The 288358-nt window shown below is 39.9% G+C and overlaps 2 protein-coding genes and 1 pseudogene across 3 annotated transcripts in view; 2 read left to right on the forward strand and 1 right to left on the reverse strand.

Annotated features, from left to right (window-relative positions):
• Positions 1-5212: 5212 nt before the first annotated feature.
• Positions 5213-127433, forward strand: LOC148360706 (regulating synaptic membrane exocytosis protein 1-like). The gene is made up of 34 exons (XM_088341603.1): positions 5213-5742; positions 35716-35929; positions 38370-38390; positions 51423-51718; positions 55235-56040; positions 60574-60614; positions 61154-61264; positions 63628-63727; positions 65289-65412; positions 65496-65555; positions 66939-66985; positions 67606-67721; positions 67801-67931; positions 70163-70334; positions 70412-70565; positions 70715-70771; positions 73589-73742; positions 76046-76162; positions 79369-79431; positions 80409-80486; positions 81342-81461; positions 83313-83396; positions 86767-86832; positions 89643-89747; positions 91025-91131; positions 95099-95202; positions 98158-98318; positions 99337-99489; positions 101499-101716; positions 105826-105970; positions 107965-108074; positions 111568-111669; positions 114318-114457; positions 118507-127433. The coding sequence occupies exons 1-34, from the start codon at positions 5576-5578 to the stop codon at positions 118723-118725; spliced, it is 4863 nt and encodes a 1620-aa protein (XP_088197729.1). The 5' UTR covers positions 5213-5575; the 3' UTR covers positions 118726-127433.
• Positions 127434-146356: 18923 nt separating this feature from the next.
• The window catches only part of LOC148360707 (potassium voltage-gated channel subfamily KQT member 5-like), a 181324-nt gene continuing 39322 nt past the window's right edge, over positions 146357-288358 (forward strand). For both annotated transcript variants that reach the window (XM_088341605.1, XM_088341606.1), the window contains exons 1-7: positions 146357-146755; positions 271673-271763; positions 272826-272952; positions 276397-276572; positions 281869-281994; positions 285458-285568; positions 288074-288169. In XM_088341605.1, the coding sequence (XP_088197731.1) occupies positions 146421-146755; positions 271673-271763; positions 272826-272952; positions 276397-276572; positions 281869-281994; positions 285458-285568; positions 288074-288169 (1062 nt within the window). In that variant the 5' untranslated portion in view covers positions 146357-146420. The remainder of the gene's footprint in view (positions 146756-271672; positions 271764-272825; positions 272953-276396; positions 276573-281868; positions 281995-285457; positions 285569-288073; positions 288170-288358) is intronic.
• On the reverse strand, positions 214116-214236 carry LOC148360708 (U2 spliceosomal RNA; annotated as a pseudogene).

The raw sequence follows: 288358 nt of genomic DNA on the forward strand, positions 1-288358 counted from the left end.
CGGTAGCTGGATTTGAAGCCACACAGGAGGTTCCCAAGACCTTAGAACTGTGCCTCACACGCGCTAACCACTGCCCCGCCGTGTTGCCCCTATTCTATTCTATTCTATTCTATTCTAGACACACATTAGTAGGTCCAAAGTAATCCAAAAGTAATTGAAAGTAATCCAGTTAAAGTAACCCTACCCAACCCTGTTAATAATAGGAATAGACTTTATATACTGCACGGATGAAGTCACAGTATATGAAGTTCAATATGTTAACCCATTTTGTAACAATGACAATAAAGGTATAATCTATTCTATTCTATTCTATTCATTTTGTTTCTGTCGCATTTTATGTTAGTTTTGCCGGGGATCAAAGAGATCAAAGCCAGGAGAGAAAGCTTACCACGTGTTGTGAGTCATCATTTTATTCATATTTAGTTTCTTTTCTTTTATTAGCATATTTGGTATTGGAGTCATCCAAAAGTAATTGAAAGTAGTCAAGTTAAAGTAACCCTGATTATGAAATGCCAAGTTTAATTCTGAAACTTTGATACCAGGTCAACATAAGGTATTGAGCAATAATAGTATATATGCTAAACTGAGGTGATACTCACAGATTGTCAGCTGCCCAGTCAGAGATTTATATTCATGGCGATACCAAATGAAAGGATATCAAGCAGAACCGTTTCTACAGTGACATCGTGTGGCGTCTAACTGGTACTACGAGGCAAGCTTCTCGTGCTGGGAAAAATAAAGAGGCGTTCACATTTTTGTCATGTTCTTTATTATTGTTCATTACCTTTAATCAAAGTATTTCATTGCATTAAACTATTATTTATACCCAAACAGCATTAATTGTAGTCCTGATTTCTACCAATAAGTGCATGCATCTACTATTATAATGTGTCCTATTCAGGGTTGGGTAGGGTTACTTTAACTGGATTACTTTCAATGACTTTTGGATTACTCCGATACCAAATATGCTAATAAAAGACAAAATAAACTAAATATGGCTAAAAAGATGACTCACAACACGTGGTAAGCTTGCTCTCCTGGCTTTGATCTCTTTGATCTCCGGCAAAACTAACATAAAATGCGACAGAAACAAAATGAAAATAAATCCAAACAGCTTGCCAAAATCATGTTTGCCCTTCCATGTATTCCGTTACTCCCAAAGTCTGGACAAAATTTAGTAATTTTATTCATATTTAGTTTATTTTGTCTTTTATTAGCATATTTGGTATTGGAGTAATCCAAAAGTAACTGAAAGTAATCAAGTTAAAGTAACCCTACCCAACCCTGGTCCTATTAGATATGTTCAATTTAAAGACTTAAAGTGCATTATTAGAGGTTGCCGTACGGTGGAGTGAGCTACAGAAAGAAGGATATTAAAATTAAGAGGGATAAAGCGAGAGAGGGAGAAAAAAAAGAGATGGAAAGAGAAAGTGAGATAGAAAGTGAAAAGGAGAGAGAGGAAGAGAGAACAAAAGAGGAAAGAGCTAGAAAAGAGAGATAAAGCAAGAAAAGAGATAAAGAAATAACGAGATAAAGAGAGAAAGATAGAAAGAGAAAGATAAGAAGAAAAGAAAGAGAGAGAAAAAACACAAGACATGTACTTAAAAGCTCAAGGAAAATATAAACTACTGAGACTCAATGTGACCAAACAGCAACAATTTTCTTTGCATTTTTTTTACCCAGCCTTTTTGGGGGTTTTGGGCACCCGTAGCAACAAGATAGTGGACAAATATGTCAGCTGGAATTTTTCGACCTACAAGTAGTTTGAAAATAAAAAAAAAATCTTTTTTTGTATTAGAGTTCATGTAATTTTCTATTACTGTAATGTTTTTTTTTCGTAAATTGAGTTTTTTGTTTTACCACTAAGAGGCGCTAACAAATTCACACCGTCCTTTTAAAGAGTTGCATCAACGCAAAATAAAAGCACTTGCTTCCCATCTATTAACATGAAAAAAATGATTCTTTTAAGGATTAATAAATATACTTAAACTTATTTTAAAAGATTAATCCGACAAATTTTTAATCTGAATCTCATTTTTAATCTCTATAGATAATCAAATAATTGTGCTTGACTGGGGAAGATTTTTTTTTATTTTTGCTGTATTTTTAACGTACCGGTAATCTTCTCTTAAAAGAAAACATTTTCAAATCGACATCGATTTTCTTATTCAATTATAAAACAAGTTAAAAATATAATAGTAAACAGCAAAATTTTAAATAATGACTTATTTTCCTTTATTTTAAATTATGTTACCAGAAAAAAAGATCAGTATTTTTATTTTATTTTAATATTTTAATATAATTTGTATGATTATTATTCAATTTTTTTAACGTTTTTTTTTACCACTTGGAGGCTCAATCAAGTCAAGTCAAGTCACATTTATTTATATAGCCCTTAATCACAAAAATTTCTCATAGGACTGCACAGGATTACAATTACAAAATTACACAATTACCTGATCTTAAACCAGCATGCGGGCAAGGAACAACTCAAAAACCTCAGTGTGAGGAAAAAAGAGAAACCTTGACAAAGGACCTCACATGTGGAAATCCCCCTTCCAGGATTGACCAGGGTGAATTACAATTCACAATCAAACACACTGTCCCTTTAAGGGAAACTATTTAGTTTATATTGCTGAAATCAATATTGTGTTTTTTTTTTTACTATTATCTTTCTTCTTCTTACCAATGGGAGGCGATAAATAAAACAGATATTTCACTGTTTTGTATAGTGTAACGGAAAACAAGTGCGACAAACCACAAAAAGGAACACAAACTAATCAAAATGACCAAACTGCACAATTTTTTTGCCCAGCTTTTCACTAGGTTTTTGGTGTTTAGAGGTACCTGTAGCAGCAGGATGGTTGCTTTAGGTGAGCCACCTGTTATGTAATATAAATACAAATATCTCAACCTAGGATTATTTGTGAACAGATGCACGTTTATATGATATTTTCGGATTTTTTGCTCATCATACAAATAAATATTGTTTTTTTTAATGGGTGCAGTATTTTTCACCGTTAGAAAGGGGCCAAAATCAACACACTGTGCCTTAAAGACTTAAAATCGACATTCAGAACGCGTTAAAGTGTCACTATTTCAAATCTGCTCTCTTGCTGCAAAGTTCTCCTTTTGTCACGACCGATGATGACAAAATAATGCACCACGGGAAGGTGACGTCAGCCCGGCACAGTCAGCTCCTTGGTGACGTCAATTTCAGCGGCACAGAAAAGAAAGCTTCTCATCTGTTTAGTTGCCCCCTGATCATTTTTATTTGAAATCTTCTTACAAGTGACATTTTATAACTTAACTTTGATAAGGACTTGATTTTTAACTGAGCTTCCTCCTGAATGTCCAACTAAAACCAATGAAAGTGGACGAGCTGAGAAGATGCTGTCCTTGGTCCTGAAATGTCTGAGACTGGGGCTGTGCATGCGTGGGCGCTAAGTAGTCACGTCAAAACGGGAATTGCGGCCCATTTTGAGAGACGGCTCTTTCGGCTCGGCTCACTGAAAAGAGCCGCCTCTTGAGCTGCCTAACGGTTCTTGAGAGTGTTTTGGTTTTTAATATAATCTTACTATGCAAAAAAAAGTGAACCATTATGCAACAAATCAATTCATTTTGAAAATGGGTTATGATAAAATATTAGAATAGTTTCACCATACTGTGAACTTTTACCCAATTTAAACTTTCAAATGCTTTATACTAAGCAAACAACACAGAGATGCGACACTCGCCAGTCACGAGTGCCTTCTAGAGAGAGAGAGTGAGAGAGAAAAAAGGGAGAAAAAGAGAAAGAGAGAGAGAGAAGGAATGAGAGAGAAAAAAGAGAGACAGAGAGAAAAGGTGTGAAATATATAAAGAGAAACAGAGAAAGATAGAGGGGAATAGAAAGGGAGCTAGAAAGAGAGCTAGCAAAAGAGTTAAAGAGAGAGAGAATGTGAGAAGGGATAAGAGATAACGAAATAAAGAGAGAAAGATAGAAAGCGAGTGATAAAGATATAAAGGGAACGAGAGAGAGAAAAAAGAGTGAGGATTATAGATGTATAGAAAGACAGAGAGAGGAAGATATAGGGAAAAGAGAAAGTGAGAGGAAAAGAGAGTCAAAGAAAAAGAGAAAAGGGAGATGTAAAGAGAGTGAGGAGATAAAGAAAGAAAGAGAGGAAGAGAGAGAAAGCAAGAGGCAGAGAAAAAGAGAGAGAAAGAGAAAGAGAGAGATGGAGCGAGAAAAGAAAGTGGAAGAGGAAAATACGAAGAGAGAGAGAGGAAGAGAAACAGAAAAAGAAAGAGAAAGATACAGAGAGAAATGGAGAATCTAAAAAGAGAGAAATAGAGGGAGAGCAAGATAGAGATAGCAAGCTTGAAGGGGAGAGAGGGAGAAAGATAGGAATAACCAAACACACAGAGATAGTGAGAAAAAGAGAAAGAGAGAAAAGCGATGAAGATTAAAAAAGGGAGCGCGAGAGAAGAAAGCGAGAAATATAGATATATAGAAAGAGAGAGAAAATGATATAGGGAAAGGAGAAAGTGAGAGGGGTAGAGAGACAGAGAGAGAAAGAGAGAAAGAAATAGAGAAAAGGAAGATATAAAGAGAAGGACAGAGAGAGCTACAGAAAGAAAGAGAGATAGACGTAGAAAGACCGAGGGAGGAGGAGCAAAGGCGAGAGAAAGAGAAAGAGAGATGGAGCGAGAGAAGAAAGTGGAAGAGGAAAATACAAAGAGAGGGAGAGACGAAGAGAAACAGAGAAAGAAAGAGAAATATACTGAGAGAAAGTGACAGAAAGAAGATCCTAAAAAGAGAGAAATAAAGGGAGAGAGAAAAAAGAAAGATAGAGATAGCAAGCTAGAAGGGGAGAGAAAGATAGAAAGACAAAAGGCATAGTGAGTAAAAGAGAAAGAGAGAAAACAAAAAGAAGAGAGAACATTTCAAATGGAGACAGCTCTTCATATAGTGTGCGCCGGCTTTCAGGGGCAGCTCACAGAGCCGTTTCCCCTACGAACGACCCACTCCGTCAAAAGACTGCACCGATGACCGTGGCAGTGAGGGTCCCCAGTCTCAAGTGAGTAAACGTGAATAGGGAAGAACCTATGAGAGAGAGAGAGAGAGAGAGAGAGAGAGAGAGAGAGAGAGAGAGAGAGAGAGAGAGAGAGAGAGAGAGAGAGAGAGAGAAAGAGAGAGAGAAAGAGGGAGAGAGAGGGAGGTGGAGGGGGCGGCTCCGCCTTTTCCACAATCATCCATCCGCGTCTCCAGATGAGAAAAGACGGCGGAGGCAAACCAATCTAAACCAATCTTGATGCTTCACCCTCGACCTTAACTGCAGGAATGGGCGCTCAGTGAACCCAAAACCAAGAATTGAAAAAAACAAAAAAAAGATCCAAGTGATCCTGCAACCATGAGCGGCTTGCGCCACTCGGGGCCGCCGTCGCCATATCCGCGTCGCGTTATTTGAGGCGTGGCTGTGAAAAAAAAAAAACGTTTTTCTAGAAAATAATCTTGTCCGCCGAAACGACACGACGAGGGAGAGGAGGAGGAGGAGGAGGTGGCGGCGGTGGTGGCGGAGTGCTGGTGGAGAAGATGTCCGCCTCGGTGGGGCCCCAGAACGGCTCTCGCCCACCCACCGTGCCGCCATCCATGCCGGACCTTCCAGATTTAAGCCATCTCACCGAGGAGGAGCGCCAAATCATCATGGCAGTCATGGCTCGACAAAAGGAGGAAGAGGACAAAGAACAAGCCATGTTGAAGTAAGAGCATCTCCTCTTCGTTGCTGATTTCATGTCATGTTAAGGATGAACGCTGATGCTGACTTTGCTAAGCTCATGTTTTGCGAGTAAGCTTCCTTTCGAACCGCCCCCCCACCCCCCACCGCCCTTTGCCCGTTTAATCCTGCAGCTTCTAGTACATTTAGTCTCATATAGACACATACTATCTATCTTTCCTTATATCCATCTACCGATACATATATCCATCTATCTATTCATATATCCATCTATCTATCTACCTATCTATACATATATCCATCCACCCATCCACCCATCCATCTATCTATCTATCTATCTATCTATCTATCTATCTATCTATCTATCTATCTATCTATCTATCTATCTATCTATCTATCTATCTATCTATCTATCTATCTATCTATCTATCTATCTATCTATCTATCTATCTATCTATCTATCTATCTATCTATCTATCTATCTATCTATCTATCTATCTATCTATCTATCTATCTATCTATCTATCTATCTATCTATCTATACATATATCCATCCACCCATCTATCTATCTATCTATCTATCTATCTATCTATCTATCTATCTATCTATCTATCTATCTATCTATCTATCTATCTATCTATCTATCTATCTATCTATCTATCTATCTATCTATCTATCTATCTATCTATCTATCTATCTATCTATCTATCTATCTATCTATCTATCTATCTATCTATCTATCTGTACATATATCCATCTATTCATATACCCATCCATCTATCTATCTATCTATCTATCTATCTATCTATCTATCTATCTATCTATCTATCTATCTATCTATCTATCTATCTATCTATCTATCTATCTATCTATCTATCTATCTATCTATCTATCTATCTATCTATCTATCTATCTATCTATCTATCTATCTATCTATCTATCTATCTATCTATCTATCTATCTATCTATCTATCTATCTATGCATCTCTACATCTATACAGCTATACATCTATACAGCCATGCATCTATACATCTATACAGCTTTCCAGTTATCTATCTATACAGTTATAAATCTATCTATCCATACAACTATACTTCTATCTATACATCTATACAGTTATACATCTATACAGCTATACATCTAAACATTTGTACAGCTATGCATCTATACATCTAATCATCTATACATCAATACATCTATAAAGCTATACATCTAAACATTTATACAGCTATACATTTATACATCAATACATCAATAAATCTATACAGTTATACATCTTTCTATATACATCCATCTATAAATCTATACAGCTATACAGCTTTACAGTTATACATCTATTAATCTATACAGTTATACATCTATCCATCCATACATCTATACAGTTATACATCTATACAGCTATACATCTAAACATTTGTACAGCTATACATCTAATCATCTATACATCTATACATCAACACATCCATACAGTTATACATCTACCTATCTATACAGGTATACATCTATCGATAGATATATCCATACCTATATACAGTAATACATCTATACAGCTATACATCTAAACATTTATACAGCTATACATCTATACATCAATACATCAATACATCAATAAATCTATACAGTTATACATCTGTCTATATACATCCATCTATACATCTATACATTTATACAGATTTACAGTTATACATCTATCCATCTATACAGTTATACATCTATCTATCCATACATCTATACATCTATCAATACATCTATACAGTTATACATCTATACAGCTATACATCTAAACATTTATACAGCTATACATCTATACATTTAATCATCTATACATCCATACATCAACACATCTATACAGTTATACGTCTACCTATCTATACAGTTATACATCTATCGATAGATATATCCATACCTCAATACAGTTATACATCTATACAGCTATACATCTAAACATTTATACAGCTATACATCTATACATCAATACATCAATACATCAATAAATCTATACAGTTATACATCTATCTATATACATCCATCTACAGGGAGTGCAGAATTATTAGGCAAGTTGTATTTTTGAGGATTAATTTTATTATTGAACAACAACCATGTTCTTAATGAACCCAAAAGTCTCATTAATATCAAAGCCGAATATTTTGGAAGTTGGAGTAGGGCTTTTTTAGTTTTAGCTATTTTAGGAGGATATCTGTGTGTGCAGGTGACTATTACTGTGCATAATTATTAGGCAACTTAACAAAAAACAAATGTATACCCATTTCAATTATTTCTTTTCATCAGGGAAACCAATATAACAGCTCAACATTCACAAATATACATTTCTGACATTCAAAAACAAAACAAAAACAAATCAGTGACCAATATAGCCACCTTTCTTTGCAAGGACAAAAGCCTGCCATCCATGGATTCTGTCAGTGCTTTGATCTGTTCACGATCAACATTGCGTGCAGCAGCAACCACAGCCTCCCAGACACTGTTCAGAGAGGTGTACTGTTTTCCCTCCTTGTAAATCTCACATTTGATGAGGGACCACAGGTTCTCTATGGGGTTCAGATCAGGTGAACAAGGAGGCCATGTCATTAGTTTTTCTTCTTTTAGACCCTTTCTTGCCAGCCACGCTGTGGAGTACTTGGATGCGTGTGATGGAGCGTTGTCCTGCATGAAAATCATGTTTTTCTTGAAGGATGCGGACTTCTTCCTGTACCACTGCTTGAAGAAGGTGTCTTCCAGAAACTGGCAGTAGGACTGGGAGTTGAGCTTGAGTCCATCCTCAACCCGAAAAGGCCCCACAAGCTCATCTTTGATGATACCAGCCCATACCAGTACCCCACCTCCACCTTGCTGGCGTCTGAGGCGGACTGGAGCTCTCTGCCCTTTACCGATCAAGCCACGGGCCCATCCATCTGGCCCATCAAGACTCACTCTCATTTCATCAGTCCATAAAACCTTAGAAAAATCCGTCTTGAGATTTTTCTTGGCCCAGTCTTGACGTTTCAGCTTGTGTCTTGTTCAGTGGTGGTCGTTTTTCAGCCTTTCTTACCATGGCCATGTCTCTGAGTATTGCACACCTTGTGCTTTTGGGCACTCCAGTGATGTTGCAGCTCTGAAATATGGCAAAACTGGTGGCAAGTGGCATCTTGGCAGCTGTACGCTTGACTTTTCTCAGTTCACGGGCAGTTATTTTGCGCCTTGGTTTTTCTACACGCTTCTTGCGACCCTGTTGGCTATTTTGAATGTAACGCTTGATTGTTCGATGATCACGCTTCAGAAGCTTGGCAATTTTAAGAGTGCTGCATCCCTCTGCAAGATATCTCACTATTTTTGACTTTTCAGAGCCTGTCAAGTCCCTCTTCTGACCCATTTTGCCAAAGGAAAGGAAGTTGCCTAATAAGTATGCACACCTGATATAGGGTGTTGATGTCATTAGACCACACCCCTTCTCATTACAGAGATGCACATCACCTGATATGTTTAATTGGTAGTAGGCTTTCGAGCCTATACAGCTTGGAGTAAGACAACATGCATAAAGAGGATGATGTGGTCAAAATACTCATTTGCCTAATAATTCTGCACTCCCTGTATACATCTATACATCTATACAGATTTACAGTTATACATCTATCCATCTATACAGTTATACATCTATCTATCCATACATCTATACATCTATCAATACATCTATACAGTTATACATCTATACAGCTATACATCTAAACATTTATACAGCTATACATCTATACATTTAATCATCTATACATCCATACATCAACACATCTACACAGTTATACGTCTACCTATCTATACAGTTATACATCTATCGATAGATATATCCATACCTCTATACAGCTATACATCTACAGGTATACATCTACACATCTATCTATACAACTACTACTAGCACATGATTTAGCACCATCCAATCGACTTCAGGGACCAATCGATTGAATGTCACACGTAAAGTGTGTTTACGAAAATTAAAACCGCTGAATTGCAGTTAGCTTTGTAGTTTTAGTTTGCTAATATTAGCCAAAGTCCCGTTAGCCGTGACCAATAATGAGAAACTGAAGGGATACATGAACTTTTGAAAAAAATAAAATGATGATAAAACCTTGTCGGACTTACTGATTTGAGGGCGTTCGAAATCTCCTACTTTCTTGTGTGGAAAATGAAAATAAAGCAGCCGCAATGATCACAGACCCCGCCTCTAAGTGAAAGCCAGCTTCGCATGGCTCGCCTCACTTTTAGAAGTGAAATTATCCCATCGTTTGTTTGGAAGCCTTTTTTCGCTTTTTTTACATAACCAAAAATGTATTTTTGTTCATTATGGGCTGAAAAAACTCAAATATAACATTCTAAAATCTAAGAATTTATAAAAAAAAAACACATTACTAGGCTGGAGTCATAATGAGCCATATAAGATTATTAAAAGGCTTGCAACATTTCCAGTTTGTATCTTTTAATTCAAATTTTCTGTTATTTACTTATTTTGAACGAGACACACTTTATTCTGCAATCAGTGAATCATTTATTCATTTTTTCATTGACTTTTTTTGTTTAATCACGCTGTTCTTAATATATGATAATTTCCCAAAATGTATTTTTAATCAACTGGGATTTCTTCAATTTTGTCTAACACTGTGAAACTGAGGTATATTTTCGATGTCACCTTTGGGAGTAATGGCAAAATTTCCTTACATAAGATCACATAAACTAAAATACTTTCCATAATTGCCAGAAAGTGTGGTTTCTTAATTTTCCTCACACTGAGGTATTTGAGTTTTTCATTGCCCTCATGTAGGTTTTAGATCAGGGGTTGGTGTAATAATAGTCTGTAGTTTGCAATAATCTGGGGTCTGTGCAGCCCTTTGAGACTCCTTGTGGTTAAGGGCATTACAAATAAACATGACTTGACAGTAGACGGACATCAAAACAGTAGTTTGTTACGACCAGCACACAGGGTAGACCCAATTGCGTAACGTTATTTCACAATTTTATTGAAATTTAGGAAGAGGAAGGGCAGACCCCGCGATCCAATGCTCGCTGGAATGGGAAGCAAGTCGCTCTCGCAATAGGATTGTGATCCGAATAAGGAAGTGGATCATCCGTAGCGAGCGATGGCGGTGTCAGGGACGGAAAAACATGTCGATAGCCGGGACAGGAGAGCAAAAACGTCGTCCGGGTCAGAAACGGGTCGTAAGCCGGGACTGGAGAGCAGATGTGGTCGGGATCAAAAACGGGCCGTAAGTCGGGACGGACGGGAGCAAAAACGGGACAGGCGGGAGTCAGGGTCAAATCAGAACCTGCAGCGGTTGGCGCCAAATGAGCGGGCATAGGTGATTCACATCGGTATTCATGACATGGTTACTAGTTACAGTTACTAGTTACTACTTGTCTGAACAACATGCTTCGCTGACCTATCCAAACAGTCTGCCCTTATTGACCCACTGTCATGTATGTTTTTCACTCTACTGTTTTTTTATGTGTGTAATGTATTATCCCATTATTTTCCCTTGGTATAGCAGTGAATTTCTAATGAATTAAATCAAATTCTACTGTCAGGACCAGAACGGAGACAGGACCCACTTGCGTTGCGTTTGTCACAAGTTTTATTGGAAGAAAGAGAAAGGGTTGCGCCCATGATCCGGTGATTGCTGGACGCAGGAAGCAGGTCGCTCTGAACGCAGAAGTGGTTAATCTGTGACAAGCGATTGTGGTGTTGGGAACGGAAAAACGGGTTAGTAGCCGGGACATGAGAGCAAAAACGTGGTCGGGATTGGAAGTGAGTCGTAAGCCAGGAAAGGAGAGTAGACGTGGTCAGGGACAAAATAGGTCCAAAGCCGGGACGGGAAAATAGACGTGGTCAGTATCAAAAAGGGGTCGAAGCCGGGGGACAGACAGGAGCAAAAACAGGTGGGATGTCGAAAAAGGCTTGCCTCGTGTTAACTGAGGTTCACAGACGGACTGACAAAAGGGGACAGATAGTAGTGGGTATAAATAGACACAGGGAGCCAATCAGAGTCTAAGACAGTTGGTGCCTAGAAGGCCATGGTGTTTGGTCAGGCATGTTAGCTGGACCCAAACGCTTTGGGCGAGGATCATTGATGAAATGCTTTAGTCTGTTATAGGAGGCCTTTGGAATTGCTGGTAACTTTGATGAAATGGATATTGCCATCAGCCTGACGAGCAGTGTTCCCTCTAAGCTGCGCACGTGCGTAATTGCGCACTGCTCACAAATTCTCAGCGCACAAGAAAATCTAGCCAGCGCACAAAAATGAGGGCTCAAAATTACTTATTAAGAAGCGACTTAAGTCAAAGTTACAGTGCATGAAGGTAAAAATACACGGGTTCCCCTGACGTTGTGCCCTAAATGCGGTATTTTGAAGTCGAGTCGAAGACGAAGTTGAGTAAAGTTAGTAGAGTTTGTCGAGAACCGGCTTCTTCGGCTCGGCTCACTAAAAGGAACCGACTCTTTCGGGTCCTAAACGGCTCTTCAGGTTGTTTTTGCTTCTTTAATCCCAACATGACCAAATATTATGTAAAATGATGCACAAAATGACTTAAAGGAAGGGGAGAATGGAACAAAAAAGAAAACTATACCAAAATGAAAAAGCAGTGAAAAGCTGAGAAAAAAGGAAACAAAAGGAAGAGAAAAAAAGAAGGAAAATTTTAGAAAAAAGCCAGAAAAAAGAAAAGAAAGAAATGTAGGAAAAAAGTAAATAGAGAACAAAAAGAAAAAAGTAACAGCTCGGAAAAAAATAAACACCATGAGATTTTTTTAAAGGAATTTTAAAAAAAGTAGAAAAAAACACGGAAAAAAGAAGACAAAGTTTGTGTTGCATTCAAATCATTTCCAATTATATCAAGTGAATCTTGATGCCAACATTGTACTTCCACTAAAAAGTGTGATTAAGTACAGTTCTGTATCTTGCAACCGACTAAATAAGCCCCCAAAAATGTTAATAGTATGCGACAAAATATATCAGGAAATAAAAAGAAATGGATATCTTGCGAAAGAATTGTAAGAACAAACGACGTTTGTAGGCCGTACAACCTTTGCAATAGTACATGAGTCAATTCATTTAAAAGAGAAAAAATAATTTTGCATTGCCGGAAACTCAAAAAATAACTTGATGTCAAGTTTTGGACATGTTTGATCATTAATTATCTTGCCACACTTGGGATTATGGTTGCTCACTGTTGTTTCAAGCGTTGCTCACCGACTCTGTGTGAACGCTCAGACCCGTGGAAAATTACAGGGAACATTGCTGACGAGTACTACCTGGTTATATGTATTAGCCATAGGTGCAACGATGGTTCACCATGCTGTGAACTACCTGTTTAAGTGATGTTGAAGTGATTTTAATTCGGTTTTCTCCAAACAGTAAATCTTGACTATACTGCTACCTTCAGTCTGCATGTGTACGAGAATACAGTAATGTGTGAATCAAGAGTGATAACGTTGAAGGAGTACAGCATGGCAGCACTCTGGGTTGCTTCAATTTTAATGACTGTTATCATTTCCGGGCTGCACCTTAAGGGCAGAAAGCTGCTTCGAGCCCCCTCGAGAGGAAGTTATGTATTTACGTTCCATGAAGCAAAGCTCAGGTTCAGTCAATAAACGGCTTTGTCGCTTGGGAAATCAACCATTAGATCAGCCGTAGAAAATGATTAAGATTTACCCCCCCAATAAGTCCTTGTTTTTCTCTATGTAGTGCTAAATCAGGCTTTTGAGTGCTGGGCCAGGATTCAAGTCAAGTCATTTTTATTTGTATAGCCCTTAATCACAAAGAGTCTCAAAGGGTTGAACAGGTTATCGCACAGGCTATTATTTCAGACTATTATTACACCATTCCCTGATCTGGAACAACGTGAGGGTAAGGAAAAACTCAAAAACCCCAACATGAGGAAAATGAAGAAACCTTGAGAAGGGAAGGGGGAAGGGAAGGAGGAAAAAATACATTTATTTTACTTTTGGTATCGACAGATACAGTCTCGGATCTGATACCACGGCAATGCATAATGGGAAAAGATATTGTAGGCCTATTCAATTTCTCTTATCGAAGCTGCTATTTCAAAAAGACTTAATTTAAGCATTTTTTCCATTTATACAAAAATTACCACAAGTTTTATTGAAAGAAAGAGGAAGGGCTGCGCCCACGATCCGGTGTTTGCTGGATGCGGGAAGCAAGTCGCTCTCGCACTCGGATTGTAATCCGAATACGGAAGTGGATCTTCCATAGTGAGCGATGGTGGTGTCAGGAACAGAAAAACAGGTCGGTAGCCGGGACAGGGAGAGCAAAAACGCGGTTGGGGTCGGAAACGAGTCGTAAGCCAGGACGGGAGAGTGGACGTTGTCGGGATCGAGAATGGGCCGTAAGCCGGGACGGGGGCGCAGACGTGGTCGGGATCAAAACAGGTCGTAGCAGGAGACAAACGGGAGCAGAAAAGGGGCAGGCGGGAGTCAGGGTCAAAAAAGGCTTGCCTTGTATCAACAGAGGTTCGCTGACGGACTGACAACCGAAGAGTGACAGGACTGGGTTTAAAAAGGGACAGCCTGCAGCAGCAGGTGCCAAATGAGCGGGCTCGATACTTCAAATCGGAAATCATGACACCTTTTTTTTTTAGAATTGCGGCGACGCTATGCATTTATGAATAAATAAACATGAAAGCATTGAAATATACATTTTATATATTTTTTTGTCTATGAATAGACCCTTTCATCAAATTAGTTTTAAAACGCTAGAAATTGATACAAAGTAATATATACATCCCCTTTTAAAACACTACAACTGCTAATATGCATTGAAAACCTCAAAATGCAGAAGGGGCTGTCCAGGGCTTCCTGTTTTGTTTGCTCCTGGTTAGCCCCGTCAGCTGTTGTTTGGCCAGCTAGCTTGCTAGTCTGCCATGCCCCTTGCTTTTCTCCCTTTCGGGTTCGCATTCGTCGCTGTAGCACTTTTTAGATGTTGTTTCTGGGTTAGCCCTTGTTAGCGCTCTGTGTGTTATTTTTGCCAGTTGGCCCCTTTTTTTGGCTGCTCGGCCTTTGTTGTACCATTACTGCATCCACCTGCGATTCAGGATTCAGTCCTATGCAGTGTTCCCTCTAAGCTGCGCACTGCTCGCACATTCTCAGCGCACAAAAAAATGAGGGCTCAAAATTACTTATTAAGAAGCGAATTAAGCCAAAGTTACGGTGCATAAAGGTAAAAATACACAGGGTTCCCCTGACGTTGTGTCCTAAATGCGGTATTTTGAAGTCGAGTCGAAGTAGAACGAAGTTGAGTAAAGTTAGTAGAGTTTGTCGAGAACTAGCTTCTTCGGCTAGGCTCACTAAAAGAAACCGGCTCTTTCGGGTCCTAAACGGCTCTTCAGGTTGTTTTTGCTTCTTTAATCCCAACATGACCAAATATTATGTAAAACTATTAACAAAATGACTTAAAAGAAGGGGGGAATAGAACAAAAAAGAAAAAAAATACCAAAATGAAAAAGTAGTGAAAAGCTGGGAAAAAAAGAAACAAAAGGAAGAGAAAAAAAGAAGGAAAGATTTAGAAAAAAGCCAGAAAAAAATAAAAGAAAGAAACGTAGGAAAAAATAAACACCATGAGTCTTTTTTTTAAAGGAATTTAAAAAATAGTAGAAAAAAATCACAGAAAAAAGAAGACAAAGTTTGTGTTGCATTCAAATAATTTCCAATGATATCAAGTGAATCTTGTTGCCAACATCGTACTTCCACTAAAAATGTGATCAAGTACAGTTCTGTGTCTTACAACTGACTAAGTAAGCCCCCAAAAATGTTAATATTATGCGACAAAATATATCAGGAAATAAAAAGAAATGGATATCTTGTGAAATAGGGTGGTCCTTAATGGGGGTCGAAATTTTTTTTTTTGAAATATTGGGCTCTGACCCCCCGCATATGTTCTTATATCGATAAAAACACACTGTGTGCAATTTTGAACAATTTGGATAATATTTAGAGGTAGCTCAACGACTTTGAAATTTCCCAAAATGGTAAAATTTTGGCAATTTTCGAGAAAAAACGGAAATCTTAACCCTATGTGTACGCCGTTTTAGAACATCCAATTTCAGTCCATTGCTTATAATTGTAACACAAGAAAAGTTACAAGTAACTTTGTACACTAGGTCTGATATAATGTGCGAAAAATCCTTATTTTTCATACCAAAATTTCAGAGGCCTTGAGCGACCTCTAAATATCCTTTGATTTTGATGAAACTTTGCCTAATTACGTTTTGTATATATTGGAACATATTCAAGGGGTAGAGCATGAAATTTTAAAAGTCGAAAAATAAGGACCACCCTATTGTGAAAGAATTGTAAGAGCAAATGACGTTTGTAGGCCATACAACCTTTGCAATAGTACATGAGTCAATTAATTCAAAAGAGAAAACTAATTTTGCATTGCCGGAAACTCAGCAAAATGTAACTTGATGTCAAGTTTTGGACATGTTTGATAACGATTTAGATGCCACACTTGGGATTGCTGTTGCTCACTGTTGTTTCAAGCGTTGCTCACCGACTTTGTGTGAACGCTCAGACCCGTGGAAAATTACAGGGAACATTGGTTTCAAAACTTGGCTTAAAACACTCTTAACCTTTTTGACTAATAAAACGTCAACCACTTTGGTGACTGGCTTGCTGGGGTGTGAGTTTTCCTCACGATTATACAGCTCAGGAAGGCATAGAAAATTCATTATCTTGAAAACAATTTGAATGTAGAATTTTTTTGATATATACTATACATTAAGTACATCTGTTTCTTAATTGTTTTTTCATTTGTGAAATTGGGATAAATCATTCAAAGTTCAGTTCTGAGGTCGTGGGAACCTCCTGCGTGGGTTCAAACCCAGCTCCTGGCCTCATTGTGCGGAGTTTGTATGTTCTCCCCGTGCTTGCGTGGGTTTCCTCCGGGCACTCCGGTTTCTTCCCACATTCCAAAAACATGCATTTCAGGTGAATTGGCCGGTCCGAATTGTCCCTAGGTGTGAATGAGCGAGTGAGTTGTCTGTCCCCGTGTGCCCTGCGACTGGCTGGCAACCAGTTCAGGGTGTCCCCTGCCCAATGCCCGATGATTACTGGGACGGGCTCCAGCAACCCCCCGCGACCCTACTGAGGATAAGCGGTGCAGATAATGGATGGATGGAAAAGAACAAAAGTGATGTGTCAGTGAATCATTCAACAACAAACAGAACCAGTTTATTCTTTCTGTTTTTAAAACGGCATATAGGAAAAACGCAACAAATGATTCAAAAACGATTGAAAAAAAATCTGATTATTGTAGTCCGTAATTTTGTAATATGTGCCCGACAGTTTTCCCCACATCCTGCTCAACAGGATAAGTTCCACCTCACTGAACACTGAGTAGGATAAGTAGGGTAAAATAAATGGATGGGTGCCAGTTATGTTAATTATCGTCATTAATTCCTACTAATAACATCAAGTACTAAATTTGATGAGGGAAATTAGTAACAATTCTGTATTTTTAATTGATACTTATTGAACACATTAATCCTCCGCCATGCTTTATACCAGGGGTGTCAAACTCATTTGAACTCGGGGGCCACACGATAGAACAAACATTCTGTCGGGGGCCGGACTAGTAGATTAAAGAGAAAGAAAAAGAGTTAAAGAAATGAGAGAAAGAGGGAGGGAAAAGGAGAGAGGGCGGGAATAAGAAAGAAAAAGAGAGAGGGGGAGAGAGAGCGTGAGAAACAAAATATAAAAAGTCGTAAGAGAGGGGGGAAAAGAAAGGGAGAGGAAGAAAGAAATCCAAAGAGAAATAGAAAGACAGAAGGAGAGAAAAGGGGCGGCAGTAGCTCAGGAGGTAGAGCGATCGTTTTAGGATCAAGGGATCCCAGTTCGAATCCCGGCTTGTCCGTGTTACATGCCGAAGTGTCCTTGGGTAAGACACTGAACCCCCAATACCCCCAATAAGCAGGTTAGCGCCTTACATGGCTGCAAGGCCGCTATTGGGAAATGTGGAGCACATTGTAAAGCGCTTTGGGATGTCATTGACTTGAAAAGCGCTATATACTCCAGCAGCTCCCGTGTTATTTTCGATTGTTCTCAGCTCAGGGATGCTGCTGGAAATGTGAATTTCCCTTCGGGGATGAACAAAGTATCTATCTATCTATCTATCTATCTATCTATCTATCTATCTATCTATCTAAATGCAGATCATTTCATTTAATTTCATTTCAAAAGAGAAAAGAAAGCGCAAAGCGAAGGAAGAGAGAAAGACAAAAGAGAGAAAAAGGAAAGAAATAAATTAGAGCAAAAGAAGTTAAAAAGACACAGAGAGAGAAAGAGACAAAGAGCAACAAAGGAAGAGAAAAAGAGTCACAGGGAGTGAAAGAGACAGAGACAGAATGGGAAAAAAAGGGGTGGGAAAGAAAGAGAGAGAGAGAGAGAGAGAGAGAGAGAGAGAGAGAGAGAGAGAGAGAGAGAGAGAGAGAGAGAGAGAGAGAGAATACAAGTACAGTGTCTTTGTTCGAGGCACCTGGCTTTGGCAACATCAAGTTGACATATTTCAACTTGCAGCTTGTTTTTTTTCTTGCGCTTCTCTGAGTGTTGTCTCGCGGGCTTGATTCAATCCCTTAGCGGGCCTGATCTGGCCCGTGGGCCGCCTGTTTGACGCATGTGCTCTATACAGTATACATTTTCAGTCCCACCCAGTGAGTTGCCATTGCCTGAGATCAGAACAGTGTTTTATTATAAAAAAAACCGTCTGTTAATACTTAAACTTGGGATATGGAAAATTATTTGAGTCTTATCAACTTATCAACAGTTGATTTCAGAGGCGGGGCATCTTACCAGACAGTAATATCACGTCAAGTCAAGTCATTTTTATTTGTATAGCCCTTAATCTCAAAGGGTTGCACAGATTATTGCACAGACTATTATTTCAGACTATTATTACACCATCCCCTGATCTGGAAACAACACGAGGGCAAGGAAAAACTCAAAAACCTCAACATGAGGAAAATGAAGAAACCTGTGGTATCCCCCTTTCAGGATTTTAAAGCCCCAATGTGTATTACTTGACCACTAGATGGCAGTGTACTGTCTGATACGAGTGAGGGTCAGTGATTAGCGGTACTGTGTGGTGGCAGATGCCAGACAAACATGACACCTACAGTACAAGTAAATGTAAATGTAAATCATCTGCATTTATATAAGGCTTTTAAAGTCAATGAAGCCCTCCCAAAGCGCTTTACAATGCGCTTCACACTTTCCCCTTTTTACTCACTAACTAACCGATAGCAGCGTCAGCCATGAAAGGCAACTACCTGCTATCGGGGGCATTGGGGGATTCAGTGTCTTGGACACTCCGACATATGGAGGAGCCGGGAATCCAACCTGCGACCTCTTGATCCTAAGACGAGCACTTTAACTCCTGACCCAATGCCGCCCCAAACAAGTATGCACAAGCATTTTACTGCTCCAGTTGTAACCGCGGTGTACTTGTCCCACCAAAGATCGACATTCACGCTGGACTGGATGATGAGGTTTTATTACAGTTTCTGCAGATGAAATGAGTCACATTAGCTTCTCTGCTGGCTTTGATCTCTTTGATGTCGTTGGCAGCTCGCTCTGTAGACTGCCCAAAGCAGATCAAAGAGCTTTCTTTTTCAAATTACATAAAATACATTTTAAAATATCACAATACATTTTTACATCAATTTTAACAAGATACTTTTAACAAGAGATCATATAGTGGTTTATAACGTTCACAATGAATTCAATATATTTTTCTTTAGTCTGATTTTAACCAACATCATCCTTTTAATATATATGAGAAAAAAGAAATGATAACAATAATGAGTATAAAAACGGATAAAATTTACCTGCAGATGAAATGAGTCACAACATTAACCTCTCTGCTGGATTTGATCTCTTTGATCTCTATAAGGGGAATTAACATTTTAGCACAACAGAAACAAAACGAAAATAAATCACATTACTGTGCATGTTGAGAGATTTGTCAGCTGTGGTTATAATGTTTAAAATTAACTTTTTTTGTGGAGCACTAAAAAACGTGTCTTACCGTTGGGAGCTCGCTCTGTAGACTGCCAACAAAACCCCGCCTTCCGGTCACATGTCAAAAGCCAAAACAAACTCTACCCCATACCAGCAGGTGGCACTGTTGGACTCATCATTGCAGGACACTTACCAAAAACTGTACAACATATTTCAGCAGGAATTTCAATAAAACAAAAGTTATTATTACACCCGTTACACAAGGACACTCCGACATATAACACGGAGGAGCCGGGAATTCAACCTGTGACCTCTTGATCCCAAGACGAGCACTTTACCTCCTGAGCCAATGCCGCCCCAAACAAGTATGCACACCAAACATTTTACTGCTCCAGTCTATAAGGTGCAGCTTAGGAAAAGCCGAAAATTAGCCAGAAATTTTAAACTGTGCCTTAAAACCCGGTATTCCTTATATATCACAGAATATAGTGGATAATATTAGAAATGCATACAGTATTTACACATACTGTGGCAGTGTCTCAGGAGGTAGAGCGCTCGTCTTGCGATCAAGAGATCGCAGTTCGAATCCCAGCTCCTCCGTGTTACATGTCGAAGTGTCCTTGGGTAAGACACTGAACCCCTAATACCCCCAATATGCAGGTTAGCGTCTTACATGGCTGCACGGCCGCCATTGGGAAATGTGAAGCACACTGTGAAGCGCTTTGGGAAGTCTTGACTTGAAAAGCGCTATAAAGATAATCATTGCTGGCCCATATCGAAATACATTGTATGCGACGGGATTCGAACTCAGATCATGGTGTTGAAGGCGCTGACACTTTACCACTAGAGCACCAGTGGTTCAGTTGACATGTGAAAAGGCATCAGAGCGGGGGTCGGAAACATGTTTGACCCAACAAGAAATAAAAGCAAATATATTTTGATTTGATCTTTTTTGAGAATAAATAAATATACCTCTTAAAATTGGTCTTCCTCTCACTATTACTTAAAGTTGGGGTGCGTAGCTTGAGGTGTTCTTAAAAAGTTAAAAGTTAAATGTTTTCTCTTTTAAGTAAGCGTTAGCAATGCCCAACTGAGTTCAAAGAGCCTTTCTGCTTTACTTTCTATTCCGCCTATATGCTTTTATCTTACTTTAATGAGGAGGAACAACTCCCCAAAAATATGAAAAAGGAAGCAATTATTCTTCCCCGTCAAAGAAATGCACATGAAATGAAATTAAGTTTATTTCTATAGCGCTTTTCAAGTCAAGACTTCCCAAAGCGCTTTACAGTGTGCTTCACATTTCCCAATAGCGGCCGTGCAGCCATGTAAGTCGCTAACCTGCTTATTTGGGGTATTAGGGGTTCAGTGTCTTACCCAAGGACACTTCGACATGCAACACGGAGCAGCCGGGATTCGAACTGTGATCTCTTGATCCTCTACCGCTCTACCTCCTGAGCCACTGTAATGTGTTACTCTGCTGGCATCTTCTGTCTCAAAGTCATGAACACAACCTTAGGTTTTCAACTGCCGCACTTCATCTTTAAGAATGTTCATAGTCAGTGTTGATAGGACCTTCATTTTTTTTCCTAACCATTTTTTTTAAAAACAAGGTGCAAGCAAAGTTCTTTTGTAAAAATGTCACAAAATACTGCAATTGAGGATAATAAATAAGGGTTGTGGATACCGATTCTGTCCTTCGTGTGTTTGTTTCATTTCGGGTGAGGAGAATTTTCGCAAATTAAGAGGCTCAAAATGAACTCAAGAAGTTTTTATTGGCAAAATATATCCTGAGACCACAGCGAGTCGTCAATCGGAGAATCTTAGCTATAGTCTCTTGACGACATTTTGAAGAAAGTTTTTTAAATATTTTTTGAGGCGTTACATAGGTACACAGAAAACCGCAACTTTAGTTTCCTGTTTGCACATTTTTGTGTTATCAGCTTGGTTTTTTTTTTCGCGCCTTGGTCTCCGAGACGGTAGAGCAGACGTGATCGGGATCAAAACGGGTAGACAAACGGGAGCAAAAACGGGACAGGCGGGGGTCAGGGTCGAAAAAGGCTTGCCTTGTATACACGGATATTCTCAGACGGACTGACAACAGGGGGTTGACAGGACTCGGTTCAAATACTGACAGGGAGCCAATTAGAACCCGTGGCGGTTGCCGCCAAATGAGCGGGCACAGGTGATTCACATCGGTAATCATGAAAGTAGATTTTATTTTCATGAAAAGCGTGATTATTGCTTTAGATACTTATCTGTGTCACAACCCACAAAAACAGAAAAAATACGCGATTTTCTTCCCAAGCAGTCCAAAGTGTTTCAGGATTTCTAGGAGGAAAATGTTAACGCTAAATTATGGATCAGGTTGTAAAAATAGCACACACACTTGGAAGGGACTCCTGAAATATTTACATTTTCTGTTCACTGGATGCTGATGTCGCTCTCAATGTTTTTTTCCCCTTTTTTTCATTATTGTCTATTTTTCCCCATCAAATTCATCAGTTGCAGCTTGTAATCGGAATCGGGCAAATCAAATTATGTATTAATAACTGTCATGACCTGCACGGTTGTCATGGCGCCCAGCTGGCCCCGCCCCTTGACACCGGCTGAGACGCATTGGATTGATTGCTTTTGGAGTACTTAAACGCTCCTTTTGGGACTGCCGGTTGCCAGACCACTGTTTAACCCTCGTTGAAACCCTGTTCATGCCCGTTTGATCTTAGTAATGCCTCGTTTGTCATTTTGATTGCCTTTGAACCTGTTTTGTTTTGTTTTTGGTCCGCTTGTGTGTTGGACAACTTTTATTACCTAATTAAAGTGACAGATCTGTCACGAGGTGGGTGACCGGACCAGAACGGAGGCAGGAGGCAGGAAGGGAGAACTCAATTGCGTACGATCAAAGCTTTTATTTACCAAAATAAAAGTTGTCCAAAAACTCCGGGACAAAACAGAACAAAAACATTCTTACACTCAGAATGGTCAGGTACAGGTTTCCTCCGACTTAAACTAAACAGGACAAGGCATAACAGAACAGAAAAGGTGTAATGAGCCAACGCCCGCAATACCCACAACCCAACCTTAAATAGCAGCCACGCAATTAGCTGATCTGCTTCAGCTGGTGCCCAGGGGGCGGGGCAGACCGGTCGCCACGGCGACCATGACAAGATCTTCTACGCATATGAGTTCCGACTTCCTGCTTCCCGGTCCGTTTCGTGACAAATAACACAAACTATCAGAAAAACTATTGCAATCAAACATTGTTGAAGGACTAATTCAGTACTGTATCAAAACAGTACCAAGGTTGGTGAATAAGTGAATAAGATTCTGCATAGCTATTCTGGTGTAAATGAATCTGAATTTATTTATAAACTTCCAATTTTGTTTTCAAAACGTGTCAATAACATTAGAAATGGGTGGCTACAAGTAGGGGGAACTAAGAAGCTAGATCCTGATTCCACCCAGACTGTCAGCAACTCTCTCTGGATGGTGTGGAGGCATAATGTAGAAGCATAGATTAGTCCTTTATTGGTCCAATTTTCTTCTCAAGAAAGGCAGACGGCGAGGTAAAAGTGTCCAGAGCACCAGAGGCAAAAAAACTTGGCAAATAGCCTAAAGGTTCGGAGATCCAGTAGGTCCAAACAGCAATTTCAAAAAGTCCAAAAGTTCACCAGGCAGTATTCAATTGCTCTCTCTATACATTATTTTCAGCATATTTAATAAGTAGAGTATTTATTATGATAATAATGTTCTCTTGTGCGCTCACGGTGAAACTGGCTGCTATGTGGCGTGTGTTGTCCGGCATACAAGTATCTTTAGACCTTGGTGGGTTTGCCCCCAGGCATCAGGACCAACATTCTTGAGTGTCCTGGTCTGTGCATTAAAAAGACAAGGTACGGGATCTTGAGCTAGATAGAATAGAATAGAATAGAATAGAATAGAATAGAATAGAATAGAATAGAATAGAATAGAATAGAATAAAAAGTACAGAGTAGAATAGAATAGAATATACCTTTATTGTCATCGTTACAAAATGGGTTAACATATTGTGACAACGAAATTGGGCATGACACTCCAGTTTCACACATTCACAGTGAGGTAAAAAAGCCAATAAGATAAAGGAACAGAGAAGATAATGTTATAAAACAAGGAGGATAAGGTTATTATAAGGAGGATAAGGTTATAGCAAGGAGGATACGCTCCAGCATCAAGCTCCCACTTGTCTGCCCTAACTTTGAGATGTGCAGATTCTTTATGTTTTGTGTCCTTTATAAGATGTATATCTATGTGATTCTATCCCCATTTGTTTAGTTTTTGTTTGTTTTTCACCTTCCTCACCAACATATTTATTCCCCTTGTAATTTTTTTGTTCATAAGCTCCATGAAATGACTCTCCGACGCAACTAGTTGGTAGGGAAGGCCCAGCAACAACATACCAAACTAGATATTTTGCTATCGTTTATATTCTTTCAATAACGAATATGCCATTAGGTGGTAAGAAAATAATGTACATATTTATGACTCTGATTTGGTTAAAACCACAATTTTGTGCACAGGGTTCATATGGGTGCTTGAAATACTTCAAAATTGTAATGTATTTTCAAGGATATGATGGTGACAGTTATATAATAACAATGTTTAACAATTGCAATAAGAACAGACATAGAGTTGATAATGATATTAATAACAACAACAATAAACATAATAGTCATGATAGCCGTTGCAATAATACCCTTATTTATTAGCTTGATCCATCTATCGACTGTATAAGGCTTCATTATTTGGATACCAATAATACATAATAATAATAACAATAATATTCACGTAAATGTTATGATAATAATGATCATAATAACAGTTATAATACCAGATTAATTTAGTTTTAGCCATCTATTAACTCTGTAATGCTAGTAATCAGTAAATATTTTTCTACAGTGTTTTATTTACCGGAAAAACAGATAAATAAGCCACAACTTAATGATCATGTTGTAACATAAGATTTTTACATCAAAAGACAGTACACAGAAAAACCTTTCTAACTATTTTAACGTAACATACATTAACTTTTCATTCCCAAAAGTTCCTGTAACAATCTTCAATACAAAATGAAAACAGCAAAAGGCTTTAGAAATCAATTATCAAAAGATATGTATTATTTTGTTGTATGGCAAAAAAATTATGTTTTAATTTTATATTTTGTTAGTTAGGTTATTTTTACCAGTGGCGGGCCATGTATTTTACACCTAGGCCTTCAGCTCCTGTAGGATTCAGAGATGTGTCTTTCGGAAACGAATCGGCTACTTCAGAATTGTCCAACCTTTTGCTATTGAATCAACTCAACAATAAATTGTTCTATAGTGTTTGTGCAATCACTTTGGTTGATTTGCCAACCCATAAAGATGGAAACACGCTCGACTTGGTTCTGACTCGAGGAGTTTCAACCTCAAACATGATGGTGCCATCATGTACTAGTTATCTCGGATCATTATTTAGTTACATTTGAGGTGCTAGCTAAATGTAGTACCAAAAAAACACCTATAATGGCAATAATAACAATTAATGACAGTTCTAATCATAATTATGATTATTATAATAGTAATATAATAATAACAATAACAATATTTATTTGCTTGCATCTTCTATTTGCTATATCATTCAGATGCCATTTTCTTCCTCTCTGTATTATTTTTTTTGTATCTGGATTTGAACAGGTGAATATTTAGACATTATTTGAGCTCATCCTGTAATTTCTTTCAAAGTTTGAACTGCATTAATAGAATATTGGTATGATCACAGTAGCCTGCCTCGTGTATAGTTCTTATTGCACGTTTTCGGAGTACAAAAAGGGGATGGAGTGAACTTTTGTAATAATTAACGTCAAGCATGACAAAATTAAGAAAAAAATACAGTGCATTATAGTACAAAAAGAATTTGGCTTTATCAATAATTGAAATACTCTTAGATGCCTTACTTTTACTGTTAATGTAAATCATTGAAAATGTTTCTTCTGATTTAACACTATTATCATATTTATTTTCAGTATAATACTTTACTGTCACGTAGCGGAGCGGGAAGCAGGAAGTAAGAACTCATTTGCGTGGACTTACTCACACAATTTATTGGAGAAAGCAAAGGAGGGTGCGCACACTCGATCAGGGGATCGATGAGAAATCCAAACAAAAGAAAAGTTGTCCGAAACGGATCAGACCAAAAACAAAACAGGATCAAACGCAGGCAGCTTTACAGACCAGGCATTTCTCAGAATTAAACAGTCTCACCAAAGTTTAACAGGTATAACAAACCATCCAGCAACGCACCCTTTAAATACTGTCAAGAAGCAATCAGTCAATAAGAGTCAGCTGGTGTCCATGGGCGGGGCCAGCTGGGCGCCATGGCAACCGCGCCAAACATGACACTTTACGATAAACGATAGGAACTGGATGCCAGCGTCTAATTGATCATCCAGTTTAAAATGATCATCGTCACTGTATTCAATACATCTCAATTCTGATAGCTCTTGCTCTAATATAGTTTGATGAAGTCCTATTTCACAATCAGTCATAAATGTATTTTGGTTGGATGTCATTCCATGAGTTTATTTTCCCTGTTTTGCAAACTATTTTTGACTCACTTATAGTTTTATTCATATCTATTCAATCCTTCTACGTCCCGAATTACCAATACTCTAGCTTGTTCAGGTGGTCCATTAAGTTTGATATAAATTTTACAGTTCTTAACCCACATCTTCTGTATTTCATTTTGTTTCTTTAAGAATCTAGCTTTTTTAGCCATGTCAGCATTTCTTTTTGGAAAGTGATCATTGAGATATACGTCAGTACCTTTGAGTTTCCTGTCGCTTCATCCGATCAATTTCATGTTTACTGTTGGCGAATCGTAGGATCACAGCTGGGATAGTGTTCCCTCTCCAGGGTTGGGGAGGGTTACTTTAACTGGATTACTTTCAATTACTTTTGGATTACTCCAATACCAAATATGCTAATAAAAGACAAAAGAAACTAAATATGAATAAAATGATGACTCACAACACGTGGTAAGCTTTCTCTCCTGGCTTTGATCTCCTTGATCTCCGGCAAAACTAACATAAAATGTGATGGAAACAAAATGAAAATAAATCCAAACAGCTTGCCAACATCATTTTTGCCGTTCCATGTATTCCGTTACTCCCCAAGCCTGCACAAAATTTGGTCATTTTATTCATATTTAGTTTCTTTTGTTTTTTATTAGCAGATTTGGTATTGGAGTAATCCAAAAGTCATTGAAAGTAATCCAGTTAAAGTAACCCTACCCAACCCTGCATATCTACATTGTTTGTAAGACAGTCCAGTGACTTTTTTGGCTAGCTTGCTAATTTAGATTCGCTTAGCTTCCTCCCGCTCCACGGCTCAAAACTCCGCCGCATAGCAAAAAAACACTTGAAAAAGTAGGATACATACTGAAGAATATTACTAGAATAGCTTTCTTCCAACATTGCTAAAATTCGTCCTTTGCTGTCTCAGTCAGATGCGGAGATTATAATTCACGCGTTTGTTACTTCCCGTCTCGATTACTGTAATGCACTACTCTCCGGTTTCCGAAGTCCAAAATGAAGAGCCTTCAGCTGGTACAAAATGCTGCAACGAGGCTTTTAACTAAGACAAGAAAGTTTGAAAACATTACCCCGATTTTAGCTAACCTGCATTGGCTCCCTGTTAACTTAATATGTGATTTTAAGGTTCTGTTGGTATTATAGAAAATCATACATGAACTTGCTCCCTCATATCATTTAGATTTAATTTCTTCCTAAGTTCCGGTCCGGAGCCTTCGCTCTGGAAACGCTGGTCTACTAGTGATCCCAAGAGCCAAGAAGAGATCCACAGGTTCGAGAGCGTTCTCCATCCGGGCCCCGGTGCTGTGGAATGCTCTTCCCCCTGAGATCCGATCTGCAACCTCAGTGCAAATGTTTAAATCTAAGCTTAAAACACACTTCTACTCTATAGCATATGAGTAACCTATACTTGTTGATAATATGTGTATCATTTGCCCTCATGTAGGTTAATAGTCTGTAATAATAGTTTGCAAAAGTCTTTGATCTGTGCAGCCCTTTGAGACTCTTTGTGATTAAGGGCTATACATATAAACATGACTTGACTTGAGTTTTGAGATTGAATCTGTAGTCAAGCGTATTTTTCCTTTAGTACTTCACTTTTACGATCATCAAGTTAACAAAGTCTAGTTGTGGTTCTAGTTGATGGTGAGTTGTTGTTTATGTAGCGACCCTCTTTCATGCACGACACAAGGTTTCATAGTCTCTGGGGTTATTGCCTGCATTCAGTAAACAAAACAATACAAAAGTCAGGGGCATCTGTTCACGACTGCAATTATCTTCAGCGCTTACAAATTCACTAAAGCTACGGCAAGCAGACAACATGCGAGCACATTAATAATGAAACTTCCATAATAACAATGAACATAACTTTCCCACGTACCTGCATTCAGTAAACAAAACAATACAAAAGTCAGGGGCCTCTGTTCACGACTGCAATTATCTAAAATATTAAAGATACAAAAAACGGGTCATCACTCAACAGGCCGCACCTTGTGGCGTGTTTGCATCAAAACACGTTGCATCATTGTTTCAAGCTGTATTGCTTTACTTCTTATTTAGTGCTTTTTTTAATATACATCATTTAGCACATCTTATATATCTTTATATACAAAAATAATTTGCAAAAGCAGCTTATATGTCTAGCAAAATATGCATTTTTTTATCCAACTGATATTGGGCACATCTTACCTTCAGCGCTTACAAATTCGGTGCCAAACGAAAAAGACAGTCGCAGACGCCCATGACTTAACAACTGAATGAGGTACCAGAATATTAACAGTAATACAACAAAAACACAGATTTTGTGAGAATTCAAAAAAAACATTCAAAACAATCAAATTTCAACTTTGTTACATACGCAAATGACACTCAACTATATTTTCCGATGGAGGAATCTGCCACACTAAACTGTGGAAATTTGGAGGCCTGCCTCAATAAGATTAAAGAGTGGATGTCACTCAACTTCTTGCGCTTTAACTCTTAAAAGACTGTAATGTTAGTTATTGGTGCATCTAAATTCTGTGACTTGTTCTCAAAAACTGCTCTAAACATTGACAAATGTAAGATAACCCAGAGTGACTCAGTTAAAAATGTAGGTGTCCTATTTGACCCCGATCTGTCCTTTCAAACACACGTGAAGAATATTACTAGAATAGCTTTCCATTGTTGGAATAATGTACATAAGTTATTCAATTTTACTATCATTTATTTGTGTTATATGTTTGCTTGAAATATTGTGCTTACGAAATAGGATGTTCTCACAAGCAAAAGTTTTCCACTGCACTCTAGAGAGAACCATTGGTGTGAATAAGATACAGATTTGACCTGAAAAGCCAAGGATCTTTTCTTGAGTATTGCTAAAGAGAGTTAATCAGTCACATTTCAAATAACAAGTGTTTGTACAAAAACTGGTTTCAACTGGAAATTTAACCTTCAAATGCATTCTTCTGTCTAGCAGTCGAAACCACCTTGTAACTAGGGCGTTCCTTTTCTGAATAAAAGGCAAGGTGAGGGAAGGCTGCTTTCGAGTGAGTTGGAGGAACTGTGACCAAAAGCAGTTTTCCGTTCGCTTCCCTTGCAAGTAAACTATACACAATTCCCTGTGTCCTTTTTGTATACAGGTGTTTGTTACAAGTGTTGGGTTGAACCTGACACCTATTATTGTTGATAATATGTGTATCATTTGCCCTCATGTAGGTTAATAGTCTGTAATAATAGTTTGCAAAAGTCTTTGATCTGTGCAGCCCTTTGAGACTCTTTCTGATTAAGGGCTATACAAATAAACATGACTTGACTTGAGTATTGAATCACTGTAGTCGAGTGTATCTTTCCTTTTGTTCTTCACTTTGACGATCATCAAGTTAACAAAGTCTAGTTGTGGTTCTAGTTGATGGTGAGTTGTTGTTCATACTCATTCTGAGTTATTTAAGAATCAAGTCACATATAATAGGGAGGCCTGAACAGAATGTTTGAGAAACTTTCCTGCCAGATAGACACACACATGCCATCTGGATGCTTTAAATTTGCTTGCATTCTGATGCGAAGATTTGAAATCTTGATAGAAAAAAAAGGGGCAGAATTGTGAAGGTTGCCAAAGCTGAAAGCAAACACAGTAATGTTTGCCTTTGGTGAATCCAATATCTGTTGCTTTTCACTCTGTTCTTTCCACATGCGATGCGAATATGCAAAAAGCAGTGTTTTTTAACCTTGTTAAAGCTACTGAACCCCATCAGTTTCATATGTTGTTAAAGTTAAAACTTATATGAACTCTATGTTGGCAAAATTACTCAAATAAAAACAAGCATCAAGGTAAATAAAATTCCCAAACGGGAGAGCACTGACGAGTAGCCCATCCACCCACCGGAAATGCGACTTCAAAATAAAAGAGTACAAGACTGATAAACGTACAAGAGATGCAATTAGACTGATTATTGAAACATTACTTCATGTGTGTGTGTGAAAGATTGTTTTTATATTTAGGAATATAAAAACAAGTTGTATTCACACAGTGAATTCTGAGAAATATTACAACCAAAACGACCAACCTATCATATGCGCATTCACCAAACCCTGTTTAAGGTTAAAATAAAATATGATTTCTTTTTTCAACATTTCACATGAACTCAGCTTAAATTACAGAACTGCAATTACCTTGGCAAGTGCTACTCTTATTCCTGTTCCCTTTTGTCAAGAACCTGAACAGGATCAGGACCCAAATGCGTGACATTTCTCACACAAGCTTTTATTTTACGGGAAATGGGGAGTGGTTCACGTTAGGCAGCGGTCTGGCGTGGAAGGACAGGAAGCCAGAGACCGACAAGATCGATACCAATTGCCCGGGCAGATATCAGATGGGGTCGATACCGGACAGGACGGGACAGGCAGGATTGATAATGAACCAGGATATCAAAATTAAACAGGACAAACTAGACGAGAACGAAAACCGGAGAGAATAATGAACAGGACAAAAATAAACGGGAACAAAACTGGAAACTGATATTAAACAGGACAAAATAAACGGGAACAATACCGGACAGGAAATACCAACAGGAAACAGGACCAGGTCAGAACCCACCTCTTTCGGGGCAGAGGTTTGTTGATGGACTGACCAAGGGAGATAGAGAGCACTGAGCTTAAATAGAAGGAAAGCCAATCTGTCAACGAGCCGCAGCTGGCGCCACATGGGCGGGGCCAATTGGGCGCCATGGCAACCGTGACACCTTTCTTTGATTTTATATCCAGAATCCTCAAAAAGGATTGCTTACAAATATATGTTGTAACAAATTGTCCTTGACAATGCTTTAATTTTAATGCTACGATTAAAACGTGTTGGAAATTTGGGTGAAGTGCTTGTAAATGCTTAAAATTGTTGCGGTTTCTCAAAGAGTCATCTTAAAAATGACACCCACACTGCTCTCTTGTGGCTTTGCTTTGCCATTGCATTTCTTCTTCGTGACTAACGGCATCTGGGATTAGTTTTTATGGCATTGTCTTGTGAAGCATAATCACACCCAAGAGGACAGGTGCATGCTACTAGGTGCACATAGGTGCACTATGAAATGTATATTAGTGCAAGGATTTCGTATTCATACAGGACATTTAAAAATCAAAGTACTGTTTCCATGTGGTGAATTGTGTCGGGAAGAACTTCCTGCAACTGAAAATGTGGGCTACATGTTACAGGCAGGCGGCACAGAGGCTGGGTGGTTAGCACGCAGCCCCACAGTGCAGAGGTTCAGGGTTCAAGTCCAGTAACCGCAGCCTTCCCGAGTGGAGTTTGCATGTTCTCCCCGCTGCTGCGTGGGCACTCCGGTTTCCTCTCACATTCCAAAAACATGCATTTCTCTTCTTACGAACTTGATTCGTTCCAGGACTGTGCACGAAGCCTGAACTGCTCGTGTTAAGAGTGGATTCTTCTGAAATATAGAATAGTTACAAAGTATTTAATAATATATGTTGCAATTACTGGTGGAGCCAAATGCAGGGAAGCAATCGCAGAAGCTGGGCTGCTCAAAAAAAGGATGGCGTTTAATACCTATACACAGGAACAAAGTAACAAACAAAAAATACATCAAAACTGTCTGAACTAGAGGGCCTCCCACACAGGGTTGGGTAGGGTTACTTTAACTGGTTTACGTTCAATTACTTTTGGATTACTCCAATACCAAATAGGCTAATAAAAGACAAAAGAAACTGAATATGAATCAAATTTATTTTCATTTTTTTTCTGTCGCATTTCATGTTAGTTTTGCCGGAGATTAAAGAGATCAAAGCCAGGAGAGAAAGCTTACCACTTGTTGTGAGTCATCATTTTATTCATATTGAGTTTCTTTTGTCTTTTATTAGGATATTTGGTATTGGAGTAATCCAAAAGTAATTGAAAGTAATCCAGTTAAAGTAACCCTACCCAACCCTGCTCCCACATTCCAAAAACATGCATGTCAGGTAATGGGCCGGTCCAAATTGTCCCTCAGTGTCTCTTTATGCCCTGCAACTGGCTGTCAACCAGTTCAGGGGTTCCCCTGCCCACTGCCTGAGGATAGCTGGGGTGGGCTCCAGCACCTCCGCGACCCTACTGAGGATAAGCGGTGCAGTTAATGGATGGATATTACCAGGGTTGGGTAGGGTTACTTTAACTTGATTACTTTCAATTACTTTTGGATTACTCCGATACTAAATATGCTAATAAAAGACAAAATAAACTAAATATGAATAAAATGATGACTCACATCACGTGGTAAGCTTTCTCTCCTGGCTTTGATCTCTTTGATCTCCCTTTCTCTCTCTCTCGCTCTCTCTCTCTTTCTCTCTTTATTCTTTTTTCCCCTCCCTTTCTGTCTTTCTTTCTCCCACCCTCTCTCTTTTTCTCTTTCTCTTCTTCTCTTTTCTCTCCTTCTCTCTTACTCTCTTTCTATTTCTCTTTGGAAAGAAAGACATTTCTCTCTTTTTATTTCCCCCCTCTCTCACTATTTCTCTTTTTATCTCTTTTGTTTCTTATGCTCTCTTTCTCTCTCTCTCTCTCTTTTTCTTTTTTCCATCCTTTCTCTCTGTCTCTCTCCCACCCTCTCTTTTTTCTCTCTTTCTTTTCTTCTCTTTCGCTTCTTCTCTCTTACTCTCTTTCTATTTATCTTTGTATTTCTTTCATTCTCTCTTTTTATTTCCCCCCTCTCTCACTATTTCTCTTTTCATCTCATTTGTTTCTTATGCTCTCTCTCTCTCTTTTTTTCTTTTTTCCATCCTTTCTCTCTGTCTCTATCCCACCCTCTCTTTTTTCTCTTTCTTTTCTTCTCTTTCTCTTCTTCTCTCTTACTCTCTTTCTATTTCTCTTTGTATTTCTTTCATTCTCTCTTTTTTCCCCCTCCCTCACTATTTCTTTTTTTATCTCTTTTGTTTCTCACGTTCTCTCCCTCTCTCTCTTTTTCTTTCTTTCTCCTGCCTTTTCTCCTTTTCCCTCCCTCTTTCTCTTATTTATTCATCTCTCTTTTTCTTTCTCTTTAATCTACTCGTCCGGCCCCCGACAGAATGTTTTTGTTCTATCATGAGTTTGACACCCCTGATCTACTCTATATGAGTCATGCTTATGAGTTCTAATATTAGATTTGGCATTAAGTCTCCAATTTTCAGAAGATTACCGCGGAGCCCGTATGTAAGGGTGCAAGTTTCCACGGAGAGGTTTTTATTTTATTAATTTTTTTTCTACTTTGGGTCAGAGCGGCTTCATCTGCTCTAAGCAGTACACAAGAATGAGAAAATGTGGCTCTAAGAACAAGAACAGCTGGTGCACTGAACCCCGCTGACACCAAGCAGTTGATGCTGCCGTGTTACCACGGCAACCGACCGCGAACCCTCTGTTTCCGACAGCTGTTCCCATGGTGCTTGGACTGAGCTGAGCCCTCGGTTGGCATTGACAAGATAGATGGCAGTACATGGTCGGAGGCGGTTCTCGGCAAACACCGGGCCGTAGACTGGTACTGGGCCATGGTTCGTTTGGTACCTGATTGCTCACAAAGAAAGATTCCCTATAGCTAGGTTCAGGGTTGGGTAGGGTTACTTTAACATGATTACTTTCAATAACTTTTGGATTACTCCAATACCAAACATGCTAATAAAAGACAAAAGAAACTAAATATGAATACAACTATGACTCACAACAGGTGGTAAGCTTTCTCTCCTGGCTTTGATCTCTTTGATCTCCTAACTAACATAAAATGCGACAGAAACAAAATGAAAATAAATCCAAACAGCTTGCCAACATCATTTTTGCCGTTCCATGTATTCCGTTACTCCCCAAGCCTGCACAAAATTGAGTCATTTTATTCCTATTTAGTTTCTTTTGTCTTTTATTAGCATATTTGGTATTGGAGTAATCCAAAAGTAATTGAAAGTAATCCAGTTAAAGTAACCCTACCCAACCCTGTCTAGGTTTTGCCTTACACCAAGGTTTTATTGCAGTATGTTGCTGTAATTGAGCAATGGCGAATATCAGCGAATATCACTGACCTCATTTGCTCAGCATTGGATACAATGGGAATCCAACACAGATCGCGGGGATAAGACTGAATCCTATGAAACTAGGCTTCTGAAATTGTAGGTGATATCATGACATTATTTTTTTCTACTTACGGTGCCACATTGTCATGGACCATTATGGGAAATAGTTCAGCCAAAAGAACATTGTACAGCATGGTACAGTGAGTAAAACTAGTGTGATGACATAGTATTCATCTTCTTCCTCTTTCTTCTTCTTCCACCTCTTCTTCCTCTTCCTTTTTCCGTTCTTTTCCTTTTTGTCCTTTTTATTCCTTCTTCTTTGTACTTCTTTTCCTCTTCTTCCTTCTCTCTTTTCTTCCTTTCTCTTCCTCCTTAGTTTTCCTCTCCTTCCACCTTTCTCCCTCTTGTTCCTGGTCCCTTCTGCTCCTCCTCCTTCTGCTCCTCCTTCTCCCTCATACTTCCTACTCTTTTCCCTCCTCTTCCACCTTCTTCCTTCTTCCCCTTCTTCTTCTTACTCCTCCTTCTTCCTCATACTCCCCCTTCTTCATCCTTCTCCTTCTTACTCCTCCTAGTTCATCTTTCTCCCCCTTTCTTTCGCCCCTTCCCTCTTCTTCCTCCTTCTTTGCCAAATAGGCCTTAGGTTGACCCTTGAAGACCATTCATCCATCCATTCATCCAGCCATCTATCCATGCATTATCTGCACCGCTTATCCTACTTAGGGCCCCGGGGGTGCTGGAGCCCATCCCAGCTGTCTTCGAGCACTGGGCAAGGGACAATTAACCTGACATGGGGAGAACATGCAAACTTCACACGGGGGGTTGCGGTAGCCCGGACCTCGGCACCCTGGGGCTGCGCGCTAACCACAAAGACCATTAAGTCATGTCACGAAGCGGGTCGGGAAGCAGGAAGTTGGAACTCATTTGAGTAGACGATCTATCACTTTAATTGACAAAAGTTGCCCAACACAAAAACGGACCAAAAACAAAAAAAAGCAGGCTCAAATACAGGCAAAACTACAGACTAGGCATTTAACGGGATCAAACAGAACTTGCAGGAATCTCTCGGAATGTTACACCGAAGTGCAACAAAGTCCAACAAGCAAAACAAGGTATCAACAAGTTTTCAACAAGGGTAAACAACGATCTGGCCAAGGGCAGTTCCTAGAGGCGCGTTAAAGTACCCATAGGAGTAATCAGGAAATGCAGGTCAGCTGGTTCAAGGGGCGGGGCCAGCTGGGCGCCATGACAACCGTGCAGGACTGCAATTCTGTGTTTTGTGTTTTTATTTGTAGATCTATAGGAGTTATTTTGGTATAGTTGTATATTCTCAGTCAGCAAATAATTTGTTTATTTGTGTATTTGTTGATGTTTATTTATTTGTGTTTTCCTTTCCAGAACACTGCACCAGCAGTTCGAGAGCTATAAAGAGGAGGTGCGTCGCATCGGGGCGGAGACTCAACGTCAGCAGACGCAGCAGAAAGACGACGCCCCGACTTGCGGTATCTGCCGCAAGACCAAGTTTGCCGACGGATGTGGCCACTCGTGTTCCTACTGCCAAACCAAATTCTGTGCTCGCTGTGGGGGCCGAGTCTCCCTCCGCTCCAACAATGTGAGAACACCAAAAATATTTTTATAGTTTTACTTATTTCCCACTCTCACTCGCATGTTCGTCAAGTCTGCTTTGTTACCTTAATGTGTTTATCATCTGCTTGTTTCCTGGTCACACTCTGGGGGACCAAAGAGTGATGGAAAAAGGTATTGGGACTAGGGCTGTAACCGACGACTACTTTAATAGTCGACTAGTCAGCGACTATTGATCGTAAATTCCGGACTATAGAGCGCACCTGATTATAAGCCGCACCCACCACATTTTAAGAGGAAAACCGATTTTGTACACACACAAACCGCACCTGTATATAAGCCGCATGTGCCCACGTGAAAAGATGTAACACAAACACAAAATTAACCCAAACCCGACTTTAAGTCCCGCAATTGAAACTAAATGTCCTTCATTAAAGTACACAGTCCAAAAACCACAGCCGGCAAAATGAACGGAAAATGATACCGGTACTTAAGGTTTGAGGCAGGCCTGCAGAGTCCGGGTCCCGTTGAAAGTAATCTAAGGAAATAAGTGTATATTTCCAAAGGTAAGGGTGGGAAAAATATATATCCACTAAATATATATCTCCTGACGGACAGACCTTTTCGTTTCATAAATCTAAGACACCACGACGGTTCTCCTTTAAAATCCGGAATTTTATTTTCGGTGGGGATTGTTTTTGCTTTCAGTCTGATCTGCACAGTCGAAACACCTCGGCCATCTGCTCTCTGTGTGTTCACCCGGACTTCTAGAAGGTCTTCCGGTTCGGGCCACCTAGATTACCTCGGAAAGCTTTTTTCGCCTTTTTACATTTCTCCAGTTCTTCCCGCTGCTGTTTCCAGCGTCTCACCATCGATTCGTTTACGTGCAGTAGCTCTGTTTCCTTCTTTATCGGACTGCTCGATTAATTTTAGCTTGAAAGCTGCGTCATGTGCCTTTCAATTTGCATTTTGCATGATGAGGGTATGTTTACGCTGATTTAATTTATGCACAAGCCAAGAAGTTGCAGTCTTCCTCTGTGCATATATTCCACCGGTCTAAATCTTACCTTTTGTACTCGAGCGCCGCTGGCGGCCGTTAGAAAAATGACATAAATTGGCCGCATCACTGAATAAGCCGCAGGGCTGAAGATTTGGGAAAAAAGTAGCGGCTTATAGTCCGGAATTTACGGTAGTCAAATGATTGGATAATTATTAATTCGTTTTTCAAAGAAAATGGGGGTGATTATGATGAAAGCGAGAAAAAAGAAATCATACAATAAATTTTACGTCTTTTATTGAAATAACTGTATTGAAGATTTGTACAAAAAGGAAAAAAAATGCCTTATCTAAAAGCAGTGCTCGATCAGTAGAGACATTAATCCATAAATAAACCTCTGTCCATTTTTTAGGGACAGGCAAATAAATAATAATTCAAAATGTATATAACATGTATTTTATCCCTGTAAACTCATAACCTGCTCATTAGTAGAACAGTAATAAAACAAATATGTCAGGACCGGTGCAAGCAAGAACCCAAATGTGTAATGTTTCACACAATGCTTTAATAAGGGATCGATACAGGAAACAGAATCAGGATACAGGTAGCTGGGACAGGAGAACGGAGCTTGGATTGGGGATCCATCAAGAAAACAGAATCAGGTTACGGGTGGCTGGGATAGAACGGAGTTTGGATCAGGGATTGATACAGGAAATAGAATCAGGTTACGGGTAGCTGGGACAGGAGAACGGAGCTTTGATCGGGGATTGATACAGGAAACAGAATCATCCTGTATGTGACTAATCATTTTACTACACCAAAAGTTAAACTGTGTTCTAGAACAAAAGTACCTAACCCTAGGAGTAATGTTACATCTATAGGGGCATCTTTGTTTAAATCGAAAAATGAGTGGGTGCACAGTGTTTGTGTGTGAGGCATGGTTGGGTAGGAATACTTTAACTGGATTACTTTCAATTACTTTTGGATTACTCCAATACCAAATATGCTAATAAAAGACAAAAGAAACTAAATATGAGTAAAATGACTAAATTTTGTGCAGGCTTGGGGAGTAACGGAATACATGGAAGGGCAAAAATGATGTTGGCAAGCTGTTTGGATTAATTTCCTATTTGTTTCTGTCGCATTTTATGTTCGTTTTGCCGCAGATCAAAGAGATCAAAGCCAGGAGAGAAGGCTTACCACGTGTTGTGAGTCATCATTGTATTCATATTTAGTTTATTTGTCTTTTATTAGCATATTTAGTATCGGAGTAATCCAAAAGTAATTGAAAGTAATCCAGTTAAAGTAACCCTACCCAACCCTGGTGTGAGGCAAGGTTTGCTTTAAGTGCACAGCTTCAATCTAGTTTTGCCACTGGATTTGTTATGAGTGGAGTATTTTGCAATGACGAGGCAGAAGTTCAACTTTTGACTAATTCTATATTTATTGTCCTTCTTTTCCTTCTGCAAAGTGTATCATAGTCAAAGACAGGGTAAGACTTACAACGTGATGGATTTGCTGCATGAATTACTCCCATTCCCTGTCCTATGGAGGACCAATACTGTCATATGAAGAAATAAATGTATAAATACATTAGCACTGAAGGAACAAATCGACAAAACCGATGATTAAAAGTGTTGCAATCTAATTAGATCATCGATTCATGGTACCACGTGTTTTATGAGCCACCAAGAACGTTAAATCAATGCAAATTAGAGTGCACACCATTTCATTGTGACGCTGGGCATTGTAGTACCGTTTTGGTCCAGCAGAGGACGCCAAGACAGTTTTTATGAAAAAGCTGTGTTACATTTTGGTATACAGTACTACATTTTGAACATTGCATGATTTACAAACAAAATTGTTTAAAAGTTTAAACAGTGTTTGACTGTTTCATTATAAAACAAAGTTAACAATTTTCAAGGGAACAGACAGAAATACAGAAAGAAACAAATAACAAATAAAGGAAAAAGAAAAATAATAATATTGACATGTTTTATTCTATCCAAGAGGCAGTTTCTTGAGCAAGTATCTTTTTTATACTGGCAGTGTTCATTAAATTCCCAAATTTAACCCCAAAAACATTTTTTTTGACAACATTTTGAAAAGTGGGTTTGTTTGCATTTTTGATGATTTATTTTGTTTGTGGATGAATTTTTTTTTACAGAAATTGAAATGTATTGTTTTTTTCTTGTTTGTTTTGTACGATAACTCCAAATTTAATATGATCCGTTGATAAGGTGGTAGGAAAAATAATATAATACATATTTCCAGGTGTGTAGCATACATTTCTATGCATTTTTAAAAAATATCAAGCAAATTGAAAAACATTTTTATTGTTTTATATCATAATTTTTTGTATTTTGTTTATTATAGTCTACCTGTCCAAAATTTCAATATTTGAATAAATGGGAGGGAAATTAAAAATTTGATTTATCGATCAATCAAAAAAATAATTGACCGATTCATCAATTGTGAAATTAATCGTAAGTTGCAGCCCTAAAATACATTAATACCTACACATATATGCTATATAAATAAATGAACGGGTAAATACATAAACATAAAAATATATGACATTTATTCCATTATGTGAGTTGTCATTTATTTTGTTATTTATTTCGTCGTGAATTTTCACCTGTATTTTGTCTCATCAAAATGTTATTTAAATTAGGGGGTCAGTCAAACTGCCTGAGCTTTTCACCTATAGCCGGGTCACTTACCACTGTTTAACCTAGGGGTGTCAAACTCATTTCTACTCGGGGGCCACATGATAGAACAAACCTTCTCTCGAGGGCCGGAATAGTAGATTGAGGGGAAAGAATAAAAGGAACGAGATAAAAGAGAGGGTCGTTTTTCTCTTGCGCTTCCCTCAGCAGTCAGGACCAGAACGGAGACAGGACCCACTTGCGTTACGTTTCTCAGTTTTATTGGGAAGAAAGGAAAGGATTGCACTCACGATCCGGGAAGCAGGTCGCTCTGAACGCGGAAGTGGGACTTCCGTGGCCAGTGATGGCGATGTCCGAAACGGAAAACAGGTCATTAGCCGGGACAGGAGAGCAAAAACGTGGTCGAAAGCCAGGAGAGGAGAGTAGACGTGGTCAGGATCAAAAAATGGGTAGAAGCCGGGGAACAGACGGGATCAGACACAGGTGTGAGTCAGGGTGAAAAAAAGCTTGCTTAGAGTAAACTGAGGTTTGCAGACGGACTGACAACAGGTGACAGAAAGACGAGGGTTTACATAGTGACAGGGAGCCAATCAAAGTCCGAGGCAGTTGGCGCCAAAGGAGCAAGCACAGGTGCATCACATCGGTAATCATGACATCAGCGTTATCTTGCGGGCCAAATTCAATCCCCTTAGCGGGCCTAATTCGGCCCGCGGGCCGCCTTTTTGACACCCCTGGTTTAACCAATCGGTGAAAGGCTCTGGCAATTGGACTCATTTAAATAGCATTTTGTTGTGACAAAAATCGTGACATATTACACAGCAAAAAAAAACATACACAACAAATAAATACCAAAATGAATGACAAATAAATAAACAAAAAACATTGAATTTATGTCATATACTTAGCTATAACATTATTTATCTACGTGCTGTTGTATTCAAATGGCATACATTATTTATTAATTATATTTTTTCATACGTCATGCAGTATTTACATACATTTGTTAGTATTTTCATTTATTCATATATTTATGTATTTCTACATATGGCAGGATCAGTTCTCAATACCGTCGACCCCCAAACCCCTTCACATCCGGCTCTGTATCCATTCGCAGGTGCGAGGATAAAAACTCAGTCCAATTGTTTTATCGATAATTCTGAGGATGAATGCAGACCCTGAAAGACATTCGAAAATACCAGCATGAGAAAAATAATATTGAATATCTGCAGGAAAATGACGGTGCCAGGTTGGTTGGGGTGTTTTAAAATTTTGAGTTGGCAGATTTGACACAGGAAATACCATAATTTGAAATCAAAATGTACTCTCCACTCTTGCTTGTGCATGCGCCCCCCTGCTTGTATCTTTTTACAGAGTTCCGCTTAAACTCAACAGTGTGTACTTCAAAGGATATCAAACGTCAGTTACTAGATATGTAGGGTCTTATGTATTATTGTTATTTTATAGAATTTTGTGACCTTTTGCCACATTTCAGACTTCAAACATAAAGATATAAAACTGTAATTTCTTGTGAAAAAAGGAGGCTAGGGCGCTCGTCTTGTGATCAAGGGATCCCAGTTCGAATCCCGGCTCGTCCGTGTTACATGTCGAAGTGTCCTTGGGTAAGACACTGAACCCCTAATACCCCCAATAAGCAGGTTAGCGCCTTACATGGCTGCAAGGCCGCTATTGGGAAATGTGGAGCACATTGTAAAGCGCTTTGGGAAGTCATTGACTTGAAAAGCGCTATATAAATGCAGATCATTTCATTTCATTTCATTGTGAGGCATCAACAGTAAGTGGGACACAATCATAAAGTGGAACAAACTTTATTGGATATTTTTAACTTTTTTACCAAATAAAAAACGAAAAAGTGGGTGTGCAAAAATATTCAGCCCCTTTATTTTCAGTGCAGCAAACTCTGTCCAGAGGTTCAGTGAGGATCTCTGAATGATTCAATGTTGATCTAAATGTCTAACGATGATAAATGGAATCCACCTGTGTGTAATCAAGTCTCTGTATAAATGCACCTGCACTGTGATAGTCTCAGAGGTCTGTTTAAAGCGCAGAGAGCATCATAAAGCACGAGGAACACACCAGGCAGGTCCGAGATACTGTTGTGGAGAAGTTTAAAGCTGGATTTAGATACAAAAAGATTCAAACATCCCAAGGAACATTGTGCAAGCAATGATATTGAAATGGAAGGAGTATCAGACCACTGCAAATCTACCAAGATCTGGCCATCCCCCTAAACTTTCAGCTCATTCAAGGAGAAAACTTATCAGAGATGCAGCCAAGAGGACCATGGTCACTCTCAATGAACTGCAGAGGTCTACATCTGAGGTGGGAAATTTTGTCCATAGGACAACAATTAGTCGTATACTGCACAAATCTGGCCTTTATGGAAGAGTGGCAAGGAGGAAGCCATTTCTTAAATATATCCATAAAAAGTGTCGTTTAAAGTTTGCCACAAGCCACCCGAGAGACACACCAAACATGTGAAAGAAGGTGCTCTGGTCAGATGAGACCAAAATCATACTTTTTGTCAACAATGCAAGACGTTATGATGGGAAGATGGATGGAGCCAAATACAGGAAAAATCTGGTGGAAAACCTGATGGAGTCCGCAAAAGATCTGAGACTGGGACGGAGATTTGTCTTCCAACAAGACAATGATCCAAAACATAGCAAAAGCTACAATGGAATGGTTCACCAAAAAACATATCAAGGTGTTAGAATGGCCAAGTCAAAGTCCAGACCTCAATCCAATTGAGAATTTATGGGAAGAACTGAAAACTGCTGTTCACAAACGCTTTCCATCCAACCTCTCTGAGCTCGAGCTGTCTCGCAAGGAGGAATGGGCAAAAATATCCGTTTCTCAATGTGCCAAACTGATAGACTTACCCCAAGCGACTTGCAGCTGCAATCGCAGCAAAAGGTGGCGCTACAAAATATTAACTCAATGGGGCTGAATCATCTTGCACACCCACTTTTTCGTCTTTTATTTGTTAAAAAAGTTTTAAGTATCCAATAAATTGTGTTCCACTTCATGATTGTGTCCCACTTACTGTTGATCCTTCACAAGAAATTACAGTCTTATATCTTAAAGTTTGAAGTCTGAAATGTGGCATTAGTACACAAAGTTCAAGGGGGGCAAATCGTTTCACAAGCCACTGTATATGTGTTCCCTCTAAGCTGCGCATGCAGAGTCTCTGAGACTCTCACGTTTTTCCACACACTGTCCCTTTATAGATGGCGCCACCTGGCGGTTTTCAAGGGTTCTGCGGGCTTAAATTAAAAACGCTTTGATAACCGCACTGATAAATCACCACTTCATGTGTGGTCTGTACTATCAAGACCCTAAATAGTACTTTCTAGTGTTCTCTTTTATTGATGTTTACTATGTTTGTGTACTGTAACTCAATGCTAAATCTATTCCACCCTGGTTATCCAGGAAGGGGGATTACCACTTGTGAGGTCCCTTCTCAAGGTTTCTTTTTTCCTCACGCTGAGGTTTTGAGTTTTTCCTTGCCCGCATGTTGGTTTAAGATCAGGTAATTGTGTCATTGTAATCCTGTGCAGTCTTTTGAGACATTTCTGTGTTTAAGGGCTATATGAATAAATGTGAATTGACTTGAATATAATTGAGAAGACTTTTTTTTATCTACACACTGTCCCTTTAAGGGCCACATAACTTTTCCCTTCTGTGGTAGTTTGTAACAGAAAAAGTGTGATGATTGCAGGAGTGCCTAAATGTAAAAAAATATTGTTCATCTCACCTGCAAAATAGATGGTAAATGTCAGTCTCACACGACACCATTTACTTGTTGACATCAAGAGTGATTTATTGAACAAGTCTCATTAAATCACGTGAGGTCCCGAGAGACTTGCCCCAAACACCCTTCTCTTACCTGTGAGACTATGTTATCTAGTGGTGACATACTGGTACTTCACTTTTTCTGCTTTACAAAACAACACCAAAATCCCAAAATATAACATTTTAACTCGTCAGCAACCCTTGTTGAGCCGTATAAAAGAGTTACTAACTAATAGTTAATAATGAAAATAGTTCATAACTAAGGAACATTTTATTGCAAAAGGCCAACTTTATTATCAAATACAAATACACATACAGTGGAACCTCGGTTCTCGACCATAATCCGTTCCAGAACCCTGTTCGAAAACCGATTTGTTCAATCACCGAAATCATTTTTCCCATTAAAAATAATGTAAATCGTTTTAATCCGTTCCAACACCCTGAATGTTTACCATGACTGTTTAACGTAAACATGAAGCTAACCCAGGCTAATCGTACGTTCGCGTTATCGTAATCTTCCGTACGAAAGATTAAGCTAACATGAACGTGTAAAAATAAAAAAATCAGGTCGTTTACAAGTCATTTAGCACTACAAGTGGCTAGCGCTTCATTGGAAAGGGGGCTCCATTTCAACCCCCTGAATTTTGAGCTCAGTTCCAACACCCTGAATGTTTACCTGAATGTTCAACGTAATCATAGAGCTAACCCAGGCTAATCGTACGTTCGCGTTATCGTAATCTTCCGTCCGAAAGATCATGCTAACACGAATGTGTAAAAAAAAAAGATAAAGAAAATAATTATGAATAGGATTTCTTACCTTTGTGGTGGTCAGCAGAAGGCGCATCTTGTATTCCCTAGCAAGTTTGGAAACTCACACACCTCCTTTATATTTAGCTATTATGTCTTTCTTAAAGGCAATAGTTGTACGAACAACTTTTCTTTTTTCACCTGTCCTGCTTGCACCGACCTTCTTCGGAGGCATAGTTAGGGGCTAAAACACTCCGTTCACCGATATTAAAAGCGAAAGCAAAAAGAGGCAAGTGCGCACGTGATAACAGTTGGTCACGAGGGGTGGGGGCGATCTACACGATCTACACCCGTACGCCGCTCAGCATCGCACCCTAGTATACCGGCGTTCGAACTCCGAAATTTTGACCGAACAGCGAAGCAAGAATTTCTCAAAATTTTTGGTCGAACACCGATTTGTTCGAACTGAGAGGCGTTTGAAAACCGAGGTTCCGCTGTATATGAAAAAAAAAAATCAAAATGCTTTCTGGTATTGTTCAGGGGGCCGGACCAAATGTGGAGGCGGGCCGCATCCGACCCGCGGGCCGTAGTTTGGGGACCACTGCTTTAAAGTTTCATATCATCCAAACAATTTTAATATCACAACCCATTGACATACAACATGCAGTTTTGTAACGTTGGTTCCATTTATTAAGGCACAAAAAAGAAATCAAAATCTATTTTTGGAGTGGTGTGTCTGATAATCCAGTGTACTATACAGTACCTAAAAATCCATTACATCCTCTCGTGGCAATCTTTCGAATCCATTCTCCTTTTGCATCAAGAATTAAGACAGGAAATGAGGGCTATATGTGAAATCCCAAAATATAACATTTTGACTAGTCAGCAACCCTTGTTGCGCCGTATAAAATAGTTACTAATAGTTAATAATAAAAATAGTTCATAACTAAGGAACATTTTATTGCAAAAGTCCAACTTTATAATCAAATACAAATACATATATATATTTAAAAAAAAAAAAATCAAAATGCTTTCTGGTATTGTTCAGGGGCCGGACCAAATGTGGAGGCGGGCCGCATCCGGCCCGCGGGCCGTAGTTTTGGGACCACTGCTTTAAAGTTTCATATCATCCAAACAATTTTAATATCACAACCTGATGACAGGGCAGTGGTTAGCCCGTGTGCGGCATAGTTCTGAGGTCTTGGGAACCTCCTGTGTGGGTTCAAATCCAGCTACTGGACTTCCTGTGCGGAGTTTGTATGTTCTCCCCGTGCTTGCGTGGGTTTCCTCCGGGCACTCCGGTTTCCTCCCACATTCCAAAAACATGCATTTCAGGTGGATTGGCCGGTCCAAATTGTCCCTAGGTGTGAATGAACGGGTGAGTTGTCTGTCCCTGTGTCCCCTGCGATTGGCTGGCAACCAGTTCAGGGTGTCCCCTGCCCACTGCCCGATGATTGCTGGGATGGGCTCCGGCACCCCAGCGACCCTACTGAAGATAAGCGGTGCAGCTAATGAGATGAGATGAGACAACCCAATGACATACAACATGCAGTTTTGTAACGTTGGTTCCATTTATTAAGGCACAAAAAAAAAAAATCAAAATCTGTTTTTGGAGCGGTGTGTCTGATAATCCATTACTTCCTCTCGTGGTAATCTTTCGAATCCATTCTCCTTGAGCATAATAAAGACAGGAAATGAGGGCTATACGTGAAAGTGAGAACTGGATGTTTTTTATTGTCCTCAGATGATGAATTAGAAAATAGTAAAGAGCTGAAAGGATTAGCGGCCAGTGATAATCTGCAGCCTCTCTTCTGACGTGGTGGAAGACATGAGAGCGGCTGCAGTTCTGATTTATTTGAGATTAATCTGAATATGCGCCACCTACCATCCAGGATTAATGTGCGGCAAGCTAAATGCTAACATGACTGCGGCTAGTCGTCCACCCCGCTGTCAATCTGGAGATATCATTAAACGGGTTGCAGATATATATATACTCTCCGAGATTTGTTTTGTAACTCTGAGCGATCGTCACGCCATTTTGTTTTTCTGGATTTGTTTTGTGAGAAGAAATCGCAGAGGGGGATAAATCCTGCTATTGTGCTGTCAAACTGGGGCGATATCCTGTAAAAATGCTACCATGTGAGTATTTAATGTGTCTGCTTGTGATTTAGAGGATGAGGAATTAAATGTAATGGTTATAACTGTCATATTTTTGATGGTATGCGGTGTAGTAACAGGGTTGGGTAGGGTTACTTTAACTGGATTACTTTCAATGACTTTTGGATTACTCCAATACCAAATATGTTAATAAAAGACAAAAGAAACTAAATATGAGTAAAATGACTACATTTTGTGCAGGCTTGGGGAGGAACGGAATACATGGAACGGCAAAAATGGTGTTGGCAAGCTGTAGATTTATTTTCATTTTGTTTCTGTCGCATTTTATGTTAGTTTTGCCGGAGATCAAAGAGATCAAAGCCAGGAGAGAAAGCTTACCACGTGTTGTGAGTCATCATTCGATTCATATTTAGTTCCTTTTGTCTTTTATTAGAATATTTGGTATTGGAGTAATTTAATTTAAGTTACCCTACCCAACCCTGTGTAGTAATCGGGCAAAATGACGTTTTAAACACATGTAGCATTTTTCTCTTGTGTTTAAAAGGAAATCCTCCACGGCTACATGCCCTTACAAACTGTCGTATTTTCCCTTACAAAATACAAAATAATCTTACACCTTATTTTTTAAAACGTGTTTATTTATGTAGTTTACCATGTAATATCTTACATGTGTTTCGTTTTATCATATCTCTCATCTCATCTCATTAGCTGCACCGCTTATCCTCAGTAGGGTCGCGGGGGTGCTGGAGCCCATCCCAGCAATCATCGGGCAGTGGGCAGGGGACACCCTGAACTGGTTGCCAGCCAATCGCAGGGCACACAGGGACAGACAAGTCGCTCGCTCATTCACACCTAGGGACAATTTGGACCGGCCAATCCACTTGAAATTTTTTGGGGAATGTGGGAGGAAACCGGAGTGCCCGGAGGAAACCCACGCAAGTACGGGGAGAACATACAAACTCCGCAGAGGAAGTCCGGTAGCTGGATTTGAACCCACACAGGAGGTTCCCAATACCTTAGAACTGTGCCGCACATGCGCTAACCGCTGCGCCGCCGTACTGCCCGTTATATCATATATATATATATATATATATATATATATATATATATATATATATATATTGTTAATGAACATTTTGTTGTGAGATCCTGAGTTACTCGACATGAATGAGGTTTAGTATAAAAGAAAAATCAAAAATGAAGTAGCTTGGACGTTCACTGTAGAAGGAAAAAATACATGCAAATATAATTAAGTAGAGTATTACATTATCTTATTCAAATTACGAATTCATTTTCTGCATTAAATTATTGTTTGTAATATACTAATTAAAGGGATCACCACAAACCTGTCTTTTTTTCATTTTCTCCTTTTATACTTCCTATTTTTCTTAACTTCTTTATAATATAATAATAATAATAATAATAATTTCCTTGTATTGTCATTCTGTGTAACAATGTACACAGAACGAAATGTCGATTGCACCTGACTCGTTGTAGCGAGCCGATGCAGCCGCAGCCAACAGAGGGCGCCGCCGACCACTTTTTAAGTCTTAGGAATGACTCGGCTGGGGCGCGAACCACCGACCTCCCAGTCTCAAAGCGGGCGCCTTACCATCTAGGCTACTGAGCTGGTCATGTAACGGGTGTAATAATAACTTTTGTTTTATTGAAATTCCTGCTGAAATATGTTGTATAGTTTTTGTGTCGAGTCCAACAGTGCCACCTGCTGGTATGGGGTAAGGTTTGGTTTGGCTTTTGACATGTGACCGGAAGGCGGGGTTTGTTGGCAGTCTAACGGCGAAAAAAAAAGTTAATTTTAAACAATAAATCCAAACAGCTTGACAACATCAATCACATAGGAGGTCGCTGGTTCGCGCCTCGACCGAGACATACCTAATTGGTATAATAGCGGCGCCCTCTGGCTGCGGCTGCATCGACTCGCTACAACGGGTCAGATGTATCGACATTTCGTTCTGTGTACATTGTTACAAAGAATGACAATACAAAGGAAATTATTATTATTATTATTATTATTACTGGGCATGTTGAGAGATTTGTCAGCTGTGGTTATAATGTTTAAATGTAACTTTTTGCGGAGCACCAAAAGATCGTGTCTTACCGTTGGCAGCTCGTTGTAGACTGCCAAAAACCCCCACCTTCCTGTCGCAACGTCTAAAGCCAAACCAAACCTTACCACATACCAGCAGGTGGTACTGTTGGACTCATCATTCCAGGACACATATACAGAAACTATACAACATATTTCAGCAGGAATTTCAATAAAACAAAAGTTATTATTACACCTGTTACATTTATACAACATAATAATTCATAATATAAAGCATCAAAGCAAGTGAGCCGTTTGAGAGTCGTCTCTCTTTAATGAGTTGAGCCGAAAAGCCGGTTCTCTAAAAAGAGACGGACTTCCTTTCACCACATCAAACCGCTCGCCTCGTTTGCAACGGAAAAAAAACGATACCGAGAGAGAGGCTACCGCGGCAAACTCTTTTGACTTAATTGATTTGCCGTTTCGTGATAGTCGGTGTATACCGGATGGTACCCATCATTGACAAATTTTCGTTTTTCCGTACAGATTTTCTTGTACGTCGTACACGTCTTGAAATGCATGATAAACGTACTTTGTATGGCAAAACCGTACAGGTTGACAGGTATGCGATTTCCCAGGCAGATTGCAATTCCACCAGATTTCTAAAAAAGGGACGCCAAATGTCCACTCTATTGGATAACGCTAAGTCTCATAACTTAAAAGGAACTAAATTTGTTTTTTATTAATTTGCGGGTCAATCATTTGACAATGAATTACTAAAACGGTCAAAAACACACACATAGACTGATAAAAACACAACTGAGTTTCTTCAATATGGAGTCCTAACGGATTTTCTGGAGTGTAGCAATCAGGGTTTGTACGGGTGCTTGAAATCCTTGAAGATGCTTGAATTTGGTAAAGTGCTTGTAAATGCTTCGAATTGTTGCCATGCTCCCCAACATGTCTTCTTAAATATAACACAGATACTGCTCTCTGGGGTCTTCGCTCTGCTGTTACATTTTTTCCCCCTCTCGTGATCAACGGCAGCTGGTTTTAGTTTGTATGACATTGTTCTTCCATGCGTTATCTCCTCTTACAGGTCGCTCCCAATAAGACAGTTGCATGCTATACCTAAACAGGACACTATGAAATGTGTAGTAAATTAATTATATATCCATCCTGGACATTTATCATGAGCCATGCAAAAAATTAAGGTAGCAATTCCCCTTGTTAAATTGTGATGGGAAGAACTTCCTGCAATTGAAAATGTAAGCTACATGTTACTAGCATTTTTACACAAAAACTGTATGGGGAGAGCATTGTCTCAAAAACAATATATTCGCCATTTCCTCATGATCTAAAAATCATATGTGTGGATAAATGCAGATGCAGGGTTAAAACAATATATGTAAATCCTAGCTATATTTGTGGCTCTGCAAAATAGATTTTTCCTATTAATGGTGCTTGAAGTAGGAGCCAGCTACCCAGTAATGGAGATCTGGCAAATCGAAATCACGTCAACCTTGTCAATAATTTGCAGTCTATTGGTTTGACGATAAATGATGAATTCTTTCAAAACACGCTCATATCGATTGATTAAAAACACAAATGAATTTATTCAAACTGGAGCCGGTGATCAAAATATTTCAACGAGACGGAGATTGGAATATTATTGATTTTCTTAAGTGTTGGAAAAGGTATTGTGTGTATTGAGGAAGATGAAAATAGCTAAGGAATAAGGTAAAATAAGCATATATTTTATACAGCGTGTTTGAGACGTTTGACCCAGAGTTGGGGGGTTGTACAAGTAGCAATAGCCTCAGTGTACATATGTCATTACAATTAAAATGGAGTACCTCTATAATGTGTTGTCCCACCAATATTGACGTGATCATAATGAAAATCTTTATGTAAATACTTGCATTCACTGTTGAAAAGACTGCTTTACATCGTTAGCTTCTAGAGCAGGGTCTCTCTCTGGGCTGGATCCAGACTTTCTGTCCTCAGGTGAGCCGGATCAGCTAAAGAATGTCAACTCTAAATCTTTTAGCTTTGTTTACCACTAGTCTGCTTTATAATTCAGCCTACATTAGTAACCTACCCTACATATTAAAATGACAAATGACAAGGGATCTTATCTAACACACAACACATTTACATACTAACCAACACTTTACATGAGACTACCGATTTTCACCTAAACAATCTAAACAACAAAATCTTGACTCGGATCGCATTAGATTTTCGTTTTGGCAAAAGATTGCCACATAGGGTTTTAAGCAATGACATTTTTTTTTTCATTCTGGGGATTGTGTTACGCAAACTCGAGTTTGTGATATAATCTACGACTTTTTAATATTAAAAGTAGGCATGTATGTCACGGAGTGGAGTGGAAGGGGGGTGACCAGACCAGAACGGAGGCAGGAGGCAGGAAGGGAGAACTCAATTGCGTGACGATCCAAAACTTTTATTTACCAAAAATAAAAGTTGTCCATAACTCAGGGACAAGACAGAACAAACAGGTTTTAACAAAACGTGCAAACACAGGCTTCTTCCAACTCAACAAAACAGGACAAGGCATAACAGAACGGACAATGTGTATATAATGAGCCAGCACCCGCAAAGCCCACAATCCAGCCTTAAATAGCAGACACGCGATTAGTTGAACTGCTTCAGCTGGTGCCCAGGGGGCGGGGCAGACCGGTCGCCAAGGCGACCATGACAATGTATGCTTTTATTCACATACAATATGGAAGAAAACATTTATGTCTGGCATCGAATGTGTTTACTGGTTTATTTTGACAGTTGAGTGAATGCAGTATTACACCTGAACCAACTCACCAACCATACAAACTCAACATGGCCCTCTAGTGGCCATAACTGTTGATAGAAATCACATACTCGGGGATTTATGGCAGGCCTGACTAAATCATTCAACAGGCCGGATCCCCGGGCCTTATGTTTTACATGCCTGCTCTAAAGTCTCAACTGCCTGCCCTCACAAATTCATAAACCAATCTTAATTAACAGTTTATCAACTACAAAAATAGAAATTGATACTTATTGAAATAAATATGTTCTTGTTTATCAAAGTAACCCCTCAAAATGTTTTTGCTTTTAACCTCTACAGGTAATGTGGGTATGCAACCTGTGCCGTAAGCAGCAAGAGATTCTCACCAAATCAGGAGAATGGTTTTCAGAGTCAGGGGTGCGGCCTGGGAACCAGGGCTCAGCCTTTAATGACCAGGCCAAAGTGACCCAAAGGGACAGGATGCTACTCCGCTCCAAGTCTCAAGTCACGTCCTCTACAGTTAACAGCAATACTGAGCTGCCACATAGAACGCAGGGGACCGCTGGTGGTCCTTCTGCAAAGGGTCCTGACGCTATGCCTGGTTCTCGCTCCCAAAGTGTACCGCCTCGAGAAAAGTAAGATGATTTCTCCTAACAGTATTATGTACTTTCCTCGCACTCTCATATTTCAACCGCAAAACACGATTGTTCCAGATAAGAACACTTGCCGTAAATTCCGGACTACAAAACGCACCTCATTGAAAGCTGCATGCTGAAATATCGAACAAAAACTCAGTCTTGTACGAGATGCACCGGATTTTAAAGCCAACGGCTTAAATTGCCCGTTTTCAGTCCTGTTCCAAATTGTTAGGCACATGTTTATGGATCATTTGACCATTCAAAGACAAGCACATATGTACTATTACCCCTAAAGAAACTGTGAATGAGAGCTGTGTCTCGTAAAATGTAAGCTCAATATTTCTAAACGATAGCGCAGGGCAACCATACTGTGGAGAGTCGTGCCTAATAGCAACCCAGATGTGGTCTTTGTGCTGTTGTCTTTGGTGGTGACTGCGGTGACAGACCAAATTGCATTCGCTTGTCATTGTCCCTCGAAGATTAAAGGAAAGTCCAACAACCTGACAATGATGCCATTCCAGAAAGAGAAGTGTAGCGTGTTTTTTACAGATCACTTCCGTCCGCTGTTCAATTTGGATGTATAAATTGAGGACTTGATTTGTGGATTAAAAAGTTGAAATATCGTGAGTATGTTATAACTATTGAATAAAGTACTGTTCTGCCAAACCACCCGTTTTGCTCCTGATATGCATTATATGAATAATGTTGGCAACAACTTTGACTAATTTATCTCAATGGGTTTCCAGACGACTCTGCAATGTTTTGTATTTAGAACACATGCATTGTGGGAAAAGCACCAAGCCGTTCTCTTCTGTGCCGCTACGAAAAAAAGGCGCGCCATATTTAAAGCTGCGGTGTTTCAAAATGTATACATCCCAATTAAACAGGAGGTGAAGTTATCTATCAAAACCGCTAAAACATCTTTTTCAGTATCGTCAACGTAAATAAAGAATGATAACAAGCTAATGCAATTTGATTCATTAGTGTGGTAACCACTAATGACAACAACACAAAAATACATGTATGTTTTGCAGTCTGGCACTATTCTCCACAGTACGGTTGCCTTAGTGCTGTCAACTAGAAACACAGGGCTGACATTAGTCCGACCTGTACATTATTTTAGCTGGAAATTAAAGAAAGCCCTCATTTGCAGTTTCTTGGCGCAATAGTAAATATGTGCTTCTCTTTGTAATCATCATCTTGAACGGTCGCTTGATCTGAAAACACGTGACGTAAACAACTTACAGCAGAACTGAAAACGGCGTCCTTTGTCCGGGGCCTGTCTCTGGTGGTGTTCTGGGGCCAAAAGTTTGGCCAAGATGTGAGCTGTGCTTAAAATGTACGAAATGGACGTGAATTAATTCAATTTTATGGCTGTTGAATTTAAATTTAAATCAGGTAAGTCTTGTACAAAGACCAAATTGAGTTTCTCTCCTAAATTTTAACATGCATCTTTTAATCTGGTGTGTTCTGTAGTCTGTAATTGAATGAATGAATGAAAACTTTATTTCGAACATAAAAATAAAAACAGGACAAAAACAATGAGTCAACAACGAAATAATGTCACACAACATGTTCGAAAAGGGGTAGTCAGAAGCAGATGCATATTTTTCCTACCCCTTTATCTTCCCTATTAAATACATTTTATTGATAGCTCCTCTTGTGTCCAATACAACAAAATCTCATGGATATACTTATTACATAGGTCAGATATCAATAATTATAATAGTTACAATAATCACATATTTTATACACTAATCTTCGCAATACCCATCCCTCAACGTCATAATGCGCATAATGTCACTGCGGCACCAGTGATAATATCAATAAAAATAAACACAATACTTATAACAGTTCTGATGTGATAATAGCACAATAACAACAAGTTAGCCATAGTTTGAAGTGCAGTATTTCAGTCTCCGTCATATCCCATTTTCTTCATCTCTGTATTTCGCCAGTAATGCTTTTTTGTATTTAAATTTGAACACATGGATATTTGGACATTGTTTGATTTCATTTTGCAAATTATTCCAAAGTCTGACTCCACACACAGACACACACATACTTCTCCTGGTGGTTCTCACCTTTGGGATTTTGAATACACCACAGCCCCTCAAGTTATAATTTCCCTCTTTCCGAGTGAATAATCTTTGTATGTTTTCTGGCACTATGTTTTTGTTGACCTTAAATAACAGTTGTGAAGTGAAAAATTGTATCAAATCATCCAATTTCAATAAATTGGACTGCATGAATAAAATATTGGTATGATCCCGATATCCTACCCTGTGTATGGTTCTTATTGCACGTTTTTGAAGGATAAAAAGGGGCTGTAGTGAACTTTTGTAAATATTGCCCCAGACTTCTGCACCATATGTTAAATATGGCAGAACGAGAGAACAATATAATAAATACAATGCATTATAATGTAAAAGAACTTTGGTTTTATTAATTATTGAAATGCTTTTAGATACCTTTGTTTGTATGTGTCTGATGTGTGTTTTCCAACTTAATTTATTGTCTATTATGACCCCTAAAAACTTAATTTCTGATACAATGTCTATTGTGACACCATCCATTTTTACTTCTAAATCTTGATTTGCCTTACGATTACCAAATAATATTACTTTGGTTTTATTTAAATTTAAAGATAATTTATTTATATCCATCCATATTTTTAGGTTAATTAGTTCACGATTAATACAGGTTACCAAATCCATATAGTTATCATTTGAATAGAAAATGTTAGTGTCGTCTGCAAATACTACTATTTTCAATAGTTTTGAAACATTAAAAATATCGTTAATATATAAATTAAATAGCTTTGGTCCCAGGATAGAACCCTGTGGTACTCCACAACAGATGTCCAAATATTCAGATGAAAACTCTCCCATTTTTACATATATTGTTGCTGATCTGTTTGCTCTAAAACCATATTGACTTTCATTAATCAATTTATGTTTATCTACAAATTGTTCTAGTCTATTATTGTAAAGTCTCTCTAATATTTTAGAGAACTGAGGAAGCAGAGATACCGGTCTATAGTTTGTAAAAATGTGCTTGTTCCCATTTTTGTATATTGGTATAACTTTTGCTATTTTCATTTGATTTGGAAATGTGCCTGTTAGAAATGATGGATTACAGATGTAGGTCAATGGTTTCACAATGCTGTTTATAATTTGATTAATTAGTACCATATCGATGTCAAAACAATCCATAGACGTTTTGTTTTTACAGTTGTTTACCACGTCTAAGATTTCTGATTCCGTAACCCCAGATAAAAACATGGTCTTGGAGTTCATTTTTATTAGTGACTCAAATTGTTTACCACTGCACTCTGGGATATTTGCAGCGAGCTCTGGTCCAACATTTACAAAATAATTAATTAATTAATTAGTTTATGGTAATTTAAAAAGATACTTTACTTAGAAAAAAAAACAAAGTTCCTTACAAAAAAATCCTTTTTCTTGCAGTGTATGCCTTATCACCATACTGTTTTATCAATTTCTCATCTAGAAAAAGGCCTGTTTCCTACCACGAACAAAACGGTAAGGGAGTCCAAGTACGAGGCACTGGCCGCAGGTCTCCCGGAAAGTTGACTTCCCAGTCATCATTGGATGAGAGGGTAAGCCCTGGGGACCGACGAGAAAGACATCCCAGAGACGTTCACAGACTAGAAAAGATCCATTCTCAGGACTACGACGACGGGGAGGACCACTTGGGTCATTTAGAAAGAAATCGTAGACGTCCAGAAGATGACGAGCAGAGGGAACGGCAGCGACGAGAAGAGGAGTTCCAGAACCGCTATCGTAGTGACCCGAACCTTGCTCGATACCCCGTGAAGCCACAGAAGGAGGAACAGGAGATGCGTATGCACGCCAAGGTGTCCAAGGTCCGCCATGAACGAAGACACAGCGATCTCGCAATCAATGAAGTCGGACTAGGACCGGGTGAAGGCTGTGAAACGCAGGTGTCCGGAAACCACCTGAGCAAGAGAGGAACCCGCAAAGCACAGTCACAAAACTACCCGCCGTACTCTGTGGAAAGGACCGTGGGGGAACCAGGTGGGGATAAGAAAAGCACCTTTGAGGCGGGTGTAACCAACACGGGTAGGGATAAAAGTGGGGACAACCTGTTGAGGAAGGAATCCCAGAGTTTGGAACAGTCGGAACCTTTGCAACCGCCCCCTTCTCGGTTGGTCAAGAGTAAACGCGGAATAAACAAGAGGCAGATGTCCATCAGCAGCTCAGAGGAGGAGGGCGGCTCCACACCCGAGTACACCAGCTGTGAGGACGTGGACATGGAAAGCGTCAGCGAGAAAGGTCAGTCTTACCGCACTCACGCTATCTGAAAATATCGGAATTCGTTGCCTTTTTTTTGCCTTTTTTGCCGTGTTCCCACAAGCTCGAAGTATTATTGACAGTACTAATGACGATCAATTTCCAGTCTTGTTTTAGAAACCAAAACTCTGTTTTGTTGAAGCGGCTTTTACCAAGCTCACACGCTCAACCATAATCTTGCAATCTCTCCTCTCTCTCCCTCTCTCTCACATTCTCTCTCTCAATCACTCTCTCACGCATGTAAAAATGTCTGATTTATTGAATTCTCATAGTCTATGAATTCTCATAGAGGTTATGCCAGTGTCCAATGCTGTGTGCCAACAAAGTATTAAAGCCAAACTAAAATATTTCAATTAGGTTCAAGTTTTATTTATTACGCTCACTTTATACACCCGAACAAGAACATGTTATTTCACCACGTTTTAGATTTCATTCTGGAGCAATGTTCCCTGTAATTTTCCACGGGTCTGAGCGTTCACGCAAAGTCGGTGAGCAACGCTTGAAACAACAGTGAGCAACCATAATCCCAAGTGTGGCAAGACAATTAATTATAAAACATGTCCAAAACTTGACATCAAGTTGCATTTTGCTGAGTTTCCGGCAATGCAAAATTATTTTTTTCTTTTGAATGAATTGACTCATGTACTATTGCAAAGGTTGTACGGCCGACAAACGTTGTTTGTTCTTCAATTCTTCACAAGATATCCATTTCTTTTTATTTCCTGATATATTTTGTCGCATAATATTAACATTTTGGGGGGCTTATTTAGTCGGTTGCAAGATACAGAACTGTACTTAATCACATTTTTAGTGGAAGTACAATGTTGGCAACAAGATTCACTTGATATCATTGGAAATTATTTGAATGCAACACAAACTTTTTTTATTTTTTCTGTGTTTTTTTCTACTTTTTTTTTTAATTCCTTTAAAAAAAAAACCTCATTGTGTTTATTTTTTCCGAGCTGAAACTTTTTCTTTTTGTTCTCTGTTTACTTTTTTCCTACATTTCTTTCTTTTCTTTTTTTCTAGCTTTTTTCTAAATTTTCCTTCTTTTTTTCTCTTCCTTTTGTTTCTTTTTTTCTCAGCTTTTCACTACTTTTTCATTTTGGTATTTTTTTCTTTTTTGTTATATTCCCCCCTTCCTTTAAATCATGCTGTGCATAATTTGGCCATGTTGGGATTAAAGAAGCAAAAACAACCTGAAAAGCCGTTTAGGACCCGAAAGAGCCGGTTCCTTTTAGTGAGCCGAGCCGAAGAAGCCGGTTCTTGACCAACTCTAATAATAATAATAATAATAATAATAATTTCCTTTGTATTGTCATTCTTTGTAACAATGTACACAGAACGAAATGTCGATACACCTGACCCGTTGTAGCGAGCCGATGTAGCCGCAGCCAACAGAGGGCGCCGCCATTTTACCAATGTTATAAGTCTTAGGTATGACTCGGCCGAGACGCGAACCAGCGAACTCCCAGTCTCAAAGCGGGCGCCCTACCATCTAGGCTACTGAGCTGGTACTAACTTTACTCAACTTCGTTCTACTCTGACTCGACTTCAAAATACCGCATTTAGGACACAACGTCAGGTGTATTTTTACCTTCATGCACTGTAACTTTGACTTAAGTCGCTTCTTAAATAGTAATTTTGAGCCCTCATTTTTGTGCGCCGGCTAGATTTTCTTGTGCGCAGAGAATGTGCGAGCAGTGCGCAATTGCGCGCGCGCAGCTTAGAGGGAACACTGTTCTGCAGTATAATAAGAGATACCCAGTAATTAGTTTTGATTGCACTGCACAGTACATCTAGTTGTCAAGTAATAAACTCTGTCTTTTTAAAATGAGAAAACTGATCAGTTATTTGCTATAAGATGTTTCTTTTTTACTAAAAACACGAGAACTTGGGGAAGTTTTTTTTTATTTGCAGTGTATTATTCTTGAAGGGACAGTGTACATTATTTGGTACTTCCTAGTGATAAAAACACCTTAATTCGTAAAAAACAATGGTAAATGGTCTGCATTTATATAGCGCTTTTCAAGTCAATGAAGACCTCCCAAAGCGCTTTACAATGTGCTTACCCATTCACACACACACTCACACACCGATAGCGGCCATGCAGCAACAACCAAAATTTCAAATATATGCATTTTCATAAAAACACTTTTCAAGAAATGTGCATGTATTTGACGTAACATCAGGCTCACCCTGAGGAAGCTGACATTACAGTCGGCCATCTTGCTTCTAAGGGTACCCAAAAAAACCAAAAACCTCAGGAAATATCAAACAAAAAAATAAATGGAAAGATGGTGTAGTAAGAAAACGTGGGAAGATTTTTTTTTTTATTTGCAGTGTATTATCCTTAAAGGGACAGTGTACATTATTTGGTACTTCCTTGTAAAAAAAAAACCCTTCATTCGTTAAAAACAACAACCATGATTTAAAATGTAAGCAAAAATACATGCATTTTCATAAAGAACACTTTTCAAGAAATGTGCATGTATTTGACGTAACATCAGGCTCACCTTGAGGAAGCTGACATTACAGTCGGCCATTTTGCTTCGAAGGGTACCCGAAAAACCAAAAACCTCGGGAAATGTCAGGCAAAAAAATTAATAGAAAGAAGGTGTAGTTTGGTCACTTTGAGTCTCCAGAGTTCTTCCTTGTGCAAGACAGTCAAATAATACACACGGTCCCTTTAAAGCTAGCAAAGTTATCTTCCGATTTATATAAGACAAATTGACTTGATTTCTTATTCTTATTCTTATAACTAGAACTAAACAAGATTATGGTATGAATAAAAATAATACTTCAAATCTGCATAATTTTATGATCTGTGTTTTAGTTTCTGGATCCCCTTATACAATTTTTGATGGTCATAAAAAGTTATGTGAAAACTGTATTACAATAAAAAAAATCCTGAATGTTTCTTTGTGTTGTAGTGTGAAAACGTAGATAGGTAAATAATCGCACGCTTCTGCTCCTTCTCGGACAGAGCTCCTTTATTTGGCGAGACCCTGTGATTTAGGCCAGCAGGTTTATGGAATTAGGTCAGTGTTTCTATTGCTTTGTAATGCTTGACAAACCGCCAGAAGCAGAAATTAAAGTCAAGGCACTATAATATGATGTCAAATCTTGCTACTGTTTGATTAAAAGGAATATTTAGCAGCTCACACCTATGCAAGCCATATTTAACTGTGCTCGGCAGCAAGTCAAGTAAAGTCGTGTTTATTTGTATAGCCCCTAATCACAAAGAGTCTCAAAGGGCTGCACAGACCACAGATTATTGCAAACCACAGACTAATTATTACACCATCCCCTGATCTAAAACCTACATGAGGGCAAGGAAAAACTCGAAAACCTCAACAGGAGGAAAATGAAGAAACCATGATAAGGGACCGCAAATGGAGGACCAGGCTGCAATGGATGTTGCAATAACAAATAATACACAGATACTGTCAACATAAAATATAGGTCATTGATATGCTATAGAATAGAAGTGTGTTTTAAGCCTAGATTTAAACAGTTCCACTGAGGTTGCAGATCGAATGTCAGGGGGAAAGAGCATTCCACAGCACTGGGGCCCGAATGGAGAACGCTCTCGAACCAGCGGATCTCTTCTTGGCTCTTGGGATCACTAGTAGACCAGCATTTTCAGAGCGAAGTCTCCGAACCGGAACATAGGGCGTAATTAAATCTGAAAGATTTGGGGGAGCAAGTCCATGCATGATTTTGTATACTACCAACAGAACCTTAAAATCACATCTTAAGCTAACAATGCAGGTTAGCATTTAGGAGATCAGTTCATTGGACGCAATAAAGCAAAGTCTGATCCAAGACAATACACTCACTAGTGACAGTGGTTAAAAATGTGTTATAACCTTGAGATATGTATTGGTACAATAAACGTCATGACTTGTACAATAATAATAAACACTCATTTGAGTGTATCATGTTCTTTAAATTCCAGTTCTTTATAGCTAGCCACTCCTTGCACATCTGTTTCTCTGCACTATTGTACTTACAGCGTTATTGTTAGTGTTATTGTTACTGTTTACCTGACTTGTTTACCTGACTGCCGATTTGGCACATCTGGTTAGCTGCTCCTCTTGCACTATTTGCGCTACTGTAAAATACTATACATAGCCATAATTATTTAGTATATTATTAGTACTCAATACTCCAACTCAATACAACATTTTATTTATATCTGTACATTCAAGGAAACTGTGCGGGTCAGATGTATCGACATTTCGTTCTGTATACACGTGTACTAGAATGACAATAAAGTAGATCTGAATCTGAATCTGAATGTACAGGTCGGACGATATTCTAGAATATACACTGTGCATCGGGGTATCAAACTCAATTTACTTTAGGGCCGCCAGAGCTCGGGTCTTGGGGAAGTTGGGGCTAAATCCTACCCTAAACGTGGCACTGTTTTCAAATATAAATATAGAATGATTTTATACATTCTTGATATGGACAAATGAGCAAATATTTTTATCTTTTTGCCCTGTGCAGGCGACTGGGACTGTCATCCACTCGATCCTACAGTGTGGCACGTAAGTCTCAACGTGATTCGAAGATTAACCGGGAATTCTACTAGATTAATATGTTGATTCAGTTTGGCATATTTCAAGGATAGGGTTAATGAGTGAATGCAATTTGTCGAGAGCAAAACACAACATTTTCCTCGTGTGGCCATAAGAAAACTATTCCATACTTGCTAGTTTGCTGATAAAAGCCATGTGACTTACTCAAGCTAACAACGCTTTTTCCGACTTCCAAACACTCATGAACCACAAGTACAGGTTTTTCTGCTCGACCGAAGTTTTCAATTCATCAAGAACGTCATATATTGCAATGTAGAGTAAGCGTGTGTTAGAGGGAAACATGTAATCTGTCACAAGCTGTAATGGATAGTGGTGACTGAGATTACAGAATGAAAATCCTACCTCTGAACGGTGATTTGAGTGGAAAGATTGCGGTGGTGAATACATGATGAAATAACATCATCACATGCTATCTTCTTTAATGTCGTACTTTTTCTACTGTGCCAGTGAAACAAATCTTGTGACATTACTGTATCTGCTACCTCCAGCATCCTGTAACGTGGCAGCCATCAAAAGAAGGGGATCATCTGATTGGACGCATCACCTTGAGCAAGAGATCGTCCATGCCGCGAGAATCTGGCTCACTACTGGGCTTAAAGGTATGCACAGTGACCGCTGATGAATTGATGGACAGGGTTCGTATAGGTAATTGAAATCCCTAACGATGCTTGAATTTCATGTTGTGTTATCAAGGACTGAATCGTGCTTGCATTTTGGGTGAATTGCTTGTAAATACTTAAAATTGTTTCCATGATTCTCAACAAGTCTGCTTAAAAATGATGCCGACACTGCACTCAGGTGGCTTTGCTTTACCGTTCTTTTTCTTCTTCCCTCATGATTAACAGCAGCTGGCATTAGTTTGTATGGCATTGTCTTGAAGCGTTATTGCCTCCTGTAAGTCCTGTTCAAGAGGACAAGTGCATGTTAAACATTATCAAAGCACTATGAATCTGGACTAGTGCAAGGGTTATATATCAATTATGGTCATTCATTATTGGCCTTGAAAAATATTGTGGTACTGTTTCCCAGTGGTAAATTGTAATAAATGAATAATAATAAAAATATGATCTACTTATTAGCTTCATTTTTACCCAAAACCTATATGGGAAGAGATCTGTCTCAGATATATTTACACACGTACTCTTCAGGTCCACAAATAAAATATAATATATATATTATAAGATCTGAAAATCTTATGTCTTGATGAATGGATGGATGGACTGCTTGATGGATTATTGATCTTTGCATTTCCACACAAATACAATTGATGACATAAAAAATGTGATTAAAAATAGTTCATGGTTTTTGCATAAACTTTAGATATATTTCACCGGGGTATTCCAATTATTTTCTGAGATAACGCATTTTGAAGACAGCATGTCTTGTCTTTTCATCCTAAACTGTGACATCATCGGAGGAACACCAGCACTTGAGCAAGCCAGACTCAATATTGTTTTACGCGTTAATTAGTCCAAGAGATTACGATTCTTTTCAGCAAATTCTTAGTAGTTTTTGTAGAGAATGCTGAGACTTTGTGTCACAGGTAGATAAAGTAATTGCACAGAAAAGGGTGACTAGACAAAAAAGTGTAACAGGCAGAAAAAAAACATGGAAAGCCACCAACATGGGGCTAACTAGGACCTATCAACAAAAGGCAGGCACAGTCATGGGGAAAAAAACGAAAGTTTTGCTGACCAAAAAAACCCCACAGTGAGCAGCCAGGCTAACCAGTAATCAACAACGAAAAGCGGCAACGGCTATGGCGATATACAAGAAGCCGGCCGGGTAAAAAACAAATGACACGGCGAAATCGGCGCTGACGCCAGGCTAGCTGATCAAAAACACATGGTGGGCAGCCATGATAACGAAACCAACAACAAAAAGCGGCATTAAATGCGATGCCGGCCGGTAGTAAACCAAGGGACACGACAAAACCTAGCCAGGCTAACCGGTCGCAAACCACACGATGGGCCAACGAGTGCCAATCAGGACAGGGTTATTAATAAGGCATCGAATTCATTATTTAAATAAGAGGCCTTGATAGGCATTAAAATGTCTTGAAACTAATTTTACAAAGTCTTAAAAATTCGAACACATAAGATTTATATTTGTTTGAACTAAAAGGTTGAAGTAACATCTTGATTGTATTTTTTTAATAATTCACCGATTTACTTTCGTGGCAACATAGCGTGACCCCAATATTGGAACTATCAAAACGGTGAAGTGGTTTCAGTCGGGTCTTTCAGAGCAGATACTTGTGTCAGGTCTATCCACTATATACACATAGCAACTTGGGACAGACACTTTTACTTTGGACCATGGGAAAATGCCAGGTAATGCGTACGAGGCACGATGTATTGTGCGCAAGAGATTTTTGTGTTTTTTTTGTTGTGTTTGCTTCAATTGTGTTTTTTTGTTTACTTGGTCTTTCATTTGATTTCAAAAGGCATTAAAAAGTCTTTAAAAGTCTTGAATTCAACTTGCCTTAAGTTAGAGGAACCCTGCGGGAGGAAGCATAACAGGAAACCCATCGGCAGCCCTGACGCTGATAAAACTATACCAACAGCGACAGATGCGACAAAAAAACACAAACGAATAGCCACTATTACCTAGCTCCAAGCAAAAATGAGCCGTATGCAATAGCTGTTCACTACAATCTTTGTCTGTTTCGGAGGTCGCCTTACATGTTGTGTTAATGGGATTCGCCATTTTGAAAGCTCTACAAGAAACAAGCCAGATGGATCAACTTTGTGACCAAATTTCTCAAGTCCCCCACCGTGTGGGATATTTTGCATATGTGCATACTCGTGGGGAGGAACATTACACAATCTGTACTTAATAGAAAAAAAATTTTGTTTGGGAATCTATTAAAGCCCCTTAGTTCGATTTTTCATTGATAGCTTTTAATGGGACAGTCCAGTACTGTAGTTATGCGTTTGGTCACAGTCCTGTGTTTTTGTAGGTTGTAGGTGGAAAGATGACAGAGACTGGAAGACTTGGGGCCTTTATCACTAAAGTTAAAAAGGGAAGTCTGGCAGATGTCATAGGACATCTAAGACCGGGTGAGTATATTTTATCCCCTTATTCATATTTTTACGATTTACACGTTAAAAAGTAAAATTAATTAAAAAAACATATCGGCAATGTATTTCATTAAATGGACACTGAAGTAATATTTGACCACTAGATGTTGCTGTTTTGTGTAGTGCTACCAAAACCTCCCGCGAAAAATAAGGAATTACTGTATGTTCGATTATCTCTGTTGATACTTTTACATTTTTACTTGCTGCTCCAAATAGCACTAGGGCCTTTAAGTATATCTTACCACTGATTGAGGTTAAGATTTTTTCTGTTATCTCGTTATAATAATTTTATGCTCATAATTAAATACAATTATGTTGAACTGTAACGAGTGATAATGAGAATGTATATTTATGTTTGCATTCCGTTGATTAATTTCGATAAAAGCCTCCAATTTCTACATTTTTAAAAAGACATGCAAAAGGTGCCCAGTTCGAGACCAGTTGGAAACATTTGCTGGCCTGGAGAGGGATGGGCGCCACCAGGCTGTACTTGCCTTAGACACTCCGCAGGAAATGATAGCTCTAAGACTCTGATGGTTAAGGGATACATAGCCCCCCACCCAACTACTCTATAATATTTGAACACTAAATCCTCCTGGATTGTTTTGTGCAACTGATAATTTTTCTCCTTATTGTCTTGCCCAGCCTGTCACTAGGGTTTGGCGTTATCGCCAACTCCCTCTATGCTACGTAAAATCAATGCATTTTTTTCGAAAGTGAATATATTTTTGACCATAATTCACATCAATATATATACATTTTTATGAAATTGTTGTTTTTAACACTTGGAAATTCTAAATATCACACTCTGTCCCTTTAAACCAAGGTAAAATAACACTTTAATTTATTTTTCAGGAATATTTTTGAAATCAAAGCAACATATATGCATATATCAGATTAAGAATATGTATTGTCCTTGTCAAAAACACCAGCGAAATTTTGTTCGGAGCATCCATTCATCCAACAATTCTGAGAAAATACAAAATACTCAGACTAAATATCCAGAATAAACATCCATAAATAACCCAAAACCCATAAATCACCTAATGTAAACATAACATTGCAAAACTGGTACCATAAAAATGAACAGCAGCATAAGTATATCAACGTTAAAGTGCAATTGTGCCAGATAGTCATTATTGTTCACTAGAGAAGAAGAATGTGTTTGTGTAATTATGATACAATGCAACAGTTCACTAATTGTTAGTCGGTGAATGTGATTGTTGTCATGAGTATGGGATGGAGAAAGAGGGAGGAACAGAGTTTAATTATAATGCAACAGTTAAATTAATTCATTACTGTGGTAGTGTGTTTTTCTTGAGGCGACACACTAGGTTGTATGCAACCTATTTTCATTCAATTATGAAAAAATAAACCTGTATCTAAATGCCAGGAATAAAAAAAGAAAACATAGAACGCATTTTGCCTTAAACGGTGTGAATATTGAAGCTAAGGCTCAAGAAACAGCTGTTTCATATAAACAAAAGCAAAACTAAAACATGTATTATTCATTTCCCTCTTTCTGCCATCTTTGTTACAGGTGATGAAGTATTGCAATGGAATGGAAAATCCTTGCCGGGGGCAACCAAGAAAGAAGTGTACAACATAATCCTTGAATCTAAAGCTGAACCTCAAGTGGAACTAGTTGTTTCAAGACCCATTGGGTAAGATTGACTATGAAAGTCACTACTGTTGTCGCTAAAAAAGAAAGAAATTCTTACAGATTTCACATTTTTTTTTCTAAAAGTTCGATTCATCGAACTGTGTCTAAAAACATCTTGAGAAAAGTCTATAAACCAGTAAATCAGTAAGTAGCGTTGAATTAGTAGACCTTGTCCCCCAGCAACTTACCCTAGAACCTTTTAAATAAAACAACTTTTCCTTACCAATCCCTCCTACTTTTTCCTATCATGTTCAACAGTAATGCATCCCCATCTCATCTCATCTCATTAGCTGCACCGCTTATCCTCAGTAGGGTCGCGGGGGTGCTGGAGCCCATCCCAGCAATCATCGGGCAGTGGGCAGGGGACACCTTGAACTGGTTGCCAGCCAATCGCAGGGCACACAGGGACAGACAACTCGCTCGCTCATTCACACCTAAGGACAATGTGGACCGGCCAATCCACCTGAAATGCATGTCTTTGGAATGTGGGAGGAAACCGGAGTGCCCGGAGGAAACCCACGCAAGCACGGGGAGAACATACAAACTCCGCACAGAGTAATGCATCCATTCATACATAAATAAATACATACACATACATACATCCACTCAAACATTTACATGCATATTATCAGTGTCTGAAACTCATTACAAAAAGTAACAGGACTCCAGGCAGACAACTCTGAAAAGTTGCCTGCCCAGCCATAAAGTTTCCTGCCCCATTTTTCACAACTTGAAACACAATAAGACGACTCATCACAAAAAAAACCATTGTTGCAAAGTATTAAGGAATGATAATCAGAATATGTAACAGAACAACACTTTAAAATTAAGTTTATTATGAATCCACTTATAACATTCATTGCATGTATATGACATCGCTGTTTTCCATCTGTCATCAGTATGTACCTGTATTTACTCATCTTCATTCATGCAATGTTAGCCTTGTATCGTCTGCTACAAGCCACGTGAACTCCTCTTTCCATGATGTTTTTAATGTACGTTTACGTTTTGTAGCGTCATCAATTTTGTTAGCTTCTTTTGAATCTTTCTTTTTTGAGGTTTTGGCTTGATTCCTAACCACTTTACCATTTTTCTTGTGTTCTCTGTGCGTCTACTTTGGAAAATGATATGCAAATGCACGACCCTTATAAGGCTCAGGAAAGTACGGAAGCTCGAAGTTATTCGATGCAGGCTTCTGATTGGCTGCAGTGTATGCAAATTGCCAAACGAACCGAAATTTCCAAACCGAACGAACATTTCGAGATCGGAATAAAGCAAACGTTTGTAACAAGCTACCATTCCATCCTGTCTAAAAAATAAAAAATAAGACGTTTTGTAGTTGTATGCCCGACGTAAAACATGCACGCCCCGGGCGTCCGGGCAGACGGTATTTCAGACACTGATATTATAAGTATGTAAACATATAAATTGTGCGCATTTTTTATACATAGCGGTTTTCCATCTGTAGCTGTTGCCTGAAAATAAAATCATGCTCTCTCTTTGAAAATGTTGGTTTGATTTTTACAGGGACATCCCCAGAATTCCAGAATCATCACACCCCCCTCTCGAATCCAGTATGTATCTATTTTTAGTCATTCTTTGTTTATTTAAAAATGTTAAATGTTAAAGCCTGTGTGTATTAGGGTGGTCCTTATTTTTCGACTTTTAAAATGTCATGCTCTGACCCCTTGAATATGTTCCAATATATACAAAACGTAATTAGGCAAAGTTTCATCAAAATCAAAGGATATTTAGAGGTCGCTCAAGGCCTCTGAAATTTTGGTATGAAAAATAAGGATTTTTCGCACATTATATCAGACCTAGTGTACAAAGTTACTTGTAACTTTTCTTGTGTTACAATTATAAGCAATGGACTGAAATTGGATGTTCTAAAACGCCGTACACATAGGGTTAAGATTTCCGTTTTTTCTCGAAAATTGCCAAAATTTTACCATTTTGGGAAATTTCAAAGTCGTTGAGCTACCTCTAAATATTATCCAAATTGTTCAAAATTGCACACAGTGTGTTTTTATCGATATAAGAACATATGCGGGGGGTCAGAGCGCAATATTTCAAAAAAAAAAATTTCGACCCCCATTAAGGACCACCCTAGTGTGTATGTTGAATCTACCTCAACATGTTTGCGACTCTGTTTTTCTTTACAACGTTGGGTTTTGTACTGTCTGTCTTTTAGCAGGTTCTAGTTCCTTTGAATCACAGAAAATGGAGCGTCCTTCTATATCAGTGATGTCCCCAACGAGCCCGGGAACCCTCAGAGAGCTTCCTCTGGTGCTGCCTGGACAGCTGTCGGTAAGGGACTAACCCAGTAACACGGATCAACTACTGGTATATCATCTGAATGGTTAAATGCCTCCGAATACAATTGCAGGTGAAGCTGTGGTATGACAAAGTTGGCCATCAGCTTATTGTCAACGTCCTTCAAGCCATAGACCTGCCTTCCCGACCAGATGGACGACCTCGAAATCCGTATGTGAAGATGTATTTCCTTCCTGATAGAAGGTAGGTTGGCACAATAGCTCTTTTGAAATGAATTCTGGCTGTGATTGATTTATTGATTGATTCTTTGGACAGACCGATGGATAACAGGAACAAAATATCTCAGTTTTTTCCATCCTTCATCAATATCCAGCTATCAGACAGCTTTCTCCTATCCTGCTTTAGTTACTTGGTCATTGGCCTTATTGGCTTGAGGCGCCTTTGCTCTTAGCACAACAATATGAAAATATGGGTAAAGCTCATACACTTTATTTGTATCGTACAGTCTTCAATGGATAGGTAAATTAATTTGTTTAAATGTACTCTTGAACCATTTTCTTTGCAAAGATACCAATAAAACAACAGAAAAAATATTCACTATTACCCAGAAAGGGGTCAGTAATGAGTTACATCTACTCTGTTACAGTAGGTTTTTGGAAATTTTGTACTTCTAGGAGTATTTTGAAAACACTATAATTTTTTACTTTTACTTGAGTAGATTAATGAAGAAGAAATTGTACTGTTACTCCACTACATTAGCCTACATTGAACCCGTTACTTGAATCCCCTTACATTATGGATTTATTTTGTTTCGTTTAGATTTGACTAGTGACCCGACCAACCGCTAGGGCACTTGTGAGCAGGGTTAGGAACGTTTTTTTTTACTGTATTGCCAGACAGTCACTCGTCATGTACATTTTTATTTCACATCTACTTATCTGGAAATTTTTGTATTTATTTATTTTTGATGGCGCCATTTTACTGAGTTTTTTGTTAATTTAGGGAACTTATTTTTAAGCATGCATTCCTTTATTTTTTGATTGAATCACTTTATTTATTTATCCATCAAGTTATTCATTCATTTAAATATATAGATAATTTGAAGATTGGTATAAAATACACAAATATATGAAACAAATAGCCTTTTATACATCACAAAAGCAAAAGAATGTAGCGTCATCGTCAAGGTTTGTATTTCAACAAACGTATGAAAACAACAAGTGATACTCAAAATTTGGGAACAAAATCTTGTTTCCCAAGTTATTCAGGATATTTGTTTCACTCAAGGCTAACACATCAACCTTCCTTTCAGTCATCATTCTTCCAATCTCCTCTTTCTTCCACTTAGTCGCTTTACTTCCACATCCTCTCACATTTTGTGACCCTATAACTAGGGTTTGCGAGACCTTTCGGACTCCCGCCCCCTTTTCTTTGCCTTGCCATCTCTTAGAGAGAAGAAATAGAGTGGAAGCTAGAACTCTTGTTGGTGATAGGAATGAGTGGAGAGGTGTTGTTAAAGGATAGTGGGTTGTTTGGACGTGTTCTAAGTGATGGGCAGGGCACCCGTATGATGCGGCAGGGGTAAACCAGTGAAAAGTGTCGAGCTGTTGAACAGAAAAGTGTGTTGTGTCACCCTGACCCGAGTGACATGGCCGCTTTCTTGTGTCCCGTTTCATCTGGAGGGACGAAAGCATGACCAACTTAGGTGCCGAGGTGCCTAACTTGTTTGGGCATTTGGGTTGGCCATGGTCCAAAAATGTGTGTGTGTTTTTTTGCTACTTTTTGCCCTTTTTTTTGTGTATGTGTTTGTCTTCAAGGGATATGACCAGGGTAGATAGACAGATATTTAGGATATAGTATCAGTATTGTAACATGCTATATATATGTATATATATATATATATATATATATATATATATGTATATATATATATATAATTATAATCCACAGAGGGGTTCACCCATATAATCTGTCTGAGTACACAGACTTTCAATAACACAGACTTGTTACTTAACACCAGCTCGGTGGCCTTGGGGATAGGGCGCCCGCCCCGAGACTGGGAGGTTGCTGGTTCAAGCCTCGGCCGAGTCATGCCTAAGACTGACAACATTGGTACTCATTGCCTCCCTGCTTTAAGGGGTTGGAATTGGGGGGTTTGGTCACCTAATGACTCCCAACACATCAGTTGGGTTGAGCGAGGGGGCTGGGAATCCCCTCCTCTGTATCAATTTCCCAGAAAGAGTCAGAAATGACTCTCGCCACCTCCCACTAGGGGGATATGGCTCCGGTATCTGTGTAGTTTTTTCCCCAAGTACTAATTTACTTTAACTCGAGTAATTATTTAGATGACAGCTTTTGACTTAGAAACCTACTTTAGAAACCTTTTACCTGAGTAAAACTATTGGGAACGCTACCCACCTCTGCTATTACCAAACTGTTCACGCCTCTTTAAAAAATAAACACTTCTTTTCCAGTGACAAGAGTAAACGTCGGACTAAAACCGTGAAAAAGAGCGCCGAGCCAAAATGGAATCAGACCTTCATCTATTCACATGTTCACCGGCGAGACTTTCGTGAGCGCATGTTAGAGATCACGGTCTGGGACCAACCTAGGGTCCAGGAGGAGGAAAGTGAATTTATGGGCGAGGTAGGTCCGAGGCCAAACTCTTAAAATGATTTCAACTGGTTTACCGCCGTCTTAACTTCTGAATGGTCTGGTCTCAGATCCTGATAGAGTTGGAGACTGCCTTGCTGGATGACATTCCTCACTGGTATAAACTTCAGACACACGACCTGTCCTCCATACCCTTGCCTCAGCCGTCTCCATACCTCCAACGCAGACATGTTCAAGGAGACAGCCTCAGCAAAAAACTACAAAGTATGTTTTTTTTAATTCGTATTCCAACAGCTTGAGAACTAAAAGTATGCTTGGGTGTGGGGTCTTGGCTTTTCTTCCATGAAAATGATATATTGTCCCTTGGACCCTCACAATCTACTTGTCTTTTGTATGTGTGTGCGTGAGTGCAGGGTCTCATCGCATCATTGATACAGAGTTTGATGAGAGTTTGATGATTATGACTAAAGGTGGGTAGGGGAGACGATTACTACTCTGTTGCCTTGTCGCAGCTTTTGGCCAACCAGCACTGGGGTGAGAGAAGAGATTATTGCCCATTAAACCTCTGATAATATAACAAAGCTTCACACAAGCCAGTGTTTCCTGAATAAACTGGTGGTTTGTTATTTCGGCTGCTGTTTGTTAGTGTATTGTACTGTATCCCTGGGGCGATTTTAAAAGTTCTCCTCCTCTGCTGGCTGTAGAAACACTTCTTGTGCATGTGGAACTGTAGATTTTAGCTCACTACATTGTCAATATTTATTTGCATGCCTCAAATCTAATAGAAACAAAAAGAAATACATACACAGTGAAGAAAATAAGTATTTGAACAGTGTGTTATTTCGCTATTCCTCCCACTTAGAAATCATGGAGGGGTCTGAAATTGTAATCGTAGGTGCACGTCTTTTGTGAGAGAGATAAACTAAAAAGAAAAATCCAGAAATAGAAATGCATGATTTTTGGATGATTTATCTGTGAAATACAGCTGCAAATAAGTATTTGAACACCTGAGAAAATGAATGCTGATATTTGTTTGCTATTCCAGAGGTCAAACGTTTCCTATAATTTTTCACCAGGTTTGCACACACTGTAGTAGGGATCTTGGCCCACTCCTTCTCAAAGATCCTTTCTAGATCAGGCAGGTTTCTGGGCTGTCGCTGGGAAACACTGAGTTTGAGCTCCCTCCAAAGATTTTCGATTGTGTTCACGTCTGGAGACTGGCTGGGCCACGCTAGAACCAGGATATGCTTCTTACGGAGCCACTCCTTGGTTTTCCTGGCTGTGTGCTTCGCCTTGCATTGTGATTTCTGTATTTTTCTTTTTAGTTTATCTCTCTCACAGTGGACATGCACTTTCAGACCTCTCCATGATTTCTAAGTGGGAGAAATAGCAAAATGGCAGGGTGTTCAAATACTTATTTTCTTCAATAAATATATATATGTATATATATATATATATATATATATATATATATATATATATATATATATATATATATATATAGTCAAATTAGTAACGCTTGTGAATGCTTTAAGACTTCTTCTGCTTCAGGTACAGCAGTATTGTTTTTTGACAATTTAATCAAAGTTTTACTTTTCTTTTTAAGGACCAACCTGTTGAGTAAAGAATTAGCTCTCTCAATCAAAAACGCAATTGTTACACGAACCTTTGAGTGACTTTTGTTATTCGTTCCATTTCTAAATGCTGTTGCCGGACAATAATACCTGCAGCTTAAATGGTATTGCCTACTGAATAGTTTTGTGTCTGCAACAATCAAATTGCTCACAATTCTGAAAGCCTATTGGAAATGTTGGTTATTGGATTAGAATTGATTTATGTTTTACTCGTTTACTTTTTTTTTTACTTAAAGAAGTCATAAGGACAGAGGACAAGCCACGTCTTGTTTTAAGAATTAACATTCTTTTACGTTTCTACACAACACACTTTTTTTTAACATAAATTGTTGCTTTTCACAACCCTTTATTTGTCTCTAAATAAACTCGAGATTTCATACCATTGATTATTATTGATAGAAAGTCAAGTCTTATTTATTTGTATAGAAGTAAGAAATTTAGTGACGTCAGAACTTTAATGGGAATATCAATTCAAGTGATCAGTAAGAAATGCAACTGTGTTGAATCATCAGCGTCAACATGTTTGGAATTATTCCTGTCCATAATACTTACTTTAAAAAATACTAATGCCATGACTAGAGCACTTTTGTACTGCTAGCTTGCACCGTTAGCTCCGCTGCTATCTCTTGCTGCTATCTCTTGCCGCTAGCCTGAGCTGCCAGCTTGCGCTAATAATACATCGCAACAGGCCCTGTACACTACCATGTCAATATTAAATTTTGAGGAGTTGAAATTCAGAATACAAGATTTTCAAAACTTTTTGGATAGCATTACACGAAAAAAAAACAAAAACAAATTAAGCAGTGTTCATTTTACCTTTGAAAAGTGATGAGTCCCGGGGACTCGCATGCTAAAAAATCTATGGGTCCCAACAGAGATCTATGGGTCCCCCAAATTTAGTGTTATCGGGGTTGAAATTGTAAATCGGTGACAAATATATAATAAAAGTCTATATATTCATTCAGTTTTAATCATCAAATTATGAATTCATTTTCTGCATCAAATTTTTGTTGGTAATATACCGATTAAAGGAATAACCACAAACCTGTCTTTTTTTCATTTTCTCCTTTTATACTTCCTTTTTTTCTTAACTTCTTCATACAACATAATAATTCGTAATATAATGCATCAAAGCAAGTGAGCCGTTTAAGAGCCGGCTCTCTTGAATGAGTCGAGCCGAAAAAGCCGGTTCTCCAAAAAGAGACGGACTTTTCACCACACAACTCGAGATCGGCGTGCAGACGAAAGCTCGAACCGCGAGACCTAGACAACATCTGCCAGATCTGCCTGACGAAAAGTTTGGAGTGCGGTAAATCTTTGTTTAAAAAAAATGGAATCGGGTAATAATGACAATTTTGTGTCAAAAAAGTTGCGTCCCGGGGACGCACGTTGATTTGAGACAATGCGTCCCCAGCAAAAATGATGCGTCTAGGACGCAGGGACGCGGGCAAACGAGAACACTGGTTCAGTAACAATTTGCAAAGAAAGCTATTGAGGCTTTGTTAAAGCAGAGGACTACCCATTTTATTGTGAAACATTTCTGAGTGGTACAAAAAGTATATGAATTGGTAATGCTCGGAGCAATTGTGTCCATACAAAAGGTCATACATTTGAGGTCTTGGAACGTGTGTGTGCTTTTGAATGGTTTGATAGGAGGAGAGCGTAGTTCAAGAGAAAGAGAGCGAGGCAGTACTTTGGCTGTTCCTGAACAACAGCGTGCCCTTCAACATCGCTCTCGCTCTGTATCTCCACACCGAGAAGACTCTCACAGGGCCAGGTCGCGGCCTGCACACGTACCCATGCAAAGGTCAGTGGTACGACACATTCACTGCCTGTAATGGTGATAAACGTTAGGGGGTGGCGGATCGATACGGTGCTACCTCTTCTTACGGGGTTGATTCGTTCCAGGACTGCGCTCGAAGCCTGAACTGCTCGTGTAAAGATAGATAGATATATAGATAGATATATACTTTATTCATCCCAATAGGGAAATTCACACTTCCAGCAGTATCCTTTTGTTGTTTATTAACAGATTAATAGGATGGCCTCGGGGTGCTGTGCTGTAGTTTAGCAACAGCGGAGTGGATGACGTCACACGCTAGTCCAAAAGTTCAACGTCCCTGCAGCAGATGGAAATCTTTGTGCCCAGGGTTACACCCCCTTGTGTTCACGTAGATAGCGAGTCCACCTCCTCTCCGCTTCCCGCAGGCTTTTGTGTCTCTGTCCCTAACAGCGCTGAAGCCGGGTAGCTCCGGATAGCTCCGGGTTCTCCACGTTAGCATCCGGGAGGCTAGACGTGAGCCACGTTTCTATAAAACACAGCAAACTGCACTCCCTGTACGCTTTGATGTTTTTCACCAGCACAGCCAGTTCGTCGGTCTTATTTGGTAGAGAGTTCACATTTACCATGATTACGGACGGTACCGAATACTTATAATGCCGCTTAGCCTTAGCTCCAGCTCTGCATCCACGATAGGGCCCCCTCATCACGCCGGCACGAGAATTCTTCAGAGCAAGGAGTTGATTCCTCGCATCAACGCATTTTTAAACCATTTTAAACCCATAACGATAGGATAGAAAGTAATCCAAGGTGTAGTTGTCAAACGGGACCATACAAAAGAACCATTAAAAGGTTTCAAACACATCTTCCTTATGACTAATATATGTTGCAATTACTGGTGGAGCCAAATGCAGGGAAGCAATCGCAGAAGCTGGGCTGCTCAAAAACAGTATGGCGTTTAATACCTATACACAGGAACAAAGTAACAAACAACTGGTTGAAAATACCTGAAAATTGTATGATCTAGAAACATAACCAATCACACTCAGTTGGCGAGTTCATTATGGGTACCGCAACGATTATTTGCACGTGCTGCAGAGGAAAGGTTGAGGCAGTTGCAAGGAGGAGTCACATAGATCGGACATCTTTTAGACATTTTTGGATCATTTCACATTGTGAACAACGTACAACAATTTTTATACGGAAAAAAAATATATCACATTTTGCACATTTCAGCTCTAATACGGATAGTCTTTTAACCTGGTACCAGATGAAAACATCATCGTAGTTTGCTAATATTGTCTCTGATTTTACACAATCTGTCTTGCTGTGAGTAAATGGGTGTCGCGTTGTGTTTTTAAAGTTTATTACCGCGTAATAAGAGTGATTTATAATCACTGATGAAGGGTGCAATTTGCAGAGATTCATCGGTAAGAGATCGAGAGACTATTGGTGATACGTAAGCACTTAAAATTTAAGTTACCGTAACTTTAGATGAACATACACACAAAAACATACAGCACAGTATTTTATTTTTTACCTTTAGTTTGCATGGTCAAATTGGACAAGCTGTTGCTGGCAGTATCCAATCACGAGCGGTGAGTGGGTTCCTGCGGTAGCTCCTAGTATTGCTTGTGAACTGCTCAAGGAGTTTTCTTTGTAGAGCAAGCAAGAGTTATTTTTTAAAAACAAACTCGTACACGGATATTATTGTCACGGTTGCCATGGCGCCAGCTGCGGCTCGTTGACGGATTGGCCTCCCTTTTATTTAAGCTAAGTGCTCTCACTCACCCTTTGTCAGTCCGTCAACGAACCTCTGCCCCGCAAGACGTGGGTTTTGACTCTGTCCGGTTCCCTGCCTGTGTTTCCTGTCCGGTATTGTTCTAGTATATTTTGTCCCGTGCAATATCGATCTTCAGTTTCGTTCCCCTCTAGTTTGTCCTGTTCAATTTCGATATCCAGTTTTGATATCAATCCTGTCCATCCCGTCCTGTTCGGAATCAACCCCATCTGTTCGATATCTGCTTGGCAATTGGTATCGATTTCGTCCGCCGCTGTAATTCCACGCCAGACTGCCACCTTACATCTTCCACCCAACGATCGCCGAATCACTGGCGTTTGGGTTAACCGGCATGACTGCCCCATTTCCCGTAAAATAAAAGCTTGTGTGAGAAACGTCACGCTTTTGGGTTCTCCCCCTGTTCCGGTTCTTGACAATTAAAGTGTTTGGAGGTGCTCATATAAAGATGTATCACTGTACATTGTATTCCTTTTACCTTAACTCTATGTGCTTGTTTTTTGATATAATAATTGAGTTTTTTTGATACCAGGAGCCTGGATGAGATCCATCAGAACCGCCACCACTCCCAGTCCCCTTCGCATTACCACGACTCGCATTTAGAGCACCAACGCTCCGGTGACTCGGACTATGAGTACTCTGAAGACAGGTAACGGGATTTTGTTGCCCTGATCATTTATATGATAAAATATTGATCAAAGATTTGACTTGGAATAGAGCAATGGTATTTGGTAGTTTTCTTTGACCCTCAAAAGGACATTGTGTGTCCTTAAACAAAGCTCCATTCTTCAGAAAACATATATTGATTTAAACAACAAGCAAAAATACATGAATTATCATATAAACGAGCATGTTTTCAAATACTTGTTTGTTTGAACAGGAGGTTTACCTAGAGCAGGGGTGTCAAACTCATTTTAACTCAGGGGCCACACGATAGAACAAACATTCTGTCGGGGGCCTGACTAGTTGATTAAAGAGAAAGAAAAACAGAGATAAAGAAATAAGAGAAAGAGGGAAAAGCAGAGAGAGGGAGGGACAAAGAAAAAGAGGGAGAGAGCGTGAGAAACAAAAGAGATAAAAAGTCATGAGAGAGGGGGAAAGAAAGGGAGTGGAAGAAAGAAATCCAAAGAGAAATAGAAAGACAGGAGAGAAAAGAGAAAAGAAAGCGCGAAGGGTAGGAAGAGAGAGAACAGAGAGAAAAGGAAAAAAGGAAGTTAGAGCAAAAGAAGTTAAAAAGACACAGAGAGAGAAAGAGACAAATTGTAACAAAGGAAGATAAAAAGAGAGACACAGAGAGAGAAAGAGACAAAGAGTAACAAAGGAAGAGAAAAAGAGACACAGAAAGAGAAAGAGTCACAAAAGAAGAGAAAAAGAGAGAGTGAAAGAGACAGAGATAGTGAGTGTGTCACGGAAGGGAAGGGGGCTGTCACGAGGCGTGGTGGTGTGGAAGGGGTGACCGGACCAGAACGGAGGCAGGAAGGGAGAACTCATATGCGTTGACGATCATAAGTTTTATTTAACAAAATAAAAGTCGCCCAATACTCCGGGACCAAAACAGAACAATACAGAGTTCCTCCGGCACGAACTCAACAGGACAAGGCATAACAGACGGAAAATGTTTAAACCTAAAACAGGACAAGGCATAACAGACCTGAGATTGTGTAATGAGCCAGCGCCCGCCAAACCCAAAATCCAGCCTTAAATAGCAGACCAGCAATCAGCTGATCTGCTTCAGCTTGAGTTCGGGGGCGTGGCATACTGGTCGTCATGGCGACCGTGACAGAGTGGGAGAAAAGGGGTGGAAAAAAGAGAGAGAGAAAGAGAGAGAGAGAGAGAGAGAGAGAGAGAGAGAGAAAGAAATACAAGTACAGTGTCTTTGTTCGAGGCACCTTTCTTTGGCAACATCAAGTTGACATATTTCAACCTGCAGCTTGTTTTTCTCTTGCGCTTCTCTGAGCGTTGTCTGGCGGGCCGGATTCAATCCCTTAGCGGGCCTGATTTGGCCTGCGGGCCACATGTTTAACACCTGTGACCTAGAGGGACCTGAAACAAGTGTCTGCCATCTCTGTACTACGATTACTCATAAACCAAACTCGTTTTGAAAAGCTGGACCAAAAAAAGAAAAGTGGCCTGATTTGGTGACTTGGACTCTCAGTAGTTTGTATTATTCCTTGTGCTTTTCAGCACTCATTATCCGACATCTTGCTACTTATGGTACCTCCAAGAACAAATCGTAAAAGGCTTGGTTAAAAAATGAGACGAAAATAGTGCTGTTTCATCACTTTTGAGACTGCGTAGTTTGTATTCTTCTTTTCACTTTGTAACATTTATTTCTGGTTGCAAAACACAGCAGTGACATCTAGTGGTCAAATATTACAGTGTCCCTTTAAGATAAGCATTTTTTTTTCTTTTTACAGTGTCAATTTAAAAATGAGACAGGAGTCACTGGAACAAAGCCAATATTTTTAAAACCCCCAAACTATGTAAAGAATCACCTTTGGCAAAAAAATGTTTTTACAGTACTTTAATTTATTTAAAAAAAATAACAATAATTTATTGATTGCTTGATTTTAGTATTAATCTAAATAGAATTCTTTTTCAAAATACAGTCAAATTATTTTTAATGAATACTATTAGCAATGTCACATGACCAATGTTCCCTGTAATTTTCCAGGGGTCTGAGCGTTCACACAAAGTCGGTGAGCAACGCTTGAAACAACAGTGAGCAACAGCAATCCCAAGTGTGGCAAGATAATTAATTATCAAACATGTCCAAAACTTGACATCAAGTTACATTTTGCTCAATGCGAAATTATTTTTCACTTTTGAATGAATTGACTCATGTACTATTGCAAAGGTTGTACGGCCTACAAACGTCTTTCACAAGATATCCATTTCTTTTTTTTCCCGATATATTTTGTCGCATAATACTAACATTTTTGGGGGCTTATTTAGTCGGTTGCACAATACAAAACTGTATTTAATTACATTTTTTTAGTGGAAGTTCAATGTTAGCAACAAGATTGACTTGATATAATTGGACATTATTTAAATGCAACACAAACTTTTTCCTCTTTTCCCCTGTTTTTTCTACTTTTTTAAAATTCCTTTTGAAAAAAATCTTATTGTGTTTATTTTTTCCCAGCTGCTACTTTTTTCTTACTTTTTTGTTCTCTATTTCCTTTTTCCTTTTATTTGTTTATTTTTCTTTTTTTCTGGCTTCTTTTCTGAATTTTTCCTGCTCATTTTTTCTCCTTTTCTCTCCTTTTGTTTCTTTTTTTCCCAGCTCTTCACTACTTTTTCATTTTGGTATTTTTTTATTTTTTGTTCTATTGCCATGCCCCCCCCTTCCTTTAAGTCATTTTGTGCATAATTTTAGATAATATTTGGTCGTGTAGGGATTAAAGAAGCAAAAACAACCTGAAGAGACGTTTGGGACCCGAAAGAGCCGGTGATTTTTAGTGAATCGAGCTGAAGAAGCCGGTTCTCGAAAAACTCTACTGACTTTACTCAACTTCGTTCTACTTCGACTTTGACTTCCAAATACCGCATTTAGAACACAACGTCAGGGGAACCCTTGTATTTTTACCTTCATGCACTGTAACTTTGACTTAATTCTCTTCTTAATTAGCAATTTCGAGCCCTGATTTTTGTGAGCTGGCTAGATTTTCTTGTGCGCGGAAAAGCTCTGGGCAGTGCGCAATTGCGCACACACGCAGCTTCGAGGGAACATTGCACATGACTGTATTCTTCTTATTTTCGCATCCTAAAATCACCGGGTTGACATCCTTTGCTTTTGTGCTTTTCTTGCCCGGTGATTTCTACTTTGTTCCCCCGTCGCCATGGCAATGACAGTGAGGCCCTGGAGATGCACAGGTCAATCCGAGGAGGGAGTGCCGAGTGCCTACACACAAACAGGTAAAGAATACAAGAATGAGATAAAAGCAGCAACAAGAATTGTGGTTTAGGTTTATTTTAACCGCTGTATTTTCCACACCGTAAGGCACATTGGATTATAAGGCCCACCCTGCCCAAAAAACAGTCTTTTGTGAGATTTTTTTCATACATAAGGCGCACATGACTATAAGGTGCATGGAATTGAAATTATAGTAAAGGTTAGGTTTTTACAGTTATTCTGAAAATACTGGTTTTCACGGACCACTATTGTATACAGTTGCATAACATCAGATACGACGGGAATCAAACCCGGATTGCTGCATTCAGCTCCCAACCCCTAGGGATACAGACGACACATGAAAAGGCATTAGGTCTTATCTCCCTATGACACTATTTTGGGTCACGGTCCCAAAGTGTTGATGTTATTATTGTCAAACGCGAAACAGCTGATCACGAAGCGCACACGATTTTGAACTGAATGACGATAAGAGCATTGTGGGAAGTAATTCAGTTGTTCTGAACTGAACAAAGAGAACCGAATTGTGGGAAATAGTTATATATTATATAAATAAACACATGAAAAATAGTGTGATACTGAGATAAGACCTGATGCCTTTTCATGAGTCATCTGCATCCACAGTGGTCTAGTGGATAGGACATGCTATCGCGAAACCTAGTCCAATTCCTAATGTACTCAGTGTTTTCCAATTTGCTGTTTTTTGGGTGGGCCTAAGAGTCTGGAAAATACAGTATACACTATTTTCTACCCGTCATCATCCTCAATAAGCATTTAGCATACTGTACATACCTGTGTGCGTTGTGTGTCTGTATTATCTAAAATATTTATCATTAAAGGGTGCACGAGACCACTATTTTATTTTACACACGATGTAAGTTACGATGTCCCAATATTTTTGCACTTGCTGTGACTCACATCAGTTCTCTATTTGTTCAACTTTTTTTGTCTTTATGTGCATGGCATCCGTTCTTACAACCAGGAGTGCATGTAGACATAGCAACACCCTCCCTCCCAAAATGCCCCTCTTAATAAATGGTATCCATAAAGATATGTACAGGTAAGCTCAAGAGAAAAATCATTTTTTCCTTGTTCTTCCAAGTACTTTTCCCACACTCATTGGTGCAATGGATGAGCCATTTTGGTGCTGCAGCTTTATTTTTCCCTAATACGTGAAATTCCCTTATTTCCCGGTGTCTGCTTGTGTTTGTGCCAACTTCATAAGCCAAATCCATTAGAATTTTCATCATATTTCTTATTTTCATAATGCCCCGATTTGCCTTACAGTTTAGTATAGATTTTGTGTCATATTAACAGAAGCTAGGTTACAAAATCCCAAATACTTTGGTGTTCACTCCAGGGATATCAGTCTGTCGATTATTAGTGGTGGGCAATATTAGGGATTTTGGTATCGACCCCATCCAGGTGAAGGTAGTGTAGTATCGATCGATACCTTAGCTAGGTGGCCCACACGGATACCATGATTTTCTGTCATTTCCTGCTGTGCTTTATTTGGCATCAGATGCGCACGATACAAACAAACTCGATGCGTTATATAAATACGTGGAATTGGATCAGGCATCTGATGCACCAACAGGGATGTGCTGATGCTCACTGGTCTTGAGCGGTTTCTAGTGGTAACCTCTAGGACTGCTCGTAGCTTGGATTTACTTTTCTATGTAGAGCAAGATTTTGGGTTTTAAAAAAATACTTGTACATTAAAATTTTCATGTTTAGAGGTACCCCTGTACTTGGCTCAAATACATCGCCACATAGTCACAGTGGCTTTGTGACTTCCCGCTCCAGTTTTCCCTTCACACGTTATATTCCGGGCCATCCTCGTTAGCTACATGTGTCATTTTGTCCTTTTTGCATTTCTTTCTACTTTTTTTGCCATTGCATGGACGGTGTGCAGCTCCACCCTCCCCGCATCCCTAAAAAGCAAGCTGCCTCAAAGGACAGAAGGAGGCAACAACGTGCATCGTAGTATCTTTGCACACCGTGTGCTCAGGTTCACTGATGAGGTCACACTTGGGTAAGAACGTGCCCCCACATAGTGCCTCTGCCTGATTCCCTCCTTTCCTTTTTCGGGTGACGACAAACTCATGCTTGCACCTGAAATTCCGAGTGAAAAGCTTTGAAATTGGGCTAAAATCTAAACCATTTGTCGTCCACCATGTGCGGGCCTTGGCTTGAGACTATTACGAGCAATCTTAGGCGATGGTGCCGAGCATCTGTTGAGTATAACTGCTGTCCTTTAGTAACACGACAGGACGACGATTAACGGGAGCTGGCCTATAAAATAGAATAGAATATACCTTTATTGTCATTGTTACAACATGGGTTGAATATATTGTGACAACGAAATTAGACGTGGCACTCCAGGTCCACATTTTACAGTGAGGATAAAGAAAACAAAGAAGATAAGGAACAAAGATGTTTGTACTGTCCTTGTTGCAGGCTTTGTTTTCCTCCGGAGGGGGGTGTATGAAGGGGGTGAGGGACAGACAGAGATGGCCGGGTCCAACTAGATGTTTGATATTACTGTACACACGGTCCAGTGTTTTTTCCCCTGGTTGCTCAGTCCACGTATTGAATGAACTTGGGAAGTACAGTCCTTAAGCATGCCTTATGCATCAGATAGTAAAATGGATCCCTCACATGATCACTAGCCAACATTTTTATAACTAGACCTGGTTCTCATGGCAACTCACCAACCTTTCAACTGGGGGTTTTTATAGTGTATGGAAGAATGTATGGCTTTTATGAATTGAGATAGAGCCTTTTACCGTAAATTCCCGACTACAGAGCTCGCCTGACTAAAAGCAGCATGCCTAAATTTAAGGAAGATACTCAACTTTGGCTTAAACTATGGCTCAAACAGCCATAGAAATCAACAAATTCATGACCATTTCCTACATTTAAAAAAAAAAATCAGCGGGGAAATGTTTAGTACAGAAAAGTAACACATAGTGCAGCGATTAAGACAGACTGTGTTTGCAGCTTTCAATTTTAATCAACTAGCCCAGCAGTCAATAATAACTAAATTGGCATTGACATACCTGATATGCAGGGGTAGGTCAAAAACAATAGAAAACGACAAACCTGATGTACTTTACTGGCTAAAATTTAGAAGCCGGTACAATTACAACAGCCTGTACACATGCTGAGCCATGCGACTCATCTTAAGCTCTCCCATCCCTTGCGTACATGACAAAGTGATAAAGAGGAGACCAAAAGTACTGCTACTGCTATATAAAAAAATCCTTATACATAAATGCCTTGAAATCTTTTTAACAAGTAATGTTGGATGATTGAATATTTTAGTGGGGAAGCCAGTGATTAACTACCAGGTATATTTTTCCTGTAGCGACAAAAACTGTGACATTATAAGCTAATATCAGTCCGATAGCTGTTAGCCCAATACTTATCATTTAGCCCTCCTTAGTTAGTACGTATTATGATTTTCATGGTTTAGTAGTAATACCTGGTCTCTTCTCTTTTCTCATGTGCGCTAAGGATGGGAGTGCTTAAGATCGTTCGCATGGCTCGGGATGTGCATAGGTTCTTGTGATTGTATGGTGCAGAGAGAAAGGAATGAGAAAAAAAATAAGCTGCATTTTAACCTCTGTGTTTAAAATGTAGAAAAAAGTAGCGGCTTGTTGTTGGGAATTTACGGTAGTATTATGGCGTCTTCTGTTTTCTGTCTCATTTCTTTGCATTACTATTCCACTCGGGATACATTAATCATTTAATTCTCTTTTATTTATATTTTCTCCTAATTTCCCATCATTTAACAACAACGTCCACATGTCTGCACTCCACCCTTCATGTCTCTATTGATTTCAACCTAACTTCTCTCTGCTACTATGCTGTGGTGGTGCAGTGATCTGCAGCCGTCGCTGGATAGAGCAAGGAGTGCCAGTACCACATGTTTGAGACCAGAAACCAACTTTTATTCTTCTGACAGGTATTGAAATTAATTTTTCTATGCGCTCACACATACTCGAAATCATTAGCATGTTTTTAAAACATTCATAGCAGTTGCACATTATTGTATGTATATTAAACGTCACCAGTTTAAATTGACTTGTGCTACAATTCTAATAGTTTGCTATTGGAATCATGTACTATTACTACTTCAGAATTAATTGTGAGATGTGATATATATTTTGAATCATATATTTAAGTCCAGATAAGTTACTAAACTGTAAATGGATGTCAGATGCCCACTGTTGCAAATTACCGTACATTCCGGACTATAGAGCGCACCTGATTATAAGCCGCACCCACCACATTTTAAGAGGAAAACCGATTTTGTACTTACACAAGCCGCACCTGTATATAAGCCGCATGCGCCCACAATAAAAAAATGTAACACAAACACAATATTAACCCAAACCCGACTTTAAGTCCCGCGATTGAAACTGAAAAGCCTTCATTTTGGTACACAGTCCAAAAATCACAGCCGGCAAAGTGAACGGATAATGATACCGGTACTTAGGGTTTGATGCAGACCGGCAGAGTCCGGGTCCTGTTGAAAGTAATCCAAGGAAAAAAGTGTATATTTCCAAAGGTAAGGGTGGGAAAAATATATATCCACTATTGTCCGCCGTGTCCACAAACACTCACCTTTACTGGTCCCCACTTCCCGTCAGCCCGCGTTTTTTACGCCCCTTCTTTTTAATTCGCCCGTCCAAAACATATCAGAATAAGTGTCCATAAAAAATACAAATAAATACATTACAAAAATATAAATTTGCAAATACTTATTATACATGGTTACACATATTTACAAAGAAAGACGGTACACCGAGAGAGTTTTCAAAGCTTTAATAATAATAATATAACTTTCATCCGGGCAGTTAATGGTAGCAACACGCTCGCAACACGGTAAACAGGTCTGTTAAAAAAAACATACCGTACTTGTAAAAATCACGGTAAACCGTCCTCATCTTCCTCCTTAGAACTGAAGCCATCAAAGTCGTCTTCCTCAGTGTCGGAAAGAAACAGTGTCATATAGACGCTCCCGCAGCCTCACTCGCGCTGTCACTGTCGCTGGTGTGCCCTCCTCTCCGTCACGCAGGAGACCGGCTTTTCGTAACCCGTTGGTGATGGTGGATTTTTTTAATGCTGCCCCACGCTGTGAGGATCCACTGGCAGACTTGCGAAAAAGTTGCCTTTCGCGTGCGGCCAGTTTTAGTGAAGTTGCAGTCTTCCTCTGCGCATATATTCCACCGGTCTAAATCTTACCTTTTGTACTCGAGCGCCGCTGGCGGCCGTTAGGAAAATTACGTAAATTGGCCGCATCACTGAATAAGCCGCAGGGTTGAAAGTTTGGGGAAAAAGTAGCGGCTTATAGTCCGGAATTTACGGTACCCAAAAAACAAGAACGGGCATTGAAACATGACTAAAGGCCTTTGGTAGTCTACCATGAGTTAAGAAGAAATATTCTCCATTTTTTTTTATCTCTGGGGGGGCAGTGGGGCAAACATCTTGAGAATAATGTCGTTTTACGATGACTTCACAAACCCTCAAACATAAGTTAATGCCCAAACATGTCTCTGCTTCAGAAAGGTGAACTACGAAGCTTGAATGTTGGTGATGTCATGTTCACTCCTTGCCATTCTCAAAAACGAATCATTTTTACATTTGACTGTATAGTCTGCAGTGTTTTCAACCATTGTGTCATGGGATATTATCTGGTGTACCGCAGGAAATTGTCAAGTTTCATCTAATTCTTTATGACAACAAATTTCCAAAGTTTCCTTAAATGTGTGTTTTTGTCAAGTACCTTTGCTGTCTTCCATTGATCAGCAGAAGAATTGTATTACTGCAAAAACACCCAGATGTTATTCCTTGTTTTTGTATTTTTCGTATTTCCTTGAATAGGACATTGATGACTTTTATTTTAAGTACTGTTTGAATTTAATTATCAAAAATGTAGCGTTTACCAAGTTGTTCGAATTAGTTATCTGACTCCATTAACCAAACACAACCTACATTCGCCCAACAATTTATGCGCACTCGTTTCTTGAGGGAAAAATGAACAGGAAAGCCGCCATTTTCACACGGGGGCAGATTTATTTTCCTTAACAATTTAACTAAGTGTACTCCATCTAAAACGGCCGAAGTGACGTTGGCGTCTGTGGGAAGCCTTTTTTAGTCCTTTGGCTTTCTCCCATTGGCCATCTTCTTCCCGCATAATGGTGTGCCGGCTCCTCCCATGGGCGTGCCAAGGAATTGTATGCCCGCCTTGATGTCTCGTTTCCCAAAACAAAGCCTGCGTCAACAATGTCTGGATGTGCTGATGTGCTATCAGCAGTACGTCCCGGTCCTGCCGTTCCTTTAAACAACATCTTCCACCAGCCTTCCCTGATTTTGTACATTGGACTAAAGCACAGTCAGTAAATAACTACAGCATTAAACTCAATAAATGTAACTTGTATTTAATCGTATAAAATCCTTTATAGTCAAATGCATAGAATCCTTCAGTACAATTACACCGGGATGGGTTTTCTTAATGTTCTTTGGTTGATTAATGGTAGTCAGCAATTACGGCTACTGTGGGTGCTTTGCAAGTGGCGTCTGGCTTTTGCAACATCCAGTGGACATATTTGAAATTGCAAATTGAAGTTTGACACAATTGGCTTTTTTTCCTCTTGTGCTACTCTGGGCGTGGTGGCTGGCCGTGGGCAATGAGTTTGACTCGTGACATAAGTAAATCACGTACTGTAAAACTTATTCTTTTATGTTAATGGAATTTTTGCGTTTATTTATGGATTTTTTCATTCTTTATTTATTTATTTTCCCGTGTGTTTTCTCATGCATTTTGTCCTGTATTATTTTATTGATTTTGTTGTTTATTTTTTCACAACAAATTGTTATTCAAATAAGGAGGCGGCCCATACGCCGAAACCTTTCACCTATTGGTCGATCAGTGATGAATGAACCAGCTACTACACGGATTAACCAATTAGTGAAAGGCTCAGCCAGTTTGACCCGCCCCCTCTTTTGAATAACATTTTGTTGTGACGGTATACACAAAAAAAATATTACATAAATAAATGACCAAATCCATGAACATCTGAATGAATCGCATTCATTTCGTATAGTTTGGTATTACGTGATTTATTCATGTGTTCATTTATTAGTATGTTATATATTTGTTGGTAATTATTTGTCTATACATTTATTTCTACCTATGGCAGGATGAGTCCTCCATACAGTATGTATGTTCCTTTCTGACTGAACACTATGATTTAGTGCATCATTGTCATTGCCATATTATGTTTCTTTCTCTTTTTCTTTTTGTGGGTTGTTATTGTTTGCTAAAACAGGGAGTGTAGCAATACATCAAATCCAGACTGTCTAAAAGGCAGCAAAAAAAATCTGGAGAATGACAGGTGAGAGTTATTCATCCACTCACAAACCATTTGTTTTTGTCTTTTCCGTTGATTTAAAAAACGCAATCAATTTCCCGAAAGATTATGCTTAGACGTTTAATTCGTAGACTTTGATAAAGCTTTTTAACCTTTTTAACCTACTAACAAACCACAGTAACAATATGGCGCTAATGGACACATAACATACAGTTTATGAATACTACAGTGGTACCTCTTATTTTTGTTCCAGGATCATGCTGGTGGCTCGAATTGCACTTTTTTCCGATATGAAATGAATAAAAACTAACTGACCCGTTCCCGACCTCCCTAAAGGATCAAAATAAAACCTAAGTAGCTATAAAAAGCATCTTCCTGATCACTAAAACTTATTTAAATAGCGATTAAACATAAGAAATATAGTAATAAGCAGGGTTGGGTAGGGTTACTTTAACTGGATTACTTTCAATTACTTTTGGATTACTCCAATACCAAATATGCTAATAAAAGACAAAAGAAACTAAATATGAATACAATTATGACTCACAACACGTGGTAAGCTTTCTCTCCTGGCTTTGATCTCTTCGATCTCCGGCAAAACTAACATAAAATGCGACAGAAACAAAATGAAAATAAATCCAAACAGCTTGCCAACATCATTCTTGCCGTTCTGTGTATTCCGTTACTCCCCAAGCCTGCACAAAATTGAGTCATTTTATTCATATTTCGTTTCTTTTGTCTTTTATTAACATATTTGGTATTGGAGTAATCCAAAGGTAATTGAAAGTAATCAAGTTTAAGTAACCCTACCCAACCCTGGTAATAAGATATAACTAAATAAAATGCGAGTTTATTATGAGCACTTACCATGGAGGAACTCGAATCGCTGTAACAAAGATGTGAGTGTGGTGCCCGTTTTTTGATACGGAAGCACTAATTGTACTCCTAAAATTAAAGTTATTGTAACTTTAAATCTCATCTCTCATCTCATTAGCTGCACCGCTTATCCTAAGTAGGGTCACGGGGGTGCTGGAGCCCATCCTAGCAATCATCGGGCAGTGGGCAGGGGACACCCTGAACTTCTTGCCAGCCAATCGCAGGGCACACAGGGACAGACAACTCGCTCGCTCATTCACACCTAGGGACAATTTGGACCGGCCATGTCTTTGGAATGTGGGAGGAAACCGGAGTGCCCGGAGGAAACCCACGCAAGCACGGGGAGAACATACAAACTCCGCACAGGAAGTCCGGTAGCTGGATTTGAACCCACACAGGAGGTTCCCAAGACCTTAGAACTGTGCCACACACGCGCTACCCACTGCCCCGCCGTGCTGCCCGTAACTTTAAATGAACATGAAAAAAATACATTTTTTTGAACAGCCTATTTAGCTAGACTCGCAACGTTATCACTTTCCACAGATATTTTGAAAATGAAAATTACCCAATAAGATTTTTCCCTGCCTTTATTTTAAAAATAAGCAAATGTCATTGAAGAGATGTGTTGCACAACCAGTTGCCACCTTTCTGGAGATTTTTTTCTAACAAAAGCAGCAACTTCCTCTCACTTAGCCAGCACCTTTCTAATCGCCTATGTAGACGCCAGCTTCTCTGGTTCGTCCTCCTTTTCGCTGTTTTTTCGCAACAGGAATATATCCTTCAAAATTATTGCTGCGTAAGGTCTTCTGCGGCTTTGTGAATGGCACTCGCTGCTTCCCGTTTGTACTCCCTAGCTTGGCCACTCACATAAACTCACACAGCGCATGAGGTTTTTTAAAAATTTTCTTGCTTCATTTGAATTGTCATTGTTCTCCCTTTTTTCTCAGACACCTTATTGTTTCTCTTTTCTAAACTCTTGCCTAACGTCACACAAAGTTACAAAAAGTTAAAATGTGATTAAATAGATTTAATTAAAATAAACATGCTGCAGAATAAAGGTACTATACGGGTATAACCAAGGGCGCGGAATCGAGCTAATGCTGGTCTCGAGCGGTTTCTAGTTGTTGCCTTTGAGACTTAACTATTAAACTAACTATTAACTATTAAAATGTACCGTTTACCAAATGTCCGAATTAGTTATCTGACTCCATTAACCAAACACAACCTAAATTCACCTAACAATGCACGCTCGTTTCTTGATGTGAAAAGATGGACAAGAGACCGGCATTTCCACATGGGGGCAGATTTAATTTCTTAAATTATTTAGGTAAGTGAACTCCATCAACCATATGGCTGAATTAGCCGAATTAGTGTCGCTCGAGTCTCCGTCGAGCCTCCTCTCTCGATCTTCTGCTTCTCTCCTCGGCCCACGTTTTTTCCGCAAGCTGGTGTGCGGCTCCTCCCATGGGCGTGCCAATGAAAGCCCCATGTGGGGTCCACCCCTTCGCCTCGATGTCTGGAAAAACTCAAAACAGGGGAGTGTTTCTACGTCATCAGGGCCTTGTTCTCCAAAGATCGCCTGCCGTCCCCTGTCAGAGTCCCGTTATCAAAATTCCCCAGCTAAAACATTCAGCATTCGGATCAGCGTGACCTGGCATTGAACTTCAGCCTACCCGATGAAAATCTTCATTGCACTCGATAAATGTAACTTGGATTTAATCGTATAAAATCCTTTATAGTAAAATGTATAAAATCCTTCAGACTGCTCGAGAAATGTCCTTCCCAAGGCGAGCAAGATCTTTGTTGTTAAACAAACTAGTGCGTCGGAATTCTCATGTGTAAAGGTGCTCGTATAAAGAGGTACCACTGTATTTGCATAGTACAGTGCATATACTATTATTATAACATCAATTCAGGTTTTTTTTTCTTTTTAATTGTCATTATATTTCAAACGGCAGTTGGATCCAGCCCACGTCTATCCTCAGAGGCAGTAGGGGGAAAGGGTGGCCATTGAGAACCTTTGGCCAGACAGCTTCTGCTGAGTCCTCTCTGCACTCAGACAGGTGCATACTGTTGTCAGAGCAGGTTTCTCCTATTGTGTGCTCCTATTCTTGCCCAAGTATGCACAAGTACCGCACTAAATCACCACAACTCACTATTGTTTGCATTCCTTAATACTTTTATGTAAAACTGGTTGGGTGCTCACCGTTGATTTGTTTCTTTTGTGTTTTATTTAGTATCAACGAACCATATAAGTCTATATTCTGTGGTGTGAATCAATGTGGGTATATTGTGTATACTGTACATGCACACTTTCAGTGTCTGTCTCTAGACCGGAGGTGTCAAACGTACGGCCCATGGACCGGATCAGGCTTTCCAACGGATTTAACCCGTCCCACAGGACAGTACTGAATGATGCACGAGTCTATTGGATGTTGCCAAAGCTAGGCACTATTCACAAAGTAAACCAACCACTTTAGCTGTTTTTGAAGACTTCCATTTATCAAAAACAGAACATTTGCAGAAACACCCATTCCAAAGTTTTTTTAAATGAAGTACAAGTCACACACGCGCTCTTAAAGGCAATTAGATTGTGCTCACATGTGGTGCGTGGATTTTTCCCTTTACTGCAACATTATGCTACTTAAATATGCTTCATGTGATAAGAAATTATTGGATTAAAAATGCCAAAATTAAAAGAATACCAACAGGGTGTATTTGCAGAAGTTTAGGATGATTTTGCTCTTTTTATAATAATCTATATGGAATATATGAATAGATTATTATATATGAAATATAATAATCTATATGAAATTCAAACGCAGTTTGAGGTGAAAATTGTCAAGAAGGAGAAAACCATTAAATTCAATCATTTGCACTGAATTTGGTGTTTGTATTTTGTGTTTCCCGGATTTAAATAAATTGTAGTGGAAATTAATTAAATTCAACTCAACTTAGAAAAAAACTTTTTAAAAAAACTACTGAGGAAAAATAAAGTCAATGGTCGTTTTAAAATCGAATCTTACATCCCAATTTTAATTCAATTGTGAGACTCTTTGCCTTACTGCTTAAGGAGACTTTTTATGCCAATAATATACTAGTCAGGCCCTCGTGAGAGTTTTTTTTTTACCATGTGGCCCCTGAACTAAGATGAGTTTGACACCCCTGCTCCAGACTCTCTGCCTTGCCAGAATACTCATTTATGTCCTCTACTCTCACACTTTTACTGAATTACTTTTGTGTGATGATCTTATTCTTTCCCTGAACATAATTTGTATAGCATTGAATGTTTTCCCCCAATTATTTAACCATTCTTTTTTTTCATGTTTCTGTCAACCAGAACACACCCTCACGGTAGCCCACCTTCCCGAACGGGGACCCCCTCATCAGGTCGAAGGGGCCGGCAGCTTCCACAGCTTCCGGCTAAGAGCAGCAGCATAGAACAAGGTGAAGTGTGAATGCAAGTAGAGTACATATCAGGAACACACATGGGGTGGTGTGCAAACCAGATGAGGACAATCAATGGTGGTCCTTTATCCGGGCAGGGTTTCGCACACGTAAAGTTAGGCTGAAATTGTGATCCAAAAGGCAATGCGGTGATCCACTGGACTCAAACAGCAAAAGTACGAGTCCAAGAGTTCATCAGGTGGTATCTGTAGGGCAGTCAAAAATGCTTGGGGCGTGACGAGAAAAACAATGAACTAGCAAAGAACCAAAGGGAACAGAGGACTCAAAAAGGGAAGACAAGTCGAAATAAGTGACAACAGCTGTTAAGAGAAAATTATAACCCGAAAGTGTGTGACCAAATAGGGTAAGGTCGAGCAAGAGAGAGGGGGAGAGAAAATGCAGAGAAGCGAAACTCGAGTGTAAAATCGTGACAGTACTAGGCTTTTTTTCAGTACAATAACTCAACTGTTGAGTGGTCATCAATACTAAAAAAGATTTCGATACATTCATCATATTACTTTCTCCTCTCTCTAAAATAAATACAATTTCTGTTCGTACTGCTTTTATTTATTCTCGATTTATTTATTTTCTATTTTCAAATTTTCTGATTTTTAATAGCCTACTTAAGTGTTGTTAATTCTGGTATAAGTCGGCCATCTTTGTATCACAAACAATGCACATGTGATCCATATGCCCGTACAGTGTTTTGTATCAAAATGTTCGGACGATATGTCTGGGGTAGATCAGAGCTATCCAGAATGATTGGTAGGGGTGAGGTTTTTCCTTGGCCTAAAACTATTTTGGAGAAATGTTTGAGATGGATAAAGGCATCACAGTCAGCTCATCGCGCAGATGGTTTATGGAAACTGTAACAAAGTTTTTTGTTCTACTGTAAGTGTTTTTTTTTAATTAAATTGACGTTAACGCTACTGTGGAGTTGTGAGTGCGAGAATATGGCCATCGACTTTTTATGTTGTGACATCGATCACTTCGTAGTCAAAAATTGGTGTAGGCATTGGATCCCAGTATTTAATGTTTAACAAGTATACATTAGAATGTCTAATTTGTTTTATATTAATAGATAACTTCATTGTATGTGTTTTGAAGTAATCAGATAAATACCCGCAGTAACCAATGCGGTCTACATTTACCGGCGTGGAGTTTGTAAGTTACTGAGGCCGCTTTACTTGCACTTTCTTTGAGTATTTGAACATTAGTATATGACAGAAACAAATACGATCGAAGGTGGCGTTTAGTAGTTAAAGTAAAAATAGTAAATCATGGGATGAATAGGATATGCATTTTGTGAGACAGCATATCAAACATATGAAACTTGTGATATAATATAATTATTAGTGGCTTTTATCACTTTGAGCTTGAAGTCAGTAGTATAGAACAGATGTTTTCTTTCTCTGTCTATTGCAAAAATACTTTTACGTATAAAATGATCAAAATTCAGCACACTTGTACCATAGATTCTGTGGCCACATGCTCACATTTAAACCATTGGTTTCCCGTTGGTTTGTTGTTCCTCCATATGTTCCTCTCCAGAGACTCAGAACAAATGGAAATTACACCACTCAATCCCAAAATTGTATATACTGGATCACTCATTGTATATCCTCCATAAACCATTATCTCTCACGAATCTGAATTTATTTTTATGTGTTGTTTGTACAGTGGAACCTCGTTTCTCGACCATAATCCGTTCCAGAACCCTGTTCGAAAACCGATTTGGTCGATCACCGAAAATCGTTTTTGCCATTAAAAGTAATGTAAAATCATTTGAATCCGTTCCAAATCCTTGAAGGCTTACCATGAACGTAAACATGAAGCTAACCCAGGCTAATCGTACGTTCGCGTTAGCGTAATCTTCCGTACGAAAGATTACGCGAACATGAATGTGTAAAAATGCAAAAATCAGGTCGTTTACACGTCATTTAACACCGGGGTCCCCACAACAAGTGGTGAGCGGTTAAAGGATAAAGAAAATATTTATGAATAGGATTTCTTACCTTTGTGGTGGTCTGCAAAAGCCATGCTCCATTCCCTCAAAAGAAGGGAAACTCGCACATCTTCTTCATATTTTGCTATTATTTCATTCTTAAATGCAATAGTTGTACGCACTACTCTTCTTTTTTCACCCGTAGCAACTTTGCTGCTTGCACCGACTTTCTTCCGAGGCATAAATAGGGGTTAAAACACTCAGTTCACCGATATTAAAAACGAAAGCAAAAAACAAGTGCGCGGTCACGTGACAACAGTTCTTCACAAGGGGTGGGGGCAATCTACACCCGTACGCCGCTCAGCATCGCTCCTATCGTACCGGCGTTCGAACTCCGATTTTTTGAACGAAAAGCGAAGCAAGAATTTCTCGAAATTTTTGGTCGAGAACCGATTTGTTGGAACTGAGAGGCGTTCGAAAACCGAGGTTCCACTGTATGTGGCTTCTGACTTCCTTATAGATCATCAAAATTTAGCATTTACAAGGTTAGCATCAATGGACACCTTGACGCCATGAATATTACTTTAGATATAATTATTGACACCCTTTTCTACAGCCGGAAGAAATGATACGACTATGGTATTGGGAATATTGACTAGAGAGTGGCTCACTGCTGTTGTTCCAGCCGCCATATTTGCTTTGCTTGTGATACATGACTATGAAATGAAATGATCTGCATTTATATAGCGCTTTTCAAGTCAAGACTTCCCAAAGCGCTTTACAGTGTGCTTCACATTTCCCAATAGCGGCCGTGCAGCCATGTAAGGCGCTAACCTGCTTATTGGGGGCATTGGGGGTTCAGTGTCTTACCCAAGGACACTTCGACAGGAGCTGGGATTCGAACTACAATCTCTTGATCCCAAGACGAGCGCTCTACCTCCTGAGCCACTGCCGCCCAACAACCGTAACTTGGATGGTTGTGGATTAGCGCTCCCTGTTTTATGCATGAATATCCCTTCACATTATTGTCAAGGGAGTACAGATTTATCGACAAGATTTTCAAGTTTACCTTCGACTTGTGGCGTTCGTCTTGGAGGATACTGACATATCAAGTTTCCTGTCAATGTATTCCAGTACAATCACCTGAACGTCCGTTGCCTCCCTATACACAGGGTTGGGTAGGGTTACTTTAACTTGATTACTTTCAATTACTTTTGGATTACTCCAATACCAAATATGTTAATAAAAGACAAAATAAACTAAATATGAATAAAATGATAACTCACAACTGTCAGGAGGACCAGAACAGAGCAGGAGACCCCAGAGCGTTCGTTACAAGTCTTTTATTTGGGGAAGCGTACAGGGTTAGCGGGAGACGCGATGACCGTCGAACGTCAGCAGCAACGCCGTGAAGACAACTTCGGAACACGTAGCCAATCGTAGCGTGGGACGGAAGCAGGTCGGATCGGAGGCAGGCAGGCAGAATCAGGTAAACAAAAAGGCACAGGTAATCGGGAGAGTCATACGGGGTACAGAAGTAATCCTCAGACGAAGATGTCTCCGCGTAGCGTGCTTAAAAAGGGAACATAAACCAATCAGGAAGCGCATTCCAGCGCGCCAGATGATTACCCCAGGTGGCTCCACTTGGGTAATCATGACAACAACACGTGGTAAGCTTTCTCTCCTGGCTTTGATCTCTTGGATCTCCGGCAAAACGAACATAAAATGCGACAGAAACAAAATGAAAATAAATCCAAACAGCTTGCCGACATCGTTTTTGCCGTTCCACGTATTCCGTTACTCCCCAAGCCTGCACAAAATTGAGTCATTTGATTCATATTTAGTTTCTTTTGTCTTTTATTAGCATATTTGGTATTGGAGTCATCCAAAAGTCATTGAAAGTAATCCAGTTAAAGTAACCCTACCCAACCCTGCTTATACACTATCGTCATTTCGTTAAAAAAAGCAAACTTTTCTATATTATTCATCTGAGTTAAATAATCATTTGTGGTGTCATCTCAGCCCTGGCAGTTGAAGAGCGAGCCCGACAGCTGCACGTGAAAGTACATTCCTACCGGCCTTCGGCTAACCATGACCCTGAGTCTGACCTCAAGAATAAACGGGAGGTAATATTTCTTTTTGATCATCTTTACAAAATCCATGTTGCGTTAAATCCTCTAAATCTGAATATTATCTTATTACACTCTATGCACATCTTATCGATCTGTTTTTTATTACTGATAAGCAGTGTTGAGCGCACTGCACACGCTCCCCTACTTAAGAACGAGGTTCCGGACGATTCTTCGTAAGTTGAATTTGTTCGTATTTTGCTTCAGTGCTATATTTTGTCTAAGGTTTATATACGAATGATTAAAGCTTGTATAAGTAACCTGTATTTGATTTTACTGAAAAAATAAACATTTAACACATTAATATGCTCTATACCAGGGGTGTCAAACTCATTTAAACTCGGGGCCACATGATAGAACAAACATTCTGTCGGGGGCTGGACTAGTAGATTAAAGAGAAAGAAAAAGAAAGAGAACGAAGTAAGAAAAAGAAAGGAAAAGGAGAGAGGGCGGGACAGAGAAAGAAAAAGAGAGAGAGGGAGAGAGAGGGAGAAACAAAAGAGATAAAAAGTCGTGAGAGAGGGGGAAAAGAAAGGGAGAGGAAGAAATGAATCCAAAGAGAAATAGAAAGACAGAAGGAGAGAAAAGAAAAAGCGCGAAGGGTAGGTAGAGAGAAAGCGAAAAGAGAGAAAAGGAAAGAAGGAAGTTAGAGCAAAAGAGGTTAAAAAGACACAGAGAGTGAGAAAGAAACAAAGAGCAACAAAGGAAGAGAAAAAGAGAGACACAGAGAGTGAAAGAGACAGAGAGTGGGAGGAAAGGGGTGAGAGAGAGAGAGAGAGAGAGAGAGAGAGAGAGAGAGAGAGAGAGAGAGAGAGAGAGAGAGAGAGAGAGAGAGAGAGAGATACTAGTACAGTGTCTTTATTCGAGGCACCTGGCTTTGGCAACATCAAGTTGACATTTAACAACCCGCAGCTTGTTTTTCTCTTGCGCTTCTCTGAGTGTTGTCTCGCAGGCCGGATTCAATCCCTTAGCGGGCCTGATCTGGCCCGCAGGCCGCCTGTTTGACACCTGTGCTCTATACCAATAAATAAAGCGAAGTTTAACTTACTTTTGGAAGATGAGCTTCAAGAGTTAGACGTTTTCCTCCTCCGTGGTAAAAAGTGGCCGAAAAAAAGCGATACAATCACTTTCCCAACCTCATCAAGCTTTCTTATTCCACTTTCATTTCAAATTAAACATGAGCAATCATTGAGACCACAACATTGGGTTTTTTCTGCTTTTTTTTTCCTTCTTTGTTATTTTTGACCCTTTTTCATTATTCTATTTTCTTTTTCTGCTCCTTTTTACTAGCTTTTAACTTATATTCTCTTGCCTTTTTTCTTTTTTTTCCTCTAGCTTCATTTTTTATGGTACTTCCTTTTGTACTTTTCCTCTGTTCTTCTTTTTTTCTGCTTTTTCTTCATTTTCCTGTTTTTATCTTTTGTTTGACTCTGTTTTCTTGCTTTTTTCTTTTTTCTTCTTTTTTTTCTTTTCTTTTCTTTCTATTGTTTCTTTTTTTAATTTTGGTCTATTTTATCCCCCTTTAAAGTCATTTTGTCCATACTGTGACATAATAATATATAATGCTAAGGATGGAAGCAACAAAAACAATCTAAAGAGCCGTTTGGGAGCTGAAAAAGCCGGCTCTTCTCAGTGAGCCGCTTCCCTAAAAAAAGACTTGCTCGACAACAATGACGTAGTCACGTATGTAAGAAAGGATACATAGTTATGAAATTTAACTGTGAAGGTGATAATTAAAGTAAACCACACTTGTTTATTTATATTTTATTGTGTAAGTGATGCAAAATATTTACAGTAATAATGTTTTTTTAAAAGAATGGTCTCCCGCATGCACTGTAATTATGGCCCTAATTTTAATGTGCAGGATAGAGGCTGAGAAGGTCTGGGCAGAGCACAATTGCGTTACAGCTAGAGGGAGCATTGGTGCTAACACTGCTGATAAGTAATAAATTCAAATATAGATAGATAGATAGATAGATAGATAGATAGATAGATAGATAGATAGATAGATAGATAGATAGATAGATAGATAGATAGATAGATAGATAGATAGATGGATACTTTATTCACACTTCCAGCAGCATCCTTGTGTTAAAAAATAAAATAATAAAGAATGCAGGCGGTGTTGTATCCAGAGTCACGTGATTGAAGTCCCCAGAGATTAACAGGATGGCCTCGGGGTGCTGTGTTTGTAGTTTAGCAACAGCGGAGTGAATGACGTCACACGCTAGGCCAAAAGTTCGACGTCCCTGCAGCAGATGGAAATATTTTTGTTTACATGCCCAGGGTTACACCACCTCGTGTTCACATAGGTAGCAAGTTCGGCTCCTCCGCTTCCCGCAGGCTTTTGTGTCTCTGTCTACCCTAACAGCGCTGAAGCCAGGTAGCTCCATGTTAGCATCCAGGATGCTAGACATGAGCCACATTTCCGTAAAACACGGCAAACTGTACGCTTTGATGTTTTTCACCAGCACAGCCAGTTCGTCGGTCTTATTTGGTAGAGAGTTCACATTTACCATGATTACGGACACTACCTAAGGTTTGTATCGCAGCTAGCCGCTTAGCTTTCCCCTTTAGCTTCGACTCTGCAGCCACAAGAGGGCCCCCTCATCACGCCGGCACGAGAATTCTTCAGGGCGAGGAGTTGATTCCTCGAATAAACGCCATTTTGTGCGTTAAAACCTATAACCATAGGATAGAAAGTAATCCAAAGTGTAGTTGTCAAACGGGATGAAAAATACCGAAGATAGAAGCAAACAATGAAAACAATAAATCACAAAAAGAGCGAAATAACACGGAGCTGCTGGAGAGGCGCCTTTGATGTTATAGTATGACCGTAAATATGACCGTTAACAATGCTTACATTTTGTATCATGCTTTTACGATGGGCAAGATGTCAACCAAGACTTGTTTGACGTGTCGAAATCTCAAATCTACGCTTCCTTTTAACAGATGTTTGCCGAACAGAGACGTAGCAGCGACAACATGTCTGCCAGGTCTTCAGACAGTGACATGAGCGATATGTCGGCTCTCTCCCGTGCCAGCAGTGCCTCTCGCCTCAGTAGCACCAGCTACATGTCTATCCAATCGGAACGTCCAGGGGGACGTCTTAGGTCAGTCCTTTGGTCTGATTATATAAAATGTTATGTCAAGCTACAGCGAAAACTTATGATTTCTAATTATGGTTTGAACTACCATAAATTCCGGACTATAGAGCGCACCTTATTGTAAGCCGCACCCACCACATTTTAAGAGGAAAACCGATTTTGTACATACACAAGCCGCACCTGTATATAAGCCGCATGCGCCCACATTTAAACATGTAACACAAACGCAAAATTAACCCAAACCCGACTTTAAGTCCCGCGATTGAAACTAAATGTACTTCATTAAAGTCCAAAAATCACAGCCGGCAAAATGAACGAAAAATAATACCGGTACTTAGGGTTTGATGGAGACTTGCAGAGTCTGAAAGTTATCCCAGGAAAAAAGTGTATATTTCCAAAGGTAAGGGTGGGAAAAATATATCAGACGAACACATTTACTCACGCAACTCCTTTTTCTTTAAGCAACTTTTTTACCCCCTCTTCTTTCCTTGTCTGTCCCTCACCTTTAGCGGTCCCGACTTAAACCCGGCACCCCGCGTTTGTTCCGCCCTTCATTTTTCGTTCACCCGCAAAACATATCAGAATAAGTGTCTAAAATAAATACAAATAAATACATTACAAAAATATACAGTTGCAAATACATATTGTACATGGGTTACACATATTTACAAAGAAAGACGGTACACCGAGAGAGTTTTCAAAGCTTTAATAATAATAGTATAGCTTTGACAGGGCAGTTAATGGTAGCAACACTCGAGTGCCGCTGGCGGCCGTTAGAAAATTTACATAAATTGGCCGCATCACTGAATAAGCCGCAGGGTTGGAAGTTAGGGGAAAAAGTAGCGGCTTATAGTCCGGTATTTACGGTATTATGTGTTTGTATTTTTCTTTATATCTTGCATGCTAATGGATTGTGTGTCTCTCTTTTGCATGGCTTTTACTGCATGCCTCTGTCCAAACGTGTGCACGTCTCGCCGTCGCGTACACACACTGATTGCTCGGGGTAAAAACAAACTTGATCCAGATCCAAATCGTTAGAGGAGGACAAAAAAGACAGGAGGATCTCATGGGGGGTTACTAGGGAAGAGGAGAGGAAGAGACCAGCAGGAAAAAGACCTATCTCAGAGGAGTTGAAGCGCAGACGACATACGGTAGCTGGAGAAACAGAGGAGTCCAGGTAAAAGTCAAATCATCTCGAAAGAATACATTCCCTTACACCCACGTAGCCACATGTCCTTTTTTTAAAATAGGTTAAAACAGAAAAGGGCTGTGTATGCAAGGCTATGTGTGCACTGTTGTGGGTGTGAACACACAGTATGTTTACATGCAGGGACTAGGCTAAACAAAATTGGCGTTATTTGAGTTTCTAAAGGGTTGTAAACATGCATACTAATCCGAATATGCTTTTAGGGCACTTAACTGTTTCTTGTACTTCTAGTCCATATGGCCTGTGGGCGGGATCTAGCGCATGGAATGTTTTAATCCGTCCCACCATAAATTTCTGTATACAGACACTGCCCAACCTACGAACGATATTCAGACGATATTTTGTAAGTGTAATTTGTTCGTAAGTTTCTTCAGTGTTATATTTTGTATGTTTAAGGTTTATATAAGTATGTTTAAGGCTTGTATAAGTAACCTGTTTTGTACTAAGAAAAAATCGTTTCGTAAAATAATATGCTTTATAAAGATTAAAAAAAAAAGTTGAGTTTAACTTACTTTTGGAAGATGCGCTTCAAGAGGTCCTCCTCCGTGGTAAAAAGTGGCCGAAAATAAGCGCTTTGACCGCTTTCTCAACCGCATTAAGCTTTCGTATTCCACTTTCGCTTTAAAAGAAACGGCTCACCTATTCTTTACACTTTACACTAACCATACTGAATGGATGCACGAGATATTAAACAATAAAAATGTCAAAGTTCTTAACGCGCTAGCAATACAGTACACGTTTTTATGATTACACACGAACCAGGAAGTAGAAGACGGATTTCTTCTTCGGCGTGGATGCTGGTTGACCTCTCACAGCGCCACACGGCGGAAAGAAGCACTACAGTACTCTCCTCTACTCGGAGAAAGGTGCAGAATACAAAATCTAATTTACAGCAATGTCCCGATATTTTTCGACATCTTGAAAAAAAATTTCGCATCTACCGTTTTGCGTAAGTCGAATGGTCGTAAGTAGGGGAGCGTCTGTATTTCAAAAAAATAATCAAGTCTCTAATATCAATCAAACGGTTATTTGAATTAATGTAAATCAAATGCTGTCATTGGCCACAAGAGGGCAGTGGGTTGAGTTTGTATAACCCGGTGAGTTGCCCAAAGTGTAAAACAACATTCACTCAACTGCTAAAATAAACCAGTTAACACATTCAATGACAAAATATGGGAATATTTCCTTGCGTTGTTTGTGAACAGTACTTTGAAAAAAAGCCTTGTAATTTAATTATGTATGTGTCACGGGGGACCGAACCAGAACGGAGGCAGGAGGCAGGAAGGGAGAACTCAATTGCGTTGACGATCAAAACTTTTATTTAGCAAAATTAAAAATCGTCCAAAACTCCGGGACAAAACAGAACCAAAAACAGGCTTTTACTCAAAACGTGAAAACACAGGTTTCCTCCGAATCAAACAAAACAGGACAGAGCAAAACAGAACGGAAAATGCAGACAGAAAATGCAATGAGCCAGCACCCGCAAAACCCAAACCCCCCCTTAAGAAGCAAACGCGCAAATTAGGCGATCTGCTTCAGCTGTTGCCCAGGAGGCGGGGCCAGCCGGTTGCCACGGCGACTATGCTGGACACGACAGTATGCTAAATTATAATACTTACACAAAATAAAAAATCTGGAGTTGACATTATTACTGATCCGAGCCCCCTCAAAACAAATTGCTCTCCTTTATTACTTGCATTATGTGTGAAATGTAAAAAAAAAACATTATGCCAAACTCTTTATAGGTCAGGGAACAAGCGTGAGTCCTCTTTTTCCTATCTTTTTCTTTATTGTTCTGCTTTTTCCTCTTTTTTTTTTTTTCTAGATTTTTCTTTTTGTTTGTTTCTATTTAAATGTTTGTCTGTTCGTCATGTAAATGTATTGACCTGTAACGCAATGTGGGATGAAGAGTAACTAGCGCAGAAAAGTACAATACAGGAGCACCCAGACGAGGCTTCCTCACCATCTTCCATCTTCAGTCGGCAGATGAGAGCATCAGCAGGACGAAGCATGCTCAAGAGCTCCAGTGTTAGCGGGGAAATCTACACCCAGGAGCGCACGGACGGCAGCCAATCGGACACGGCGCTCGGTACAGTGGGCGGAGGCAGCAAGAAGAGAAGATCCAGTCTCAGCGCCCGGGTGGTCGCCATCGTCGGAAACCGCCGCAGCCGTAGCACTTCTCAGATAGGCGGCCCTGGTGAGTTGTCGTGGCAACCTCAGTGTTCATTTAACCTGTGAAAAGTGATGGGTCCCGGGGACTCGCATGCTCAAAAATCTATGGGTCCCAACACAGATCTATGGGTCCCCAAAATTTAGTGTTATCGAGGTTCAAATTGTAAATCGGTGACAAATATATAATAAAAATCTATCTATTCATTCAGTTTTAATCATCAAATTATGAATTCATTTTCTGCATCAAATTATTGGTGGTAATATACCGATTTAAGGGATAACCACAAACCTGTCTTTTTTTCATTTTCTCCTTTTATACTTCCTTTTTTTTCAACTTCTTTATACAACATAATCATTCGTAATATAATGCATCAAAGCAAGTGAGCCATTCGAAGGGACTGTACACGAGGTAATCCCCCTTCCAGGATGACCAGGCCGCAATGGATGTTGCAATAACAAACAATAAAATATAAAAAAGATATAAATCAATTAAAGTATAATATCAAATAAAATAAAAAGGATGACCAAGTTGCAATTTTTATTTATCGCTCCCAAGACTTACAATGATGCTAAAGGAAGAAGTAAAAACTTGATAATCATGAAAAAGAAGTTTAAGATTATCAAGTAAAACGAAGGACGCCCCAAAATTGCTACCCACGCTAAGTTGAATAGCCGAAACAATCGACGATCAGGACTTTTATCCAAAATAAGGCGATCAAAGCGAGAAGTCCTCCAAGGGCATGACAATTCTTGCAAGTTCTATAATCAGTTTTAATTTTCTCCCCTCCTCTGCATTCACCTACTAACTCTACCAGCTCAGTAGCCTAGATGGTAGGGCGCCCGCTTTGAGACTGGGAGGTCGCTGGTTCGCGCCTCGGCCGAGTCATAGTCATACCTAAGACTTATAACATTGGTAAATGGCGGCGCCCTCTGTTGGCTGCGGCTGCATCGGCTCGCTACAACGGGTCAGGTGTATCGACATTTCGTTCTGTGTACATTGTTACAAAGAATGACAATACAAAGGAAATTAATTTACCAGCTCAAGTCACATCACCTCAAATGTAGATACAATCGATTTAATTAAGTTACATCATGTGTTGAAACGAGGTATCAGTGGAAAGATGAAATCGAAATATTGCATTAACGTTACGCAAAATGTATTGACTAGACTCCGTAAACAGTGAGATGTCCTGAGGAGCAAACTGTACTGAAGCACCCAAAATTGCAAAAGTCCTTTTCTTCTGGAAAAAGTTCACCCCCCTCATGTCCCAGTGCATATTATCCCACAAGAACAATACAAGAATGAAATGTTTTGCAGACTAAAAGGAATATCATAGACGGCTAAGAGCAGCCCAAAGCGATGCTTCTGGTTACTGGGAAAGTGCAGCGTAACGGTCTTTCTTTGGACAAGGACTTTAAAAGCTATTTGAGCATGTAAGGCCTGCAGGGGGCTGTCGAGCTTTCTATTTGTCACTGGGTTGCTGTGGACAGTAAGCGGATATGTTAGATGTTTTAGGGGGAGGGGGGTTCATTTCTCCATATGCTTGATGAGCGCACAGGGAGGTAAGGAAGCTCTCTAATTAATTTTATATATTTCACTTGCATTCGTCCTATTGATACTTTTGGAATATTTTTTATCGATTTCTTTTCACGTTTATTTTTATTTTTGAAATATAAAGACTTAGATTAGATGCTCATTTTTCTTGTTTTCCTGTTAAAAATGTTACTGTTTTACAATTATTCTTATTTTATTTTGCACCGTAGATTTCCTCTTCACAGTACATTTTGACTAATTATTGTTTTTGTTTCATTAAATATATATTTTGTATTTTAAAAAATATAGTAATGTAAGAAACATTATCAAAACTGTATATTTTATTTTGGTAAATGTAAAAAAAATCAGTTTGACGATATATACTGTGTATGTATATATATATTGACAAATTATTTTTGTTATTTTACAAAAAATATATTTTCTATCAAGAAAAACTATACTAACGTGAGAAACATTACTCGAACTATTTTATATTGGTAAATATATAAAAAATAATTCAGTTTGTCATGTATATATATATATATATATATATATATATATATATATATATATATATATATATATATATATATATATATATATATATATATATATATATATATATATATATATATATATATATATATATATATATATATATATATATATATATATATATATATATATATATATATATATTACGGTGTAGGCAGCACGGCGGCGCAGTGGTTAGCGCTTGTGCGGCACAGTTCATGTCATGGGAACCTGTCGTGGGTTCAAATCCAGCTAGAGACTTCCTGTGCGGAGTTTGTATGTTCTCCCCGTGCTTGCGTGGGTTTCCTCCGCGCACTCCGGTTTCCTCCCACGTTCCAAAAACATGCATTTCAGGTGAATTGGCCGGTCCAAATTGTCCATAGGTGTGAATGAGCGAATGAGTTGTCTGTCCCTGTGTGCCCAGCAATTGGCTGGCAACCAGTTCAGGGTGTCCACTGCCCACTGCCCGGAGATGGCTGGGATGGGCTCCAGCCCCCCCGCGACCCTAATGAGGATAAGCGGTACGGCTAATGAGATGAGATGAGATATATTACTGTACATTTAAAAAAATTATTTTTGTTATTTCACAAAAACATAATTTATATTGGTGAATATAAAAAAATCAGTTCAACAATATAAATATACAATGTGTACCGGTATGTATGTATGTATGTATGTATGTATGTATGTATATGTATATATATATATATATATGTGTGTGTGTGTGTGTGTGTGTATGTATATGTATGTATGTGTATTTATTTATTTATTTATTTTTTCTATGTAGATTTTTGGGTTAATTACAGTACATTTAACACATTATTTTTGTTGTTTCACCCAAAAATATATTTTCTATCGAGAAAAACTAACTAAAACTATATATCCTATAAAAACTAAAACTATATGTCCTATAAATGCGAATTTTAAAAAAGAAATCTGTTTGGCTATATTTTGCTATTAATTTTTGGGGCTTATTATATGGACTACCTTTCTTACTTCATGGAATATTTGTGAATTGTTCTTCTTTCACAAACATTTATCTTTATTGGTAAATAATATAGTAGCAATATTAAATTTGTATGTCCTAATATAGGTGAATAATAAAAAAAATACAGTTTGACAATTTATATATATATATATATATATATATATATATATATATATATATATATATATATATTGCTATGTGGATTTTTTTTACTTTTTATTTTTTTACAGTATATATTGACAATTCTTTACTCTCATTTTACAAAAAAAATATATTTCAATGAGAAAAAAATACAGTGGCGTATCTACAAATGTACAGTATATCTTAAAGAGTTGAATGATTAACAAAAATATATTTGCCCACAGAACAAAAACATACACTTATAAAGATAATTATATATATTTATATATATATATATATTTTTAGTTTATTATTTCTAGTACATTTTGACAAGTAGTGGTTCTTATTTCATGAAAAAAATATATTTCTATTGAAAAATATATAAATATTAATGTAAGAAACATTATTCAAACTACAAATTTAATATAGGTTAACGATGAAAAGATAATATTGTTTACCCACAGAACAAAAAATACATTTAAAAAGATTGATATATTTTCTTATTTTACCAATTGTTGTCAGTTTATTATTACTTTTTGGTTGTTTTTTAGGTTTTTTTTTCATGTGGATTTATATTTTTATTGCATTTTTTTTCTTTTCTTTTTTTTTTGCATTTAAGTAGAAACTGTTAATATTACAACGCTACTATTACAGCTACAACACTATAGATTTTTCTTCTCCCAATGTCGCAGTGTAGAGCTGCAAGAATTGAGGAAAAATAGAGTGAAAAATAAATTGCATTTTTTATTCCTTTTTGGAATAAAGTCAATTGACAAACCCTGCAAAATGATCCGCCAATAGAACAAGTATTATTTATTTGTTTAGTTTCATTACCATTTATTGTTTTCGTATATTTCTTTACTTGCTATACATAAATGTATCAGTTCAAAATGCTTCAGTTTTTGCATTGTGATCGTAACTTTTATTGATGCGTTCTTTTGTGAATTAAATTTTGCAGAGGCAAAAACTAAAAAGGAGAAAGGGGCCCCCATCCAGCGGAGCACGGAGACGGGCATGGCGGTGGAGTTGACCCGGAACATGAGCCGGCAGCCCAGCAGAGAGTCCAACAACGGCAGCATGAACAGTTATAACTCCGAGGGAAAGTTAGTCATGCTTTTATGTTCTTATCACTTTAGTGCAAAAAATAAAATAAAAAAAGAAATAAAAAGGAAAAGAATGCATATAAGCTGTTAGAGACGCAACGAACAATAATTTTAATAGTCGACTAGTCCAATACTTGTACAGACGCTGCCCGAACCACGAACGAGTCAAGTTCTGGACGATCTTTCGTAAGTTGAATTTGTTTGCAAGTTGCTTCAGTGCTATATTTTGTATGTTTAAGGTTAATATAAGTATGCTTAAGGCTTTTATAGGTAACCTGTATTGTTTTGTACTCAAAAATAAACATTTCATAGAATAATATGCTCTATAAAGACAAATAAAGTTGAGTTTAACTTTTGGAAGATGAGGTTCAAGTGTGAGCCGACTTCCTTCTTCGTGGTAGAAATATAAATAAAGTTGAGTTCAACTTACTTTTGGAAGATGCGCTTCAAGAGGTCCTCCCCCCTGGTAAAAAGTGTCCGGAAAAAAAGCGTTCCGACCATTTTCTCAACCGCATCAAGCTTTTTTATTCCACTTTCGTTTCAAAAGAAACTGCTCACTTCTTCTTTACACTCTACACCAACCATTTTGAATGGATGCACGGGATAAAAACAATAAAAACGTCAAAATTCTATGATACAGTACACATTATGATTAAACACGAACCAGGAAGTTGAGGCCGGATTTCTTCTTCGGTGTGGATGCTGGGTGACCTCTCACAGCGCCACGTGGCAGAAAGAAGCACTACAGTATGTTCCTCTTCTCGAAAGAGGTGCACACAATACAAAATTAAATTTACAGCAATGTCCGGATATTTTTTGACATCCCGAAAAATCTTTCATACGTACTGGACACGAATGTTCGTAAGTAGGGGTACGTCTGTACTTCTTTTTTAATTTAGCATGAAGTTCATTTAATTACATGGAAAATGATGAAAATAAACATGACAAAAACTGTTACAGTGAAAATACATCATTTGTTAAACGTACTATAGATTCGTATGAAAATTAAATAAAAATCTAAAACCAGTAAGACACAGTGCTCGGTCAGTAGAGCCATAAGTCCATAAATAAACCTCGGTCTATTTTTAGGAACAGGGAAAAATATAATACATAATAAACAAGTATGCATTTTTTTATCCTTGTAAATCGAGAACAGACTCATTAGCAGCAGTAGAAAAATAATTGCACTGTCTATCCCCCCCAAAAAATTGGATTCTCAATATTTTGAAATCAAACTGTTTTAATAACTGACGTTTGTTGTTTTTAACGTTTTAACAAATGACGTTTGTCGAAAACTATAAACAAACTTATCACAATCGGAATCAAAGCCAAGCAAATCATTTCCCCTTTTCAGGCACTTAATTTTTTTTTTATTAAAATTGAAAAACTCAAACTGCAGTACAGCTCATTGTGTTTTTTCAGTAGATTTGATGAATATATTGATAGATAGAATGAATTCCTCATACAAATTTATAGTATAGAAAATGTGGCCAGCTATTAAAATGTTGGGGATACTGGGGACAAGAGTGGCACAAAATCACCTCTTTTTTTAAACCATTATATAAAAATTGTCATTATAATTGTAACCTTTAGAGGCCTCATTCAAAAGACAGACTGTGGCCCATGGGCTGTAGTTTTACCACCATGGGCTGTAGTTTAACCACAGAGCCGCTTCTACACAATGCAGATGTTTAGCGTATTAGTTGGTATTTATTAGCTAAAAACACTCCCAGAAGCCTAAAGTATAACTGTGTAAATGTTCCCGTAAATTGGTTCAGCCGTTTCAGAGCCTACGAGCTACATACGGACACACTCATACGCACGACTTTTTCTTTTCCCTAATGAAGGGAATCAATAGGGTGTAATTCTGTGGTCTTTGAGACTTTTTGTGATTGAGGGCTATACAAATAAACATGACTTGACTCCTCTTGACCTGACTGAGTGCAACCAAATGAACGTCAAGTTTCCTGAGCTTGTGTTTTTGTTTTTCTCAGTATCTTCTCTGGAGTCAATCTGGGAGCTAGCAGCCAGTTCAGCGACTTTCTGGACGGTCTTGGTCCGGCCCAGTTAGTGGGCAGGCAAACACTCGCTACCCCTGCCATAGGTAAGAGAATGGCTCTGGTCTTTCCAATCATTTTGACTTTGATTGCATTAAAGGTGAAATGAAATGAAATGAAATGATCTGCATTTATATAGCGGTTTTTAAATCAAGACTTCCCAAAGCGCTTTACAGTGTGCTTTACATTTCCCAATAGCAGCCGTGCAGCCATGTAAGGCGCTAGCCTGCATATTGGGGGTATTAGGGGTTCAGTGTCTTACCCAAGGACACTTCGACATGTAACACGGAGGGATTCGAACTGTGATCTCTTGATCCCAAGACGAGCGCTCTACCCCCTGAGCCACTGCCGCCACTGAAATGTTGTTGTTTTTTTTTCCCCACTTTGTTTTAATTGTACAAAGCGTGAAACTACAACATCGTTTTACTGTTAAAATTAGATGTGAAAAATAACATTTACAAAGGTTTGTTTTCAGTCTGCTTATCTTAAAGCATGTCAAATTCAGTGTGGCTTGTGGGCCAGATCCAGACATTATAATCCTAGGTGGACCGGATCAGGAAACATGTAGTTTCAGTACTAGGCGCCACAGTGGCTGAGTGGTTAGCGTGTCCACGGCACAGTTCTGAGGTCATGAGATGCATGTTCTCCCTGTGCTTGTATGGTTTTCCTGCAGTCTCTCTCTCTCTCTATCTCTCTCTCTCTCTCTCTCTCTCTCTCTCTCTCTCTCTCTCTCTCTCTCTCTCTCTCTCTCTCTCTCTCTCTCTATATATATATATATATATATATATATATATATATATATATATATATATATATATATATATACTGGACTGTCTCAGAAAATTAGAATATTGTGATAAAGTTCTTTATTTTCTGTAATGCAATTAAAAAAACAAAAATGTCATACATTCTGGATTCATTACACATCAACTGAACTATTTCAAGCCTTTTATTATTTTAATATTGCTGAATTTGGCTTACAGCTTAAGAAAACTCAAAAATCCTATCTCAAAATATTAGAATATCATGAAAAAGTATACAAGTAGGCTATTCAACTAATCACCTGAATCATCTAATTAACTCGAAACACCTTGCGAGGGTTTCCTGAGCCTTAAAAACACTCTAAATCACTGCTGATCTGACTGCTGTCCAGAGGACCATCATTGATACCCTCCATCAGGAGGGTAAGACACAAAAAGAAATTTCTCAAAGAGCAGGCTGTTCACAGAGTGCAGTTTCAAAGCATATCCACAAAAAGTCTGTTGGAAGGGAAAAATGTGGCCGGAAACGCTGCACAACCAAGAGAGATGACCGCAGCCTTAACAAAATTGTGAAGAAGAGCCGCTTCCAGAATTTGAGGGAGCTTCAAAGACAGTGGGCTGAAGCTGGAGTCCAGGTATCAAAAGCCACAGTTCACAGACGTGTCCGGGAAATGGGCTACAATAGCCGTATTCCCATGGTCAAGCCACTTCTGAACTCAAGACAACGGAAGAAGCGTCTGACTTGGGCTATGGAGAAGAAGCACTGGACAGTTGCAGAGTGGTCCAAAGTCCTCTTTTCAGACGAAAGCAAGTTTTGCATTTCATTTGGAAGTCAAGGCGCCAGAGTCTGGAGAAAGGCTGGAGAGGAGCAAAATCCAAGTTGCTTGAAATCCAGTGTGAAGTTCCCACAGTCAGCAATGGTTTGGGGAGCCATGTCAGCTGCTGGTGTTGGTCCACTGTGTTTCATCAAGTCCAGAGTAAATGCAACTGTGTACCAAGAGATTTTAGAGCACTACATGCTTCCATCTGCTGAAAAGCTCTATGGAGATGAGGATTTCATTTTCCAGCATGATCTGGCACCTGCCCACAGTGCCAAAACCACCAGTAACTGGTGCACTGACCATGGCATCACTGTCCTTGATTGGCCTGCTAATTCCCCTGACCTGAACCCCATCGAGAATTTGTGGGGTATAGTTAAGAAGAAGATGAAAGACACCAGACCTACAAATGCAAATGAGCTGAAGGCCGCTATCGAAGCATCCTGGGCATCAATAACACCTCAGCAATGCCACAGGCTGATTGCCTCCATGCCACGCCGGATTGATGCAGTAATCCGTGCAAAAGGATTCCCAACCAAGTACTGAGTGCATCAATGGACATTTTCAAATGTTTGATTTAGTTTTGCTGTTATAAAATTATTTTTTTTACTTGGTCTGAGGAAGTATTCTAATATTTTGAGATAGGATTTTTGAGTTTTTTTCAGCTGTAAGCCAAAATCAGCAATATTCAAATAATAAAAGGCTTGAAATAGTTCAGTTGATGTGTAATGAATCCAGAATGTATGACATTTTTGTTTTTTTAATTGCATTACAGAAAATAAAGAACTTTATCACAATATTCTAATTTTCTGAGACAGTCCAGTATATATATAAAATATAAATTGTTCATTTTTTGTGCAAAACAATACAGGTTACTCATAGAAGCCTTAAACATACGTACATATACCTTCAACATACAAAATATAGCACTGAAGCAACTTACGAACAAATTTAACTTCAGCGTCTGTAATACAATGTACATTTAAATCAATTCAAAAGACTTTTTACAGAAATAGTTACCTCTTCTAAAATCTTTGCATGGATTATTTTAAAATTAATTAAAAGCTATATGGGGCAGCACGGCGGCGCAGTGGTTAGCGCTTGTGCGGCACAGTTCATGTCATGGGAACCTGTCGTGGGTTCAAATCCAGCTCCAGACTTCCTGTGCGGAGTTTGTATGTTCTCCCCGTGCTTGCGTTTGTTTCCTCCGGGCACTCCGGTTTCCTCCCACGTTCCAAAAACATGCATTTCAGGTGAATTGGCCGGTCCAAATTGTCCCTAGGTGTGAATGAGCGAACGAGTTGTCTGTCCCTGTGTGCCCTGCGATTGGCTGGCAACCAGTTCAGGGTGTCCCCTGCCCACTGCCCGGAGATGGCTGGGATGGGCTCCAGCCCACCACCCCCCCCCCCCCCCCCCCCCCCCCGCGACCCCAATGAGGATAAGCGGTACGGCTAATGAGATGAGATGAGATGAGAAAAGCTATATGTTCTTATGCTGGCAATTGTGCATATTTAAGTATTATCTTCACCGATTATCATCAGTAGGGTCGCGGGGTGCTGGAGCCCTTCCCAGCTATCTTTGGGCAGTGTGCAGGGGACACCCTGAACTGGTTGCCAGCCAGTCGCAGGGTACACATGGACAGACAATTCGCTCACTCATTCGTACCTAGGGACAATTCGGACCGGCCAATTAACCTGACATGCATGTTTTTGGAATGTGGGAGGAAACCGGAGTGCCCTGAGGAAATCCACGCAGGCACGGGGAGAACATGCAAACTCCACACAGGAGGTTTGATCTCATGACCTCAGAACTGTGCCGCACGCGCACTAATTACTGCTCCGCCGTGCTGCCCATATTTAAGTATTGTTTATGTAAAAACAATAGCTTTTATCAAGATCAAAATTATATCTTTTTTAACAGCATAATGACATATTTTCCTATTGCCTCCTTTTATTTTGCAGGTGACATTCAAATAGGCATGATGGAGAAAAAGGGCCAATTGGAAGTTGAAGTCATTCGAGCAAGAGGTCTTGTCCAAAAGCCGGGATCCAAATCCCTCCCAGGTAAAGAATGCCCCCTTTTTTAAATGCTGTATTTTGGGGACTATAAGGCGCACCACAAAACCCTAAATTGGCCAGATATTTGAACGTGCTCTTTGCGGACAAAATTGGAAATGTGTTACCATATTTGCGCAATTAGTGATCAGGCAATATCGCTTATCATCAAGGTGGCAGTCAAGTCATGTTTTATTTGTATAGCCATTGATCACAAAAAGTCTCAAAGGGCTGCACAGACTATTGCAAACTACAGACTATTATGACACCATCCCCTGATCTAAAACCTACATTAGGGCAAGGAAAAACTCAAAAACCTCAACATGAGGAAAATGAAGAAACCATGAGACGGTACTGCACACGCTAGGAAATGGATAGTTCTTCATTATTGTATAACAGCGATTGTAAAGGGAATCATGATCAGGGGGGAGAGTGTTGGATCCAATTCACTGGACGCCTAGGGATACAGACGACACCTAAAAATCGATTAGGTCTTATCTCATTATCACTTTTTCTCAGCTCAAACTAAACATTGTAAGTGACAAATGTTTTTAATATGTTATCTTTCAGGACGACGGAATTACTTGCCACAATGTCGTTCTCTTCATTCAGCTCAGAATGACCGATTTACTTCCCACAATGCCTTTCAGATTATTCAGTTCAGAATCGTGTGCGCATCATCACGACTTTGAAAGTTGGCTGTACCATTGAGTGTTTTATTGTCCTATCAACAACAACAATTTGCTACTGACTAATATTAGTGTGACGTTGATATAAGACCTAATGCCTTTTATGTGTTGTCTGCATCACAAGTGCTATAGTGGATCGAATCCGGCACACTCCATGCTGTGATCTTTGTTCGATTCCTGTTGCATTAACTGTTATGCAATTGTGATTAGTGATAATTTCCAACTGATTGATCAATATGCACCAGCGACTAGCTGGCAACCAGTTCACGGTGTCCCCTGCCCACTGCCCCGGGACAGCTGGGATGAGCTTCATCACCCACCGCTACCCTAATGAGAATAAGATAAGATAATATTTTTTGTTTTTGCAACCCTAACGTTACAGTAGTTTTAAGTCTATGCGCGTTATAACTTGGTGCCCTTTATAGTACGAAAAATAGATTATAAAATCTACCTCTTCACTTTATGACATGGATGGAAAATAATAAATATAAGAAACGTTTTTTTAAAGCCCCAGTGTGTAATATTTGACCACTAGATGGCCCTGTATTGTCTAATGCGAACCAAAACCAGTTCCAAAAGCACAGAGTTGCAGCAAGATGTCAGAAAAACATGGCAATGGCTTTCAGGAAGGGATTCCACTATGAAAAAGAAATACATATTTCTAGGCCTATAAAAATTTATGAAGATTAACATTGGGATAATAGTTCATGTCCCTTTAAAGGGACAGTGCGTAATATGTATTGCTTTTATCCAGTTAAATAAAAAAAATAAAAAACTTTAACTAGAATACTAGGCAATAATACATGAACTATCAAACCAATGTTAATTTTTATTTAAAAAAAAGTCATAAGTAGAGAAATGTATTTTTTCTAAGTCCCACTTAGATCGGCGCCTTGTTTGTCCGGCATCTTGCCACCTCCTTGTGCCGTGTATCACTGGCCCTTGCTTGTACCAGACAAAACGGTGCCATCTAGTGGTCAAATATTATACATTGGGGCTTTAAGAATGACCTAAAATTAAAATGATTTAAAGATGTATAGCCTATATTATTTTGCACCTCCATGTGGTAAAAAAGTTTTTTCGGAGAACAAAAACATTGTTATTTTAAATGTAAAGCAAAAATATATGAACCTCACCTGGAGGTATCCAACCATCTTGCTACTACTCCGAGAACCCGAAACAAAGAAAAAGCTGGCAAAAGGCTTTAAAAAAAATAAAAAATTAAAATGATTCAGGGCAGCACGGCGGCGCAGTGGTTAGCGCATGTGCGGCACAGTTCATGTCATGGGAACCTCCTGCGTGGGTTCAAATCCAGCTCCAGACTTCCTGTGCGGAGTTTGTATGTTCTCCCCGTGCTTGCGTGGGTTTCCTCCGGGCACTCCGGTTTCCTCCCACATTCCAAAAACATGCATTTCAGGTGAATTGGCCGGTCCAAATTGTCTCTAGGTGTGAATGAGCGAGTGAGTTGTCTGTCCCCGTGTGCCCTAGCAACCAGTTCAGGGTGTCCCCTGCCCACTGCCCGATGATTGCTGGTATGGGCTCCAGCACCCCCGCGACCCTACTGAGGATAAGCGGTGCAGCTGATGAGATGAGATGAAATGATTCAGTTTGGTCAGTTTAAGTCTCTGTAGTTTGTATTCTTCCTTGTGCTTTTCAGGACTCCTTTTTATTGCACGACACAATACAGCGATATTTCGTGACCGAAGAATACACACTGTACCTTTGAAATGAGCAAACTAATTTAAAACGGCTCATTTGTTTTCTTATTGTATTATACAGTATTTTACTTATGATTTTCTGGCAAACTATATTTTGTGAAATATAGAAAATTCCTCTTTTTTTCTTCCCTTTGTAAAAAGTCAAAATACCATTGAGACACCCTTTACTCTGCAGCTATGAAATCCTTGCATTTGCTCAATTTTAAAAACAAAATGGATTTATCATTATTCTTGCTTGTTTGTCCTCCAGCACCCTACGTCAAGGTCTACCTGCTGAACAACGGCGCCTACGTAGCCAAAAAGAAAACCAAGATTGCACGGAAAACACTTGACCCGCTGTACCAGCAAGCGTTATTGTTCGAAGAAAGTCCACAGGGTAAAGTCTTACAGGTACAGTGTTCATTTTACCTCTGAAAAGTAATGGGTCCCGGGGACTCGCATGCTCAAAAATCTATGGGTCCCAACAGAGATCTATGGGTCCCCAAAATTTAGTGTTATCGAGGTTGAAATTGTAAATTGGTGACGAATATATAATAAAAATCTATACATTGATTCAGTTTGAATCATCACAATTTATTGGTAATATATATTCTGTTGTTTATTTTCTTTTGTCGAATCGTTCGCTTCAACACACGTGTTTTCCTTGCCTCCGCGATCTTCCGAAGAATTTCTCCGCCGTTTTTTCGTGCCGGAATTATTGCCTTATGTATCTGCATTATGTTTCGACTTATTACCGACACTGAAGAAATTACCAATTTTGTGTTGATTTTCACCTAATACTAACTGTTTAATACTGGGGCAGACCGGCGGCGCAGTGGTTTGCGCATGTGCGGCACAGTTCATGTCAGGGGAACCTCCTGCGTGGGTTCAAATTTAGCTCCAGACTTCCTGTGCGGAGTTTGTATGTTCTCACCGTGCTTGCGTGGGTTTCCTCCGGGCACTCCGGTTTCCTCCCACATTCCAAAAACATGCATTTCAGGTGAATTGGCCGGTCCAAATTGTCCCTAAGTGTGAATGAGCGAGTGAGTTTTCTCTCCCCGTGTGCCCTGCGATTGGCTGGCAACCAGTTCAGGGTGTCCCCCTGCCCACTGCCCGATGATTGCTGGGATGGGCTCCAGCACCCCCGCGACCCTACTGAGGATAAGCGGTGCAGCTGATGAGATGAGATGAGACTAACTGTTTTTTCAGAGGCATACTAATACCTGTCAACCTCCACAGCTTCATGCCCTTACAAACTGTCGTATTTTCCCATACAAAATACAAAAAAATCTTACACCATATTTTTTTTTAAACGTGTTTATTTATGTAGTTTAATATGTTTTATTGTACATGTGTTTCCTTATATCATATATACTGTTAATGAACATTTTGTTGTGAGACACTGAGTTGCTCGACATGAATGAGGTTTATTATAAAAAAAAGTTCAAAAATGAAGTACCTTGGATGTTCACTACAGGAAAAAATACATGCAAATATAATGAAGTAGAATAATACATTTTCTTATTCAAATTATTAATTCATTTTCTGCATTAAATTATTGTTGGTAATATACTGATTAAAGGGATCACCTCAAACCTGTCTTTTTTCTTTTTCTCCTTTTATACTCCTTTTTTTCTTAACTTCTTTATACAACATCATAATTCGTTATGTAATGCATTAAAGCAAGTGAGCCGTTTGAGAACCGGCTCTCTTTGATGAGTTGAGCCGAAAAAGCCGGTTCTCTAAAAAGAGACGGACTTTCACTACACAACTCGAACTCGTTTGACTTGATTGATTTGCCGTTTTCGTGATAGTCGGTGTTTACCAGATCGTACCCATGATTGACAAATATGTGTTTTTCTTGTACGTCGTACACGTCTTAAAATGCATAATAAACGCACTTTGTACGGCAAAAACGTACAGGTTGACAGGTAAGCATACTTAACCTTCCCTCGCCGACAAGCACCAAAACAATGACGTAATCTCGAAGCAACGACATCTCGTTTGCCGAGATCGGCGTGCAGACGAAAACTCGAACCGCGAGACCAAAACAACAATGGCGGATCTGCCTCACGAAAAAGTTGGAGTGTGGTAAATCTTTGTCAAAAACTGATAATGACAATTTCGTGTATAAAAGTTGCATCCCGGGGACGCACGTTGATTTGACACGATGCGTCCCCGGCAAAAATGGTGCGTCTAGGACGCAGGGACGCGCGCAAACGAGAACACTGCAGGCAGGTGCCTGTGTTCCAAACATCTTGGAACTGTATTAACATCTTTATTTGTTTGTTTGTGGCTTTTTATTTGGGCATAACCCTCAAAAAACTAACATCAACCACTGTAGCATTATTGGGTGGTTAATAATTTAGTCAAAGAAATAATAGATTAGCCAATAAAACTGAAGAGCGGGCTTATTCTTTTTTAAACTCGTCTCGCCTTAAATAGAATAGAATTGTATAGAATAGAATATACCGTTATTGTCATTGTTACAAAATGGGTTAACATATTGTGACAACGAAATTGGGCATGGCACTCCAGCTTCACATATTCACAGTGAGGATAAAAGAAACCAAGAAGACAAAGGAACAGAGAAGATAAGGTTATAAAACAAGGAGGATAAGAGCACCACATTTGTTTTTTTAGATAATTATATCAGGGAAACAGAATGAAAAACCATTTCAGTCTCATAATCTGAAGGATTGGCTACAGGGTGATTTTACTCGAATGAATTCTCATCGTTTCTTTAATAGTTAACACACTTTAATTAAGAAACACCCTCTCAGATTTATGGAATTTTCTTTTACTAACAATCTACTTCAGAAACTTGACCGCCAAACACAGAGAACAAAATAGAGATCAAATAGAGTCCCGCGCTTCTAATTAACAGAAGAAAAAACACTGAGAGAGAAACTAGGGGGGAAGAAAGTCAGTAGCGGAAAAGAAAGTACGGATTAATAAACTCGATTTTAAGATGAACAATTTCTTACAACTAAAAGGAAGTTACTTCATAGCGTGCCAGAAATACATTTTATTTGCCCCTGCACCAAAAACGGTCTGCTGCGGTATTTTTCTTTGGTCTAATTCACGGGAACAAAAGGCGTCTTGTTAGAAAAGTCAAGTCTGAGCCCTGCAAAATGTTATTAAACGTATCTTTTTTGCAGTATTGTTACAATGCACTATTTTTCATTGTATTATTATTATTATAACTTTGGCCAGTTTTTCTATGGACTATGTTGTAATCAGGGTTGGGTAGGGTTACTTTAACTGGATTACTTTCAATTACTTTTGGATTACTCCAATACCAAATATGTTAATAAAAGACAAAAGAAACTAGATATGAATAAAATGATGACTCACAACACGTGGTGAGCTTTCTCTCCTGGCTTTGATCTCTTTGATCTCCGGCAAAACTAACTTAAAATGCAACAGAAACAAAATGAAAATAAATCCAAACAGCTTGCCAACATCATTTTTGCTGTTCCATGTATTCCGTTACTCCCCAAGCCTGCAGAAAAATTTAGTTCCGTAAATTCCGGACTATTAGCCGCAACTTTTTTCCCTAACTTTCAACCCTGCGGCTTATTCAGTGATGCGGCCAATTTATGTAATTTTTCTAACGGCCGCCAGCGGCGCTCGAGTGTTGCTACCATTAACTGCCCTGTCAAAGCTATATTATTATTATTAAAGCTTTGAAAACTCTCTCGGTGTACCGTCTTTCTTTGTAAATATGTGTAACCCATGTATAATATGTATTTGCAATTGTATAATTTTGTAATGTATTTATTTGTATTTATTTTAGACACTTATTCTGATATGCTTTGCGGGTGAACGAAAAATGAGGGGCGGAACAAACGCGGGGTGCCAGGTTTAAGTGGGGACCGCTAAAGGTGAGGGACAGACAAGGAAAGAAGAGGGGGTAAAAAGTTGGTTAAAGAAAAGGAGTTGCGTGAGTAAATATGTTCATCTGATATATTTTTCCCACCCTTACCTTTGGAAATATACACTTTTTTCCTTGGATTACTTTCACTGGGACCCGGACTCTGCAGGTCTCATTTTCCGTTCATTTCGCCGGCTGTGATTTTTGGACTGTGGACCTTAATGAAGGACATTTAGTTTCAATCGCGGGACTTGAAGTCGGGTTTGGGTTAATTTTGTGTTTGTGTTACATGTTTAAATGCGGACGCATGCGGCTTGTATACAGGTGCGGCTTGTGTATGTACAAAATCGGTTTTCCTCTTAAAATGTGGCGGGTGCGGCTTATAATCAGGTGCGCTCTATAGTCCGGAATTTACGGTAATTTCATTCATATTTATTTTGTCTTTTATTAACATATTTGGTATTAGAGTAATCCAAAAGTAATTGAAAGTAATCAAGTTAAAGTAACCCTACCCAACCATGTCAATAACAATGAAGACGATTGTAATTCTAATTTTAATTCGAATACTGATTGCTTCCTACAGGTAATTGTATGGGGAGACTATGGCCGCATGGACCATAAAAGCTTCATGGGGGTTGCACAAATCCTCCTGGAGGAACTGGACTTATCAAGCACAGTGATCGGTTGGTACAAGTTGTTCCCGCCTTCTTCTCTGGTGGATCCCACTCTGGCTTCCATCACGCGGAGAGCTTCTCAGTCCTCACTCGACAGCTCTTCCGGACCGCCCGGGGTCCGATCCTAGCGGACCGAAGCCTGGAACTGGTGAGGCGAACTGGACGGAAGTGCAGCAGAACGGTAGAGCAACAACAATCAGAGAACACGTTGTAAAAAGAAAGCTTTGTTGATATCCGACAATCACTCCTCTCGTGGTTCGTTTCGTCTGTTGCGGGAGACGCCGGTGTTCAGTGTTCTGATTTTGAAAGGGAAAAAAAAAACAGTTTACTTTAGGAACGCTGAAGATCGGTCTCCAGAGGACATGGGGTAGATTTGGAGTCGAACTGATGTTTAGAAAACGTACGAAGCGGGGAGGATTTCAGCCCATTTTAGAAAAGCAACGAATTGTATGTAAGCATCGGAATGTATGAACTCGACATAGAGGTAACCTCCCGCCCTACCTGCAGGTGGCGAGCATACCGGCCTCTCGAACCCCATCAGACTGCCAGCACCTCCGGCCACGAGCGTAAGGGGTAAAATTGAGGGGCTTCCACTTGGGTAAATTGTCTGGAAGCGCAGGGCCTTCTTCTGGTGCCTACACCCTGAAGCCGCTTCCCCAGTCCTTCACTTTGTCGAAAAAACTAAGTCCTCTTTTCAAAATGTTTACCGTGGCTCCTCCGAAGCCATAGCGTCTTTGTATGTTTACTTTCTCGTCTATTGATTTCCCCTCTTCTATGGCGCAAAAAGATCTATGTGTTCAATGCTCAAAATATATTGTCAGTTTAATGTGTGCATGAAAAGAAAACCAGGAGTGATACAAAAATAGGACATGGAACTATTGTCTGCAAGTCTTGTGCAGGAACGGAGGGGACTGATGTTTTAGATAAATCGTGGATGTTTGACCACGAGGTTAAATTCATTTGTCCTTAACTATTATCCCTCCTAGGAAGATGACCAATAAATAGGATGACGAGTATCAATGAAGAAATGAAGCTTCTTGAAGCCCTACAACTCAATGTCTTTAGTTCTCAGGATCAAGACTATTCAATTTTGTTCGGCCGAATTGTGGTGTATTCAACAGACCAGGATGAATTTCATACCATTACCGGTTGGAGAATAAGAACGTTATACTTTAGCTCCCTTTTTAATCACTATTTATATTCATCTCATTAAATAGCAAACTGTTTGAGAGTTACAAAAACAGATTAACCTCAAGATGCTGTGTTTAATTGGGTGATTCATTGATACATTTGGCCAAAATGCCAGTAGGACGACAGGGGTCTGGGTTGCGAGACGCAACAGGCACCCCATCTCATTTTGTGCGATTTATTGCCGTTTTTGCCGATTGTAATGCTTTCCAGGAAAGTTATTGATAATGAAATGTTGAAAACAGTGTCAACAGCATTTGAGGCGAAAAATGAATTGAATGTGTAATAATAGTCTGTAGTCAGTACCAGAATCTGATCTGTGCAGCCCTTTGAGACTTCTTGTGATTAAGGGCTATACAAAAAAACATGACCTGACTTGACTATAGGGGCCGGTCACACAGCCGTTTGCGGCTGAATCACAGCTAAAATTTAGCGTTTTTTTTTTTGCCCGTGGTTGCCCGTGATGGAAAATGCGCAAAATTGGCCAACCCGCTGTTCATCGGTGGTATGCCCGCAAAACAGACGCCGGCGACTGTTCCGCTTCCTCATCGCGTCATTTCTGCGTCATTTTCTCGTGTGGACCACGGGTATAAAAGCTCCCGAGCCGGTGTTGTGCCCAAATCCGACTCCTACGCAACCCCCCACCCCCCACCCCCTCGCGTGAACGCGCATTCTGCTGCGATCGCTTTTGTTGTAAGCGTGCATTGACGTTGGTGACTTTTTCATCCGCGTTAACATAGCATTTTGTAGAATACGATCGCACTTTATTGTTTAAATAAACGCGTTATATAGACTAGGATCTCCCAATTGTTATAATTAGCTCGCTTTATAGTTTTAATAAGCATTTTATATAGAATACGATCGCTTTCGTTGGAAGCGCAGCAGAATGCGCGTTCACGCGAGGGGGGGAGGATTTACCGTTCGATTACGTTCACAACAAAAACAAAGACGAAGTGGTTTTGGTTATATGTTCGCCATTACATTCCCTAAAAATGAGATAAAACGAGGTAAAAGTGGTTGTAGTAGCGAGGGGATGCAAATCTCGGCAGGGATGCATTTCTCGGATAACACCGGGCTGTAGAAATCATAACCGCTCAAGACACAGTCCCGTGAAGATCAAGATTTCAAGCTATGGCATCATTTTTATTTTATTATCTTGAAAATAAATGTCAAGAAATATAAATGGATTAAGACGAGGTCACTACGCTGACGGGGATCCATGTTCACCCCCTTGACGTCTCCAGCACAACTGACGTGTGCTCGGCAAATCGCGCTGTATATACGCGGAGAAAGGCGTTTGACTGTCACACGCGTAACACGCTAATTTCACGTAATAACACCGCGATACAGGCGCAGAACATGCTATTACCATGCTCCGCCCACGATTACCCGCTGAAATTTCCCGTCCTACCCATGTGTAACCACGCCCTGGCCGCGGCCAGAGCACGTCGTTCCGCGTCATTACCTCGTGTTGCCCACTTTTGCGGCACGCGGTTTAACACGTGCTCAAACTTTTGAGCAGCTCAAAAGTTTTGCGCGCGGCCAACCACGTGTGAATTTCCGACCGCGTGTTAAGCACTGCTGTATCTCGTCTGCATTGCGATCTCAAAGCGTCCAATAGCGTCCGCCTCACAGGCAGAAATTTCTGGCCGTGATTCAGCCACAAATGTCTGTGTGACCGGCCCCATATAGGTGAAAAAATAATTAATTGGTTAAAAAACAAGAGTATTTTGATTAAAATAATAAGCAAAAACACATGTACATTAAACATAACGGGAAATTTGTACCAGTAACTAGAAAGTCGCCGCCATCTTTCTATTACAGATACCCGTACCAGTTGGCGTATTCCATGTGAAAAACTAGTTCTGGCTATATGTAGAAAGAAAGAAATACCTCCAAATATATGCCATATAAATAAATGAAGACATACATTAAACACATAACTATATGAATAAGATACAAATGATTCATATATTTATGCATTTTGTCATTTATTTAGTCATTTATTTATTTTATTTTGTCACATCTTTCATTATGCTATATGTTATGAAACCCTAACTTCAACGGTATTAAAAAAGAATAGAAATATAAAAAAAAAAACACATCAACCACAAAAAACAGCATAACGAAAATACAAATACTGCATAACAAATTAGCTTCCATGGCGCAATATTTGGAAAATAAAGTCTGTCATGCAAATAAACTGCTAATTGTCTCTCATCGGCTCTGTTGCCATACATGTTTTTTCGTTCAGGAACAGTAACATGTTTACATTTTTGCTTGCTGCTCGTTGCTCTATGAACGGTGAGCTTTTTCCATGTGTTTATGTAAATTTGTGATTTTGCCACAGTAGAAAACACACAAATTACACCTGACATTATCCTTCTCCGTAGTCGAAAAAAAGTCCACACCGCGCTGTGCTTCTGTCTGCCTTTGTCATTTTTAGCTGCTGGTAAGGATGTAACTACAGATTTGACCCTCTCTTCTGCCTGGCAGGCAGGATGCAGCAGCAGGCCAGATAGGTGTGCTAAAATCTTCCCTGTCAGTAACACACTCATAGGCATAGACTTAAATCGGCAATGGGCGCATGTAAGAGAAGGGCTGCACCTTCTTCATAGCGAAGCTGTGCATTAACAAAATTGGTGGAGTGTAGTATCGATCCCAGATCAATTATATCGATCCATTCCAAGTACTTACTTTGTATTTACAATTTGGATCCACCCAACTCTAATACAAATTCTGTATCCTAAAGATAGAAACCCCATCCAAAGTGCTTCATGAAGCTTCAACTGAAAGTCATAATAGTCCACCATGAATCCAAAATTCGAGAGAAACAAATTCTTTACGAGCCAAAGGAATAAACAAAATTCCCTCACCCAAGCATGTTTGAATATTTCAAACTTTTGTTATTTTTTTTTTATCCAACACAAGCACAAGAGCTTGATTTTTTTACAAGTTTAACTTTTTAAAAAACGATTTGCAAGTAAAAAAAAGGAAAGGATACATCTTCATTTTTGTGTGGTTGTTAGAAAACACAAAAGAGAAATTGATCACACTTTTTATCGTGCAACCATGTGAAAGTAAGCAATCGGACTGCTGTGTCAGGGCAGCAACCTTCATCACTCCTTCTCGTTTTGGCCTACAGACTTTCCCTTGTAAGGAGGATTTGGGGATTCCGAGCCGTTCAGAACCGCATGTGGATTTTAATTTTTTTTCAGCTTCAGCTTTATGTGAAAAGAAGACACTGAACTTAATCCATTTTTGTTCTCACTTCCTGTAGGATCGCTTGTATGTTGCATGCAGTTGTACAGATGCTCGTAACTGAATGTTAAAAGGTCGAACGGAAGACACCGCCATAACCACAAACGCATAGCAGTCATCGCCATGCTCCCAGTCAGGTGCTGAACATCTCTCGGTCAGAATCCGGGGATTACTTTGTTCCTCATACAGTGCCGCGCAAAAGTATTAGCCCCCCCAAGAACTTGTAATCAATGTTCCCTGTAATTTTCCACGGGTCTGAGCGTTCACACGTCGGTGAGCAACGCTTGAAACAACAGTGAGCCACCATAATCCCAAGTGTGGCAAGATAATTAATGATCAAACATGTCCAAAACTTGACATCAAGTTACATTTTGCTGAGTTTCCGGCAATGCAAAATTATTTTTCTCTTTTGAAAATTGACTCATGTACTATTGCAAAGGTTGTACGGCCTACAAACGTCGTTTGTTTTTACACTTCTTTCACAAGATATCCATTTCTTTTTATTTCCTGATATATTTTGTCGCATAATATTAACATTTTGGGGGGCTTATTTAGTCGGTTGTAAGACACAGAACTGTACTTAATCACATTTTTTAGTGGAAGTACAATGTTGGCAACAAGATTCTCTTGATATAATTGGAAATTATTTGAATGCAACACAAACTTTTTCTTCTTTTTTCCGTGTTTTTTTTTCTCCTTTTTAAAAAAAATTCCTTTAAAAAAAATCGCATTGTGTTTATATTTTCCCAGCTGTTGTTTTTTTCTTTTTGTTCTGTATTTACTTTTTTCCTACATTTCTTTCTTTTCTTTTTTTCTGGCTTTTTTTCTAAATTTTTCCTTCTTTTTTTCTCTTCCTTTTGTTTCTTTTTTTCTCAGCTTTTCACTCCTTTTTCATTTTGGTATTTTTTTTCGTTTTTGTTCTATTGCCCCCTTCCTTTAAGTCATTTTGTGCATAATTTTACTTAATATTTGGTCATGTTGGGATTAAAGAAGCAAAAACAACCTGAAGAGCCGTTTAGAACCCTTTTTAGTGAGCCGAGCCGAAGAAGCCGGTTCTCGACATACTCTACTAACTTTACTCAACTTCGTTCTACTTCGACTCGACTTGAAAATACCGCATTTAGGACACAACGTCAGGGGAACCCGTGTTTTTTACCTTCATGCACTGTAACTTTGACTTAAGACGCTTCTCAATAAGTAATTTTGAGCCCTGATTTTTGTGCGCTGGCTAGATTTTCTTGTGCGCCGAGAATGTGCGAGCAGTGCGCAATTGCGCACGCACGCAGCTTAGAGGGAACACTGCTTGTAATCATATTGCCGCATTTCAGGCTTCAACCTTAAAGCTGAACAACTGAAACTATTTACCAAGAATCAATAACACGTCAGATACAATTGTGAAGTGGAAATCATTAATTTTAACATTTTATATTATATTGACAACAACAAAAATGAAATGTAGGACTAGCAAAAATACTGGCCCCCTGTTCTCTCAGCTCAGCCAACTGACTCCAGAAGTTCCCTGGTGACTTCTGAATGATCAAATGTCAACCTAAATGATGAAAAATAACAAACGGTGATACTATGTGTCAATAAGTTTAAATGCACTTGCTCTGTGATGGGCTCAGAGGTCTGGGAAAGAAGTCACTTGAGAACAGACGGACTTATGAAGACCAAAGAACACACCAGGCAGGTCCGTGAGAAAGTTGTGGAAAAGTTCAAACGGAATTGGGTTACAAAGGGGATCTCTTAACATTTACACATCTCCTGGAGCACTGTGTTAGCAATAATATTGAAATGGAGAGGGCATAAAACCACTGCAAACTTACCAAGACCTGGACCTCTCTAAACGTTTGGCTCAAACAAAGACAAAACTAATCAAAGAAGCAATCAAGAGGCCCATAATTACATTGGATGACCTGTAATCATACACAGCTGAGGTCGGACAATTTGTGCATAAGACAACTAATAGTCGTACTCTGCATAAATCTGCCTTTAATGGAAGAGTGACAAGAAGAAAGTCCTTTCTTAAAGAATACCATAAAAAGGCCTGTTTAGCGTTTGCAAGGAGAACAGTGGGAGAAACAAATAAGGTGCTCTGGTCAGATAAAACCAAAATTGACATTTTGGGATAAATGCAAAGCATTACGGCTGGCCTAAGAGTAACACTACACATCACCCTGAAAACACCATCTCCGCTGTCGAACATGTTGGTGGCAGCATCATGCTCTGGGGTTGATTTTCTACAGTAGGGATGGGGAAGTTCGTGGGGCAATTGTGGCAGAAAATATTTACAGGTTCACCTTCCAGCAGACAACATCCCTAAACATAAAGCAAAATCTACAATGAAATGGATCAAAAGTGACAAAGCCTTAAAAAAGGTGTTAGACTGTCCAAGCCAAAGTCCAAACTTTAATCCTATAGAGCATTTTTGGAAAGATCTAAAAAATGCTGTGCACACACCATTACAATTAAACCTCCAGGATCTTGAGCTGTTTTGGAAAAAAGGATGGGCAAATATTTTTAAGATGTGCAAAATTTCTAGAGACCTACCCATAAAGACTTGTGGCTATGATAACACCAGAAGGAACTAGGATAGAGTATTAACTCAAAGGGGGACTACTTTTCAAATTTCTATTTGTTAGCACAATATAAAATGTTGAGTAAATGTCTTTCATTTTACAATCGTGTCTCACATGCAATGTTCCCTGTAATTTTCCACGGGTCTGAGCGTTCACACAAAGTCGGTGAGCAACGCTTGAAACAACAGTGAGCAACCATAATCCCAAATGTGGCAACTAAATCATTATCAAACATGTCCAAAACTTGACATCAAGTTTCCGGCAATGCAAAATGATTTTTCTCTTTTGAATGAATTGACTCATGTACTATTGCAAAGGTTGTACGGCCTACAAACGTCGTTTGTTCTTACAATTCTTGCACAAGATATCCATTTCTTTTTATTTCCTGATATATTTTGTCGCATAATATTAACATTTTTGGGGGCTTATTTAATTGGTTGTAAGATACAGAACTGTACTTAATCACATTTTTTTTGTGGAAATACAGTGTTGTCAACAAGATTCACTTGATATACAGTAATTGGAAATTATTTGAATGCAACACAAACTTTTTATTCTTTTTTCTGTGTTTTTTTCTACTTTTTTCTTTTTGTTCTCTATTTACCTTTTTCTTACATTTCTTTTTTTTTTTTTCTGGCTTTTTTTCTAAATTTTTCCTTCTTTTTTTCTCTTCCTTTTGTTTCTTTTTTTTCTCAGCTTTTCACTACTTTTTCATTTATTTATTTTTTGTTCTATCCCCCCCCCTTCCTTTAAGTCATGTTGTGCATAATTTTACATAATATTTGGTCATGTTGGGATTAAAAAAGCAAAAACAACCCGAAGAGCCGTCTAAGACCCGAAAGACCCGGTTCCTTTTAGTGAGCCGAGCCGAAGAAGCCGGTTCTCGACAAACTGTACTAACTTTACTCAACTTTGTTCTACTTCGACTCGACTTCAAAATACCGCATTTAGGACACAACGTCAGGGGAACCCGTGTATTTTGACCTTCATGCACTGTAACTTTAACTTAAGTCTCTTCCTAATTAGTACTTTTGAGCCCTCATTTTTGTGCGCTGACTAGATTTTCTTGTGCGCCGAGAATGTGCGAGCACTACGCAATTGCGCACGCGCAGCTTAGAGGGAACACTCCTCACATGTTAATTCTAAGGTTTTTGCGGGGCCAATACTTGTGCAAGGTACTGTACCTTCGAAAGAATTGTACTGTAATCCTGCTCAGACCGTCACAACCTCTCCAGCTGTTAGTCTACATCATTGTATACCTGCGAGAAGCTGGTGTATCAATAAACATGTACAGTGCAAATACAAATCAGATTCTTTTACTGTATATGGAAATAAAACATGTCAGATACTATATCGCGCACTATGAAGTATAAAAGCAAATGCAGAGCCAGTGATACAATGTAAATATAGAACAGCCATTCACCCTGGGGCCAAGTCATTTAATGAGGATTTATGAATCCGCCGTTGGGGACCGTGTAGTAGCACAACTCAAGGTAATCGACTCGGGTTCGCAGAACCCTCGAAGAGTCTGTAAAAGAGGTTTGGAACTTAAAACAATGTATGAATCCCGGTCATGTTTTGTCTCATTTTGAAAAGGTTTTTGTTTTTGTTCTCCTTTGACAGTATTACCTGGAAAACATTGATTGTTTACAATGTATGTGTTCCACTGAAAGAACATATGGAAACAAATAGTCAGGCATTGGTTGCGACATTTCTTGTTTGTATATCAGATGTGGCTAAAATGATGTGTATGTTTTATATTTCCAAAAGTTAATTTTTATGATTTACAAATAAAAGAATGTGTGGAAGTAAATGTCTATTTATTTCGATATGATGCAATGTTAATGGAGCAGGCGACAGTGAAGAAAATAAGTATTTGAACACCCTGCTATTTAGCTATTGCTCTGACTAAAAATCATGCAGACTAAAGATCATGGAGGGTTCTGACATTTTCATCGTAGGTGCATGTCAACTGTGAGAGAGATAAACTAAAAAGAAAAATCCAGAAATCACAATGCATGATTTTTGTAACGGATTATTTGAGTGATACAGCTGTAAATAAGTATTTGAACACCCTGCTATTTAGCTATTGCTCCCACTAAAAATCATGGAGGGTTCTGACATTTTCATCGTAGGTGCATGTCAACTGTGAGAGAGCTAAACTAAAAAGAAAAATCCAGAAATCACAATGCATGATTTTTGTAACGGATTATTTGAGTGATACAGCTGTAAATAAGTATTTGAACACCTGAGAAAATGAATGTTTACATTTGGTACAGTAGCCTTTGTTTGCTATTATAGAGGTCAAATGTTTACTGTCGTCTTTCACCAGGTTTGCACACACTGCAGGAGATAAACTAAAAAGAAAAAAACAGAAATCTCAATGCTTGATTTTTTTGAGAATTTATTGGTTTGATTCTGATGCAAATAAGTGTTTTAACTCCTGTGTATCATCTAGAATTCTAACCCTGAAAGACATGCTAGTCCACCCATTAGAAGTCCACCTGCACTCCATGTATCCTGAATCAGATGTACCTGTTTGAGGTTGTTAGCTGCATAAAGACATATGTCGGACCCATGCAATTAGTAAGATTTTAACTTGTACATGGCAAAGACCAAAGAGCTGTCCAAAGACACCAGAGACAAAATTGTACACCTCCACAAGGCTGGGAAGTGCTATGGAGCAATTGCCAAGCAGCTTGGTGCAAAAAGGTCCACTGTTACATTTTCATTATAGGTGCATGTCCACTGTGAGAGAGATAAACTAAAAAGAAAAATCTAGAAATCACAATGCCTGTTTTTTGGGGAAATTTATTTGTGTGATTTTTATGCAAATAGGTATTTGAACACCTGTGTATCATCTAGAATTCTGACCCTGAAAGACATGTTAGTCCACCCATTAGAAGCCCACCTGCACTCCATGTATCCTGAATCAGATGTACCTGTTTGAGGTTGTTAGCTGCATAAAGACATATGTCGGACCCATGCAATCAGTACGATTTTAACTTGTAACATGGCAAAGACCAAAGAGCTTTCCAAAGGCACCAGAGACAAAATTGTACACCTCCACAAGGCTGGAAAGTGCTATGGAGCAATTGCCAAGCAGCTTGGTGCAAAAAGGTCCACTGTTGGAGCAATCATTAGAAATGCAAGAAGCTAAACATGTCGGTCAATCTCAATTGGACTGGAGCCCCATGCAAGATATCACCTCGTGGGGTCTCAATGATTCTAAGAAAGGTGAGAAATCAGCTCAAAACTACACGACAGGAGTTGGTCAATGACCTGAAAAGAGCTGGGACCACTGTGTCAAAGGTTACTGTAGGTAATACTCTAAGAGGTCATGATTTGATATCATGCATGGCACGAAAGGTTCCCCTGCTTGAACCAGCACATGTCAAGGCCCGTCTTAAGTTTGCATATGACTATTTGGATGATACAGAAGAGTCATGGGAGAAAGTTTTGGGGTAAGATGGGACAAAAATAGAATACCTCTAGGCGTGTTTGGAGGGAGAAGAATGAGTATGATCCAAAGAACACCATCCCTACTGTGAAGCATGGGGTGGTAGCATCATGGTTTGGGGGTGTTCATCTGCACATGGGACAGGATGCACTGCATTAAAGAGAGGATGACTGGGGCCGTATATTGTGAGATTTTGGGGAACAACCTCCTTCCCTCAGCCAGAGCATTAAAGATGGGTCGTGGCTGGGTCTTCCAACACAACAATGACCCGAAGCACACAGCCAGGAAAACCATGGAGTGGCTCCATAAGAAGGGTATCAAGGTTCTAGTGTGGCCCAGCCAGTGTCCAGACCTAAACCCAATGGAAAATCTTTGGAGAGAGCTCAAACTCTCGACAGCCCAGAAACCTGACTGATCTAGAGAAGATCTGTGTGGAGGAGTGGGCCAAGATCCCTCCTGCAGTGTGTGCAAACCTGGTGATAAACAGGAATCCTTTAAAGCAAAGAAAGGCTACTGTACCAAATAATAACATTCATTTACTTATTTACAGATGTATCACTCAAATAAACCGTTAAAAAAAAATGCATTATGATTTCTGGATTTTTCTTTTTAGTTTATCTCTCACAGTGGACATGCACCTACGATAAGATTTCAGACTCCTCCATGAGTTCTAAGTGGAAGAAATAGCAAAATAGTAGGGTGTTCAAATACTTCTTTTCTACACTGTAGGTGGTTGTTGGACCAAACCCTTAAATAAAAAAGTTATCGTAATTTTCCGATTTTGACTGTTCTGTGTAAGACATAAATAGCAAAGATACTGATTTTTGGGCTGATATCGGACCGATATCTGATACCAATATCAAATCAGGACACCACTATGATCTGTGTAGGTCTGAAAACATGTGCTTTCGTAAATTTCTAGTAATAACCAATATGGTGCTTTTCTAAATAGAGATAAATCTTTGGAAGACGATCATAACACATTTATATAAAGCGACATTGGTATCTGACCTCGAAATAATTGAAATTCTTACAAATGAGAGGCTTGGGGGCTAAAAAACAAAAAAATAAATTTCTAGAGGAATTTAAATGGCTCACTAAAAATACCAAAGCATTCAAAGTGATAAATTGGCAGCATTGAGCAAGGAAGAGCTCATTTTGCTGCATGACTGATTTCTGGCCTGTGTTGTCATGGTAACAGCCAGAGCTCACAGGAAGCCGCTTCCCTAAAACAGAATTATTTAGGCTCATGAGTGACAAGTGTGATGGTTTGCATGCATATATATATGTGTGTGTATATATACAGGGTTGGGTAGGGTTACTTTAACTTGATTACTTTCAATTACTTTTGGATTACTCCAATACCAAATATGCTAATAAAAGACAAAAAAAAACGAAATATGAATAAAATGACTAAATTTTCTGCAGGCTTGGGGAGTAACGGAATACATGGAACGGCAAAAATGATGTTGGCAAGCTGTTTGGATTTATTTTCATTTTGTTTCTGTCGCATTTTATGTCACTTCTGCCAGAGATCAAAGAGACCAAAGCCAGGAGAGAAAGCTTACCACGTGTTGTGAGTCATTATTTTATTCATATTTAGTTTATTTTGTCTTTTATTAGCATATTTGGCATTGGAGTAATCCAAAAGTAATTGAAAGTAATCAAGTTAAAGTAACTCTACCTAACCCTGTATATATATATATATAAATATATATATACTGGACTGTCTCAGAAAATTAGAATATTGTGATAAAGTTCTTTATTTTCTGTAATGCAATTAAAAAAACAAAAATGTCATACATTCTGGATTCATTACACATCAACTGAACTATTTCAAGCCTTTTATTATTTTAATATTGCTGAATTTGGCCTACAGCTTAAGAAAACTCCTATCTCAAAATATTAGAATATCATGAAAAAGTATACAAGTAGGCTATTCAACTAATCACCTGAATCATCTAATTAACTCGAAACACCTTGCGAGGGTTTCCTGAGCCTTAAAAACACTCTAAATCACTGCTGATCTGACTGCTGTCCAGAGGACCATCATTGATACCCTCCATCAGGAGGGTAAGACACAAAAAGAAATTTCTCAAAGAGCAGGCTGTTCACAGAGTGCAGTTTCAAAGCATATCCACAAAAAGTCTGTTGGAAGGGAAAAATGTGGCCGGAAACGCCGCACAACCAAGAGAGATGACCGCAGCCTTAACAAAATTGTGAAGAAGAGCCGCTTCCAGAATTTGGGGGAGCTTCAAAGACAGTGGGCTGAAGCTGGAGTCCAGGTATCAAAAGCCACAGTTCACAGACGTGTCCGGGAAATGGGCTACAATAGCCGTATTCCCATGGTCAAGCCACTTCTGAATTCAAGACAACGGAAGAAGCGTCTGACTTGGGCTATGGAGAAGAAGCACTGGACAGTTGCAGAGTGGTCCAAAGTCCTCTTTTCAGACGAAAGCAAGTTTTGCATTTCATTTGGAAGTCAAGGCGCCAGAGTCTGGAGAAAGGCTGGAGAAGAGCAAAATCCAAGTTGCTTGAAATCCAGTGTGAAGTTCCCACAGTCAGCAATGGTTTGGGGAGCCACGTCAGCTGCTGGTGTTGGTCCACTGTGTTTCATCAAGTCCAGAGTAAATGCAACTGTGTACCAAGAGATTTTAGAGCACTACATGCTTCCATCTGCTGAAAAGCTCTATGGAGATGAGTATTTCATTTTCCAGCATGATCTGGCACCTGCCCACAGTGCCAAAACCACCAGTAACTGGTGCACTGACCATGGCATCACTGTCCTTGATTGGCCTGCTAATTCCCCTGACCTGAACCCCATCGAGAATTTGTGGGGTATAGTTAAGAAGAAGATGAAAGACACCAGACCTACAAATGCAAATGAGCTGAAGGCCGCTATCGAAGCATCCTGGGCATCAATAACACCTCAGCAATGCCACAGGCTGATTGCCTCCATGCCACGCCGGATTGATGCAGTAATCCGTGCAAAAGGATTCCCAACCAAGTACTGAGTGCATCAATGGACATTTTCAAATGTTTGATTTAGTTTTGCTGTTATAAAATTATTTTTTTTACTTGGTCTGAGGAAGTATTCTAATATTTTGAGATAGGATTTTTGTGTTTTTTTCAGCTGTAAGCCAAAATCAGCAATATTCAAATAATAAAAGGCTTGAAATAGTTCAGTTGATGTGTAATGAATCCAGAATGTATGACATTTTTGTTTTTTTAATTGCATTACAGAAAATAAAGAACTTTATCACAATATTCTAATTTTCTGAGACAGTCCAGTATATATATATATATATATATATTTGTATATTAAACTATGTATTAGAAAAGTATATAAATGCAGACATGTGATTGTCAGTATATCATCTCTGCTGGCCTAAAATATATATCAGAAAAGGTCATATTAATTTTGTCCGTGACTACTAATTAAATATCCAAAGTGTCTGTCAGCTTTATTTTTTATCTATTTTTTTTGCTTCCAGGTGTGTGCTTTCATGTTCAAGCAATCAAATTTCAGCTATTACTTGTTGTCAGGGTCAAAAATCTACACAGAAGCCTTCACTATCAGCTCTGCAGGCCCTGAGGCATAAAATTAGTGACGATAAATATGTTGGTTTAGCCAATCAGATTCAGAGTTGAGAAGCCAGTGCCTTCTGGAAGGCCTAACCAAACGTCAGTGGTTCAAGTATGATTGGCTAGGGGTCGGTAGCAGAAGTATCACAACGAAACCATGAAGAATACAATCCCAGTGTCCACTCTTTAATGGAATGGACTTTGTCAGCCCTAAACCAGATAGAATCTTATGCTAGGAAAACAACAGGACAGGTTTGACTCTCAGTATTAGATTCAATAGCAATAGAATATAACTTCTTGATGGATCTGACATGCACGGATAATCTGTACTGTCACGTCCGGAACAAAGGGTAGATCCAATCGCGTAACGTTTCTCACAAGTTTATTGAGGAAAAGCAGCGCCCGCGCTCTGGTGCTCGCTAGGTGCGGGAAGCAAGTCGTGCTCGCACTCGGCTTGGAACTGGATCTTTCGTAGCCAGCGATGGCGGTGTCAGGGACAGAAAAACAGATCGGTAGCCGGGACAGGTGGAGCAAAAGCGTGGTCGGGGTCGAAACGGGTCGTGAGCCAGGACGGGAAAGTAGACGTAGTCAGGATCAAAAATGGGACGGGAGAGCAGACGTGTTCGGGATCAAAACAGGTCGTAGTCGGAGACCAACGGGAGCAAAAACGGGGCAGGCGGTGGTCGGGATCAAAAAAGGCTTGTCTTGTATAAACAGAGGTTTGCAGATGGACTGACAACGGGGGAGTGACAGAGCTGGGTTTAAATAAGGACAGGGAGCCAATCAGATGAGCGGGGACAGGTAATTCCAATCGGTAATCATGACACTGTACGACGGATTAATTGAAATCTTCTTAAGGAAAGAAAAGGGATTCATTTTGTGCACAAATAAAATAATTTTGGTGAGTAATTTGTGGCTATATACCCAAATAATAATTTCAATTTAATGAGGTTATAATTGATGCTTTTTTATTTGTGTCACAGCTGTAAACTGCAGTAAATGTTTTATAGTCATACAATAGATATTAGGGGGTTGGATTTATTCATACTTAATACTGCTGAAAGTGCAAAATGTGTGGCGTGCTACTGCAATATATACTCAGTAATTTCAGTTTATATTCAAATTTTGTTTTAATCGTTGGCACGGCATTTAAAAAAAAAAAGCTGAAAATTATGTTTTAAGACTTCAGTTGCTTCAGTTGACCAGTGAATAGGAAACTGCACTAAATGGCACATTCATTAAACAATGGAGAAAAAAAAACGTAAATGTCCTCAATCAGTCAATCTCACTAGAGGCTGCTCATCTCAAATAAAATTAAAAAGAAAAAAAAACACAGAATTCTCCTATATTAGGGTAGTCAATTTTTTTTTTAATATTTGGGGCTGTGAAAATAATATTTTTCATTAATACGGAAACAATTATTGGACTTTTTAAAGGTTGATTAAAAGACAATACCCAATAAATTAATTTGGTTATAAAAATAATACAAATGTGTTGATTTTACCCTCAACTTGTCATTAAATCCTGTTTTGGTTTACTTTACTGCATTATAAAATCCATTGGAAGAGGGGACACTCTTACAAAGAGGGGTAGAGGAAAAATAGAGAAGGAACGAGTGAGAGAGCAAAAGAAAGACAGGAAAAAAGAAAGAGAGAGAGAAAAGAATAAGGGGTAAAAGGGAAAAAGAGAAAAAAATGGAAAATTAAGAGAAAGAAACTGAAACAGAAATAAATAGAATAAAGAGAGAGAAAATAAGTCTTAAGTTTGCGATATTCGGTGGTCCGAGCAGCCCTTTGAGACTCTTTGTGATTAAGGGCGTCACAAATAAACATGACTATATTTCTGTTTCCACAGAAACATTTGCAGACTGTCTATCGAGAAATCGCCGCAAGATGGCGGTGTTTCTTTTCATGTCGACGGACGCCAGGTTTTCTAAAACCAAATTTTTTTTGTTTGTTTTTTTAAATCTGCATTTCCTTTTGAAATTTTTTGAATTAAATTCCCAGTTCCGGTTAAATATTGTTGTTTTTTTCAAACCTTAAATTATCATGTTGCCTAAATGGACGGCACACAGTGGTTCTCGTTGTTTGTGTTCACTGTGACTAAGCAGGTAATACAGGTTATTCATTTTGGTTAAGAATTTTGTTGTTTATTTTAAAATTTTAGCATATTTACTATATTTCTAACCTTATTCAGTTGTACTATATTTTCAAAAGATGCTTAACATGAGCAAAACTTATTTGACAGAGGTAAAAAAATGTTTTGAAATGTTTCTATGTTTTGTAAAAGAAAAGGATATCATATTCTTCAGGCTTGATGGACAACTCTTGCTGTTCAGGTTAGCATAAACCAAGCAACACTTAATACATTATATATATTTAGTAAATTTATTAAACCAAGCAACCAATTAACCAACCAAACAACCCAACTAGGGATAAGATTGGGCCGAAAAGATTCAGCCCGACCCGACCTGAGTCGCGGGTATATCAACCCGAACCTGCCCAAACCCGACAGATTCACTTCATTTGATAACTGAACCCAAAATAAACCCGAAACTTTAATTCACCACCAAAGTCAACACGAAGCTCTACTTCGGCTGTGTATACGTCAACCCCGACTTGTGCATTTCGGCCGAACTACGCAGCTTGGGGTTAACTTGTGCCAAAGTGCGCATTTTGGGGAAGTGCAGTGAACAAAAGTGAAAGTGAAACTGAATAACACCGAAAAGAAAATCCTATTCTGAAGATGACAAGCTGCAAATAGTAAAATGTTTGGCTGAAAAGCAGAACATTTGTAAAGCTTGTAAAATATTGGCACGAAGCGGAAATAATGTATGACATGAGGGAGGTGGAAGGAGGAAGCGGCGCATCTTTTACCCCAACGCAGAAGATGACAATTTCTTTGGATTTGGTTATTTTGAGTGCAACTGATGGTTTGTTAAGCATTTATTTATCTTAATAGTTATTTGAGTAAAAGTAAGTGCATAATGGGCAGACCCTCCACGAAGAACAACAACAAAAACAAAAAACGGCCAGCCCGACTTAATGATTGACATTTTAAGCATGGCCTGAAATTCTATTTGGGTTCGGGTCAGGTTCGGGCATGGGCCCAAGATCTACCTCTAAACCCAACCTGTTTTTCACTTTCACAGATATAATTTTCTGTTTTTTTATATCCAAAACATTTTGTAACGTTCTGATCTTTTTTCTTTGCCTCAAAAGTGTTTTTTATTTTTAAGGTTTTGCACTTTTGGCTGTCTTGACTGTGGTGTGGAATCGTGACTCAAAGCTCCAATCCAAATTGTATTTCACCTGAAAAAGGCTTCATACCGATATTCTATTTTCAACCCATCTTTTAATAATTTATGAATTCAAGATCACCAAATTTATTTTCCGTTCAAAGTTCTATCGACAATATCTGTGTATTATTTGTTATTGCAACATCCTTTGCAGCGTGGTCATCCTGGAAGGGGGGATTACCTCATGTGTGGTCCCTTCTCAGGGTTTTTGAGTTTTTCCTTGCCCTCATGTAGGTTTTAGATCAGGGGATGGTGTCATAATAGTCTGTGTTTTGCAATAATCTGTGGTCCGTGCAGCCCTTTGAGACTCCTTGTGATTAAGGGCGTCACAAATAAACATGACTATTTTCATTTAGTTCAATAGCCTCAATATAACTCCGTACCAACACCACTGGGACCCTTGTGAGGTTAAGCGTTTGAAAAATGAATGAATGAATGAAATAGATAAAACAAACGATACATGTTGTTTTAGCAGTGATTAATATTTATACCGGAGCCAAATCCCCCTAGTGCACAGGTGTCAAACAGGCGGCCCGCGGGCCAGATCACACCCGCTGAGGGATTGAATCCGGCCCGCGAGACAACACTCAGAGAAGCGCAAGAGAAAAACAAGCTGCAGGTTGAAATATGTCAACTTGATGTCGCCAAAGAAAGGTGCCTCGAACAAAGACACTGTACATATATTTCTCTCTCTCTCTCTCTCTCTCTCTCTCTCTCTCTCTCTCTCTCTTTCTTTTCCACCCCTTTCCTCCCGCTCTCTGTCTCTGTCTCTGTCTCTTTCAGTCGCTGTGTCTCTCTTTTTCTCTTCCTTTGTTGCTCTTTGTCGCTTTCTCTCTCTGTGTCTTTTAACATCATTTTTTCCTTTTCTCTTTTTTCTCTTTCTCTCTTCATACCCTTCGCGCTTTCTTTTCTCTTTTCTCTCCTTCTGTCTTTATATTTCTCTTTGGAATTCTTTCTTAATTCACCTTTCTTTCCCCCTCTCTCACAACTTTTTATCTTTTGTTTCTCACGCTCTCTCCCTCTCTCTCTTTTTCTTTTTTCATCCCGCCCTCTCCTTTTCCCTTCCTCTTTCTCTTATTTCTTTATCTCTTTTTCTTTCTCTTGAAATTAAATTAAATGATCTGTATTTATATAGCGCTTTTCAAGTCAATGACTTCCCAATAGCGGCCTTGCAGCCACGTAAGGTGCTAACCTGCTTATTGCGGGAATTGGGGGTTCAGTGTCTTACCCAAGGACACTTCGACATGTAACACGGAGGAGCCGGGATTCGAACTGGGATCCCTTGATCCCAAAACGAGTGCTCTACCTCCTGAGCTACTGCAGCCCCTCTTTAATCTACTAGTCCGGCCCCCAACAGAATGTTTGTTTTATCGTGTGGCCCCCGAGTTAAAATGAGTTTGACACCCCTGCCCTAGTGGGAGGTGGTTAGAGTCAAGAACATACCCATTTATGACTCTTTCTGGGGGATTGATACAGAGAAGGGGATTCCCAGCCCCCTCGCTCAACAGAACTCATGTGTTCCAACATCTTGTTGGGTGTCATTAGGTGACCAAACCCCCCCCCAATTCCAACCCCTAATGCAAAGCGCCAGGCAACGAGTACAAATTTTGCAAGGCTCGAACGGGCAAACTCCCATTCTCGGGGCGGTCACCCTACCCCCAAGGCCACTTAGCAGTGATACAGGATGAGAAAAAATAAATAGACACAAACATTATTTGCTACAGTTTTCGACTCCAGGTTAAACACATAATAAAGACTAGAAAAGGAAAAATATGATAAAATAACGTCAGGATAAATGGGTTAGTGCTTGGAGACTAGCCTGAGTTGTAATAATAGTGCAATGAAAAGAAGTGCAAAAACATTTAGCAGCAATAAATGTTTCCAAATAAACTAGAAAGATATACTGTGTATAGTAATGGCCCTAGGGAAGAAATTGTCTCTGAGCCTATTGGTCCGTGTAGTGCTTCTTTCCTCCGCGTGGCGCTGTGAGAGGTCACCCAGCATCCACCCCAAATAAGAAATCCGGCTTCTACTTCCTGGTTCGTGTGTACACACACTGCACTGTATCTCTAGCACGCTATAAACTTTGACATTTTTAATGTTTAATATCTCGTGCATCCGGCAGCACGGCGGCGCAGTGGTTAGCGCTTGTGCGGCACAGTTCATGTCATGGGAACCTGTCGTGGGTTCAAATCCAGCTCCAGACTTTCTGTGCGGAGTTTGTATGTTCTCCCCGTGCTTGCGTGGGTTTCCTCCGGGCACTCCGGTTTCCTCCCACATTCCAAAGACATGCATTTCAGGTGAATTGGCCGGTCCAAATTGTCCCTAGGTGTGAATGAGCGAATGAGTTGTCTGTCCCTGTGTGCCCTGCGATTGGCTGGCAACCAGTTCAGGGTGTCCCCTGCCCACTGCCCGATGATTGCTGGGATGGGCTCCAGCCCCCCCGCGACCCTACTGAGGATAAGCGGTACGGCTAATGAGATGAGATGAGATCTCGTGCATCCATTCGTTGTGGTTGGTGTAAAGTGTAAAGAAGAGGCGAGCCGTTTCTTTTGAAATCAAAGTGGAATAAGAAAGCTTGATGCGGTTGAGAAAATGTTTGGATCGTTTTTTTTTTCGTCCACTTTTTACCACGAAGGAGGAAGTCACCCAACTCTTCTAAGAGTAGGTTAAACTTAACTTTATTTATCTTTATCTTTATAGTCAAGTCATGTTTATTTGTATAGCCCTGAATTACAAGCAGTCTCAAAGGAATTCACAGAGCACAGAAATTCAACGCCCAATGTGTACCTTTGTTTTTCAGTGCTATGCTTTATCATTCAGCCTGCTTTGTAACGTTATAGTGCATAATATTTTATGAAACTTTTTTTTCAGTTGCAAAACAATACAGGTTACTTAGAAAAGCCTTAAAAATACAAAATATAGCACTGGAGCAACTTACAAACAAATTCAACTTACAAACGATCTTTTAGTGAAATCCTTTATTCTCCCACTAGGAGTTGATTAATAAAACACACTGTCACTTTAACAAGTCAAGTCACGTCATTTTTTTTTCTATAGCAAAGAGTCTCAAAGGGCTGCACAGGTTATTGCACGGACTATTTTTTCAGACTGTTATTACACCATCCCCTGATCTGGAAACAACATGAGGGCAAGGAAAAACTCAAAAAACTCAACATGAGGAAAATGAAGAAACCTTGAGAAGGGACCGCACATGTGGTATTCCCCTTTCAGGATTACAGTGGAACCTCGGTTTTCGAACGCCTCTCAGTTCGGACAAATCGGTGTTCGACCCAAAATTTCGAGAAATTCTTGCTTCGCTGTTCGGTCAAAAAATCGGAGTTCGAACGCCGGTACGCTAGGGTGCGATGCTGAGCGGCGTACAGGTGTTTTAGTCCCTAATTATGCCCCCGAAGAAGTTGTTCGTAAAACTATTGCCTTTAGGAAAAACATAATAGCTAAATATGCAAGAGGTGTACGAATTTCCGATCTTGCTAGTAAATACAGCATGGCTAAATCTACTATCAGTACGATAGTAAAGAATGAAAAGGCTGTGAAATCGAGTGATGCGGCTAAGGAAGTTAGCGCTATAAGCAAGCAACTGCCACAAGTTTTGGAAGTGGTTGAAAAACTTTTGAGGATTTTTCTCTCCCCACTGTCCACCACAAAGGTAAGAAATCCTATTCATAATCCTTTTTTTTAATTTTTACACGTTCATGTTAGCGTAATCTTTGGTACGGAAGATTACGCTAACGCGAACGTACGATTAGCCTGGGTTAGCTTCATGTTTACGTTCATGGTAAACATTCAGGGTGTTGGAACGGATTCAAACGATTTTACATTACTTTTAATGGGAAAAACGATTTCGGTGATTGTACAAATCGCTTTTCGAACAGGGTTCTGGAACGGATTATAGAATAGAATAGAATAGAATATGCCTTTATTGTCATTGTTACAACATGGGATATGCTGTGACAACGAAATTGGAAGACTCCAGTTCCACATTTACAGTGAGGATAAGGAAACAAAGAGATAAAGGAACAAAGAACTAACTGTCTTTGTTGTAAGTAGGCTTTGTTTTCCTTCGGAGGGTGATGGGGGGCGGGTGGGTTTGATGAGGGGGGTGCGGGACAAACAGAGTTGGTGGATACAACCGGAATGTTTGATGTTTGATCTTACATTACACATAGTCCAGTGTTTTTTCCCGAATTGCTCAGTCCACATATTGAATGGATTTGGGAGTACAGTCCATAAACATGCCCGATTAAAGTCCTGTCGACGATAAAGCTCCGTTGGGGTGTGCAAGCTGCTGTTTATGGTCGAGAACCGAGGTTCCACTGTACCAGGCAAAGGATGTTGGAACAAGCTACTTGTAAAACCCCGGCAAACACTATTGAATAACAAACTCAAAAATAAATACGTTTAAGTTTGAAGCCATATAATCAGGGTAGGGGCAACACGGTGGCGCAGTGGTTAGCGCATGTGCGGCACAGTTCATGTCTTGGGAACCTCCTGCGTGGGTTCAAATCCAGCTCCAGACTTCCTGTGCGGAGTTTGTATGTTCTCCCCGTGCTTGCACTCTGGTTTCCTCCCACTATCCAAAAACATGCATTTCAGGTGAATTGGCCGGTCCAAATTGTCCCTATGTGTGACTGAGCGAGTGAGTTGTCTGTCCCCGTGTACCCTGCGATTGGCTGGCAACCCGTTCAAGGTGTCCCCTGCCCACTGCCCGATGATTGCTGGGATGGGCTCCAGCACCCCCGCGACCCTACTGGGGATAAGCGGTGCAGCTAATGAGTTGAGATGAGATAATAGGGTACAAAAACAATGAAAAGTTAGGCTGCTTTATGAGACATATGAAAAAAAAATAGAATTGTTTTGAACCACTTTTCAACTGAGACGCAATTTCGACACGAATCCATGCTTTAACCATGATGATTTTTGCAGATGTTGAGTCTTACTTTTTCCGGGCAAGCAAGTGGAAAATTCATCAGGACCTCTGATCGGCTTAAAGGGAGGAAAAAAAAAGAAGAAGAAAAAAAAAGCTCTTGTACTGTGCAGCCGTTGAGGGGGAAACTTACAAGAGACACACGTTTGACCCCCTCGGAAAAATGCAGGACTTTATGTGTGCGTTTGAATTCCAACATGGCCCCAACCCCCCACTCAAACACCCCAATGCTAAGAGTACTGCAGGTACCCAGATGCAGCCCATTGGGGGCCACATTTGCGAGCTGCCGAAGTCTCTTGTTTACAATGAAATCCTTTCGTCCGGTGAGTATGCACAGGCGTTATTTTAGCACTTGGGTCAGAGCGGGGGTCAGTAAAAGACGGCTCTTGGGCCACATTTGGCTCTTTGGATCTTCCTGGTGGCTCCCTTGCAATGTTTGCATATAGAAAGGGTTTATCGAAAGGCTTTTAACTAAGACAAGAAGGTTTACCCCGATTTTAGCTACCGTAAATTCCGGACTATATGCCGCTACTTTTTTCCCTAACTTTCAACCCTGCGGCGTATTCAGTGATGCAGCCAATTTATGTAATTTTTCTCGAGTGTTGCTACCATTAACTGCCCTGTCAAAGCTATATTATTATTATTAAAGCTTTGAAAACTCCCACGGTGTACCGTCTTTTTTTGTAAATATGTGTAACCCATGTATAATATGTATTTGCAACTGTATATTTTTTTAATGTATTTATTTGTATTTATTTTAGACACTTATTCTGATATGTGTTGCACGGGTGAACGAAAAATGAGGGGCGGAACAAACGCGGGGTGCCGAATTTAAGTGGGGACCGCTAAAGGTGAGGGGCAGACAGGGAAAGAAGAGGGGGTAGAAAGTTGGTTGAGGAAAAAGGAGTTGCTTGAGTAAATGTGTTCATCTGATATATTTTTCCCACCCTTACCTTTGGAAATATACACTTTTTTCCAAGGATTACTTTCAACGGGACCTGGACTCTGCAGGTCCGGACTCTGCAGGTCTGCATCAAATCTTAAGTACCGGTATCATTTTCCGTTCATTTTGCCGGCTGTGATTTTTGGACTGTGGACTTTAACGAAGGACATTTAATTTCAATCGCGGGACTTGAAGTCGGGTTTGGGTTAATTTTGTGTTTGTGTTACATGTTTAAATGTGGGCGCATGCGGCTTATATACAGGTGCGGCTTGTGTATGTACAAAATCGGTTTTCCTCTTCAAATGGGGTGGTTGCGGCTTATAATCAGGTGCGCTCTATAGTCCGGAATTTAGGGTAACCTGCATTGGCTCCCTGTGGCAGGTCCTGGACAGTTGCCATGGCGCCCAGCTGGCACCGCCACTTGACACCGGCGCTTTGCCAGATCGTTGTTGAAAACTTGTTTATGCATGGTTATACTTGTTGTGCTTGTTGGACTTTGTTGCACTTTGGTGTAACATTCTGAGAGATTCCTGCAAATTCTGTTTAATTCTGGAAATGCCTAGTTGTAGTTTTGCCTGTGTTTGACCCGTTTTGTTTTTTTGGTCTGGTTTGTTTGTGTTTTGGACAACTTTTCTTTCTCAATTAAAGTGTGAAGACGTCTACGCAAATAAGTTCCTACTTCCTGCTTCCCGATCCGTTTCATGACACCCTGTTAGCTTAAGATGTGATTTTAAGGTTCTGTTGGTATGATTCAAAATCATGCATGGATTTGCTCCCTCATATCTTTCAGATTTAATTTCCTCCGATGTTTCGGTCCGGAAGCTGCTGGTCTACTCGTGATCCCAAGAGCCAAGAAGAAATTTCAGTTTCAAGAGCGTTCTCCATTTGGGCCCCGGTACTGTGGAATTCTTGGCCTACTGAGATTCGATCTGCAACCTCAGTTGAACTGTTTAAATCTAGGCTTAAAAGACACTTCTATTACCTAGCTTACGAATGACCTATATTTCCTGTTGAGAATATATGTGTATTATTTGTTATTGCAATATCCTTTGCAGCCTGGTCATCCTGGAAGGCAGATTAACTCATTTCTGCCCCCCTCTCAAAGTTTTTTAACATACTCATGCTAAGGTTTTGAGTTGTTCCTTGCCCTCATGTTGGTTTTAGATCAGGTGATGGTGTAATAATAGTCTGTAGTTTGCAATAGTCTTTGCAGCCATTTGAAACTCCCTATGATAAAGGGCTATTGTCATGGTTGCCATTGCACCCAATTGGCCCTGCCCGTGTGGCATGCTTGCCATGGCGCCCAATTGGCCCTGCTCATGTGGCGCCAACTGCAGCTTGTTGACAGATTAGCTCTCCGTCAGTATTTAAACTCTGTCCTGTCAATCCCCTTTTGTCAGTTTGTCTGCGAATCTCCGTTTTACGCGGCAAGTCCTTTTTTGCCAGTCCTGTGTTTTTTTGCTCCTGTTTTTGTCCCGAATTACAACCTGTTTTGATCTCGACCACGTCTACTCTCCTCTCCTGGTTTTCGACTTTTTTCCGTTCCCGACACGGCCATTGCTTGCCACGGAAGTCCCACTTCCGCGTCTGAGCAACCTACTCCCCGCGACCAGCGATCTCCGGATCGTGTGTGCAATCCTTTCCCTTCTTTCCATTAAAACTGTGAGAACCGTTACGCGAGTGGGTCCTGTCTCTGTTCCGGTCATGACAGCTATACAAAAAAACATAGCTTGACTTGGCAAGAAAATTAGTTTCTGTAAGGGGTAACACAATCACTCTTGGCATTTTCCAATGAATATATATATATATATATATATATATATATATATATATATATATATATATATATATATATATATATATATATATATATATATATATATATATATATATATATATATATATATATATACCCTGTATGTGTTTTGCTCTCTTATATGGGGTTCGTATTCCTTTTTAATGGCTGAATTCAGGGAACTTTTAATGACTTTCAAATCCAATTTTCGAACTTCTCCAGTACCATTAAAAGTAGAAATCCAGTGTAAATCATGTATTTTGCAGTGCCACAAATATATCAGTGATTTAGTTTTGTGATTTTTAATCTTTTGTGTGCATAAAAGATGTAGGATTTTTTTTATTTTGAGTACATCACGAACATATTGGTTTTAGAGACAAATATCTCTCTATATGGGTGTTAGGTAAAATAGCTTGCATTTTCAGTTGCAGGAAGTTCTTCCACTAGGAAATACTACCTTTATTTTTTGCATGGCCTGCAATAAATGTCCACAATTGATATATAATCCTTGTTTAGGTGTAGCATGCACCTGTCTTGGATGCGATTTATAGGCAAAGCGAAGCTACAAGAGAGCAGTGTTTTTAAGCAGACTTATTCCATTTCTAATATGTAAAAACACGACATTATTATAATGTACATTTGCTTTCATTTGTCTCTCCATTGTTTTATGTCAGGAGGTTGTGGTTTCAGCCAGGACACTATTTGCTACCAGAAGCATAACCTGTAGTATATACAGGGTTGGGTAGGGTTACTTTAACTTGATTACTTTCAATTACTTTTGGATTACTCCAATACCAAATATGCTAATAAAAGACTAACTAAATTTGAATAAAATGACTCAATTTTGTGCAGGCTTGGGGAGTAACAGAATACATGGAACGGCAAAAATGATGTTGGCAAGCTGTTTGGATTTATTTTCATTTTGTTTCTGTCGCATTTTATGTCACTTTTGCCAGAGATCAAAGAGATCAAAGCCAGGAGAGAAAGCTTACCACGTGTTGTGAGTCATCATTTTATCATATTTAGTTTATTTTGTCTTTTATTAGCATATTTGGTATTGGAGTAATCCAAAAGTAATTGAAAGTAATCAAGTTAAAGTAACCCTACCCAACCCTGATATATATTTATGTCGACCAGTCGATAATTCTTCTGGTAAAATTCCCAATACATAGGTCACTGTGTCCAACCGCAACTCCCAACCAATAATTAATTTTATTTCTGTCTGAATACTTCTCCAGAAATGTCAATTACAGGGCAATTCCAGAAAATATGCGTAAAATCTCCGACCCTCCCGCAGTTACACCAACATAAATTTGAGGTATTTTTATATTTTGAAGTGACAGAGGGTGTATAGAAGAATTGCATTTTTCCATTTCCATTCAAACTTAATTTGAGAAAAGATGGAAGCTTATCACACAATTTTTACTTGTCTAGACACTTTTTATTTTATTTATTCTATTAACATTTTTTGTTGTTTCTTTTGTTTTTTATGGGTATGTCAATTGTATCTATTTTTTGTTTGTGTTGCTGTATGATGAAGGAATCAAACCTATGTCAAAGTCTCATCTCATCTCATTAGCTGCACCGCTTATCCTTAGTAGGGTCGCGGGGATGCTGGAGCCCATCCCAGCAATCAACGGTCAGTGGGCAGGGGACACCCTAAACTGGTTGCCAGCCAATCGCAGGGCACACAGGGACAGACAACTCGCTCATTCACACCTAGGGACAATTTGGACCGGCCAATCCACCTGATATGCATGTCTTTGGAATGTGGGAGGAAACCGGAGTACCCGGAAGAAACCCACGCAAGCACGGTGAGAACATACAAACTCCGCACGGGAAGTCCGGTAGCTGGATTTGAACCCACAGAGGAGGTTCCCGAGACCTTAGAACTGTGCCGCACACGCGCTAACCACTGCGGCACCGTGCTGCTCTATGTCAAAGTGTGTGTGAGAAATAAAAAGTTATAAAAAAACACGACATTACAATTCAAGCATTTGCAAGGATTTCAAGCACCCGTTCGAACCTTGCTTTTAACGCTTTTGATTTTAGTAGGCGGGGCAGCACGGCGGCGCAGTGGTTAGCGCGTGTGCGGCACAGTTCTAAGGGAACCTCCTGTGTGGGTTCAAATCCAGCTACCGGACTTCCTATGCGGAGTTTGTATGTTCTCCCCGTGCTTGCGTGGGTTTCCTCCGGGCACTCCGGTTTCCTCCCACATTCCAAAAACATGCATTTCAGGTGGATTGGCCGGTCCAAATTGTCCCTAGTTGTGAATGAGCGAGCGAGTTGTCTGTCCCTGAGTGCCCTGCGATTGGCTGGCAACCAGTTCAGGGTGTCCCCTGCCCACAGCCCGATGATTGCTGGGATGGGCTCCAGCACCCCTGCGACCCTACTGAAGATAAGCGGTGCAGCTAATGAAATGAGATGATATTTTGCTAGGCTTCAAACGTATGTTTCATTTCTTTCTTTGGCCCAATATGGCTCAACATTTTGGGTTGGGTTTTGGGTCTATTGCAGACAATGAAATGCTCTTGCCCAATGAGTTGCACCTGAGTTGTTTTATCACTTGGGTTCAGAGAGTCCACGCACACAACCGCGTTGAGTTTTCTCTGTGAAAAGCGAGAGGGGGAGGAGGGCGAGCGAAAGCGTGACGCCGAACGCGCTCCAGTCGAGCACCGCAACACTCTCCCGCTGCGCAGCGCTGCGCGTCGGACGCGCACATCCTCTCCACACATTCGGTCCATTTCTCTCCGATCCGGTGATGCCATGCCACGGAACCACGGCGGAAACGAAGGCGCCGCCGGGCTGTGGATGAGGACCTCGCCGGGCCACCGAAAATACGGCCTGAGAGATGTGGAATCCGGACGGAAAATGATGAACAGCGCAGGGGACGGCTTACTGTCGCCCTCCAACGCCGTCGGTGGAGTCGCTCCCGACGGCCTGCGAGGGAAGCAAGGAGCCCGGCTGAGTTTGCTCGGCAAGCCGCTTATATATAGCGCACAGAGCGGCCGCAGGAACGTGCGCTACCGGCGCCTGCAAAACTATCTGTACAACGTGCTGGAAAGACCGAGAGCCTGGGCCTTCATCTACCACGCCTTTGTGTAAGTTTCTTTTCTTTTGCGCGCACCTGTTGATGCTGCTCTGGTTTGCCTGCACAAACGGTGGCACCATGGTTATTCTGCAGAACCGCTGCGAGTGATGTTTGGGTTTACATGGTGCCAAATCCGCATACTTGTTAACTTCAGCCGATTAGTCCCCTGAATGATGTCTGCAATTCCTCTTATTAAGTCAAGTCAAATTTATTCGTATAGCCAGGGTTGGGTAGGGTAAAAGACAAAAGAAACTAAATATGAAGAAAATGATGACTCACAACACGTGGTAAGCTTTCTCTCCTGGCTTTGATCTCCGGCAAAACTGACATAAAATGCGACAGAAACAAAATGAAAATAAATCCAAAAAGCTTGCCAACATTATTTTTGCAGTTCCATGTATTCTATTACCAGGGTTGGGTAGGGTTACTTTAACTGGATTACTTTCAATTACTTTTGGATTACTCCAATACCAAATATGCTAATAAAAGACAAAAGAAACTAAATATGAAGAAAATGATGACTCACAACACGTGGTAAGCTTTCTCTCCTGGTTTTGATCTCCGGCAAAACTTACATAAAATGTGATAGAAACAAAATGAAAATAAATCCAAACAGCTTGCCAACATTATTTTTGCAGTTCCATGTATTCTATTACCAGGGTTGGGTAGGGTTACTTTAACTGGATTACTTTCAATTACTTTTGGATTACTCCAATACCAAATATGCTAATAAAAGACAAAAGAAACTAAATATGAAGAAAATGATGACTCACAACACGTGGTAAGCTTTCTCTCCTGGCTTTGATCTCCGGCAAAACTGACATAAAATGCGACAGAAACAAAATGAAAATAAATCCAAACAGCTTGCCAACATTATTTTTGCAGTTCCATGTATTCTATTACCTGGGTTGGGTAGGGTTACTTTTACTGGATTACTTTCAATTACTTTTGGATTACTCCAATACCAAATATGCTAATAAAAGACAAAATAAACTAAATATGAATAAAATGATGACTCACAACACGTGGTAAGCTTTCTCTCCTGGCTTTGATCTCTTTGATCTCCGGCAAAACGAACATAAAATGCGACAGAAACAAAATGAAAATAAATCCAAATAGCTTGCCGACATCATTTTTGCCCTTCCATGTTTTCCGTTACTCTTTAAGCCTGCACAAAATTGAGTCATTTTATTCATATTTAGTTTCTTTTGTCTTTTATTAGCATATTTGGTATTGGAGTAATCCAAAAGTCATTGAAAGTAATCCAGTTAAAGTAACCCTACCCAACCCTGTCTATTACTCTATTAGTAAGTGGTCGTTGCATGCTTTGAGCACAAGCTACCTTCACTAAATTGTCATTTGTGCTTCTTTAGTCGTAAGATGTCAGCCAATCACATCAGCTTCTTAAGGGAGTGTCATATAATTACACATTTCTAAACCTAAAATTGTATTTAAGGCGCACCTAAAAACCCTAAATAGAACAGAAATTCAGTCTCCCTTATATACCAGAAAATATGGTGGATAACAGTGGAAACGCTTGTTTGCAATTAAATAGTATTCCATACCTCCTGCCTTATGATCTTCATTTTCCTCATGTTGAGGTTTTTGAGTTTTTCCTTGCCCTCATGTTGGTTTCAGTTCAGGGGATGGTGTCATAATAGTCTGAAATAATAGTCTGTGCAATAACCTGTGCAGCCCTTTGAGACTCTTTGTGATTAAGGGCTATACAAATAAAAATGACTTGACTTGACTTGACTACTCCCCATTCCTGCTCAACATTTTGTAATTTTATTCATATTTAGTTTCTTTTGTCTTTTACTAGCATATTTGGTATTGGAGTAATCCAAAAGTAATTGAGTTAAAGTAACCCTACCCAACCCTGCGTATAGCCCTTAAGCACAAAACTGTCTCAAAGGCCTGCACAGGATTACAATGACACAATTACCTGATCTTAAACCAACATGCAGGCAAGGAACAACTCAAAAACCTCAGCGTGAGGAAAAAGAGAAACCTTGAGAAGGGACCTCAGAAGGATAACCAGGGTGAATTACATTTAGCATTATAAAGACATGAATACCTTAAAAGACAGACTATGTAGAATAAAAAGACTGAATGTTTTGTCCAACCATGTTTATTGTATTTATGTATGAACACCCAAAATTATTTCAGCATTTTCCCTACATTTTTTCACCCCCTTTCAGTAAAATACAGTTTTTCCTCATACAGTGGTCGGCAAAATTGTCTGTACCATAGACTGGTTCAATTTCTTTACATTAAACATGTTTGTACTTTTTCTAAAATAATAATAAAGATAATAATGACAACCAAGGGCGAGGCAAGGTTCAGAGCGTCTGGGGTGTTGTATGGTTATTATTGTTGTCATTTTTATTTTCCATATAGGTAAAACATCATATAATAATAAATAATCTACCTCTGCGTTCTCAAACAGTAGTTGTTTTATCACCAAAAAGAGACGAATTCAGTATCATAAAAATCTGTATCGTTTCACAACATTTCATAATAGTATATATTGTCAGGACCAGAACGGGGACAGGACCCACTTGTGTTATGTTTCTCTCAGTTTTATTGGGAAGAAAGGAAATAATTGCACCCACGATCTGGTGATTGCTGGTCGCGGGAAGCAGGTCGCTCCGAACACGGAAGTGGCGCTTCCGTGGCGAGCGATGGCAGTGTCGGTAACGGAAAAAAGACAGGAGACAGGAGAGCAAATACGTGGTCGGGATCAGCAACGAGACGAAAGCCAGGAGAGGAGAGTAGACGTGGTCAAGATCAAAAAACGGGTCGAAGCCCGGGAACAGACGGGAGCAAAAACAGGAGTGAATCAGGGTCGAAAAAGCTTGCCTAGAGTAAACTGAGGTTGGCAGACGGACTGACAACAGGTGACAGATAGATGTGGGTTTAAATAGTGACAGGGAGCCAATCAGCATCCGAGGCAGTCGGTAATCATGACATATATAGTATCTGGTACATAGATACTTGATCGAAATGTGATGATAATGTGGTCAAATAACGAAGTGAAAATAAAGAATTCTCCGAACAAGTCATAAATAAATGGGCTGGTTACTCGCATGATAACAACAATTATCAAATTTATAACAATAACAACATTAATCAGAACAATGAGCATAAATCCAGTGTACAGTCATGTGGAACATTTCCCTGTAACACTGCACCAAAATCACATTCACTCATTCATCTTTCAAAGTGCTTATCGGAACAATCTTCGCGGGCGGTCGGGTTCATCCGAGCCATGTTTTTTTAAAGTGGGAGGAAACCGGATTGCCTTAGGGCACGGGGAGAACAAGCAAACTCCACACAAGGAGGCCAGGAGCTGTAATTGAACCCAGGACCTCTGACCTGTAAAGTGGACAGGCTAATAACACAGCGGTCACTATCATTACCTGAAACATCACGAGGATCCGTGCGCCAAGTAATTGAAAATACAAACTCACCAAATGAATCCAACCCCGTGAAAAGCGTGTTCTTGACTTAGGGACCTATGCATCATCCAACTTGGTTGCCAAAAGCTTTTCCATTTGGGTAAGTTTTCTGACAATCCTTCTCGCATGACGTAATTGGCCATTCTACGTCCTGATCGGCACAAAAATTTGGTTCGATCTACTCTTCACTGGACAGAAATCCTTATTTCCAATGCAATAGTCACAAGAACCAGGCAAACGGAGTGCAATGTCTAGTTGGGTCAGCAGTAGCTCAGGAGGTAGAGCGCTCCTTGGGTAAGACACTGAACCCCTAACACCTCCAATAAGCATAAGGCCGCTATTGGGAAATGTGGAGCACATTGTAAAGCGCTTTGGGAAGTCATTGACTTGAAAAGCGCTATATAAATGCAGATCATTTCATTTCATTTCATTAGTCTTCATCCATCCATTATCTGCAGGTATCTCCGAGCAGTGGGCAGGGGACACCCTGAACTGGTTGCCAGCCAGTCGCAGGGCACACAGAGACAGACAACTCACTCACACATTAACACCAGCCAATTCACCTGACATACATGTTTTTGGAATGTGGGAGGAAACCGGAGTGCCCAAAGGACACTCATGCAAGCACGGGGAGAACATGCAAACTCCACACAGGAAGATGTGTAGTCTTGTTGCATACGAAGTTTCACCACGTTATCAATGACAATAAAGACAATTCAATTGTTGCCCTTGTGAAGTGTCAGTACAACAATAATAGCTAAAAAATAGTGGAACTTAATTTTCCTGTACCAAACTAAGCATGGCCAGGTATCGGTCCGCGGCCCAATGGTTGTCGACCACTGGCTTTATATATATACAGTATATTTAAAATAAATTGTTGTTATTGTGCAAAAACTGTTGTTTTACGGTCTACACCATTGGTCAGCAACCACCGGGCAGCGGACAGAAAAAAAAAATTGCCTTATTTTTTGCTTATACTTCATTTATTTACGGGTATACGCAATTTTTTTCAACAAGAAACTAAAAGTTTAGGTGCGCGTTATACAAAAGGTTTTACAGTTGTACATAACAAATGTAACTATATTTGAGTACTGATCTATCAGTCAACACTGTATACCGCCGACCACATTTGCAAAGTGTTGAATGCAACAGGAATTGAACCTGGATCACAACGATGGGAGTGCTGAAACTTAACCAATAGATCACTAGAGATGTAGTTGACGTGTAAAAAGGCATTACATGTTAGCTCATCATCACACTGTTGAACACGATGTAAATGAGCATTATGGGAATTAGGGAATAAAATTAGTGTGATATTTGGATGTATTTTCTTATGTGTCATATATCCCTACTGGTCTGGTGATTACACAGTGGACTTAGGTGTATTATCATTATTTTTTGTTTTTTATCACTATTATTCATTGCCAGGCTCGGCGTTGCCGGGCATTCTACTTGGGCGAGATTGTTGGGGATGTGGTTTGTTTAAAAAGGCGACAGCGAGCCACTAGGGAGTGCCAAAGAGCCACATGGCCACATGTAGCTCCAGAGCTGCTTGTACACAATATATATTACCGTAAATTCCGGACTATAAGCCGCTACTTTTTTCCCTAACTTTCAACACTGCGTCTTATTCAGTGATGCAGCCAATTTATGTAATTTTTCTAACGGTCGCTAGCGGCGCTCGAGTGTTGCTACCATTATCTGCCCTGTCAAAGCTATATTCTTATTATTAAAGCTTTGAAAACTCTCTCGGTGTACCGTCTTTCTTTGTGAATATGTGTAACCCATATATAATATGTATTTGCAACTGTATATTTTTGTAATGTATTTATTTGTATTTATTTTAGACACTTATTCTGATATGTTTCGCACGGGTGAACGAAAAATGAGGGGCGGAACAAACGCGGGGTGCCAGGTTTAAGTGGGGACCGCTAAAGGTGAGAGACAGACAAGGAAAGAAGGGGGGGTAAAAAGTTGGTTAACGAAAAAGGAGTTGCGTGAGTAAATGTGTTCATCTGATATATTTTTCCCACCCTTACCTTTGGAAATATACACTTTTTTCCTTGGATTACTTTCAACGGGACATGGACTCTGCAGGTCTGCATCAAACCTTAAGTACCGGTATCATTTTCCGTTCATTTTGCCGGCTGTGGCTTTTGGACTGTGGACTTTAATGAATGCCATTTAGCTTCAATCGCAGGACTTGAAGTCGGGTTTGGGTTAATTTTTTGTTTGTGTTACATGTTTAAATGTGGGCGCATGCGGCTTATATACAGGTGCGGCTTGTGTATGTACAAAATCAATTTTCCTCTTAAAATGTGGTGTGTGCGGCTTATAATCAGGCGCGCTCTATAGTCCGGAATTTACGGTAATCGATTTTGTTGGTATTTATTGGGGGTGCCTTGACACCAAACCTAACTCAAAACACTCCCAGGGGTGTAAAGTACAACTGAAACAAAACGAAAACCGGCACAGGTCGTTTCGGAGCCTGTAAACCACAAACACACACACACACGAGAATATTGTCAGACTTTTAACCGATCCGTGATAGAGACAAGGTGGCGGAACTCTCGCAAACACAATTTGAGAATACCCAAAATGTATAAAATACAGAAAAAACGTGCAGAACCGCTGCCATTGATGATCGGGTTCCCATGCTGCCCAATTGACCTTGATTCAGAAAAAAATGTACTAAGAACCACCCGACTTATCTTTTGATCTAAATGAGAGAAACTGGTGGTTGAGTCAATGTGACTGTTGAGAGGAAGGAAGTTGACACACGCAACGGCTGAGACCGAGTCAAAATAGGCCTGACATTCGATAAGCCAACATTTAAAATGTGTCCAACTTAGGGAGCGTGACAGATATGATAACACATGGAGCTGTAGTAGCTAGTTGCTTACTATTTGGTGGCAGTAGCTCAGGAGGTAGAGCGCTCGTCTTGGGATCAAGGGATCCCAGTTCGAATCTCGGCTCGTCCGTGTTACATGTCGAGGTGTCCTTGGGTAAGACACTGAAACCTAATACCCCCAATAAGCAGGTTAGTGCTCTTGGGACATGTGGAGCACATTGTAAAGCGCTTTAGGAAGTCATTGACTTGAAAAGCGCTATATAAATGCAGATCATTTCATTTTTTTCATTTTCATCAGCTTTTGTTGATATTTGTTGAATATTTTGTCAACAGTAGGACAAGTACAGGGTTGGGTAGGGTTACTTTAACTGGATTACTTTCAATGACTTTTGGATTACTCCAATACCAAATATGCTAATAAAAGACAAAAGAAACTAAAAAGGAATAAAATGATGACTCACAACACGTGGTAAGCTTTCTCTCCTGGCTTTGATCTCGTTGATCTCCGGCAAAACGAACATCAAATGCGACAGAAACAAAACGAAAATAAATGCAAACAGCTTGCCAACATCGTTTTTGCCGTTCCATGTATTCCGTTACTCCCCAAGCCTGCACAAAATTGAGTCATTTTTTTCATGAATCATTAATGTGAATTTACGGTCTCAAATTGCAGAGATTTGTCATGATTGCTGATGTTAATCACCCGCGCCCGCTCCTTTGGCGCCAACTGCTTTGGACTCTGATTGGCTCCCTGTCCCTATTTATACCCACATCTATATGTCTCCTGTTGTGAGTCTGCGAACCTCAGTTAACACTAGGCAAGCCTTTTTTGACCCTGACTCACACCTGTTTTTGCTCCTGTCTGTCCCCCGGCTTCGATCCCTTTTTGATACTGACCACGTCTACTTTCCCGTCCCGGCTTTCGACCTCTTTGTCTTCGACCACGTATACATTCCTTTCCTGGCTTACGACTCACTTCTGACCTCGACCATGTTTTTGCTCTCCTGTCCCGACTACTGACCCGTTTTTCCATTCCCGACACCGCCATCGCCCGACACGGAAGATCCACTTCCGCGCTCAGAGCGACCTGCTTCCCGCGTCCAGCAATCACCGGATCGTGGGCGCAACCCTTTCTCTTTCTTCCAATAAAACTTGCAAGAGACGCAACGCAAGTGGGTCCTGTCTCCGTTCCGGTCCAGACAAGATTAGCACTGTGCACCGCCACCCTTGGATTCGAAGGGAGAAAATGAAACATGATTATGAAAAATGATCTAAAGTACAGTCAAACAAATACTGACTCAAAATTTTCTTAATGAGGCGCTGAATTCGGAGTTCGATCTGCAGCGTTTTCTTCTTCTCTAGTCTGCGGTGCAGGTGTGTTTTTCTCGGAGAAGAACAAAGTGATAGGATGTTTTCGGTCTTTTTTCCTCTTGGCAAAAGGATCCTTATATATCGACATGCAGGGTTGGGTAGGGTTACTTTAACTGGATTACTTTCAATTACTTTTGGATTACTCCAATACCAAATATGCTAATAAAAGACAAAGGAAACTAAATATGAATAAAATGACTACATTTTGTGCAGCCTTGGGGAGTAACAGAATACATGGAACGGCAAAATGATGTTTGCAAGCTGTTTGGATTTCTTTTCATTTTGTTTCTGTCGCATTTGATGTTCGTTTTGCCGGAGATCAAAGAGATCAAAGCCAGGAGAGAAAGCTTACCACGTGTTGTGAGTCATCATTTTATTCATATTTAGTTTATTTTGTCTTTCATTAGCATATTTGGTATTGGAGTAATCCAAAAGTAATTGAAAGTAATCCAGTTAAAGTTACCCTACCCAACTCTGTCGACATGCAAAGATGTAGGTTTGGAGTTGGCATAGGTGGGGACTAAATACGGGGAAAGGCACAACTAATACAAAATTGTTTAACCCTTTCTGTGCTGCAAGGTGAATGAGACTTTTTTTGATCTTTTTTCATTTTTTGGGGTGGGATGCCGGTAGTGGGATGGTGGGGTCACATAATATTGAAAGGAACAGAACAATGATTGCTCGATATTCGTAGGAACACTTCACCTCTGTGCCCACGCCAAATCCACACCCTAACATGTCCCCATCAATGACGCTGGAGAACTGTAATGAATGGCTCTTCAGAGACCCCCACTCTTAAGCTACTCGTTGGGGTTCGCGAACAGGGTTGGGTAGGGTTACTTTAACTTGATTACTTTCAATTACTTTTGGATTACTCCAAAACCAAATATGCTAATAAAAGACAAAAGAAACTAAATATGAATCGAATGATGACTCACAACACGAGGTAAGCTTTCTCTCCTGGCTTTGATCTCTTTGATCTCCGGCAAAACGAACATAAAATGCGACAGAAACAAAATGAAAATAAATCCAAACAGCTTGCCAACATCCTTTTTGCCGTTCCATGTGTTCCGTTACTCCCCAAGCCTGCACAGAATTTAGTCATTTTATTCACACTTAGTTTCTTTTGTCTTGATTTCTTAATTTTTCTAATGCTGAGGTTTTTTGAGAATTGCTTTGCCCTCATGAAGGTTTGAGATCAGGGGTTGTTGCGATGGTGGTCTGTGCAGCCCTTTGGGACTTTTTGGGACAATAAGCTGTAAAAATAAACATGACTTGACTTAAAACTCTAAAGTAAGTGTAACTGCTTCAAGAATCTTGATTAAGGGCTTTTACAGAAGTAAAAATATGAGTTTTTGATAGAAATCCTTATACCCTTTCTGATTTCTGTGTTTTTTTGCACAAGTATTACTCATAATGGTGTTTGAGTCTCCAGCTGTCGGTCTCCCCGTGCGGAGTTTGCATGTTCCCCTCCATTACAAAAACATGCATGACAGGTTAATTGGCAGGTCTTTAGGTGTGAATGAGCGAGTGAGTTGTATTTCTCTGTGTGCCCTGTGACTGTCTGGCAACCAGTTCATGGTGTCCCCTTCCCACTGCCCGATGACTGCTGAGATGGATTCCTCTGAGTAAAGAATTTATCAAAAAAATCAATATTTTATTATCCATTAAAACCAAAGATCAAACCCTATTTACAAGGTGAAGCCTTTGTTAAAGAAATAAAAGTACCGTACTTGTCAGATCAACCTCTCTAGAGTACTCCTTTCAGTCACCTGTTGTGAGTCCATCTGCGAACCTCAGTTAACACTAGGCAAGCCTTTTTTGACCCTGACTCCCACCTGTTTTTGCTCCTGCCTGTCCCCCGGCTTCGACCCCTTTTTGATACTGACCACAACAGCAACCCTAATGAGGCTAAGTGGTGCAGAGAATGGATGGATGGATGCAATATTTCAGATCACCAAAACCGATTTTAATATCAGACACTGACAACCCAAGAAAATACAAAATGGAGTTTGGAAATGTTCAGGGTGCCTGGAATGATTTTAATATGAAACTTACCATGGAAAACAATATGGTGAGTGGCTCTATAGGGTTCTGGTGTCCCTCCAAGGACAAAGAAAAAATGCATTATTTCACAGACCAGGAACGGAGATGGGACCCAATTGCATTTGTTTACTCAGTTTTATTTACAAGAGAAAAGAGGACTTGCATCCACGATCCGATGATTGTCGGTCACGGGTTGCAGATAGCTGGAACGCGGAAGTGGCACTTCCGTGTCGAGCGAAGTTGGTCGTTGACAGGGGAAAACCAGGTCGATGGCTGGGGCGGAGGAGCAAAAACATTAAAGGGTCCAGAGCAGAGGTCGGCAACGGGTATCAGACAGAAAACAGGGCAGGATAGAGTCGGAGAGTCACAAAAGCTTGCCTAGCTGGGAGCATAGGTTAACAGACGATCTGACGGGTTCTTTCAGGAAGGCAGGTGTTTAAAAAGAGTCCAACAGCCAATCAGGGTTCGTGGCTACAATTATCAGTAATCATGACACATTATCTCCCAAAAATTTTTGAATATACCAATGAAATATATACACGTTTTATAGTATTTAAGACAACAAACAACAGTTAGGAACAAAAGAACAACCCTGGCTTCAACAGAAACAAGCATAATCAACTGATCACTAAAGTTATTGTGGCTGGTTACAGACGGGAAACTTGGAAGATGACAAAAGGAATAAATATTTTTTTGTCCATTGTAAAATATATATTTTAATTGTTACAAAAGAATTCCAGGTAAATAGAATCAAAACTCGAGGAGAAGTAAAGTGATATCGATTTTTGACCAACAGAGATTTACATCTTCCTGTATAAAATCACTCATTACAGGTATTGTTTACTTCAGAGGGACAAACATGAGTCAAAAGTGCAAATTTATTGCTAAAGCTGTTCTGATATTGACTTTATTATGGTTTCGAAAACACCAGCACACACACACACACAGGGTTGGGTAGGGTTACTTTAACTGGATTACCTTCAATTACAAAGGTAAGGGTGGGAAAAATATATATCCACTATTGTCCGCCTTTACCCCACTTCCCGTCACCCTGCGTTTGTTCCGCCCCTTCTTTTTCATTCGCCCGTGCAAAACATATCCGAATAAGTGTCTAAAATAAATACAAATAAATTATATATACAGTTGCAAATACATATTATACATGGTTACACATATTTACAAAGAAAGACAGTACACCGAGAGAGTTTTGAAAGCTTTAATAATAATGATATCACTTTCATCCCAAACGGTGCCTGTGACGGGGCAGTTAATGGTAGCAACACGCTAGCAACACGCTCGCAACACAGTAAACGGGTCTGTTAAAAAAAAAATACTTGTAAAAATCACGGTAAACAGTCCTCATCTTCCTCCTTAGAACTGAAGCCATCAAAGTCGTCTTCCTCAGTGTTGGAAAGAAACTCATATAGACGTCGTCCCACGCTCCCTAATTCCAAAACACGATAGCAACATGCTCGCAACACAGTAAACGGGTCTGGTAAAAAAAAACATACCGTACTTGTAAAAATCACAGTAAACCATCCTCATCTTCCTCATGTGCTGCGTCACGTGCCTTTCTTTTTGCATTTTGCATGATGAGAGTATGTTTACGCTAATTTAATTTATTCACAAGCCAAGAAGTTGCAGTCTTCCTCGGCGCATATATTCCACCGGTCTAAATCTTACCTTTTGTACTCGAGCGCCGCTGGCGGCCGTTAGAAAAATTACATAAATTGGCCGCATCACTGAATAAGCCGCAGGGTTGAAGGTTTGGGAAAAAAGTAGCGGCTTACAGTCCGGAATTTACAGTAATTAAAAGAAATACTTCTAGCAACCGGGCGACCCCCTAAAACACAGGAACAGGTGTTTTTCAGTTTTTTGAAAAGTTTATTCGATAATTTCTTTGTTTTAAATGATTTTAAATAGTGTATTGCTATAACCAAATCATTAGTTATAAGCCAAAGGAGAATTCTTTACACGTTTGACCCGTCCAATGTGCTCCTGCTTGTACTTATGCTATTTTCTTTTTTTTTAACACGCACACACGAGCACTAACGCAACACTTTTAAGATTGACGGAAACATCTGCGGAGCAACCCGATTTATTTGCTGTTCCATTTTCCTGCTCTGGTTTTTACCTCAGACATGAATATATGAAGTCCTTATGTGTGACGGCAGCAGAACTGTGCTTTTCTTTGTGCTGAGTTGAGTTGTGACTTGAGACCCAGCTTGCCCACAATCCCGGTTATACAGTCTAGCTCCGCACATGCACAGTAGAGCCATTCATTACACTTTGGATTAAGACACTCTTATCCTTGCAACTATGTTCAGGGGCAGAAATGTGTGAAAACATAATACGCTGTTCCTTCACTTTTACCCTACAGGACTGACAGACTAAGGGTGCAAGGAGGTGGAATGTGAGCAGGGTTGGGTAGGGTTACTTTAACTGGATTACTTTCAATGACTTTTGGATGACTCCAATACCAAATATGCTAATAAAAGACTAAATGTGAATAAAATGATGACTCACAACACGTGGTAAGCTTTCTCTCCTGGCTTTGATCTCCGGCAAAACTAACATAAAATGCGACAGAAACAAAATGAAAATAAATCCAAACAACTTGCCATTATCATTTTTGCCGTTCCATGTGTTCCATTACTCCCCAAGCCTGCACAAAGTTTAGTAATTGTATTCATATTTAGTTTCTTTTGTCTTTTATCAGCATATTTGGTATTGGAGTAATCCAAAAGTAATTGAAAGTAATCAAGTTAAACCCTACCCAACCCTGAATGTTAGCTTGTAATTTTAATCGCATACACTTTAATAACAATATTTTTTTAAATCAAGTTGACATTAACAATATTTAGCTGTTTTTTTCAATTAAAACAATTAAAATAGAATAGAATAGAGTATAATATAACTTTTTTGTCATTGTTACAACATGGTTTGAATATGTTGTGACAATGAAATTGGACGTGGCACACCAGGTCCACATTTTACAGTGAGGATAAAGAAAACAAAGAGATAAAGGAACAAAGAAAGTGTTTGTACTGTCCTTGATTGCATAGGCTTTGTTTTCCTCCGGAGGGCGGTGTATGAGGGGGTGAGGGACAGACAGAGATGGCCGGATCCAACTAGATGTTTGATCTTACTGTACACACGGTCCAGTGTTTTTTCCCCTAATTGCTCAGTCCACGTATTGAATGAATTTAGGAAGTACAGTCCGTAAGCATGCCCGATTAAAGTCGCCGGCGATATAGGCGAAATAGGAGGACAAAAAAAGATTCCTGAGAAGTACTGGAGTTTACCAACAAAATCCATATTTTCATTTGTGGTAGTAAAGATTCCTTACTTGAGACGGTTTATCTTCAAACAAAAAATAATTATCAGGACCGGAAGGGAGACAGGACCCACTTGCGTTGCGTTTCTCACAAGTTTTATTTGAAGAAAGAGAAAAGGTTGCTCCCACGATCCGGGGATTCCTGGACGCAGGAAGCAGGTCGCTCAGAACGCGGAAGTGGAGCGATGGCGGTGTCGGGAACAGAAAAACGGGTCAGTACCCGGGACAGGCGAGCAAAAACGTGGTCAGGGTCGGAAGTCGTGAGCCAGGACAAGGAGAGTAGACTTAGTCGAGATGGAAACGGGTCGAAGCCGGGAGACAGACGGGAGCAAAAAACAGGTAGGAGTCAGGGTCGAAAAAGGCTTGCCTATTGTTAACTGGGGTTCACAGACGGACTGACAAAAGGGGACAGATAGGAGTGGGTCTAAATAGGGACAGAGAGCCAATCAGAGTCCGAGGCAGTTGCCGCCAAAGGAGCGAGCACACGTGATGCATATCTGTAATCATGACAAGAATACTACGTGATATATCTACTTTCAGCAGCACGGCGGCGCAGTGGTTAGCGCTTGTGCGGCACAGTTCATGTCATGGGAACCTGTCGTGGGTTCAAATCCAGCTCCAGACTTCCTGTGCGGAGTTTGTATGTTCTCCCCGTGCTTGCGTGGGTTTTCCGGGCACTCCGGTTTCCTCCCACGTTCCAAAAACATACATTTCAGGTGAATTGGCCGGTCCAAATTGTCCCTAGGTGTGAATGAGCGAATGAGTTGTATGTCCCTGTGTGCCCTGCGATTGGCTGGCAACCAGTTCAGGGTGTCCCCTGCCCACTGCCCGGAGATGACTGGGATGGGCTCCAGCCCCCCCGCGACCCTAATGAGGATAAGCGGTACGGCTAATGAGATGAGATGAGATATCTACTTTCACAAACAAAATGACTAACTGCCCCATTACAGTTGGGGTGCCTCGTTTGAGGAGTCTCTAAAAAGTTCTAAGTAGAAATGAGTAAAATCTCAATGAAGTATTTTTTTAAAAATGCCCTACTGGGTTCAAAGAGCCTTAATAGTGTAATGTCTATTACTTTTCTCGCTGTTGTTTGTATTAATGCATGGTCCCTTTAAGAAAGGACATGTGGGGGAGGCGAGAGATGCGGAACTTTTGTGCTTTGAAGTCAGTCTGTGTGTGCACGTGAACGGTGTAAGTTACGACCAGCAGTAAGTCTTGTGTGAATGCTTATAGCCTTTGTTATTTTGTTAACAAATTGGCGTCGAGACATAATCAGATACTGAGTGCATCATTGAAAACATCAAGGGGCATTACAATTTTATTTATTCTACCGTGCCTATCTTCTTTTATCTTAGTCTTGATAACTGAAGAACACATTAGGCTGGTGGAAACCAGGTTGGGATAGAGTGATTTCATGCTCGGTCTTGCAGTTTTCTGTCAGTGTAGCAGTGTTCATTTTACCTCTGAATAGTGATGGGTCCCGGGGACTTGCTGTGGTGTCGTGTAATACACTCCCCTTCCTGCGGTGTCACTGTATACTTATGCGCAGCCTTGTACTTGTGCTAGAGAACTACCGAAGGAGAAGGAGTAAACACTCTATGACTGTACCGTCCGTGCCTGTCTCTGAATCCGACTGCAACCCTACTACATACACAACATATTGGCGACGAGGATGACTTGGATCGGAATTTCACAACCCCCTGCTTTGCTTGAAACCCTGGGTGAGCCTACGATGTTGTACTCCACGTGGATTCAGATGTTCGAAAATTACCTGCTAGCATTGACTGCTAACGAAATGCCGGACAAACGAAAGCGCGCACTACTGCTGCACTGTTTAGGCACAGAAGGGCAGAGAATTTTTCTTTCCCTTCCTGACACTGGCACTTCTTACAAATCCGCCTGTGATGCGCTAGAAATTTTCTTTGTACCGAAGATTAATGTCGTTGCTCAGCGTACCAAGTTCCGTCAGCGTGCTCAGAGACCGGGCGAGACCACTGCTCAGTTCATTGCCGCATTGAGGGAATTAATTGCTAACTGTGACTTTGGCACGTTTGCTGATGATATGATCAGGGATCAATTCATTGAGAAGATGTCCTCTTCGAGAATCAGAGAGCGCTTGCTGCTGGAAACGGACTTAAAGCTTGACAAAGCGATCGCTATTGCTACACAAGTCGAATCTGCTATTTCAGAAGCTAATGCTATTACTCATGTGCACGTGTCCGACACTCCTGTGAAGTTTGTGCAACAAAGAGATAAAAGGAATCAGAGCAGTACACATACACAGCGCTCGAGAGATAAAAGGAATCAACACAAAACCTGCTACCGTTGTGGATCCAACTCTCATCTAGCAAATGACCCCAAATGCCCTGCTAAAAATGCAAAATGCAACCAATGTGGAAAAATTGGACATTTTAGTAAAGTGTGCCGCAGCGCAATTCCTACTCGATCAGTAAGAGAAGTTACTGTCCCAGAACTTACTGTGTGTCATGTAGCCCCTACAGCTGCAGTCCCAAAGCGCCTTACGTGTACAGTTGCTCTCCATGCGAATGATGAACAGTCAATTACTACTGACCTGCTTGTGGACACTGGTTCAGCAGTTTCAATTCTGCCAGAGAGAATTTACAGACAGTCATTCATGCACTTGCCTCTCTCAAAGCCTACTGTGCGTCTGGTGACCTACATGAAGAAGCCAATTCCAGTGTTGGGCTGTCTTCAACTTACTGCTACATACTGCAACCAGAGTGCACATACTGACTTCTACATAGTTCCTGACGGTACTCCACTACTGGGAATGGACCTGTTCACTGCACTTCGCCTCCACATACAAGATGGGCAGATTGCAACACCTGCCGCATCGGAGATGAGTTACACTGTCAACACTACAAATGCTCTAGGCGTTGCTACAGGTTTTATACACAAAGTTAAAGTGCGTGCAGACGTCCCTCCAGTCCAGCAAAAGCTACGCAGACTCCCATATGCCGTGCATGACAAGGTGTCGGAGGAGCTGACGAAACTGGAAAATGATGGCATCATGGAGATGGTGGCTGCTGTGTCTCCTGATTTTGCTGCAGTCACTGCTGATGAGCTCTCCAGTGCATGTGAGGAATGTCCAGTGCTACAGAAGGTGCGACAGTACATGCAGAAGGGATGGCCTCGTACTGCAAAAGGCCTTGACCCCCTCATCGTGCCTTACTTCCGTGTGCAAAATGAGCTTGCCTTGCAGAACAGTGTCATTGTGCGTGGCACTCATCGTGTTGTGATACCACAACAGCTACAGGGAAAAATGATCCAACTTGCTCATACTACACACCAAGGGATAGTTCGCACAAAACAAAGGCTGAGAGACTTGTACTGGTGGCCTGGAATGGATTCTCACGTTGAGCTCGCCATCAAATCATGCACCACCTGCTTGCAGCATGACAAAACCGCAACCACGCGTACTGCACCATTACAGCCTGTGCCTACCCCAACTGCTGCCTGGGAAAAAGTTGCTGTGGACATTGTTGGTCCTATTCACTCTGCGCCTGCTGATTGCCGCTTCGCCATCACCCTCATTGACTATTACAGCCGATGGCCTGAGATTGCCTTCTGCTCAAATGTTACTTCTGCCTCTGTTATGACTTTTCTTTCCATTGTGTTTAGCAGAGAAGGTAATCCACAGGAAATTGTTACTGACAATGGCCCTCAGTTCGTGTCGACCGAGTTTGAAGCATTCCTTAGTGACAGGAACATCACACACCGTCGCAGCTCTGTGTACTACCCCCAAGCCAACGGTGAAATTGAGCGTTTCAACAGAGTCTTCAAGGACTGTCTACAAACAGCCAACATCGAAGGTAAACCACTGAAAGCCTTCTTCACTGAGTTTTTACAGACTTACAGAGCCACACCACATGCTGTGACTTCAGTATCCCCCGCTGAACTGTTGCATGGTAGACCACTGAATACAAAGCTTCACATCACAGGTCTTCACTCCATGCGTCCCACTGCTGACAAAGGCAACATGCTACAAAACATACAAAACAAACAACGGAAGTCCAAACGATACACCGACAAACGTCGCGGTGCAAAATCACCCAGCTTCCAGATTGGCTCTGCGGTTCGCATCCGCAAACCTGGAATCATTGCGAAAGGACACTCAAGGTTCACCAAGCCACTGACAGTGGTAGCCCAAAAGGGTCCAGCCACTTATCTGCTGTCTGATGGAAAGGTGTGGAATGCTTTCCACCTTGCCCATTCTTCCACCTGTGCTGCTGTTTCAGCGCCACAGCCTCCTGATAATGATGCTTGCCTCCTGCCAAGCGACCAAGTTGCTGAGCCACCCGAAACTGAAACTGTGCCCTCAACACATCCCTCTCCTAGTGCACCGAGAATACGACATGCTCCTGCATGGCTTCAAGATTATGTGACTTAAAAAAAAAAAAAAAAAAAAAAATACAGAAAAGATGTGATGATGTAAAAAAAAAAAAAAAAAAAAAAAAAAAGACATGATGAATGTTCATTGTTAAAAAAATTGTCATGTTTGTTTATGATGTGATCTTCATACAGTCTGCTTAAGTTTACAAGGTTTACACACTTTTGCTTACCGATATTGACAGTATAGTTCCTTACGTTATTGCTTACCTCTGATAAATATTTACCTCTAATCTGGTAATGAATATTGAAATGTATGTTTTCTACAAGCTCATACTTACCGAAGAGTTATTGCGTATTTTAGATTAATGCTACTGTTGTGTCCTATGCTAACAAAAAGGGAATATGTGGTGTCGTGTAATACACTCCCCTTCCTGCGGTGTCACTGTATACTTATGCGCAGCCTTGTACTTGTGCTAGAGAACTACCGAAGGAGAAGGAGTAAACACTCTATGACTGTACCGTCCGTGCCTGTCTCTGAATCCGACTGCAACCCGACTACATACACAACACTTGCATGCTCAAAAATCTATGGGTCCCAACAGAGACCCATGGGTCCCCAAAATTTAGTGTTATCGAGGTTGAAATTGTAAATCGGCGACAAATATATAATTATTCATTCAGTTTTAATCATCACAGTTTATTGGTAATACAAAGCAGTTATCGTTTCAAGATTTTTCAGTTCACAACAATATTGTACATGATACAAAATAATATTGCTGAAATAATGATATTAATCTTTATTTTCATTCAGTTTTAATCATCACAGTTAATTGGTAATACAATAGCTTCAGATTTTTCAGTTCACAATATTGTAAATTATACAAAATAGTATTGCTGAAATATTAGTCTATATATTAATGCACGGCGGCGCAGTGGTTAGCGCTTGTGCGGCACAGTTCATGTCATAGGAACCTGTCGTGGGTTAGAATCCAGCTCCAGACTTCCTGTGCGGAGTTTGTATGTTCTCCCCGTGCTTGCATGGGTGTCCTCCGGGCACTCCGGTTTCCTCCCACATTCCAAAAACATGCATTTCAGGTGAATTGGCCGATCCAAATTGTCCCTAGGTGTGAATGAGCGAGCGAGTTGTCTGTCCCTGTGTGCCCTGCGATTGGCTGGCAACCAGTTCAGGGTGTCCCCTGCCCACTGCCTGGAGATGGCTGGGATGGGCTCCAGCCCCCCCGCGACCCTAATGGGGATAAGCGGTACGGCTGATGAGATGAGATGAGATATTCATGCAGTTTTAATCATCACAGTTAATTGGTAATACAAAGTAGTTATGACTTCAGATTCTTTTCATATATTCTGCGTAGTTTGTTGTCACGCCACAGTTATAATACCTTCTCATGGTTTAATCCATTATCATCCTCCTTATAGTGTAACCAGGAATGAAATTAAGTCCATTTTGGCAGAAAAGTCCTTATCTTGCTTAGGAGTATTATTTTGTTTATTTTCTTTCGTCGAGTCGTTCGCTTCAACACACGTGTTTTCCTTGCCCTCGCGATCTTCCGAAGAATTTCCCCGCTGTTTTTTTCGTGCCGGATTTATTGCCGTTGTTATCACTTTCTGCATTATGTTTCGACTTATTACTGACACAGAAGAAATTACCAATTTTGTGTTGATTTTCACTTTCCCTCGACGCCAACCACCACAACAATGACGTCATCTCGAAGCAATGAGATCTGGTTTGCCGAGACCGGCGTGCAGACGAAAACTCGAACGTGAGACCAAAACAACAATGGCGGGTCTGCCTGACGAAAACTTTGAAGTGCGGTAAATCTTTGTTAAAAATAAAAGTAATCGGGTAATAATGACAATTTTGTGTTGAAAAAGTTGCGTCCCGGGGACGCACGTTGATTTGACTCGATGCGTCCCCAGCAAAAATGATGCGTCTAGGACGCAGGGAGGCAGGCAAACGAAAACACTGGTGTAGCATAAAATGGTGAAAGTAAGAAAAGGACTGTTTCATATACAGTCCAAACGCCAACCCGGACCCCAAAAACGATATAAAAGAAGAGTTTATCGGAACACATATAGGTACTGCACATACTTGCACGAGCCACACAAGCAGCTTGACAGAGACTGCAATGATAATTTAAGCCAGATGATGGTTTCGGCAAGTAGAACGTTATTAAATTCCAGACATAACTCTTAAAAAAAACCCAAACTGTCTTTTCTTATTCCTGTTTTTTGTCTCTTTCGTCACGTTTCTACTGCCCTTTAGTTTGTTTTGGCAACAGTTTTAGCAGTCAAAGCCAGTGACTATCAACTCTATTTTTCCTAAAGTGATGAAATAAAAGCTAGAATTTGGTTTTATTATTACAAATAAAGATCACCATGTGTTTTCAGCAAATTACTTCCTTCTTCAGTATCTTGTGATAGCCAACATCGAAAATAATGTATTTTTAATGATTAAATGCAGGGGCAGCATGGTGAGTAACGCTTAGCACGTCAGCCTCACAGTTGGGGGGTCTCAGGTTCAATTCCAGCTACCATCCTCCCTGTGTGGAGTTTTAATGCTCTCCCCATGACTGTGTGGGTTTTCTCTGGGTCTCTCGTTTCCTCCCCTCATTCCAAAAACATGCATGGCAGGTTTATTTGGAACTCGGTGTGAACGCGCATGTATGCCCCGATTGACTCCCCGATGCTATCCCAGATTGGCTGTGCAACCTTAATGAGAAAAAATGTTTTAGAAACTGAATGAATGAGTAATACATGTAGTTTGTTAGTTAGGTAAAAAGGCAAATGTTGTCTTGGCTAGTTGATCACGTGTCATGAACCGGAACAGGATCCGGACCCAAATGCGTGACATTTCTCACACCAGACTTTTATTTTAGGGGAAATGGGGAGTCATGCACGTTAGGCAGCAGTCTGGCATGGAATGACAGGAAGCCAGAGGCCGACGAGATCGATACCAATTCCCTGAGCAGATATCAGACAGGTGGCGTTGATACCGGACAGGAAGGAACAGACAGGATTGATGTCAAAACAGTATATCAAAATTAAACAGGACAAACTAGACGGGAACGAAAACTGGAGATAATAGCAAACAGGACAAAAATAGACGTGAACAATAACTGGAGATAATAATAAACAGGAAAAACATAGATGGGAATGATACTGGACAGGAAACGCGGGCAGGAAACCGGACAGAGTCAAAACCCACGAGGTTTGTTGACGGGCTGACCAAGGGTGAGTGAGAGCACAGTGCTTAAATAGAAGGGAAGCCAATCTGTCAACGAGCAGCAGCTAAAGCCACACGGGCGGGGCCAATTGGGCGCCATGGCAACCATGACACACCTACTCTAAATAAAGTTTGACACATTTCAACGCAGTTGAAATTCACTTTTGGTGTGCCAAGACTGCTTTCGTTTTTCAAATTTTTGCTAACCGTGTCCTCCAGTTTTTTTTTGTTGTTGCTGAATTTACATTGCCAAAAGTATTTCTCCAAGGCACTGGAATCTCCTTAATCGCCAACCTGCTTAGCTGTTTCATCTAGCTTTGGAAACACTCACAAGTTTGACCCCCTGCACAGCTTCATCATGGATTTTGATTAGGTCCAGTTAATATTAAGTGTGTCGGTCACGGTCAAGGATCCCTCAATCGCTGTCGTTGGGGGCACCATTTACCAGCACTATTTCATTTGAAGACTATGGAGCCGATGCCTAGAAGTTTTGTGTCGCATCGTATCTCCGTGGCCTGGATTTTCCATTCCAGCTCTGAAGAAAATTAAAGTAACCTGTTTTTTTCATGAGTCTGATTTTGTTATCTCACAGCAATGTTTTTATCTCTCCAGATGGGTCTTAGTCTGGCATGTGTGGCTCTGGTTTGAGCTGTCCTGGCCATGATCTCTTGTTCTGACCCCTCTTCTGATATGACAGCTCCGAGATACTTCAATTTAGTGACAAGCAATGTTCTTGTCTCTGCAGATGGGTTTTAGTCTGGCAAGTAAGGCTGTGGTTTGAGGTATTATGGACGTGATTTTTGGTCCTTACCCCACTTCTGTTATGATAGCTCAATAGCCCTTAAATGTGGTGACCCATTCAAGCTCTAGCTGGTTGATGGTGAGGTTTGTGGGGATACCTTGTTTTTTTTTGTTTTTTTTGGTCATGTCGCTTGTCTTTTTTCTCGTACCGGGATACCAGGATATTGATCCGGTCTCTAAGTTCCTCCTGATCACCTGCCAGACCGCAAATAACATCAGAAAAACGAAGGTTGGTGATGGTATAGCCTCCAGTAGGCCTCTTTACTTTACTTTTGTTTGTAATGAAACTGTCAGGACCAGAACGGAAACAGGACCCACTCGTGTAACGTTACTCACAGTTTTATTGGGAAGAAGGGAAAGGATCGCACTTACGATCCGGGGATCGTCGCGGGGAGCAGGTTGCTCAGACGCGGAAGTGGTATTTCCCTGGCGAGCGATGGCGGTGTCGGGGGAAAAACGGTTTAGTAGCCGGGATAGAAGAGCAAAAACTTTATCGAGATCGGAAACAAGTCGAAAGCCAGGAGAGGAGAGTAGACGTGGTCGAGATAAAAACGGATCGTTATTCGGGGCGGGAGAACAGACGAGGTCGAGATCTAAACCGGTCGTAATTCGGAACAGGAGAGCAGACGTGGTCTAGCTCAAGGCAGATTGTAACGGGAGACTAACTGGAGCAAAAAAACAGGACAGGCGAAAAAGGGCTTGCCGTGTAAAAACAGAGATTTGCAGACGGATCGACAAAAGGGGACTGACAGGACAGAGTTTAAATACTGACACGGAGCCTATCCGTCAACAACGACACCAACGGGCAGGGTCAATTGGACGCCATGAAAACCGTGACACACACGGGTGCGGCCAGTTGGGCGCCATGGCAACCATGACAGAAACCTGCTGGAGGCGAATTAATTAATGAGTCATCCTAATCATTTTATATTTAAGTTTAAAATTGTGACAGACCTATTAGACCAGGGTTTGGGAATGGGCAACTCGATTATATCTGTCTCTAAGACAAAACAAAAATATCTGCTATCTTAACACATGTAGGCCCCGGAGTGCAATATTGCCTTTATACCACTGGTGGTTTTCTACCTTAGAGCCTTAGAGCCAAGCGGATATCATTTATTGTCTTCCCTATTTTTTCCCATGTCTCTTGAGCAATAAAATGCATCAGAATGCAGTACGATGGTGGCAGTTTTTAAATCAAAAATCAGATTTTTTTTTAAATTGTGTCTCAACTTACCGTATTTTCCGCACTCTAAGGCACACCTAAAAGCCTTTTTTTTTTCAAAGCTGACCGTGCGCCTTATAATACAGTGCGCCTTATTTATGGATCAACATTGAGTTTTCCAACTAACTTGCAGCCGCCGACTCGATTTTCCCCCGAACGCCAAGTAGTACGCAGTGTATGCTGGGATTTATTTACTGGCGTTTTATTGGCTAACCAATGTGTCAATCATCATTTGAATGGATCACTATTGGCTAAAGTTATTCGGAGGTCAAGGGGCGGATCCTTTTTATCATTTACAGGCTGGCATTGGCTTAAACGGCAAAACAAAGGCTGCAATTGGCCGAAAAAGATGTGTCAATCATCAGTTGAATCGATCACTATTGGCTAAAGTTATTCGGAGGTCAAGAGGCGGATCCTTTTTATCATTTACAGGCTGGCATAGGCTAAAGGGGCAAAACAAAGCCTGCAATTGGCTGAAAAAGATGAATGTGAATAGCATGTTGGGTTGAAGGCATAGAGGAAACAGTATTTTACTATTCTGTACTGTATTTGTAAATATTTGACTCTCCTGGATTTACTACACTCACGGATATAAAAGGACCATGGTTGCACATTATTATTGAACACAACGACTTTGGTGAGCTACTCCGGCTATATATTTTCCCAGTATCTTGTTTCAGACTGAACTCGATGTTTCTGTGATTAGCGGTGCAGATAATGGATGGAACGGAGTGTCTATCTTTAAATTAAACTCAATTCCAAGTGTTTATTGTCATATGCACAGTAAAGTTGCGAGCGAAAAAGAAAATAGAAACTAAGGAATGTGTGGCATTTCTTGAATCCCAAGACTTTAACCTTTCCGAATGATGGAACGATGCATTTGAGTGACATCGTACGGACACCGCATCCGTACATGTCTGAGACACGTATTTGCTTCTTTGCAAGCTTTCGGAATGTGAAGGGGGTAATAAGTTGGACTGAACTATCTGACTGTTTTGTCCACGTTCCCATTGTAGCGCCTTATAATCCGGTGCGTCTTATGTATGTCAAAAATAGGACCAAAAACGTTTTTTTTCGGGGTGCACCCTATAACCCGGTGCGCCTCATAGTGCGGAAAATACGGTATATGAAATTGCTCTCACATTAAAAAAATACATCCAAACATTTAGCTTTTAGGGCTATCTGAATTAAAAAGGTTCCCCGACCCCCTGTGCTAGACTAATGCCAACCAGCAATAATAATAATAACATATTTTGTAGGGACTTACTCTGCAAGGACACAGAGGCGTAGAGTAATGTGTTATGCACATTTCTACAAAATGCTTTACAAATTTCAAAAGATTATAAAAGAGAAAAAACGTAATCAGATGTAGTTACAAGAGACCATTATCTGAATAGTGTTGATTTTCTCTCTATTCTTTGAATTGATGAATAACAACAAACATAAAAAAGTCTATTCTTATGTTGTTCAGGTGAGACACAAAAATAGGAGTGCGGTTACCATGACGACTGATTTTGCCTTCCTAGGGTTATTTCAAACGTTCTTTTTAATAACGATTATAATAATAATATGTTATATGTATATGTTCTAAAATTCTAATATTTAGAAAGCCTAATGATGTTGTGGCTTTTTCAATGAAATTAGACCAGGGGTGTCAAACTCATTTTAACTCAGGGGCCACACGATAAAACAAACATTCTGTCAGGGGCCGGACTGGTAGATAAAAGAGAAAGAAAAATAGACATAAAGCGATAAGAGAAAGAGGGAGGGAAAAGGAGAGAGGGCGGGACAAAGAAAGAAAGAGAGAGGGAGAGAGCGTGAGAAACAAAAGAGATAAAAGTCGTGAGAGAGGGGGAAAAGAAAGGGAGCGGAAGAAAGAAATCCAAAAAGAAATACAAAAGACAGAAGGAGAGAAAAGAGAAAAGAAAGCGTGAAGGGTATGAAGAGAGAAAGAGAAAAGAGAGGAAAGGAAAAAAGGAAGTTAGAGCAAAATAAGTTAAAAAGACACAGAGAGAGATAGAGACGAAGAGGAACAAAGGAAGAGGAAAAAGAGAGACACAGAGAGTGAAAGAGACAGAGAATGGGAGAAATGGGGTGGAAAAGAAAGAAAGAAAGAGAGAGAAAGAGAGAGAGAGAGAGAGAGAGAGAGAGAGAGAGAGAGAGAGAGAGAGAGAGAGAGAGAGAGAGAGAGAGAGAGAGAGAGAGAGAGAGAAATAAATGCAAGTACAGTGTCTTTGTGACAGGCACCTGGCTTTGGCAACATCAAGTTGACATATTTCAACCTGCAGCTTGTTTTTCTCTTGCGCTTCTCTGAGTGTTGTCTCGCGGGCCGGATTCAATCCCTTAGCGGGCCTGACCTGGCCCGCGGGCCGCCTGTTTGACACCTGTGATTTAGAGCATGGACTTATCTTGGATGTAACTTCTACTTTGACGTTTCATGATGCGATGAAAAGATTATTTTGAAACGCCTACCTCACGTCTCCTAATGTCTTGAACAGTTTTATTGCCTTCAAACGTATCTCTTATTGAAGTCATGGTAACTCATGTGCAGGGTTCTGTGTTAAACTCACTCCTGAATTGCCATCGCTGTTCTACTGTATTTTCATACTTCCAGTACATTTTTTACATCTCTCGGTTCTAATGGGTCCTGCTAAAATGTGTATACATTTTTAGGAAACGCTGTATTACCCCTAATAACAGAAAAAGGCATCTATGAAACCAGGCACTGAGCGGTTAGACTGCTCAGGATTATTAGGATAATCATTTCAACAAAAACATTTTCAGAACAAAGGGATTTTCTCATCAGGCACTGTCAGGACCACAGGACACAGGACCCACTCGCGTAGTTTTATTGAAGGACGAGAAAGGGTTGCGCTTACGACTTCTGTGGCGAGTGATGGCGGTGTCTGGAACAGAAAAAACTGGTCAGTAGCCGGGATAGAAGAGCAAAAACGTGGTCAGGATCGGAAACAAGTCAAAAGCCAGGAGAGGAGAGTAGACTTGGTCGAGATCAAAACAGGTCGTAAATCGGGACAGGAGAGCAGACGTGGTCAAGATCAAAACAGATCGTAGCGGAGACAAACAGGAGCAAAAAACGGGACAGGCGAAAAAGGGCTTGCCGTGTAAAACAGAGATTCGCAGACAGACCGACAAAAGGGAACTGACAGGAAAGAGTTTAAATTCTGACAGGGAGCAAATCTGTCAACAAGCTGCAGCTGGCGCTACACGGGTGGAGCCAATTGGGCGCCATGGCAACCGTGACAGGCACAGGACAAATAGTTATGGGGTCAAATCAACGGACTATTTCACTATTTCACTAATCTTTCAAAGAAAGGTGTATTAGGACCAAATTGCCTGAACATTTGTTTGTACATTGACTCGAGTAGTACTAATATTTTTGGCATAGAAATAAAAATGGTTTCCCCTTGCCCAATGAATCCTAAAATGCTTCAAAAATATAGATTTTGAAAAAAAGGGTTAGATTGTTCAGGTGCTTCATCTCCAAGCTATTTCCATCCATCCATTATCTGTACCGCTTATCCTCAGTAGGGTCGCGGGGGTGCTGGAGCTCATCCCAGCCAACCTTGGGTAATGGGCAGGGGACACCCTGAACTGGTTGCCAGCCAATCACAGGGCACACAGGGACAGACAATTCGCTCGCTCATTCACACCTAGGGACAATTTGGACCGGCCAATTAACCTAACATGCATGTTTTTGGAATGTGGGAGGGAACCGGAGTGCCCGGAGAAAACCCATGCAAGCACCGGGAGTATATGCAAACTCCACACAGGAGGTTCGATCCCATGAGCTTAGAACTGTACCGCACATGCGCTAACCACTGCTAATTTATATGAATATTTAGTTTGGATTAGATTACAGTGAAGACCTCCACAGTGTAGTATTTGACTCCAGGACAGACAACCCTGGTTCAGAAATAGCCTCACTGTCCCTCATTCAAGTCATGACGTAGGCTATGCTCCGTTGTCATAATGTGAGTGGCACTCTGCACAAGGACATGCGCCATTCACATTCACAGCCAAGTGGAGCGTACTTCCTGGAGATTGGTCCTGGAGGGATGGACTTGACTGGATGTGGAAGGCCACGCTACTGGTCTGTGCCTGTGGTAGAAGGCTGCTTAATACTGCTGTGCGGAGGGCGGAAGGCCGGAAGCCCTCTGACCTCTCTGTCTTACCCACAGGGACAGAGCTGCAGCTGGAGAGTCAGTATGTCCCCGGTACCCAGGGTTGGGTAGGGTTACTTTAACTGGATTACTTTCAATTACTTTTGGATTACTCCAATACCAAATATGCTAATAAAAATACAAAATAAACTAAATATGAATAAAATGATGACTCACAACACATGGTAAGCTTTGTCTCCTGGCTTTGATCTCTTTGATCTCCGGCAAAACTAACATAAAATGCGACGGAAACAAACTGAAAATAAATCCAAACAGCTTGCCAACATCATTTTTGCCGTTCCATGTATTCTGTTACTCCCCAAGCCTGCACAAAATTGAGTCATTATATTCATATTTAGTTTCTTTTGTCTTTTATTAGCATATTTGGTATTGGAGTAATCCAAAAGTAATTGAAAGTAATCCAGTTAAAGTAACCCTACCCAACCCTGGTTGTGTTAGCGATGCTCAACTGACATCAAAAATCCCTTATGCTTTTTTTTCTATCTGTTGTTATTTGACTTTAAGCAGAACTGATCTGGGCGGAACAAACCCCCCAAAATGTGAAAAGTGGAAGTTTTTTAGAGCGTGTCTAAGAAATAAACGCAAAACCGCTTTCACTCTAGGGCAGCACGGCGGCGCGGTGGTTAGCACGTGTGCGGCATGGGTTCAAATCCAGCTACCAACCTTGCTGTGCAGAGTTTGCATGTTCTCCCGTGCTTGCGTGGGTTTCCTCCGGGCACTCCGGTTTCCTCCCACATTCCAAAGACATGCATTTTCAGGTCCAAATTGTCCCTGTGTTCCTGCGATTGGCTGGCAACCAGTTCAGGGTGTCCCCTGCCCACTGCCCGATGATTGCTAGGATGGGCTCCAGCATCCCCGCCACCCTACTGAGGATAAACGGTGCAGCTAATGAGATGAGATGAGCTTGCCAACATCATTTTTGCTGTTCCATGTATTCCGTTACTCCCCAAGCCTGCACAAAATTGAGTCATTGTATTCATATTTAGTTTCTTTTGTCTTTTTTTAGCATAGTTGGTATTGGAGCAATCCAAAAGTAATTGAAAGTAATCCAGTTCAAGTAACCCTACCCAACCCTGGATGCAAAATTGTCATGGTCTAAAATTTGCAAATACATTAATGATTCCCAAGAAACTCATTAACATTGTGGATCATTTCGGGCTCGGAATCTCATCCAAAATTCCCATTTTGTGTTTATAGTCCAATAAATGCTAAGTGGAATTAGATTGTCACTAATTCTTATTTTAACAACTTTGCCTGGTAATGTTAGTAAGATGATTTTTATTTTGCTTCTAATTGCATTCCAAGTGAAAAATCCTAATGTCAGGACCAGAACGGAAACAGGACCCAAGTGCGTACGTTTTATTGAAGGAAGAGAAAGGGTTGCCCTGTTTTACTGTTAATTTGCAACATTTAGTTTTCTGGTTGACATTGCTTTACAACAGGGGTCTTAAAGTCAATTGAGTTGGGGGCCGTTGAAGCCTGGACTCCGGTGGTATTAGGCCAAATGGCGTTTTCTACAAAAAAAAAAAATGCGCTGGTAAAAACATTTCGATGTTTTTACAGGGACAGTGTATTATCCACTAGATGTCTCTGTAATGTGTAGTGCAACCAAAAATGAGTCCAAGGAAGACTATAAACTATGGAGAGTGAGAGTGAGCAAAAGCACCCTTCACCTTCCAATTTTTACACAGCCTTTCTTAAAGAAAGAGAAAAAGAAGGGAAAACATTTTTTTTTTCAAATAATAATAAATAATAAATAGGGAAGAGGGAATAAGAAAGAGAGAATGAAGGAAAACAGGAAAAAAAAGAAGGGAAAAAAAAGCAGAACAAAGGAAAATAGAGAAAAAGAAAAAAGAAAGGAATTCAACAGAAAAAGGACAAACAAGTGATATTTTCTGTTTTTTCTTTTTATTGTTTTCTTTTATTATTATTTTATTTTTTTCCTTTTTTTTCATGAGTTTTACTTTTTGTATTTCCTTTGATTTTTCTCTTTTGTAATATCTTCTGTTTTATTTTTCCGTCCTCTTTTATTTTATGTTTTTCCTTTTTCTTTTCTTTATTATTTTTTTTTTATTTCTCTGCAAAAGTAATAAGCTGCGTTTTGGTCGCTTTGAGTCCCCCTATTTTGTCTTCTCACTATGTTGTTATCAATGACAATAACACTGAATTCAATTCAAATACAAATCAGTTTCTGAACCATCAAAGATGACACCGGCAGCAAAAGCAACAATACCCATCATACACTAGCAAATACATAAATATGGTAAATAATAATTGTTATTGAGTTGTGGCTAATTTTTTTTATAATATTACATAAATATATAATATATCATTATATAAATCATTATATTAAATAATATAATATAATAATACTACAATATTATAATAATATTATAATAATATACAATTATATATAATATTATATAAATAATAATCTTATATAAATAATATGAAATATATAATGATAATATTTAAGACGTTCCAGGAAAATGATGATTCTTTATCAGACTAGTTTTACCATAAAAGGGCAAAACATAGTTATATATTTTTACAGGCTGCTGCTTGGGATATATTAGGACTTTTTAAGATTTTCTGAAATCTTATAGCAATTTTCACATGTCGAGGCTCAAAATAAATTAAAATACTCACACCTTTGTTGTTACTACATGGTCTCAATTAATCGGATGTATTTTAATTGCCACCCTGATAAACGAGTCCAAGGCTTTTCATCTGAAATCCAGGAGGCAACTGTAAACTCTTCAACGGCTCATTGTCAAGAGAAGGAGAGAGTGCTAATGCTGAAAAGCTGAGAAATGAACGGCTTTAGCCATTGTTCCGCTTTGTTAGCACTTTGATATAGCTGACTTGTCAGAACATATTAGTGGCAAGTTCGCTCCGGAGGTCACCGCAGGCAAAGTCCCTTGTCATCCAAACAGAACGTTACCAAAGAGTTGGGGGTCATGAAATGGAAAAAAAGAACAGCCCCTCGCAATGCTGATGTCAATTTTTTGGTCTTTTTCTCACATGTTTCCTCTTTATTTTAATAATTTACACCGAGTGTATTGCAGCATTTGCAAATCAGAAGCCTGCACCGAATAACTCCGTGCTTCCGGACTTTCCCAGGCATTATAAGGTCGTGCATTTGCATGTAATTTTCCAAAGTAGACACACGGAGAACACGGGAAAAATGGAGAAGTGGTTAGGTAAAAAAATGGCAAAAAAAGCGTTTCGACCCTTTTCTCAACCGCATCAAGCTTTCTTATTACACTTTCATTTCGAAAGAAACGGCTTGCGTCTTCTTTACACTCTACACCGACCATATTAAATGCATGCACAAGATATTAAACAATAAAATTGTCAAAGTTCTTAGCGTGCTGGAGATAGTGTAGGTGTAGAATGTGAGGGGGGGTGAGGGTCAAACAGAGTTGCTGGATACAACCGGAATGTTTGATGTTTGATCTTACATTACACATAGTCCAGTGTTTTTCCGAATTGCTCGGTCCACAATTGAATGGATTTGGGAGTACAGTCCATAAACATGCCCGATTAAAGTCGCCGTCGACGATAAAGCTCCGTTGGGGTGTGCAAGCTGCTGTTTATTGATAGCAGCGGGCGGGAGATTTAGCGCTATGCTAACGTTAGCATCCGTTGAAACGGTTAGCGGTGGAAAGTAAACAGCAAACACAAAGACCACAGTTAACTCTCCCGGTACAAGTAGGAAAAGGAGAGATGTTTACATACAAAGTAGGAAGAGGAAGCGGATTCTTTACTTCCGGGTGGGTACTGGGTGACATCTCACAGCGCCACACGCAGGTAGCGGCGAAAAGAAGCACTACAGTAATGTCCCGTACTCTGAAAAAGGTGCACACAATACAAAATCTAACTTACAGCAAACTCCGGATATTTTTCAACATCCCGAAAAAAAAAAGTCGAATGGTCGTAAGTAGGGGAGCGTCTGTGTTCAGATATTTTTGGGCTAGTAAAGAAGGCTTTGCAGGCCCTGACGGCCCACTACTGAGTACCACTGCTATGCAATTTGTATGCATACATTTAGGAATTAATTTGTGGGAGAAAAAGTTAAAACATTGTATGTTGTATATATTGAATAAACTACTGTCAAACCTCCTTTTTTGCTCTTGGTTATGTATCATATAAATAATCTTGGCAAAAACCTGGACGTATTTCTCTAGAAGGGCGTCACAAATGTTTCCAGGCATCAATGTCGTGCTTTGTATTTGGAAAAGAATAACTGGCGGTTTTGCTCTTTAGGGCCACGAAAAAATAATGAACCACGCTGGATTTAAAGCCACAGTGTTTAAAATATAGCAAAAAAAGTAGATACTTGTAAGTCTGTAATCTATCAATGGCAAAGTTCTCGGTTTTAACTCAACAGAACAAAGGATATTGCACCTTCTTTTCAGGGTTGGGTAGGGTTACTTTAACTGGATTACTTTCAATTACTTTTGGATTGCTCCAATACCAAATATGCTAATAAAAGACAAAATAAACTAAATATGAATAAAACGATGACTCACAACACGTGGTAAGCTTTCTCTCCTGGCTTTGATCTCTTTGATCTCCGGCAAAACGAACATAAAATGCGACAGAAACAAAATGAAAATAAATCCAAACAGCTTGCCAACATCATTTTTGCCGTTCCATGTATTCCGTTACTCCCTAAGCCTGCACAAAATTTAGTCATTTTATTCATATTTAGTTTATTTTGTCTTTTATCAGCATATTTGGTATTGGAGTAATCCAAAAGTAATTGAAAGTAATCCAGTTAAAGTAACCCTACCCAACCCTGCTCGCTCACCAGTATCAGGTTGTAAGAACACACAATAGTCGGGTCTATCGCAATAAAGTCACATCTCTTAAGCTTAAACCCGTTTCCTGGAGAATTTAGCTGCAATGCAAAACTCCGGCGCACCTCTACTACACTTGTTTTTCACTTTCTCTGATGGTCCCTGTTTTAGAAGAGCTCCGAATTTAAAGGGACAGCATCACAAGCCAGGTTAATGTCTGTTTTCAACAAACCGGTGGGTGATTGGCCATAAACCCCAAAGGTAAAATGAGAAAAATAAAGGCAAATAAATCAGACTTAAAATGTATTAATGCAATTTTATTTACTCTTTACTCTATTTAATCTCTCAAACAGCTTGCCAACATCATTTTTGCCGTTCCATGTATTCCGTTACTCCCCAAGCCTGCACAGAATTTAGTAAGTTTATTCATATTTAGTTTATTTTGTCTTTTATTAGCATATTTGGTATTGGAGTAATCCAAAAGTGATTTAAAGTAATCCAGTTAAAGTAACCCTACCCAACCCTGCTCTTTTTTAACCTTACAACCAGGTTCATTTGCTTTATGATACTGTAGAGGACAAGACACATATGTTTCGTGTAAATTGTTTGTTTAAATCCGGTCTGACAGCAAAACAAGTCATGGAAATGAACTCCACCTCGCTACACAGTGCATTTATTTGCAAAAAACGTCCGCCGGCCTATCGTGACAAAACAATCTCCATCGTACGGCATGTCAGGTGAGAAAAGCCAAGGAGCTTCTCATTGATTTTGGAACTCAAGCTGGGAAGGAAAACTCAACAGCTGCTTGTTGAAATAACAGATTGAATTGACAGCACCACATGGCTCATATTACCCACTTGGGCTTTTAATAGGCTAGCTTGAATGTAGTGATAAAAGCTTGGTTTTGGGGCACAGTAGGAGCATGATTGGATATCACTGATGGAAGTGTTTGTAAACATATGTTGATGGAAAATGAATTGTTTACGGATAAAATTCATGCTGGACATTTTCACACTGCACCCAAGTATCATTGAGTCGTAGGGGTAACACTTCCTGTGGTGTGTTTTGGGCAAGTACAGCGTGGCGGCACTAGGCTCGGGTAGGGTTACTTTAACTGGATTACTTTCAATGACTTTTGGATTACTCCAATACCAAATATGCTAATAAAAGACAAAAGAAATATGAATAAAATGACTGAATTTTGTGCAGGCTTGGGGAGTAACGGAATACATGGAACGGCAAAAATGATGTTGGCAAGCTGTTTGGATTTATTTTCATTTTGTTTCTGTCGCATTTTATGTTAGTTTTGCCGGAGATCAAAGAGATCAAAGCCGGGAGAGAAAGCTTTCCACGTGTTGTGAGTCATCACTTTATTCATCTCATCTCATCTCATCTCATTAGCCGTACCGCTCATCCTCATTGGGGTCGCGGGGGGGCTGGAGCCCATCCCAGCCATCTCCAGGCAGTGGGCAGGGGACACCCTGAACTGGTTGCCAGCCAATCGCAGGGCACACAGGGACAGACAACTCATTCGCTCATTCACACCTAGGGACAATTTTGGACCGGCCAATTCACCTGAAATGCATGTTTTTGGAACGTGGGAGGAAGCCGGAGTGCCCGGAGGAAACCCACGCAAGCACGGGGAGAACATACAAACTCCGCACAGGAAGTCTGGAGCTGGATTTGAACCCACGAAAGGTTCCCATGACATTAACTGTGCCGCACAAGCGCTAACCACTGCGCTGCCGTGCTGCCCTCATTTTATTCTTATTTAGTTTATTTTGTCTTTTATTAGCATATTTGGTATTGGAGTAATCCAAAAGTAATTGATAGTAATCCAGTTAAAGTAACCCTACCCAACCCTGGGCGGCACCCATCCCTCTTCAGGCTCTTTTGTTGGTCAGGGATTTTTTTCCCCCCACATAAAACAGTTTTCCACAGTTACCAGTAGCAGGTGACCCAGATACAGCACCTTCATCATCTTGTCGCCATTGTGTAAAGTGTTCTCCCGCTCTTCAGGGATGAGCAAGACCTTGTCGACTGTTTCTCGGTAGAATTTAAAGCGACATTGTGTAATATTTAGTGCCACCTAATGGTAAAAAAAAAAACATTCATTAAGACTAAAGCTGGCAGCACGGCGGAGCAGTGGTCAGCGTGTGTGCGGCACAGTTCTGAGGTCATGGGTTCATATCCAGCTACTAACCCTGTGCGGAGTTTGCATGTTCTCCCCATACTTGCGTGGGTTTTCTTCCGGGCACTCCGGTTTCCTCCCACATTCCAAAAACATGCATGTCAGGTTAGTTGTCCCTAGGTGTGAATGAACGAGTGAATTGTCTGTCCCTGTGTGCCCTGCGACTGGCTGTCAACCAGTTCAGGGTGTCCCCTACCCACAGCCTGAAGATGGCTGGGATGGGCTCCAGTACTCCTGGGTTTGTTGGGCCCAGGGTTTGTTGAAAAAGCACATGGACATTTCTAAGGAGTGGAAAAGGGCAACAGCGCCACATGTACCTCCAGAGCCTCTTGTACACAAAAGTTTTCTGTATTTTATCGGTATTTATTTGGGGGTGACAAAAAACCTAGCTAAAAACAAAGCCTAAAATACAGCAATGTAAATATTTCCAAAAATTGGTTCAGTTGTTTCAGAGCCTATAAGCCTCACACTTACATGCACACAAATCTGGATCTACATATACGTTTATATATAGATTTTGCAACACAAGACAGGCCTTAAATGCCGCTTACCATCTTTAGCACAGTCGGCATTTCTGGAACCCTCAGCGGACCGAGTACCCAGAGAAACTGGGGCGCAGCAGGGGCCTAGTTCGGCCCAAGTCACCTCCTCTCCATCCGCGTTCTCACAAAATAAATTGGGACATTTTAGTGTCAAGAGCCGGCTCATTATGACACCACCCCTTGATCTAAAACCTACATGAAGGCAAGGAAAAACTCAAAAACCTCAACATGAGGAAAGTGAAGAAACCTTGAGAAGGGACTGCACATGAGTCAAGTCAAGTCATGTTTGTGACACCCTTAATCACAAGGAGTCTCTAACGGCTGCACAGACGACACATTACTGTAAACCACAGACCATCATGACACCATCCCCTGATGTAAAACCTACATGAGGGCAAAGAAAAACTCAAAAACCTCAACATGAAGAAACCTTGAGAAGGGACGGCACTTTAGGAAATCCCCCTTCCAGGATAACCAAGCGGCAACGGATGTCGCAATAACAAACAATACACAGATATTGTCAACATGAAATAGAAAGTGGCATCTAGTGGTCAAATAATACACACTATCCCTTTAATTACGACAAAACGTATACCGTAAACTACTTTTTTCCCTAACTTTCAACCCTGCGGCTTATTCAGTGATGCGGCCAATTTATGTAATTTTTTTAACGGCCGCTAGCGGCGCTCGAGTGTTGCTACCGTTAACTGCCCTGTCAAAGCTATATTATTATTATTAAAGCTTTGAAAACTCTCTCGGTGTACCGTCTTTCTTTGTAAATATGTGTAACCCATGTATAATATGTATTTGCAACTGTATATTTTTGTTATGTATTTATTTGTATTTATTTTAGACACTTATTCTGATATGTTTTGCACGGATGAACGAAAAATGAGGGACGGAACAAACGCGGGGTGCCGAGTTTAAGTGGGGACCGCTAAAGGTGAGGGACAGACAAGGAAAGAAGAGGGGGTAAAAAGTTGGTTAAAGAAAAAGGAATTGCGTGAGTAAATGTGTTCATCTGATATATTTTTTCCACCCTTACCTTTGGAAATATACACTTTTTTCCTAGGATTACTTTCAACAGGACCCGGACTCTGCAGGTCTGCAGCAAACCTTAAGTACCGGTATCATTTTCCGTTCATTTTGCCGGCTGTGATTTTTGGACTGTGGGCTTTAATGAAGGACATTTAGTTTCAATCGCGGGACTTGAAGTCGGGTTTGGGTTAACTTTGTGTTTGTGTTACATGTTTAAATGTGGGCGCATGCGGCTTATATACAGGTGCGGCTTGTGTATGTACAAAATCGGTTTTCCTCTTCAAATGTGGTGGGTGCGGCTTATAATCAGGTGCACTCTATAGTCTGGAATTTACGGTGAATTAAAAGTCAAAAGAACACGGACTGTCAGTCATATTCAATTTCTTCCCAAGCCTGTCAGCCTCAGCCTTGGTTTTTGTCTCTTTCCTCATGAATAAGACTATATAATGATTTCTGAACAGACAGCACTGGCTTATGCATGAACGGTATCGGTTTTTCTTAGTAGAAAGAAGGGTAAAAATCTCACCTTTTCTCCGGTGTCCTCTCTCTTAGACACGGGATAAACATTAATGCATTTAAAGCAGATTCCCCACCAACCATCTGCACACTTGGAAAATGTTCTCAGCTTCTTTTACCTGACCCACAAGCCCGTTTTGATCCTTTTTTCTGCGAAAACTAGAAAAATACACTCCTTCATTTCGAAGTATTAGATCACACGGTTTCTTACAGATATAAGAAAAAGGTGTGAAGGTGATAAGAGCAACATTGATATGAATTCTGGATCTTTTCAGGGAACCGGCTTTTTCGTCTTATAATTGCTCTTCAGATACCATCAAACCGAACGGCGAGTTCAATAAAATATTTTAATGAATAATGGATTGACGAGTTAGTTTGAAGAGGCAAAGTTAAGTTTGTCTAGCCAATTTGGAGTATCACAGCAGGTTTTAGATTTTTTTATGGGAAAAATTTGCTGACAAACTTTGTTATCAGTCTCATAATCCAAAGAGTGGCATCATGCATGTTACATTTCAGTTGCGGATGATGGACCCATGTGGGGGAGGCAGAAAGTAGAGTCGAAGGGTGCTCGAAACAAGGACGGCATTTATTAACAAACATCACAACGTACCACACTGACAAGAGGGGACAGACATGGTTGGGTAGGGTTACTTTAACATGATTGCTTTTGGATTACTCCAATACCAAATATGCTAATAAAAGACAAAAGAAACTAAATATAAATACAAGTAAATTTTGTGCAAGCTTGGGGAGTAACGGAATACATGGAACGGCAAAAATGATGTTGGCAAGCTGTTTGGATTTATTTTCATTTTGTTTCTGTCGCATTTTATGTTAGTTTTGTCAGAGATTAAAGAGATCAAAGCCAGGAGAGGAAGCTTACCACGTGTTGTGAGTCATCATTTTATTCGTATTTAGTTTCTTTAGTCTTTTATTAGCATATTTGGTATTGGAGTAATCCAAAAGTAATTGAAAGTAATCCAGTTAAAGTAACCCTTCCCTACCCTGGGGACAGAGCAACTAACAAAATGCCCAAACAAGAAATAAGAAACTAAATTCGAAGCTGACCAGGTCAAAGGTAGAAACACCGAAAATGGAATAACGCTAGGAACTAATAAACTGGAAATGAACAAACTCACCTAACATGAAGGTGGATATGAAAATAACAGTGAAAACCAGGACAAAATGAATAAAATGACAATGGCCTAACAAACGTGTGGGGATAGAAATGTCCTTTCTATAGAATAATTGGGCACATGTGTGTGGTGATTGGGCATGCCTGTGCCCAGTTAGAGCTTTGGTTGGGGGCCTGTGTCAGATCCTGACAATGCATAATTTAATCGTAACCAGTGGCGTCACCAGACATGACTCTCATGGGAGCATATCAAATACATGGGGGCAGTGTTCCCTCTAAGCTGCGCGCGTGCGCAATTGCGCACTGCTAGCACATTCTCAGCGCACAAGAAAATTTAGCCAGCGCACAAAAATGAGGGCTCAAAACTACTAATTAAGAAGCGACTCAAGTCAAAGTTACAGTGCATGAAGGTAAAAATACACAGGTTCCCCTGACGTTGTGTCCTAAATGCGGTATTTTGAAGTCGAGTCGAAGGAGAACGAAGTTGAGTAAAGTTAGTAGAGTTTGTCGGGGAACCGGCTTCTTCGGCCCGGCTCACTAAAAGGAACCGGCTCTTTCGGGTCCTAAACGGCTCTTCGGGGTGTTTTTGCTTCTTTAATCCCAACATGACCAAATATTATGTAAAGTTATGCACGAAATGACTTAAAGGAAGGGGGGAATAGAACAAAAAGGAAAAAATACCAAAATGAAAAAGTAGTGAAAAGCTGAAAAAAAAGAAACAAAAGAGAAAAAAGAAGGAAAAATTTAGAAAAAAGCCAGAAAAAAAGAAAATAAAGAAACAAAGGAAAAAAGTAAATAGAGAACAAAAATGAAAAAGTAACAGCTAGGGAAAAATAAACACAATGAGATTTTTTTAAAGGAATTAAAAAAAAAAAAAAAAAAAAACAGGGAAGAAGAAGAAAAAGTGTTGCATTCAAATAATTTCCAATTATACCAAGTCAATTTTGTTGCCAACATTGTACTTCCACTAAAAAATGTGATTGAATACAGTTCTGTATCTTGCAACCGACTAAATAAGCCCCCAAAAATGTTAATATTATGAGACAAAATATATCAGGAAATAAAAAGAAATGGATATCTTGTGAAAGACGTTTGTAGGCCGTACAACCTTTGCAATAGTACATGAGTCAATTCATTCAAAAGAGAAAAATCATTTTGCATTGCCGGAAACTCAGCAAAATGTAACTTGATGTCAAGTTTTGGACAATGAATTATCTTGCCACACTTGGGATTATGGTTGCTCACTGTTGTTTCAAGCGTTGCTCACCGACTTTGTGTGAACGCTCAGACCCGTGGAAAATTACAGGGAACATTGCATGGGGGGGACAAATATTACGACCCCCGAAACATTTTTGCACGGCCCTAATGCACGATGAGCATAACCAACAGCACATCCAGCAACAGCTCGGGCTTGCTTATCTAAAACAATAAACAGTTGGATCCCTTCCAGGCCCTTTTCCTTTAGTGATTGGTCAATAAGCATTTTTCCATGGATTCTGTGTTGTTAACTTTAGATTTGTTGAGTATTTAAAAGGTTAAAGGTTCCAATCTTTTTTCTTTCATTTCTAAATATTTTAATTCATGTTTCTAGTGTTTTTTAGGAATGCGTTCGAGGATAAGCTTTTTTTTTATTTTACTTTCATTTATGTTGTACTTTATGTTGTTGCACTGAAAAGTCCATATTTTAAATTGACATTTTGTTGTGTCATGCTGGTATTCCAGTTGCTTGACTTTTAATTTCGTTAGTAAAAAAATGTTTTAAGTTTAAATGAGTGAAATTCTTCTTGCATAGCCCCTCAAGATAAGTATTGGGGCTTTAAATGTGTTACTTGGCGTTATGTGCGCTTGATTTATTTATTAGACTTATACTATTTCTCTTTTATTTTCTATTAAAGCACTTAAATTTACCGTATTTTCCGCACTATAAGGCGCACCTAAAAGTCTTAATTTTTTTCAAAAGCTGACCATGCGCCTTATAATACAGTGCGCCTTATATATTGCTCAATATTAAATCCCAAGGTCTCGCAACTTACGCAACAGCAGCTGACTCGATTTTCCCCCGAACGTGGAGTAGTCCGCGGTGTATGCTGGGATTTGAATACCGGCGTTTCATTGGCTAACCAATGTGTCAATCATCATTTGAATCGATCACTATTGGCTGAAGTTATTCGGAGCCTTGGATAGGCTAGAGGGCCAAAATAAACCCTGCAATTGGCCGAAAAAGATGTGTCAATCATGAGTTAAATCGATTGCTATTGGCTGAAGTTATTCGGAGCCTTGGATAGGCTAGAGGGCCAAAACAAACCCTGCAATTGGCCGAAGAAGATGTGTCAATCATCAGTTAAATCGATCGCTATTAGGTGAAGTTATTCGGAGCCTCAGATAGGCTAGAGGGCCGAAACAAACCCTGCAATTGGCCGAAAAAGATGACTGAATAGCAAGCTTGCTAAAGTACGCCATAAAGAAACATGTTTTATTAGTCTGTATTTGTAAATATTTTACTCTCCTGGATTTGCTACACTCACGGTTGTAAGAAGACCATGGTTGCGTATCATTATTGAACGTGAGAACTTAGGTGAGTTATGCGGCTTTATATTTTCCCGGTATCTTGTTTTAGAACGATCTTGATGTTGCTGTGATGAGTTGAGTGAATTCAACTCAATTCCAAGTGTTTATTGTCATATGCACAGTAAAGTTGCGAGCGAAAAAGAAAATAGAAACTAAGGAATGGTTGGCATTTCTTGAATCCCAAGACTTTAACCTTCCGAATGATATTAGAAATGATGCATTTGAGTGACATCGTACGGACACCGCATCCGCACGTGTCTGAGACACGTATTTGCTTCTTTGCAAGCTTTGGGAATGTTAAGGGGGTAATCAGTTTGACTGAATCATCTGACTGTTTTGTCGATGTCCCCATTGTAGCGCCTTATAATCCGGTGCGCCTTATCTATGGAAGATATAGGACCAAAAACTATTTTTTGGGGGTGCGCCCTATAACCCGGTGCGCCCTATAGTGCGGAAAATACGGCACATTGATTATTTTAACCTACTTTTAAATTAAATGTATTTTTGGGTTGATTGGATGGTCTTGGATAATTTGATGATCCGATTGGTTGTTTTTAAAGAAAAACAATAAATACAACGTTGCTACAGTTACTCGGTACTTGAGTAATTTTTTCACCAAGTACTTTAATACTTTTACTCAAGTATTGGGGCGGCAGTGGCTCAGGAGGTAGACCGCTCGTCTTGGGATCAAGAGACCGGAGTTCGAATCCCGGCTCCTCCGTGTTACATGTCGAAGTGTCCTTGGGTAAGACACTGAACCCCTAATACCCCCCAATGGCTGCACGGCCGCTATTGGGAAATGTGAAGCACAATGTAAAGCCCTTTGGAAAGTCTTGACTTGAAAAGCACTATATAAATGCAGATCATTTCATTCATTTCATTTCAAGTAAGTATTTGGATGACTACTTTTACTTCTATTTGAGTAATATTATTCTGAAGTAACAGTACTTTTACTTGAGTACGTTTTTATGCTACTCTACCCATTTCTGCATCATTTTATAAACGGGATTGCATATGATTAGTGTCCAAAATGCTGTCAGACGTACTTTCACTTTTCTTTGGGTGCGCAGAGCCTGTCTGTGGTTGGGCACTGCCCACTGAAGTAACAGTACTTTTACCAGAGTAACAGGCGCTGCAGTTCGGCTCCAAAATGTGCACTCAAGCGCCAAAATTAAATTGTTCGGATTACTCATAAAAAACATGTTTACCAAGCTATCAGTTTAACTCCAAATCGGTAAATTCAAAGAAATGTTCATACTCGGTATTGTGGTAAAAGATGCGCCGCTTACTCTTTCCACCTCTACGTCCCTTCCGTCAGACGTTATTTTCGCTTCTCGCTAATAACTTCCAAGCTTTGCAAACTTTCTTTCTGCTTTTCTACCCCCCAAAAATCACTATTTGCATCTTTTCTTTTCGGTGCCATTTTTGTTCCGTTTCATTTTGCAGCACTTCGCAGAAATGCCGAAGTGTTCATTTTGGCCCTGCACTTAGAAATGCACCCTTAGATTTAGGTAAATGCAGTAAATCCAGACCTTTACTTTCACGCTTAAGTACGCACGGCACCGAAGTCAAGGATTCGGGTTTACTCCGGGCTCGGTCCCTCAAATCCAGTTAATCAGTCGGGTTCGGGCTTATTTTACCCAGGGGCTGGCTAAGGCTAGGCTGGATTTTTTTAGGCCTGATCTAACTTCTAACACACACACACACTCAAATATTCATCAGAACTTGTTCACTACAAATCTAATGAAGAAAGTTGAATAAAACATGAACCTTGGGACAAAAGAATAAAATCGAGGGATAAAGGGCAAGGAAGGCACACGTAGGATATGAAGAAAGAAATAAAATAGGGAAAAACAACAAAGTTTTGCTGAAACTTGTGTTGGGTAAACTATTGGGGGAACACTAAGGATATTGCATGGTTCTTCTAATCAGATCAATATCCCCTGATCACATCAAGTCATAATCTGATCAACTAACCAAGCCAAACAAAGGGAAACCATCTCAAGCAGAAAAAATATTTTTGGGGGGCAAGATTGCAGCTATCAATCATGGAGTCCCACAGATTTACTGGTGCCAGAATCACAGCGTTTGACGGTGAGAAAAATTGTAAGCAACGAAAAACGAGATTATTTTTCTTCCTGCAAGTTGACCTCTGGCAGCAGGTGTTAGGTAACTTAAGAAGCGGTACGCAGATTGGAAAAAAAAAGAAACAAAAAAGAGAAAGGTCTTAAAAAGTTAGCTAGCTCTGCTAGCAATTGACACTTTTTGGCACCAAGTCTGAGTGTTTGATCGTAAATACAGTGGCCTCTCTAGATATAAGCTCTAGAAAAGAGAAATTCGAGATGTCTTTCGGGCAAAAATGTTGCGAGGATAACCAGACAGTACCAGTAGAGAGCCGAGCATTTGAGTCTACATCAGTTCATCCCAGTGATCTCTGTTTTTCTCTCACTCCTGCAGTACCACGCATAGAATAGAATAGAAGAATAGAATAGAATATACCTTTATTGTCATTGTTACAAATGGGCTAACATATTGTGACAACGAAATTGGGCATGACACTCCAGTTTTACACATTCATAGTGAGGTATGAGCAAGAAGATAAAGGAACAGAGAAGATAATGTTATAAGACAAGGGGATAAGGCTATAGTTATAATTTACATGGTATTTACACAAGAAATGTCGGCATGTGGGATGTTACATACAGGGTTGTCGTGATAACGTTGGTATCGTAACGGTTGTGTTACACCTCCATGTTAAAGTTAACACTTATATAAACTCTATGTTGGCAGAATTTCTCAAATAAAAACAAGCATTAAGGTAAATACATTTCCCAAGCGGAAGAGCACTGTCCCGTGGCCCATTCGGGCCAGGACCTCGGCAGCACTGGCCCCTCCCGTGTGTGTAGTTAACTTTATTCACACAGGAAACAGAAAAATACACCGGAAATGCGACTTCAAAATAAAAGAGTACAAGACTGATAAACGTTTAAGAGATGCAATTAGACTGATTATTGAAACGTTACTTCGTGTGTGTGTGTGTGTGTGTGTGTGTGTGTGTGTGTGTGTGTGAAAGATTGTTTCTATATTTAGGAATATAAAAACAAGTTATATTCACACAGTGAATTCCGAGAAATGTTACAACCAAAACGACCAACCTATCACTCCCTTAGCTTGGGCCAACTTTTGCATTGTAAGTGGCCATAATAAAATCACATTATTTTTCTTAATATCATTTTATTTATCTTATTGCTATGTTTTTTTATGTTCAGTTACTATTTGAATGTGTTTTTAGTCAGGGAGATGTGTTTTACTTGGATTATTTTGCAGATTCATTGGTTTTTAGTAATTTCTTATGGGGAACATGTGTTTGAGATACGAGGAATACTAGATTTAAACTCAATTCTGGGGCGGATTGATATCTGTATTGTTTTATGTTGGTTTATCTCATCTCATCTCATCAGCCGTACCGCTTATCCTCATTAGGGTCGCGGGGGGGCTGGAGCCCATCCCAGCCATCTCCGGGCAGTGGGCAGGGGACACCCTGAACTGGTTGCCAGCCAATCGCAGGGCACACAGGGACAGACAACTCATTCGCTCATTCACACCTAGGGACAATTTGGACCGGCCAAACCCACCGAAGCAAGGGGAGAACATACAAACTCCGCACAGGAAGTCTTTTGTTCTTAATTTGTTTGTGAAGGGAATGCTTATATTTGGGCATTTCTTTTGTATCGCTGTAAAGATGTGTCTTTTTGAAAAAGCAAATTGGATAGGCCTACATCTTTTTTTGCCCTTCATGCATCGTCGAGGTATCGGATTTAAAATCAACACAAAAAAACTTTTTGTTTTGTTCCCAAGCGGCTCCCCACTAAGTTTTCCCATCTCAGTTCTAGGAAACCACGTACAAGCAATGACATTTGAAACTCTCGATGTGAATTTTTACCGCAGTAAATCAAAGAGTTGAAATGAATTTGTCTGAAAATACTTGTTATTCTGCCATTACTATTTCTGTTACCATTACAATTATTATACTTTTTTAATGTGGCCTTCAACTTATATTTTTCTTAGTTTTTATATGTTTAGCTTCTAATCCTATACTATATCATACTTTACTTACACACAATATATGAAAAAGCATTGGGTCTTGTATCATTAATACACTATTTTCTCTCTAAGACAGGGGTGTCAATCTCATTTTAACTCGAGGGCCACACAATAAAACAAATATTCTCTCGGGGGCTGAAATAGTAGAGTAGAAAGAAAGAAAGAAGAAAAAGAGAGGTAGAGAAAAAGAGAGGTTGGGACAAAGAAAGGGAGAAAGAGAGAGAGAATGTGAGAAGCAAAAGTGATAAAAAGAGAAATGGTGAGAGAGGAGGAAAGAGATGAAGAAAGAAATCCAAACAGGAATAGAAAGGAAGGGAGAAGGAGAGAAAAGAGAAGGAGAGAAAAAGAGAGAGGGTGGGACGCAGAAAGGGAGGAAGAGAGAGAATGTGAGAAATAAAAGTGATAAAAAGAGAAAAAAGAGGTATAAAGAAATAAATCCAAACAGAAATAGAAAGAGAGAAAAGGAGGAGAGAAAAGAGAAGGAGCCAAAGAGAAAGGGAGCAAAGAGGAGAGAAAAGTGAAGGCAAGAGAGAGAAAAGAGATAAGGAAAAAAGGAAGAGAGAGCAAAAGAAGGTAAAAAGATGCAGAGAAAGAGACAAAGAGGAACATAGAAATAGAAAAAGACAAACAGAGAGAGTGAAAGAGAGTGAGAGGAAAAGGGATGCAAAGAGAGAGAGAGAGAGGGAAAGAAAGGAATACAATACAGTGTTTGTGAGAGGCACCTGGCTTTGGTAACATTAAGTGGACATATTTCAATCTGCAGCTCGTTTTTCTCTTGCGCTTCCTTCAGCGTTGTCTCAAGGGCCGGATTCAATCCCTTAGCCTGTTTGACACCCCTGCTCTAAGAGATATTAAAAAGGAGAGACTATATTGTTTAACTGTAAAATTCGGAATATAAGCAGCAACTCTTTTATTTTTTCTGGCCCAAGAAAGTTAGTAATAAGGGGAAGAAAAAGAGAAAAACAAGGATCATTTGCGAGAAAAGACAATTGTGTACGAATGTCTGCCACAACACTGCTGGAAGGTACAGTAAAAATGATTAAAATAGAATAGAATAGAATAGAATATACCTTTATTGTCATTGTTACAAAATGGGTTAACATATTGTGACAACGATTGGGCATGACACTCCAGGTTCACACATTCACAGTGAGGTAAAAAACCCAAGAAGATAAAGGAACAGAGAAGATAAGGTTATAAAACAAGGAGGATAAGGTTATAGTTATAATTTACACAAAATTTACATAAGAAATGTCGGCAGGTAGGATGTTACATACAGTTTGGTATCATGGGTTTGTGCAATATGCATTTGGTGCAAAAATAGTCATCATAGTGCAAAAAAAGATAGTCAACATTGTGCAAGGTGAGCAGTAAACATACTGCAGTCAACATTGTGCAAGAAACTCAGACATGAGTACCATTTACGTTCGTATGAGGTGGTGTTTTTGCAAGAGTTTTTCAGTTTTTTTGTGCGGTCTGTGTTTAGGGTGGTTATGGCTCTGGGGAAAAAAACTGTCTCTGAGTCTGTTTGTTTTTGCTTTGTGCGACCTGTTGCGCTTGCCGGAAGGCAGCAGGTCGAAGAAGTGGTGGCCGGGGTGAGAAAAGTCCTTGATGATGTTTTCCGCTCTGCTGAGGTAGCGAGAGCAGGCAATGTCCTCCAGACTGGGCAGAGAGCAACCGATGATTTTCTGGGCCATTTTGATGACCCTCTAGATCGTTTTCCTGTCTGCTGCTGTGCACCCAGCATACCACACCGTAATGCAGTACGTTAGAATGCTCTCCACTGTGGCTTTGTAAAAGGACACCGGTAGCTGCTGTTTTAGATGTTTTTTCCTGAGAACTCTCAGGAAATGCAGTCGCTGCTGGGCCTTCCCCACCACCGCTCTGGTGTTTTATAGTTCCAGCTTTTTACCAGCATATTAATCTTTATTAATATTATATTAATAGATTGATATATTAATCTATTCGGGCTTTGGTGCTGTGGAATGCTCTTCCCCCTGAGATTCGATCTGCAACCTCAGTGGAACTGTTTAAATCTAGGCTTAAAACACACTTATATTCTATAGCTTATAAATAACCTATATTTTATGCTGACAATAGATGTATATTATTAGTTATTGCAACATCCGTTCCAGCCTGGTCATCCTGAAAGGGGGATTACCACATGTGCGGTCCCTTCTCAAGGTTTCTTCATTTTCCTTATGTTGATGTTTTTGCATTTTTCCTTGCCCTCATGTAGGTTTTAGATCAGAGGATGGTGTCGTAATAGGCTGTAGTTTGCAATAATCTGTGCTCTGTGCAGCTATTTGTATGAGGGCGTCACAAATAAACATGACTTGCCTTGCAGGTTTATTCATTTATATTTTTATAGTTCAGTTTTCAGCACGGCAGCGCAGTGGTTAGCGCATGTGCAGCACAGTTCTGAGGTCATGGGTTCAAATCCAGCTACCAGCCTTCCTGTGCTTGTGTGGGTTTCCTCCGGGCAATGAGATTTTTGTCCTCTTTGTCACTGTCACGATAAACAATCCATTGCTTCCGTCTTCTGGTTCTACGTCGCTTTTCACTGTTTTCAGCTCATAATCTGCAGAACAGGGCAGCACGGTGGGTGAGTGGTTAGCGCGTCCACGGCACAGTTTTGAGGTCATGAGATCGGACCTTCCTGTGTGGAGTTTGCATGTTCTCCCCTTGCTTCGGTGGGTTTCCTCCGGGCACTCCGGTTTCCTCCCACATTCCAAAAACATGCATGTCAGTTTAATTGGCCGGTCCAAATTGTCCCTAGGTGGGAATGAGCGAGTGAGTTGTCTGTCTCTGTGTGCCCTGTGACTGTCTGGCAACCGGTTCAGGGTGTCCCCTGCCCACTGCCCGAAGATAACTGGGATGGGCTCCAGCACCCCCGTGAGCACACTGAGGATAAGCGGTGCAGATAATGGATGGATATTTCAGTTTTTCCCCATTTTGGAAGCCCACACTGGTAGGGTGTTGTTCAATGGCTGAAATCCTAAGGCCATCAGCTGCCATCCCTATTAGTGTGGATAACCACCCCTCAGGTCCCATTCCTCACATGGTTAATCAATGCCTTGTAATATTAACATTATATTTCTATTACTGTTTATTTTGTTTTTATCTCGTTTTAACCATTTTCTTTATTACGTGTTTCGGGTTGTTGGGCGGGATAAAGGAGGGAATTTTATGGTCAAACTGTACACTGCATGTTTTTATACAGCACTTAAAATGCCAATTAATTGCCTGAAAAGTGCTTCACGGATAAATTCTGATTTGATTCGGTTATTCAAACGTGTACTCTACCTTTCAAACGTACGTGTGTGAGTGTCTCCATACGTTTTGCACAACTTGAAACAAAATGGCCCATTCCTCCTCACATCTTCCCAAAACAGCTTGAGTTTTTTAAAGTTTGATTTTCTCTGACTAGTTTTGTCCTTGTTTGGGCCCAAAATTATGAGGAACGGACAGTTTTGTTGGTTTGCAGTGGTTTTATGGTCTCCATTTTGATATTATTCTTCGCACAGTGCACTGGGACATGTGTAAATGTTGAGAAATTTTCTTGTATCCCGTTCCTGATTTGAACTTTTTCATAACTTGATCCGAACTTGTGTGTTCTTTGGTCTTCTTCATGCTCTCTGTTCTCCAGTGTCTGCTCTCACAGAACTTTGAGCCTATCACTGAGAAGGTGGATTTAAACTGAGACTTAATGCACTCTGTTTTAAATAGTTAGTCATTTAGATTGAGATTGGATCATTTAGAAGTCATCGGGGGTTGGCTGAGCTGAGAGAACAGGGGGGCAATATTATTGCAACACCTACTTTTCAGTTTTTACGTTGTAAATATCATTCAAAATGTTAAAATAATTTGGTTTCGGTTCACGATTGTCTCTCAAATGTTGTGGATTTTTATTAAATATTTGGCAGCACGGCAGCATGTGCGGCACAGTTCAAGTCTTGGGAACCTTGTACGTGGGTTCAAATCCAGCTCCAGACTTCATGTGTGGAGTTTGTATGTTCTCCCCGTGCTTGCGTGGGTTTCCTCCCACATTCCAAAAACATGCATTTCAGGTGAATTGGCCGGTCCAAATTGTCCCTAGGTGTGAATGAGCGAGTGAGTTGTCTGTCCCCGTGTGCCCTGCGATTGGCTGGCAACCCGTTCAGGGTGTCCCCTGCCCACTGCCCGATGATTGCTGGTATGGGTTCCAGCACCCCCGCGACCCTACTGAGGATAAGCGGTTCAGCTGATGAGATGAGATGAGATGAGATTGTCAGTTTTTAAGATTTAAGCCTGAAGCCTGAGCAACCAATACTTTTCTCAGCACTTTAGGCATCTAAGTAATAAATCCACTGTGATTAACATTGTCTTATCTTTGAAATAAGCTCTTGTTGTTCCTCTTAAAAATACCACTGCATTCCACTCTGATCTCCTGCATCCTCAACACCATCAAAACTGCAAAAACTCCCCCTACCCCAAATTTTAAGGAAATAAAAGGAGCCTCTCCCATTGCTCAGGCTTCGGCTGTGTTCTCACCATTTATGAAATAAATCATCCGGCTGCCCTTTGTTTGGAAAATACCCAAGGGAGATATAACTTCACCCGTTGCTAAAGTGTGCTTAGGGCTATACTTGCAAAATAACAATAGAGTCTTGAAACTACAAGACTGAACTGTCAAATTTTACTGTGCAATTTCAAATGGGTTTTCCATGTGTTTACACATTTGTAATATGTAAAAAATAAGAGACAAGCCGTTGCTCGTAAAATGACTCGTATGAAAAGATTCCCTATTTTAGTGTTTGTCTTTAGAACATTTTAGGAGAGATTTAATGTCAATTAACCCAACTCTGTAGAGAGGGACACATTTTATTTCAAAGGATCAACATTAAGGTTGTACGGATCAATCCAAATACCGATATTGAGGTACCGTATTTTCCGCACTATAAGGCGCACCTAAAAAAAATTTCAAAAGCTGACCATGCGCCTTATAATACAGTGCGCCTTATTTAAGGATCAATATTAAATCGCAAAATCTTCCAACTAACTTACAGCCGCCGACTCGATTTTCCCCCGAAACGCCAAGTAGTCCGCGGTGTATGCTGGGATTTATTTACCGGCGTTTCATTGGCTAACCAATGTGTCAATCATCATTTGAATCGATCACTATTGGCTAAAGTTATTCGGAGGTCAAGGGGTGGATCCTTTTTATCATTTACAGGCTGGCATTGGCTGAAGCGGCAAAACAAAGCCTGGTATTGGCCGAAAAAGATGAATGCGTATAGCACATTGTTGACGGCATACAGAAAGCATTTTATTACTATTCTGTATTTGTAAATATTTTATTCTCCTGGATTTACTGCACTCACGGATATAAGAGGACCATGGCTGCACATTATTATTGAACACAACGACTTCGGTGAGCTACTTCGGCTATATATTTTCCCTGTATCTTGTTTTAGACTGAACTCGATGTTTCTGTGATAAGCGATGCAGATAATGGATGGAATGGAGTGTTTTTAAATTAAACTCAATTCCAAGTGGTTAGAGGTTCGACATTTATTGTCATATGCACAGTAAAGTTGCGAGCGAAAATAGAAACTAAGGAATGGTTGGCATTTCTTGAATCCCAAGACTTTAACCTTCCGAATGATGGAACGATGCATTTGAGTGACATCGTACGGACACCGCATCCGCACGTGTTCTCGACACGTATTTGCGTCTTTGCAAGCTTTGGGAATGTTAAGGGGGTAACATTTTTACACAGTATTTGTATTTTTGTTACATTACTGCTGTTTTGTTTGACTCTTTTAACTGTCAAAGGTTTGTATATGGTCAGGGTTGGGTCGGGTTACTTTAACTTGATTACTTTTAATTACTTTTGGATTACTCCAATACCAAATATGCGCATAAGACAAAATAAACTAAATATGAATAAAATTACACAATTTTGCGCAGGCTCGGGGAGTAAGGGAACACATGAAACGGCAAAAATGATGTTGGCAAGCTGTTTGGATTTATTTTCATTTTGTTTCTGTCGCATTTTATGTTAGTTTTGCCGTGGATCGAAGAGATCAAAGCCAGGAGAGAAAGCTTACCACGTGTTGTGAGTCGTAATTGTATTCATATTTAGTTTCTTTTGTCTTTTATTAGCATATTTGGTATTGGAGTAATACAAAAGTAATTGAAAGTAATCCAGTTAAAGTAACCCTACCCAACCCTGCATATAGTATTGTTTACACTATTTGCACTTTGCCTTCATTTTTATTATATAGTGTAGTGGAAGGTACAGACGCTGTCTGACCTCCGAACTAGTTAGGTTCCGGACGATCGTTGGTAAGTTGAATTTGTTCGCAAGTTGCTTCAGTGCTATGTGTATTTTTATGGTTTATATAAGTATGTTTAAAGCGAGTAACCTGTATTGTTTTGTACTAAAAAATAAACATTTATTAAAATAATATGCCCCATACCGATGAATAAAGTTAAGTTTAACTTACTTTTGGAAGATGAGCTTCAAGAGTTAGGCCACTTCCTCCTCCGTGGTAGAAAGTGGCCGAAAAATAGCGATCCAACCATTTTCTCAACCGCATCAAGCTTTCTTATTGAACTTTCATTTCAAATGAAACGGTTCGCCTCTTCTTGACACTTTACACCAACCATAGTGAATGGATGCACGAGATATTAAACGATAAAAACGTCAAAGTTCTTAGCACGCTAGCGATACAGTACACGTTGTTATGATTACACACGGACCAAGAAGCAGAAGCCTGATTTCGGTGTGGATGCTGTGTGATCTCTCACAGCGCCACGCAGCGAGAAGAAGAACTATAGTAATGTCCTGTACTCTGAAAAAGTCGCACACAATACAAAATCTAACAGCAATGTCCGGATATCTTTCGACATCCTGAAAAAAAATGATTTTATGTGCTGGAATCCGTCGAATGTATGAAAGTCGGGAGGCGTCTGTACTATAGTTGTCATGTCGAGTTTGAGTTATTTGTATTTTTGTTACATCGCTGCTTTTTGGGGTTTGACTCTCTTTGGCTTTTATTCTTGAACAGTTGTAGAAGAAATATGTATAACTATTTATTTAAAACTGGTGGTTTTGATTGTATTTATTTCATAAAAAAAACAGAGCATTTTTAGTGCCTACAAATATTTGTGGTATTTTCATCCTTATCATAAACTAATTTAAAGGGGGAAATGTTCAGTTATTTAATGATCATTGCATTTCCGAGCATTGGTATGGATCGATATTACTCTGTATTTACTTTGATCGGATACAAATCCCTGTACAGAGAAAAGTCGTACATAAGCTTTATTAGGAAACAAGAACAGACCAGGAAACCCCAGAGCATTCGTTTTAGTTCTTTATTAAAGGAAGCGTTCAGGGCTTGCGGGAGCGAGTCCGGAAGTCAGGCAGGTCGTGTTTACCGGGGCTGGAGAGGAGATCGAAGCGTGGGACGGAAACAGGTCGGATCGGAGGCAGGCAGAAACGGGTAAGCAGAGTTCTTTAAATAAACGGGATATCAGGAGAAATACACAGGGTTACCAAATGTACACTCTGACACTGAACTCGGGGCGCAGCGCGCTTAAGAGAGAAGTGCCAGCCAATCAGAAGGCGCCCACATGATCGCTCCAGGTGATCAGAGTCAGTAATCATGACAAGCTTACTGGTTTGTCTTGTATCACACAGAAAAGAAACACTAGTTTAAAAACTAATGCTCAATTCCACAAAAGCCACAGCAGCAAATGGTCTTGTTGACTTTTAAATAAGCAATAATGTTGTGATATCAAATTACATTGGGTATTAAAACAAATGAAAATACAAAACTTGTTTTTTGCTGTTCTTCTGCTCATGTGGATGAGTTTTGTTTTTGTTTTTTTTCAAATTGTAAGATGCTGACATTTTCTTTTCTAAATGACTTTAACTGCTTTGAGTGAGGTAGTGTACAGATTCGGAATGACCAAAGTGCACTTAGTTCTTCCAAAGCTCTGCACTCTTTCTTAAGTGTCTGACACCCTAATACAGGAGAATGTATTGGGCCCTGAAGTTGAAGAAGATTAACTTGGGTCCTTCAGCAGTACGATGTTTCCGCTTTGCACTTTGAAACTGTAAAAAAAAATACATATTACTGGATCCTTTAAATGAAGTATTTCCAGTTTGCCAATGTTTTGTTTTTATAAATTAAGTGTTACAACTTGCCTCAAGCGCAGTCATAATCAAATGTTCTCAAAGACAGGCACACATGCTCCGAGGTAAGCAATTACTGGAATAATAATTTGTTATTTATTCAAGAGGATTATAATATACCACTAAAAGGGAGTCGAAAGTCAGTTATCTGTGGTGTAAAACATTTACCCTGCCTAGATGGTAAGACTATTTATACATAAGTTGGTTGCCTTTAAATAAGTCTATCGGTTTTGGTCTTAATTATATAAGTGAACACCGTTATATCTTCCCAGGAACAGAGTTGTTTGATAATGTCAGTATTTTTAGCAGTAATTAGCTTTTACTCTGTGACCTACCATCACGAGCTTTCGTCTAAATTTGTTTGGCATCTTAGTATACGTATTAGCTTTTAACCCAGAGGTGAAAAGGTTTAGTGCAGGGGATGGCAACTAAAATTAATATTAATATTGTATTCTTTTGGCTTTATTATTGTACTGTTCTCAGCTCAGGGATGCTGCTGGAAATGTGAATTTCCCTTAGGGGATGAATAAAGTATCTATCTATCTATCTATCTAAAAGAGCCATACTGGACCCCCCAAAGATAAAAATGTATATGTCTGGAGCTGCAAATAATTTAAAGCCTTCTATAAGCCTTATAATGAATGCAACACATGCTGGATGTAGCTCATCTCTCATCTCATCTCATTAGCTACACCGCTTATCCTCAGTAGGGTCGTGGGGGTGCTGGAGCCCATCCCAGCAATCATCGGGCAGGGGACACCTTGGACTGGTTGCCAGCCAATCGCAGGGCACACGGGGACAGACAACTCACTCGCTCAGTCACACCTAGGGACAATTTGGACCGGCCAATTCACCTGAAATGCATGGTTTTTTTTGAATGTGGGAGGAAACCGGAGTGCCCGGAGAAAACCCACGCAAGCACGGGGAGAACATGCAAACTCTGCACAGTAAGGCCGGGAGCTGGATTTGAACCCACTCAGGCGGTTCCCACAACCTCAGTACTGTGCCGCACACGCGCTAACCACTGCGCCGCCGTGCTGCCTGCTGGATGTAGCTATACTTGCTATATTAGCATGCTATTAAAATAACTACGTTGGATGCAGGGCATCAAGTGGAGAATGATGTTATTACTCGATTGTAGGATACTGCCTGAAGTTAAATTTCATTACAGTATTCATTATTACTTATGGAACTAACACTACCTAATTTATCATGGTGTTGATCTCAGGTCATATCACCTAGGCTAATTTTATGCCGATGAAGAGAAAAAAAAAAAGATTCAAAGTACAAATTATAGATATAAGGGATGACATTTATATGCAGAATGTATTTATGACTAGAGTCTTGGGATCAAGAGATCGCAGTTCGAATCCCGGCTCCTTCGTGTTACATGTCGAGTTTCCTTGGGTAAGACACTGAACCCCTAACACCCCCAATAAGCAGGTTAGCGCCTTACATGGCGGCACGCCCGCTATTGGGAAATGTGAAGCACAATGTAAAGCGCTTTGGGAAGTCTTGACTTGAAAAGCGCTATATAAATGCATTTCATTTACTACTTTGATAAAATTAAAGAAATGTAGAAAAGGAAGCCAATTTTTAAAACGATAAAAAGAGTGCATTAAAACGCAGAATGCATTTTTAAGAAATAAATAGCAGCCTTTTTAAAAGATAAAGTAAATAAAATTGCATTAATACATTTTAAGTCCGATTTGTTTGCCTTAATTTTTCTCATTTTACCTTTGGGGTTTATGGCCAATCACCCACCGATTTGTTGAAAACAGTCACTAGCATAGCTTGTGATACTGTCCCTTTAAATTCGGAGCTCTTCTAAAACAGGGAGCATCTGAGAAAGTGGAAAACAAGTGTAGGAGAGGTGCGCCGGAGTTTTGCATTGCAGCTAAATTCTCCAGGAAACTGGTTTAAGTTTAAGAGAGATGACTTTATTGCGATAGACCCGACTATTGTGTGTTTTTACAACCTGATACTGGTGAGCAAGCAGGGTTGGGTAGGGTTACTTTAACTTGATTACTTTCAATTACTTTTGGATTACTCCAATACCAAATATGCTAATAAAAGACAAAAGAAACTAAATATGAATATAAGGACTAAATTTTGTGAAGGCTTGGGGAGTAACGGAAAACATGGAACGGCAAAAATGATGTTGGCAAGCTGTTTGGATTTATTTTCATTTTTTTTCTGTCGCATTTGATGTTAGTTTTGCCGGAGATCAAAGAGATCAAAGCCAGGAGAGAAATCTTACCACGTGTTGTGAGTCATAATTTTATTCATATTTAGTTTCTTTTGTCTTTTATTAGCATATTTGGTATTGGAGTAATCCAAAAGTAATTGAAAGTAATCACATGCAAGTAACCCTACCCAACCCTGTGAGCGAGCGGAAGTCATTTCCTTCCTATCTCATACTTACATAAATCCTCCTTGTTAAAATGTAATATTCATGCTACACATTTTACAGCATTGGGACACGTTCAAAGTGTTTGTCTCATGTCTGGCTTAAACAGAAACTATATAATGAAAAAAATATATATTTCCCTGTCCCATCTTTTTCAATTTGTAAACATTTGTGGAAAAGCACCAGGGAGCCACTTGGCAGCACTTTAGAGCCGCATGCGGCTCCTGAGCTGCGGGTTGCCGACCTGCATATGTGTTCTTCCTTGCTTCTGCAGTTATCCGGATTTTTTTTTTTTCAGTCAGTCTCGAATTAAAATGCATTACCGTAAATTCCGGACTATACACCTGATTATAAGCCGCACCCGCCACATTTTAAGAGGGTAACCGCTTTTGTACTTACACAAGCCGCATGCGCCCGCATCAAAACATGTAACACAATCACAAAAGTAACCCAAACCCGACTCTAAGTCCCGCGATTGTAACTGAATATAAAGTACACAGTCCAAAAACCACAGCCTGCAAAATGAACGGAAAATGATACCGGTACTTAAGGTTTGATGCAGACCTGCAGAGTCCGGGTCCCGTTGAAAGTAATCCAAGGAAAAAAAGTCTATATTTCCAAAGGTAAGGGTGGGAAAAATATATATCCACTATTGTCCGCTGCATCCAAAAACACGTCTCACCTTTACTCCACTTCCCGTCAGCCCCCGTTGTTTTCGCCCCTTCGTTTTAATTTGCCCGTGGAAAACAGATCAGAATAAGTCTCTAAAATAAATACATTACAAAAATATACAGTTGCAAATACATATTATACATGGTTACACATATTTACAAAGAAAGACGGTACACCGAGAGAGTTTTCAAAGCTTTAATAATAATAATATAACTTTCATCCCAAACCGTGACTGTGACAGGTAGCAACACGCTACTAGCAACACGCTCGCAAAACAGTAGTCGGGTCTGTTAAAAAAAAATGTACCGTACTTGTAAAAATCACGGTAAACCGTCCTCATATTCCTCCTTATAACTGACGCCATTAAAGTCGTCTTCCACATTGACGTCGTCCCACGCTCCCTTATTCCAAAACACGTTAGCAACACGCTTAAAGTTTACGTGCAATAGCTCTGTTTCCTTCTTATCGGATTGCTCGATTGCTACTAGCTTGAAAGCTGCGTAATGTGCCTTTCTTTTTGCAATTTGGATGATGAGGGTAAGTTTACGCTAATTTAATTTGTGCACAAGCTAAAAAGTTGCAGTCTTCCTCGGTGCACATATTCCAGCGGTCTCAATCTTACCTCTTGTACTCGAGCGCCGCTGGCGGCCGTTAGAAAGATTACATAAATTGGCCGCATCACTGAATAAGTCACAGGGTTGAACGTTTGGGAAAAAAGTAGCGGCTTATAGTCTGGAATTTACGATAGTTGGAACAACGCTTTTTTACAAGTCAGAAATGACATCCCCTAAGATAGTGTTTCTCGACATTTTTTTCATTGAAAGGTGTAAAGGGGTAATTATACATGTTAATGCATTACCCCAACTCTTTCACAAACGAAAATTGCATTTATGAACATCAGGGTTCTGTGTTAAGTCCATTGACTTTTCATTCTATATAAATGATTTGTGTAATGTATGATTACAATGGCAGCACGGTGGCGCAGTGGTTAGCGCGTGTGCGGCACAGTTCTAAGGTCTATAAGGTCTTGGGAACCTCCTGTGTGGGTTCAAATCCAGCTACCGGACCTCCTGTGCGGAGTTTGTATGTTCTCCCCGTGCTTGCGTGGGTTTCCTCCGGGCACTCCGGTTTCCTCCCACATTCCAAAGACATGCATTTCAGGTAGATTGGCCGGTCCAAATTGTCCCTAGGTGTGAATGAGCGAGTGAGTTGTCTGTCCCCGTGTGCCCTGCGATTGGCTGGCAACCAGTTCAGGGTGTCCCCTGCCCACTCCCCGATGATTGCTGGGATGGGCTCCAGCATCCCCGCGTCCCTACTGAGGATAAGCGGTGCAGCTAATGAGATGAGATGAGATGAGATGATTAAAATGAAAATATATATATTTTTTTGCTGAAAATACCATAAACAGGGTTCCCCCTCAGTAAATTGTAATAGGGGTAATAGGTAATAGGGTCTATTATAATATTGTATTGTAAAGATGATCGTATGCACATATTTTGTTTTTCCTTTTTTAATTATGTTTTAATGTCATTTTTGTACTGTGCCCAAATAAAAAAAGCCAGAAACAAACTTTTAAGTTATTTTTCATGAGGTATGCTCAAAAGAAGATATCATCTCATGTTGATTTTTGTAGGGTTTTATAAGAATTCTCGAAGGTTTGCCTGTAGCAGAGATACACGGTGTCAGAAAACTGATCTTTGTTGTGCTTTTTTAATATCTGATTTGAAAATTAATTTTCTCGTCTGAAACTAGAGGAAGATTGCTATTTCCTTCGGAATGAGCTTCAACTGTGTTTACGTGTGCTTTGGGTACCTATCTCATAACGTTGCAATTGTTCGCAAATATCTACCGTAAATTCCGGACTATAGAGCGCACCTGATTATAAGCTGCACCCACCACATTTTAAGAGGAAAACCGATTTTGTACTTACACAAGGCGCACCTGTATATAAGCCGCACTAACACAAACACAAAATTAACCCACTATTGTCCGGCGCATCCACAAAGACGTCTCACCTTTACTCCATTTCCCGTCAGCCCCCGTTGTTTTCGCCCCTTCTTTTGATTCGCCCGTGGAAAACAGATCAGAATAAGTCCCTAAAATAAATACATTACAAAAATAGACAGTTGCAAATACATATTATACATGGTTACACATATTTACAAAGAAAGACGGTACACCGAGAGAGTTTTCAAAGCTTTAATAATAATAATGTAACTTTCATCCCAAACGGTGCCTGTGACAGGTAGCAACACGCTAGCAACACGCTCGCAACACAGTAAACGGGTCTGTTAAAAAAACATGCCGTACTTGTAAAAATTACGGTAAACCGTCCTCATCTTCCTCCTTAGAACTGAAGCATTCAAAGTCGTCTTCCTCAGTGTCGGAAAGGAACTTTGTCATATAGACGTCGTCCCACGCTCCCATCCACTCCTAATTCTGTGCCCCCCTCTCCGTCACGCAGCAGACCGGCTTTTCGGAACCCGTTGGTGATGGTGGATTTTTTGATGCTGCCCCACCCTGTCAGTATCCACTGGCAGACTTGCGAAAAAGTTGCCTTTCGCATGCAGCCAGTTTAAGTGAAAGATTTCTCGCCGCTAGTCAAGCCAATAAGTTGCAGTCTTCCTCGGCGCATATATTCCGCCGGTCTAAATCTTACCTTTTGTACTCGAGCGCCGCTGGCGGCCGTTAGAAAAATGACATAAATTTGCCGCATCACTGAATAAGCCGCAGGGTTGAACGTTTGGGAAAAAAGTAGCGGCTTATAGTCCGGAATTTACGGTATTTGTTCCCGCTTTATGTTTCAGTTTAAGTTGATTTCAAATATTCTCATTTGAAGTGTTTGACATAATAAACGAAAGACTGTTATGTCTATCTTTCCTTTTTTTTTTTTCTGATCCGATAACGACCCAAACCGTGAGTCCTCTTATAAGCTGCACTACTAGAAACAGCAACAAGACATTTGTGCCTGTGTGTATGTGTTTTCTGTTTTCACTGCGATACACTTTACAATCTCAGGCTCTCAAAATGGGTCCCGACCTCATCTGCTTAACATCATTACGTACACCCTTAATCACTGACGGGGGCAACTGATAACCCAGCTTGTAATGTTTACGCATTAAATGGACATAATACGTTCGATCTAAAGGGCCGTAATTTGCCCAATCCGCGCATTAATCTGCTGATTCACGTCAATCTGATAACTAACATTTAAAACCACAACGTTTGCTAGTAAACTATACATTTTATCCCCAGTGATTGAAAATTATTGGTTAACAAATGGATTAAAAAATACAAACTGAAAAAAATCATAACCCATTTGTTTTACCAGTTGTGCAAAGAAGCTTTAGCTCTTTTCTATGGTAGATAGAAATCTAAACATTTTCATTTTAAAAAGTACAGTGGGACCTCGGTTCTCGACCATAATCCGTTCCAGAACCCTGTTCGAAAACCGATTTGTTCGATCACCGAAATTATTTTTCCCATTAAAAATAATGTAAATCGTTTTAATCCGTTCCGACACCCTGAATGTTTACCTTGAATGTTTAACGTAAACATAAAGCTAACCCAGGCTAATCGTACGTTCGCGTTATCGTAATCTTCCGTACGAAAGATTACGCTAACATGAACGTGTAAAAATAAAAAAAAAGGATAAAGAAAATAATTATGAATAGGATTTCCTATCTTTGTGGTGGTCAGCACAAGGCGCAGGCAAGATCAGACACTCGCACACCTCCTTCATATTTTGTTATTATTTCCTTCTTAAATGCAATAGTTGTACGCACTACTTTTCTTTTTTCACCCGTAGCAACTTTGCTGCTTGCACTGACTTTCTTCGGAGGCATAATTAGGGGCTAAAACACTTCGTACACCTATATTAAAAGCGAAAGCAAAACGAAGCATGTCCGCACGCGATAACAGTCGGTCTCGAAAAGAGCGATCTACACCCGTACATCGCTCAGCATCGCACCCTAGCGTACGCTTTCACACATTACTGGCATTCGAACTCCGATTTTTTGACCGAACAGCGAAGCAAGAATTTCTCGAAATTTTTGGTCGGACTCGGATTTCTTCGAACTGAGAGGCGTTCGAAAACCGAGGTTCCACTGTAAATAAAAAGCAGAACAACTTTTAAATCATTAACATATTGCCAGAGTTGGCATTGCCGGGCTTTCTACTTGAGCGAAGTTGTTGAGGCCGTGGTTTGTTGAAACGCACCAAGGAGCCACTAGGGAGTGCCAAAAACCGTTATGAACGCATGCAGCTCCAGAGCCACTTGTACACAAAAGCACATCCTTATCGATTTTGTTGGTATTTACTATACGAGACCTACCTAAAAACAGTCTCTCAAGTACTACTGTGTAAAATTTCCCGAAAACTGGTCCAGCCGTTTCGGAGTTTATAAGCCACATACAAACACACACAAGCACGCAAATCCGGATTCAGGGTTGGGTAGGGTTACTTTAACTGGATTACTTTCAATTACTTTTGGATTGCTCCAATACCAAATCTGCTAATAAAAGACAGAATAAACCAAATATGAATAAAATGATGACTCACAACACGTGGTAAGCTTTCTCTCCTGGCTTTGATCTCTTTGATCTCCGGCAAAACGAACATAAAGTGCGACAGAAACAAAATGAAAATAAATCCAAACAGCTTGCCAACATCATTTTTGCCGTTCCATATATTCCGTTACTCCCCAAGCCTGCACAAAATGTAGTCATTTTATTCATATTTAGTTTCTTTTGTCTTTTATTAGCATATTCGCTATTGGGGTAATCCAAAAGTAATTGAAAGTAATACAGTTAAAGTAACCCTACCCAACCCTGTCCGGATTTATATAATAATCATATCATATATGTTATACAAGTGTATAAAGGAGTTGCACTTAAATTAATGTTTGTGTGCTATCTTAGTGACTTTTCCAGTTTCCAGTCTTTCTGAGTTAAATAAAGTGTAGCGCAAGGAAATGTAATTGTTTTTATTTTTATTTATAATAAATGCACTGTTATTACAATCATCCAGGGACAAAATCTTAGTGAAGTCAAGTCATGTTTATTTATAACGCCCTTAATCACAAGGAGTCTCAAAGGGCTTGCTCAGAGCACGGATTATTGCAAACTACAGACAATTATTACACCATGCCCTGATCTAAAACCGACATGAGGGCAAGGAAAAGCTCAAAAACCCCAACGTGAGGAAAATGAAGAAATCTTGAGAAGGGACCGCGCATGATCCAGGATGACAAGGATGCAACAGATGTTGCAATAACAAATATTAGACAGATATTATCAACATAAAATATAGAATAGAATAGAATAGAATATACCTTTATTGTCATTGTTACAAATGGGCTAACATATTGTGACAACGAAATTGGGCATGACACTCCAGTTTTACACATTCATAGTGAGGTATGAGCAAGAAGATAAAGGAACAGAGAAGATAATGTTATAAGACAAGGGGGATAAGGCTATAGTTATAATTTACATGGTATTTACACAAGAAATGTCGGCATGTGGGATGTTACATACAGGGTTGTCGTGATAACGTTGGTATCGTAACGGTTGTGCAATATTGCATTTGGTGCAAAGTCATCATAGTGCAATAATAGTCAGCATTAAACAGTAAGTTATATAAGTTATTGCTATGCTATAGAACAGAAGTGTGTTTTAAGCCTAGATTCAAACAGTTTCACTGAGGTTGCAAAATTGAATCTCAGGGGGCAGAGCATTCCACAACCCCAGGACCCGAAAGGAGAACGCTCTCGAGCCTGTGGATCTCTTCTTGGCTCTTGGGAAGGAAAAAAATGTTGACGAAAAGAAAACCTCTATCGTTTCAAATTTTACACTCCTGAATCAAAATCGTAATTTAATTTAAGCTTACGAAAAATCCCCAGCCATACAGCTAAGGCATAATTTTAGGCAATTAATTCACCTGTCCGGCCCCACGTGAGTGTTTTTCCACCATGTGGCCCCTGAGCTAAAATCAGTTTGACACCTATCCCCTAATCATAACTCTTGCTTCCTTATCAGTAAAAAACATGATCAAGTATTTCACACATGCAGCTCTCCTTTTGTTTGACTTGTTCACTCTGGTCGTATAAGTTCATAAAAAATATCTTAAAAATCTTACCAGAGGAATCTTACCTAAAAACCTCCCGACTTTGTAATTACAACATACGTCGCCACCAGTGTTCCCTCTAAACTGCGCGCTTGCGCAATTGCGCACTGCTCGCACATTCTCAGCGCACAAGAAAATCTAGCCAGCGCACAAAAATGAGGGCTCAAAAATTACTAATTAAGAAGCGACTTGAGTCAAAGTTACAGTGCATGAAGGTAAAAATACACGGGTTCCCCTGACGTTGTGTCCTAAATGCGGTATTTTGAAGTCGAGTCGAAGTGGAACGAAGTTGAGTAAAGTTAGTAGAAAACCGGCTTCTTCGGCTCGGCTCACTAAAAGGAACCGGCTCTTCCGGGTCCTAAACGGCTCTTCGGGTTGTTTTTGCTTCTTTAATCCCAACATGACCAAATATTATGTAAAATTATGCACAGAATGACTTAAAGGTAGGGGGGAATAGAACAAAAAAGAAAAAAATACCAAAATGAAAAAGTAGTGAAAAGCTGAGAAAAAAGAAACAAAAGGAAGAGAAAAAGAAGGAAAAATTTAGAAAAAATAGACAAAAAAAAAAGAAAAGAAAGAAATGTAGGAAAAAAGTAAATGACTTGGAAAAAATAAACACAATGAGATTTTTTTTAAAGGAATTTTAAAAAAAGTAGGAAAAAAAAAACGGAAAAAAAGGTTTGTGTTGCATTCAAATAATTTCCAATTATATCAAGTGAATCTTGTTGCCAACATTGCACTTCCACTTAAAAAATGTGATTGGGTACAGTTCTGTATCTTACAACTGACTAAATAAGCCCCCAAAAATGTTAATATTATGCGACAAAATATATCAGAAAATAAAATGAAATGGATATCTTGTGAAAGAATTGTAAGAACAAACGACGTTTTTAGGCCTTACAACCTTTGCAATAGTACATGAGTCAATTCATTCAAAAGAGAAAAATCATTTTGCATTGCCGGAAACTCAGCAAAATGTAACGTGATGTCAAGTTTTGGACATGTTTGATAATGAATTATCTTGCCACACTTGGGATTATGGTTGCTCACTGTTGTTTCAAGCGCTGCTCACCGACTTTGTGTGAACGCTCAGACCCGTAAGGAAAATTACAGGGAACATTGCTGAGGACGATGGTAAACTATTTCCACTCGCAGTCCTTCTTAGATTTGTTATTCGTCTATCTGACGGACAAGGAAGATGGCAAAAAGCAGATGGATGGGTGAATGAGGAGGAGGGTGTGTACAGATGGATAGATGGCTCTGAATCTGAGTTTGATATTGAGTGGGCTTCAAGTGTCTCCATGAGTGTTTATGCATGTTGGCCGAGGGGAGTGTGGGCAACTCGTGTTGCTATGAGTGTGACGAATTCCGAGTGGAGAAGCAATCAAGGTTGTGTGGCCCGGGTACTTTCCATGTATGTTAAAAGCTCCTGTACCTCTGCAAGTCAAAGCCACAAGCCACACTCGTGACGAGCAAACATTTTACGGTTCAGAAATAGAGGACTCAATGTCGTTGGTACAGCCCCCCTTATAATACATTCAAGTATAGCATCGAATGCTTAGTTACATGAAAATAGTCAACGTCAAGAATGGGCCATACTCAAATCAATACCAGTTAGAGCAGAAAAGGGGAACCGTGTCATCAGAATCACCTTTATTATAATTGCATACCTGCCAAGTAGATAGATAGATAGATAGATAGATACTTTATTCATCCCCGTAGGGAAATTCACACTTCCAGCAGTCTACCCTGTTGTTTATTAACAGATTAACATGATGCCCTAGGGGTGCTTGTAGCGGAGCGGATGACGTCACACGCCAGTCCAAAAAGTTCGACATCCCTGCGGCAGATGGAAATATTTTCTTTGTGAAAATCCAGGGATACACCACCTCGTGTTAGCGAGTCCCTCTCCTCTCCGATTCCCGTAGGCTTTCGTGTCTCTGTATAGCGGCACTGAAGCCGGAATAGCTCCGGGTAGCTCCGGGTGGCTACACGTTAGCGTCCGGGGTGCTAAACGTGAGCCACGTTTCCGCAAAGCACAGCAACTGCGCTCCCTGTGCCCTTCGATGTTTTCCACCAGCACTCGTTGGTCTTATTTGGTAGTGAGTTTACATTTACCATGATTACGGATGGTACCGAAGACTTATAACGCCGCTAGCCGCTTAGCTAGCTCCGGCTCTTCTTCTTCCCCTCATCACGCCGGCACGAGAATTATTCAGGGCAGGGAGTTGATTCCTCGAATAAACGCATTTTTGTGCGCTAAAAACCATGTCCATAGGATAGAACGTAATCCAAAATGTAGTTGTTAAACGGGAAGAAAACACAGAAGATAGAAGCAGACAATAAACAATAAATCACAAAAAGTGAGAGATAACAGGGCATCTGCTGGAAAAGGCAGCCGCTCTGTGGCGGCGCCGCTTTGATAGTCAATACTACAGTACTACAGTTTTGCCGTAATAAGTATGAGTATGGTTTTCTTGAACCCACTATGGTGTTAGGGTTGGGTCACAAAAACTATGTGTTTTTTAATAAGTCTTCGGTGCCGCTTTGGATTACTTTCTATCATATTATGGGTTTTAACGCACAAAAATGCGTTTACCCGAGGAATCAACTCCTTGCCCTGAAGAATTTTTGCCCCGGCGTGATGAGTGGGCCCTATCGTGGATGCAGTGTCGTAGCTAAGGCTAAGCGGCTAGCGGCGTGATGAGTCTTCTGTACCGTCCGTAATCATGGTAAATGTTAACTCTATACCAAATAAGACAGACGAACTGGCTGTGCTGGTGAAAAATGTCAAAGCGTACAGGGAGTGCAGTTTGCTGTGTTTTACGGAAACGTGGCTCACGTCTAGCATCTCGGACGCTAACGTGGACCTACCTGGAGCAACCAGTAGCTACCGGAGTTAACCTCCTCTCCGATTCCCGGCTTAGCGTGTGACGTCATCCACTCCGGAACTCCGGAAAACGAAAAATCTCCATTGGCATACATCGCAGGTAATTAACTATGCAATTTAGTCAAATGTATTATTATTTCATATCAGAACTGATCAAAATCAATTATATAATTATTAACTCACAAATTAATTGGAATATCTCAAATAAAAAGTTTCCAAATTAAACTGAAAACCAACACTGAATAATATTACTTAAAAATATATATATATTTTGTTTCTTGTTGTATCAAATATTGAAAAGAAAAGAAAACTATGGGGGTTTTCTATGACTTTGTTATAATAAATACACAGGGTTCGGTAGGGTTACTTTAACTGGATTACTTTCAATGACTTTTGGATTACTCCAATACCAAATATGCTAATAAAAGACAAAAGAAAGTAAAAATGAATAAAATGATGACTCACAACACGTGGTAATCTTTCTCACCTGGCTTTGATCTCTTTGATCTGCGGCAAAACTAACATAAAATCAGGGTTGGGTAGGGTTATTTTAACTTGATTACTTTCAATGACTTTTGGATTACTCCAATACCAAATATGCTAATAAAATACAAAAGAAACTAAATATGAATAAAATGATGACTCACAACACGTGGTAATCTTTCTCACCTGGCTTTGATCTCTTTGATCTCCGGCAAAACTAACATAAAATCAGGGTTGGGTAGGGTTACTTTAACTGGATTACTTTCAATTACTTTTGGATTACTCCAATACCAAAAATGCCAATAAAAGACAAAAGAAAATAAATATGAATAAAATGATGACTCACAACACGTGGTAATCTTTCTCACCTGGCTTTGATCTCTTTGATCTCCGGCAAAACTAACATAAAATCAGGGTTGGGTAGGGTTACTTTAACTGGATTACTTTCACTGACTTTTGGATTACTCCAATAGCAAATATGCTAATAAAAGACAAAAGAAACTAAATATGAATAAAATGATGACTCACAACACGTAGTAATCTTTCTCACCTGGCTTTGATCTCTTTGATCTGCGGCAAAACTAACATAAAATCAGGTTTGGTTAGGGGTTACTTTAACTTGATTACTTTCAATGACTTTTGGATTACTCCAATACCAAATATGCTAATAAAAGACAAAAGAAAGTAAATATGAATAAAATGATGACTCACAACACGTGGTAATCTTTCTCACCTGGCTTTGATCTCTTTGATCAGCTGTTTGGATTTATTTTCATTTTGTTTCTGTCGCACTTTATGTTAGTTTTGTTGGAGATCAAAGAGATCAAAGCCAGGAGAGAAAGCTTACCACGTGTTGTGAGTCATCATTTTATTCGTATTTAGTTTCTTTTGTCTTTTATTTGCATACAGTGGAACCTCGGATCTCGACCATAATCCGTTCCAGAACCCTGTTCGAAAAAAACGATTTGGCCGATCACCGAAAATCGTTTTTCCCATTAAAAGTAATGTAAAATCGTTTTAATCCATTCCAACACCCTAAATGTTTACCATGACCGTAAACATGAAGCTAACCCAGGCTAATCGTACGTTCGCGTTAGCGTAATCTTCCGTACGAAAGATTACGCTAACATGAACGTGTAAAAATATTTAGCACCGGGGGTCTCCACAACAAGTGGTGAGCGGTTAAAGGATAAAGAAAAGATTTATGAATAGGATTTCTTACTTTTGTGGTGGTCTGCAGAAGCCATGCTCTATTCCCTCAAAAGAAGAGAAACTCTCACAATTTTTTTCATATTTTGCTATTATTTCTTTCTTAAATGCAATAGTTGTACGCACTACTCTTCTTTTTTCACCTGTAGCAACTTTGCTGCTTGCACCGACCTTCTTCCGAGGCATAATTAGGGGTTAAAACACTCCGTTCACCGATATTAAAAACGAAAGCAAAAAGAAGTGCGCGGTCACGTGACAACAGTTATTCACGAGGGGTGGGGGCAATCCACACCCGTACGCCGCTCAGCATCGCCCCTAGCGTACCGGCGTTCAAACTCCGATTTTTTGAACAAAAAGCGAAGCAAGAATTTCTCGAAATTTTTGGTCGAGAACCGATTTGTTCGAACGGAGAGGCGTTCGAAAACCGAGGTTCCACTGTATTTCGTATTGGAGTAATCCAAAAGTAATTGAAAGTAATCCAGTTAAAGTAACCCTACCCAACCCTGCTTATAAAATAATCGTTTTGTTTAATATTTCATATTATGCAATATTGCCACTTTAAACTCTCTTGGAGACATACATGTTCTACCGCCGCAGGTCTATTCATTTTAAAACGTCTACAGCACAGAGTAGCATGGCTAGAATAAGAGTGATTGAGGCAGCAGTAGATTGCAAAGGCTCAAAGCCTTAATTAGAAGCATAATTACACCGCGTAACACATTGTAATTTGACGTACAGGAAAAGAGGGCGAAATCAAGAATGGAATTCCTCAAAATAGAAAGGCCAGTGTCTCCTCAGTGCACATCGTGACCCGAGAGAAGAACAAAACAACAGCCCTTTAGAATATAAAAAAGGAGAGAAACTGCAGTAGGATCGGCATTAAACTGTTTGTCAAGATATTGTTGAGACATCCTTTAAAGGTACCATAAATTCAGGACTATAGAGCGCACCCACCACATTTTAAGAGGAAAACCGATTTTGTACATAAACAAGCCGCACCTGTATATAAGCCGCATGCGCCCACATTAAAAAAATGTAACACAAACACAAAGTTAACCCAAACCCGACTTAAATTCCCGCGATTGAAACTGAATGTGGGGGTTTGGGGGTTTTTAAGGGTTATTGATCTATCTTCGTTATTCATTATCCATTATCAGTTATCGGTCAGTTCATTATATGCTACAAAGCCTAGGAGCCGGGACACTTACTCTCCAGGAGGTACTGCAATACCGGGCCGATGCGTGGAGTGGACCGAGCAAGCTCTTATTCCATCTCCGGAATGCAAAAATCAAAAGGCCAAGCTAAGGACCTAGTATCTAAGGCCAAGCTAAGGACCTAGCTAGGCCAAGCTAAGGACTTAGCATCAGGCCAAGCTAAGTACTTAGCTTCCCGTCACATGCAGACACATCTGAATTCTCATATTCGGCTAATGTGGGGTTTTGGGGTTTTTAAGGGTTATTGTTCTATCTTCGTTATTCATTATCCATTATCCATTATCCGTTATCGGTCAGTTCATAATACGCTACAAAGCCTAGGAGCCAGGACACTTACTCTTAGCCAAAAGGCCTAGCTAAGGTCCTAGCCCTAAAGCCTTGCTGCGATCATTGCGAATGCACCGTTCCCGGAGGTACTGCAATACCGGGCCGATGCGTGGAGCGGACAGAGCAAGCTCCGATTCCATCTCCAGATTGCAAAAATCAAAGATCATGGCAAAAGGCCAAGCTAAGGACCTAGCAAAGGCTGAACCACGGCTCGCAATGTCCTTCATTAAAGTACAAAGTCCAAAAGTCACAGCCGGCAAAATAAACGGAAAATGATACCGGTACTTAAGGTTTGATGCAGGACTGCAGAGTCCCGGTCCCGTTGAAAGTAATCCAAGGAAAAAAGTGCATACTTCCAAAGGTAAGGGTGGGAAAAATATATATCCACTATTGTCCGCCGTGTCCACAAACACTCACCTCTACCGGTCCCCACTTCCCGTTAGCCAGCGTTTGTTCCGCCACTTCTTTTTGATTCGCCCGTGCATAACATATCAGAATAAGTGTCTCAAATAACTACATTACAAAAATATAGAGTTGCAAATACATATTATACATGTCTACACATATTTACAAAGAAAGACGGTACACCGAGAGAGTTTTCAAAGCTTTAACAATAATAATATAACTTTGATCCCAAACGGTGCATGTGACAGGGCAGTTGATCGTAGCAACACGCTAGCAACACGCTCGCAGCACAGTAAACGGGTCTGTTAAAAAAACATGTACTTGTAAAAATCACGGTAAACCTTCCTCATCTTCCTCCTTAGAACTGAAGCCATCAAAGTTGTCTTCCTCAGTGTCGGAAAGAAACTTTGTTGTATAAGACGTTGTCCCACAGTAGCTCAGGAGGTAGAGCGCTCGTCTTGGGATCAAGGGATCCCAGTTCGAAACCCGGCTCGTCCGTGTTACATGTCGAAGTGTCCTTGGGTAAGACACTGAGCCCCTAATACCCCCAATAAGCAGGTTATTGCCTTACATGGCTGCAAGGCCGCTATTGGGAAATGTGGAGCACATTGTAAAGCGCTTTGGGAAGTCATTGACTTGAAAAGCGCTATAGAAATGCAGATCATTTCATTTCATTTCATTTCATTGTAAATATCAGTTACTGGTACTAGTGAAGTCATGTTTATTTGGGACAAACTTGATCAGAAGGAGTCTCAAAGGGCAGCACAGACCACAGATTATTGCAAACTACAGACTATTATTACACCATCCCCCCATCTAAAACCTACATGAGGGCAAGGGAAAACTCAAAAACGAAAAAGGAAAATGAAGAAACCTTGAGAAAAGGACCGCAGTAGTCCATAACACCCTGCCCCCAAAAAATTAAGTTTAATCTTTTCTTTTTCTCTTTCAGACTCATGCCGTTAAACTTCTATAAATGTTCATACCTTTCATTTTTAATTTATAAACTTTATATTAATAAGGAACCAGTGACATAGTTTCAGGTACAATGATGATAATGACATTTGATACGTTAATTCTGTTTTCAATATCGGATACCTGCAAGGGCTCGACAGAGGGCTTTTAGAACAGGTTGGAATTTCTTCTTCTTTTCTTTTACCCAGCGGGTTTACATCTTGATTGATTTAAATCGCCTGTGGCTATTTTTCATATCACCATCTTGCAGCTTTTTTAACTTTTGGGACTTTTTCATCTGTGATTGCTGCTTGGTTTTTCTGTCTAAGTTCCATACTATATCATGGTTTTATTTGCAGGGTTGGGTCGGGTTACTTTAACTTGATTCTTTTCAATTACTTTTGGATTACTACAATACCAAATATGCTAATAAAAGACAAAAGAAACTAAATATGAATACAATGACTCAATTTTGTGCAGGCTTGGGGAGTAACGCAATACATGGAATGGCAAAAATGATGTTGGCAAGCTGTTTGGATTTATTCTCATTTTGTTTCTGTCGCATTTTATGTTCGTTTTGCCGGAGATCAAAGAGATCAAAGACAGGAGAGAAAGCTTACCACGTGTTGTGAGTCATCATTTTATTCATATTTAGTTTCATTTGTCTTTCATTAGCATATTTGGTATTGGAGTCATCCAAAAGTAATTGAAAGTAATCAAATTAAAGTAACCCTACCAATCCCGGCTTATTTGTGCAGTAATTGTGCAAGTGTTCTTTCTTTAAGCTTCTCCAGGATGTTTAGTTTTGGCTGTCGCATAGTGACCGTTTTCCGGTGCTTTTAGCTGTATGTTGTTCAGCAAAGCGTGTTAGCATGCATAAATAGGTGTGTACATCAGAAAGTAGACTGATATAATGGTGGTGTTATTTTTTACCCACTAAAACCACATATCCCATGCAAATGTAGAGTGTATATATTTGCAACGATGAAAACAGTTAAAAAAAAGGCCTCTCTAAAAGAATATAAACCTAGTTGGCAGGAAATTTTACTTATATTTCTGTTTTGGGATATGTTTAGCTCTTTTCTCGGGTAAAATAATAACAATCATAAGCAGATTTACCCTATATATCTTGGTAGATATGTATTTCCATTTTAGGTCATTACAAAAAGGTTCTTCTATATCACATTTTCGAAGCTGCCAAACATGGATCTCCCCTGCAGATGTCCAATATTAAAAACAGAATATACTTATTTGGTATATTTGGCATATTGAATGTGTTAGAACCAGAGAAGGTGGTAGACCCAAACGCGTATCGTTTCGCAACAAATTTTATTGCGGAAGCTGAGAAGTCAGGTATGGCAAAGGAAGCGCCAGCAATTCGGCGATCGCTGGGCAGTAGGAGCAGGGAGCTCTTGGGATCGGAGCGTGGTCGGACGGCGGGAACGAGTGAGTAGCCGGGACGGGTGATCAGAGCGTGGTCGAAAGGCGGGAACGAGTGAGTAGCCGGGACGGGTGATCAGAGCGTGGTCGGAAGGCGGGAACGAGTGAGTAGCCGGGACGGGTGATCAGAGCGTGGTCGATGGGCAGAAACGAGTCGAGTAGTCGGGACGGGAGATCAGAGCGTGGTCGGTGGGCAAACACAGGTCAAGTAGCCGAGGCGGGAAAGAGGGAGGGAAAAGGAGAGAGGGCGGGACAAAGAAAGAGAGAGAGGGAGAGAGCGTGAGAAACAAAAGAGATAAAAAGAGAAGTCGTAAGAGAGGGGAAAAGAAAGGGAGCGGAAGAAAGAAATCCAGAGAGAAATAGAAAGACAGAAGGAGAGAAAAGAGAAAAGAAAGCGTGAAGGGTAGGAAGAGAGAAAGAGAAAAGAGAGAAAAGGAAAAAAGGAAGTTGGAGCAAAAGAAGTTAAAAAGACACAGACAGAGAAAGAGACAAAGAGCAACAAAGGAAGAGAAAAAGAGAGACACAGAGAGTGAAAGAGACAGAGAGTGGGAGAAAAGGGGTGGAAGAGAGAGAGAGGGAGAAAAATAAATACAAGTACAGTGTCTTTGTTCGAAGCACCTTTCTTTGGCAACATCAAGTTGACATATTTCAACTTGCAGCTTGTTTTTCTCTTGCGCTTCTGTTGTCTCGCGGGCCGGATTCAATCCCTTAGCGGGCCTGATCTGGCCGCCTGTTTGACACCTGTGGGTTACAATGACATCATCCCCTGATCTTAAACCAACATGCGGGCAAGAAAAAACTCAAAACCTCAGCAGGAGGAAAATAACTCGTGGTAACCCCTCTTCCAGGATGACCAGGGTGCAATAGATTTTACATTGGGTAACATTGCACAAAACAAAGTGAACATCAAGAAAAGAAAAAAATAGGTAATATGTTGCAATTTGTCTAGAAAGTACATGACAGCAACAAAGCCTCAAGCCTTAAAAACACCCATTTTTTTCAGTCCTTTATTGTACAACGCCACAAGATCATAATGTAATGTACTGTTTATTGAAAGTGTTATTAGATACTTTAATCAAAACATGACACAAAACTAATGCTGAGAGTGAGCATGGCTAAATTTGGTCACCTTACGCCCCTCCCCTAAGAAAATTGGAAAAATCTATGTCTGCCAACCTTTGCTTAAAAGTTTGCACCGAATTTGCACTAACAACCCGGTCAGGCAAAAAATTCCACATTTTTGGTATCCTGAAAGAAATAAAGTTTCCATGCAAGTTGCTGGTAGGTCTAGGCTCCCGTAACTTATATCTGTGCCCACGTAAACCATCAACACGACAGAACTCCAAAAAATGATCAAAGGGCACATTGATCATTCCATGTAGTACTTTGAACACAAAAATGAAATCAAATCGAATTCTGCGGAGCTCCAAAAAGTCCAAGTTCAGCCTTTGTAGTCTTTCCGGATATGACAAATTGTGCATCCCAGGTATCCGCTTCGTATACCGACGTTGAACTCCTTCCAGTAGGTTGATGTCTTTGAGTAAGTAAGGGTTCCACACAGACATGGGGACTTGAGACTTAGTGACTTGGACTCGAGTCGACTCGAGTCGCTGTTTTTATGACTTGTGACTTGACTTGGACTTGGCAATCTAAGACTCGGGACTTGACTTGTGACTTGACTTGCCCAAGAAAAAAATACTTGGGACTTACTTGGGACTTGAAGGTGAAGACTTGAGACTTACTTGAGACTTGCACATGTGTGACTTGGTCCCATGTCTGGTTCCACACAGCGCTACCATTCAGATTCAGATTCAGATCTACTTTATTGTCATTCTAATACACGTGTATACAGAACGAAATGTCGATACATCTGACCCGCACAGTTTCCTTGAATGTACAGATATAAACAAAATGTTGTATTGAGTTGGAGTATTGAGTACTAATAATATACTAAATAATTATGGCTATGTATAGTATTTTACAGTAGTGCAAATAGTGCAAGAGGAGCAGCTAACCAGATGTGCAAAATGGGCAGTCAGGTAAACAAGTCAGGTAAACAGTAACAATAACACTGTAACAATAACACTGTAAGTACAATAGTGCTGAGAAACAGATGTGCAAGGAGTGGCTAGCTATAAAGAACTGCCAGTCGTGCAAAAAGTCAAACAAAACCAACAGATGTACAGATTAGCAGCAGTTTAGATTTACTATGTGTTTGATTGACCATTTAACAGTCTAATGGCCAGGGGGACAAGACTATTGTGGAACCTGGTGGTCCTGCACCGCACACTGCAGTACCTCTTCCCAGAGGCTAGCAGAGTGAACAGTCCATGATGGGGGTGAGAGGGGTCCCTGATAATGTTCTTAGCTTGGGATAGGCAGCGCTTCTGGCCAATGTCCTGAATGGAGGGGAGAGAAGTCCCAATGATTTTCTCTGCTGTCCTCGTCACTCTCCTCACACTACCACAGTCGGAAGCGCTGCAGCCTCCACACCACACAGAGATACAGCTGGTCAGGATGCTCTCTATGGTGCCCCTGTAGAATGTGATGAGGGAGCGTGGGGGCAGGTGGGCTCTCCTCATCCTCCGCAGGAAGTACAGGCGCTGCTGTGCCCTCTTCACCATATACTGTATATAGTGAAAAACCATATACAAAGTTGCACCAGACTCTCATCATACAACATGGATTCAATGTTCATCATTCCTTATGCTATTTGCTAACAATTTGCATTCGCCTCATTTTCTCTCACAGTCATCTTCAAACATGATGCAAGTTCATGCACACACTTTGCTTCAATCACAGCCATTTTTTTGGGCACCTTTAATTATTAAGAGAGGTTTTCATGGAATTCTTTAGTCTCAAGCTTCAAAAGGCTGACAGTAGTGTAGCTGTGTGTGTGTCTCTCTCTCTTTGAGAGGGCAAACACTCCAGTGTAATGTCAGCATCAACTCGGAACAGTCACAAAACCTATGGCCATAAAAAGTCAAATCAATTTAGGGTTCTTACACCTAGTGTAAAGTGTCCAAATTAGTACACACCGAAAAATGTTATTCCAAAGGAATGAAAAGTCTGTGAATTAGCACTTACATACTGATAAGATTACATTTGTTGGAGAAGGCTTTTAATTCAATTATTTTCTTAATAATGACCAAGCTGCTGTTTTTTCCATCAATTGGAAGAAAATGAAACACTGTATCTCTCTCTGTCTTGTTCTCTGTCTCTCTCACCGTCCGTCCCCCTTTTTGTCTCACTCTGTTTATCATTCTCTTTTCTCACTATTACTGGCTCTCACTGTCTCTTGTACCCTATTTTTCTTTATGTCTTGCTCTTTCTGTCTCCCTTACTAGCTGTCTTTCTCTGTTTCTTGGTTTTGCTCTCTCTCTCTCTCTCTCTCTCTCTCTCTCTCTCTCTCTCTCTCTCTCTCTCTCTCTCTCTCTCTCTCTCTCTCTCTCTCTCTCTCTCTCTCTCTCTTTCACTTTCTGTTTCTCTATCTATCTCTGTTTTTGTCTTTTGCTTTCACTCTATCTCACCCTCTGTCACTCTTTGGCTCTCACTGTCTCTCTCTAATTCCCGCTCTCCGTCTGTCTCAATTTCTGTGTATCTCACTTCCCCCCCCCTCTCTCTTTCTGTCTCTCTTTCTCTCTCTCTCTCTCACTGTTTCTCACTCTCTTTGTCTATGTCTCTGTATTTTGCTCTCTTTCTCTTTCTCACGCTCTGTTTTTTCTCTCTCTCTCTCACAGTTTCTCACCCTCGTTGCCTATTTCTCTGTCTTTTGTGCTCTCTCTCCCTCTCTCTCTCTCTCTCTCTTTCTCTTTCACTTTCTGTTTCTCTATCTATCTCTGTTTTTGTCTTTTGCTTTCACTCTATCTCACCCTCTGTCACTCTTTGGCTCTCACTGTCTCTCTCTAATTCCCGCTCTCCGTCTGTCTCAATTTCTGTGTATCTCACTTCCCCCCCCCTCTCTCTTTCTGTCTCTCTTTCTCTCTCTCTCTCTCACTGTTTCTCACTCTCTTTGTCTATGTCTCTGTATTTTGCTCTCTTTCTCTTTCTCACGCTCTGTTTTTTCTCTCTCTCTCTCACAGTTTCTCACCCTCGTTGCCTATTTCTCTGTCTTTTGTGCTCTCTCTCCCTCTCTCTCTCTCTCTCTCTTTCTCTTTCACTTTCTGTTTCTCTATCTATCTCTGTTTTTGTCTTTTGCTTTCACTCTATCTCACCCTCTGTCACTCTTTGGCTCTCACTGTCTCTCTCTAATTCCCGCTCTCCGTCTGTCTCAATTTCTGTGTATCTCACTCCCCCCCCCCTCTCTCTTTCTGTCTCTCTTTCTCTCTCTCTCTCTCACTGCTTCTCACTCTCTTTGTCTATGTCTCTGTATTTTGCTCTCTTTCTCTTTCTCACGCTCTGTTTTTTCTCTTTCTCTCTCACAGTTTCTCACTCTCTTTGCCTATTTCTCTGTCTTTTGTGCTCTCTCTCCCTCTCTCTCTCTCTCTCTCTCTCTCTCTCTCTCTCTCTCTCTCTCTCTCTCTCTCTCTCACTCTGTCTGTATACTCTGTTTTTCGCCCTCAGTACCTGTCTACCCTCTCTTCTATTTTTATCTCCTTCTCTCTCTGCCTCTTACTATCTCTTGCTGTCGGTCTCCCTGTCTCTCTGTCTCACTAAGAGACAGGGTGCCTCTCCCAGGGATAGGGAGAGGCACCCTGTCTCTTAGTGTCTCTCTCTCTCTCTCTCTCTCTCTCTCTCTCTCTCTCTCTCTTTCTCTTTGATCTGTTTTTCACCCTCGCTACCTGTCTCTCTCTCTATTTCTACCTCTGTCTCTCTCTGCCTCTTACTATCTCTTGCTCTCAGCCTCTCTGTCTTTCTCTATCTCTCTCCTCTCTCTCTCTCTCTCTCTCTCTCTCTCTCTCTTTCTCTCTCTCTCTCTCTCTCTCTCTCTCTCTCTTACTCTTTCTCTCTGTTTATCTATTTCTCTGTATTTTGCTCATTCTCTCTCTCTCTCTCTCTCTCTCTCTCTCTCTCTCTCTCTCTCTCTCTCTCTTCCTCCCACTCTATCTTAGTCACTCTCTCTCTATCCCTCTCTCTCTCTCTATCTATCTCTCTCTCTCTCTCTCTCTGTCTCTCTCTCTCTCTCGCTCTCTCTGTCTTTTGGTTTAATTGTTTTTTCACCCTCACTACTTGTCTCCCTCTCTATTTCAATCTCAATCTCTCTCTCTGGCTCTTACTATCTATTGGTCTCTCTCTCGCTCTCTGTCTCTCTTTCTCTCTCTCTGTGTCTCCATCTCTTTATCTCCCTCTTCCTGTGTTCTCATGCTCTCTGGCTAGGTGTACCATACAATTTTACTCTACCTGTCCCTGTCTGTCCCTACTTTTTCTGTCCCCCTCTCTTTCATGTTCCCTGTCAGTCTGCTGTGTATCAGTCTCCAGCTTATTCTCTGTCCCAGTCTCTCTTGATAATGCATCTGTGCAATGTTGTGTAATGCAGACAGTATAATTCCAGCCAATAAAAATGATTTCTTATCCGGTTTCGTAAGCCTGGAACAGGGACACATTGATATGCGAACAATGTGTCTTATTTTCCCCATTAATAAGCCACTATGCACATTTTAGGTGAACGTGGATTACAATAGACCTTGATTGTTCAATTTGTAATCAGCCCTATTCTGCTTATGCCAGAATACTGTAATGTATGTTCTATTAGTCCGATGTCTGTTTGTTTTTCATGATTTTATTAAGAAAAAAACGCCCTGATGATTTCCCCTATGTCAAGAAAGGCTGTGTTTATTCCTCAAACAAAATGTATTTAACAATACACACGAGCTTTAAGTCAGGCTAGTATACAGGTGACCTTTTGGAGAGTTTTATGGAAAAATGAGATATATTAAATCTTTTCAGGATTCACAGTTCCCAGGATAAATGATAAATAATTACCAGTCTTTTTTTCTGCAAAATCATTTGATGCTGTTTTTCTTCCGCTGGCATCATTTTCTAAATTATCGTGCGGCGCAAAGCCATATATTGTGGTCCACAGAGACACTGATTCTTCCTACAAATGAATGTTGCCAGAGGCTGAAAACCGCAACATTTATTCCCTTCATTCATCATCTTATCATGCTTGAATACCATATTTAATCCATGATTTAGGCATCTTTTGTGTAAGTTTTAAAGGCAGACCCCTTATACTCTTTGCATTTTTTAACAATTCACAACATCAAACGACTAATTTATATTCATGTTCGGGGATTTTTGGGGCATGGTATCATGTAAAATACTCCGTAGAAGTGCCTCGTTGAACAGACGTAATTTGTTTTCCTCTCAATATTTAACAGGATTTTATTGCTTTAATTAGAAGCTATCATACACTCGAGGCTGCATTTCTGATGCACTGTATCAGGAAGCCAATTGAATGAATATGTATTATATACTTTCACTGAAAGTATGAATACAATTGAGGCAATTTATGAAGTACCGTATTTTATGCACTATAAGGCGCACCGGGTTATAGGGCGCACCCCGAAAAAATTGTTTTTGGTCCTATATTTGACATACATAAGACGCACCGGATTATAAGGCGCTACAATAAGAACGTCGACAAAACAGTCAGATAGTTCAGTCCAACTTATTACCCCCTTAACATTCCGAAAGCTTGCAAAGAAGCAAGTACGTGTCTCAGACATGTACGGAAACACTATCAGTACGATGTCACTCACATGCATCGTTCCAAATATCATTCGGAAGGTTAAAGTCTTGGGATTCAAGAAATGCCAACCATTCCTTAGTTTTTTATTTTCTTTTTCGCTCGCAACTTTACTGTGCACATGACAATTAACACTTGGAATTGAGTTTAATTTAAAAATAGACACTCCATTCCATCCATTATCTGCACCGCTTATCACAGAAACATCGAGTTCAGTCTGAAACAAGATACTGGGAAAATATATAATGGGCACTTTGACCCAAGATTGTACCTGAAACACATACATACAAGCTGCCCCCGTTATAGCATTTACTTTATGCTGTCTACTGTTGAACACAATGAATGATATCTGTAATAATGAAGACAATGCAATTAGAAATCTGCAGAAGTAAACCAGCTATAACTGAAGCTCAAAGTAGCGAGGGGCAATGTTCCCTGTAATTTTCCTTACGGGTCTGAGCGTTCACACAAAGTCGGTGAGCAACGCTTGAAACAACAGTGAGCAACCATAATCCCAAGTGTGACAAGATAATTAATGATCAAACATGTCCAAAACTGGACATCAAGTTACATTTTGATGAGTTTCCGGCAATGCAAAATTATTTTTCTCTTTTGAATGAATTGACTCATGTACTATTGCAAAGGTTGTACGGCCTAAAACGTCGTTTGTTCTTACAAGTCTTTCACAAGATATCCATATCTTTTGATTTCCTGATATATTTTGTCGCATAATATCAACATTTTTGGGGGGCTTATTTAGTCGATTGTAAGATACAGAACTGTACTTAATCACATTTTTAAGTGGAAGTACAATGTTGGCAAGAAGATTCACTTGATATAATTGGAAATGATTTGAATGCAACACAAACTTTTTCTTCTTTTTTCCGTGTTTTTTTTCTCCTTTTTTTTTAATTCCTTTAAAAAAAATCTCATTGTTTTTAATTTTTCCGAGCTGTTACTTTTTTCAAAATTTTTCCTTCTTTTTTTCTCTTCCTTTTGTTTCTTTTTTTTCTCAGCTTTTCAGTACTTTTTTCATTTTGGTATTTTTTTCTTTTTTGTTCTATTCCCCCCTTCCTTTAAGTCATGTTGTGCATAATTTTACCTAATATTTGGTCATGTTGGGATTAAAGAAGCAAAAACAACCTGAAGAGCCGTTTAGGACCCGAAGAGCCGGTTCCTTTTAGTGAGCCGAGCCGAAGAAGCCGGTTCTCGACAAACTCTACTAACTTTACTCAACTTCGTTCTATTTCAACTCGACTTCAAAATACCGCATTTAGGCCACAACGTCAGGGGAACCCGTGTATTTTTACCTTCATGCACTGTAACTTTTCTTAATTCGCTTCTTAATTAGTAATTTTGAGCCCTCATTTTTGTGCGCTGGCTAGATTTTCTTGCGCGCTGAGAATGTGCGAGCAGTGCGCAATTGCGCACGCGCGCAGCTTAGAGGGAACACTGGCGAGGGGTCTCTGTACATTTTGGAGTGGGGAGTACACAAGCATGGTACTTTTTGGATTATGGTGAGTGACATACAAGAAATAATCTTTAATTAAATTAAAAGTTAAAGACGTCACCCATTGCAATCAGATTATTCACAGACACCATGTTGTATGTTTGTCAGTATTCATAAGAAATCAGGTAGGTTTTAGATCAGGGGATGGTTTAATAATAGTCTGTAATCTGTAAAGCCTCTTGAAACTTCAAGGGCTTTCAGTGTTCTCGTTTGCCCGCGTCCCCGCGCCCTAGACGCATCATTTTTGCTGGGGACGCATAGTCTCAAATCAACGTGCGTCCCCGGGAAGCAACCTTTTTAACACAAAATTGTCATTATTACCCGATTACTTTTTTTAAACAAAGATTTACTGCACTACAAACTTTTCTTCAGGCAGATCCGCCATTGTTGTTTTGGTCTCGCGGTCTATCTATCTATCCATCTATCTATCTATCTATCTATCTATCTATCTATCTATCTATCTATCTATCTATCTATCTATCTATCTATCTATCTATCTATCTATCTATCTATCTATCTATCTATCTATCTATCTATCTATCTATCTATCCATCTATCTAGACATCTATCTATCTATCTATCTATCTATCTATCTATCTATCTATCTATCTATCTATCTATCTATCTATCTATCTATCTATCTATCTATCTATCTATCTATCTATCTATCTATCTATCTAGACATCTATCTAGACATCTATCTATCTATCTATCTATCTATCTATCTAGACATCTATCTAGACATCTATCTATCTATCTATCTATCTATCTAGACATCTATCTAGACATCTATCTATCTATCTAGACATCTATCTAGACATCTATCTATCTATCTATCTATCTAGACATCTATCTATCTATCTATCTAGACATCTATCTATCTATCTAGACATCTATCTATCTAGACATCTATCTATCTATCTATCTAGACATCTATCTAGACATCTATCTAGACATCTATCTATCTATCTAGACATCTATCTATCTAGACATCTATCTATCTATCTATCTATCTATCTATCTATCTATCTATCTATCTATCTATCTATCTATCTATCTATCTATCTATCTATCTATCTATCTATCTATCTATCTATCTATCTATCTATCTATCTATCTATCTATCTATCTATCTATCTATCTATCTATCTATCTATCTATCTATCTATCTATCTATCTATCTAGACATCTATCTAGACATCTATCTATCTATCTATCTATCTATCTAGACATCTATCTAGACATCTATCTATCTATCTATCTATCTATCTAGACATCTATCTAGACATCTATCTATCTATCTAGACATCTATCTAGACATCTATCTATCTATCTATCTATCTATCTAGACATCTATCTATCTATCTATCTAGACATCTATCTATCTATCTAGACATCTATCTATCTAGACATCTATCTATCTATCTATCTAGACATCTATCTAGACATCTATCTAGACATCTATCTATCTATCTAGACATCTATCTATCTAGACATCTATCTATCTATCTATCTATCTATCTATCTATCTATCTATCTATCTATCTATCTATCTATCTATCTATCTATCTATCTATCTATCTATCTATCTATCTATCTATCTATCTATCTATCTATCTATCTATCTATCTATCTATCTATCTATCTATCTATCTATCTATCTATCTATCTATCTATCTATCTATCTATCTATCTATAACTGTAAACTTTGCAATTGTTCTACCCAAGGGCATAGGTCTGGCTTTGACATTGTTCTGGACACTGCACATCTTTCTTATGTTCTCACTTAATATTGGTGGGGACAACACAATGATTTCTTGATATTAGCGGGGACAGCTTCCTTCCATCCATGCCAAAATTTCATCCCTGGTCATATCTATTTTCCATATCTCCATCATTGAATAAAGCTGCAGCTCATCAGCAATGTGCAAATTTAATACTGTGATATGTATCACGTTAATCAAATAAGGTGTGTTGGAGTAGGACAACACGGAAAACCGGCTGGACTTTGACGCTGAGACCAGAGTTACCTTACCTTTTTATGTGTAATAAAGGAAACATTTGTTAAAATTTGAGTACATTTTCAGGTAGGAAAGGTTTTCTGGAGATACAATGGTCTGTTCTTCACAAATTGATCTAGCAGTTTTCACTGAGAACTGTTAAAGCTTAAGTGTTATCCCGAAAGTGTTTCCACTTGAGTTGGCTTTCAAGGTGTCTTCTCACCTATCAACCAAACATAATGAAGGTTACAAAGCCGACTCCAGACATGATGGCAACCTTTCCCATCCCTTACTCTTTTCCACTAAGTCAGACATATGAGCAATGTTCCCTGTAATTTTCCACGGGTCTGCGCGTTCACACAAAGTCGGTGAGCAACGCTTGAAACTACAGTGAGCAACCGTAATCCCAAGTGTGGCAAGATAATTAATGATCAAACATGTCCAAAACTTGACATCAAGTTACATTTTGCTGAGTTTCCAGCAATGCAAAATGATTTTTCTCTTTTGAGTGAATTGACTCATGTACTATTGAAAAGGTTGTACGGCCTACAAACGTCGTTTTTTTCTTACAATTCTTTCACAAGATATCCATTTCTTTTTATTTCTGGATATATTTTGTCCCATAATATTAACATTTTTGAGGGCTTATTTAGTCTGTTGTAAGATACAGAACTGTACTTAATCACATTTTTTTAGTGGAAGTACAATGTTGGCAACAAGATTCACTTGATATCATTGGAAATGATTTGAATGCAACACAAACTTTTTATTCTTTTTTTCTACTTTTTTTAAAATTCCTTTAAAATTCTCATTGCCTTTATTTTTCCGAGCTGTTACTTTTTTCTTTTTGTTCTCTATTTGCTTTTTTCCTACATTTCTTTCTTTTCTTTTTCTGTCTTTTTCTAAATTTTTTCTTCTTTTTTCTCTCCCTTTTGTGTCTTTTTTTCTTAGCTTTTCACTACTTTTTCATTTTGGTATTTTTTTCTTTTTTGTTCTATTCCCCCCTTCCTTTAAGTCATGTTGTACACAATTTTACTTAATATTTGGTCATGTTGGGATTAAAGAAGCAAAAACAACCTGAAGAGCCATGCAGGACCCGAAAGAGCCGGTTCTTTTAGTGAGCCGAGCCGGAGAAGCCGGTTCTCGACATACTCTACTAACTTTACTCAACTTCGTTCTACTTCGACTCGACTTCAAAATATCGCATTTAGTACACAACGGCAGGGTAACCCGTGTATTTTGACCTTCATGCACTGTAACTTTGACTTAAGTCGCTTCTTAATAAGTAATTTTGAGCCCTCATTTTTGTGCGCTGGCTAGATTTTCTTGTGCGCCGAGACTGTGCGAGCAGTGCGCAATTGTGCACGCACGCAGCTTAGAGGGAACACTTTATATGAGTGTTTTTGAGTTGGTTCATTCTAGCTTGCTTCAAGAGAATGATTATTTTTTTAATACTGCACAGCACGGGGAGAACATACAAACTCCGCACAGGAAGTCTGGAGCTGGATTGAACCCACGCAGGAGGTTCCCAAGACATGAACTGTGCCGCACATGCGCTAATGCAAAAATACACATTTTTTAAGAATTTTTTTGCATGCAAAGTAGGACGACAGTCTCAGTTTTTATATTTTCATTAACTTTTAAATATTGGAATTATTCATATTCTACTCACATGGTATGTGATAATGCCATTATCGGATACGATCCAGTATATTTTCCTTAATGTTTCATGAATTCATCAGATGTTGATAAGGCCATTATCACATGAGAATTATATAAACAGTAAAACCGGAATTGCAATGGAAAATATTTTAATTAATCATTCACTAATAGGGATTCTTATGACAAACTCAATTTTAATTGGATATTTCAAATATTAAGACTATATAAGTGCAACGATTGTTTTCAGAATGTCAGTTTTTACCTCCAACATTAAATACTTTCAGTCAGGCCATTTTTACATGCTATTTAAGGCTATATTGTCATTTTATTAAACTCTGTTTAACTGTACAATTGAATCAATCATTGTAGAGTCATTCATATAGTAAAATTATTTATATGTTTTATTGCTATGTCAATTAAGAATGCTTGTCAAATTGTCTATGCGATGTTGTTTTTTGAAACTTTAAAAAATGACATAAAACTAACAATGAATTCTTCGACAAAGGTAATTCGGGGTGTTATATAAAGGTCTCCAACTCCCATTCATCTGTTTTCTCGTCAAAGTTCGCTAATTTTGTGATTAATGAATCATCAATGAAAACAAGTTCTTAAATGGATAAAACTTACAATTAGAATTGTCTTTATTGCCATTGATAACGTAGTTAACATGGTTTATATGTCATGAACAGGACTGTCTTGAAACGGGTCAAGAAACAGGAAGTTGGAACTCATTTGCGTAGACGATCTGTCACTTTAATTGAGAAAGAAAAGTTGTCCGACACACAAACGGACCAAAAACAAAACAAAGCAGGCTCAAATGCAGGCAAAACTACAGAATAGGCATTTAACGGGATTAAACAGAACTTGCAGGAATCTCTCAGAATGTTACACCGAAGTGCAACAAAGTCCAACAAGCACAACAAGAATAAACAGGTATCAAACAGGCATGAACAGGTTTTTCAACAAGTGTAAACAATGATCTGGCCAAGGGCAGTTCCAAAAGGCGGTTTAAGTACCCATAGGAGTAATCAGGGAAATGCAGGTCAGCCGGTGTCAAGGGGAGGGGCCAGCTGGGCACCATGACAACCGTGCAGGACATGACATTACAATGAGATTCGACTTGGCACTTCAGGACAAACGTGTAATAAATGACTCAAAAGAGAAAACTAGGAACCTGGGCATAGGAGGAAACAATTATAAGACTGAATATACGTCATTAGATCCAACAAATAAGGAGCTGTTGTTCAGTGGTCATACTTTTTCATACGTGACCCTAAGATCGATCCTGGGGCTCTATTCGAGGATACCGTACACACACATATATCCCAAATATCAACAGCTGGATTGAAATACACGCGCCGTTTCATCCCGGCTCGGCAAACATGTAATGGATTAATACGAAATCCGTCGCCTAGACTAGTTCAAGCTACGATCTCACGTTAGCCTGGATTTCTGTATTCCACTTTAATGCAATTTCCCCCAGGTACAATATCTCTCGGTGTGTCATTAACAAATGTGTGGCGTTTTTGTTCATGGTTTTCATTGCATTTTTGATGTTATCAATAGTTTTGTGCCTATTCCCGAATGAATGAATGAATGAATGAATGAATGAATGAATGAAAACTTTATTCGAACATTAAAATAAAAAACAGAACTAAAACAATAACTCAACAACAAAATAATGTTGCATAATATGTTCGAAAAGGAGTAGTCAGAAGCAAATGCTTATATTCCCTACCCCTTCATCTTCCCTATTAAATACACCAATTATATAGCAACAATAGTAATAATATAATAATAACAGTTATGATACAACAATAGCAACAATAACACAAAATTAACCATGGTTTTAGACGCACTATTCCCAATCTCTCTTATCACTCATACCCGATTTTCTTCATCTCTATATTTTGCAAGTAATTTTTTTGTATTTAAATTTGAACACGTGAATAGTTGGACATTGTTTGATCTTGTCTTGTAAATTGTTCCAAAGTTCGACTCCACACACAGACACACACATACTTTTCCTGGTGGTTCTCACCTTTGGGATTATGAATTTACGACAGCCAATCAAGTTATAATTTCCCTCTTTCTGAATGAAAAATGTATGGATGTTTTCTGGCACTATGTTTTTGTTGACCTTAATTAGCAGTTGTGCAGTGAAAACATTTACTAAATCATCCAATTTTAATAATTTGGACTGCAGGAATAAAATATTAGTATGATCTGGATATCCTACCCTGTGTATGGTTCTAATTGCACGTTTTTAGAGGATGAAAAGGGTCTGTAGTGATTTTTTTTTTTTAATTATTGTCCCAGACTTCTGCACAATATGTTAAGTATTACAGAACTAGAGAACAATATGATAAATACAACACATTATAGTTTATAATGAATTTGGCTTTATTAATTATTGAAATGCTTTTAGACACTTTAGTTTGTATGTATCTGACGTGTGTTTTCCAGCTTAATTTATTGTCTATTATGACCCCTAAAAACGTTTCTGATACAGCGTCTATTGCAGAATGTAAACAGTTGGCCACCAGATGTTGTCTACACTAATTTTGTTGGATGTTCAAAACGAAAGCGAAAGGTGTAAATCATTGTTTCACTGTTACTTAAGTGTTTTTTGTAAGAACAGTTACTCTGTGAGTGGAGGGCAGAGGGAGAAAGCCTCACTTAGTCAATGCGACTTCCGACGTGCCTCAAAGCTTAGCAGACAAAAGTGTGCTGTTTTCCAGTTTAAATCAACTCTAGAGGCAACCAGTGTTCCCTCTAAGGTGCTTGCGTGCGCAATTGCGCACTGCTCGCACATTCTCAGCGCACAGGAAAATCTAGACAGCGCACAAAAATGTGCGCTCAAAATTACTTATTAAGAAGCTTCTTAAGTCAAAGTTACAGTGCATGAAGGTAAAAATACACGGGCTCCCCTGACGTTGTGTCCTAAATGCGGTATTTTGAAGTCGAGTCAAAGTGGAACGAAGTTGAGTAAAGTTAGTAGAGAACCGACTTCTTCGGCTCGGCTCACTAAAAGGAACCGGCTCTTTCGGGTCCTAAACGGCTCTACAGGTTGTTTTTGCTTCTTTAATCCCAACATGACCAAATATTATGTAAAATTATGCACAAAATGATTCAAAAGAAGGGGGTAATAGAACAAAAAAGAAAAAAATACCAAAATGAAAAAGTAGTGAAAAGCTGAGAAAAAAAGAAACAAAAGGAAGAGAAAAAAAGAAGGAAAAATTTAGAAAAAAGACAGAAAAAAAGAAAAGAAAGAAATGTAGGAAAAAAGTAAATAGAGAACAAAAAGAAAAAAGTAACAGCTTGGAAAAAATAAACACAATGAGTTTTTTTTAAAAAAGGAATTTTAAAAAAGTAGAAGAAAAAACACGGAAAAAAGAAGAAAAAGTTTGTGTTGCATTCAAATCATTTCCAATTATATCAAATGAATCTTGTTGCCAGCATTGTACATCCACCAAAAAATGTGATTAAGTACAGTTCTGTATCTTGCAACCGACTAAATAAGCCCCCAAAAATGTTAATATTATGCGACAAAATATATCAGGAAATAAAAAGAAATGGATATCTTGTGAAAGAGTTGTAAGAACAGACGACGTTTTAGGCCGTACAACCTTTGCAATAGTACATGAGTCAATTCATTCAAAAGAGAAAAATCATTTTGCATTGCCGGAAACTCAGCAAAATGTCAAATTTTGGACATGTTTGATAATTGATTGTCTTGCCACACTTGGGATTATGGTTGCTCACTGTTGTTTTAAGCGTTGCTCACCGACTTTGTGTGAACGCCCAGACCCGTAAGGAAAATTACAGGGAACATTGGTCATATGTGTCTTGTTTGTTGATCAGTGAACTTTTGTGGTCATAATGAAGCCTCTACCCAACTAGCGCTTTGTTCTCCATAATTCTGAAGTCAATCACAAAAAAAAGGTAAATTTAAGTACACACTTTTCCATACCAGCAGCACGGCGGCGCAGTGGTTAGCGTGTGTGCGGCACAGTTCTAAGGTCTCGGGAACCTCCTGTGTGGGTTCAAATCCAGATACCGGACTTCCTGTGCGGTGTTTGTATGTTCTCCCCGTGCTTGCGTGGGTTTCCCCCAGGCACTCCGGTTTCCTCCCACATTCCAAAAACATGCATGTCAGGTTAATTGGCTGGTCCAAATTGTCCCTTGGTGTGAATGAGCGAGCGAGTTGTCTGTCCCTGTGTGCCCTCGGATTGGCTGGCAACCAGTTCAGGGTGTCCTCTGCCCACTGCCCGATGATTGCTGGGATGGGCTCCAGCACCCCCGCGACCCTACTGAGGATAAGCGGTGCAGCTGATGAAATCAGATGAGACTTTTCCAATATGGCCGCCAATATTAATGCTGTTTAGATGTGGATGACGTGATACGAACTATCAGTTGTCCATGTCCCTTGCTTCTATTTTTCTTTTAATTCAATTAGATTTCCGCTACAATAACACGCATCCATTTAAAGATTTCCAGTCACCAAAATAAAATAAAAACCCGTATAGTTGTTTTTGTAACCCTGTACTATGTTTTGAGCTTGCTTCTTTTTTCTTACTTGGATTACATGGAGTGTCTGTCAGGCAGCCAAAGCGTTAGACTGGATGAAGTTTCACCGAAAGCTCAAATGGAAGATGAGGGCGATAGCGTGAATCTGTAGTCAGGCAGACAGACTGATAAACAGCATGGCAGACGACCAGACAGGCAAATGGAAACCCCTTGGTGGTCTCAGGCTTACAGCCAAAGGACTGCGTTACTCAGACGGAAAATAAGGGGGGGTGAAAGAAAAAACACTGCGAAAGCTCCTGCACCTCTTAATTCTCTCTTGGCTTCTGTCACTGTTACCCTCTCTCAACTTTGTCCATTGTTTACTTGTTTCACTTACCGTATTTTCCGCACTATAAGGCGCACCTAAAAGCCTTTATTTTTTTCAAAAGCTGACCATGCGCCTTATAATACAGTGCGCCTTATTTATGGATCAATATTAAATTGCAAAGTTTTCCAACTAACTTGCAGCCGCCGACTAGATTATCCCCCGAAACGCCAAGTAGTCCGCGGTGTATGCTGGGATTTATTTACCGGCGTTTCATTGGCTAACCAATGTGTCAATCATCATTTGAATCGATCACTATTGGCTAAAGTTATCATTTACAGGGTGGCATTGGCTTGAACGGCAAAACAAAGCCTGCAATTGGCCGAAAAAGATGAATGTGTATAGCACGTGGCTGACGGCATAGAAAAAGCATTTTTTCTATTCTGTATTTGTAAATATTTTATTCTCCTGGATTTACTACCCTCACGGATATAAGAGGACATGGGCTGCACATTATTTCGAACACAACGACTTTGGTGAGCTACTCCGGGTTTTATATTGTCCCTGTATCTCGTTTCAGACTGAACTCGATGTTTCTGTGATAAGCGGTGCAGATAATGGATGGAACGGAGTGTCTATTTTTAAATTCAACTCAATTCCAAGTGTTTATTGTCATATGCACAGTAAAGTTGCGAGCGAAAAAGAAAATAGAAACTAAGGAATGGTTGGCATTTCTTGAATCCCAAGACTTTAACCTTCCGAATGATGGAACGATGCATTTGAGTGACATCGTACGGACACCGCATCCGCACGTGTTCTCGACACGTATTTGCTTCTTTGCAAGCTTTTGGGAATGTTAAGGGGGTAATAAATTGGACTGAACTATCTGACTGTTTTGTCCACGTTCCCATTGTAGCGCCTTATAATGCGGTGCGTCTTATAGTGCGGAAAATACGGTACTTTACTCATCTCTCCTTGTTTCTCTACTTCAAACAACTTTGTATTCTACGGTCTTTTATCTCTTTGACCTCCCGCTTTTGTGTGCCGACAGATGAGTCCATTGAAATTAAGTGACTATTACAACGGTGTGTTGCTTTTGTAAGATGTACAAATGGCTCCATTACTTCTCCATTGTGGAAAAATAATTTGCTGCTCTCACTGGAAGACAATATCTTACCCTTTCTATCGTATTTGGATGGAAACTTGTGAACTTCTGGTCTGCACTGCACATTTTGTGCATGCAATTATTCCCTTAAATTTGTTTTTATTTTTTTATTTTTTTACAGCCACTGAAAGCTTAGTAAGCTTCCTATAGAGGCCCCGATCATCTGACCAAAGCATAAATCATTGTTTCTGCTGTTAAAGTTAAAACTTATATAAACTCTATGTTGGCAGAATTACTCAAATAAAAACAAGCATTAAGGTAAATACATTTCCCAAGCGGAAGAGCACTGTCCCGTGGCCCATCCGGGCCACGACCTCTGCAGCACTGGCCCCTCCCGTGTGTGTAGTTAACTTTATTCACACAGGAAACAGAAAAATACACCAGAAATGCGACTTCAAAATAAAAGAGTACAAGACTGATAAACGTACAAGAGATGCAATTAGACTGACTATTGAAACGTTACTTCATGTGTGTGTGTGTGTGAAAGATTGTTTTTATATTTAGGAATATAAAAACAAGTTATATTCACACAGTGAATTCTAAGAAATGTTACAACCAAAACGACCAACCTATCACTGCCCTTCCCAAAAATCCACATCTTGCTTGAATGTAAAGCTGGGCATTTTAAAATGAATGAAATTAATTCATCATTTTATTCCGTGCTTGTACTTTCTTGTTTTTTAATTAAAAACAAAAAATATTGATTGGAATAATAAGCAAACATACCTGAACTCATCATATGCCGTAAATTCCGGACTATAAGGCGCACCTGATTATAAGCCGCACCCACCGCATTTCTGGAGGAAAACCGACTTAGTACATACGTAAGCCGCACCAGTATATAAGCCGCATGCGCCCACATTAATTAATGGTTTTTATTTTGATTGACTATATTGTTGACAGGGGGAATTTTGTAGAAATTCATTGTTCTATGTTCTTTATTATTTACCCATATCTTTAATCAGTCCAATTATTTTACATTTCAAAGCCAATAAGCAGAGTCACTTGTTCCCAGCCAAGGGACTGAGACAAGGTCCTAGCCAAAGGGCTGTGAAGCTATAAGTGCAAATGCACCGTACCCGGTGGTACTGCAATACTGCGCCTATACTTGGAGTGGACAGAGCAAGCTACTTATCATTTGATGCAGACCTGCAGAGTCGGGGTACCTGTTGAAAGTAATCCAAGGAAAAAAAAGTGTATATTTCCAAAGGTAAGGGTGGGAAAAATATATATCAACTATTGTCTCCCGCGTTCACAAACACTCACCTTTACCCGTCCCCAGTTCCCATCAGCCCGCGTTTGCTCCGCCCCTTCATTCTTATTCTTATTAGAAGTTGAAATGTTCCTCAACGCATGTGTTCCGAACGTACGTGCATGTGTTCCGCCGGTCTAAATCGTAATCGTAAGCGGCCGTTGGAAAAATTACATAAATTGGCCGCTTCACTGGATAAGTCGCAGGGCTGAACATTTGGGAAAAAAGTAGCAGCTCATAGTCCGGAATTTACGGTAAATGTTTTTTTTTTATATACCCTTCAGAAAAAAATCGATTTATTTAACATAACATGAGGCTCACCTAGAGTGAGTCGACATCTTACCCCCCAAAATCAAAAAGCTTAAAAAAGGCCTGTCAAAATATAAGAAGGAAAACGATGCGGTTTCGTCACTTTGGGTCTACGTAGTTTGTATCCTTCCTTGTGCTTTTTTAGTACTCGTTTTTGGTTACACTACACAATACGGCAACATCTAACGGTGAAATATTGCAAATTGTCCTTTTGCAATACAACATTTGAAAAATGTACTTAATTGCAGAAGACGAGGGAAGGAATTTAAGAGTTAAAACTGAGTAACCCACATAAGTTGCTGATTATCAATCAATAGTTTCTAATAGTTTATAGTACTAGTTATTAGTAAAGATGATCATAATAACTGCTTCTAGGCTGCTGGTCCGAATGGTGTAGAGGGTTGGGTAGGGTTACTTTAACTTGATTACTTTCAATTACTTTCTGATTACTCTAATACCAAATATGCTAATAAAAGACAAAAGAAACTAAATAATGAATAAAAATAAAATGACTAAATTTTGTGCAGGCCTGGGGAGTAACGGACACGGAATGGCAAAAATGATGTTGGCAAGCTGTTTGGATTTATTTTCATTTTGTTTCTGTCGCATTTTATGGTAGTTTTGCCAGAGATCAAAGACATCAAAGCCAGGAGAGAAAGCTTACCACGTGTTGTGAGTCATAACGTGTTGTGTTGTGAGTTTCACCGGATGCTAACGTTAGCATAGCGCTAAATCTCCTGCCCGCTGCTATCAATAAACAGCAGCTTGCACACCCCAACGGAGCTTTATCGTCGACGGCGACTTTAATCGGGCATGTTTATGGACTGTACTCCCAAATCCATTCAATTGTGGACTGAGCAATTCGGAAAAACACTGGACTATGTGTAATGTAAGATCAAACATCAAATATTCCGGTTGTATCTAGCAACTCTGTTTGACCCTCACCCCCCTCATCCCCCCCCAGGGGAAAACAAAGCCTACTTACAACAAAGTCAGTTAGTTCTTTGTTCCTTTATCTCTTTGTTTCCTTGTTTCCTTATCCTCACTGTAAATGTGGAACTGGAGTCGTCCAATTTCGTTGTCACAGCATATCCCATGTTGTAACAATGACAATAAAGGCATATTCTATTCTATTCTATTCTATTCTATTCTATTCTATTCTATTCTATAATTGTATTCATATTTCGTGTCTTTTGTCTTTTATTAGCATATTTGGTATTGGAGTAATCCAAAAGTAATTGAAAGTAATCCAGTTAAAGTAACCCTACCCAACCCTGGTCACAGGCCACCATTCTATTCTACCTCAAAACCTCCAACATCATCCCTGTCCCAAAGAAGACATCAGTGGTCAGCCTCATTACGCCTGTGGTCATGAAGTGCTTTAAGAAGTTGGTGTTCCCGTATGTTAAAGACTCCCTACCCCCAACAGTAGATCCTCGTCAGTTTGCCCACAGGCCAAACTCCACTGATGATGGCATTAAAACCGCACTTTATACTGCACTGAGCGCCCTGGAGCTGCAGGGGAGCTATGTCAGAATGTTCTTCCTGGACTTCCAAGTCGGCATTCAACATCATTAGCCCAGATATCCTTGTGGAGAAACTCTTCTACCAAGGGCTCTCCTCCATCTGCCGCTAAATTATCTGCTTTTTTATCAACATCCCAGTGTCTGTGAAACTCAGCCACCAAATCTCTTTTACCCTAACACTGAGCACCACCAAGAATGTGTGCTGAGCCTGCTGTTCTTCACACTCTGCACCTCTGACTGTTCACTGACATGCCTCATGAACACAATTTCATTTTTCTCAAACAACACTACCTAGGTCACCATGTCCCTGATGGCAACAAATCAGTGTACTGGGAGGAAGTAGAGACATCTACAACGCGGCGTTTAAAAAATAAACTAGAACACTACCACAGTCCTACTCGACTTCTGGAGGAAAAGTGATGGCCCAAACCCAACTCATCATTAAAGGATACTATGTAAAGTCGACTTCTAACTCCCGAGTTTGCACTTCTCCGATGACCTCACCTGATCTGCTAACACCAGAGCTGTGGTAGTGACTGACCCAGCTTTTACTGAGAGTGCTCAGGCATAAACATCTAGAAAAGGAGGTTATTGTGTCCGTCTACAGCGCCACAATGGAGAGCATACCAGCATATGGCATCACAGTGTTAAATGCTGGGAGCATGGCTGCCCACAGCACCTTATATAGTCATCAACACAGCCCATAAAATAATCGGCTGCTCTCTGCCTAGTCGGGAGGACATTGCCCGCTCACAATACCAACAGACACGAGACATTTTCCTCCCCCAGAGCCATCACCACTAGTGTTCCCTCTAAGCTGCACAATTGCAAACATTCTCAGAAAATCTAGCCAGCGCACAAAAATGAGGGCTCAAAATTACCTATTAAGAAGCGATTTAAGTCAAAGTTACAGTGCATGAAGGTAAAAATACACGGGTTCCCCTGACGTTGTGTCCTAAATGCGGTATTTTGAAGTCAAGTCGAAGTAGAACGAAGTTGAGTAAAGTTAGTAGAGTATGTCGAGAACCGGCTTCCTCGGCTCGGCTCACTAAAAGGAACCGGCTCTTTCGTGTCCTAAACGACTCTTCAGGTGGTTTTTGCTTCTTTAATCCCAACATGACCAAATATTAAGTAGAATTATGCACAAAATTATTCAAAAGAAGGGGGGAATAGAACAAAAAAGAAAAAAATACCAAAATGCCAAAAAACACGGGAAAAAGAAGAAAAAGTTTGTGTTGCATTCAAATAATTTCTAATTATATCAAGTGAATCTTGTTGCCAACATTGTACTTCCACTAAAAAATGTGATTAGGTACAGTTCTGTATCTTACAACCGACTAAATAAGCCCCCAAAAATGTTAATATTATGCGACAAAATACATCAGGAAATAAAAAGAAATGGATATCTTGTGAAAAATTACAGGGAACATTGATCACCACCCTATGTATGGAAAAACTATCTCTTCATATTTCATATCGCTACTCTTATTTTCAAAAATATGTCGCTGCAAATGTCAGTGACTATTTCTCATTGCTTTACTAGTCTGATATACTTAAACCTTTGGCCAGTCTACAAGCACTGCCTTGTGATTATTTGCTCATTTATCCTAACATTATTTTTTATCTTATTTGTAGCCTCTTAGTACATGTTTAACAATTTAAAACTTTAGGACCAAAATAAGCTAACCTTACTCATTGCACAATCATGGACATTTGCTTTCCAACTCAGAACTTTTTGCACAATTCAGTACTTTTTGTTTACAAGGTACCACCATGGTCTTTAAGACTTGTGTGTGCACTGTCTTTATCAGTCGTACTGTCTATATGTGTTTTAGTGTAGTGCAGGGGTGTCAAACAGGCGACCCGCGGGACAGATTAGGCCCGCTGAGGGATTAAATCCGGCCCGCGAGACAACGCTTGGAGAAGCGCAAGAGAAAAACGAGCTGCAGGTTGAGATATGTCCACTTGATGTTGCCAAAGCCAGGTGCCTCTCACAAATGCTGTGGTTGTATCGCTCTCTCTCTCTCTTTCTTTCTCTCTTTCTCTGTCTCTCTCTCTCTCTTTCTCTATTTTGCTCTCTCTCTCTCTCTTTCCCTCTGTCTCTGTCTCTCTCTCTCTTTCTCTCTTTTGCTCTCTCTCTCTCTCCCTTTTTCTCTTTGTTCCTCTTTGTCTCTTTATCTCTTTGTCTTTTTACCTTTTTTTGCCCTCTTTTCCTTTTTCTCTCTCCTTTCTCTCCTTTCTATCAATCTCTCTCTCTCTCTCTTTCTCTCTCTCACTATCTCTTTCTCTTGCTTTCCCCTTCTCTCTTTCTCCCCTTCTCTCTTTCTACTTCTCTTTGGATGTCATCCTTTCACTCTCTTTCTTTCCCCCTCTCACTATAACTCTTTTTATCTATTTTGTTTCTCCCTTTCTCTCTCTCTCTCTCTCTTTCTAGCTTTCTCTCTCTCTTTGTCCCACACACTCTGCTTTTCTCTCCCTCTCTTTCTAGTTTTTCTTTCTTGCTCTTTATCTTTCTCTCTAATCTACTAGTCTGGCCCCTGAGAAAATGTTTGTTCTATCGTGTGGCCCCCGTGTTAAAACGAGTTTGACAGTCCTGGTGTAGTGTGTCCTGGCATAGTATTTATGTGTTTTTTATTTTCTAGACACCGAAGGCTGAGAGAAACGCAATTTCTATTTTCTGTTTTTGCTGCAGAATTGACAATAAAGCTGACTTTGACTAAAATGCCACATCTAAACTTACTGCCAAAATGTTCACTATAATCTCATCTCATTAGCTGTACCGCTTATCCTCAGTAGGGTCGCGGGGGTGCTGGAGCCCATCCCAGCCATCTCCGGGCAGTGGGCAGGGGACACCCTGAACTGGTTGCCATTTAATAATACAATTATAAAATCATTTACAGCCATTGATGGCTATAGACGTTGTGGGCATTGATGTCAAGTCAAGTCATGTTTATTTGTATAGCCCTTAATCACAAAGAGTCTCAAAGGACAGATCACAGATTATTGCAAACCACAGGCTATTATGAAACAATCCCCTGATCTAAAACCTACATGAGGGCAAATAATACACAGATATTGTCAAAATCAAATATAGGTTAATCATATGCTATAAAATAGAAGTGTGTTTTAAGTTTAGATTTAAACATTTTCACTGAGGTTGCAGATCGTATCTCAGGGGGAAGAGCATTCCACAAGACCGGGGCCCGGATGGAGAACGCTCTCGAACCTGTGGATCTCTTCTTGGCTCTTGGATCACTAGTAGACCAGCGTTTTCAGAGCGAAGTCTCTGGACCGGAACATAGGGGGAAATTAAATCTGAAAGATATGAGAGAGCAACTCCATGCATGATTTCGTATGATACCAACAGAACCTTAAAATCACATCTTAAGTTAACAGGGAGCCAATGCAGGTTAGCTAAAATCGGGGTCATGTGATCAAACTTTCTTGTCTTAGTTAAAAGCCTCGCTGCAGCATTTGATTCTTTCAATGCCACTGATAGCTGTAGACTTTATTTATTAAATTAATTTAAAAAAAAAAAATCACAGGCTATGAGTTTTAACCATTTCTTTAGGCTAATTTTTAAATCAGGTATTCGTATCGGAACCTTTTGGATTAGTAACACTTTTCATTAAAACCATTTGAGTAGAGTGAGGCTCATTGTTTATAATCAGGGTTGGGTAGGTTTACTTTAACTTGATTACTTTCAATTACTTTTGGATTACTCCAATACCAAATATGCTAATAAAAGACAAAAGGAACTAAATATGAATAAAATGACTAAATTTTGTGCAGGCTTGGGGAGTAACAGAATACATGGAACGGCAAAAATGATGTTGGCAAGCTGTTTGCATTTATTTTAATTTTGTTTCTGTCACATTTTATGTTCAAATGAGATCAAAGAGATCAAAGCCAGGAGAGAAAGCTTACCACGTGTTGTGAGTCATAATTGTATTCATATTTAGTTTATTTTGTCTTTTATTAGCATATTTGGTATTGGAGTAATCCAAAAGTAATTGAAAGTAATCAAGTTAAAGTAACCCTACTCAACCCTGTTTATCATTGATTAAAATTGTAATCATATAGAATGACTAAGAAGATCAACACTTTATTTTTGTGCCATGTTGCAATTCTAGGAATGGGCTAACATGAGACTCGGGATATAATAAATGTGAGCAAGTATATCACAGTGTCATGGTGTCAGGGTATTTTTTTGTTTAGATATTCACTGCGACCACTGAGGAAATTAAATGATAATAGGAATTTTACGTAAAAGACATTTATAGTCACTTATTCTAATCAGATATTTTTTTTTATTTCCAAATTGTTAAAATTACATAAAAATGTAGCCCAACACTTGATTGTTTGTTTGTGGCTTTTTACTTAGGCACAGCAACAACAACAAAAAAACCTTGTGAAGCATGGTGGTACAAGTATCATGGGACTTTGGACTTTTTAAAGATAGGAATGTTCTTGAATTCAGGAAATTGTCCAGTCGTAAATGATAAGTTAAAGATGTATGTTAGAGGACTTGTAATGTTCTCAATGAATTGATATTATTGACTTAAACTGGTTTACGATTGGTAAAATTTCACTTTCATTTGTTTCATGCATGAAGAGTGAATGGACCATATTGTTTGTATTAACTCTGTGTTGGAACAAATGAAAAGTTTTTTTTTGTATTTGCATTTTTTTAACCCCCACCCCGAAAAAAAATATTTGCGCTGTGAGAAACAACAAGACAACAACCAAAATCATCACCGACTTACACAAGTGCAATTCTTATGAGGGACAGCAAAGCGTCCCATTTGTCTCATAGGGTCTTTAATTTACCCCGTATGAAAAAATAGCATGCTTATTCGATTAAGTGGCAGACAGTAGTAATGATGATTGAAACCTTGGGACATCTCAGTGTAGCGCAAAACTGGTTATCGACCTCTGCTTCTGCACACCCCTACTTTTGAGTCAGAACATCTAACCATGTGAGGCATCAAGTTTTAGTGGCTATACGTGTCTAAAAATAGGAGCAGTATTGTGATACAGCCTGACTAAAAATGCAGATTGTGAAAGCCTAATGAGAGGAGGACACCTAAAAGAGGAAATCGAGGGTCTTGTAGCACACCCACGGGGACACCCTGCAGGATGTAGGGGGGAAGCTATTAGGCAGCAGTTTGATATCTCCTCCGAGCCCAACTTGTTTAGACCCTTCCGCTTGTTGAGACCCTGCAGGGAAATTGGCCTCATTTCCTTGGCTCCTTCCTCTTCGGTTCTGACTCCAGAGTGTGAGTCAAGCCTCTGTGTTGCAATTTAGAATCAATGTTGAGCGTGAATTTTCTTGAAATAGCAACTGAATGGGAATCAATTGAAACACGATTGTCAGAATCGTGTGACATAATTGTGTCGTTGTTTGCTGGAGCAAGCTAGGGTTTTGGAACTAGTGGATTATTGAATGTTGAGGTTTTCAACTGCTCTGACTTCAGGAACCAACATTGCTCCCTAATTTATAGCGGTGACCCAAATAAATACCGTATTTTCCGCACTATAAGGCGCACCTAAAAGCCTTTATTTTTTTCAAAAGCTGACCATGCGCCTTATAATACAGTGAGCCTTATTTATGGATCAACATTAAGTCGCAAAGTCTTCCAACTAACTTGCAGCCGTCGACTAGATTTCCCCCCGAACGCCAAGTAGTCCGCGGTGTATGCTGGGATTCATTTACCGGCGTTTCATTGGCTAACCAATGTGTCAATCATCATTTGAATCGATCACTATTGGCTAAAGTTATTCAGAAGTCAAGGGGCGGATCCTTTTTATCATTTACAGGCTGGCATAGGCTTAAACGGCAAAACAAAGCCTGCAATTGGCCAAAAAAGATGTGTCAATCATCAGTTGAATCGATCACTATTGGCTTAAGTTATTCGGAGGTCCAGAGGTGGATCCTTTTTATCATTTACAGGCTGGTATAGGCTTAAACGGCAAAAAGATGAATGTGTATAGCACGTGGTTGACGGCATAAAGAAAGCATTTTTTACTATTCTGTATTTGTAAATATTTTATTCTCCTGGATTAACTACACTCACGGATATAAGAGGACCATGTCTGCACATTATTATGAACACAACGACTTCGGTGAGCTACTCCGGCTATATATTATCCCTGCATCTTGTTTCAGACTGAACTCGATGTTTCTGTGATAAGCGGTGCAGATAATGGATGGAATGGGGTGTCTATTTTTAAATTAAACTCAATTCCAAGTGTTTATTGTCATATGCACACTAAAGTTGCGAGCAAAAAGAAAATAGAAACTAAGGAGTGGTTGGCATTCCTTGAATCCCAAGACTTTAACCTTCCGAATGATCGAACGATGCATTTGAGTGACATCGCACGGACACCGCATCCGCACGTCTTCTCGACACGTATTTGCGTCTTTGCAAGCTTTGGGAATGTTAAGGGGGTAATAAGTTGGACTGAACTATCTGACTGTTTTGTCAACGTTCCCATTGTAGTGCCTTATAATCCGGTGCGTCTTATGTATGTCAAAAATAGGACCAAAAACTATTTTTTCGGGATGTGCCCTATAACCCGGTGCGCCTTATAGTGCGGAAAATACGGTACATGGAAAAGGTAATTGTATTGAATGAAAACATTGTAATAAAGTCACATTTTTTTAAAATAACCAGCAGATCAAAAAAACTTCTATCATGTTTTTGAATCTTTGGAGCAGCATCCGCGTTTCTGGGCATTTCCTATTCTGGCAGGTTCATTAATTCATGAGAATGCAAAACCCAAAGAATAAGACTGAAATCCTAAAATATTGTTGATATTCAATGTCATTCTGGTCTGGGAAAGTGGAATGTCTTTCTGGGAGAAAATGCTAACTAAACCAAAAGTGCTTTTTAACAATTAGGTTAACCTTCCTGACTGCCTGTGAAATATGGTGGTCATATCTAAACTCCTACCTCCTTTTCTTTGGTGGACAGACATACAAACAAACAAAAACAAAGATGTTAGTCATTGTTTCTTTAATAGATAGATAGATAGATAGATAGATAGATAGATAGATAGATAGATAGATAGATAGATAGATAGATAGATAGATAGATAGATAGATAGATAGATAGATAGATAGATAGATAGATAGATAGATAGATAGATAGATAGATAGATAGAAATACCCAATGTGACATGTTATATAGAGTATCTAGATAGTGCTACACAGAATACACTCTGCAATAAAAATACGGTAATATGCAATGTGGGGGTGTGGTTTAATGTGGGCCTTTACTCCGCCGGGTGGAGTTAAATAGCCTCATGGCATGAGGAAGAAAAGATCTCCTCAGTCTGTCCGTGGTACAAGACTGTGACAGCAGTCTGTCGCTGAAGCTGCTCTTCTGTCTGGAGATAATGCTGTGTAGTGGATGTGATGAATTGTCCATGAGTGACCGCAGCTTTTTCAGTGCCCGTCTCTCAGCTACTGTTGTCAGGCTGTCCAGCTCTGTGCCCACAACAGTGTCATTATTTTCTGACTATTGTTCAGTTAAGAATCCAGATAGTTATTGAATGTTGCTTTCTGGAAAACCATTCACTTTTACATTTAGGCGATCCTTGTCACACCTTTTTTGTTACTTACTGACCCCAGTCACTCATCAGAAAAAGGAAATGTTATGTGGCCCTTGTAAGAAAAACTTTGGGGACCCCTGTTTTAATGTGTGGGCGTGTGCGGAGCTGCAGTGGGTACAAGAATAAGAGAGCAGTGTTAATCGACAAGCCAGCCGCTTTGGCTCCGATGCTCAACTCTAGTATCTGTGCCATGGTCGGATTTGTAGTAATCACCAGTTTGTGAATGGTCATAATGGGCTCCTTTCCGTCAGATTTAATCAGCTTTGCTCTTGGATACAGAAGGATTACCGAGCCTTTGGTGCAGAAAGGCCTTTCGACCTGGCGGAACCTTACCGGTGCAGTATTGTTTTGATGTGCAATATGCTAATCCCAATTAGCGGCGGTGTGCAGCAGGGAATGTCACATACCACAAGTCCACAATCACAGACTGGACAGAATGTGGTTGGAAGACAGTAAGCAGTTTTACACTTTGGAACAAGCAAAACTCCCGAAAACAGATCCTCAAGTACTATTTTAGCACCGGTTATTTTTCTAGCATTAATACTTTTCTTTAAAGTGACTCTGTAATATATGACCACTAGATGTCACCGTACTCTGTAGTGCAACTGGAAACTACAAGAAATACACTATTACAAAATAGTGAGAATCAAAAAAAACAAACCTCCATTTTCTTAAATTCCAGCTGAATTGGGAAACATTAAGCCTCTATACATTTCAGCATACTCTTATCACAATTATTTAGAAATTAATGCTTTTTTTTGTGTTTTAAATAAATAAGAAAAACAATATGTGATTTGCTTGCTGCAATATATTGTAGCACAGGTGACATTTAGTACTAGGTAACATACCTGTATCAATACTAAAATATATATACATATATTGGATTGAATTGTCTTAATTGATATTGATGTAAACATTGTGAAAAATTGCATATTGAACATGGCACTCCAGGGTTAACATGTAATATAGACTTAGAAGAGGTCTTATCTATAAGATACAAGTCAAGTCATTTATTTGAGACACCCTTGATCACAAGGAATCTCAAAGGGCTGCACAGACCACAGATTATTGCAAACTACAGACTATTATTACACCATCCCCTGATCTTAAACCTAGATGAGGGCAAGGAAAAACTCAGAAACCTTAATAAACATGTTATACAGACTACGATCAAGGAAGCGCACCGCTAAAAAGCATAGTTCACACAGCATGCTTAGATGTATTAGTATGTTATTTGCAAATTTCCAATGACTACTCTGATAAACCTGCTCCTTTGGATGCGACAGTAGGCGGCAGTCATGCTTCACATGACAACTCAATGATGAAGACTGGAGCCACCATTGGCGTCATTTTTACGCACTTCTTTCCCCTTAATTCGAAAGAGTGGTCCATCGAGGCAGACTACCAGTGAGCACAGCAATGGAAACAATTATGAGCATCTTCAAGCACTTTACCCATAATACAAGCATTTCCCTGACCTTGAAAGACTGTCGGGATAAGTAGGCAAAAATATACACTTTAATATGTTATATATAATAATATAATAAATAAAAAACGTTGCCATTACTCATCTAGATATGTCATTTGAGAATCACGTCACCGGGTGGAGTCAAAATAAGGAAAAATATTTGGTTTTACAATACCAAGCAATGTCACTATGATACTTGTATATAGCATATATACAATATATACTTTTGCCCCTATGATGATGTGGCTTCAAATGCAGAATACATGAGTTTGCCCCTCTCATGTGGCTAATTTATACAGTCTGAATCACCCAGGAGACCAACTGGAAGGCTGGCTCTGCTGTGTTTTCAGCTCCTACCCCCTTTGGAAAGCTTTTCCTTTTACTGACACCAGCAGCATGCAGTCGCAGATGGCATTTTTGTTTGCTTTAAAAAAAACAATACCTGTTTAGATGTCATGGAAACAACTGCAGCAAAAAAGTGGCTGTATTTCTTACCATACACCTGTCTACTGGTTTGAAAAAAAAACAGCTTGACTGTGTTTTTTACAACAATTAAAACAGAAGTTTTAGATATTCTTTAAATATTGAATGCTTCTCGTATTTTGGAAATGTATTGCTCTGCTGCAAACACAAAAAGTAGACAAGCGTGTACAAGATTTTTAGACAAAGTGTTTGGCCCACCACCACTCTTTTCTGTAGCGGTAAAATGAACACAGAACAGCGCGGAAAATGAGTCAGGTACGATGGAGGGCAGGACATTGTTAGTTACCGTATTTTCCGCACTATAAGGCGCACCTAAAAGCCTTTATTTTTTTCAAAAGCTGACCGTGCGCCTTATAATACAGTGCGCCTTATATATGGATCAATATTAAGTCGCAAAGTCTTGCAACTAAGGCAAGCAGCCGCCGACTAGATTTTCCCCCGAAGGCGAAGTAGTCCGCGGTGTATGCTGGGATTTATATACCGGCGTTTCATTTCCTAACCAATGTGTCAATCATCATTTGAATCAGTCACTATTGGCTAAAGTTATTCGGAGGTAAAGGGGGGGATACCTTTTATCATTTACAGGCTCGCATAGGCTAAAGGGGCGAAACAAAGCCTGCAATTGGCCGAAAAAGATGAATGTGAATCACACGTTGGGTTGCACTACGGCATAGAGAAAACATTTTTTACTATTCTGTATTTGTAAATATTTTACTCTCCTGGATTTACTACACTCACGGTTGTAAGAAGACCACGGTTACGTATCATTATTGAACGTGATGGCTGCAAGAGAACTTAGGTGAGCTATGCGGCTTTGTATTTTCCCGGTATCTTGTTTTAGAACGATCTTGATGTTTCTGTGATGAGTCTATTTTTAAATTAAACTCAATTCCAAGTGTTTATTGTCATATGCACAGTAAAGTTGTGAGCGAAAAAGAAAATAGAAACTAAGGAATGGTTGGCATTTCTTGAATCCCAAGACTTTAACCTTCCGAATGATATTTGGAACGATGTATTTGAGAGATTGGTGACATCGTACAGACACTGTTTCCGTACATGTCTGAGACACGTATTTGCTTCTTTGCAAGCTTTCGGAATGTTAAGGGGGTAAAAAGTTTGACTGAACTATCTGACTGTTTTGTCGACCTTCCCATTGTAGCGCCTTATAATCCGGTGCGCCTTATGTATGGAAAATGTAGGACCAAAAACTATTTTTTGGGGGTGCGCCCTGTAACCTGGTGCGCCTTATAGTGCGGAAAATACGGTACATCAGAAAAAGAAAAACGCGTTAAAAGAAGGACTGTTATCATTCATTTTACTCATCTTGCACTTTCTGCCTGTCATCTGTGTGTCCCCGGAGTCGTGATGTGCTATTTGTTTTCAGAATTGAACAGTTAATTGCCTTTACCGGCTAGTTCCTCACTCAAATAAGCTAGTAGTGATGGGAATTCCATCTCTTTTTTAAGAAGCAGATTTTTCGGCTCAAACGGCTCTTCAGATTGTTTTGTTGCTTTAATCCATATATTATGTAACATTATTTACAAAATGACTTTTGGAGGACAAATGATGCCACTTAAAATAAGTGTTTTGAAGCTACTTTTCAAGAATTATAGTTTAGTGCAAAGCTTAACAATATGTTGGGGGGGCAAATACAATTTTGATTTCAAATTACTGATACTGTACATAGGTAAATATCTTTTTATCTCTATCCGAATATCTCATCTCATCTCATCAGCCGTACCGCTTATCCTCATTAGGGTCGCGGGGGGGCTGGAGCCCATCCCAGCCATCTCCGGGCAGTGGGCAGGGGACACCCTGAACTGGTTGCCAGCCAATCGCAGGGCACACAGGGACAGACACCTCATTCGCTCATTCACACCTAGGGACAATTTGGACCGGCCAATTCACCTGAAATGTATGTTTTTGGAACGTGGGAGGAAACCAGAGTGCCCGGAGGAAACCCACACAAGCACGGGGAGAACATACAAACTCCGCACAGGAAGTCTGGAGCTGGATTTGAACCCACGACAGGTTCCCATGACATGAACTGTGCCGCACAAGCGCTAACCACTGCGCCGCCGTGCTGCCCCCTCTATCCGAATATTTGAATTATTATTCCTTAAATTGAAATGGTAGTATTTTCTGTATAAATGGCCGTATTTTCTGTATTCCCTGTTAACTTATCAACATATACTTGAATTTCTTCTGCATCATAAGAGCTCGCTGCTGTTTCTTTCATTCAAATTCCTCCTCCGCACTATAAGGCGCACCTAATAGCTGGCCCACTTAGCTATGGAGCCCACTCAGCTCCATAGCTAAGTGGGCCAGCTTTAGGTATAAAACTTCCCAGCTGAAAAAGGGGGCCCATTCCATCCCTGTATGTAGTCATTGCATTTAAAATGCTTCTGACCAGGAGTGTGTCAAACAAAGCAGGGACGGGATTGCATGTTAATCTGGGAATGGTTGAAACAGCACACTTCAGGCAAAATAGCCCTAAAATTCTTAACCAAAAATATGGATTGGAGTATGAATGAAAATCCAACATACTACCTGCCAAAAATTATATTGTAATTGTCACAATCACCTGGATTGGGAACACCTGTGCTCAGGTTTTGGCGCCAACAGCCAGGACAGCTGATTGGCGCACCCTGTCCATTTAACTCCTCAGCTTCCGGAATCAAGTTGTCTGATTGTACTCACGCTACCTGTTGCCTTCAGCTCAGTAAGCCCGTACCTCTGACTCTTTGCCTGCTCCCTGTTTTCTTCTGATTGATCTCCGTTGCCGACCCGTTTCTGTAATTGCCTACGACCTGCCCTGCCCGTCTGACTCCTGAACTCTTTTCCGAATACTACGACGCCCTGCTTCTCCAGCCCCGGCCAACAACACTACGATTACGCCATTCCCGCCAAGCCTTCACCCGCCTTTCAAGTTCCGTCAATCCGCCAACCAACGGCTCGAAGAATCCCACCTTGTCATTTCCTTCCTTTCAATAAAACCAAGAAACGAGCGCAAGTGATCTCAGTCTTCCTTTCGTCCTGTCTGACAGTAATTACGTTGACCGCCTTTACAGTTTGCCCATTTAGTCTAAATTTATTTTGTGGACTTGGAGAAAGCATTCGACCGTATTCCTCCGGGAGCCCTATGGTGGATGCTTCGGGAGTATGGGGTACCGGACCGTCTGATCAAGGCTGTTTGGTCTCTATGACCGAAGTTTTGTCCGCGTTCCTAGCAGTAAATCAGATTTGTTTACAGAAGGAATTGAACTCAGCCATGGATGTCCTTTGTCACCAATTCTGTTCATAACTTTTATAGACTGAACGTCTATGACCAGCCATGGCGTAGAATGGTCCCGGTTCAGTAGCCTCAATATTGCACCTCTGCTTTGCAAAGATGATGTGGTGCTTTTGGCTTTCTTAATCTGAGATCTTCAGTTCTCACCGGAGCGATTTGCAGCGGAGTGTGAAGAGGCTGGGATGGAGGTCCGCACCTTCAAGTCCAAGTCCATGGTTCTCAGCCAAAAAAGGTTGGCATGCCCTTTCCGGGTGGGCGATAAGATCATCTCCAAGTGGAGTTTAGGTATCTTGTGGTCTTGTTCCCGAGCGAGGGTAGGATGGAACAGGACTGTTGCAGCCTCTGCCGTCATGCGGACCTTTATCGGTTCATTGTGGTAAAAAAGGCGCTGAGCCGAAAAGCAAAGCTCTCGATTTTGTGGTCGATCTACGTTCCTATCCCCATTTATGGTCACGAACTGTGGGTCATTACCGAAAGGACAAGATCCTAGATACAAGCAGCTAAAATGAGTTTCCTCTGCGATTGTTTTTCTTAATTTTGCACATTTTATTGCCAATTTTTCATTTCTTCGTTTTCACATTTCTGATTGTTAAATGGCCACAGATATCAGTATCAGGTACCTTTTGTGGCGAGTACAAACACCTTAAATTAGTCTGGTATTGTGTATATTGTGATTCAGCATCTTTCACAGCTGAATTATAAGGCATCCAAGAATCAAAAATATCCCCCACTCCTACTTGTTTATCTTTTTGGTCAAAGTATCAATCATATGGAAGGTTACATTAATGAGTGCATGACGTTGCTATGATAGCATTTTCCGCCACAGGCAATTGTTTTAGCTGATTAAATTATGTGTATAATGAGTTTTTCTATTCCGTAATACCACAACCAAGGCACATCTATAGTTTTGGCAGCATGCATTGTTTGCAATACAGTCCTACAGTGAAAAACAGCTAGAATTGTAGTTGAAATTCAAATACTTTACATATGTATAAATACATATATAGAGAGAGAGTAGGAGAACATGTCCAGACCATGATACTTGCACCACCATGCTTCACTGTCTTAAATGTGAACTGAGGTTTAAAGTTTGGGTGTCGTCTCACACACGGTCTGTGGCCCCTGGATCCAAAAAGGACAATTTTAGTTTAATCATTCCACAAAATGTTCCTCCATTTTTCTTCAGGCCAGTTCTTTGGTGAATTGTAACCTCTTCTGCACATGCCTTTTTTTATGAGAGCAGCTTATCTTAAACGTCACGGCATATATACATGTACAGTGGAACCTCGGTTTTTGAACGCCTCTCAGTTCAAACAAATCGGTTCTCGACCAAAAAATTCGAGAAATTCTTGCTTCGCTTTTCGTTCAAAAAATCGTAGTTCGAATGCCGGTACGCTAGGGTGCGATGCTGAGCGTTGTACGGGTGTAGATCGTGTAGATTGCCCCCACCCCTCGTGAAGAACTGTTATGACGTGCGCACACACTTCTTTTCGCTTTCGCTTTTAATATCAGTGAACGGAGTGTTTTAGCCCCTAATTATGCCTCCGAAGAAGGTCGGTGCAAGCAGCAAAGTTGCTACAGGTGAAAAAAGAAGAGTAGTGTGTACAACTATTGCATTTAAGAAAGAAATAATAGCAAAGTATTAAGAAGGTGTGCGAGTTTCCGATCTTGCTATACATACAGCATGGCTTCTGCTGAGCACCACAAAGGTAAGAAATCCTATTCATAATTATTTTCTTTATCCTTTAACCGCTCACCACTTTATGTGGAGACCCGGGTGCTAAATGACGTGTAAACGACCTGATTTTTTTGTTTTTACACGTTCATGTTAGCGTAATCTTTCGTATGGAAGATTACGCTAACGCGAACGTACGATTAGCCTGGGTTAGCTTCATGTTTACGGTCATGGTAAACATTCAGGGTGTTGGAACGGATTAAAACGATTTTACATTACTTTTAATGGGAAAAACGATTTTCGGTGATCGAACAAATCGGTTTTCGAACAGGGTTCTGGAACGGATTATGGTCGAGAACCGAGGTTCCACTGTATATACATTTAAGATAAGTTGAACACCAACCACGAGGATTATCGTAACGCTGGTAAATGCAGTCTCGGTTGTTCTATATCATACGGGACTGTCTGAGGAGAAAAGAGTTGAAGTATTTTTGGTTGGACTGTTTTGGACTGTTTTTTAATTTTTTAATTTCATTTGCCTGTCTTGGCTTCTGAGTTGCTAAGTGTTTTTTTATTTTAGTGCAAATTCACAGTGGCGGTATGCAGGCAATGTGAGGTTGTGTGTTTAAAGAACATTATTTTTGTCCATCTAAGCTTTGTGGAATTAATTTTGATGATTTTTTTTGGGGTAGAAAAACAACCAAAATTTGACTTTGAATGGTTGTAACAATGCTAGGCCCTTGATTATTTCTTCATCTACTATATTTGTCTACCTAGGGGCGTTTGAGTGGTCAAGCGAGCCCCCAGTGACCAGGGAAGGCTAACAAATGGGCCAAATCTATTGAAAGACTTTCTGAAAAGTGGGTCAAAGCTTAACTGAACACATCATGCCCAGGTAAATGATACTGAATGCGAAAGTCCCAGAGGGCCTTTTCAAATGGGGGACGAATCGATAGGCTAGCAAATGACACAGATCAATCTTAAAAGTGACTGCTCTGGACACTAACGCGGATAATGGGAATTGTGTGTGAGGAACACTCTAATAAAAGATGTGAGCGTGGATAGCCTGTCGCATCTGACTGCCACCACTGGTTTAAAATCCTGGAATTAATAGAGTAACACAGCAAGCAGAGATCTTAGTATTTCACATGTACAAAAACATATAGATTTTAGTTTCTCCGCATACCGTTTGTACGATAAATTTGGGCACATTTTTCCAAGATGTCAGTTTGTATAAATTAGAAAGTAGATGTTTACGGGATAAAACAACTCAACCGTATTAAGATAATTCAGTATATTTTGGCACAAACATAAGCCAAATTCCGGATAGCTGCTAACAAATGTTGAGATTGTTTGAACCAGAATAATCAAACAAAGGTAAATGATAATCCCTTTTGGCTTTTTTGCCATAAGGACAAGAGTTACAGGTTTGGTTCAGGAACAGTAACATACTGTATACACGTTTTTGGTTGCAGCTCAAGAAAGATTTGAACCAGCCTGCTTTCTTGATCTTTGTCTCAATTCTAAGATAAAAAGAAAAAATGAAATGAAAACTGGGATAATGTTGATCCAGAGATCCAGAGATATAGGAGCTCTAGGTTCTATTAATGGTTATTCACCAAAAAGTAAAAACATAGATTGTATATAAAATTTATAAGTTAATAACTCAAACTCAAACAAATTGATTAGTCAATTGTTTGATTTAACATAATGACACTCTCATCTCATTAGCTACTCCGCTTATCCTCAGTAGGGTCGCGGGGGTGCTGGAGCCCATCCCAGCAATCATCGGGCAGTGGGCAGGGGACACCCTGAACTGGTTGCCAGCCAATTGCAGGGCCATAATGATACTTTTATATTATTTTTAATATTGGACACCTGCACAAGATAATGCACAGGATGCCTGTTTTTTGTTTTTTAAATATTATGACTGTTTACATCATTGTCGCTATCGGCCAACCATGTTGCTGTTCTTTGATTCTCACACCCTTAACACCGTAACCTAGGAGATTTAATAAAAACAAACGGCTCAGTGGAGGGCTTTAGAACAGGTTGGAATTTCCTATGTGAGGTTTGGGCTCTCTCCCCTGTTCTCTTTGCAAGTTGAAAATCCATTGATGTCTTCTCTCCTTATTTCGAGTACCTACTAATCTTCAGAATTTTCAAATATACTGTGTACAAATCACAAAATAAGAAAATAAAAGGGAAAGAACCATAAATAGATGTGAGATCAACACAGTTTAAGGAAGTAGGATAAAGTCCTTATCAAGTTACATACCACAGATTACTCAATACACTTAAATAAGTTGTTTACAATATTGCGTTAACAACAACAACAATAATACTGCGTCAAATGCCACCACATAGAAAGCACTCAGAACCAACATCACAATTTGTTAATTCATCTGTGGTCCATTGTGCTGATCCCAAACTATGAAGCGATTCAGATCCAATTGCATCACCAAGTTTTCTGTTGACGCCACAGTCGGAGGTCTGTTGTGGCCAAAAGATTACTGGACTAATACCTAAACAAGAGCCCTTCTATAAATATGGATTAAACAACAAAATATTGTGAACATAAGCACTGTATAACATTTCATTGCTTGGCTCAGTGTTTTTCAAGCATGTGCCGGGACACACTGGTGCGCGTTATAAACGTATCTAGCCTGCCACAGGAAATTGCCCAATTTTATCTTTGCAAAAAAAAAAGCATGCCATTGTTCAGTATCTTTCTTCCAGTGATTATCCAGGTAATTAACATTCATCCATATAAATGGGTGGATTTTTTTTGTTTCTTTTAATAAACTAATTATCTGCTCATAAGGTAGTACAGGGAAATATAATTCAAACGTATTTGGTTTGATGGAGCTGTTTAAGATTGTGCTGCAAAATGTAAGAAAATACATACAATACTGCAAATATTTTGCTGGTTTTCATTATCCATCCATCCATCCATTATCTGCACCGCTTATCCTCAGTAGGGTTGCAGGGGGTGCTGGACCCCATCCCAGCTATCTTTGGGCAGTGGGCAGGGGACACCCTGAACTGGTTGCCAGCCAATCGCAGGGCACACAGGGACAGACAATTCGCTCGCTCATTCACACCAAGGGACAATTTGGACCGGCTAATTGACCTAGCATGCATGTTTTTGAAATGTGGGAGGAAACAGGAGTGCCCGGAGGAAACCCACGCAAGCACAGGGAGAACATGCAAACTCCACACAGGAAATTCGATCTCATGACTTCAGAACTCTGCCGCACATGCGCTAACCACTGCGACTTATATTTCTTAATGATTTTCTTATTTTAAATGTCATTTCACTGTCAGATAATCTTTTCTCATTTTAAGTACCGTATTTTCCGCACTATAAGGCGCACCTAAAACCCTTATTTTTTTCAAAAGCTGACCATGCGCCTTATAATACAGTGCGCCTTATATATGGATTAATATTAAGTCGCAAAGTCTTGCAACTTAGGCAAGCAGCCGCCGACTAGATTTTCCCCTGAAGGTGAAGTCGTCCGCAGTGTATGCTGGGATTTATATACCGGCGTTTCATTTCCTAACCAATGTGTCAATCATCATTTGAATCAGTCACTATTGGCTAAAGTTATTCGGAGGTAAAGGGGGCGGATCCTTTTGATCATTTACAGGCTCGCATAGGCTAAAGGGGCGAAACAAAGCCTGCAATTGGCCGAAAAAGAGGAATGTGAATCGCACGTTGGGTTGCACCACGGCATAGAGAAAACATTTTTTACTATTCTGTATTTGCAAATATTTTACTCTCCTGGATTTACTACACTCACGGTTGTAAGAAGACCACGGTTACGTATCATTATTGAACGTGATGGCTGCAAGAAAACTTAGGTGAGCTATGCGGCTTTATATTTTCCCGGTATCTTGTTTTAGAACGATCTTGATGTTTCTGTGATGAGTCTATTCTTACTTTGCTGTCCACACAGTTGCCAGCAAAAAATAAAATGGAAACTAAGAAATATTTGGCATTTCTTGAATCCCAAGACTTTAACCTTCCGAATGATATTTGGAACGATGCATTTGAGTGATTGGTGACATCCTACAGACACTGTTTCCGTACATGTCTAAGACACGTATTTGCTTCTTTGCAAACTTTCGGAATGTTAAGGGGGTAATAAGTTGGACTGAACTATCTGACTGTTTTGTCGACGTTCCCATTGTAGCGCCTTATAACCCGGTGCGCCTTATGCATGGAAAATATAGGACCAAAAACTATTTTTGGGGGGTGCGCCCTATAACCCGGTGCGCCTTAAAGTGCGGAAAATACTGTACTATTTTTGTTATTTTTCTTAAAAAAATATACAAATGAAGTAAAACAGGTTAAGCAGATACTTAACTACAGCCAAATTATTGACCTAAACAATATTTCTTCTATAAAATACGAGAAAAAATATACACTGACAATTCAATCAACATGATAACTGAAGCTGATGCTGTTAGGTAATTTTTAAACATTTTCCACGGACGTGCTACGAGATTGTTTTAATGAAAAAGTTTGCCCTGGCTCAAAAGAGGATGAGAAAACACTGAAAAAAAGGTCATCAATGGACACCATCTAAAGGTCTTTATAATGATTTAGTACATTAGGTAGATGATAAGTTGATGAAGCTTCAACACTTAGAATAAGGAGAAAAGCCATCAATGAATTTTAAACTTGCAAGGAGAACAGGCGAGCAAGTCCAAACTTGGAAAGGGAAAGGCTAACCTGTTCCTAAGACCCTCTCCTGAGCCCTTTTATTTTGTTAAATATCCTAGGTTTACAATAGATCCACCCTAAAGGGTGTGTAAATCAAATAGAAGCAACATGATTGGCCGACAATGATGTAAACGGTTCTTCATAGTCCAAATTACCAAGAACAATGCGCAATAATGGTCAAAATAAAATAACTGGCATTCAGTGCAATCTTCTTCGGGATATTGAAAACAGAGTAAACGTATCAGTAGAGTAAATTGAAATGGTGCAAGTATCATGGTCTGGGTTTGTTTTTGGAACTTATACATTAGGGACTGAGTCTGAATTCCGACTTTTTGGGCAATTTCTATGTCAAGTCAAGTCAAGTCAAGTCAATTGTCTTTATATAGCCCTTAATCACAAAAATGTATCAAAGGACTGCACAGGATTACAATGACGCAATTACCTGATCTTAAACCAACATGCGGGCAAGGAACAACTCAAAAACCTCAGCGTGAGGAAAAAGAGAAACCTTGAGAAGGGACCTCACAAGTGGTATCCCCCTTTCAGGATGACCAGGGTGAATTACATTTAGCATTACAGTACACAAACATAGTAAACACTAGGTAACATGTTGAAAATTTGTCCGGAAAGTGCATGACAGCAGTGACGCCCCCAGCCTGTAAACTAGTCCAGAAAGTCTATGACGGCCACGACGCAGCTTCCCATCTCTGCCAACTGGTCCATGCAGGCGTTCACATGCTTCAGGTCAAACGCTGGTCCGCTTACTCATCTCCAATCGTCCTTCTCCTTCGTATCGCCACTAGGCAGGCGGTCGGAAAAAGACAGGACAATACAGAATATGAGGTGCCACCTTTGATTTCATCAAAAGAAATTCAAAGGGCCACGGATTCTCTGGCGTAGACATCATAAACCGAAGCGGGCTGCCCTAACGGGCTATGATTCTAAGCTAAGGAAGCTAAATCGGCGGGACAGCAAAAGTGATTTTGGAAAAGGCAGAGAAGGACATGATGATGACCGAACTGTGCCTCAGCCAATCAATGTTTCATCACCAATCTCGCCAGTCAGCATTATTCCTGTGGTGTGGAGTTATAACCGCACCTATCATAAACACAACATGGCCGAACATCGACATCTTGTAACAATAACTACAAACACTTCAGATTAGTTCAAAGGCTCAGCACAGTTTGAACTTGATATTACCGTAAATTCCGGACTATAGAGCGCACCTGATTATAAGCCGCACCCACCACATTTTAAGAGGATAACCGCTTTTGTACTTACACAAGGCGCACCTATATATAAGCCGCATGCGCCCACATTAAAACATGCTACACAATCACAAATTGAACCCAAACCCGACTTTGAATCCCGCGATTGTAACTGAATATAAAGTACACAGTCCAAAAACCACAGCCAGCAAAATGAACGGAAAATGATACCGGTACTTAAGGTTTGATGCAGGCCTGCAGAGTCCGGGTCCCGTTGAAAATAATCCAAGGGAAAAAAATGTATATTTCCAAAGGTAAGAGTGGTAAAAATATATATCCACTATTGTCCGCTGCGTCCACAAACGCGTCTCACCTTTACTCCACTTCCCGTCAGCCCCCGTTGTTGTTTTTTTTAAATATACAGTTGCAAATACATATTATACATGGTTACACATATTTACAAAGAAAGACGGTACACCGAGAGAGTTTTCAAAGCTTTAATAATAATATTATAACTTTCATTCCAAACCGTGCCTGTGAAGGGTAGCAAAACGCTCCTAGAAACACGCTTGCAACACAGTAAACAGCTCTTTTAAAAAACATACTGTACTTGTAGTAATCAGGGTAAACCGTCCTCATCTTCCTTCTTAGGGGCCGGTCACACAGACATTTACGGCTGAATCACGGCCAGAAATTTCTGCCTTTGAGGCGGACGCTATTGGACGCATTTAGTTCGCCATTCAGACGAGATACAGCGGTGCTTAACTCGAGTTCGGAAATTCGCGCGCGGGTGGCAGCGCGAAAATGATTTGCCCTGCTCAATTTCTCAGAGCGCGGGTACACAGCCTGTCACGAGCGTATTGAGGCTGAACCACGGCCAGGAATTTCTAGCCGTGAAGCAGATGTCGTTGGGCACTGTTGGACGTTTTGAGACCGCGATATAGACGAGATAGAGCTGTGCTTTACTCGCGGTCGCAAATTTTCACGTGGTTGGCCGTGTTCAAAACTTTTGAGCAGCTCAAAAGTTTGAGCACGTGTTTAAACCGCGTGCCGCACACGTGGTCAACACGAGGAAATGACGCGGAAATGACGCGGAACGACGTGCTCTGGCCGCGGCCAGGGCGCGCTTACACATGGGTAGGACGGGAAATTTCAGCGGGTAATCGTGGGTGGAGCATGGTAATAGCATGTTCTGCGCCTGTATCACGGTGTTATTACGTGAAATTAGCGTGTTAAGCGTGTGACAGTCAAACGCCTTTCTCCGCGTATAAACAGCGCGAATGCCGAGCACACGTCAGTTGTGCTCGTGATGTCAAAGGGGTGAACATGGATCCCCGTCAGCGTAGTTTCTCTTCATTTCGAATAAATCTTTCGGTGCATTCGCAATGGTCGCATCAAGGCTTTAATGCTAGGACCTTAACTTGGCCTTTTGGCTGAGAGTAAGAATCCCGGTTCCCAAGCTTTGCAGCGTATTATGAACTAATCGATAATGAATAATGAATAAAGGAGATAGACTAATAACCCTTAAACCTCACCTACCACGCCCCCCCGTCAGCGATGGTGACCTCGTCTCAATCCATTTTTATTTCTCGACATTTCTTATCAAGATATTAAAATAAAAATGATGCCATAGTTTGAAATCTTGATCTTCACGGGACTGTGTCTTGTGCGGTTGTGATTTCTACAGCCCGGTCCCGAGATTAGCTTCCCCTCGCTATTACAACTTCATTTACCTCGTTTTATCTCACTTTTAAGGAATGTGATGGCAAATATATAACCAAAACCACTTCATCTTGCATTTGTTGGAAATGTAATACAACTTAAACCATTCCGTCTTTATTTATGTTGTGAACGTAATCGAGCAGTAAATCCTCCCCCCCTCGCATGAACGCGCATTCTGCTGCGCTTCCAACGAAAGCGATAGTATTCTACATTAAACGCTTATTAAAACTATAAATCGAGGTAATTATAACAATTGGGAGATCCTAGTCTAAATAACGCGTTTATTCAAACAATAAAGTGCGATCGTATTCTACAAAATGCGTTTGTTAACGTGGGTGAAAAAGTCACGCGAGGGGGTGGGGCGGTGTGGGTGTTGCGTAGGAGTCGGATTTGGGCACAACACCGGCTCGGCAGTTTTCATACACGTGGTCTAAACACGGAAATGACGCGCGAATGACGCGATGAGAGGAAGCGGAACAGTCGCCGGCGTCTTTTTTCCGGCCATACCACAGATCAACAGCGGGTTGGCCAATTTTGCGCATTTTCCATCCCGGGCAACCACGGGCAAAAAAAACCCGCAAAATTTTAGCCGTGATTCAGCCGCAAATGTCTGTGTGACCGGCCCCTTATAACTGACGTCATCAAAGTCGTCTTTTTTCAATATGGGAAAGAGACTTTGTCATATAGACGTCGTCCCACGCTCCCTTATTCAAAAACACGCTCGAAACACGCTCGCAAAGTAAAGTTTACGTGCAATAGCTCTGTTTCCTCCTTTATCGGACTGCTCGATTGCATTTAGCTTGAAAGCTGCGTCATGTGCCTTTCTTTTTGCAATTTGCATGGTGAGGATATTTGTACGCTCATTTAATTTGTGCACAAGCTAAGAAGTTGCAGTCTTCCTCGGCACATATATTCCACCGGTCTAAATCTCACCTTTTGTACTCGAGCGCCGCTGGCGGCTGTTGGAAGAATTACATAAATTGGCCGCGTCACTGAATAAGCCGCAGGGTTGAACGTTTGGGAAAAAAGTAGCGGCTCATAGTCCGGAATTTATGGTAGATCGATGGCTTTCAAAGCTTTACTTAGTTAGTTAGTTATCTTATTCGTGATCACAATCATAACCTGATAGTTGATATGCTGACTCATTAAGGTGGAATCATATTGGTGTTTCAACCTCAAATGTTACCGTGCTACCTAATACTAACGTAACCTCTAAACATTATTTAGTTAAATTTGAGGTGCTGGGTAAATTTTGTATTAAAGAAGCTCGGTAGCCTAGATGGTAGGGCGCCCGCTCCGAGACTGGGAGGTCGCTGGTTCAAGCCTCGGCCGAGTCATACCTAAGACTTACAACATTGGTACTCATTGCCTCCCTGCTTGGCGCTCGGCATTAAGGGTTGGAATTGGGGGGTTTGGTCACCTAATGACTCCCAACACAGCTGTTGGATCAAAAATGGCGACGCCCTGTTTGGCTGCGGCTGCATCGGCTCGCTACAGTTTAACTGTACGGGTCAGGTGTATCGACATTTCGTTCTAACAATAGAATTCAATAATTCAACAATAAAAGTAAATTCTTCTTCTTCTTCTAAATGATTTAACGGATGCAATATTTGCCCGAGTAGATTTTCTACCCACTTGGATCTTTTACCGGGGATAGTTGCGATGTTTCCTACTTTTAAAGGTTCTGTTGACTTACTTATGAACGATTTTAATGCTGCTTTGATTAGAGTACAGGTTTCTGTGGCCCCCTACGACATATATCTTGACAAAAAAGATACAGGCCCTCAGTAGCCTAGATGGTAAGGCGCCCGCTTTGAGACTGGGAGGTCGGTGGTTCGCGCCCCGGCCGAGTCATTCCTAAGACTTAAAAAGTGGTCGGCGGCGCCCTCTGTTGGCTGCGGCTGCATCGGCTCGCTACAACGGGTCAGGTGCAATCGACATTTCGTTCTGTGTACATTGTTACACAGAATGACAATACAAGGAAATTATTATTATTATTATTATTATTATTTACTGAAAAAAATAGCTCACTTAAACAATACTGCAGGACAATTGAACAAAAATGGAGCGCTACCGTGCTGGAGGTTTGCCGTCAGACCTGGTGCGACAGCTTGCTGAAGTATAAAGCAGCCTTTGCCTCTGCTAAGACAGCCTATTTCTCTAGGGTAATTTTTGATCATAAAATGAAATAAAACCCTTTTTTTACACTAGCATCGCTAACTAGGCAACAGATTATTCCAAAAGGTTCTTCCATTCCGGCCTCAGTGCTGTGGAATGCTCTGCCTTCTGAGATTTGATCCGTTTTAATATCGGCTTAAAACACATTTATATCCTGTTTCTTATGAATGATTTATATTTCTTGATGACAATGTCCGTGTATTGTTTGTTGGGGCCCTTGAAAGATTCATTGCAGCCTGGTCATCCTGGAAGGGGGATTAAGTCAAGTCATGTATATTTGCATAGCCCTTAATCACAAAGAATCTCAAAGGGCTGCACAGACCACAGGTTATTGCAAACCACAGACTATTATGACACCATCCCCTGATCTAAAACCTACATGAGGGAAAATAATGCACAGATATTGTCAACATAAAATATAGGTTATTCATATGCTATCGAATAGAACTGTGTTTTAAGCTTGGATTGAAACATTTCCACTGAGGTTGCAGATTTAATCTCAGGGGGTAGAGCATTCCACAGCACCAGGGCCCGAATGGAGAACGTTCTCAAACCTGCGGATTTCTTCTTGGCTCTTGGGATCACTACTATACCAGCATTTTCAGAGCGAATTCTCTGGACCGGAACATAGGGTGAAATTAAATCTGAAAGATATGAGGAAGCAGGTCCATTGAGGATTTTGTTTACTACCAACAGAACCTCAAAATCACATCTTAAGCTAACAGGGAGCCAATGAAGATTAGTTAAAACCGGGGTTATATGATCAAACTTTCTTGTCTTAGTTAAAAGCCTCGCTGCAGCATTTTGTACCAGCTGAAGGCTCTTGATTTTGGACTTCGGGATTACCTTTGCATTATCCCATGTGTTTCTCAAAGTTTCTTAATTCCTTCCTTATGAGTTTTTAAGATTTACCTTGCCTTCATGGAGGTTTTAGATCAGGTGATGATGGTTTAACAATAGTATGTTGTCTGTAATAGTCAGTAGTCTGTACAGCCGTTTCAGACTTCTTTTAATTAAATTCTATACAAATAAACATGACTTTACTTCAATGTTCAAGAAAAAAAATGATAAAATAAGCTCTTCAAAAACCTACTCCTTCTCTGAGCCCTATATATTGACTTTTATGAAGAGATGTAGATTTTACTCCTAGTATTTTTCTATTGTAGACACTATTTTGTAGATTTGTATATCTTATATTGTATTATATTGTACATAACACATTACCTTATTACTGTATGTTTCATGCTTTTCATTTTCACTACAAAAGAAAATCACATGAAGAAAATAAAGAATAGCATTTAGGAAGGATTTATCGTTCTAGCAGATAATTTGTGGGTGGTGCACCCAAATGTGTGGTAGTAGGAAGAGAGTTTAAACAAAGTAAAAAGGTGATCGGACCAAACTACACTGTGTTAAGACTTAAGGGTGTCACACATGACTAAAGACAACGACCGCAAAAATGACCTGATGAGGACTGAAAGAAAATAGTTGAGTTATTTTGCCAACATTATTCAAGTAATTTAAAACAGGAGCAAAAATGAAGTACCTAATTCATTATTTACAGTATCTACAGGTGTCGACAACCGTTTTCAAGCTGAGAGATATTTTTTTATTACTAATTAGGCACCAAGATTTATCCATTTCAAAAATAACTTCTGATGTTATTACTATGTTGTTAATATGTTATTTCACAATTTACAGATCTGGCAGTGGCCTGTGACAACACTAATACTAGATTGTGGATCGAAAACTATTTGGTTCCAAATATTTGAGTATCGCATTACACAAGAGTACTGGTTTATAGCAGTTTTATCAAATGGTGGTGGCAAAACTCAAATGCAAACGATCTTGTAACAAAACTTGAATCACCTTCAAGTATCTAGTTCAAACAAAAAATGAAATCAAGCATGTACATTACATGATAATATAAAAGTGTTTTATGCCACAAATACCGTTTGTTTTAGCGATGTAGATGAACGGCATCGTACATCCCCAGTGATTTTTTTCGAGGGGCATGCTACAGGCACTTACATAAAAACCCACAAGGTGGTGTTCAAGCATATTGGAAGTAGGGTTTAAATTGACTGAGTCAAGCACAAAAATAAAAATCATCCCAGCAGATAATCCCAGTATTGCACTGGAAAAGCTGCGATCAATCATGGACAATTCATCACATCCACTACACAGCACTATATCCAGACAGAAGAGCAGCTTCAGCGACAGACTGCTGTCAGAGTCTTGTACTACGGACAGACTGAAGAGATCTTTTCTTCCTCATGCCATGAGGCTCTTTAACTCCACCCGGCGGAGTAAAGGCCCACATTAAACCACACCCCCTTCATTGCATATTACTGTATTTTATTGCAATGTGTATTCTGTGTAGCACTATCTAGATACTCTATATAACACGTCACATCGGGTATTTGTATGTTGTATTCTTTTTGCTTTATTATTGTATTGTTCTCAGCACAGGGATGCTGCTGGAAATGTGAATTTCCCTGCGGGGATGAATAAAGTATCTATCTGTCTATCTATCTTTCTATCTATTGGTGGGCTATTTTCTGAAAAAAGGTCCGCGGGCACCTCAGTTGTCCCTAGGGGGCACCCTGGTGCCCGCATGCACCATGTTGGAAACCCCTGATCTACAATATTTTTTTCCGCTCCCCCTTAAAGCAAAGTCTTGATTTATACATCCAAATTGAACAGCAAGGGAAGCTATCGATCAAACACAGTATAATCTGAGTCATGGTCCAGCCACCGAATTTCTTTAAATCCTTGAGGATTCATGACAATTGAACCCATTTTTTTAACAATAGCAAGCACAAATGACAAAAACAGAAAAATATGACTTATGGTGTTGCAATCCATCGTTATTCTCCACAATTCATCGGGGATCTTGAAAGTGCCCTGGAGTTGTTGTCTGGAAATATAGGTCTTACGCCACATGTTACGCGATACAGCCCTCCTTCGTCATTTCTTTTGGCGCGGTAATAAATATGTGCTTGTCTTTGTAATCACTATCTGAGTCTGTGGTAGTTGCCATCTTAAAAGGGTCTCATGATCCGAAAACACGTGACCTAGACAATTTGGATTACAGCTGAAAACCGCTTCAGGAGTGCAGAAGACTGCGTCGGTGATGTTCTGCACCCTTTTGCTTGGACCCCAAATTCACCACACTAATTGCGTTCAGTGTGCGGGGTCTTAAAGGGATTACAAAAGACCCTTTTCTTAAAAAATTGGCACAGAACTTTTAGTGTTCCCCCCACAATCATGCAGATATCTCATCTCATCTCATTAGCTTCACCGCTTATCCTCAGTAGGGTCGCAGGGTGCTGGAGCCCATCCCAGCAATCATCAGGAAGTGGGCAGGGGACACCCTGAACTGGTTGCCAGCCAATCGCAGGGCACACAGGGACAGACAACTCGCTCGCTCATTCACACCTAGGGACAATTTGGACCGGCCAATCCACCTGAAATGCATGTCTTTGGAATGTGGGAGGAAACCGGAGTGCCCGGAGGAAACCCACGCAAGCACGGGGAGAACATACAAACTCCGCACAGGAAGTCCGGTAGCTGGATTTGAACGACACAGGAGGTTCCCGAGACCTTAGAATTGTGCCGCACACGCGCTAACCGCTGCGCCGCTGTGCTGCCCTCATGCAGATATGTTCCAAAATATTCCACGTGTAATGGATCTCAAGAAATCAATTTCAAAGTAGACAGTTGACCTCATATCCCCTAGAACTGTGACATCACTGGATGCCATCGAGAAACAAAATAATGGCGCGTATCACTGAAAAATGGACAGCAATTGTCGTAATCAGTGAATGCATAGCGCTCTTTTCAGCTTGGAGTAATTGGAACTTTACTTACTGTTTTGCTGGGGGACTTCTGACTGTTTTGTATGAGTTGATCAGCAAAGGGCCAGTTTACCTGCCGTTGTGTACAGCGTGTGTTCCTCCTTTCACTTCGTCTCGTTTTAGGCATTTGATTGTGACCTTTAGTCTTGTGTTTTTGCCGCTCGTCTTGCAATTACCTTAATATAATATTGTCCAGATAGCTACCAGTGACTTGCGGGCTCCCGAAGGCTTCCAGTTTGGTTTGGTCTAGGTTAGCCCCACTAGAAGTCGGCTAGCTGGATAGCCTGCTCTGCTCCTTGGTTTTTCTCCCGTCTGGGTTCGTGTTTGTTGCCGCGGTAGTGTTTTGTTGTTGGCTCGTGGTTATCATGGCTGCTTACTGAATGTTTTCGGTCAGGCAGTTTTATTCGACGATCATTCCCTGACAATGGAACACTATTTACAGTGCATCCGGAAAGTATTCACAGCGCTTCACTTTTTCCACATTTTGTTATGTTACAGCCTCATTCCAAATTGCATTAATTTAATCTCTTATCTCAAAATTCTACACAAAATACTCCATTATGACAACGTGAAAAAGTTTTTTTTTTACTTTTTTTGAATTTATTAAAAATTGAAAACTAAGAAATCACATTTACATAAGTATTCACAGCCTTTGCCAAGAAGCTCAAAATTGAGCTCAGGTGCATCTTTTTTCCACTGATCATCCTTGAGATCTTTCTACAGCTTAATTGGAGTCCACCTGCAGTAAATTCAGTTGATTGGACATGATTTGGAAAGGCACACACCTGTCTATATAAGGACACACAGTTGAGTGTGCATGTCAGAGCACAAACACCAAGCATGAAGTCAAAAGAACTGTCTGTAGACCTGCAAGACAGGATTGTCTTGAGGCACAAATCTGGGGAAGGATACAGAAAAAAATCTGCTGCTTTGAAGGTCCCAATGAGCACAGTGGCCTCGATTATTCGTAAATAGAAGACATTTGGAACCACCAGGACTCTTCCTAGAGCCGGCCGGCCTTCTAAACTGAGCGATCAGGGAAGAAGGGCCTTAGTCAGGGAGGTGACCAAGAACCCAATGGTCACTCTGTCAGAGCTCCAGCGTTCCTCTGTGGAGAGAGGAGAGCCTTCCAGAAGGACAACCATCTCTGCAGCAATCCACCAATCAGGCCTGTATGGTAGAGTGGCCAGACGAAAGCCACTCCTTAGTAAAAGGAACATGGAAGCCCGTCTGGAATTTGCCAAAAAGCACCTGAATGACTCTCAGACCATGAGAAACAAAATTCTCTGGTCTGATGAGACAAAGATTGAACTCTTTGGTGTGAATGCCAGGTGCCATGTTTGGAGGAAACCAGACACCGCTCCTCACCAGGCCAATACCATCCCTACAGTGAAGCATGGTGGTGCCAGCTGTGGGGATGTTTTTCAGCAGCAGGAACTTGCAGACTAGTCAGGATAGAAGGAAAAATTACTGCAGCAATATATAGAGATATCCTGGATGAAAACCTGCTCCAGAGCGCTCTTGACCTCAGGCTGGGGCGAAGGTTCATTTTTCAGCAGGACAATGACCCAAAGCACACAGCCAAGATCTCAAAAGATTGGCTTCAGAACCACTCCGTGAATGTCCTGGAGTGGCCCAGCCAGAGTCCAGACTTGAATCCAATCTCTGGAGAGATCTGAAAATGGCTGTGCACAAACGTCTCCCATCCAACCTGATTGAGCTTGAGACTTATTGCAAAGAAGAATGGGCAAAACTGCCTAAAGATAGGTGTGCTAAACTTGTGGGATCATATTCAAAAAGACTTGAGGCTGTATTTGCTGCCAAAGGTGGATCAACAAAGTATTAAGCAAAGGCTGTGAATACTTATGTAAATGTGATTTCTTAGTTTTCTATTTTTAATCAATTCAAAAAAAGTTTAAAAAAAAACTTTTTCACATTGTCATAATGGAGTATTTTGTGTAGAATTTTGAGATAAGAGCTTAAATTAATACAATTTGGAATGAGGCTGTAACATAACAAAATGTGGAAAAAGTGAAGCGCTGTGAATACTTTCCGGATGCACTGTATCTTTATCAATGCATTATAAATCAAGAAATTGTAATTTGTGATCTGAAACAAAATTTTGTCCAGTTTAGAAATTAACTTAAAGCAGTATTTTTCTAACAGTGTGCCATAACATTCGATGACAGCAACATTATATTGGCAACTTAGGCTACGCTGTACCCTACTGATGACACGTTTTTATTGGAGCTGAGAATTGTATATTTTTACAGGCGATGTGCCTCGACCCAAAAACGATTAAATAACACTGACGTAAAAAAGACTTTGAAATTAAATGTTTTATTTATTTTTTTTATATTATATTAATGTTCTCAGTAAAGCTATTTCAAAAAGATTTGACAAGTTTAAGTTTGGTACAAACAAAAAGAGAAAACATCTAAAACTGCAATAAGAACAGGGGAGCCAGCCCAAACTTCTGATAAGAAATTATAACCTGTTCTAAAAGTCCTCCCCAGAGTCCTTTCTTTTTTTTAAGGTTTCTAGGTTACCAAAGCAGACCCACCCTAAAGTGTGTGGAAATGGAAGAATAGCAACATAAATGGAGAATAGTAACAATGATCTCAAGAGTCAAAACAATAATAGTCAAAATAACAATAAGGAGCATTGTACGCAACCTCCTTTGCAGGTGCCCAATATCAAAAACTGAAACAACTTGTCATAGATAATAACGACTTGTGGATTCAAGGAAAAACTAAATTTTGTTGATCACAACAATCATTGTCATTTATGTGAATTCACTCTCAAACCAGGTGATTAGTCATTTCCAAAACTGATCAATTTACTTTGTACCAATAAAAATCAGCACCACGGACAGCATCTGCATACCCTGCGAATTTCGGCCATACCGATTTGGAGACTCGAAAAATCGTCATTTTCATCACACTTTCTTATCAATCTATCTGTAAGCTACCATGCATCAAAGTCATTTTCATATCTGCTTCATTTCCCACACTAAGTCTCAAAATGATGCTGACTTTCAACTTCATAAGATGCCCTGATACCACCTCTATGGGTGACCTCAAAGTAGATCACAGTTTTACTACTGTTAGGTGACATTTAAGATGACATTTGTGATGCGAGGCATGTCGAGAGGAGTTGCATTCGCTGAAGAATAAAGGGATTTGCGTGTACAGTTTTTGTGTGGTGGTTGTGTATTTGTTGTATCTGTCTGTACATGCAGTTCCTACAAAATTGCTCATTTGAAAGTTCAGAGCAATCAGTACTGAGCGAAGAGTGATCCACTCAATATGAATGCAACCTCTTGTGAGGATAGCCAAGCACCGGGGATCAAGGACGCTATGGAACGCTACTTCATGGGACTAATTAATGAACTTCATTGGGTGCATAATAACCCTGTCACGGTGCTTTCCTGCACACCTCAATATATTCCGCATGGAAATGTAACCGTGGCCGTGGTTAAAAGGGGTTGATTGTCAGCCATTTTTTTTTTTGCTCCGACAACCTTTTCCAAGTGCATGAGCGTAGGTGTGCTTGTGACAAAGAGCTTGCTGTTCAGGTGACGGCTCCACAGTTCACATTGTTCAGATGTCAGTGGAAATAACCTAAAACTTTTGATACTTCCTTTTGAAAGTCACCCGAAAATCACTAATAGCTTTTATTTTTTACCGCGTTACACTACACAATACCCTTGTTTGAAAATACAACAAATGTTGTCAGAAATGGATCAATACACTGCTTGGATCCATTTTATCGGACTTTTTGGGTGGTGTTGCAAGAAAAGACCCAACTGTTGATGATTTGAGTAGTAGATGTTGTCGTATTGTGCAGTACAATTGAAACTCAAGTGCCAAAAAGCACACGCAAGAATACAAACACGCATACTTTTCAAGAGGAATAAGAGGGAGGGACAGAGAGACATACAGACAAAGAGAGAGAAAGAGACAGACAGAGACAGAAAGAGCTAAGAAAAGAGAGGGAACAAGAGAGTGATATAGAGAGAGAGCAATGAAGAAAGAGAACAAGAGAGAGAGAGAGAAATGAAGAAAGAGAGCAAGAGAGAAAGTGAGAGAGAGCAAAGAAGAGAGAAAGAGAGAGCAAGAAAGAGAGGGAGTGAGGAAGAGATATAAAGTGCAAGGGAGAGAAACACAGAGAAGGCGTGAACGAAAGCAAAAGAATAAAAGAGAAAGAGAGTGAGTGAGAGAGAGACAAAGAGAGCAAAGAAGAGAGAGATAGGAAAGAAGAGAGAGAGGAAAGAAAAGAGATAGACAAAGCAAGCAAAGAAGAGGGAGCAAAGAAGCAAGAGAGAGAAAGCAAAAAAGGGACTGAGCAAAAAAGAGAGAGGACAAAAAGAGAGAAGGAAGAAAGAAAGAGTGAGCAAAAAGAGAGGGAGTGAGAAAGATCTAGGAAGTGCAAGAGAGAAAAAAGAAAGAAAAAGAAAGAGAAACAAAGAGAGGGGGAGAAAGAAAGCAAGAGCACGAAAGAAGAAAAGAGAGCATATAAGAGAGAGAGATTATAAAAACAAAGATAGGGGAGGAAGAGCGCAAGAGGAAAAGAAAGAGAGAGAGAGACAGCAAAGATGAGAGAAAGAGAGAGCAAGAAAGAGAGGGAGTGAGGAAGAGATAGAAAGTGCAAGAGAGAGAGCGATTGAAAAAGAGCAAAGACGAGAGAGAGAGAGAGAGAACAAACAAGAGAGAAAGAGAAAGCAAGAAGGAGCGGGAGTGAGGAAGAGATATAAAGTGCAAGGGAGAGAAACACAGAGAAGGGGTAAACGAAAGCAAAAGAATGAAAGAGAAAGAGTGTAAGTGAGAGAGAGAGAAAGAGAACCAAGAAGAGAGAGATAGGAAAGAAGAGAGAGAGAGGAAAGAAAAGAGAGAGACAAAGCAAGCAAAGAAGAGGGAGCAAAGAAGAAAGAGAGAGAAAGCAAAAAAGAGAGAGGACAAAAAGAGAGATAGAAGAAAGAAAGAGCGAGCAAAAAGAGAGGGCGTGAGAAAGATATAGGAAGTGCAAGAGAGAGAAAAAGAAAGAAAAAGAAAGAGAAACAAAGAGAGGGGGAGAAAGAAAGCAAGAGCATGAAAGAAGAAAAGAGAGCATATAAGAGAGAGAGATTATAAAAGTGTCTCCTAGTGTTCCTGCTCACGATTTCTGGTGAGCCGGCTCCCGTCGTTTACTTCAAAAATCAGCGTCTCAGGGTAAATTACACATCTCTCACAGAAACACTCAAATAGAAATGCCTTGGCACAAAAATCAAGCTGTACCTGCATATACCTAATGTACAGTCTTGAACAGTAAATAATCAGGAGAGCCAAACTCATTCAATTAAAGTCCCTGGCTAGCTTGTTCTCCCTATTAGCCATTTTTACTCAGTTTTTGCTATGCAAAATATTTGAGGTGGCCAAATAATACTATTCTCCCTTTCTTGTATTTTAAAAAAAGCACCTTCTATGAATAAGCATAACTGATGGAAGTTGAAATTGAATGATATTTATGTTAAGGATCCAATGAGAAAAAAAACTTGACAGTATTACTCTGAAAAAGATGAATACTACAAAATGTATCAATCTATTTAATGCTAGGTGTTAAAAGTATTGTATTTGTGGTGACTATTTCTCCATTTTCCATCCAGGTTCATCTTGGTCTTCAGCTGCCTAGTCCTCTCAGTGTTCTCCACCATCCCTGCCCATCAGGACTTCTCCTCCTACTGTCTGCTCATTTTGGTAGGGAGGAACATGTTTCTTGTTTTGATACCCTTTTCTCCATTTTTCTCCTCACAACTTTCCCAAAAATACAGATGAGAGATTTGTATGTATTTTACAACACGTGGTAAGCTTCTCTGTTGGCTTTGATCTCTATAAGGGGGATTAGCATTTTAGCACAACATGCAACGTCCGGCAAAACTAACATAAAAGGCGACAGAAACAAAACGAAAATAAATCCAAACAGCTTGACAACATCAATCACATTACTGTGCATGTTGAGAGATTTGTCAGCTGTGGTTTTAATGTTTAAAATTAACTTCTTTTGCGGTGCACCAAAAGATCGTGTCTTACTGTTGGCAGCTCGTTGTAGACTGCCAAAAACCCCCACCTTCCTGTCGCAAAGTCTAAAGTCAAACCAAATTTTACCACATACCAGCAGGTGGCACTGTCGGACTCATCATTGCAGGACACTTATACAGAAACTATACATTACACACAAATTAGATTTTTATTTGTATACATTTGTTTTCAGTTACGTAAGCGCACCTACAAAACTGTACGACTAAACTCGTGGTTTCGGTATAAAATTTCATATTTACAGTACCATTATCTCCAGACAGAAGAGCAGCTTCAGGGACAGACTGCTGTAACAGTCTTGTACCATGGACAGACTGAGGAGATCTTTTCTTCCTCATGCCATGAGGCTCTTTAACTCCACCCAGCGGAGTTTCTTTTGTCTTTCATTAGCATATTTGGTATTGGAGTAATCCAAAAGTAATTGAAAGTAATTAAGTTAAGTAACCCTACCCAACCCTGCAGTGGACATATCTAATACTGCAAGTCGTTGTTTCACGCGATACAGCTGATTTTTATCTTTCCTACGCCTTCTCCATGCATAAACATCAACTTCCTCGTGCTGAGGTTTTGAGTTTTCCCTTACCCGCATGTTGGTTTAAGATCAGGGGATGGTGTCATTGTAACCTGTGCAATCCTTTGAAACATTTTGTGATTAAGGGTGTCACAAATAAATGTGCCTTAACTTGACTTCTGCTAAGTCAACTTTTTTTAAACTTCCCGTAGGAGTTTGTGATGATTGTGGTGTTTGGATTGGAGTACATCATCCGCATCTGGTCAGCAGGATGCTGCTGTCGCTATCGAGGATGGCCGGGACGACTTCGCTTTGCCAGAAAGCCATTCTGCGTAATCGGTGCGTAAGAACAGCGCTCTATTCTCGCTTCTTCCCACAAAAAATCCTTACTTTCATTGTTACTACATTGGAACCTCGGTTCTCGACCATAATCCGTTCCAGAACCCTGTTCGAAAACCGATTTGTTCGATCACCGAAATCATTTTCCCCGTTAAAAATAATGTAAATCGTTTTAATCCATTCCAACACCCTGAATGTTTACCATGAATGTTTAACGTAAACATGAAGCTAACCCAGGCTAATCGTACGTCCGCGTTATCGTAATCTTCCCTACGAAAGATTACGCTAACATGAACGTGTAAAAATAAAAAAAATCAGGTTGTTTACAAGTCATTTAGCACCAGGGTCTCCACAACAAGTTGTGAGCGGTTCATTGGAAAAGGGGCTCAGTTCCAACACCCTGAATGTTTACCTCGAAAGTTTAACGTAATCATAAAGCTAACCCAGGCTAATCGTTTGTTCGCATTATCGTAATCTTCCGTACGAAATATTACGCTAACATGAACGTGTCAAAATAAAAAAAAGGATAGAGAAAATAATTATGAATAGGATTTCTTACCTTTGTGGTGGTCAGCAGAAGGCGCAGGTTGACAGTGGGGAGAGAGATGGAGGAGGAAGGAAAATTATTGTTTGGAAGGATGTTCTTTTCTCTTAAAATACCGATCTAATGACACTTGCTTTTGCCTTCTTTTTAGCACTTTTCTAAAGTGACTCATGACAGTGTCATTAAAGTCATCGTACTATTGTACTGATCGTAGATTTAGCCATGCTGTATTCCCTAGCAAGATCGGAAACTCGCACACCTCTTTAATATTTAGCTATTATGTCTTTCTTAAAGGCAATAGTTGTACGCGCTACTTTTCTTTTTTCACCTGTAGCAACTTTGCTGCTTGTTCCGACCTTCTTCGGAGGCATAATTAGGGGCTAAAACACTTTGTTCATCGATATTAAAAGCGAAAGCAAAAAGAAGCAATACGCACGTGATAACAGTTGGTCACGAGGGGTGGGGGCGATCTACATTACCGGCGTTCGAACTCCGATTTTTTGACCGAACAGCGAAGCAAAAATTTCTCGAAATTTTTGGTCAAACTCCGATTTGTTCGGACTGAGAGGCGTTCAAAAACCGAGGTTCCACTGTACTTCTCTTCTTTTACTTCTCAATGTCTGTTGAAAGGTTTAGTCGCAGGCGAAATATTCCATTGCATGCATCCGACCAGCGTTTGTGCGTGTCATTGAGGGCTGTGGTCATAGCTCTTAAGAGAAAAATGCATTTACGTAATGAGTTTGCATCAACGGATTCTTATTTTTTCCAATATTTAGACACAAACCCGATTCCTGCTTTTTGGAAAGCGCAGTTGGAAAGACTGATGGAAGGGGGATAAGACTTTGTTGATGCTAATATGATTGTTTCTCGTGATGCCGATCTTGTGGAAACTGGCAAGCAAGCAATTTTCGGTGGATAACCTAACCAGACAGAGTGAAGTTTTAACTTTAATACAGATGCCTTTAATTATCTATTTTTTGAGACATTCTCATGCATGGAAAAATCATGTCTTTACTGATGATACTGATCATGTTGTTTTATTTATATCATATTGTTTATTTATTTTTCACACACTCTTATATCATGAATATATGCAATAAAATGTATTTTCATCAAAGCTCTGATGGCAATTTGAGCATTCTTATTGGCATAGCAATAAAATACATGGCCTGACAGCAATAGACTTATTATATGCATGACTATAAAATGCCTGTTGCAATTATAGAGTCAACAGCCAAAATTTGAATACATAATACCGTATTTTCTGCACTATAAGGCGCACCTAAAAGCCTTTATTTTTTTCAAAAGCTGACCTGCCGCCTTATACTACAGTGCGCCTTTTATATGGATCAATATTAAGTCACAAAGTCTTGCAACTAAGGCAAGCAGCCGCCCTGATTTCCCCCCGAAGGCGAAGTCGTCCACGGTGTATACTGGGATTTATATACCGGCGTTTCATTTCCTAACCAATGAGTCAATCATCATTTGAATCAGTCACTATTGGCTAAAGTTATTCGGAGGTAAATGGGGCGGATCCTTTTTATCATTTACAGGCTCGCATAGGCTAAAGGGGCGAAACAAAGCCTGCAATTGGCCGAAAAAGATGAATGTGAATCACACGTTGGGCTGCACTACAGCATAGAGAAAACATGTTTTACTATTCTGTATTTGTAAATATTTTACTCTCCTGGATTTACTACACTCACGGTTGTAAGAAGACCACGGTTACGTATCATTATTGAACGTGATGGCTGCAAGAGAACTTAGGTGAGCTATGCGGCTTTATATTTTCCCCGTATCTTGTTTTAGAACAATCTTGATGTTTCTGTGATGAGTCCTTTTTTAAACTAAATTCAATTCAAAGTGTTTATTGTCATATGCAGAGTAAAGAACCCCGTTTCCCTGCACAATAAAATTCTTACTATGCTGTCCACACAGTTGCCAGAAAAAAATAAAATGGAAACTAAGAAATGTTTGGCATTTCTTGAATCCCAAGACTTTAACCTTCCGAATGATATTTGGAACGATGCATTTGAGTGATTGGTGACATCGTACGGACACTGTTTCGGTACATGTCTGAGACACGTACTTCTTTGCAAGCTCTCGGAATGTTAAGAGGGTAATAAGTTGGACTGAACTATCTGACTGTTTTGTCGATGTTCCTCCCACATTCCAAAGACATACATTTCAGGTGAATCGGCCAGTCCAAATTGTCCCTAGGTGTGAATGAGCGAGCGAGTTGTCTGTCCCTGTGTGCCCTGCGATTGGCTGGCAACCAATTCAGGGTGTCTCCTGCCCACTGCCCGATGATTGCTGGAATGGGCTCCAGCACCCCCGCGACCCTACTGAGGATAAGCGGTGCAGCTAATGAGATGAGATGAGATGACCATAGGAGTGCTAGATCTGGGGATAATCTTATCCAAACTAGCTGTTGAGAATAACTCACCATAGTAACTGAGCCTGTCATGATTACTGATGCGAGGCACCTGTGCCCGCTTCTTTGGCGCCAACTGCCTAGGGCGCTGATTGGCTCCCTGTCACCTTTTAAAACCCCGCCTTTCTGTCACCGGTTGTCAGTCCGTGTTACATTTTTTAATGTACAAAATCGGTTTTCCTCTTAAAATGTGGTGGGTGCGGCTTATAATCAGGTGCGCTCTATAATTTACGGTATTTGTAGTTGTAACTTTCTTCTATGAACATATTTCGATTAAAATGCTGTGTATTTGGCATTCATTATTCTTACCACTATGAATTGAAGGATGAGAGAATATAACCAGGCACTTAGAGTGAAACTAAACACTCTTCATCACAAGCTTTCTTTTACCTATGCTACGCAGGTGGCAAATATTGCCTTGTGTGTTCCATAAAAACTAAAAATCTCTTTTTTTTGTATCTTGCAGACATAATAGTGCTAATCGCATCAGTTGCTGTGGTGTCGGCAGGTAGCCAGGGCAACATCTTCGCGACGTCAGTCCTGCGTAGTCTTCGTTTCTTACAGATCCTACGCATGGTGCGCATGGATCGCAGAGGGGGTACATGGAAGCTGCTCGGTTCTGTGGTCTACGCACACAGCAAGGTAAGCAGCAGGACAACCACGGACTACAAAGTCTATTTGCGCAATGACGTCTCGCTCACACTTTCAAACCCAATAAGATTGCCCGAATGTATACAGTATATAGGGTTGCTGCTAGTGAGGGTCGAAGAAAGATCAAGAAACATCCAGCACGGGCCCTCCATCCCTCAGGAAATTGAAGGCAGTTTTCTGATTGGTTTGAACATACTGGTGCTTGTAAAAAATACGTATTTTCCTGTGGACCTATTTAAAAAAAAAAAACGCCAAGTCAAAACCTTAAATTGGTGAGAGTATCAGGAAACCAGAACAGACCAGTGGACCCCAGAGCATTCGTTTAAGTCTTCTATTAAGGAAGCGTTCAGGGCTTGCTGGAGACGTGATGGCCGTCAGACGTCAGCAGCCGCGCCGGGGAGATAACTTTGGAACGAGTCGGGAATCGTTGTGCGGAAGTCAGGCAGGTCGCGTTTACCGGGGCTGGAGAAGAGATCAAAGCGTGGGACAGAAACAGGTCGGATCGGAGGCAGGCAGAAACGGGTAAGCAGAGTTCTAAAAGAACGGGATGTCAGGAGAAACACACAGAGTTACAAAAATGTACGCTCTGACACTGCTCTCTGGACGCAGGGCGCTTAAGAGAGAAGTGCCAGCCAATCAGAAGGCGCCCACCCAGGCGCCACATGATTGCTCCAGGTGATCTGAGTTAGTAATCATGACAGAGAGAATACATAAGTACATTTGACGCACTTCAAAATAAGGAATGGGCTTTGGATACCCACACTTCCATCTACAGACGCTGCCCAATTTACGAACGAGATAGATTACGGACGATCGTTCGTAAGTTGAATTTGTTCGTAAGTCGCTTCAGTGTTATATTTTGTATGTTTAAGGTTTGTATAAGTATGTTTAAGGCTTGCATAAGTAACCTGTATTATTTTGTACTAAAAAAATAACATTTCCTAAAATAATATGCCCTATATAGATAAAGTTTAACTTTTGGAAAATAACCTTCAAGAGGATCTCCTCTGTGGTAAAAAGTGGCCGAAAATAAACGATCCAACCATTTTCTCAACCGCATCAAGCTTTCTTATTCCACATTCATTTCAAAAGAAACGACTCGCCTCTTGTTTACACTTTATACCATCCATATTTAATGGATGCATGAGATATTAAACAATAAAAATGTCAAAAATCCTACTGCGCTGGAGATAGTATAGACATAGACAGTATAGTATGTTTACACACAAACTACTGGGTGACGTCTCAGAGTGCAACACGTCGGTAGCGGCGGAAAGAAGCACTACAGTAATGTCCTTTACCCGAGAAAAAGGTGCACACAATACAAAATCTCACAGCAATGTCAGGATATTTTTCGACATCCCGATAAAAATATTCGTATCTACCGTTTTTCGTAAGTCGAATGGTCGTAAGTAGGGGGAGCGCTTGTATACCACACCACATGGCGAAAAACACAAGAAAAAAACACAATCAACTAAAGCCAAGCAGAAATGAGCAGTATGCAAATGCACTACAATCGCTATCTGTTTCGGAGGTCGGCTCACATGTTGTGTTAATGGGACTCGCTGTTTTGAAATTGTGTTCTTTTAATGATGTCACAGCTTTAGAGGAAACAAGCCAGATAAATCAACCTTGAGACTGAAGTCCCTCGGCACGTGGTTATTTACAATAATACAAAATCTAACTTTCAGAAATGTCCAGATCTTTTTTGACATCCCGAAAAAAATGTTCTTATCTATTGTTTTACGTAAGTCGAATGGTCGTAAGTAGGGGAGCGTCTCAATAATGTTCATGGAGTCCTTAACCGGGTCTGCCTTATTATAACTGCATCAACACAAACACACACACTGGAGATTTGAAAGAAAATTAAATACTTTTATGTGAGCCTTAAAGTTGTGAAACCCTATTACAATGTTGATTAAACTTATTATAATTATTTTACCGCAGTTTTGTATTTCATGTTGTTTCTTTCCAATCCTTCTGAGTCTCTGCTCTAGCACTTTGACCAGCGTGAAATATTTATTCGCTGGAAGCGTCGAGGCGAAAAATCTCTTAAATAATTGAATATTCCAGATGAGTTTTGTAATTTTAAAATAAAGGCAATCCCCACAAACATATGTTAAAGCAAGATTGGACTTTTCATGCAAGACTGGTATGCAGGGTTGGGTAGGGTTACTTTAACTGGATTACTTTCAATTATTTTTGGATTACTCCAATACCAAATATGCTAATAAAAGACCTCATCTCATCTCATCTCATCTCATTAGCTGCACCGCTTATCCTCAGTAGGGTCGCGGGGGTGCTGGAGCCCATCCCAGCAATCATCGGGCAGTGGGCAGGGGACACCCTGAACTGGTTGCCAGCCAAACGCAGGGCACACAGGGACAGGCAACTCGCTCACTCAATCACACCTAGGGACAATTTGGACCGGCCAATCCACCTGAAATGCATGTCTTTGGAATGTGGGAGGAAACCGGAGTGCCCGGAGGAAACACAAGCACAGGGAGAACATACAAACTCCGCACAGTAAGTCCGGTAGCTGGATTTGAACCCACACAGGAGGTTCCCAAGACCTTAGAACTGTGCCGCACACGCGCTAACCACTGCGCTGCCGTGGTGCCCTAATAAAAGACAAAAGAAACTAAATATGAATAAAAGTATGACTCACAACACGTGGTAAGCTTTCTCTCCTGGCTTTGATCTCCGACAAAACTAACATAAAATGCGACAGAAACAAAATGAAAATAAATCCAAACAGCTTGCCAACATCATTTTTGCCGTTCCATGTATTCTGTTACTCCCCAAGCCTGCACAAAATTTAGGAATTTTATTCATATTTAGTTCCTTTTGTCTTTTATTAGCATATTTGGTATTGGAGTAATCCAAAAGTAATTGAAAGTAATCCAGTTAAAGTAACCCTACCCAACCCTGCTGGTATGATATGAAATACTTCTCAAGGATGACTTTAGGGTCAGATCTTATCGAGGTTTGACTAAAACAATGATAACCTCAGATTTCAATGCTTTCGATGGTGTACTGAGAAAAAAAAAACGCAATTTCTGGACTATAAGCCGCAATTTTTGTCACTCATACATCGGCGGCTCATGCAGAGGTGAGGCAGGTGTTTTTGAGGAAGATGCAAATCACATCCATAATCAAACACAGTAGAACTTTAAGATACGCTTATGTGCTTTGTTCATAGATCAAATTAGCAAAAACTCATGCTAATTGCCGTTAATTGTGTTGCTACATTTTAGTGATTTTTACCAGTGTGTGTTTTTTAAACCAGGCCTGTTAGCACTGTGTTACTTGCGTTTTTGGGCTTGTATTGTGTTTTTTTCTGCGTTACTTGTGTTGCTGTGTGTGTGTGTTTCCCCTACGGTAATTAATTTTCTTTAGTAAATCATTTATTGTGTTTAAAATATAATACAAGGCTACAGTTCCCTGATCTAGTTGTCAACAGTAGTCTCAGGCAATGGCTGCCAGGACTGTTGCATGTCCAATCCATCTCCATCCATGTTGAAGGTTTTACAAGTCGTACGTTTCTAAGAGTAATTATATGATGTATGAAAAACTATATCTCGTTATAGTTCGGACGGATGTAAACAATGTTTCCTGTAATTTTCCAAGGGTCTGAGCGTTCACTCAAAGTCGGTGAGCAACGCTTGAAACAACAGTGAGCAACCATAATCCCAAGTGTGGCAAGATAATTAATTATCAAACATGTCCAAAACTTGACATCACGTTACATTTTGCTGAGTTTCCGGCAATGCCAAATTATTTTTCTCTTTTGAATGAATTGACTCATATACTATTGCAAAGGTTGTACGGCCTACAAAATGTCGTTTGTTCTTACAAATCTTTCACAAGATATCCATTTCTTTTTATTTCCTGATATATTTTGTCACATAATATTGACATTTTTATGGGCTTATTGAGTCGGTTGTAAGATACAGAACTGTACTTAATCAGATTTTTTTAGTGGAAGTACAATGTTGGCAACAAGATTCACTTGATATAATTGGAAATGATTTGAATGCAACACAAACTTTTTATTCTTTTTTCTGTGTTTTTTTTTCTACTTTTTTTTTTTAATTCCTTTAAAAAAAATCTCATTGTGTTTATTTTTTCCGAGCTGTTACTTTTTTCTTTTTGTTCTCTATTTACTTTTTCCCAACATTTCTTTCTTTTTTTTCTGGCTTTTTTCTAAATTTTTCCTTCTTTTTTTCCTCTTCCTTTTATTTCCTTTTTTCTCAGCTTTTTACTACTTTTTCATTTGGGTATTTTTTTCTTTTTTGTTCTATTCCCCCCTTCCTTTAAGTCATTTTTGTGGATAATTTTACTTAATATTAATTATTATTATTAAAGAAGCAAAAACAACCTGAAGAGCCGTTTAGAACCTGAAAGAGCCGGGTTCCTTTTAGTGAGCCGAGCCGAAGAAGCCGGTTCTCAACAACTTTACTAACTTTACTCAACTTCGTTCTACTTCGGCTCGACCTCAAAATACCGCATTTAGGACACAACGTCAGGGGAACCCGTGTATTTTTACCTTCATGCACTGTAACTTTGACTTAATTCGCTTCTTAATTAGTAATTTTGAGCCCTGATTTTTGTGCGCTGGCTCGATTTTCTTGTGCGCTGAGAATGTGCCAGTAGTGCGCAATTGCGCACGCGCGCAGCTTAGAGGGAACACTGGATGAAAAGTTTATGCACTTCGGGAAGATATTGGGACATGGTCTCAATGCATTGTTTTGTTGCGGTTTTCACCATCCAGAGAAGGGAATTAAAACTTCAATAACACATCCCCTTTGATCACTGCCCGACTTTAGTCGTTGAGCTCGGTATCAGTGTCTTTTCCCTGTGTCCCTTTGATATTAAAACTTTGAAAAATCTTTCAATATACGGTATGTCTTTGCAAAAATCCTGTCTTTCAATTTGCAGATTATGTATGAATCTACGAAATGTCTTTTCCTAATAAAAATTTATTGGAGTCCAGAAATTACGGTAGTCATCCTTGTAAATGTGTTCATATTTGTCGACAAAAAATACCAAACACCAAGTTTATCTGATCACCGATTGCATGATTAACTGCTAAATCGAATGCTAAATTGCACTAGTTAACAGTCTTCCAAGGTCATATACAACCTGGGAAGTTCTGAAGAAGAGCTTTTGCATTAAAACAATACACTTCTGTCTTTATTGTTTTGACTCAAACACGTTCAGTAGTTTGACTGAACTTAAATATTATAACCTTGTGCTCTAAATGTCTGCTGATTTCTGCCCTTAGGAGCTGGTTACTGCTTGGTACATTGGTTTCTTGGTTCTCATCTTCTCTTCATTCCTTGTCTACCTTGTGGAGAATAAGTTCAACCAAGAGTTTGCCACATATGCTGATGCCCTTTGGTGGGGTACGGTGAGTTTGGAGAAGTAACTTACCATAGGCAATTCATTGTTCCATTGGTACCATATTCCTTTGCCTGCACATTTTAGTAAGTCTTATTGAGATGCAAGTAGGAAATCTTCTCATTTTGCATGTACAGTGGAACCGCGGTTTTCGAACGCCTCTCATTTCGAACAAATCGGTGTTCGACCAAAAATTTCGAGAAATTCTTGCTTCGCTGTTCGGTCAAAAAATCTGAGTTCGAACGCCGGTACGCTAGGGTGCGATGCTGAGTGGCGTACGGGTGTTTTAGCCCCTAATTATGCCTCCGAAGAAGGTCGGTGCAAGCAGGACAGGTGAAAAAGAAAACAAGTTGTTCGTCCAACTATTGCCTTTAAGAAAGACACAATAGCTAAATATGAAAGAGGTGTACAAATTTCCGATCTTGCTAGTGAATACAGCATGGCTAAATCTACTATCAGTACGATAGTAAAGAATAAGGAGGCTGTGAAATCGAGTAATGCGTCTAAGGTAGTTAGCGCTATAAGCAAGTAACTGCCGCAAGTTTTGGAAGAGGTTGAAAAACTTTTGATGATTTTTCTCTCTCCACCGTCCACCACAAAGGTAAGAAATCCTATTCATAATCCTTTTTATTTTTACACGTTCATGTTAGCGTAATCTTTCGTACGGAAGAATACGCTAACGCGAACGTACTATTAGCCTGGGTTAGCTTCATGTTTACGTTAAACATCCATGGTAAACATTCAGGGTGTTGGAACGGATTAAATCGATTTTACATTACTTTTAATGGGAAAAACGATTTTCCGTGATCGACCAAATCGGTTTTTGAACAGGGTTCTGGAAGGGATTATGGTCGAGAACCGAGGTTCCACTGTATGTCATTATCAGTGTTGGGCGTGTAACTGAAAAACAGTAGTTACAGTTATTAGTTACTTTATTCAAAAAAATAATTCACTTACCCCCCAAATTGCTGATACCACAAGTAGTTACTCTGAAAATAACTATCTAGTTACTAATTACCACGTAGAAGCCAACCCCCTAAAACCTCTTTAAAATAGCCCAGGGTTGGGTAGGGTTACTTTAACTTGATTACTTTCAATTACTTTTGGATTACTCCAATACCAAATATGCTAATAAAAGACAAAAGAAACTAAATATGAATAAAATGATGACTCACAACACGTGGTAAGCTTTCTCTCCTGGCTTTGATCTCTTTGATCTCCGGCAAAACTAACATAGAATGCGACAGAAACAAAATTAAAATAAATCCAAACAGCTTGCCAACATCATTTATGCCGTTCCATGTGTTCCGTTACTCCCCAAGCCTGCACAACATTGAATAGTTTTATTCATATTTAGTTTTTTTTGTCCTTTATCAGCATATTTGGTTTTGGAGTAATCCAAAAGTAATTGAAAGTAATCCAGTTAAAGTAACCCTACCCAACCCTGAAATAGCCACATAATGAAATAAATAAAAGAAAACGTGTAAACCAACCTATGGAAGCAGTAAACCTTTCATATTTCGGTCCTTGTGCATTCAGGAAAGCTTGCAAAGAAACACTTAGCCAAACACTCCATACCCTTTTTGTGTTCGACTAATAAACCACTCAAAAATCTCCTTCTCCATTTATGGATACTCTCCAGGGCATTTTTTTTCTCCAGGCATGTTTTCGTTTACAAATAAAAGTATTTGGCACATTCTCACTGTAGAATTTGTGCTTATGTTTGCCCCATTGATTTTCCGTTGATTTTATTTTTCCTGTATAACCCGTTCCCCTACCCCCGCACTGCGTACCATTTGCAACTAGTGACACTGAAGCAAATACTGTACACGCATGTAAGCCCGTATATACAGTATACATGTGCGTATATCCAGTAGGGAGGATATCTCCATTAGGAAGAATTCAGCGTCCCCGTACTTGAGATGGTGTCACCATAGCTGTATTTAGTTGTATTATGTAGGTAAACATAAATAAGCACACCCTGGTCACAATGTTAGTAATACAGGAGTATTTACTTGCGGTTGGTGGATCAATCCAGGAATCGATACTATCGATACTAAGCAAGTATTTGGATTAGATTGATACTATAGTCCTAGGATATATACATTTTCACCAACAATTTCCTCAAAGCATCTCTCTACATAAACATAGCTCAGCCTTTCATTCTCAACCAGCGCCCTCGTCAACTCCCAAAGTTAATGGCTGAGTGTGTGCCTGACAGGCACACTATTAGCACTCCTTACATGGCCGGCTGCTGCATCCTGCCTGCCAGGCAGAAGAGAGGGCCAAATCTATGTGACCACCCCTAGAAGCTGAAAATGAAATAGGGAGACAGAAAGCACAGTGCGGTATAGCCTTTTTTCAACAACAAAATGGAGAGTGCCTGGTATCATCTGTTTAGTAAAGTGGTCTGCTCCTGTGGCGACACCACAAATTCACATGACCACATGAAAAAAGCCCAGCCTCCATATAGCAATGAGCTGCAACTAAATGTTTGAACATGCTACTGTTGTTAAACAAAACCTGTAAATCCGTTGTCATTATGGTAGCAGTGGCAATGAGAGCCTACTGACGCTTTATCTACAATACTGACTTGTTTTTTTTTAAACCGTGCAATGGAAGGTATATTTGTTGTCTAGTTGATGTCAGAAAGTGGACCGGGAAGCAGGAAGTCGGAACTCATTTGCGTAGCCAATCTTTCACTTTAATTGAGAAATAAAAGTTGTCCAACACACAAACGGACCAAAAAAAAAAAACACAGGTTCAAAGGTAATCAAAATTACAAACTAGGCATTACACGGATCAAACAGGCATGAACAGGTCTTCAACATCGTAAAGCAATGGTCTGGCAACGGGCAGTCCCAAAAGGAGCGTTTAAGTACTCCACAAGCAATCAGTTCAATGCGTCTCAGCCGGTGTCAAGGGGCGGGGCTAGCTGGATGCCATGACAACCGTGCAGGACATGACAGTTGACAAAGTTCTATCGTTTTGCATTTTCTTTACATTACTTCTCTTTTGGTTGACTCTCTTGGCTTTTGTTTTGGATATAAACAGAAATATTTCTATTCATTTTTGCTACGCAGTTATTCAATAAAATATATATATATATTTTTACTAATTAAAATATTTCTGCTGTGTTTATCGTAACTATGAACTATTAATCATGTCTTTTAGAAGAAATAAGTATCGGATCGGTATCAATCAATACCACCCTGTATGTACTTGGATTCAGCACACTGCGTTTAATAAGTAGCAGAATAAAGTGGTAATGCACCATGTAGTAACAGCCTTAGATTAAAAAACATTTATTAATAATGGATTACAGTACTCGTTACAGAGAAAGGTAATTGCATTCTAGGAATGTATTACTTTATATTGCGTCAGTCCTAACCCTTGTGATTTTATACGACATAACAACCAAGCTTGCAGGTTAGTGGTGCATGTCATATTCATCTGGAAACTTATTTTTACAGATCACTCTGACCACCATTGGTTATGGAGACAAGACACCAAAGACATGGACAGGAAGGATGTTGTCTGCAGGGTTCGCACTGTTGGGGATCTCGTTCTTTGCCTTACCTGCAGTAAGTGAAGACTTCGTTTGAATTAAATTGACTGCTCCTAGTGTCACGACCCAGAATGGAATCTCGGACTCAATTGCGTTCGTTTTAAAGGAATCTTTATTGGATTGAGCTGACAGAGCTAGCTTTGGAAGCCGATGGTTGTCGGTCGCTAGCAGCGTTGTACGGAACGGCAGTTCCGTGACAGGTAGGCAGAACCAATACGTCTCAGCGGGCCGGTCGAGTAGGAGAGTAGATCGTAAACGCGGGGCAGAAACAGGTCGGAACCGAAGGCAGGAATCAAAACAGGAGAGTAGTCTTTGGTACTTGGCGAAACGCACAGGAACACAGAAGTACGGTCTGACGTCCTTCTCTGGACGCTGACTGCTTAAGAAGAGAACGTCAGCCAATCAAAGAGCGCGCTCCAGCGCGCCAAACGATTGCCACAGGTGTCTTCACTTCGGCAATCATGACACCTAGAGATACTTTGATCTACGACTAGGTTTAATTTGCATCTAGGGCATGATCAGACATTGGTTTCGGCCGCATATGAAGGACTCAATTGATAATTTAACCTTACAACAGGAATTTCCTGAAAAACAAGCAAACTTACACACCTTCTTTGGCATACTGTGATATAAATACTTCTTGATAAACATGCTCTGGAGAGAGAAAACGGGTCTTTATCTCTCTCTAGTGGCCCTCTGGCACGTTTGATGTTCGATAATATAAAAAAGATGGTTTCTGTAGGACAGAACTGGAAGGTAAATGCAGTTTTCCAAATTGTAAACATGATGATGGTTAAGTATCATGTAAATTGGATTGTGTCAAGGCATGTCGAAAATCTGACCTGGGGGCCATTTATAACCAGTGGTCACATTTTTACTGGCCATTGGTCTCTGTCATAAAATGAATACTGTGGCCCGTCAGTAATGTTGACCGCAGTATAAAATACATACAAATTACCATTTCACCAGATGATGGCAGTAGCCCTTTGGTTACCTTACCCTTGGCTTTCCGTGAGAATATTAGCCCACGCCATTTTCAATATGGCAACTGTTAACAAAATAAAGAAAGTTGACTGTGAGGAGTGCTGCTTCAGGGACAAGTGTAAATTGGAGTATGTTTTTCACCGAAATCGCCAATGACTGCATCTACCTAATTCACCAAGAGACTGAGGCTGTTTTCAAAGAATATAATATCCAGAGGCACTTCCAGACGAAACATGCCGACGACAAAAAGCTAACTGGAACGCTGTGTAAAGGTGAAGCAAATGGAAGCTGTTTTAACTGCACTGCAGCACTTTTTCACGAGACCCTGCGAGTCAAATGAAAATGCTACAAAGGCAAGCTATAAGGTCACAATGCTGATCGCCATACGCTGCAAACACTTAATGGAAGTTGAATTTATTAATGACTGCCAGACTGAATAGTCGTGTCAAGAACCGGAACAGGAGGAGAACCCATATGCGTGATGTTTCTCACACAAGCTTTATTTTACGGGAAATGGGGCATTCATGCACGTCAACCCAAACGCCAGTGATTCGGCGATCGTTGGGCGGAAGACGTAAGGCAGCAGTCTGGCGTGGACTGACAGGGAGCCAGAGGCCCTCGAGATCAATACCAATTGCTCGAGCAGATATCGGATAGATGGAGTGATACCGGACAGGACGGGACAGACAGGATTGATATCAAACCTGGGTATCGAAATTAAACAGGACAAACTAGACGGGAACGAAACTAGAAATCGATATTAAATAGGACAAAATAGACGGGAACATTACCGGACAGAAAACACAGGCACGGAACCGGACAGAGTCAAAACCCACGTCTTGCGGTGCAGAGGTTCGTTGACAGACTGACAAAGGGTGAGTGAGAGCCCTGAGCTTAAATAAAAGGGAAAACGATCTGTCAGCGAGCAGCAGCTGGCGCCACATGGGCGGGGCCAACTGGGCGCCATGACAACCGTGACAGTTCAAAGAATTTTAGGCTGAATAGTCGGCCCTCACACATTTTCAATTTACCAAATCTGGCCCGCTTTCTGAAAAGTTTGGAGACCCCTGCCTTAATCCTTACATTTGTGCAAGATTATTTTTCCAATTATAATTTCACAGTACAGACATGATTTATAAAGTTACCTTTTTTAAAGAACAGTACTTTTATGTGTTAGATAAATAATTGAGGCTTTAAATTGGGCGTATTTTGGAGTAATGATTAAATATTTAAATGAATAAAAAGTATTACTTTGCGGGTTTTGACTATCGTGGGACGTTTTTGCAAAAAATAGTAACTTAGAACCGACAGGCTACAAAGGAATGTCACTTTTTCAAGTAACCTTTTTACGTATGGCTTCTTATAAAGTGACTGAACAGGTACAGGACAAAAAGAGAAACGCTCACTTAAAGAGATTGTAAACCGTCAACGGGGCACCTTCAACACAGTCTATGTTTAGTCGAAGTCATATAAAAAATGATGGCGATCGTTCCGCTAAATAAAGAAGCGTTCACAAAATGCCTTCTATTCCCATCAGGGTATTCTGGGCTCAGGTTTTGCTCTGAAGGTCCAAGAGCAGCACAGACAGAAGCACTTTGAAAAGAGGAGAAACCCTGCAGCCTACCTCATCCAGGTAAATTCAATTTGGCAGAAATCAGATAACTGCTTTGACAACAATCGACGTTGCTGTTTTTCTCGTCAATATACCGCCTGTGTTATTTTCCTTTGTTTATGTAACCTGCTAATCCTTATAAAATGGGATCCAAAATTCCTGGCAATTCCATGTATCTCCTTATTTTTCATGAAGGTTACAATTTCCCAC

The sequence above is a fragment of the Urocampus carinirostris genome, chromosome 8, assembly GCF_059441175.1.
Source record: "Urocampus carinirostris isolate Australia breed hairy pipefish chromosome 8, RoL_Ucar_1.0, whole genome shotgun sequence".
NCBI lineage: Eukaryota > Metazoa > Chordata > Actinopteri > Syngnathiformes > Syngnathidae > Urocampus > Urocampus carinirostris.

Coding starts and splice junctions, on each gene's coding strand:
- LOC148360706 (XM_088341603.1), top strand. CDS start 5,576: ATGTCCGCCTCGGTGGGGCCCCAGAACGGCTCTCGCCCACCCACCGTG. Junction 63,728..65,288: donor CATAGGACATCTAAGACCGG/GTGAGTATATTT, acceptor TCTTTGTTACAG/GTGATGAAGTATTGCAATGG. Junction 76,163..79,368: donor TATGAGTACTCTGAAGACAG/GTAACGGGATTT, acceptor TGGCAATGACAG/TGAGGCCCTGGAGATGCACA.